At 38.7% G+C, this 285,714-nt stretch overlaps 1 protein-coding gene and 2 long non-coding RNA genes across 6 annotated transcripts; 1 reads left to right on the plus strand and 2 right to left on the minus strand.

Moving 5' to 3' along the window:
* The first annotated feature begins 76,361 nt into the window (after window positions 1-76,361).
* PDE5A (phosphodiesterase 5A) lies at window positions 76,362-218,905 on the plus strand. 3 transcript variants are annotated; one of them, XM_067735194.1, is made up of 21 exons: window positions 76,362-76,815; window positions 95,673-96,261; window positions 107,008-107,097; window positions 135,267-135,338; window positions 137,003-137,092; window positions 140,299-140,436; window positions 142,730-142,797; window positions 150,989-151,097; window positions 152,520-152,607; window positions 163,246-163,421; window positions 166,610-166,669; window positions 183,029-183,175; window positions 187,868-187,993; window positions 189,431-189,525; window positions 197,696-197,783; window positions 201,472-201,572; window positions 203,258-203,335; window positions 205,211-205,274; window positions 210,545-210,619; window positions 212,148-212,231; window positions 214,390-218,905. In XM_067735194.1, exons 1-21 carry the CDS (start codon window positions 76,694-76,696, stop codon window positions 214,525-214,527), a joined length of 2,598 nt encoding a protein of 865 aa, XP_067591295.1. In that variant the 5' UTR covers window positions 76,362-76,693; the 3' UTR covers window positions 214,528-218,905. The 3 variants fall into 3 exon arrangements, with proteins under 3 accessions (XP_067591295.1, XP_067591297.1, XP_067591296.1); XM_067735196.1 differs by lacking the exon at window positions 76,362-76,815 and adding an exon at window positions 77,153-77,404; XM_067735195.1 differs by lacking the exon at window positions 76,362-76,815 and adding an exon at window positions 78,070-78,308.
* Window positions 147,780-179,450, minus strand: LOC137223460 (uncharacterized). The gene is made up of 4 exons (XR_010942884.1): window positions 179,235-179,450; window positions 178,968-179,094; window positions 149,144-151,601; window positions 147,780-148,986 (listed from the first exon to the last, which is right to left on the minus strand). It is a non-coding gene; the product is annotated as an uncharacterized lncRNA (long non-coding RNA).
* LOC137223458 (uncharacterized) lies at window positions 210,067-240,060 on the minus strand. Of its 2 annotated transcripts, none has more exons than XR_010942881.1 (3): window positions 237,133-240,060; window positions 218,779-218,871; window positions 210,067-212,150 (listed from the first exon to the last, which is right to left on the minus strand). It is a non-coding gene; the product is annotated as an uncharacterized lncRNA (long non-coding RNA). The 2 variants fall into 2 exon arrangements; XR_010942882.1 differs by lacking the exon at window positions 237,133-240,060 and adding an exon at window positions 224,780-225,360.
* Between the last annotated feature and the right edge of the window lie 45,654 nt (window positions 240,061-285,714).

Consider the following 285,714-nt stretch of genomic DNA (forward strand, 5'->3'; position numbering starts at 1 on the left):
AGGGCTTTCTCTAGTTGTGGCAAGCGGGGGCCACTCTTCATCGCGGTGCGCGGGCCTCTCACTATCGCGGCCTCTCTTGTTGCGGAGCACAAGGACAAAAGTTTTGAGGAAAAGGAAAGTTTCTTTTCACCTTATTAATGGTAAATCCAAATCAACTGAATAAGTTAAGAAATTAAAAAATTCAATAAAGAGTTTCATTTCATCTTGTATGCAATAAACATTAAATTCTAATTTAGAGAATTTAATTTAATCTAATCATCTACTATTTAACATTTGTAGATGACATTTATTTCTCATTTAAAAAATTTTTAAATAAAATATATCTAAATTAGAATTTTTTTTTTTTTTTTTTTTTTTTTTTTTTTTTTTGCGGTACGCGGGCCTCTCACTGTTGTGGCCTCTCCGGTTGCGGAGCACAGGCTCCGGACGCGCAGGCTCAGCGGCCATGGTCACGGGCCCAGCCGCTCTGCGGCATGTGGGATCTTCCCGGACCGGGGCACGGACCCGTGTCCCCTGCATCGGCAGGCGGACCCTCAACCACTGCACCACCAGGGAAGCCCAGTAGATGATTTTTAAGCACTTTTATTTTGTATAATCAATTTTTAAATTAAAATTTTATAAAAAAGAGAAGAGAGCATTTTTTAAAAAATAAGACGGGTGAGACATTTTACAGTTTCTCAGTTGCAAGGAACAGCACTTCCTTTTCTCATGATGCCAAAAGCTCCCTGCGTGGTGTACTGTGTCTTATTAGATAGAATGTGTCTCTCCCTACAGCAGAGCAGTGACGTTACTTTCCCAACAGCTGATGGGGTCAGTCTGCCTCAGGGCACTCAGTGGACCACAGGTTATTACATTCCCAAGACTGAAGACCCTCCTTTTCTCTCCCCAGCACTTAATGCATCGTTTCTCTCTTTAGAAATTCAGCCTTCTTCCTCTGAGAAGTAATACGAAAGTCTGCTGAATTATGGCTCTTTCAAACTGGAGCTTGATCTATTTTTTCTTTTTTAATTCCTGGAGAGTAGATGGAAAAAATATGTTTAATTCACGATGTAACTTTGACCTCCATTTAATAGAATGGACGTTTGAAATTTTTGCACTGAAAAAAATTGTTACACAGTTATTTTAACTTTATTTCAAGAAGACTAGGCTTCTGTTGGATTGAAAGTTATGGGTAAAATTGGGGAATAAACAATTCATTAACCAGGAATTGTCACTAACCTAGTTTATTTTAAATACTGTAGATTCTGCAAGAGAAAAACATTCTCCTCCAGTTTGCACAGTAATGAATGAAATTATTTATGGTGAGTGATCATTTTTGTGGCTCACAACTCTGGAGCCTGTGGAGCCAGAACGGACAAATGAAGTGAAGGTGCTTTGATGTCTAAATTCCATTGATAACTTTTAAACAAAAATAACAGTAGGGTGAGTTGTGGAAATAGCAGTGGAAGAGAGTGGATGTCTCAAGAAAAATATTCACACAATTGTTTAACATTGAACTGATCAAACAAAATAAAATTGTGAGCCATTTTCTTCTAAGGAAAATAGGATGTTTACATTCTTAATTTTTCTTTTTATCTGAGTCCAAGTATGGAAAATCTAAGAGTCTAAGGCTGGCTGGATCTCCCTAATTCTCCTTCAGAGAAGCCTTCAGTGAGGAATTAAGAAAACCAATATTAGGGAAAGGAAGCTGTTTTAGTGGGAATGTGGAAAGCTGGGAGAAGGGGCTAAGAATATAAAACAATAAAGTCTAAAAGGGAAATACGTCCAAAAATCTAAATTCTTTCTCTTTTACTAGCTACTTGACTAGCATCAAATGACTCGACTCTAGTAAATTTAAGGCAGTAGTTTTTAATCAGGCATAAGCATCAGAATTACTCACAGAGCTTTTTCATAACACAGTTGCCAAGATGCCACCCTAGGCTTTCTGAAACAGAAACCCTGCAAGTGGGACATGGGCAGAGATCTTTTTTTGAAAAGTTCCCCCAGTTACTCTGAAGCATACTTCAGTTTAAGAACTACTTTTCTCATATAGTCCATATTTCCCCCAGGCCTCACCACTCTGTGCTTACAAACAAAACCACAATAACAACTCTGATCACCCTCCAGGTGTAATTGAGGGTCTCATCCACCCATTTCCATAGTCCCCAAAGGCATAGCACAGGGTTGAAGAGCACTCCTCCAAGATTTTTCTGCCTGTCCTCCCTTGCTGAGGTCCTGGCTAGCAGAGTCACTTGAGAGTGGTACTTAACACTGGCTCCCTACTCAGAGTGCTGACTCCCATCCTGGTTCTTGCAAAGTAAAACCCCTCAAACCCAAACAGGCTTTGTTATCTCAGAACAAGGCTGTGTTATGCCTAGACATGGTGAAAGGATGCTCCTTCACAGTCCAGAGGCACCGGCTCACTGAAAGACTGAGACCTAATCACAGAACTAGAGAACTACTCCCCTCCCCACACACCTCACCACCATATTAATAAAGGTCTATTTACAGCAGTTACTTTTACCACTAAATCATGTTCAGCTCTCAAGAAAAATTACGAGGCATACCAAATGGCAAAAAAACACAGTCTGAAGTGACAGAACAAGCATCAGAACCAGATATGGCGGGGATGTTGGAATTATCAGACCAGGAATTTAAAACACCTATGAGTAATGTGCTAAGGGTTGTAATGAATAAAGAAGACAGCATGCAAGAACAGATGAGCAGTCCTCAAAAACCAAAACAAAGAGAACAAAGAGTGAACAAAACAGAACAGAATATCCAGGGACTTAGGACAACTACAAAAAGTGTAACACGCATAATGGAAATACCAGAAGGAGAAGAAAGAAAGGAACAGAAGAAATATTTGAAATAATAATGACTGGACATTTCCCCAAATTAATGTAATATGCCAAGCCACAGATCTAGGAAGCTCAGAGAATACTAAGCAGGATAAATGCAAAAAACAAAAAACAAAAACAAAAACCCTACACCTTGGCATATCATTTGCAAATTATGAAAAACCATAGATGAAGAAAAAATTCCTGAAAAAAGCCAGAGGGGAAAAAACACCTTATCTATAGAGGAACAAAGATAAGAATCACAACCAACTTCTCCGAAGCCATGCAAGAAAGAAGAGAATGGAGCATAATATTTACAGTGTTGAGAGAAAATGATGTTTTTCCCTAACCTCTAACCTGCTTCATCACCTTGGCCCCTAAGCCACATGATAGGTGCTTTGGTGCCAGTGGAAACAGATTCATCTTGCAGTCCATGTCACCATCAGGATTCATACTAATTCCATGGGACCCGTTAATAGAAGAGACAGCCTCCTGTCCACCCATATCCCTTTCCATTTCTATCTCCAGACACCCTCCTCTTTGAAGATACTTTCCTTCTATGTAAACTACCTCACCAAAATAGCCTCTTTGAAATTTTAGCTGTACCTTTTCATCAAACACATACCAAAATTCCAAATCCCAGTTTAGGTTGAGATGAGATCCCTATTACACTAGTAGTTCTTTTACGACAATACCCTTTCTCTCAAGTTACCTAAAATCTAGCTAAGTCCAAGGGGATCGCAAGGTCTTAGATTAAGTGAGTTGTTAAACCTCTGTGGTTACCCAGAAAATGCAGTTAACATCTGTATTTTCAAACCCAAGGACCAAGTGTCTTTTCGATTGCCCCATGGATAAGGGGAGGGAAAAAGATTGAGAAGGCATTGGGTAGAAAATGTATACTCAGGTCTCCAATCTTAAAAACTATTTGAAAAAGTCTTTAAAAAATGATACAATGACTTTATCTACAAAACAGAAATAGGCTCACAGACATAGAAAACAAACTTATGGTTACCAAAGGGGAAAGGAGGGGGGAGGGCTAAATTAGGGATTTGGGATTAATAGATACTACTATATATAAAAGAGATAAACAACAAGGACCTACTGTATAGCACAGGGAACTATGTTCAATATCTTGTAATAACCTATAATAGAACAGAATCTGAAAAAGAATATATATATATATATATATATATGAATCCCTTTGCTGTACACCTGAAACATTGTAAATCAACTATATTTCAATTAAAAAAATAAATTACAGAAACAGAAAAAAATATTAAAAAACCAGAAAACAAAAAATTGCCTGTATCATGTCATCAGTTCCTGATCTCCTTGCCCCCTGCAAGCCTCCTCTGCTCCCTGCTTCACCCCCACTTCCCAAATCTTCTTGTCAGGGTTTTTTACCTTTGCAAGTGTCTCCACCATCAGCCAGGTGTTCAAGTTAAAAGCTAGTTGTCAAATCTGGCTCTTCCTTCTCCTTCCTCTCACCTCCCACAATGGATCTATCACCAAGTCCCATTATACTCTGAATTTCTATTGACTCTATTGTCTCTTTTTCTCCATCCCCACCATCTCTAGTCCAGACTTGACATCATGAAACTAATGCAATAAGCCACAACTGATTTCCTCAAGTCCACTTTCATACCCTGAAAATTTTTCTGTGGTACAAATGGAGTAATTTCTTTAAATGTCTGCTTCCCTCCCTATTAAAAATCTTAAAATCTCCCTAAATCCTTTGAATGTCAGAGTCTTCAAATATAAATTGAGTATAATGATTTCTACACTGATGGTTATTATAGTAATTTGAGAGAATGTAAAATATATGTATAGACAACATGTATATAAAAAACCTGATACTTTACTTGGCATGTATCAGAAGTTATTATTTTTTTCTCTCTAAGGTAATTGAGGGCATTGGATTAAATGGAAAAACAAAAGTCCTTTTCAGCTCTAAACTTCTATGATTGTATGTTACTAAAAGAAGCTGGATGTACCTAAATTTTAAATTTGATGCCATACTCTTGAGATTTTCTATTGGTAATAAAATACTGAACCAGATGGATACAGATATGACTCATAATAGGCTATGTCAAAGATGATAAAAATCACTCTTGTCTACATATTACACTTTGCCAGCCCCAGCTCTGTCATCATTTTTCTCCTGGGTCATAGGTTGCTGAAGGATTGCTCAGGCTAGGGAGTCAAAAGGGAAGAGTCAGAGCTTCAGATAAGTCAAGCCTTAAAACAAACTGAAATAAGAGATTTAATATAAGCACCACTCATCTTATCTTTGTCTCAAATGGGCAGGGGTTAGAGGGGACAATTTTCCAAAAGTGGAAGTGATGGATCATGTTTTTCATGTTAACCCTGAAGAAAGGAGAAAGGAACAGTCATAGAGAGGCATAACAGATGGTCTTCTTAGAAAGCTTATACTTTATAATTTAATCGAACTGAATTGAATTTAACCCCCACTCCCATTCCAGGTTCTCCTCCACAGGAATCTGAGGGTCAAGACACTGGGAAATGAGAAATTTGTAGTATTTCCTCTGGTTCCTAGAACTATTTCATGTCTTCTGAACCTGTATGTATATATATGGTAGCTGGTGAATGGGTTGGCTCCTAAGTGTGGAGTAACTACTAGGCAAGGGATGTGGATAAAGAATACAGAAGGAAAATGGTGTTTCTCAGCACCTTGAGATTCAAAATGGAGCTGTGAAACATACATCTATATGTATATATATATATATATAGTAGCTTCTTCCAAATGCATAAGTCTATGTTCTGCTCTTTCCCTGATCGTCTTCTCCACATTCTAAACTCCTGCTTCATCATTCGTTTCTTGAAAGGGACCCCTTGGATCAATGACCTATCACATACTCAGTCATTCCTGGAATTTCCGCAGACTTGGGAATCACACCATTTCCTTTTCAATCTGTAGTAGATAAACATATCTCTCTCAATGAATGAAGCATGAGTTTATTTGCTTAAGATAAATAAATAAATGAATGAATGAAGTTTGAGAACTCCCCACAAAGTTGGTTCTTACAGCTTGAATCTCAGAGTCTTCATCTGTAAATTGTGGGTAGAATGCCTACCTTGCTGATTGTCACAGGAAACTGAGAGTTAGAAATGAAAAACCTTATACTCTGCTTGGCAGAGAGTAGGCAGTTATCTTTTCGCTTAATAAAGCTCAGCGATATCCCAAATTTGGAAATTAAATTTGCACACAAATCCCTAGGACTAGCATCGTAAGGATTTTTTAAATAGTTCATAGCTCATGGTTCCAATATACATGTTTAAAAATGTCACATAATTGATGACATCCATTAGACTTCCAAGGACATACTTGGCTTTCTATTATGAATTCCAATACTTGAAAACCTTGGGGGAAAGTCTTCTGTAATAGGGTATGTCAAATACAAGCTCTGTTTTTGCTTATTTATACTAAGTAGCCTCTAACCTCCGGTTCACTATGCTGTACGAGATTTATTTACAAAGTCTTCAGCCAGAGCTAGAGTTCCATGAGTTCTGAGTATACATGAACTTCCCTTTAGCAAATTATTTTGGGTCAGTTTCTCTGATGTGACTTTGATTTCAGCATGTTTGTCCACTTATGTTTAGAAACTACATAGTTATGAACAATTTTTTTCCAATGAGAGCTATTTTCTTTTAAGAGTATACTATTTAGAACAAAAACTAAATTTATTGAATACATTCCCACTTGGGTTATAAATTAAATTCTGTAGACAATGATCATTACATCTTAAGCAAGTCAGGAAGTTATATAATTTTCAAAATGTGTAGTGAACTCAGTTGACCCATATTTTGAAAAGCATTCAGATTTCTCCCTGTGGAATAATATGAATCACACACAAACCCACATTTACCTAGCTTTTTTAAAATGTAGGAAAACTCAGGTTTCTTTTGCTAAGTAAATTACATGTTATTCTTCAAGATAATTGTCGTGTGACTGCTTTAGTTGGCTAACCTTGTGTTCTCACCCAGATATAATATTATTTTAAAAGAAATTGTTTTTATATGAGGTATGGGGTGGGAGATTCTGAAAGTACAAAAATCCGTATCCAAATCTTTAATATTTAATCAGGTTTTTTCAGCACATTCACAAAAAAAGCAAGGTAAGCATATTTGAAAGTTACATTCATTCTTATAATTCATTTTGATACTATTCTTTGTAGAGCATTTATATTATTTCCAAAGTGACATGTTCACATATGAAACTTCATATACTGAAAATGCTACCTCCTGCAGAAATCTAACTCAACTATAGATTTAGTGATAAGCTGAGACATTGGCTTATCTTGAGACTATCAGGTGTGTGTAATGATAATGTAACCATAAGCACCTGTAGAACACTTTACACTATTGAAAGTGCTTTTACAGTATCATTTAATCACAAATAGTTACAGACTTCAATAAATTTTTTTGGATTGCTCAAAATGTAGAAAAAAACCCTAAATTTATATCTCAAATAACTTTTATTAGTATTTCACTGATAAGGAGATAGAGCATTTAACCAGAAGAAATAAATACAGGTTATGAACAAATATGTCGGAAAAACGGTTTTTCATTTAACTATAAAAGTGCATATACCATGACTACTATCAATTCTATTGAGTTTACTCTTTTGAATATATAACTACATTATAACTTGAGTGGGTTCAACAAGGGCACTGGCCAGATGCTACAAAGCTTAGGGACTAGAGCCTGATGTGTTAAAGCTCAGTTAGGAATTCAACAAGAAGGAGCCAAAATCCAGAGAGGAAATGGAGGGTGCAAATCATTGTTCTTAAGAAGCACAGTAGTCATAGCTGGGGAAACCAAGTATGTGTAATAGAACCACAGCCTAGAGCAGGGCTGACCATGAGAGGCTGATCCAAGGGAGCAACAAACAGATCCAACTGGAATGGAACAGGATCCAAAGTCCTGGGATTACAGGGTGTGGAGTTGGAGTGTGAATTGTATGCCCTCATGGGTCAGCTGGTACTCAGTCAGGTACAGGAGGTAGCACTTACTTAAAGGTGCACATTAGGGAAGACGGATAAAATAGATCAAGTCTTGTTGGTCTTCACTTTGTGGTTATGAAACAGTAGGAATAGTGATGCAATTGCTGACTTCTTATTGATTTGGAATATTATTCAGACTGAATTTTTAGGAATCAGTTTCTGTAATTAACATTTATAAGTAATTAGAGAAATTAGAATGATTATTAAATATCTACTGAATTCCCAATAAAATTACTTTTAGGTCATTTTGAAGAGGATAAAGCTTAAATCCTCCATCCTGATTAATAGGAAGAATAAAAGTATTTCGTAAAAGCTTTAGGCCTAGCACATTGACATGATAGATATTAAAAATTATTTGTTGATTGAGCATGCATTATTTCTGATTTGTTGCAGTTTGGGGTGACTCCTTTAATAGTCTTTTAGTAAGTGAAAATAAATACTGCATTTCAATATTATTTTTGTTTTGTTTTGTTTTCCTATTTACCTATGTGATTATATAATTCCAGCAAATCCATTTGCAGGATTTTGAATTCTGATTTTAATTATACATATAGGGTCTTTTTTGGACTAAAAACTGTACTTAATTATCCCCTCTTTTGTTTTCACAGAGGATGTTTCTGCCTTATGTTAGTTTTGATCTTTAATACATACATTTTTCTGAAAAATGTTCTGAGATATTTTTGTGTCTCATGAGGTTAAGGGAAATAAGTCTCCATCAGAGGATGTTGGTTGATACAGGGAAAATAACATGGTAAAATAGCAGGTCAAAGGTAAGTTTTCAAAATGCACACCTCCATTGACCCCATGTGAATTTGTGTGATCCACAGAATCAAACTCTGGAACTGCTGGGAAGCAAAGAAACTACAGAGCAGGCAAAGGAGCAGAAATATGCCAAGGACTCAAGGGAAATTTCAGGCGTAAAGAATAATGACATCTAAGGGCCTAAATAAAAAATCAAAAGTTGCACCTTATTGCATTTTGGCACCAGTGTGTGCCTTGAATTAAATATTTGAAATAGCATTTTATTCAGAGACAAGTATATAAATTAAAAAGTGAAATTAAAATGCCCACAACTAATACCAATATAGAAAATCCATTTCTTCTCCTCTTCTCCTGACCCCTACCCCACAGTAGGAGGTTGACCTTCACTATTTGTTGGCTCAGGAAGAGAAATCACACATCACCCCCAGAAGTTGACCTGACCAGGGCAGGATACAGTTCTCCTGGGAATCATACAGCATTTATAAGTCTCTTGATAACTGCATCAATGGTGTCTAGGTTTGCCTCTTTTAGCTCCTATTTTTCTATGCCCTCCAAACCAGTGCAAGCAGAGAGGCTTTTTTCCTAGTCCCAGTGCAGCCCCAGAATGGCTGCTGTAGAAGTGAGAGATTGGGGGACATGATGTTGATTCAGTTAAGTCTGATAATCAAGACTGGATTTGTGAGAGGATTTGGGGAGGTAGATTTCTCTTCTGTGCCCAGAACAATACGTTTTTGCACTCTTAGGTGCCGCACAGTAAATTTAATGGTAACTGTGTGTTTATTTGTATGTGGCTAGGTGTTTTCCAATATCCTGAGAGAGTGCTGAAAAATACACACACACATAAACCCATACACACTTAGTGGAGAGGCAGAAAGACCAACTGAACTGTAGTAAAGCTTAGCTTAATCTTCAAACTAGAGAAATGGCATCACCATCAATTTAAAAAAAAAAACCTTCACAGTCAGACTGTCAGAAACCTCACCCAGGCCAAAGGTCCTCATCATGGCAGCCTTGGAGATCATCAGGAAAATTCTCTTAGAGACTTTGGCTCCTTAGCTCCAAGCGTCAACAGGGGCAGTGATGTTATTTTTTAATATTTTTTTAAAATATATTTTTTGTGTTTGCTTTATTTATTTATTTTTTTACTGCGTTTGTCTTCGTTGCTGTGCGGGCTTTCTCTAGTTGCGGCCAGTGGGAAGAACTCTTCATTGCGGTGCGCGGGCTTCTCACTGAGGTGGCTTCTCTTGTTGCGGAGCACGGGCTCTAGAGCGCAGGCTCAGTAGTTGTGGCTCACGGGCTTAGCGGCTCCGCGGTATGTGGGATCTTCCCAGACCAGAGCTCAAACCTGTGTTCCCTGCACTGGCAGACGGATTCTTAACCACTGCGCCACCAGGGAAGCCCCAGGGACAGTGATGTTAATCAACAGTTAGCTGTCCCACCTTTGCCTCACCTTCACCTGCCACCACACCCACACATATACCCACGTGTATTCATGAATAGGAACTGTTTACAATCCTTAACACCTTCTGTATTGAGGTGAGTGGTCCCACATTTGTCTCCTTTCTGCTGTTTCCTCAGACCAGAGTGTCAAGATATGAGCATATGTACACAGAAACACATGGCAATCTCCTAAATATTCATTTGGCTAACAGTCCAGCAAATTCCAGTACTCTGAGGATTAACTAGTCACTTTATTTCTTTTGGAAAGCTCTACTATAACTGAAGCCCAACATTTTGTTTATGTTCCACTGTTTATCTTCCAAGGAACATGCTCAAATGTACTCATCATGACAAAGTACCTGCTGTGGAAATACATTTTACAATTGTGAGACATGAAGACTTTTTTTGGAGGAAGAAGGGTTATTATCGAATTTTTTAAGATTTTTGATCCCTTGTACGAGTGGACAAAATATAAGATTCTTAGAGATTTTAAACAACCTAACTTTAAGTAGTGTTTCCAGCCCCTCTTTAAAGTTAAGCAGATCTACCTTTATGTTAAATGGATTATTTGAAACCTGTAAGTACAAACAAGTTTCATTTAATTGTTTTGACCTCCTCCTCCTGCAACAGCACTTTTTGAAGAACTGCTAACAAACAGTAAAAGAAAGATTTGCATTTCAGAGCCCTTTCTTTCCCCAACCGTGCACTAGTGTGGGTTCTAATGAATAATGCAAAAAAACTCAGTGGCAGTAAGCCAAAAAGAGAATAAAGAAAAGCAAAGATAGAGATAAAAAACAACTCCACAAACTATCCCATTAATCCTTGAATGACTGGGAATTGATTATTAGTGAGCCCATTTTTTTTGTTTCAATTATTGACTAGAGAAGGCTGGCTTTGCCGAGCATCATAAAGCATGATTGAACAGAGGCTCTCTCAAAGGCTCAAGTCCCTATTTTTTCCCTAAATGGATGTTAACACTAGAACTATACAAGTCATATAACGTTGAGAAAAGAAATTAAGATTTTAGTTTCTTCTCTAAATATATTTTCATGAAAGTAAATTGGAAATAAAAGAACTCAGGGACTTTATTGCTTGTCTCAATGGCTAGATTTGGGGCATTTATATTTAAACAACTCTAATATGATGTAAGTGCTATATTCAAAATATGTGCTATGGAAGACAGGCAATAAATTATATCAGTAGTAATTAAGATGTATATTCTTAGCCTTTTTGACCCACATTTTATTCAATTATCAGCAGTCAACAAATATTTGTTGAGCACATATTATATGACAAATATATCCATCTAAAAATGCCAACTATTATCTCCAATTCTCTTTTAAAACAAAGATTATTAAATAAATGGGGATTAATAGAGAGAGCAGATGATTTATTTGTCTTAGGAACATGAGAGGGAGAAAGAATTTAGAGACCTGGCTGGACCAGAGGTGTGATGATAAATGTTTAACAACTGGCTGTCCAGGGTTTAAAAAAAAAAAAGGAAGCCCCATTTGTAGTGTTTGTTAATTGATGTGGTGTTAATACCACCACCACATTTGATTTCAGTCTACCAACCTGACACCACTGAATGTGGAGTTGGGAAGAGACAAGCATAATCCATTCTCCTGATCCCTTATGAGCCCACTCTAGCACATCATTGTTAGTACTCAGCAATGACTTTCCGGGGTCACCCTGACAGCCTATCTGTGACTACATAACAGGAAGAACTGGGAGGTTAAATAGCTTTGCAAAGTGACTCATACATGCCCATAGATATATTTATATTTGCCTACATTGTCTTTATCTGTCTTCTGTTAGAGCATCCAGTCTCAATAGCTGTCTTTCTTTAGCCCTCTGCTACACTGAGCAACTGACCTCTGCTACCACAAACAGAAAAACAGCTTCTGCTATGGGAAGCTGGCAGTAACTTTGAGCTACTTCTGCAATATGTTCCACCGTTTTGTCACACAGTATTAAAAAGAGGTGTACTAGGGGATGAGATTTAATAAAATCCGTAAACGTTTCTGCTTCATCAAGGAAATTCTTAAATAAAACTTGCAGTTTTCAATGAGAATATGTTAAAATAAAGACTTCAATGACTATAAGCCTTAATTAGAGCTAAATTTCCAAAAGTTTACCCACTATTGCTTTTGTACCATCAGTACGAATGTCAAAACAATTTAAAGGGCCAATAATATCTTAGTTTTATCATGAAAATAATTTTTACCTTGCAGGCCTCATAAAAGCATCTCTGGGCCTGCTAGGGGTCCACGGACAGCACTTTGAGAACTACCACTCTAGTCTAAAGTCACAAATGTCTCTTGGTTTGGTTATTGCAGTAGGCTCCCCACATCCATTCTGGCTACCTTGTAATCTGTTTACCAACAAACAGCCAAAGTGGACTTGTAATATGGCAAATCTAATCATGTCACTTCCTACTCAAAACCCTCTTATGACTTCCCATTACTCTTAGGATTAAATGAAAACCCTTATCATGGTTGACAGAGCCCTCTATGATTTGGTTCCTGCCTTACCGCTGCAGCCTCATCTCCCTCTGTTCTCCTCTTCAATCTGTTTGCAACAGCTACGTTAGCTTCTTTCTGTTCTTCAAACACAGTAGATTCATTCTAGCCCCCAAAGTCTGCATGTGCTCTTCTTTGTATTTGTAATGCTTTCTCCACTCTCCATTGACCTGATTAACTGGACTTATCTTGCAGCTATCAACGTAAATCTCACTCTTAAGAGGATTTCCTTACCTGTCCCTTGTTAGATCCCCTGTCGTAAAAGCTCACCTTCTTGTAACAATATAATTACTGATGTACTTGTTTTTGAGATCTGCCTCCTCCAAGACCGTAACATCTTACACAATGCAATGTATGAACAATTCATATTATCAGAATTCCTTGGTGATGAAAAGTGAAAGTTGTGGTTAAATGGCTAAATATTTTATTTAAAATGTCTCAACTACATTTAGAAGCATGTGAGACATTGTTTCCTTTTTGTATTTCCTGCAGTATTCCTCCCAAAGCTAGAGTTTGTTTTAAAAAGATAAAGATTAAACACTGCAGTGAATTACGTCTGCGCTCATGTGCAAACATCTTTTTCTTTTTGCTTGTCTTTGTGAATATTTGAAATCTAATATTTATTACATTGTGTTTGAAAAAGAGACAGGTTAAAATGCAGCTTGAAAAAGAGAAGTTGGTAACTGTAAGAGATCTAATTACAACGAACCTCCCATAACTGGGTCAGCAAGAGGCTAGGAATGAATTTATCTGTAATGGAAATAGGAACTTTTTTGGAACATTTAAATAGCTGATACTGTGCCATTGCCTTGGATGTAATCAGTCATTTTTTTAGATTAAGTTTGAGAAAGGAATCCCAGGTTGAAAAGTTCAGAGCAGAAGGGGAGTATCTAGAGACGAGCTAGGAGTTGTGCTTGGAAAAGTAGACATCGCTGATTGCTGAAAGGAAGAAAGCAGCAGGAACCCCAATCCTGTAAGTGTGGAAGCATCAAGGAAAAATTCCATCCTCTGCAGCAGTTGGATGACATTGTTACTGAATGGTTTGGAATTTACCTATGTCCTTTTATATTTACTGTTTCTAATTTCTTTTTCTATTTGTACTGTTTGATTTTAGGCTGTTCACCCAACTGATGAGTCACATAGTGCTCCATAGTTCTATTAGGTCTCCTCTAAGGAAATTTTTGCTCACAATAGCTGTACGACTAAATGACTTATCTATGGTGTATTATACACAGATTTCTTGATCTCAAAAAAGCTGATGGCACAATTTGTACATTATCCTGCTTCTTGCTTTTGATTTTCTCCTTGCTTCCTTTAGGCATACTTTTCCCATGGTTAGTGCCTTCTCCAGAGCTAGAGCAAGACTTCAAATTCATGCCAGTTATGTTATTAGATGAACACTTTGAGAAAGATATGGGAGATAAGAAATTACCAGCAAAAGTGAGGTTTTTTAATTATCTATGAAGATAATTGATTCATATTATACATTCTTTCTCTAGAATAGCATTGTCTGGTAGAACTTTCTGTGATGGTACAAATGTTCTGTATCTGTGCTGTTCAGTGCAGTTCCCATTGGTGCAACTGAGTAACTAAATTTTTAATTGTATTTCATTTTAATTATTTTAAATTTCAATAGTCACTATATATATAACTGATTCACTTTGCTGTACACCTGAAACCAACACAACATTGTGAGTCAACTATACTCCAATAAAAATTTAAACAAAATTTAAATAGCCACATGTAGCTAATAGCTACTGTACTAGTCAGCACAGCTCTCAAATATGCCTTTCAGTTATCATGCTCAGCTAGCTATACAATGTCATTTCATTAATTCCCAAACTACCAATTTAGGAACCATGATTATTTGACTTGAACTAGTATATCACTGACTTTTTGAACTATGAAGAAAATGGCTGATAATCAGATTAATAATGTAAAAAATTTATAGATCAAAAGATCAACTTTTATAGGGATAGGAACTCATTACAAGACCTAGTTTAGAACTATTAAAACTATTTATAAATTAATATAGATAATAAATTTGTTAGATGATTAATCACTTTTAGTATTCATTGATGTGAAGCAGGTCTAAATGGACCTTCACTTGGAAACACTCTTGTGATGGTTAATTTTATGTGTCAACTTGACTAGGCTAAGGGAAGGCCAGGTAAAACTTATTTCTGGGTGTGTCTGTTTCCGGAAGAGGTTAGCATTTGAATTAGTAGACTGAGAAAAGAGATCCTCCCTCACCAAAGCAGGTGGGAATCATCCCATCAGTTGAGGGCCTGAATAGAACAAAAAGGTAAAGGGAAGGCATCATTCTCTCTTCTTGAGCTGGGATATCCATTTTCTCCTGCTCTTGGACATCAGAGCTCCTGATTCTTGGACCTTATGACTCAGCTCTGGACCTTATAAATCAGCTCCACTAATTCTCAGGCCGTTGGGCTCAGACAGAATTATACCACCAGCTTTCCTGTCTCTCCATAACTGCGTAAAGCCAATTCCTATAATAAATCTCCTATATATATGTATCTGTATATATTCTGTTGGTTCTGTTTTTCTGGAGAACCCTGCCTAATACAACTCTTTAATAGTTATTCATTTATTTGAACTGTATGCCAGACACTGGACTAGCGTTGGAGATTTTTAAAAAGACTTGCCTTCAAGAAGCTCATTTTTGTCCTAGAAATTAAATATGTATCTTTGACTTATTATAGTTTAATATTAACATAAATATTAATATATTTACCACCTTGAAGATATGCAAGGACATTAAACCATTTAATGTCCCCCCAAAAAAGCTCATTTTTAAAGATGTCACCAGCACTTTATCTATTGTATGTCATATGTTTCTGAGCTTTTTCCAGATTAGTACAAAGTAATGTTTTTTAATATTTCATTTAATTGTATTTCATACTGATTATTTATATGATTTATAGTTTATTTAATATATTAGCATATAGTATAGTATATATGTGTGTATGATATATATCTCCAACATTTAAAGTTTTGGCTACATTTTTAGGTAACAATAAATTTAAAACTTTCCAATATTTAAACCATGATTTGGTTTTATATATAGTATATAGTACTAATGTACTAGTGTAAGTACTATATTCCTCATAATAAGTACTATAAGTTTAACTATACTTATATAACCATAAGAATAACTACATGTATTAAAATAGAGATAAGTAATAGTAATTTCTCCTTTTAATTTCTTGCATTATTATTTTAACACCTTATATGTGCTATCATTAATAAAAATGATGAATTGATTTGCATTTAATGAAAGGGACTTAATATGTTAGCCTTTCCAGGAATATTGAGCATTGGCTATGGGGCCAGACTGCCAAATTGTTCAGTTCCTAGCTCTCTCACGTACTAAATATAACCTTGAACAAGTCATTAAACTTATCCGTGCTTCAGCTTCCTCACTGGGAAAGTAGAAAATAATATTTGCCTCTTCATGGAGTCCTTGTGAGAATTACCTTAAAAGATTCATAAAAAGTGCTTTACATAGTCCCTGACACATGATAGTGCTCAATAAAACTTTATCTTTATTATTATTTTTTTTACTGCTACTGCTATTGGGAGTATTGCAAGACATAGATACATTTGAGACCCTGTGTCACCTACTTAGAGGAGATATTTGAGGAAGGGGAGCTTGCCAATATTCATGTATTATTATAGTATACCAGGTAGTATCTGTCTTCACAGAAACTAAGCCAGAGTTTAAATATCAGAAGATTTTTACTCTAGGTATCTAAATTTGTAGATAAAATCTTCAAATATTTTCATTTCCTTATAGAAAGTTAATTTACTTATATTTTTCCTCTCAGTACAAGGTTAGAAATTCCACACTTTTGTAATTTTGTACTTTATTTTAAAGAATGTATGTTTAACATGGAGTCATTGCAGAAGATGTCTCCCATGTTGAAAACAAATTTATTTTTCTCTTAAGGACATGTGTAAATGAAGTTTGAAAATGTAGTATTTACCCTTATGCCTCTAAAGCCAAGGAATGGATATATTAAAAATGTGAAAAACTTCTAAGAAAACTTTTCCATAATAAATACTGTCCTAGAAAGGATGTAATATTTGAGAAAGGCTATGATCCAAAAGCATGATCAGAAATTTTCAAATAGAGCATTGAATTAGATCTCTAAATGCCACCATGCACTCAGTAAACAGATTTAGCTGGCAATGCAAATCAAATTGGGAAAACTGAATATCTCAGTAATGCTTGCCAATTTCTCAAGCCTCAAAGATTTGTATCTTTAAATTCATGCTTAAGTCAGTATTATAGTATATGGAATGTTCCATGAGCTTAGTTGAAGCCCTACATTACAAGGTATGCACTTGTAATTCCACTCCTCAAACTATAGGCTTATAGGACATTTGAAGGAAATAATTGGCTCCAGATATAATCTATTTGCCCTGATTGATCTTAACTGTTTAAAAGTACATGCACAGAAAATAAATGGAAAGTAAATTTTAAAAAATATAATAATAATAATTGGCTACAAACTGGAGAGCTAAATAGGGAAATGTGAGCAGTAAGTGTGCTTTTGAACCTCTGTTTCTCTCTTTGCATTAATTTTGAGACCATTAGCTGCTATAACAAATAAACTTACAAATGTATGATAGCTCAAATACAGTAAACATTTATTTCCCACTCATATTAAGTCCAAAATGGGAATTCTTGGTTGACAGATGGTCTTCTTTGAGCAGAATTCAGAGACCCAGGTTTCTTCCAGTTTTGGATCCATTATTTTCAACATGTTGTTTCAATATGTCAGGCTAGTCTTCAGCTAATCAAAATGGGATGGAATAAATATCATCAAGTGGAGTGGTTTCCTGGACCAGGCCTGGAAGTAGACCAGGCCACTTCTACTCATATTGCACTGGTTGGAACTCAGTTACGTGGCCACACCTCACTTCAAAGGAAGCTGGGAAATATAGCCCAAGATATGCCCAGGATGACAGGCAACAGTGCCACCCTCCTCTGGATAATCTGTACCCTGCAGACTATAGTTTCCTCTCCTCAGTCACTAGTGCTCTCCTAGTTGTTTCCGTCACCTCTTCAATTGCTGGAGGAAAGTAGTCTATTTAATTCACAGTTATGCGTCAGCCCTGGATGTGCATTTTAAAAGCAGAAGACTGGAGAATGATAACTCCGTAAGAAGACAAATGGAGGAGTTTTGTTGTTTTCTTTGTTTTGTTTTTGGTTGTTATTTGTGGGCCGGGTTGGCTGGTTGGTTGGTAAAACAGGATCAAAAAATAAGCAAGCACCTTAGTCTACAAAAAAAAAGACAAATTCTAAAAACCAGTCAATTTTTTTGGAAAACTGTGGGGGAGAGGATACAAATGAAAGAATAGGTAGTATAAATAGCATCTATTTAATTCTGGCTTTTTTCTCGTGTCTTTAGCTATTCACAATGTAAAGTACTGGCACATTGGTGTCTCTACTGGTATTAAGTAAAAGATGTACCTCATCAAGTCAACAATAGAGACCATGTGTCTTAATTCCTACACTGAGTTAGCATATATAAAAGTAGAAATTGTAAGTGCAGTATGTTCCAAAACTGAAATCTTGACTTTCTTTCACAAACTTGCTCTGCCCATAAACTTTCCCTTCTCTGTATTTTTTTAAAATAAATTTACTTATTTACTTATTTTTGGCTGCATTGGGTCTTCGTTGCTGCGTGCGGGCTTTCTCTAATTGCGGCGAGTGGGGGCTACTCTTCGTTGCAGTGCACAGGCTTCTCATTGCAGTGGCTTCTCTTGTTGTGGAGCATGGGCTCTAGGCGTGCCAGCTTCAATATTTGTGACACGTGGGCTCAGTAGTTGTGGCTCGTGGGCTCTAGAGTGCAGGCTCAGTAGTTGTGGCGCATGGACTTAGTTGCTCCGAGGCATATGGGATCTTCCTGGACCAGGGCTTGAACCCGTGTCCCCTGCATTGGCAGGTGGATTCTTAACCACTGCACCATGGGAAGTCTTCCCTTCTCTGTTGATGAAACTTTATCCCAAAGTTGCACAAAGACCAAAACTTTAGAGTCATTTTTGACTTCTCTCCTTCTCTCATACCTCTTATCCAAGCTTCTCTCTTCTCTTATCCAGGAAATCCTGTTGACTCTATATTCAGAATATCCAGAATATGAACACTTCACTGCTGGTTTGAGCCTCCATCCTCTCTCACCTGGATTACTGAAATAGACCCCTAGCTAATTTCACTGCTTTTACTTTTGCCTACTCCCCATCATCTAGACCTCCATCTCCCCTACACACACTCAGAGACAACTGTCAGCCCATGGGGTGGGGGAAAGAAGCAAAAGTTGAAGGAGTGAGATTAGTTAGGATCTGCTGCAGTAATCCAGATAAGAGGCAATGAATGCTCCTACCACCTTCCCTCTCAATCAGTCCACTTTAGCCTGAATGTCCTATAAATATTTCATTGTGTTTCCCATCCTCCTACACAGAATTTCCAAAAGCTCTTAAGCCAATTTTTCATTTTCTTTGTTTAAATTGAGGTGTAATTTACATATAAAATTATGTTAGTTTCAGGTATAAAACATAATGATTTGATATTTGTATATATTGCAAAATGATCACTACAAGAAGTCTATTAACATCCATTACTACACATAGCTACCAATTTTTGTTTTCTTGTGATGAGTGCTTTTAAGATCTACTCTCTCAGCAACTGTCAAATATGGAACACACTATTTTTAACTACAGTCCCCATGCTGTGCATTACATCCCCGTGATTTATTTGTTTTATAACTGGAAGTCTGTATTTGTGCCTTTTGAGCCCCTTCACCCATTTGCCAGCCCCCACCCCCCACCTCTGACAAACACAAATCTGTTCTCTGTGTCTATGAGCTTGTGTTTTTAAATATTCCACATATGAAATCATATTGTGTTTGTCTTTCTCCGTCTGACTTACCTCACTTAGCATAATTCACTCAAGGTCCATCCATGTTGTAGCAAATAGCAGGATTCCATTTTTTTAATGACTGAATAATATTCCATTGTATGTATAATACCATATCTTCTTTATCCATTTATCTGTCAATTAACATTTAAGTTGTTTCCATGTCTTGGCTATTGTAAATAATGCTGCAGTGAACATGAGGGTGCACATATTTTTTTGAATTGGTGTTTTTGTTTTCTTCAGGTAAATACCGGAGAAATGGAAATGCTGGATCACGTGGTAGTTCTATGTCTAAGTTTAAGAGGACCCCTCCATACTTTTTTCCACAGCGGCTGCACTAACTTACATTCCCACCAATGGTGCACAAGGTTTCTCTTTTCTCCACATACTCGCCAACACTTGCTATTTCCACGTCCGGTAGTTTCTTCATAACCATCTTTGCTGTAGACGTGTTTGCCGCAAGCATTCTTGCTGGAAATATTTTCGCCACATAACTACTTAGCCACAAGGCAGTTTTGCCGTAATAGTTAAAATAACAAAAAATAAAAGAGGGACATTAAAAGGGACATAAACAGGAAACATCAAAAATGAATAATAAAATTAAAAAGACTATCGCAAAATACAAAATACTTGAATACATTTAAAATCTGTGAAGATTCTTGGCAATACTGTAAAAATAACTTGTTTTATTTTGTGGTTTGTACCTAAGCACTTGTCTTCAAAGTCTTTTTTTTCATAGTATTTTGTATCTTTTTTCTTTCTTTTTTTTTTTTTTTTTTTGCTTGTTGATCCTTCTCCTTGTTGAGCATCACACTTTTTCTTTTTCACTAAAATTTCTTCCTTCATTAAGATAGACTTTCCAAATACTAGAATGCATATTTATAACTGAGCTTTGTATTGTGTTGTGAAAGCCTTCCACACTGTTGTTTGTTCTTGGAATATTATGTCACATGTCCATTGAGAGACATTACAAAATTCTATGGGAAATGTGGACCTTGCCTCTTTCTCCTCCCATGTAGTGTGTTTCAAAATAAAAAACCAATTCTTGGTGTAAAATCATCATCATCTGTCATGCTTTTTGTATGTCAAACAAAGCTATCAACCAGTTATTTTATCTTTTACAGCAAAGTTGCCTTACAGCCAACTAGTTATGTAGCAAAAATGCTTGTGGCAAAGATGCTTATGGCAAAAGTACCTAGAAACATTATTTCTTGGTTTTTAAATAATAACCATTCTAACAGGTGTAAGGTGATATCTCATTGTGGTTTTGGTTTGCATTTTCCTGATAATTGGTGAAGTTGCATTTTCCTGATAATTGGTGAACTTTTCATGTACCTGTTCGGCATCTGTATGTCTTCTTGGAAAAATATCTATTCAGGTCATCCTTCCCCCCACCCCATTTTTAAATCAGATTGTTTGGGGTTTTTTGCTGTTGAGTTGTATGAGTTACATATTTGGGATATTAACCCCTTATCAGATACATGATTTGCAAATATTTTCTGTCATTCAGTAAGCTGCCTTTTCGTTTTATTGATGGTTTCCTTTGCTGTGCAGAAGCCTTTTAGTTTGATGTAGTTCCATTTGATTATTTTTGCTTTTGTTGCTTTTGCTTTCAGTGTCAAATCCAGGAAATCATCATCAAGACTGGTGTCAAGGAGCTTACTTGATTTTTCTTTTTTATGTAATATATAGTACTCTCTAACATATCTTATGATTTGCATAATTTTTATGTCATTGTTTGCCTCTCTTCCAGAATGTACACTCCACAGAGCAGAGATTTCTTTTGTCATTTTTTCCTATTGCTACTTTTCCAGTGCCTAGAAGAGTACCTGGCACATAATAGACACTCTGTGAATATTTATTGTATGTTGAATGAATTTTTCTAGACAGCAATAGATAATTTTAAAAATTGATGATCCTGTCAGTTTTAAGCTTTTCTAGGTCACTATTACATGCTAAAGAAATTTAATCAAAATTCTTAGGACCGGGACTTCCCTGGTGGCGCAGTGGTTAAGACTCCATGCTCCCAATGCAGGGGGCCCAGGTTCGATCCCTGCTCAGGGAACTAGTTCCCACGTGCATGCCACAACTAAGAGTTTGCATGCCACAACTAAGGAGCCCATGAGCCGCAACTAAGGAGCCCACCTCCCACAACTAAGGAGGCTGCCTGCCACAACTAAGAGACCTGGTGCAACCAAATAAATAAATAATTTTTTTTGAAAAAGAGAGACACCTAGTTCTAAAAAAAAACCAACTAAAAAATTCTTGGGACCAATATTTTTCAAGATGTATTTGATGGAAAATTAATTTCACAAAGTGCTCTTGCCAGACAAGTTTATAAAACATGGCATACCATACCTCCCTCTTGGAGATTTGCAAAGTGTATTAGTATATTATAGTCTCTGAGATAGTATGCTGTAAAGAAACCTATTTAACTCTAATGCAGCTTTTCTCAAATTTACTTAATGTAACTCTTTTTTCATGGAGCAGCTATTAACATCCAATGGAATTATTGCTCTGAAGCTTATATTGGGGAAATATTGCTCTAGACCAATGGTTTAAAAATAAAAATATCCAAATGGGATTTAACCCAGAAATGAAAGATGGACTCAACATACGAAAATCAATCATTGTAATATACTATATTAACTAAATAAAAGATAAAAGCCACATGATCATCTCAATAGAGTCACAGAAAGCATTTGACAAAATCCACAATGCTTTCATGATAAAAAACACTCAACAAATGAGGAATAGAAGGGAACTTCCTCAACCTGATAAAGGACATTTACAAAAAAACAAAAACAAAATCAAAACCTCAGCTTACATCATACTCAATGGTGAAAGACTGAATGTTTTCTCTCAATGATCAAAAATAAGAATGTTCACTCTTAACACTTCTGTATAACATTAAACTGGAGGTATTAGCCAGGGAAGTTAGATAAGAGAAAGAAATAGAAGTATCCAGAATGGAAAGGAAGAAGTAAAACCATCTCTATTTGAAAGTTACATGATTTTTATGTCACACAATTAGAACTAATAACCAAGTTCAGCATGGTTGCAGGATACAAAACCAGTTTATAAAAATGATCATTTATATTAATATACACTAGTAATTAACTAGGAAATGAACTTAAGAAAACAATTCTATTGATAATAGTATCAAAAAGAATACTTAGGAATAAATCTAACAAAATAAGTGCAACGTAAGTAAGCTGAAAACAACAAAATATCATTAAAAGAAACCAATGAATACCTAAATAAATGGAAAGACCTGTTCATGGATGGAAAGACTCAATGTTGTTAAGATGGAAATACTCCCCAAACTGACCTACAGATTCGACACAATTCCTATCAAAAATATTAGTTGACATTTTATTCAGAAATTGACATGCTCATTCTAAAATTCATATGGAGATTCAAGGGAACCAAAATAGCAAAAAAAAAAACAAAAAAAGGCTAGAAAACTCACACTTCCGGATTTCAGTACTACAAAGCTACAGTAACTAAGGCAGTGTGGAACTGGCGTGAGGATAGACAAACAGATTAAAGGAAAATAATTGAGAATTTTACAACAAATTAATTATGGAGCTGAGATTCAAACCCAGATCAGGCATGAAAATCCATGTTTTCCCCACTACCATTTAATTTTTGTTGTTGTTCTCTGTATTCTCCAAAATACCTACCCCAGGATCATGTACCTAGTAATCAGTCAATAAGTAACCAATGCGTGAATGAACAATGCTTCTGGTGATGACAGCTATCTTATAAAGCAGTGAGTGGCATGTAAGGAAGGATAATTATATCTTTAAGTACAACCCACCAGTTACCCTGAAGCCAAAGAAAGAAATTAAAAGCTATAGTTGTCTGTGTGCTGAATACAAAACACAGATTGGGTTTCTATGCTCTAACATCCTTCACCCTTCAGAATGGATTGGTAAGAATATAAGTAAAAATTATCAGCCTGAAATATAAGACACTAAAACTTAAGATCAAAACTAAAATTAGAATAACCCGGAGACTTTCACCTCAGATTCTAACTTTTCCTGCCAACCTATCATTTTCAGTGAGATTAAGATCAGTGTTGGCCATCTGGGAGGGGGAACATTACATATACACTAATACACATGAATTCTCCTGGGAAGTCCTGGGAGGCACCGTAACTTTTAAGATCCCTGGAAATTTTTAGTCTTGAAATAGATTCACCAAGAAAACAATCCTGAAGAGTTTAACATCGTCAGTAACTAATGTGCACTATCTCAAACCTGGCTCCTCTGACACAGAGAATGAAATGCTACCGCAATCAAGCCTGACAGTAATAGTGTTGAAACACTAAGTGGCTTTCTAACAAATTTAGCCTTGACAGTTATTTTCTCTTTCTCTTGTCTTAGTGGATTAGTCCGCAAGAACTCTGCACATTTTCTGGCTGCTGAGGGAAATACACACTAACCTATCTGCCTGCAGGCAGCCGTCCAGGATGGATGCCCTGCAGATGGGGCTGGAGGGTGTACTTGTGACAGCTGTTTGACAACAGTGGGGAAGGATGTCCAGAGGAGATTGTGGGTGACTGCTAGGCCAAACTTCTCAACTTCTCATTAGTCTCCTTTTATAGACTTAAGAGCTAACCACAAGCAGTTGCATGCTTTGATAAAAGTAGATCATAGAAATGGAAATAAATGCCATATTTGACACACATTTTAAGCTCATTTCTTTGGACAGTTGAATGTGAACCATTGTCTTCTATGGGGCAGTAATGTCTAACAGGTATTTTTAAAGGCTTTATATTTTATCTAACATTATTATATAAATTAAGCCATTTTAGGTAAAACAAATAGCATCTGAATATTGGTATTTCAATGTTTCTAACCTATAAAATCATCTAGAATAATTTGCTTCATTTTTAGAGCCTAAATTTTCCTGCTTATGAAAATAGCAATAATAAAAATCATCTTTCTGTTTCTTGTGTTACCAGGAAAGCTATTGTGCAGATAGTGTAAAATATCCGTCTGGTATGAATTTAGCCTTGAATGAATGATGTGGGTCTGAACTAAAAGAGTACAGGACCTTATAGGGTGCCTTCTTGGGAGCCAAACTTAAAAGGTTAATTTGTCTTCCTCTGCTTTTAGCTTGTTATGTCATATATGTATTTTATAAGAACCTGCCCAAGCCCTTTTGGAATAAAGTGAGGGTATAAATAATCAAATTTTAATTAAATAGTATAATTATTTAGTTGGATTTTCTTAAGCACATGCTAAGTGATTACAGGGATGAAACAAGGAAACAGTAGAAAATTTTAGTGTTTTATTTAGGAACAGCAGATTGTTAACCACTTAAAATGCATAGACCACGTACAGATAAATAAGGCTCTCCTTAACATTTGGGAGAAATTTTAAAATGAAAAAAATACTGGGAGTGAGAATCAAATATTTATTAATACACTTTTATACTACATGTTATTGCCAGACACTATGCTGGTTGTTTTACATGTATGATGTATGTTCTATTATTACCACTATCCACATTTTACAAATGAGGAAACTGAGGATCAGAATGGCTAAGAACCTTGCCTGAAGTCACACTGGGAAAACGTAGCAGCCAGGGTTTGAAGCCAGACAGATTGGCTACGGGGTCTATTACACAATTAGGCTGCATTACCCCTCCAAACAGCACAAGACAGTTGTGTAAATAGCTCTGTGATTCTCAGTCCTGAAGGCTCAGTAGCATCACCCTGGAGAGGGGTGAGGGAAGATTAATACACATTCTGATATATGGGCCCCATTCAGAAATCATCACATATATTTTCTAAAATCCCTACAGGTGATTCTATTCTTGCACCCTATGTTAAGAACTACTGAAATAGATGAATCATCAATTTCAGTTTATAAACTAAAGAGCAGCAAGGACTTTGAAGGGATAGTCTTTTTTTTTTTTTCAACAATAACTTTTCCAAATATTTATTTTCACTATTTCTTTTTTTAAAATTTTTATTGGAGTATAGTTGCTTTACAATATTATGTTTCTACTGTACAGCAAAGTGAATCAGCCATATGTATACATATGTCCCCTCTTTTTTGGATTTCCTTCCCATTTAGGTCACCACAGAGCAGTGAATAGAGTTCCCTGTGCTATATAGTAGGTTCTCATTAGTTGTCTATTTTATACATAGTATCAATAGTGTACATATGTCAATCCCAATCTCCCAATTCATCCCACCCCCCCTTCCCCCATGGTATCCATACGTTTGTTCTCTACGGCCATGTCTCTATTTCTGCTTTGCAAATAAGATCATCTATACCATTTTTCTAGATCCCACATGTATGTGTTAATGTACGATATTTTTCTGGCTTACTTCACTCTGTATGACACTCTCTAGGTCCATCCACGTCTCTGAAAATGACCCAATTTTTTTTTGTTTTTTTTGCGGTACTCGGGCCTCTCACTGTTGTGGCCTCTCCCGTTGTGGAGCACAGGCTCCGGACGCGCAGGCTTAGCGGCCATGGCTCATGGGCCCAGCCACTTCGCGGCACGTGGGTTCCTCAGGGACCGGGGCATGAACCTGTGTCCCCTGCATCGGCAGGCGGACTCTCAACCACTGCGCCACCAGGGAAGCCCCAAATGACCCAATTTTGTTCCTTTTTATGGCTGAGTAATATTCCATTGTATATATGTACCACATCTTCTTTATCCATTCCTCTGTTGATGGACATTTACATTGTTTTCATGTCCTGGCTATTGTAAATAGTGCTGCAATGAACATTGGGGTGCATGTGTCTTTTTGAATTATGGTTTTCTCTGGGTATATGCCCAGGAGTGGGATTGCTGGGTCATATGGTAATTCTATTTTTAGGTTTTTAAGGAACTTCCATACTGTTCTCCATAGTGGCTGTATCAATTTACATTCCCACCAACAATGCAAGAAGGTTCCCTTTTCTCCACACCCTCCAACATCTATTGTTTGTAGATTTCTTGATGATGGCCATTCTGACTGGTGTGAGGTGATACCTCACTGTAGTTTTGATTTGCATTTCTCTAATGATTAGTGATGTTGAGCATCTTTTCATGTGTTTGTTAGCTGTCTGTATGTCTTCTTTGGAGAAATGTCTATTTAGGTCTTCCACCCATTTTTGGATTGGGTTGTTTGTTTTTGTGATATTGAGCTGCATGAGCTGTTTGTATATTTTGAATATTAATTCTTTGTCAGTTGCTTCATTTGCAAATATTTTCTCCCACTCTGAGGGTTGTCTTTTCATTTTGTTTATGGTTTCTTTTGCTGTGCGAAAGCTTTTTAAGTTTAATTAGGTCCCACTTGTTTATTTTTGTTTTTATTCTCATTACTCTATCTGAGCAGGCTTTTCAAAATCTTTGGAATATAGGAATGATTAAAATGAGTGCAGTGTCACAGTGACAAATACAGTAAAACAGTTTGAGAATAATCACGACCCAAAGAAACCAAGCCACATACATACAGGTCCCAAGCTGTCACTCTCCTGTCAGCAAAAGACATCACAGTTGCAGCAGTAGGAGTTAGATTCTGTATTCAAGAGAATACAGAAATTTAAGTCCAGAGGTGAAGGAAGGCAGACCAAGGAATACCTCTCTTACAGCATGTGTAGGTTGCACTTTCCATTAATAGAAATGGAAAGAAGTACCATTGTAAGGTAGCCACCCACCAAGCTAAATATACAGCTGCATACTCCATTTTTACTACATGAAAAAGAATATCCTTTTTAACCTATGTTTTATGGTCAAAACTCTGTGAAATATCTTTAAATTTGTGATAGTAGATCACAGAGGTTGAAGGTTAATTTATTAAGTTCATTTATTCTGTACTTAAAAACAAGACTTTATTTGGAGGAGGAGAGAGTAAGAGTAAAGGAGCAAGGAAGAGATTAAGTGAAAGAGGCTAAGTAAAGTAGTAACTTAAAACTAACGTGTGTATTTACCTTGAGAGTTGTTGATTCCTCATGGAGACATATGATGCAGTGCCTTTCAGTGTCAACCCTCAAACCCTTTCAGTTATTTTATTTCCTGGAGTTTTCCAGAGGCACAGAGGATTTAACAAATTACAGAGACTACATATGTGAATTATTCACTGGGCATTTTTGGTGTATTTCATTCATATCCACACTGCTAAATGCAATTGTGTTAGGTGCCAAATTCCTGAAAAAAAAGGTAGTTATTTTCTCAATAATGTTTAGACGCTTCAGATCTTTGGGGACATGGTGGGGGTATAAAGAAGTAAATTAATATCTGTGCTCAAAGGCTCCCGTGTTTATTCTTGCACTGATATCAACCTGATTTGCTAATGAGGTGACAATAAAATGGTAGTTATAGTTCCCTACTTATATTTCACTATGAGGTTCTTAACTTTAGGGAATAAACTGCTATTTGTGCCCAGAAACGCATTCTTTCACCTAATTTTATCTTGACTGCCATGTAGTAAAAAAAATCCTTAGCCTTTATGTGGCTGATTTTTTCCTTTCTTTCTCTTCAGGCTTTACAGTTTTTTGGAGCAGTTTTACTGTTTGAAACTATAAAAGAGCTCCTTGAGAATTTGGAGGACTAGCTCCATATCAATATGAATAAGCCAAAGGACAACATTCTGCATCATCCTTCAAAGACTTCTATTTGCGAGGTATTATACCAAGTTGTTTGATGCTAAGGGGAGACTTTACCAAATGATAAGAAAAGTGATAGCCAAAATAATAATAATAATAATCTGTCATTAACGATCATTTGGGCAGGTTCTAGGTTGTCATTTTCTCTAGCCTAAGTAGTTTGAAGAGGCAGGCTAAACAAATTACTACTCTGGGTAAGATTACAGAGCAAATAGTATTTCAAATAAATATTTGCTGGCGTGGTAAAAGCATCTGGTGATCTACAAGGCATTGTTCGGGGGGGAGTGTTATCCGAGGAGGGTCATTGCACAGTAATCACGAGGGCTCATCTTTCCCTCTTCACCTGCACTCTGCAGTGTCTGAGCTTGCGCGGAAGACCTAGACTCCTCCGTGAGGCAGGTGGGCAAGTGTAGGTGGAGTCAGCTTTGCCGAGCCAACACCACCTGCAGAAGGGCTCCAAGGTGTCCATTTTGAGTCAAAGCTACGGAACACTGCCTTGGGTCTCAGCTCCATTTTTGAATTCAGCTTTAGCAGCCATTAATACACTAACTCTTTCTCAACATTTGTGTCTACTTTCTACCACTTGGAACTCAGAGAAGAGAGGGTGTGACTCATTGACTCCTAACTTTTTTGTTTTTTGAGTCCTAACTTTCAATGGCCACCTTAGGCAAGTTGCTTCACCTCCCTATATTTTTTAGGAATAAAATGCTCAATACTAAGAGTCCCTTCAGCTATTTCAACTTTACTAAGTAATACATTTTTTAAAGCCAGCTGCAGCTGGCCGTAATCAAAAGTAGTCGAATGTGCATGGATGTTGAGAAAAGGGAACCCTTGTGTACTATCGGTGAGACTGTAAATTGGTACAGCCACTATGGAAAACAAAATGAAAGACCCTCAAAAAATTAAAAATAGAGCTATCACATGATCCAGCAATTCCACTTCTGGGAATATATTCAAAGGAAACAAAAACACTGACTCAAAAAGATAACTGTGCAGCACCCTCCGCCCGCTCCCCGCCATTCATAGCAGCACTATTTACAACAGCCAAGACATGGAAATATCCTAAGTGTCCGTTATTGGATGAATGGATAAAGGAGATGTGGTGTATATATGCAATGGAATACTATTCAGCCATTAAAAAAAAACAAGAAAATCCTACCGTTTTGTGAAAGCACAGATGGATCTTGAACACATTGTGCTAAGTGAAATAAGTCAGATAGAGAAAGACAAATACTGTATGATCTCACTTATAATCTTAAAAAACAAACAGAAAACGAAACTTACAGAAAAAGAGATCAGACCTGTGGTTACCAGAGGCAGAGGGTGAGGGAGGGGGAATTGGAAGAAGATGGTCAAAAGGTACAAACCTCCAGTTATAAGATAAGGACTAGAGATGTAATGTACAACATGATGACTATGGCTAACACTGAAGAATGATATACAGGCATATTGTATTATTGTGCTTTGGTTTACTGCACTTCAAAGGTATTGTGTTTTTCACAAATTGAAGGTTTGTGGCAACCCTGCATTATCAGATGATGGTTAGCATTTTTTTTAATTTTTATTTATTTATTTTATATTTATTTTTGGCTGCGTTGTGTCTTCATTGCTGTGCACAGGCTTTCTCTAGTTGCGGCGAGTGGGGGCTACTCTTCGTTGCGGTACACGGGCTTCTCATTACGGTGGCTTCTCCTGTTGCGGAGCACAGGCTGTAGGTGCACGGGCTTCAGTAGTTTTGGCACGCAGGCTCAGTAGTTGTGGCTCACGGGCTGTAGAGCACAGGCTCAGTAGTTGTGGTGCACGGGCTTAGTTGCTCCACAACATGTGGGATCTTCCCGGATCAGGGCTCAAACCTGTGTCCCCTGCATTGGCAGGCAGATTCTTAACCGCTGCGCCACCAGGGAAGTCCCTGGTTAGCATTTTTTAGTAATAAAGACTTTTTAATTAAGATATGTACATTTTTTTAGACATAATGCTATTGCTCACTTAATAGACTACAGTATAGTGTAAATATACTTTTACACGCACTGGGAAACCAAAAAATTCGAGTGACTCACCTTATTGTGATATTCGCTTTATTGCAGTGGTCTGGAACCAAACCTGCAATATCTCCAAGGTGTGCCTGTGTAGGCAAGTTGTTGTGAGAGTAAATCCTAAGAGTTTGCATCACAAGGAGAAATTTTTCCCCGTTTTTTTCTTTTTTTGTTTCTCTTCTTGTTTTATCTATATAAGAAGATGGATGTTAGCTGAACCTATTGTGATAACCATCTCACAATGTATGTAAATCATACCATCATGCTGTATGCCTTAAACTTACACAGTGATGTATGTCAGTTATTTCTTAATAAAACTGGGGGGAAAAAGTAGCCAAATGTGCATTTCTCTAAAAACACCACACTTACATTCAGGTCTACAAATCTGTGAGACTTTAAAATAGGAATTAAAGATACAAAATAAATTCTCATCTACACTATTTCCTTCTATTCCTTTAAGATAGTAAATCAAATATTAAAATATCTTCTTTCCCATTAAAGGAATTTTACAATTATTATTTTCTTATCCCATTTAGGGTAAAGATGCATCTAGAAAATTTAAAAGGTAAAAAAAACAATACTTTATGAAAAGATATATGGATCCAGCATGTATTCATGAAATAAATACTCCAGGGCCTATCATCTCCAAAGCCAAATTGCTGTGAATCAAAAACTCAAATATGATTGCAAACCATTGCAGCGACATATTTTTGCCTAAAAAGGAAAAGGATAGAAAAGAGAATAATTTCGTCTTTTGAACATCTAGATGTGCTAAATACTATGTTAGAGACATTTATATGTTTATGTAATTGAAACCCCTGCAACAGTTTTGTGATGTTGATATTTTTATCTCCATTTTTATAGAGAAGTCAATTGAAGTCCAGAGAGATTGAACACTTGCTCAAAAACACACTGTTAGGAAGATCTAGAGTTTGAATCCCTATCTGATGACCCCAGAACTCAAGTCTTTTCCAAATCATTCTCACCGTGTGCTGGCATGAGTTACACTGGGTGGTGGCAGTGGAAAGTGTGTGTGCACAGCTATGATGACAGCGTGTTTTTTCACTTCTGACAGGATAAACTCCCTTTATACTCCCATCATCTATGTTTTTTTTCAAAGAGCATCTATTCAGTCATAAGGCTCACATCCTCAGGAAGCAATTGTCCCATCATTCTTAGAGGACTGTTATTTCCTTAAATGTTAGGTGGAATGAGGTCACACATCAGGCCCATGGCAACCAGTCTTTGTTTAATGTTTGATAATGCATTTGTCTTAAGGTCAAATGGGATTATTACCAGAACTATACTGAAACATAAAAGCAAATGGAAAAGGGACACAAAATAGGGTTGGGTCAGAACTCAAAAAAAAAAAGAAAGAAAAAAAACCCATCACAGAATGGATTTGATATTGAAAAGACAAAACCTGGGGAACAAAAAAGCAGTAATAGAAATATATTTTACAAATGTCATAAAAATATGTTTAAAAGACAGATTTCAGTTTTGCAAAGGAATGAAATCAAGAAAATGCTTGCTTCTTTGCTGTAGAGGGAAAAAAACTAGTAACAGATGACATCAAAAACAGACTTCAATTTTACTCCTTCATATATTACATTTTATTGAAAAAAATAACATACATATACATAAGTATACATCTCAGAGAATTTTCATAAAATGAGCACACCTGGATAACCACCACCCAGATCAAGAAATAGTACATTTCCAGGATTCCAGAAGTCCTCCTCGAGCCCCTGGCAGTTCCCTGCCCTGAAAAAGTAACTCTCCTGACTTATAACACTATAGATCAGTTTTGCCTGTTTTTGACCTTCATGTAAAGAGATCATAGGGGCTTCCCTGGTGGCGCAGTGGTTGGGAGTCCGCCTGCCGATGCAGGGGACACGGGTTCGTGCCCCGGTCCGGGAGGATCCCACATGCCGCGGAGCGGCTGGGCCCGTGAGCCATAGCCGCTGAGCCTGCGCGTCCGGAGCCTGTGCTCCGCAACGGGAGAGGACACAACAGTGAAAGGCCCGCGTACTGCAAAAAAAAAAAAAAGAAAGAAAAAAGAAATCATACAACGTGTACTTCTCTGCGTCTGACTTCTTTTGCTGGACACTATGAGATTTCACCCTTATTGTTACATGTAGCAGTTGTTCATGTTCATTGCTAAATAGTATGTCATTGAATAAATAAAGTGCAGTTTACTTATCCATTCTATATTTATAGATATTTGAATCGTTCCCAGTTGTGGCTATTATGAATGCTTAAGAATATGCATATTCATGTACCTGACTTTCTGTAGTTCACATATCTGCCGTATATGTACCAACGAGTGGAATTGCTGAGTCATTGGCTGTGCATTTGTTCAGTTTTAATATTACGAAAAGTTATTCTGAAGTTGCTGTATCAATTTACATTCCTGCTAATGGTATATGAGAGTTCTGGTTGCTCCAAACCATTGCCTGAGATTGGTATTGTCAGTCTAGTTCATTTTAGACATTCTGGAGGGTGTGCAGTGATATCATAGTGTGGTTTTAATTTGCATTTCCCTGATGACAAATGAGGTTGAGAACATTTTCACATGTTACTGGCAATTTGGATACACTTTTTTTTTTTTTGTCAAGTGTCTCTCCATGTAAGTCTTTTGCAACATTTTCTAATATGTTTTCTATCTTTTACTGATCTGTTGAAATATTTTTTTGTATTCTAATTCTGTTGGTTTGTGTATTGCAAATATCCTCTGCTTTGTGGCTTGCCTTCCTTAATATTATATTTTATCAACATAAGTTTTAATATAGTATGATTTATCAGTATTTTCCTTTTTGATTAGTGTTTTCTGTATCCTGCTTAGGAAGTCTTTCCCTACTCCAAGTTCATGAAGTTATTCTCCTGGGTTATCTTTGTAAACTTTTTTGTCTTACCTTTCACATTTAAATCTTAACATCACTTTGAATTGATTTCTGTGTGTGGTAGGAGTTTCCTTTCTGAAAAAATACCTGTTCTAGTCGGTCATCCAGGACAAGAGGTAGCACAACAGGAAAATCACACTAAAGTGAAAAAAACAATTTAATTGTAAAGCAGTCTTAAAATATTGTATATGTTTAGATTACTTGTGCTTGAAGATGGGATCCTTATTTATGAAATATATTGGCAGCTGTCACTATGGAGTCAGCAGCTTTATTCTGAAAGGATAAGAAAGAAAAATAAAGTGACTTTTTTGGACACTAAAGAATACAAAGCCCCTAGTTATTTATGGTGGTGAGGGGGTAGGCAACTCCCTATTCAGAATGAGTTCAGGATCTTTAGCAAGGGTTTTACAGTCAAAAAGAACTAGGTTTATATTTCACTCCTACCACTTACCAGCTGTAACTGCTGCAGTTATCTAACTCAGTGTGTGTTCTCATCTGCACAATTAAAGTCATACCCATCTCCCTGCGTTAAAGGGAGGAGACAATTAGATACCATATATGTTTTATTCATTGTTGTGTCTCCAGCACTTACCACAGCATATGTCACACAGTAGGAGCTTAATATTGCACTCCCACCTGTTTACACTGTCATTATCAGTTATCTACACTCTATTTAGAATAAATAGAGGGGCTCCCCTGAGAGTAAAAATCAAGAGGTCATGAAGCAACTTCGAAAACATGAGACTATCTACTTTCATAATTTGGTCAAAGCAAAATTAGTAAGACAGCTTAATGTTGATACTCAAGAAGAAAGTAGAATATCATTATTTTGAAATGTCCTTGAAAGGCCAGAAAAAGAGTAATTAGCATGGCTTTGCAAACCCAAGTAGTGCTGGAAAGACCAATTTAATTTCTTTTCCTTATATATAGCAATGCTGATAAAGGGAAAACTCTTTAATCTAATCACTAAGGGCTTTCATTTCATCCTACCCAACATTCCTGGGAATATACTAAATTCTTGCTCCTCAAAGTGTGGGCCTTAGCCCTGTATCAGCAGTGTAAATATCACCTGGGAGCTTGCTAGAAATGCAGACTCTCAGACCTACTGAGTCAGAACCTGCATTTTTAGCAAGATTCCCAGGGGATTCTTTTTTTTTTTTTTTTTTGCGGTACGCGGGCCTCTCACTGTTGTGGCCTCTCCCCCTGTGGAGCACAGGGTCCAGACGCGCAGGCTCAACGGCCATGGCTCACGGCCCCAGCCGCTCCACAGCATGTGGGATCTTCCTGGACTGGGGCACGAACCCTTGTCCCCTGCATCGGCAGGTGGACTCTCAACCTCTGCGCCACCAGGGAAGCCCCCCAGGGGAATCTTAAGCACTCTAACTTTGAGAAGCACTGGACCAGATAGCAGATTAAAGTGTCTACTGATCTGATAACCCACACTTAAAAAATAAAGCTAGGAATGGAAGCAAGGATAGAAAGGAGGCGGGGGGCGGGTGTCAAGCTGAAGAAATGGTAACCATCCTGTATTATAAGGTCAGTTTATTTGTTAGCAAGTTCATTTTGACTGCAAATCCCAGGAACTGGGCACTGCATGCTCTCAGCCAGGGCTATTTATCTTTCCATTTATCACCATTTTTTGGTTCTTTTCTACACACACACACAAAAAAATCAAAATGATTGGATCTTACTTTTACTTTTGATTTCTATCTTAGCGTAAAGAGGACTGCAGGCAAACTGAAGGGAAATAAAATGGAGGAAAGGAAGGAAGCAAAGTCTCTAAAAGAAATTGCAGCTGACATGCTTCATGGTCTCTCATTCAGATACTGATTTGGCCAAAAACTATTCTTCTCATTCTCTGACTTAGAGTCCTAAACTCAGAGTCCTAAACTCTTTATCTATACTTTCTATGTCCTCCCTTTGAAGAGAAAAACAGCACGAATGGATTGGGCTAAAGAGTTTCTACAGAAGTGTTTTTTTTTTTTTTTTTTTTTTTGCGGTATGTGGGCCTCTCACTGTTGTGGCCTCTCCCGTTGCGGAGCACAGGCTCTGGACGCGCAGGCTCAGCGGCCATGAATCATGGGCCCAGCCGCTCCGCGGCATGTGGGATCTTCCCGGACCGGGGCACAAACCCGCGTCCCCTGCATCGACAGGCGGACTCTCAACTACTGCGCCACCAGGGAAGCCACTACAAAAGTATTTTTTGTTAGTTGGTTTGTAGAAGTAAACTCTGGTGAACTGAATAAAAGAAATGGGTGGCCCAGATCACTGTAGTGGTCTAAGAACCTAAAAGTTTGTGAATTGCTAGGTGGTTAAGTCCATTCTATTAGTGGGTACCCCAAAGACATACTGTGTACGGTTTAACTATCTTTCTTAAAGAATGTTGGTAAAAATAATGATAATAGTAACAATCACTAGTATGTATGGATTGGTTAATGTATGCCAGGCACTGTGCTAAGTGTTTTGGATATAGTCCCACATTTCGTTTTCTCAATAAGGTAGATGAGTTAGGGAGATTTTATATCAGTATTCATTTACTGAGTCCCAGTAGGTAAGAGGAAAGTAAAAGTCACAATAACACAAAATATTCACTAATAAGTTGACCACTTATAGAATGAATTCCCACTCAAACAAGCATCACTTCTATTTAATGCCAGCATCCCAGTCCAGGAGCCAAAGTTTTTGTCTCTCACTTTCTTGTTAATTGTATCACACATCCAGCACCACAGTGAAAACCAAAAACAAAGTATAATTGTAGATTTTGGAAAAGGTGAAGTTGATAAAAAAATATGTTGGGGGCTTCCCTGGTGGCGCAGTGGTTGAGAGTCCGCCTGCCGATGCAGGGGACACGGGTTCGTGCCCAGGTCTGGGAAGATCCCACATGCCGCAGAGCGGCTGTGCCCGTGAGCCGTGGCCTCTAAGCCTGTGCGTCCGGAGCCTGTGCTCCACAACGGGAGAGGCCACAACAGTGAGAGGCCCGCGTACCGCAAAAAAAAAAAAAAAAAAAATGTTGGAACACTGTTCAGATCACAGGCAAAGACATTAACAACTGAGGACCTGGCAGAATTTAGAATAGTTAACAACTGAAAAAGAGAAAATAAGCAAACTTTTAGCAGGTTATGTTCTTCGTAAAAGAAGAATTAATCAAAAGATTATGATCCTGCTGAAAAGCCAAATGTGAAGTAAAGACTGTCTGTCATGATATTATATAATTTTATCCCCAAAAGTATACCAAAAATTAATAACTGAATCATTCTTTATGCAAAGAAATAACTTTTTGAAATGTTAACTATGAATCAAGAGGAATTCATTTTCATATAGTTTAACTTGAATTTTTGAAGATGAATTTGCAAACTGCATGCAATTTGCTATGAATAATATAAAATGATATTTGAAGTGTATTCATTTTAAGTGGGTTTTCCTTTCAGTATCAATCCTGCTCAGGTAAGAAGGCTCTCCTATTTTATTATTATCCTTTTTTTAAAAATTGAAGTATAGCTGATTTACAGTGTTGTGTTAGTTTCTGGTGTATAGCAAAGTGATTCAGTTATACATATATATATACATATTCTTTTTCATGTTCTTTTCCATTACGGTTTATTACAGGATATTGAATATAGTTCCCTGTGCTATACAGTAGGACCTTTTTGTTCATCTATTTTATATATATTAGTTTGTATCTGCTAATCCCAAACTCCTACTTTATCCCACTCCCATCCCCTTTTCCCGTTGGTAACCATTAGTTTGTTTTCTACGTCTGTGAGTCTGTTTCAGTTTTGTAAATAAGTTGATTTGTACACTTCTTTTAGATTCCACATATAAGTGATATCATATGATATTTGTCCTTCTCTGTCTGGCTTACTTCACTTAGTGTGATAATCTTTAGGTCCATCCATGTTGCTGCAGATGGCATTATTTCATTCTTTTTAATGGCTGAGTAATATTCCATTGTGTATATATACCCCATCTTCTTTATCCATTCATCTGTTGACGGACATCTAGGTTGCTTCCATGTTTGGGCTATTGTAAATAGTGCTGCTATGAACATTGAGGTGCATGTATCTTTTCGAATTAGTGTTTTCATTTTTTGCAGATATATACCCAGGACTGTGATTGCTGGATCATATGATAGCTCTATTTCTTAGTTTTCTAAGGAACTTCTACACTGTTCTCCATAGTGGCTGCACCAATTTACATTCCCACCAACAGTGCAAGAGGGTTCCCTTTTCTCCACACCCTCTCTAGCGTTTATTATTTGTAGACCTTTTTTTTAAAAAATAATTTTTTAAATTTTATTTATTTATGGCTGTGTTGGGTCTTCATTTCTGTGTGAGGGCTTTCTCTAGTTGTGGCACACGGGAACCACTCTTCATTGCGGTGCACGGGCCTCTCACTATCACGGCCTCTCTTGTTGCGGAGCACAGGCTTCAGATGCGCAGGCTCAGTAATAGTGGCTCACGGGCCCAGTTGCTCTGCGGCATGTGGGATCTTCCCAGACCAGGGCTCGAACCCGTGTCCCCTGCATTGGCAGGCAGATTCTCAACCACTGCGCCACCAGGGAAGCCCCTATTTGTAGACCTTTTGATGATAACCATTCTGACCAGAGTGAGGTGATACCTCATTGTAGTTTTGATTTGCATTTCTCTAATAATTAATTAGTGATATTGAGCATCTTTTCATGTGCCCATTGGCCATCTGTATGTCTTCTTTGGAGGATGTCTCTTTAGGTCTTCTGCCCATTTTTTGGTTGGGTTGTTTGTTTTTTCAATATTTATTTGTATGGGCTGTTTGTATATTTTGGAAATTAAGCCCTTGTCAGTTGCATCATTTGCAAATATTTTCTCCCAGTCCATAGGTTGTCTTTTTGTTTTGTCTATGGCTTCCTATGTTGTGCAAAAGCTTATAAGTTTGATAGGTCCCATTTGTCTTTTTGCTTTTATTTCTATTGCCTTGGAAGACTGACCTAAGAAAACATTGGTACGATTTATGTCAGAGAATGTTTTGCCTATGTTCTCTTCTAGGAATTTTATGGTGTCATGTCTTATTTATTTATTTATTTTTGGCTGTGTTGGGTCTTCATTGCTACGTGCGGGCTCTCTCCAGTTGTGGTGAGCAGGGGCCGCTCCTCGTTGTGGTGCGCAGGCCTCTCACCGCAGTGGCTTCCCTTGTTGCGGGGCACAGGCTCTAGGTACTCAGGCTTCAGTAGTCGTGGCACATGGGCTCAGTAGTTGTGGCTTGCGGTCTCTAGAACGCAGGCTCAGTAGTTGTGGCACACGGGCTTAGTTGCTCAGTGGCATGTGGGATCTTCCCAGACCAGGGTTCAAACCCACGTCCCCTGCATTGGCAGGCAGATTCTTAACCACTGCACCACCATGGAAGTCCCATGGTTTTTGGGGTTTTTTTTAAATTTATTTTATTTATTTATTTTTTTGGTTGCGCTGGGTCTTCATTGCTGTGCGTGGACCTTCTCTAGTTGCGGCGAGCGGGGGCTACTCTTCGTTGCGGTGCGTGGACTTCTCATTGCGGTGGCTTCTCTTGTTGCGGAGCACAGGCTCTAGGCACACAGGCTTTGGTAGTTGTGGCACATGGGCTCAGTAGTTGTGGCTCACGGGCTCTAGAGCGCAGGCTCAGTAGTTGTGGTGCACGGGCTTAGTTGCTCCGCGGCATGTGGGATCTTCCCGGACCAGGGCTTGAACCTGTGTCCCTCGCATTGGTGGGCGGATTCTTAACCACTGTGCCACAAGGGAAGCCCCCCCATGTCTTATATTTAAATTTTTAAGCCATTTTGAGTTTATTTTTGTGTACGGTGTGAGATTATGTTCTAACCTCACTGATTTATGTGTAGCTTTCCCAGTACCACTTGCCAAAGAGACTGTCTTTTTTCCATTGTATATTTTTGCCTCCTTTGTCCAAGATTAATTGACCTTAGGTGTGTGGGTTTATTTCTAGGCTCCCTAGTCTGTTCCATTAATCCATATGTCTGTTTTTTGTGCCAATACCATGCTGTTTTGATTACTGTAGCCTTGTAGTATTTTCTGAAGTCTGGGAGGGTTATTCCTCCAGCTTTGTTCTTTTTCCTCAGGATTGCTTTGGCAATTCTGGGTCTTTTAGGGTCCATATAAATTTTAGGATTATTTCTTCTAGTTCTGTGAAAAGTATCATGGGTAATTTGATAGCGATCACATTAAATCTTTAGATTTCTTTGGGTAGTGTGGCCATTTTAACAATATTAATTCTTCCAATGCAAGAGCATATGATATCTCTGAATCATCTTCAGTGTTTTATAGTTTTCCCCATATAGATCTTTTCACCTCCTTGGTCAGGTTTATTCCTAAGAATTTTTGGGGGGGTGGAATTTTAAAAGGGATTTTTTTTACTTTTCCTTTTTGATATTTCATTGTTAGTGTACAAAAATGCAACCAATTTCTGTATGTTTCTCTTGTCTCCTGCTACCTTGCTGAATTTGTTTATTAGTTCTAATAGTTTTTGTGTGGAAGCTTTAGGGTTTTCTATATGTAGTATCATGTCATCTGCATATAATGACAGCTTTACCTCTTTTCTTCCAATTTGGATACATTTTATTTCTTTTTCTTGTCTGATTGCTGTGGTTAGGACTTCCAATACTATGTTGAATACAAGTGGTGAGAGTGGACGAACTTGTCTTGTTCCAGATTTTAGCAGGAAGGCTTTTAGCTTTTCACCATTGAGTATTATGTTAGCTGTGGGCTTGTCATAAATAGCTTTTATTATGTTGAGATGTGCTCCCTCTATACCCACTTTGGTAAGAATTTTTATCATGAATGGATGTTGAATTTTATCAGATGCTTTGTCTGCATCTATTGAGATGATCATGTGGTTTTTGTCTTTTCTTTGGTTGATGTGGTGTATCACATTGATTTGTGTAAGTTGAACGATCCTTGTGACCCTGGGATGAGTCCAACTTGATTGTGGTGTATGATTTTTTTTTATGTGTTGTTGGATTCAGTTTGCTAAATTTTTTTGAGAATTTTTGCATCTACATTCATCAAAGATATTGGCCTGTAATTTTCTCTTTTGGTATTATCTTTGTCTGGTTTTGGTATCAGGGTGTTGGTGGCTTCATAGCATGACTTGGGGAGTGTTCCCTTCTCTTCAATCTTTTGGAAGAGCTTGAGAAGTATCAGTATAAATTCTTCTTCATATGTTTGAGAATTCTCCAGTGAAGCCATCTGGTCCCAGACTTTTGTTTGCAGGGAGATTTTTTCATTTTTTTTTTTTTAATTACAGATTCTATTTCACTTCTAGAGATTGGTCTGTTCAAATTATCTATTTCTTCTTGATTCAGTTTTGGTGGGCTGTATGTTTCTAGGAACTTGTCCATTTCTTCTAGGTTGTCCAATTTGTGGGCATATAATTGTTCATAGTATGGTCTTAATGGATTTTTGTATTTGTGTTGTATCAGTTGTTAGTTTTCCTCTTTCATTTCTTATTTTGTTTATTTGGTGGTGCTCTCCCTTTTCTTCTTGGTGAGCCTGGCCAGGAATTTGTCGATTTTGTTTACCTTTTCAAAGAACCAGCTCTTGGTGTTATTGATTTTTTCAAATTTTTTTTAAGTTTCTATTTTGTTTATTTTCTCTCTGATCTTTATTATTTACTTCCTTCTGCTGACTTTAAGTTTTGCTTGTTTTTGTTTTTCTTTAAGGTGGAAGGTTTAGGTTATCTATTTGAGATTTTTCTTTTCTTTTTTCCTTTTTTTTTATTTTGAGGAAGTCCTATATTGCTATGAACTTCCCTCTAAGAACTTCTTTGGCTGCATCCCATAGATTTTGTATGGTTGTGTTTTCATTGCCATTTGTCTCAAGGTATTTTTTAATTTCCTCTTTGATTTCATTGTTGACCCATTGGGGTTTTTTTAGTAGCATGTTGTTTAGTCTCCATGTAATAGTTTTTTTTTCTCATTTCTCTTTCTGTGGTTGATTTCTAGTTTCATGCTGTGTGGTCAGAAAAGATGCTTAAAATAACTTCTGTCTCCTTAAGTTTGTTGAGGTTTGTTTTGTGTCCTGCTATGTGGTCAATCCTAGAGACTATATCATGCACTCTTGAAAAGAATGTGTAGTCTGGGTTTTGTTTTCTTTTTTTGGATGTAATGTCCTGAAAATATCAGTTAAGTCTAACTGTTCTATTGTATCATTTAGGATCTCTGTTGCCTTATTGATTTTCTGTCTGGGAGATCTGTCCACTGATGTGAGTGAGGTGGTAAAGTCTACTATTACTGCATTCTCATCAACTTCTCCCTTTATATCTGTTAATATTTGTTTTCTGTATTTAGGTACTCCTATATTGGGTGCATATATGTTAATGAATATAATATCCTCTTCTTGTATTGATCCTTTTTTCATTGTATAGTGTCCTTCTTCATCTTTCTTGATGGTCTTTGTTTTTAAAGTCTATTTTGTTTGATTTGAGTGTTGCTACCCCACTTTCTTGTCATTTCCATTTGCATGAAATATCTTTTCCATCCCATCACTTTCAATCTATGTGTGTCCTTTGCCCTAAAGTGGGTCTCTTATAGGCAGCATATTGTAGGCTCTTATTTTCTTATCCAATCTGCCACTCTGTTTCTTTTGATTGGAGCATTTAATCCATTGCCATTTAAGGTAATTATTTATAGATAGGTATTTATTGCCATTTTAAACCTTGTTTTCCCGTTGATTTTATATTTCTTCTTTGTCCCTTTTTCTTTTTCCTTTTGTGGTTTGATGGTTTTCTTTTGTATTATACTTTTGTTCTCTTCTTTTTGGTTTTTGTGACTTTGTTTTATGTTTTTGATTTGTGGTTACCCTGTTTTTCAAGTATGTTAATTCCTTCCTATCTCTATTTGCCTTAGACTGGTAGTCATATAGGCTCAAACACATTCTAGGGGAAAAAAGTCTACATTTTCTTACTTTCCTCCCCCACATTTTATGATTTTGATGTCCTCCTTTACGTCTTCATGTTCATCCTTTTGCTGTTCATTGTGGTCATCACTTTCACAGAAATTTTTTTAATTCTTTTTTTTTTTTTTAATCTGAGTACTGGCTTATTTAAGTGATTTACTTTCCAAATGTGATTTTCTCTTTCCTATAGCTTCTTACTTCTTTTCTCTTTAGAAAAGACCTTTCACTATTTCCTTTAGAATAGGTTTAGTATTGCTGTATTTTTTTAGTTTTTGCTTGTCTGAGAAAACCTTTCTCTCTCCGTATATTCTAAATGATAATCTTGCTGGTAGAGTATCCTAGGTTGCAGGTTTCTCCCTTTCAGGACTTTGAATATATCTTGCCACTCCCTTCTGACCTTCAATGTTTTGGTAGGGAAATCAGCCTTATGGGGGTTCTCTTATAATTAACTCTTTATTTTTCTCTTTCTGCCTTTAGAATCCTCCTTATTTTTAACTTTTGCCATTTTAATTATAATATGTCTTTGGTATAGCTCTGTTCAGGTTCATCTTGTTTGGGACCCTCTGTGCTTCTTGTAACTGGATATCTGTTTCCTTCTTTAGGTTTTGGAAGTTTTCAGCCATAATTTCTTCAAGTACTTTTTTGATCCCCTTTTCTCTTTCTTTCCTTCTGGGATCCCTATTATGTATAGATTATAGTGCTTTATATTATCCCCTAGGTCTTGTATATTGCTTTCATTTTTTTCATTTGTTTTTCTGTCTGCTGTTCTGATTAGGTGATTTCCATTATCCTATCTTCCAGATCACTTATTCGCTCTTCTGTAATATCCAGTTTTCTACTGATTGCCTTTAGCTCAGCTTTTGTCTCAGCAAATGGGTTTTCTAATTTTAACTGGCTTCTCTTTATAGTTTCTACTTCCTTTTTCCAGTAATCTGCATTTCTATCAATAGCCTTTCTCAATTCCTTCAGTATTTTCATTACCTCCTTTTTGAACTCGGGATCTGGTAGACTGGAGATGTCTGTTTCACTGTTTGTTCTTTCAGGGGAATTCTCTTGATCTTTTAATTGAGAGTGGTCCTTCTGCTTCTTCATTTTACTTATATTTCTCTGAATCTATGAGTTTAGGAGAAACAATTTTCTACTGTGGTCTTGAAGGGCTATTTTTATGTGGGAGTATTGCCTGCCACATCTTTCCTCAGTGTGTGTTGGCCGTTATCCCCCTGATAAGGGGTATTTTTGCTGTTGTGGTGACCAGAGCCTGCACTGGATGTTGAGTGGGGCCTCATCTTTGCTCTGTGGTTGTCACAGCCCTGTCAGGAGCAGGGTCTGCTCCCTGGTTGTGGAATAGACACCCCTCAATCCATTTCTGAACTGCAGTATGAGGTAAGCAGGACTAGAGCATTCCTGCTGGGAGAAGAGTCACTGAGTATTCCTCTGTAGGAGCTGTTCACCAGAAAGTGCACTCCGTGGTGTCACCTGTCACCCATTGTGTGGGCTCACAGAGTACATTGTGTTTGGAACTGCCCTCAGCCCATGGTCAGGCACTGCGACTGCCATAGTTGGGCACCTGGACCTGCCTTGGGAGCTACTGAGTCAGTCCAGGCCCTGGCCCTGCCTCTGCATACTTGACTGCAGTAATCCACTCAGATGTCCCACAGGCACTGAGTTTACAAAGCTGCCTGTGGTACGTAAATCCATAGATCACACAGCTGCTGAGACACTCAGATTTCAGCCCTGCTTCTGAAGTCATGCGACCCCTGGGAATCCACTAGGATTTCAGCCTTGCCTCTGTGTGCAACTTGATGATGCTTGCGTGCTCCCAGATCTGGTAGAGGTGGAGCTTCACCCAGCGTGTGCACACCAAGAATGAGACTGCTGTGGCTGTCCCTGCCCCTCCCTTTGAGCGCACAACTTAACAATGGGGCTTCAATGGTGGAGCCAGGCTCCTTCCTGATCACACCCCCAGTTGTGGCTTGGACCACACTCCAGCCCCTTCAGGCTGTCTTCATGCAGCCAAGCCCAGTTTTCTCTCCAGGTCTGTTCTCTGAAGCTTGAGTTTCAGCACCCAGGCCCTGCGCTCACCAGCCACCATGAGGCCTCAGGCTGAGGACTGCAGTGAGATGGTCAGGACCTTCTGTGCAGGTCTCTCTCTGTTCTTCCCACTACCATCCAGCTGCTTCACTCTCCTCTGAGGCTCTGAAGCTCCCTTTCTGTCCCAGCTCATCTTACTGCTGGTGAAGGGCCTTCCCAGGGTGAGTGAAACTTTTCTCTTTCACAGCTCTCTCCTAGGGGCGCAGGTCCCACCCTGATTCCTTTCTTTTTTTTTTTTTTTGTCTTTCATCCTACCCAGTTACGTTGTGATCTGTCTTGCAATTTTGGTTGTATGAGATCTTGTGCCAGTGTTCAGTAGGTATTCTGTGAGACCTGTTCCACATGTAGATGTATTTGTGGAAGGAGGTGAGGTCCACATCCTTCTATTCTGCCATCTTGATCTGGCTCTTATCCATTTTATATACAGGAAAACTGAGGCTTTATATGGCTCTATAAATTGACTGAGATCACAGCTAGACATCCATTCTGCAAGATCCAGTCTTAGTCCTTCAGAGTATTGCTACTAAAATTAGGATTCTAAAATCATTTCTAATAATAAGAAGTTGAACAATGAAGCCAACAAAATGAGAAGAACTTTAAATTCCTGACCTCTAAAGTTGTTGAAAATAATATGATGATATAAGACGTAGAATAGGACCTGGGGAACTCACTGAATTTATTATTTGGGGGTCAAGATGCATCTTCTTCCTTAGAGAAAGTGAATGCAACTGGTAATGAGAGAAAAAGTTTTCTAAAGATATGGTATTTGGTGGATAATTTAGTATAAAGCAAATCTGAAAGATGAGAGAACATCTATAACCGTAAAACCATGTCATCCAAGCCCAATGCTACATTCTGCTCAAGTTTATGGACTGTGACCATGTCATTGATTGCACATCCAAATTGAAACAAACGATGCAGTACCTATGGGAACTCTGGATACAACCTTTCATTTATATACATAACTGTAGGTCCCAGACTACACAGGTGTACATGCTAATTGCAGCAGTGACAAATCCCCTTATGATATAAACTGCATGATAAATGGAATATCTGCTGGGCACCACATCTTTTAATTCCAGTTGCTAGAATACATAGCCTTGTCTATTCTTACTTTTCATATATTTGAGGAAATTTAATCTGCTCAAATTTTTAGTTAGCTAAACATGATATCCTTGGGGGAGAGGGGAGAGAGAACAATTTTTTATGGTTCATTATCAGAGCTCCCACTGGCTCAAATTAAATGTAATTTTATTAAAGATGTAAACAACAAAAAGCAAGAAAGTTTAATGGTGAGAAAGATGTACTTGAACTAGGGAAGTTGGATGCTTTCCAATATCAATCTCAACTTGAAAACAATCTCAATCCTCTTAGTATAACAAAGAAATCGCAAGACACAAAATGCATACATAATTTGCTTTACTTTTTTTAAAAAAAAGTCACTGTATATTAACAGACAGAAATATGAATGCTTATTACTTTAGACTTCTAGGACAAAATAAAATAATTGTGTATAGTTGGTAAGATGAATTACATGGTGATTAATGTTTAGTTGTGCACATTTGCAAGGGTGAAATGACACTAAGCTGAATGTTCCAGCATGCACTCCCATGAGGGTAAAGTTGTAATATTTAAGCTAGGATATCTAAGGTAAGGTTGCATAGAATGGGTGGATTAGGCTTTATACAACTATACAAACGTATGATAGCTTGAAGAAGTCAGGGAGGTCTTTGAGGATATAACGCTTTAATAATAATAATAATGAAAATCATAGGCACACTACTATGGATCCAGGGTGAATTAATTGTGAATGAATGAATAAATGAATGAATGAAGTATTTAGTCAATGACTAAGCTAAAAGCCTACAAACAAAACTGAGAAATGCTTAAAGTGTATGAATGCAAGATCAGTGGATGAATATTTATGTAAGCATGGGAAAAACAGAGCAGTCACCCCAACAGAATATATTTGAACATGTCAACAGAAGTCTCTCAAAAGCCCTAACACTGCAGAAAATGGCCTGCAGCATCTGGCCCTAACTCATCAGCTTGGAATATCCATCTGGGCAAATCATTGTCACCATTTTTTTGTGTAAACTAAAATAATCGTCTCCTCAACTAGAGACTAGAGTCCTGGCCACAGTCACAGTCACCTCATTTGAAAGACTCAACCAAAGGAATGTGTGTGTAAAGGTACAGGCACCATAGCAAATGTCACTTCACCCTACCATATGTTCAAATAAATCATCCAATTTGTAAAACCCACTATCAATATTGAATACCATGTTAGGCAACAGAAAGGAATTTATAGTATGTTTATGAAAGTTTTCAAATAATACTAAGACAGGTGGGTTAATTACAGACAAAAACAAGGTGATAGCTAGTTACCAGGAGAGACTGGTTAAGAAAAGGAAAAAAATCTAAAGAGTCACAAAGGACAACAAATTAAATGTGCTGTCTCAATCCTTAGCCCTACACTGTCATATAACACTTACATATAGGATAAATAGGAAGATGGGAGCTAGAAAGTATTTTTCCCTCAAAGTTAATCTGTGTCAAATCAAGAGCTTTGTATTTGGGGGCCTTATATTGCCCCCAAAATTGGGAAACAGGAGAGAGTCTTGGAAGAATCTTAGGAATAATAAATAATTTAAAATATGCTAAGTCCTGTGAAACGTTAAAGATGTTTAGATAAGAGAAAAGAATAGCTGTCTTCTGAGAGTCTTAACCTCACATTTATTTCAGTGTAGAATAAAACAAAATATTTGTTTACTGATTTTAGATAGAATGGAACTCTTTATAACTCTTTTACAGGAGGATGATATCAAACCCTTATAACCACAATGAGCTACCACTTCATACCCACTAAGAAGGCTGTAATAAAAAAAGATGGACAATAACAAGTATTAATGAGGATGTAGGGAAATTGGAATCCTCATATATAGATCATGGAAAAGTAAAATTGTGCAATCACTTTGGAAGACAATTTGTCAGTTCCTTAAAAAGGTAAACAGAGTTATCATGTGACCCAACAGTTCCATTCCTTATATATACCTAAGAGTATTAAAAACGTATGGCCACATAAAAACTTGTACATTAATATTCACAGAAGCATTATTTCACAGTAGCCAAAAGTATCAAAACCCAAATGTCCATCGATTGAAGAGTGGGTAAACAAGAAATGATATATCCATACAGTGGAATATTATTCGCTCATAAAAAGGAATGATATGTGCTACAACCTGGGTGAACCTTGAAAACATTATGCTAAGTGAAAGAAGCCAGACATGAAAGATCACATATTATATATTTCCACTTATATTAAATGGTCAGAATAGGCAAACCTGTAGAGGTGGAAAATAGATTAGTTGATCTGGAGAAGGGATGGGGTTGGGGAGTGACAGGGAGTGGGGTCAGAGTTTCTTTTGGGGGTAATAAAAGTGTTCTAGGATTAGAAACGTTTTGGAATCATATAGTGGTGATGGTTGTACAACTTTGTGAATATAGTAAAAACCACTGAATTGTACACTTTAAAAGGATAAATTTTATGATAGGTGAATTATATTTCAATGTAAAAACTGTATATGTGAGTAACTAATATTAGGAAAATAGTTATTATATTTTAGAAAAATAATGTTTTATCTAAACTAAACTAAACTTCTGCAGTTTAAAAATATTCATTAAAAGGATAGTGCACATCAGCTGTTCCCTCTTCTTCAGAAAAGATGAAATAAAAATAGTGGACTGAAATGATAAGATGAATTATACAAGGTCACTGCCTACACAGACTTCCCTGTACAGTGGAATAGACAACATGCAGACAAATAATTACACTACATGAAATACATGGGGGAAAAAATGAGAGATCTATACAAAGTAATATAACATACAAGAGAGAAGGTCTATCTCTTGGTGGCATCAGTGCTTAAGGAGCTTCAAAGTTAGTACAAATTGATCTGCGTCTTGATGGAAGAGTGCATCTTCCCCAGACACACAGGGTGTGCAAACACATGCAGATACAAAGAGCATGTCGGCTTCATGGGTCTGCAAGTCATTCTGTTGGGCCAGAACTTATAGTTTTTGCAGAAGAGCTGATGTGGCTCAAAAGGTTTTGTGTTTACAAGGAATGAAACTATGAGCTTTATTCCATAGGAGATGGAGAGCCATAATACTCAAGGGCTTCCCTGGTGGCGCAGTGGTTGAGAGTCCGCCTGCCGATGCAGGGGACACAGGTTCGTGCCTGGGTCCGGGAAGATCCCACATGCCGCGGTGCAGCTAGGCCCGTGAGCCATGGCCTCTGAGCTTGCGCATCCGGAGCCTGTGCTCCGTAATGGGAGAGACCACAACAGTGAGAGGCCCGTGTACTGCAACAACAACAACAAAAAAAGATAATACTCAAGGAAGTCAATTATTCAGATTTAATTTTAAGCAGATCATGCTGGCAGCAATGTGGGTCAAGGATTGGAGGACTACAAGGCTAGAGGCTGAGATATTCTTAGAGAGTAAATGGTTAAGGCAAGTAAATGATGAAGCACTATTGGCAGGAATAGAGATAAGGTGACCAGGTATGGAGATACTTAGAAAGGCACTGTGAGCTGAGGGAAGAGGAGGAATTGAGAATGACTCATTTCTGACTCAGGCAGGAAGATGTTTGTTTGTGTTGTTTCCATTTCTAATAAAATTACATTTAAATTGTAATGTTGAATTTGAAGTGTTTGCTCCAGGATTAGAAATCTAGATGGTAGAATTTTGAGTTTTCAGTGAGGGGGAGAATGTCTGGGCTGGAGATATATATTTGAGTGGGCATTAGAACATTCCTGAACTAATGGGAGTGGATAAGATTGAGCAAGAAGAACTGATAGGAAAAAGAAAAGAGGGCAAAAGCCAGAAACCATTAGAAGCCTAGATTATGGATAAGGCAGCACAGAGCCTGGCACACATTGCTCAGTAAGTATTTGTCAGATGAGTGGACAAGTGAACATCACATTTGCTCCCAAGGATAGCAGGTAGGATGAGGGATTGAATATGGAATCAAGAAAGAAGGATGCCACAGAATCTTCTTTCCTAGTTGTTAGTAGGTCACAATAAGAAATAACAATCAGTGCTCTACATTGGTTGGGCATAAAATTTTGGAAATTTTAAGCAAAGAGATGAGATTGCTGAGGAAATAAGTATGAATAAAAAAGAAGGCTGAAGACTGAGTTCTAATCAGGAAGAGGAGGTAGATCCAGCAACTAAGAGAGACAAGCAGCCAGTGAGATGGGGGTAAAGGGAGATGGGAGTGGTGTCTTGGAAACCAAATGAAGAAAACAGAGAAGGGGTAGTCATTGCTCCAAACGCTGCCGATGAGTCAAGATGAGACTGAGAATTTTATGTTGGATATGGCAGGGTGGAGGTCATTAGTGACCTTAACAAGTGCTCTTCCATGAAGCTGAAATGGCAGAAAACCTAACTGCAGTGGGTTTAAGAGAGAGTGCTGTGGAGGAGTCAAATATGTGGGTTCAAATAAAAGATCCAGGCAGAGAATGAGCAAGTGACGAAAATAGAAACAGGTATGGAGTTCTAGCACACAAGCGAGTAGAGAAATGGCAGAGCTGGTGTGGGATGAGGAGTTCTTTTTAATGAGATGGGAGATATTCCACATGCTTTTAGCTGGTGGGAATAATTTAGTGCAGAAAGGAAGGATGATGCAGAAGAGAGAAGAGATCAGCCTAGCCTCAGAGAGGTTAAGGAGGAACAGGACCCAGTACACAAGCTGGGGGGGGGGGGAGGTGGTTGGTAAGAGCCATGCTACTGCAGGAAAAGCAGAGGATGTGGATCCAGATGTAGGAAACTCAGTAGATTTGGTAGAATTTAATTTTGCAGATAAGAAAAAAAAATAGTAATAAATAACTTCCCAAGAACCAGGAAGCCAGGATAGTTAATTTAATTTCTGTCTAAAAATTGTGACATGTTAAATGTTGGCCTAAAGGAGACATAGTATTATTCCTTAAAAATAATACTATTATTTTCATAAAGTAATTTGCCTCTTAGTAAATGTAAGAATAAAATGCTATAAAAGTTTGAATATAGGAGGTAGCTGGTTTTTACATATCAAATAATATGACAGCAATTATATTGGAATCCATGTAAAGGAAACTTTAACACAACTGGAAGATTTCTAGGGTCACTTAACTATCCTGACATTAAACAGGAAGCCATCAATAGCAATATTTACTTTAGGAATACATATCTAAATCAAACTCAGAGGGGTACATTTCCTTGTAAAATAAACAGAAAATAAATGCCCTAATAGCTATCTTCCCAGTAATAGTGTATTTTCACAAAACACTTTTAAATAATTAGAATTTATTAACGTATCTTCACAAAACACTTACAAATAATTAGAATTTATTTTACATAGTAGGCATTCAAAAAAATCCTTTTTAATGAATACACAGATGGATGAAGAAACATTGAGGAGTTTTCTGGATCCTATGAATAGTCCAATTATTCTTCAAAACATGAGTTACCTTCCCTTATATTCGGCAATAGAACATTGCCTATTTGGGTCCTAAAGCAAAAGAAAAAAGTATTATAAGCTCTAAGTCAATTAGCTTTTGTAGAACTAATTAATATAAGGGATAAATTTATCTGAATAAAGTCATATTTTTATTAGATAGTGGAAAAAGCCTTGAGCAGGCAAGGTAATAGAGATTTCAGAAGGCACTAGGAAACATTTATTTTCTAAATTCAATGCTCAACGAATGTTGGATATGATTATAATTATCACTATTCATGTTTTCACTAACTTGTTTTGCAACTAAAGTTTCTTTACAGTTAGTGATTAGTTTTTCTTTACTATAAATAAAACAGTTGGGATACTGTCTGCACCTTATCAGGTGACAATGTGACTTAAACAACCTGGATTTTTATGTCCAAAAGGGAAAATAATAATATTTAAATATTACACTTTGCATATATATATATATTCAATAAATATTTGATAATTTGGTTTAAAGATTGTACCTATTTCACATGAAGTAATAAATGTTTAACATAATAAACCATCAATCCAAGAAAAGGTTAGAAAATAGTTACTATAAAATCAATTGGAGGACTTCCCTGGTGGCGCAGTGGTTGAGAGTCCGCCTGCGGATGCAGGGGACATGGGTTCGTGCCCGGGTTCGGGAGGATCCCACATGCCGCGGAGAGGCTGGGCCCGTGAGCCGTGGCCACTGAGCCTGCGTGTCTGGAGCCTGTGCTCCGCAACGGGAGAGACCACAACAGTGAGAGGCCTGCGTACCGCAAAAAAAAAAAAAAAAAAAATCAATTGGAGACGATACTGTGATTATATACGAACAAATTCTGACCAACAGAACAGATGTCCTGCTACTTAAAAACACAGAATTATTGCTTTTTGCAAAATACATAAATACAAAGTAAATGTATAATGCAAAGAAGAAATCTCTCTGGGATGCCAAAAGTCAGTTCTCTAGCTTACATAAGAGCTGGATTGTTTTTACCCCTTTATACCAAATAAATGTGCCATAAATGCTAGTTGGGAAGGAAAGCAAGCAAACTTAATCTTTTTTTACACAAAAAGTAAATGCTTTTTTAAAAAAGTTAATAATTTGATTATAGACCATAAATAATCACTTAAACAAATTCATTTAAATTTTAAAAGTACATCTGGTTCCTATTTTTATACTCAAGAGCATTATTCAAGGCACAAGCGTACTTTTAAACTGGAGTGTAAGTGAAATGGTATTTCATAAGTGCCAATTAGGCTTCTCTGCTAGACCTGTAAACAACATGGACACATAATTTTAGGTTAATTGCTTGAGTCAGTCTCACTTTGAAATCCCATATTGATAGTTCTGTGATCATTTCAATTCAGAATGCTTGCTAAAATTTATATGTATTGCTGTCATCTTCTCAAGGATCAAATGTTCTTTTTAAGGTACCGTAACAATTTGAAACAAATTTTAATGGCTCTGATTCTAGTGATTCTCTTTAACTGTACCTGAAAAGGAACTCATGGCCTTTTCTTAATTTGTTGGATTTTAAAAAATCAGCTAATTTTTAAAAAAATTTAATCATGTCATGTGTTAAAAATATGCAGAGGTTCTACAGCAATTCATACACAAATATATACCCATCTTCACTCTTCACCTTCCTTTGCCAGGTAAATTATTACTTGGGCTTCTTGCTATCACAGGAAACTTGTAATTTCACAAAACACACAATGTACAATGTTAGGGAACTGAAACTTGATGATGTAAGATGAACGGGTATATTTGAACTGGCAAGTTTTTAAACTAATGCGGTCCTTAGGAGGTGTTTATTTGGCTTGGCAGGCCCCTAAGTATAGACTTCTGGGTTTGCATAGGTCTTACCATTTTGATACAACGAGCAAGGACTATCTTTTTTACTTGTGTTATTGACTCAGCACCAGAATAAAGTGTTGACAGTATATAGATTAGGATACTTTCAGCAGTTAGGATACTTTCAGCAGCAAATGACAGAAAACCCAACTCAAACTAACTTAATCAGATATTTATTGGCTTACTTAGCCAGAACACGAGAAGAAGGAGAGATGTTTTGGTTCCTTTAAACACTCCCACACTTTTAAACATAAGAGGAGATTGCAGATTTCTTTGTGACAGGGATGGGGTGGGGGGTAGAACTAACTCCCCAGAGATCAGGCAAGGTTAAGGGAGGGCTTGGCTGCTGTTTTTTTTTCGGGGGGGAGTGGAGGGGGTACGCGGGCCTCTCACTGTTGCGGCCTCTCCCGTTGCGGAGCACAGGCTCCGGACGCGCAGGCTCAGCGGCCATGGCTCACGGGCCCAGCTGCTCCGCGGCATGTGGGATCTTCCCGGACCAGGGCACGAACCCGTGTACCCTGCATCGGCAGGCGGGCTCTCAACCACTGCGCCACCAGGGAAGCCCGGCTGCTGTTTTCAAATACAGTGTTTTTTGTTCCCTTTTTAGAAACCAGCTGCAGCTTTAGGTCAGAGCACATTAAAATGAGCCACTTCTGAACAAGCAGCGCCCAGGCCCCAGGCCCTGCTGTGAAGGCCCCGGCAAAGGTCAGGGCTTGGTCCGCATGACGTTCCTTCCCGTGCTCGTCCAAGCGGTGCTCTGCCTCAGAGTTCAACTTGCATCAGGTCACCTAGCAGAGATCAGCCATTCCTGGGCTCAGTGAGGAGGTTTGTTCATTTCAGGTGCCCTTAGCAAAAGACTCCCAAGACATTTAAGTGGCCAAATCTCATTGATTAATGAGGAGAGGTATGCCATGTGTAACAGTTACGCAGTTCCTGGATCAGGAGCGAAGTTTGCTTAAGCAAAGCTTTTGTTACCATTAGCCTGTCGCATCCAGATTTCAAGACTGAAAAGGATTTGCCTCAAAGGGCACTCCAAAAATTGAACTGAGAAATCCCAAGGAAGCTGCCTGAATCTCCCTGTATATTCTTATTCAACATCATGTAAGGGACCAGACAAATCAAATTGGTGGTTTTTGCCATGTGGCTGACAGGGTCTTGGTGCTCCGGCCGGGTGTCAGGCCTGTGCCTCTGAGGTGGGAGAACCGAGTTCAGGACATTGGTCCACCAGAGACCTCCCAGCTCCACATAATATGAAATGGCGAAAGCTGTCCCAGAGATTTCCATCTCAATTCTAAGACCAAGCTCCATTCAACAACCAGCAAGCTCCACTGCTGGACACCCTATGCCAAACAACTAGCAAGACAGGAACACAACCCCACCCATTAGCAGAGAGGCTGCCTAAAATCACATATAAGGTCACAGATACCCCAAAACACACCACCAGACTCAGTCCTGCCCACCAGAAAGACAAGATCCAGCCTCATGCACCAGAACAGAGGCACTAGTCCCCTCCACCAGTAAGCCTACACAACCCACTGAACCAACCTTAGTCCCTGGGGGCAGACACCAAAAACAACAGGATCTATGAACCTGCAGCCTGTGAAAAGGAGACCCCAAACATAGTAAGTTAAGCAAAATGACAAGACAGAGAAACACACAACAGATGAAGGAGCAACGTAAAAACCCACCAGACCAAACAAATCAAGAGGAAATAGGCAGTCTACCTGAAAAAGAATTCAGAGTAATGATAGTAAAGATGATGCAAAATCTTGGAAATAGAATGGAGAAAATACAAGAAACGTTTAACAAGGACCTAGAAGAAGTAAAGAGCAAACAAACAATGATGAACAACACAATAAATGAAATTAAAAATTCTCTAGAAAGAATCAATAGCAGAATAACTGAGGCAGAAGAACAGATAACTGACCTGGAAGATAAAATAGTGGAAATAACTACTGCAGAGAAGCATAAAGAAAAAAGAATTGAGGACAGTCTTAGAGACCTCTGGGACAACATTAAACGCACCAACATTTGAATTATAGGGGTCCCAGAAGAAGAAGAGAAGAAGAAAGGGACTGAGAAAATATTTGAAGAGATTATAGTTGAAAACTTCCCTAATGTGGGAAAGGAAATAGTCAATCAAGTCCAGGAAGCACAGAGAGTCCTATACAGGATAAATCCAAGGAGAAACACACCAAGACACATATTAATCAGACTATCAAAAATTAAATACAAAGAAAAAATATTAAAAGGGTAAAACACAAGGTAAAACACAAATAACATACAAAGGAATCCCCATAAGGTTAACGGCTGATCTTTCAGCAGAAATTCTGCAAGCCAGAAGAGAGTGACAGGGCATATTTATAGTGATGAAAGGGAAAAACCTACAACCAAGATTACTCTACCCAGCAAGGATCTCATTCAGATTTGACAGAGACATGAAAACTTTACAGACAAGCAAAAGCTGAGAGAATTCAACACCACCAAACCAGCTTTAAAAACAAATGCTAAAGGGACTTCTCTAGGCAGGAAACACAAGAGAAGAAAAAGACCTACAACAACAAACCCAGAACAATTAAGAAAATGGTAATAGGAACATACATATCGATAACTACCTTAAATGTAAATGGATTAAATGCTCCAACCAAAAGACATAGACTGGCTGAATGGATACAAAAACAAGACCTGCATATATGCTGTCTACAAGAGACCCACTTCAGACCTAGGGACACATACAGACTAAAAGTGAGGGGATGGAAAAAGATATTCCATGCAAATGGAAATCAAAAGAAATCAAATATCAGACAAAATAGACTTTAAAATAAAGACAAAATAGACTTTAAAATAAAGACAAAGAAGGACACTACATAATGATCAGGGGATCAATCCAAGAAGAAGATATAACAATTGTAAATATTTAGGCACCTAGCATAGGAGCACCTCAATACATAAGGCAAATGCTAACAGCCATGAAGGGGGAAATCGACAGTAACACAATCATAGTAGGGGACTTTAACACCCCAGGTCCACCAATGGACAGATCATCCAAAATGAAAATAAATAAGGAAACATAAGCTTTAAATGATACCTTAAGCAAGATGGACTTAATTGGTATTTATAGGACATTCCATCCAAAACAACAGAATACACTTTCTTCTTAAGTGCTCATGGAACATTCTCCAGGATAGATCATATCTTGGGTCACAAATCAAGGCTTGGTAAACTTAAGAAAATTGAAATTGTGTCAAGTATCTTTTCTGACCACAATGCTATGAGACTAGATATCAATTACAGGAAAAAATTTGTAAAAAATACAAAAACATGGAGGCTAAACAATACACTACTTAATAACCAAGAGATCACTGAAGAAATCAAAGAGGAAATCAAAAAATACCTAGAAACACATGACAGTGAAAACACAACGACCTATGGGACGTAGGAGAAGCAGTTCTAAGAGGGAAGTTTATATCAATAAAATCCTACCTCAATAAACAAGAAACATCTCAAATAAACAACCTAACCTTACACCTAAAGCAATTAGAGAAAGAAGAAACAAAAAACCCCAAAGTTAGCAGAAGGAAAGAAATCATAAAGATCAGATCAGAAATAAATGAAAAAGAAACGAAGGAAACAGTAGCAAAGATCAATAAAACTAAAAGCTGGTTCTTTGAGAAGATAAACAAAATTGATAAACCATTAGCCAGACTCATCAAGAAAAAAAGGGAGAAGACTCAAATCAACACAATTAGAAATGAAAAAGAACAAGCAACAACTGACATTGCAGAAATACAAAGGATCATGAGAGATTTCTGCAAGCAACTATATGTCAATAAAATGGACAACCTTGAAGAAATGGACACATTCTTAGAAAAGCACAACCTTCCAAGACTGAACCAGGAAGAAATAGAAAATATAAACAGACCAATCACAAGCACAGAAATTGAGACTGTGATTTATAATTTTGCAACAAACAAAAGCCCAGGACCAAATGGCTTCATGGGCGAATTCTTTCAAACATTTAGAGAAGAGCTAACACCTATCCTTCTCAAACTCTTCCAAAATATAGCAGAGGGAGGAACACTCCCAAACTCATTCTATGAGGGCACCATCAACCTGATACCAAAACCAAACACAGATGTCACAAAGAAAGAAAACTACAGGCCAATATCACTGATGAACATAGATGCAAAAATCCTCAACAAAATACTAGCGAACAGAATCCAACAGCGCACTAGAATGATCAAACACCATGATCAAGTGGCGTTCGTGAACCCAGGAATGCAAGGATTCTTCAATATACACAAATCAAACAATGTGATAAACCATATTAACAAATTGGGGGGAAAAACCGTATGATCATCTCAATAGAGGCAGAAAAAGCTTTTGACAAAATTCAACACCCGTTTATGATAAAAACCCTCCAGAAACTAGGCATAGAGGGAACTTACCTCAACATAATAAAGGCCATATATGACAAACCCACAGCCAACATCATTCTCAATGGTGAAAAACTGAAACCATTTCCTGTAAGATCAGGAACAAGACAAGATTGTCCACTCTCACGACTGTTATTCAACATAGTTTTGGAAGTTTTAGCCACAGCAATCAAAGAAGAAAAAGAAATAAAAGGAATACAAATTGGAAAAGAAGAAGTAAAGCTGTCACTGTTTGCAGATGACATGATACTATACATAGAGAATCCTAAAGATGCTACCAGAAAACTAGTAGAGCTAATCAATGAATTTGGTAAAGTAGCAGGATACAAAATTAATGTACAGAAATCTCTTGCATTCCTAAACACTAATGATGAAAAATCTGTAAGAGAAATTAAGGAAACACTCCCATTTACCACTGCAACAAAAAGAATAAAATACCTAGGAATAAGCCTACCTAGGGAGACAAAAAAAGACCTGTATGCAGAAAACTATAAGACACTGATGAATGAAATTAAAGATGATACAAACAGATGGAGAGAGATACCATGTTCTTGGATTGGAAGAATCAACACTGTGAAAATGACTCTACTGCCCAAAGCAATCTACAGATTCATTGCAATCCCATCAAACTACCACTGGCATTTTTCACAGAACTAGAACAAAAAAAATTCCCAAATTGTATGGAAACACAAAAGACCCCGAATAGGCAAAGCAATCTTGAGAAAGAAAAACAGAGCTGGGGGAATCATGCTCCTGGACTTCAGGCTATACTACAAACTACAGTAATCAAGACAGTATGTTACTGGCACAAAAACAGAAAGATAGATCAATGGAACAGGATAGAAAGCCCAGAGATAAACCCACGCACCTATGGTCACCTCATTTTTGATAAATGAGGCAAGAATATACAATGGAGAAAAGACAGCCTCTTCAATAAGTGGTGCTGGGAAAACTGGACAGCTACATGTAAAAGAATGTAGTCAGAACACTCCCTAACACCATACACAAAAATAAGCTCAAAATGAGTTAAAGAACTAGATGTAAGGCCAGACACTATAAAACTCTTAGAGGAAAACATAGGCAGAACACTGTATGACATAAGTCACAGCAAGATCCTTTTTGACCCACCTCCTAGGGAAATGGAAATAAAAACAAAATAAACAAATGGGACCTAATGAAACTTAAAAGCTTTTGCACAGCAAAGGAAACCATAAACAAGACCAAAAGACAACCCTCAGAATGGGAGAAAATATTTGCAAATGAAGCAACTGACAAAGGATTAATCTCCAAAATTTACAAGCAGCTCATGCAGCTCAATATCATAAAAGCAAACAACCCAATCCAAAAATGGGCAGAAGACCTAAATAGACATTTCTCCAAAGGAGATATACAGATTGCCAACAAACATATGAAAGGATGCTCAACATCGTTAAACATTAGAGAAATGCAAATCAAAACTACAGTGAGGTATCATCTCACACCAGGCTGAATGGCCATCATCAAAATATCTGCAAACAATAAATGCTGGAAAGGGTGTGGAGAAAAGGGAACCCACTTGCACTGTTGGTGGGAATGTAAATTGATACAGCCACTGTGCAGAACAGCATGGAGGTTCCTTAGAAAACTAAAAATAGAACTACCATATGACCCAGTAATCCCACTACTGGGCACATACCCTGAGAAAACCATAATTTAAAAAGAGTCATGTACCATAATGTTCATTGCAGCTCTATTTACAATAGTCAGGACATGGAAGCAACCTAAGTGTCCATCGACAGATGAATGGATAAAGAAGATGTGGCACATATATACCATGGAATATTACTCAGCCATAAGAAGAAACAAAATTGAGTTATTTGTAGTGAGGTGGATGGACCTAGAGACTGTCATACAGAGTGAAGTAAGAAAAAGAATAATGAAAACCGTATACTAACACATATATATGGAATCTAAAAAAAAAAATTGTTCTGAAGAACCTAGGGGCAGGACAGGAATAAGACGCAGATGTAGTGAATGGACTTGAGGACACGGGGAAGGGGAAGGGCAAGCTGGGACGAAGTGAGAAAGTGGCATGGACTTATATATACTACCAATGTAAAATAGATAGCTAGTGGGAAGCAGCCACATAGCTCAGGGAGATCAGTTCCGTGCTTTGTGACCCCCTAGAGTGGTGGGATAGGGAGGGTGGGAGGGAGACCAAGAAGGAGGAGATATGGGGATATACGTATATGTATAGCTGATTCACTTTGTTATACAGCAGAAACTAACACACCATTGTAAAGCAATTATACTCCAATAAATATGTTAAAAAAATAAAATAAAAAAAAAATAAGGGACTTCCCTGGTGGCGCAGTGGTTAAGAATCCGCCTGCCAATGCAAGGGACACAGGTTCAAGCCCTGGTCCAGGAAGATCCCACATGCCTCACAGATACTAAGCCTGTGCTCCACAACTACTGAGCCAGCGCTCTAGAGAACCCGTGAACCACAACTACTGAGCCCGCGTGCCACAACTACTGAAGCCCACCTGTGTAGAGCCCGTGCTCCACAACAAGAGAAGCCATGGCAGTGAGAAGCCTGCACACTGCAATGAAGAGTAGCCTCCGCTCGCCACAACTAGAGAAAGCCTGTGCGTAGCAATGAAGACCCAACGCAGCCAAAAATAAATTAAAAAAAAAAATTTTTAAATAATAATCCTTTTAATCAGTTTGAGTTTACCCTCTATTTTCTTCAGAGATCCTGCCTGAAACAATTGTAAATAATCACGCAAGCCAGGTTCTCCAAAATAGTAACTCCTACAGGTAAAACCACATTTCATCTTGTGGGTAACCTTTCCTCTAAGCACTTCTGGAATCAGAAAGAGGGTAGGGGGCTGCGAGGGGTTTTCCAGACTACAGACCCAGCTAGGCCCACGTAGGAGTGAATGAGCCTTCACATGGTTCCAACCCCAGCCTGCACGTCTTCCACCTGAGACTCCAGGTGTAGTGAATTAGCAACCCTGCTGTACCCCATCTGAATTCCTGACCCACAGAAACCATGAGACATAAAAACTTATTATTGTTGCTTTAAGCCACTACATTTTGAGGCACCTTGTTACACAGCAACAGATAACTAGTATACTTGTCCTCTCCAGTGTCTGTCCACTGAGGAACTCCCAACCTCTTTCTCTTTTTCACTGTCCATCATCTCTGACACCTGTGAGAAGAGGTGGTACCAGCACTCACTGACCCTAATCACACAGCAGAGCAGGGTGACTCATTTCTCCCATTTCCTAAGTCTTTCCTGGCAAGACTTCACAGCATAACACAGTGGTAAAGAGTGTACACCCTCTAGCTGAACTGTGTGGCTTCAAGTACTAGCCTAGCTCTGCCACTTACTAGCTGTGAGCCCTTGAACCAGTAATATAATCTCTACATGCCCCAGCGTCTTCATTTGTAGAATGGCTGGTAGTGTTATTAGGAGGATCAAATGAATTATTATTTGTATATTGTTCCAGAGCGGCTTAAATATAGAAAGTGTGACATAACTGTTTGTTAAATAAAATAAGACAGTATGCCAGAAAATGACCACTTTCCTCACAAAGCAAAAGAATGGGTAAGAGTCACTGAATCCAGAAAACGTAAAGGATGGCATTAAAAACCTAGTCTCTTCTAAAGTATTCTGAAGTATTTCATTAAGGGTAACATACTAATTACCTGATACGACTATATACACATACTATTTTGCTAATTTGTCTCTGGCTTTCTAAAGCATAATTTTGAACCTCCTTACATAGACTGTGTGTAGCTTTCTCCCCTGCTCTTTAATAAATCTTGAGACCTGTATATCAGGTCTGGTATATAAGCCAAGATCCTGACAGGAAACAGATGACACTCGGAGAATTTAATTGACTTTTTTTTTGAAAGGTGGAGAAGATTTTTAAAAGGCAATAACAAAGGATAGTACAGCTAGAGATGGCAGGGAGCCGTTAGCTCCCACAGGCTGTAAGGCAAGCGTAGTTCTATAGAGAGGGTTGTCTGGAAGGGACTTTGGCAGAGGGACACAGCCAACCAGGGCTGACCCAGTTGGGAGGTTACCAGGTGTTTGGTTACTTATTGCTGTGAAACAATAATCACGTATTGTGCTCACAATTTTGTGGGTCACTAACTCTGGCAAGGGCACAGCAGAGATGGATTATTTTTGCTTCACAAAAGCCTGGAGTCTCGGCTGGGGTGGTTTGAACAGCTGGAGATGTTTGAGACAGCTTGACAGGGGTCATATATCTGGGGCCTCAGTACGGTTGTTGGCTGGGTTCCTTGGTTCTTCTCCACGATATGTCTGCTGGGATTGCAATATCCTCCAAGATATTGTCTTCACTCACATGTCTGCCCCGGAAGGCTGGAACAGCTAGGGGATGGCCAGCAGTGCTCTCTCTCTCCTCCGGCTCTCCCTATGTCTCCCTCCAGCAGGGAAGTCTCAGGGTAGTTGACTTCTTACAAGACAGCACAGAGCTCCAAGAGTGAGTGTTCCAAGAGAGACCTAGGTAGTGGGGGCTTCAAGGCTTCTTGTGATGCCATAGCCTCAGAAGTCTCCAAATGTCACTGCCACTGCATTCAATTGTTCAAGCAGGCTACTTAGGCCAGCCCTGATTAAAGGGGAGAGGGGAATTGGACTCCACCCTTCCATGGGAGAAATAGCAAAAAAAACTGATGTCATGTTTAGTTTACCATATCGGGTTATTAAAGATTCTGAGCTCATTTTCCTCCACGCCTGCCATCTCTTTCTGATGCCCCCTGTAAACCAAGGCAGCCAATAGCCAGAGGGCAAAAGAGCTTGTTTTTCTTAATTGTGCTAAAATCTAATAAGCTGAGAAAATTTACAAATTTATAAATATACAAATTTATATTATACTTTTATAATTACATATATTATTAATATCAATACAGTCATATTCATATTATTTTTTTAAATTGAAGTATAGTTGATTTACAATGTGTTAGTTTCAGGTGTACAGCAAAGTGATTCAGTTTTATATATATGTGTGTGTGTGTATATACACACACACACACACACACACATATATATATATATATATATTCTTTTTTCAGATTCTTTTCCCTTATAGGTTATTATAAAATATTGAGTATAGTTCCCTGTGCTATACAGTAGGTCCTTGTTGGTTATCTCTTTTATATGTAGTAGTGTGTATATGTTAATCCCAAATTCCTAATTTATCCCTCCCTCCCCCTTTCCCATTTGGTAACCATCCGTTTATTTTCTATGTCTGTGGGTCTATTTCTGTTTTGTAAATAAGTTCATTTGTACCTTTTTTTTTTTAGAATCCACATATAAGTGATAGCATGTATGTCTTTCTCTGTCTGACTTCAGTTAGTATGATAATCTCTAGGTCCATCCATCTTGCTGCAAATGGCATTATTTCATTCTTTTTTATGGCTAATATTCCACTGTATGTATGTGTATATATATATATATATATGTGTGTATATATATATATACACCACATCTTCTTTATCCATTCATCTGTTGATGGACATTTAGGTAGTTTCCATGTCTTGGCTATTGTAAATAGTGCTGCAATGAACATTGGGGTGCATGTATCTTTTTGGATTATAGTTTTCTCCAGATATATGCCCAGGAGTGAGATTGCAGGATCATATGGTAACTCTATTGTTAGTTTTTAAAGGAAACTCCGTACTGTTCTCCATAGTGGCTATACCAATTTACATTCCCACCTATAGTGTAGGAGGGTTCCTTTTTCTCCACACTGTCTCCAGCATGTATTGTTTGTAGACTTTTTGATGATGACCATTCTTCCTGGAGTGAAGTGATACCTCATTGTACTTTTGATTTGCATTTCTCTAATAATCAGTGATGTTGAGCATGCTTTCATGTGCCTGTTGGCCATCTGTATGTCTTCTTTGGAGAAATGTCTATTTAGGCCTTTTGCCCACTGTTTGATTGGGTTGTTTTTTTGATATTGAGCTGTGTGAGCTGTCTGTATATTTTGGAAATTAATTCCTTGTTGGTTGCATCATTTGCAAATATTTTCTCCCATTCTGTAAGTTGTCTTTTCATCTTGTTTATGGTTTCCTTTGCTGTGCAAAAGCTTTTAAGTTTAATTACATCCCATTTGTTTATTTTTGTTTTTAATTCCATTACTCTAGGAGATGGATCCAAAAAGATATTGCTGCAATTTATGTCAAAGGGTGTCCTGCCTATGTTTTCCTCTAGGAGTTTTATAGTATCCTGTCTTACATTTAGGTCTTTGATCCATTTTGAGTTTATTTTTGTATATGGTGTCAGAGAATGTTCTAATTTCATTCTTTTACATGTAACTGTCCAGTTTTCCCAGCACCACTTATTGAAGAGACTGTCTTTTCTCCAGTGTATATTCTTGGCTCCAAAGGAACTTGTTTATATGGTCCTTATAGGTCAGCCTTGTGGGGAACAGAGTAGGACCTGGAGGAACAAACAGAAGATATCCAGCATATCCAATGCGTCTCTTAATCCTCAAATACTTGTTTTAAGGCTTTCAAGCACTGTGCTAGAGTTATATAGGAGTGTGTTCTTGAGAACATAGGAATGACCAAGAGGAGAGGATCATATAAGCCCTTCATTACCTACATTTGTATTTCCTATTATTGTACCTTTCATTCTTGCAGTCTTAATCTGTGTTCATATAGAACAGTGTTCTTTGGTTTGGGCTAGAATTTCATTCCCTACATACCCTCAATTTCTGGTGCTTCAATATCCCCTCCAGTTAGACTCCCCTCCAACTGGAATCCCACCATTGGAATGTTCCTGGCAAATCGTTCTTACACAGGGTGGGTAGCAACATGTTAGTCTGTGTGTGCTAGCATGCTGAGGCTTGGGATGCAGTGCATTTGTACCCCAAGAGTCTAGCAATGTCAGATACTATGTCCCCTTCCATCATGAGGTTCTATTTTAAACAAAAAAAAATTTTTTTTTGATGGAAGGCAGGGAATGGTAGAGTATCAGGTGAAGCCCTTAAAATCATACTCTACATCCTTTGCTGTTTAGTTTATCATTGGAATCAAATAGTTAACACCTTTTTCAGCAAAGACTAGTAAAGTAGCATTCTTCTTCTATACCTTACAGAATTTTTTACTATCCAGTAATTTTAAAACATATTACAGTTTCTTCTTCTTTTTTTTTTTTTTTTTTTGCGATGCGCGGGCCTCTCACTGTTGTGGCCTCTCCCGTTGCGGAGCACAGGCTCCGGACGCGCAGGCTCAGCGGCCACGGCTCACGGGCCCAGCCGCTCCGCGGCGTGTGGGATCTTCCCGGACCAGGGCACGAACCCGTGTCCCCTGCATCGGCAGGCGGACTCTCAACCACTGCGCCACCAGGGAAGCCCTACAGTTTCATTTTAAACTAAGTCTCATCACAGTTTTCCAGATTCCCCAAGTCAGAAAGAGCTTTTTTCTCCTGAACTATCCACATACTTCTAGTGACAGGTGGTGTAAGACACATTTATATTTCAACAGGATGTCTGACCCTTCTTGTCCTGAGATTAGGTGATTCTGAAGAATGGGTGGTAGGAATATTCTTATAATTCATTCCTCCAGCAGGGCAGCTAGCAAAAACTTAACAATAAAAAGAATTGACTTTGAACCAGATAAAGATATCCCCCTTAAACCAAACTAAATGTATACCTATGAACTTCCTCTTAGCTGGATCCCCAAAACGCCTTCAGCCACTCCAATGATATTACTGAAGAAGTCCGAGGAGGAATTTTGGGTGGAAAGAGTCGGTTGTCTTAATCAGTCAGCAGTTAAATAGTTGCAATGATGTGGTCACATTGCTAGGGACCCACTCAGAGACTCAGAAGGGGTCCTGTAAATGAATGATCCTGGAAGCTTCTGTAACTTCGGGATAAATCCACCTCTGCCCCTTTTGCAGATGATTTTTCCTCAGGGGGAACCATTGCTCTTCTCTGCCTTTGTACCTAGATCAGGGGCATCCTGATTCAGCTTGGCACACTGTACCCCTCCAAGTCCCGCTGCCCCCAGCCGCCTCCCAATGCTAAATCACAGGTAATAAAGATACATGTTTTAGTTCCTCCTTCCAGATGTTCCAAATTCCTTATACAAATTCATTCCATCCCAGGGACCTTTTTTACTCAAGGGGTCCTAGGGCATGGCAGCCTTTTGTTTCAACTGTCATTCCCCCTTCAAATAAGGGAAACCTTCCTATACCACATGTACATAACTAAAGGCAAAATATCCCGTGATTTTTAGCAGAAGACCTGATTCAAAGAAACTGTCTGCCTCCTTTCTTACAGGTTGGAAGTGCTCACTTAATTTTTAATTTCCCCCCCTCAAAGTTTACCTACAGGTATTGCCTGCCTCAACAGGCACCCTGTTACTCTTTTTAGGTGACTACAGCAAATACATGTACATATATTTATCAATTACATACTATAATATTTTAGGTTATTATGTGGAGCATACACAATTTACTGTTCTCAAGGACCTTATAATCTGGTTATTCAATACTTTACTTAACATTAAGCACCCAGCATGTGCCAGACAGTATTGCGGGAGCTGGGACCCAGTGGTGAATAAAACAAACTCAGCTTTACGGAGCTTACAGACATCAGGAATAAACAAAAAAATAGTAAATATAGAATATAATGTCAGAGTAGATAAGTGTATCAAGAAAAATATAGCTGTGTTTAACAATGGTCTGATCGTGTGTCCTATTTACTTACTCAGAAGACCCTTCCGAGGTGATGCGTGAGCAAAGATCCACATCAAGTGAGAGGTTGAGCTGCAGCTCTGGGTTCTTTCAAGTCAGAGAGGGCAGGTGTGAAAGCCCAAATTTGGGAGATTTATTTTATCTTAATAACAATAAAAATCGTTAATGAGCTACAAGAGCAGTAAATAAGACATCAGAAACATTATTCGTTCATTCAATAAATGATTACTGAGCCCTATTATGTTCCTAGGGATATAAATATGAATACAAGGTCCTGGGGTGTTCAACTAAGACTAGCATGAATAAGACACAGGGCCTGCCCTCCAGAAGCTCATGTCTTGATGTGGAAATAAATTTCAAGTAGAGGATTACAATACAGGGCAATGGTTGAGCAGGTGCTATGAGAATACTTAAGAGGTATACCTAAATGAGCCTTGGGTGGGACGTGGGACCCGTAGAGGGCCTGGGAGTGTGAGTTTCCTGGAGAACTTAATCTCTAAATTAAATCCAGAGGGAACAGTAGGAGTTACCCAGAAGCCAAAGGGAGCAAATTTCAGCCTCTTGCAAAGTCCTGGGAAAGTGAGAATATGCTACATTTAAAGAAATGTGGCACTGGTGCTTCTAGAATAAACCAGGTTCAGATCACAAATGGCTTTATATGTCCCACTGAGAAGACTGTCCTCTATCCAGAGGATAATGGGGAAACACTAAAATGTTTTAAGAGGGAAGTGACTCCATCAGGCTTACACTTTGGAAAGATCACTCTGCCTGCAACGTGGAGAATGCATGGCTTCAAGGATAGAAGACAGGAAGTGGGCTGGAGAAAAGGGGATGGATTTAAGAGTCATGATGTATGATCAATCTTCAGGACTCCGTGATTGTTGGAAAAAGAGAAAATTACGAAATGATTTATTTACACCAAAAAGGTGACTTCAGAGAATAGATTTGGAGTCAGTTTTGAAACTGACTGTGCTGGATTTGAATAGATGGAGTAAGGAGTTTAATAGAAAGGAGAGGGCTAGAAATCCCTTCATGTAGCTATTCTCCAGGTAAGAACTATTGAGCTCTAACTGTGTGCTGGGCACTCTGACTACTAAAGTATATTTATTATATCCCATAATGGAACAAGTCTATGTGAGCCATTGTTACTACTGTTACAGAGAAGGAAACTGAGGCATTGGGCAGTCACACAGCTGGCAAACAGGGTTGTGTAAATTTCCAATCCGGACGACAAAAAGCAGTGTCACTACTTTATAAACATTTCTCATTTTACCAAAAAGAAAAAATGTGTTTCCCACCAGATCATAGATGAAGTAATTTTGGCTATTTAAAATACACAAAAAAACAGGGCTTCCCTGGTGGCACCTTGGTTAAGAATCCGCCCGCCAATGCAGGGGACACGGGTTCGAGCCCTGGTCCAGGAGGATCCCACATGCCACGGAACAACTAAGCCCGTGCGCCACAACTACTGAGCCTGTGCTCTAGAGCCCGCGAGCCACAACTACTGAGCCCACATGCCACAACTACTGAAGCCCTCGCGCCTAGAGCCCGTGCTCCGCAACGAGAAGCCACCGCAATAAGAAGCCTGGGCACCGCAACCAAGAGTCGCTCCTGCTCACCACAACTAGAGAAAAGCCCGCATACAGCAACGAAGACCCAACACAGCCAAAAATAAAATAAATAAATTTATTTTTAAAAAACATAGTAAAATATACAAAAAAACAAATTCACTCTCAGCATAAAATAAAAACACCAAAATAATGTCACTAGTGAAGAGATGCAAAAAGTCTAATGCAGACTCTGAAAGCATTCATAGAGGAATTTCCCAAAATGTTTTGAGCAATGGCAACACAGTTTATAAAAACATATGGCTGGGCTTCCCTGGTGGCACAGTGGTTAAGAATCTGCCTGCCAATGCAGGGGACACAGGTTCGAGCCCCTGTCCGGGATGATCCCACATGCCGCAGAGCAACTAAGCCCGTGCGCCACAACTACTGAGCCTGTGCTCTGGACCCCGCGAGCTACAACTACTGAGCCCGCGTGCCACAACTACTGAAGCCCGTGCACCTAGAACCCATGCTCTGCAACAAGAGAAGCCACCGCAATGAGAAGCCCATGCACCACAAGGAAGGGTAGCCCCCGATCACTGCAACTAGAGAAAGCCTGCGCCCAGGAACGAAGACCCAATGCAGCCAAAGATAAATAAATAAATAAATATTAGAAAAAAACAACATATGGCCTTCCAAGGTAACTATTGCAAAGAGAAAATCACTTGCATTGATCAATTCTAGAGTTTTAAGACATTATTGAAATGTTTTTCAGGTTCCCAGACCTAATATGAAAGAAATTTTGCAGGCTTTACTCTCATGTTGGAATATCTTGCACAATACTTCTAATATATGCACCACCTCAGTGATTTCATTGACAGAGAAGAATGAAAACAAACTGAAGGAATTGGGGCCTGTTCTGTGGAGTATCTCCTTCTTTCGACTGATTTACTGATTACTCTTCTTGGAAGTGCTATTATTTAAAGACAACATTTTATGTAAGCATAGCTGGAAATTTTATCCTAGAACTTCCAAATATTATGACTGCATGTTATCACCTTTAAATATACTTTTCATTTCCCTATAAGAAAGGAATGGGAAAATTGAGTCACTGTGACTATATCTATCAATAAAAGGACTGAACTTCTAGCTTCATCTAGATCTCTGTACAACCTTTGCTTATTTAAAAAATGGAGTATTTTCAAGGCATGTATCAAAGTGGAGTGAAAATTTTTGTACACCTTAAGTATCCCTAATTTGGCGGTCTTGTTTGAGTTTTAATTGATTTTACCAAATTGTAAAATGTTGATTTTTGTTTTCAAAGAATTGAATCAAAGAAGTTTATCCAAAAGTTACTCCTAAAAGATGAATGTTATCTCCAGTCATGAGGTTCTTTCTTTTTCTCTGGCATAATAATTAAGTCACACTTTTCCTTATATATTTGGAAAGAGGCAGGCTTCACAATGGTGTCTACGCAGCCATCTGAGATTTTTTAAATGAGGCTGAGCACCAACTAAAAAGTTTTTATCTATAACTTATAAAGGAAAGACAAATGATTCTCTAGGCTAGAATCAAGATCAACAAACCTGTATCTCTTGGCTTTCTTGTAAAAATACACATTTTTGTTCCTTTAACCTTCAAAGAGTTTATTTTAAATGACCTACTTTTAAACTGGTTTTTAGTTAAGTGTGTCACACCTGGATACAGTTAACTTAAAAGTGTTTCACTCCTTGCTATTTCTTTCTAAACTAATTATTTTATTTTTAGTCATTCTGACTAGCACAGGATATTTTCTCTAGGGAATGAAATCTTTTCTTTAGTAGGAAAGTGGATGAAAAAAATATAGAGTTGTTCTGGATGTAGGTGTTTTAGGTTATTTCATGTTTCTGTGAATGGTTAATATTATATATCAATTAAAACGACATCATTCCTCTGTTTTAACATATTCTCCATATGCAGGTGAAAGGGCAGTGAGGAACCTCCAGGTTCCCCTCTAGGGAAAAAGTCCACAGAAGTTTTTCATCATGAATCCATCTGTGTTGCATCCCTCTGTCAGGAAAGTGTGTCTAGTATCTGTCCAAAATCTCTTCTGTTTTAATGTAAGTCCATTTCCTCTATGTGTGACCTTCCTTGATATGAAGAACAGCTGCTTGCCATCGTCTGTGTAATGTCTTTTCACATGGATCAGCCTTTGTATATCAAAGTGAATTCTTGGCTGTTTCAAGAGGCTTGGGTAGAAAACCCTATGTTTGATTTGAGGGGAAAATGCTGTGTACTGACTGGAATCATGGCACTGCACTATAACACAGTTTTATCATTCATCGGTTGGCTCTGTCTTTGAAATTGAGAATTATGGTCTGATTTAAATTCACGCATTTAAAATATTAGGCTGAGCCCTACTGTGCAACAACTTGAAACATGTGCTCCAACACTGTCCTCAGAAAACTGCTATATCACATGAGCCTATTGCTGCTAAGAATAAGCTGATCTTATTAAGTGTGATACGACTTCTAAAGACCACTAAAAGAAATAACCCTTCCCCAGAGATCAACTGCTGACATATTTACGTACATACAATAAGCAAAAGTACTGCCAAAGTACTCTAAGAAAAATCCCACATTTCTTTTTAAATTGACCCAGCAAATATCTACTGAACACATGCTATGTCCCAATCATGGTGCTTTATTATATAATATTATTCTAGTTGGATTCCTGAGGGGGCCTCCACGACCCCCTCATCCTGCTGTTTACACCCTGGTATGATCCCCTCCCCTTATGTGAGGGCAAAACCTTGACTTGCTTCTTTCAACTGAAAAAAAGGTACAACCTGAAAGTTGAGAGTTATGTTTTATTTGGTGGCCTTACTGAGGACTATATCCCAGGATACACCCTCTCAAACAACTCTGAGGAACTATCCCATAGATGTAAGGGAGGAACCAGGACATAGAAGAGTTTCTGCTGGGAAACAAAACAAAACAACAACAAAAAAACCCCCATGTAGTTGAACATCAAAAGACTACTGCTAACTAATCACATACACACACAAAACAACAACAACAAAAAACAGACAAAACCCAGACATTTCATCTTAATGATTTTTAGTGCTTTTCTATTTATGGGAAGATGCAAGAGTCTGGGCTCACAGAAATTGTTCCTTTGTTATGCATCTTAACTATCAATATCTAGGGCCAGTATCCTGCTTTTCTCCATCCTGTATTCCCCTCTGGGCACACTGTTGAGGCAGCTGCAGTGGCTGATGGCTTGATGGCAGGCAACATTCATTGTTTACTGAAATGGCAGGGAACTTTTTTTTGTCCACATTTCCAACAAATAGAATATGGCAAAGGTATGTATGTATTTATGTGATTATGGGTATGTGACTGTTCGATTACATTATTATAAGCTTATACTGCCCATCTTGGTGGAGGCTGCCTCCCTTGCTGGCTTTGAGGAAGCAACTGGCCATGTTGGGAAAATCCGTGTGGCAAGGCACTGACAGTGGCTTTGAGAAGCAGAGATTGGCCTCCAACCAATAACCTGTAAAGGTCTTCAGCCAGAATCCAGCAAGAAAAAGAATTTCTCAGTTCTACAATCACAAGAAATTGAATTCTGCCAAGAGCCTGAGTGATCTTAGCTGAGGATCCTTCTCCAGTTGAGCCTCGGATGAGACTGAAGCTCTGGCTGATACCCCGACTGCCTTGTGAGACACTTCTGAGCAGAGGATCCAGCTTAACCAACCTAGACTCCTAATTCACAGAAACAGAGGTAACAAACGTGTGTCGCTTTAAGCCACTAATGCTGTGGTAATATCATTGCATAGCAATAAATAATGAAGAGCTCCTCAGTCTTTGTCCTTCTTGACCTTGAAATCTTTGAAGCATACAGGCCAGTTATTTTGTAGAATTTCTCAATCTAGGTGTGTTTTATGTAAATCCCTCAATCTCATCCTCATGATTAGATTCATGATTTTGGCAGTAATGACACAGAAGTAACATTGTGTCCTTCTCAGGATATTCTATTAAAAGGTGTACACTGTTGGTTTGTCCCAGTATGAGTGATAATAAATCGAATCACTTGGTTAAAGAGACATCCACAAGGTCTCTCTGTTGTAAAGATACTATTTTCCCACAGTAAGTAATAAGAAACCTGTGAGGAGATACTTTCATTTTATTTTATTTTACTTATTTTTTATTTTTTATTGGAGTGTAATTGATTTACAATGTTGTGTTAGTTTCTGCTGTACAGCAAAGTGAATCAGTTATACGTATACATATATCCACTCTTTTTAAGATTCTTTTCCCATATAGGTCATTACTGAGTATTAAGCAGAGTTCCCTGTGCTATACAGTAGGTCCTTATTAGTTATCTATTTTATATATAGTAGTGTGTATATGTCAATCCCAATCTCCCAGTTTATCCCTTCCCGCCTTACCCCCGGTAACCATAAGTTTGTTTTATACATCTGTAACTCTATTTCTGTTTTGTAGATAAGTTCATTTGTACTGTTTTTTTTAGATCCCACATATAAGTGATATCATATGATATTTGTCTTTCTCTAGAAGTCTGACTTACTTCACTCAGTATGACAATCTCTAGGTCCATCCATGTTGCTGCAAATGACATTATTTTGTTCTTTTTTGTGGCTGAGTTATATTCCATTGTATATATGTACCACATCTTTATCCATTCCTCTGTTTTTGGGCATTTAGGTTGCTTCCATGTCCTGGCTATTGTAAATAGTGCTGCATTGAACACTGGGGTGCATGTATATTTTCAAATTATGGTTTTCTCCAGATATATGCCCAGGAGTGGGATTGCTGGATCATATGGTAGCTCTGTTTTTAGTTTTTTTAGTAACCTCCATACTGTTCTCCATAATGGTTGTACCAATTTACATCCCCACCAACAGTGTAGGAGGGTTCCCTTTTCTCCACACCCTCTCCAGCATTTGTGTGTAGACTTTTTGATGATGGCCATTCTGACTGGTGTGAAGTGATACCTCATTGTAGTTCTGATTTGCATTTCTCTAATGATTAGTGACGTTCAGCATCTTTTCATGTGTTAGCCATCTGTATGTTTTCTTTGGAGAAATGTCTATTTAGGTCTTCCACCCATTTTTGGATTGGGTTGTTTGTTTTTGTGATATTGAGCTGCATGAGCTGTTTGTATAATTAGGAGATCAATCCCTTGTCAGTCACTTCGTTTGCAAATATTTTCTCCCCGTCTGTGGGCTATCTTTTTGTTTTGTTTATGGTTTCCTTTGCTGTTCAAAAGCTTTTAAGTTTAATTAGGTCCCATTTGTTTATTTTTGTTTTCATTTTCCTTACTCTAGAAGGTGGATCAAAAAAGATCTTGCTGCAATTTATGTCAAAGAGTGTTCTGCCTATGTTTTTCTCTAAGAGTTTTATAGTATCTGGTGTTATATTTAGATCTTTAATCCACTTTGAGTTTCTTTTTGGGTATGGTGTTAGGGAGTGTCCTACTTTCATTCTTTTACATGTAGCTGTCCAGTATTCCCAGCACCACTTTTTGAAGTGACTGTCTTTTCTCCATTATATATTCTTGCCTCCTTTGTCATAGATTAGGTGACCATGGGTGTGTGGGTTTATTGCTGGACTTTCTCTCCTGTTCCATGGTTCTATATTTCTGTTTTTGTGCCAGTACCATACTGTTTTAATTACTGTAGCTTTGTAGTATAGTCTGAAGTCAGGGAGTCTGATTCCTCCAGCTCCATTTTTCTTTCTCAAGATTGCTTTGGCTGTTTGGGGTCTTTTGTGTTTCCATACAAATTGTAAAAATTTTTGTTCTAATTCTGTGAAAAATGCTATTGGTAATTTGATAGGGATTGCATTGAATCTGTAGCTTGCTCTGGGTAGTATAGTCATTTTGACAATATCGATTCTTATGTGAGGAAATACTTTAAGCTATGTAGATATCCCACCCATCATCACAGTCTCATTAATTAGTTTTAGCAACTATTAATAATTTTCTAATTACTTGATTCCTTTTATATTTATTAGTTGGCATTCTACTGTAAGGAACATTCCTTTCTCTTCTATTTATTTGCTTATCTAGTTTTTTATTTATATCAGTATGGAATTACAGTTTCTTATTTTAGTCAATGGTTTAAAATTTGCTGCTATCAGTATATATTTTGATATTCTAATTGCTTCAGACTTGTACATTGGAAGCCCCTTTCATATACGTCCTCTGTTCTGATATGTTGGTATCATTTTTAAGTCTTTCTTATTTTCTGTCAAAACAAGATTTTCCAGGCATATTTTGTACTTTCCCTGTCACAAACCTGGAATCTTTTCTCCAAAGACTCCTGGTTTCTTTTAAAGTGAAGAGTGGTATTTAGAAACCAAAATCTGGGACTAAGTGTACTCATAGTCACATGAATGTCATTGCTTCTAGTATCTCTCAGTGACAGTGGAATATATACTGAGATAAGTTTATTAAAATATGTGCAAGACATGTACACTAAAAACTATAAGACATTGCTGGGAGAAATTTAAAAGATCAGAATAAATGGATAAATATACTATGTTAACAGATTCTAGGTCTCAGTGTTATTAAGATGTCAATTATGAAGATGTCTTCTGCTTAGCATCTCACAAGGCTGCAATCAATTTATTGGCTGGGATCATGGTGTCATCTGAAGCTTGACTGGGGAAATATCTGCTTCTGCACTCACTCCAGTTGTTGGTGGCATTCAGTTCCTTGCCTTTATAAGAGTGAGGAATTCATTTTTCTTTCTGGATAGAGCTCCTTGTAGGCAGTCAGCTGGAGGCTGCCCACAGCTCTTAAAAGCTGCCTGCATTTCCTTGTCATGTGGGATTTCCCCACATGACACATGCACGCACACACACACACACACACACACACACACACATTTAATTTTTAACCTCCAATTCCATTTCAACACCACAATGTACCTTCTAGGCTTCCTGTTCAACAATGGGAAACCTAGATCCCATTATATGTGCAAATATATTTACTCAATTTTTTCAAGCCTGGAACATATAGGTTTGCTGCAAGGAAAAAGAAGATATTATGTGGTATTTGAAAAAAAAAGGCAGGGAAGATGTCATGACTTTTATAATTTGTGTTCTCTTTTTTGGAAAAGGAATTTGATCATCTGTGGTTTTGTTTGTTTTTTCTAGTTGTTTGAATAAAACCTTTAGCAGTAGAGGTCAGTAAAAATCATGCAGAACCTTGTAAGCCATGTTAGAGAGTTTGGGTTTTATTCAATGGGAATACATTGGAGGGCTTTCTGTTAAGTCATTGCATTTGTTGTAAGTAGCATTCACATCATTTTCCAAGTTATTTCCTGGTAATGTTTATTATTTACTCATTCTTCAACTTATTCTAAAACAAGATTTGAGATGGTTAGAGCAATCCATACCAAAAAGTTAGAACATACATAAAATAATGGGGCAAATTGGAATAAAGAATAAATGGAGCTGTAGAACAAAAGGCCAGGGTGAGGCCAGTTCAAAATATGCTTAACTTAAAGTACTTTAAAGTCACAAGAGGTATTGTTTTATCTGAGTTTTCTAGAGACTAGAACATTTTGAAATGCCTCATCCCCCATCCCTTGAGATATACTCACTCAGGTTAACAGGCCTTCACAGTAACCCTCAACCCAACATCTACACCACACAGAAATGAAACTCATGATGCGATAGTCCACGGATTGTTTGTCTTGCACAAACTTTTCGGAAGCCTTCCTGATTTCTGATAATTTAACCCTTTGAAGTTAGGAGGGAAAATGGACATTTGGATAATGCCTGTTAATTTAATCATGGTAGCCAGCCAAGGCAAGCAATTCAAGCCAAAAATCCACTCCATCTTTAGTAGGACGTAGAGTTTTAAATTATAATTGACCTCTTGAGAGGAGAAACGCATGGCTTTCCACAAGGAAAAACTGAGCACTTTTGTTCATGAGCACTGTAATCACTATCATAGTAACAAATTAGAAGAGAACTCCCATTTTAAAATCTGATATAATTTATTATGCATTACTTCATTCTCTACTCCCTTGCTTGGTTTTTATTGGTTTGTGGCTACTTGCATACAACAATGAAGTTTCAAAGAAACTGAAGTTACAAAAGGACAATTATTTAATGCAGGAAGTATAAACCATTGCATTGGGGGATTGGAAGACATTTTTTAAAGTTCTCATATTATCTGTTTAATGATGTGTTTCTATGTGGTGAGTAATGTCTTACATTCTTGCCAAGAATATTTTGAAAGGAGTTTGTAAAAAGTATGTCAGCTAAATCACTTTTGGTATATCACTGCTAATGGTGTCATTCGCACGTTGTGAAACACAGCTCCAGTTTAATTTTGCCAAAAAAATTAGGTCATGGCAAAATACCATACTAAAACTGCACGGAGATGGGGATGAGGATAAAGCAAAGGAAGACACCAATTCTTTTTTGTAAAGCATGATAGGAATTGGACAAAACAGGGTAATAAGGCTGAGCCCTTTTAAACAGATACTTTTTTCGTGGTGTGTGTGTATTAATTCCAGTTCAGTATAAATGATGAATTAACTTAAAATTGGGCTAACTGGCTGCTCTGATACCTGGGTAGTGCCCGTACTCTCGTTAACCTAATTGTACGGAGACGCCCTTGTTTTCTGACTTCATACACAAACCATCGTGATTATTGTATTTCAATCTACCTTTTTCTTTTTCCAGTCAGGAAAAGGGGCTTAATGCAAATTAAGCCTTTGATGAGAAGGCACTTAATTTATAATTATTATTGTTATTATTAACATTAAATCACGGGAATGGTTTTGTTGGAAGTTACCCACCAGGACCTGCAAATCTATTGAGGTGACACACGCCCCAACTCTCCTTACCCAGGAGTGGTCCTTGGCTGGGGCGCTTTGAGCCACTGCGCTGGTGGAGCTCCGAGGAAGGTGCGTCCCCGCTCCTCCGAGACCCATGCGCTGGGCTGGTGGAAAGCGAGGCGGGACAGTCATTGTTCTCCCAGGCCTGAGGAAAAGTGCCCGGGCTACCACCACCTCTCATTTTCGCGCGAAAATAACCCCAGCTACCGCTCTCTGGGCTTGGGATGGTTCTCCACAGCGCGACCTTCCCTTTCCTAGAGTGGGACGCCCAGCGAACACACCCAGAGTCACCTTTGCGCGCTCCTCTGGAGCCGGCTCGGCACACAGCGCACCCCAGCGGCCGCCTTGGCTTCCTTCTAGTCCTGGCCATTAGGCTTCCGGAGAGCTCGCCAGTCGCCGCCGCGGCCGCCTCGGAATCTTGGGACTGGAGAGACTGCGAGAGCCAGTCTCAGCCAGACCCCAGGGAAAGCGCGGGGCTGCTGCACCCCGCCACACCTGGGAGCGGTGAGGACCGGGAGAGGCGGGGCACGGCAGGAGGGTGGCCCGGTGCCTGAGCAGCTTCGCCGAAAGCCGGCCGGACTGGAGCAGGGCGAACGGGGAGGGTCTCGAGGCAGAGTCCAGCTCCTCCAAGGGAGGGACCCCAGCTGGGGTGGAAAACCAGCACCAGCAAGCCGCAGAGACGCGCCGCGCCGATCATGGAGCGGAGCGGCCCCGGCTCCGCGCGGCCGCAGCAGCAGTGGGACCAGGACTCGGTCGAAGCGTGGCTGGACGATCACTGGGACTTTACCTTCTCTTACTTTGTTAGGAAAGGCACCAGGTAAGAAGAGGACCCACGGAAGACCCTGCCGGGGCCTGGAGCGTGACCTGGGGCTGATCTCTCTCCCCTATTGAATTTTCCCCTTCGTTAACCATTAAACCGTCTCCACTCTCAGGCCCTTTGCTTTTGAAGTAGGGCCATGATCCTGTTACGGTGTAGAGACCTCGACTTTAAGGCCAGTACAGTCGAAAAACCGTCGGATTCGATCCAACTTGCTCACAAAGTTCAAATACAAAAATGAACGTGCCGACTCCCCCCCCGCCACACACACACACACACACACACACACACACACACGCTGGCAGCCCCGGTATTCCCTGGGAGCAAGATTATTTTCATATATCAGCGCTCACAGGCCTTCCTGTAGCCCTTCTCTAGCCTCCTTGTTCCCCTAAAAATCCTTAGCGAAACCAAAACAGTTTTTAAGCCCCTTCCCTGCAGCTCCGGAAGCACCATTTCCAACGCGTTCCCTGTGGCTCCACTCCTCCCCCGTCTCTCTTCGCCCCGGCCCTGGCGGGGCGGGGAAGCCAGGGTAGGGGCGAGACCACGAAGAAGCCCAAAGGCAGCAACATGCCGGAACCTTCCCAAAGTGAGTGCTGTCGCCTTTTGCCCCCTTCCAGTCCCCTGGTTGTTTCGCGCTCCCCTTTTCCTTCGCTTTTGCGCGCAAGGCGGCGCCGCCGAACGGGCTCCGCGGAGGGGTTCGTGGCGTGCACACAAAGGGCGGTGGGGAGGCGCGGCCGTGAGCGGACCCCGGCGGGTGACAGGTCCCGCGGCCCGAGGCGACCCCAGAGGCCAGCTCTTCCTGGTCCGGAGCCAAGCGCTGGGGCGCCTGCTGCGGAGGGCGGGGAGGAGGGAGCATGTCCTTTGGGAGGCGGGGTCCTGTCCTTTGGGAGGCGGCTGCGCAGCGAGCAGTCGGGGCGCGCGTGGGAAACGTTCGCGGGAGACTTAGAGAGGAATTGAGGCTGAAGCCGAGGGGCTAGGAGGGTGGAACGGAGAGTGCGTGGCAGGCTGGTGCCCCGAAGCCGGAGGAGTTGGTGCGAAGCCGGGGCGCGGGCGAGGCTGCTGCGCTCGGACTCGGGCTGACTCCCAGACGCACCCCTTTGGAGAAGGGGCCCGAACCTCGCCGTCGCCGGCTCCCGGCAGCGGCCTTCGGGCAGCTGACGCTGGCCGCCTCGCCGGGAGGGAGACGCACGCGGGGCGGTGATGGTGAAAGGGCCGGCCGGGGCTGGGCGCTGGGCTCCCACTCGCCGGCGCACCGCTGCGACTCGGCCGGGCGTTCCCAGCCAGGGGCCGGTGCAGCGCGGGGCGAACGGGCGGCCGCGGGCGGTGGCGCGACCGCGGGGGCGGTAGGGGAGCCGGCTTCGAGTTACCGGCCTCACCTGGGCACGTCGTCGGCCCCCGGCGCCTCCTGGAGTCCAGGGTCCGTCGAGGCCGCCTGATCTGCACCTCCAACTCATCACGTTTGCTATGTTGCCTTTTGGGGACAAAACAAGGTACTTCCTTCAGCATCTCCCCGTCTTTCCCACTTTCCCCGGGGGCGCGGTGGGGGCCGGGTGCTGGGGGGTGGCACCCGGGTCACACCGGCGGGCGACGCTTCACTGAAAATGGGCTCTATGAGATTTTTGTCTTCCTTTACTTTCCCGTGGATGTAATACTTTGAGGTCTTAGATGGGGCTCTTTTTAACTCTACGTCTTCTAACGAACGTTCGGAGTTGGTGTCGATTTGATCACTTTCGGAGGTTTTTAATAAGAGGCGGTGGCTTCGGCGCAAATCTTATCTCTTCTGTTTAATTACTCCGCCCTCCTTTTAAAATCCTGTTCGCCGCTTTCGCCTTCTATCAAAATCCTAAATCTGGAGCGACCAGAGGATAAACCCTGAATGGAAAGTGGTTTCTTTTCGAAGAGGACTTTTCTGCGAGTTTGGGGTGAGGCACTAAGACCATCTAGGTCTGGAAGTATCGATTTCTGGGAGCCAACAGTTTTTAGAGGTCACCTCCTCGTAGGCCATCTGTCCCCGGTTTGCTTTCACCCTTGCACACTTCCACTCTTCCGCCCTTAATGAACTATATAGCGCATAGAATGGAGAATGGGCAGGAGAACTGGGCTGATATTTTAAATGTGTAGGGGGATGTTCTTTAGAGATGTTCTTCAGGCAGATTATTAAGAAAGAACAAAATTACTTATTTTAAAATCAGAGTAAATGTCCTTTGTCTCCCCCCCCCCCCTTTTAAAGACATAAACTTGGGATTGTTTGGCGGTAGGTTTTAACTCATACGTAAAAACACTTCACTTTGAGAGCCTGCCAAAACTTTGAGTTACTTTTTTTTGGAAAATAAATTGAGTGAGTTAAGTTACATTTCTTTTCACATTACTTTTTTTCCCAAGTAACATACGATTAAAATCGCAGTTCTCAAAAGTACACTGCTTAGTGTAAAGTTTAGACCTTCAGTTAGGGTTTTTATATTACAGTTGATGTTGACAAGAGGCTGAGCCCTTTCTGTGATATATATGTGTGTGTATACAATCTTGAGAGAAGAGTTTATGCTGAGTGTAAGCCGGAAAATGAAAGTGTAAGACATTCAAGAGTAGGGCAGGCCCTCAATTTTAGGAGTTACAAGGCGCTGAAAGTTGTCAGTGTGAAGAATATAATCTAAGTCTTATGCGTAGCCAGAGGTTTTTCAAGAAACAGTATTCCAGTTTGGGCTTATATTTGATGGCATTAACTGGAAACTTAAAATAAGAATCAGAGATTGGGCACTAGTTGATTATAAAAAGGCCAACCTGCTGAACACGGTGTGATTCACATGGTTGTGGTCAAATCTTATTACAGACACCTTAACTTTACAGGTAAGTCGTTTGTTTGTTTGTTTGCTTTAACAAGAAGATCACATTACTTTGCTTTTTTCCCTTTTGTTACACAATGTAAAAAATGAATACTGTATGTGATTCAGGAAACCCATGCAACAGAATAGCTCTGTAGAGGCGTTTGGCGAGTTTTAAGATTTTAAATAAATTTGAATTCACTGAGATTGGCCATCTGTGCCTGTAAACAGTCTCATTGATAGAACTATTTCTACCTTATTTGATTTAATTGTTGTTTGACATTCATGCATGCTTCTCTATTCTCTCCCCAGACTGAATGGTCTGCACTCAATAGTAGTCACTGAATAGAAGGAAGGTTCTGGCACTAAATTCTCATTTAAACACCTGTGAATTTTGGTTGACCTTGAAAGCAATTATTGCTGCTGTATTACATTGTTTCCTATAATTATCTTCAAATACAGAGCTAAGCACCTCCTTAAAAGCTATAGCTTGCAGCACACAAATAGATGCTTTTCAGCAATCAAAACCTGTTTAAGTGAATTTTGAGAGTGTCAGTTGAACGATTCGTAACATAATCTATAGGCATAAAAATTACTTGGAGACTAGTAACTAAAACCTATGGAAAACCTCCACCCTTGCTATCATAGAAAACTTTGCAGTCCTACGAGTTTGAGATGCTGCGTTCATTAAGGGCTTTAATGCTTGTGCATTCACAGATGAAGCCTTTCTGGTGCTAATACCACTTTAACAGCTGTTGTTATTCTTGACAGCTTATTAGAATAACTTACCTTTCATTAGTTACTAATCAGCTCTGTGATTGTGCACGATGTTTTAGATCATTTAGAATTGTAGGGGTAATATGATTGACTTTTTATTGCTGTTTTTGTACTAGACAAAAGCTTGAGAATATTTGGCATATACTGGAAATAGGAGATACTAAGTGAGGACAACTTTTTATGACCACTTGGATCAAAGTCCAGAAACAGAAGTTTTACACTCGCATGTAGTTTTCTATGATAGACCTTTTATTTGACACTGCAAAGCTGTGGTGAATTAGTTGATGTTCCAGGTCCTGAGTTTGGGATTCTTTCTTTCTTTCTCTCTTTCTTTCTTTCTCTCTCTTTTCTTTCTTTCTTTCTTTTCTTTCTTCTTTCTTTCTTTCTTTCTTTCTTTCTTTCTTTCTTTCTTTCTTTCTTTCTGTCTTTTCTTATTTTTTTCTCATCTCTAAAAGCTGTAACTTTTTTTGCAAGATATTATCTTAAAGTCAGATGATAGGTGTAAAATAAATATTGCTATTCAATCTTAAAAATGATTGTTTCTATGATCATATAGGAATATAAACTCACAATTTTCAGACATGTTTTGTTAAGCATATTTTGTTAAGCAGTCACTAGTGTTGAAGATAATAAAATCCTGTGGGTATTGACTCAGTCTGGCTTTGATATTATTTCTAATATTTTCATTATGGTAATTCTGGTGTAATAATGTCCTTTTATCCTTGTATTGCTTATAACCAGGGTCCTTATAGCCAGCTTGAAGATACCTTTTAGTGCCCTAAAAGTACTCATGTGGATTGAATTTGGATAGGATTGAATCTGGAAGAATCCGTATGAGCCCCTGAAATGATGTTTCTCATTGCTCTACTATCACTAGTGTTCTCAAGGTTTCATATTCAGTTCCATTTTTAAAGCCCCCAATACAAGATCATGATTCCTAAAACTGTGGTACAACTAATGCATTGCAATTAGTCATTCAAAATAAATCTATTTGCTTAGTATAACACTTAAATAGGCTTGTGGTACAATTCAGTAGCTTTTTTTTTCAGTTTGTGATCTGAAGATCTATTGGAATTGCCAATATTTTCTTAATATCGTCTTCAGTACCTAAAGATGAGCAGTTTTTAGCATTTTGATTATGTTGTACAACAAAATTTCCTTTTTAAATAGTTCCACCTAAAGAAATGACTTGAGTCTGGTCTCTGATATCATTTCTTTTAAAATATTTGAAAGTACTTTCAAATTGTATGGGTAAAGTTTGTACCTTCACCCTTATCTGATTACAGAGAGTAGTATGTCTTACTAAGTTGCTTCCCTTCCTCTATATTTGAAAATGTGAATTAACTTAAAACTGATTGAACTTCCTGCTACATTTTAATAATGCTTGGAAAAGAGTTCTTTCATACTTGAAAAGGCTTAAAAAAAAGTGCTTGGTGTTTATTAGTTTGTCCCCCAAATATTTTTCAAACTAACAGTTTATTAAACCTGTAACTGTTGTGTTGAGTTAGATCTTTTTCTTTGTTCTCAGGGCTAATTGTAGGATAAAAACTCATCTTAGGATAAAAGCCTTTGGTAAGGACTGCAGGGCAGTTAAATAAATCACTGAGTTGATTGATATTGGAGGGTTGAAAATGACTAATTTTTGAGTTTAGAATGCAGACTAGCTACTGACTTTGCAGGACTTCTTATGAGATTACTTTAGCTGGACAGATGTAGATTCAGTTGAGCAATGTTATAACTGATTGATGTGGCCTTGGAAATATCTGTTAAATCAGGTTCTCAGTAAAAAAAAAAAAAAAAAGTGCCTGTGAATTACAACATAAGAATAAAAACTGAAGAAAGTCTTTCCACTTGAGTCATTCATTTGATATTTAGTTCTGTAATCTTATTTACCGACTTGGTATTCTCATTTTATTTTGAATCATAGTTTTTTTCATGGTGTGAGTGCTTTATTCATATTCTCTAACTGGTAGGAATTTATACTTATTGCCAACTAAATATTTAAGGCAGGTAAAGAAAACTGAGTGTTAAGTTCATAAGAGTCATTCTGATGAATATTCTAAAAAGCTTTAAAAAAGCCATATATATGGAGATACAGATATCCACGTGCCCCATTTGTAGTTTGTAGTGAACATGCTTTATGAAGTCTTAGGTGCCATTGTTAGCTTCTGTGTTCTTTGAGACCTTTCTCTTGATTCTGAATTGTAAAGTAAGATTAACATTTTGCAAATTGTCTTCTCTGAATAATTTTGTTACTTATTATATTTTGTAATAATAAGTATACTGAGGTCATAAGAAGAGAAAAGCTGATTTTTTTTTCTTTTTAACATCTTTATTGGAGTATAATTGCTTTACAGTGGTGTGTTAGTTTCTGCTTTATAACAAAGTGAATCAGCTGTACATATACAGATCCTGATTTTTTAAGCTGATGAAATAATTAAAACACACACACAGGATCTTTGAACTTTAGAGTTGGAGGAAATCATGTAGTTCAGTGTCTTTCAAATTTTTTTTTTTTTTTTTTTTTGCTCGGGCCTCTCACTGTTGTGACCTCTCCCGTTGCGGAGCGCAGGCTCAGCGGCCATGGCTCACGGGCCCAGCCGCTGCGCGGCATGTGGGATCTTTCCGGACCGGGGCACGAACCCGTGTCCCCTGCATCGGCAGGCGGACTCTCAACCACTGCGTCACCAGGGAAGCCCAAGAAAGACATTCTTATTGATCCCCAGTATCTTAGTTAAAAAGCTTTTGGTCACAAGTGACAAAAACTCAACTTGAACTCGTACATAATTAACTCACATGATTGACGTTCCTGGAGATTGGTTTGGGTGTGAAATAATCTTGTCAACATTCTTTTTGTCTGTATGTTTATCTAGTCCGTGTGTCTTCCTTCCTTCCTTCCTTCCTCCCTCCCTCCCTCCCTCCCTCCCTCCCTCCCTCCCTCCCTCCCTCCCTTCCTTCCTTCCTTCCTTCCTTCCTTCCTTCCTTCCTTCCTTCCTTCCTTCCTTCCTTCCCTCCCTCCCTCCCTCCCTCCCACTCTTCCTCCCTCCATCTGTCCTTTTGGCCCTATGCTGCATTGGCTTTATTCTCCGGTAGACTTCTTCATGAGCTGGAAAAGTTTCTTCTTGGCAAGTTTATGTGGGTCTTAAATTTCTAATGTTTGAAAAGTACCTTCTTATCCATATCAGCCCTCTCAAAATTATTTGGCCTTGCTTGCATCACTTGCCTCCTCTGGGCCAGTCATTGTGTTGGGAAGAATAGGGTTGTCTCACTACTTTGTTGGGGCAGGTAACGCATAGTGTGATATGTCAGTGGGGGGGGGGGGAGGGGAATTCCCCAAAGAAAGTGATGTGAGTGCATCCAGAAGTTCCAGATATCTGCCATACCTAGTATTGACTTTCTCTCATTTTAATGTGAGTTAAATGAGGAATTCTTAAGAGTAGGTATAATTTAATCATAGCATTTATGCAACTGTAATACCAAAATAAATGTAAAAGTTAATTATGAATAAAATGATAAAACTCTAGCCAAATGCAAATTGACAACATTCATACTTGTACAGTGAATATGGCCCTGATTGGGATGCAGGGGGGTCTGGTAAGGTCAGCTTGCCTTTGCTACAGTTGCCTTGTGATGATTCACTTCTCCCACTGGGTCTCTCGTAACAATCATGAAACTTTTAGTCCTATAGCACAATACACCAGCTTTTGGTTTTTATTTGGCTTGAAAGCACATTTACATATTAAATCTACCTCTTTTATTTTCTCTTTATCTCAGAACCATTGGGCGGCAGTGTGATTGTAAATACAAATATAAACTTGACTGCTAAAATTGCAGGATAGTATTTGATTATAAGGTGGTCATCCCAGTAATTTAAAGTGTAATTTAAAGTGTACATCTTTTACTTTTTTTTTTGGTTTTAATTGTCATTAGTGTGAAAACGCAAAATTGAAGCATTTCCATAGACAAACTACAGATCTTCAAAACATAATTGCTCTGGACTCTCAGGGCTTCTCATACCTCATATTGGGCCATGCCAATCTAGTCCAATCTTTCCCATCTCTAAGCTGCTAAACAAATCGGTTTACATATTTACAGCATAGATTTTGGTTATTAGGTTTTCTTTCAGATGCAAGTAAGTTTTCCTTTAAGGAACATTTTCCATACATGTGATTGTGAATGCATGGAAAATTACAAAACATTTCTCTTCCAACTCTTGGTCAAATTTGAATGTAAAACTATGTGAAGCAGTTCTGCATTTTATTTATATTTGGTCCCAGTAAGCTTCTCAGATGTTTTCATAGCTGGAGAAAACTTGGGAACATTAAATAACTTTAGACAGCATTTGTTTCTAATCCATGCCAGAAGCAAGGGAACTACTCACTGTAACATCAGAGTAGAGATTATTGGAGGAATCACTTGGAGGTGTCCCAGATAGCCCCTGTTTCATTTGATACACTGTTATAGTAGGTTAATCTTTTATTCTTCTAAACTGTTGCTTTTTTTCTTTTTTTTTTAAATTGAAGTATAGTTGATTTACAATGTTGTGTTAGTTTCAGGTTTACAGCAAAGTGATTAATCTTTTTCATATTCTTTTCCATTATAGTAAACCATTGCTTCTTAAAGGGGATGCTGTTTGGCATTTGGTAGTGATACTTTTTGTTATTGTGAGAAACTGTTCAGCGTATTGCAGGATGTTTAACATCCCTGGGCCCCAGACACTACATGTCAGGAGCACCTGATTATTGTGACACACACTTCCAAATGCCCCCAAAAGCTGGCACCACTACTTGGTTGGGAGCCACTGTTCTGAACTCTTTAAAATTTACTTCAATTTATGGTGGTTAAGGGCCCCAGATAGGACAGATTTAAGCTTCAACCCCAGAACTACCTCTTTCTTAAAAGTATGACCTTTAGGTACTTTATTTGCTTTCTCTGTGAAATGGGAATAATAGCATTTACTTCTAGGGTTCTTAAGAAATTTAAAGGAACTAATACATATTTCCTTATCTTTTATAGAGTGATTTTCAGTAGTTTACTATTTATTTTACCTTGAGAATCATCAGTACCTTAATTATAATTGCAAACTTTGAGAGTCATCCCCTTATTCTGATAAGTGGGAATTAGAACAACAGAACAGGGATTTAATAGACTTTGTGTCCTTCTCATTTTTTAGAAGAATTTTTATTAATGGTTTAAACAGAACCTTTTGTGGATTGTGTAAGGTACTGGAAAGGGAATTGGAATGGGAGTCCAGACCTCCCGACTGTGTCCCAAGCTTTGTGACTGGCCCAGGTTAATAAATCTTGGCTTTAAAATGGGAGGTAGGAGGGGGTGAGAAATCAAGGCAGAGAAATTCATAAATGAGTTTAAAAATCTCTTTCAGCTCTAAGTATTCTTGATTCTCACCAGAGGAGCAGAGTATCAACTTCTTAGATTGAATAGTTTCCTTTAAGTATTTTCCAAGTATGAGTGGTGGATCTAGGTCAAATTTTACAAACAATGCAGCTAGAACTGTGTAAAATGAGGATCCAAGAGCAGGAGAAATATATACATTATATTATATTTTATGTGAGTTATTTTTATGTTTTTCCTACAGATAAAGCACATTTCCATATAAATTATCAACCATCCCTTTTTAGACAGGAAACGAACACACTTTTTGTAATTCTGGTTTTAGTGGTTAATTCATATGAATGATGAAAAAAGCACTGGAGAGAAAGAGAACGGGGTGAAGTTTTATAGGAGACTTAAAAAACACGATCATGCATTGTGTTTTGTGGGCCATTCAGGGCTTGCAACGTTTTCCTCTGTTTTGTTTGAGGCACTCTGCAAATCTCCGCAAATGTTACTGTTCCTGGGTAACCTCCTTGAGACCCAGGCATCAACCTACTTACAGAATTCCCCCAAGTAAGCCCCCTTGGGTAGGAACTGAAATGGATCAACTTTAACCCCCAGATCTCTTGTAGCAGAGTGTTGAAGCATTGTTTTATCAAGTATTAAAATCATTCTCCAGTTTAGAATTATGGTTATTATGAAATATTGCTATGGTTTTTATTATAGATAATTAGTTGTATATCACATTTGTTGTCAAACAGTTTTATGATATCTGTGATATTTTGAAAAAATCGTCCCCCAAATTCTATAACTTATTTTTAAAAATTAAGTTCTGAGTAGTAATAGAAAGTGATTTTTCTTAACTACATGTTCAGCTCTTAATCTTTATGTGTTATTCAGAAAATTTGTTATATGTAAGTGTGGTTATTGGTCTAGGGAGTCTATGTTTTTTCAATTCTAATTTGAGAAAATACCAACATTAAAACAATTTTTTTTTTGCACAGGTGTTTCTATAGAGAAATTAGTGCTTTTAAACTAGGAGCTTAAAAAGAAATAATGGCTAACATAATTATTCTGTAGAAACCCATGAATAAATTCTTTTTATTTTTACAAAAAAATTAATTGCTTTTGAAAATATATTCCAGTTAATGTTCGATTAACTTGGGAATTCCCTGGTGGCCCAGTGTTTAGAACTCAGTGCTTTCACTGCCAAGGACCCAGGTTCAATCCCCAGTCTAGGAACTAAGATCTTGCAGTCCATGTGGCATGGCCAAAAAAACAATGTTCAATTAACTTAAAAACAGTAACTATCACATATTAAACACTGTGTACCAGACTCTATGCCATCACTGTATAGGCATGATTTCCCTTAATTTTCTTAAGAAGCCTGTGAGGGTTAATGCCATTATCTCCATCTTATAGAGAGAGTAAATAGTGCACCTGAGGTCTTATCTTAGAAGCAGCTCCAGAGTTGAAGCCTAAGTCTGTCCCACCTAGGGCCCTTACCCACCATTTTCTACTGAAGTTCAGCATCACTGTTAATGGAAGCAATGAAAAGACTCATAGATTTAATGTCATGAGGAATTTAACTCAGGAAGAGGCTAAAGACCCTGGTCTAAAGACCCCAAATGTCTGACAATGGAAATGTCGAGCTCAGCCTTTTCCTGCAGCAGCTGCTAGGACCTGGCCGCCTGGCCTTTTGAGTGCATGCACTCATTTAGTTTTGTAGTGTGCTCTACCCACACTGAAGCACTGTCTTGGAGAATGCAGTGCTGTTAGTGCTATAAAGAAGCCTCATGAAATCAAAATGTGTTAAATGTTATTCCTCGTGACACTGATTTTTATATTAAATCATGATTGCATGGACAGTTTGAGCTGCAAGAGTCTTCAGTAAAGTAGAATATTAAGACAGTAAACTTCTGATTAGATTCATTGTTTTAAAAGAGTTGAGATTTAAAATCCAAGTCACATTTATGGTAAACTCATGACAAGTTTTTATCTTGGCTTTATTTCCTGGTGTCTAATTAATATCAATCTTTTGGGTTCGTTACTTGCTCAGTATGGGAAAGGGTTCCTTAGTGAGCGCTGAGCAGCAGCTGTGGTACCCACAAGTTTGAAACCACAGATGGTTTTCATGTTAAGCTAACATGAAATCTAACATTTTAGTTAGGTGGGTGCATGTTACCTGAGAGCAATAACTCCCAGCATTGACTCTGGTACCCTCCAGGGTTTCTCTAGTTATTTTAAGACATATTGTAAAAGTTTAAAAACAAAACTAAATTGAATTTACCCATTTTAAAAAGATATATAATACAACTCATTTTTGAGGTAAGCAATTTTTTGTGTAATAAAATATGGAAGGAAATAAATGACTGGAGAATAATAAAACAGATTTTGGTGAGGAGAGAAGGAATGATTTGGATGGGATGTTAAACATCAGGATCTTGTCATCGATTATAAATTCTCAGCATTAATTTTTATTGTATTTCCCTTGGCTGTGGCTTTATTTCAAGGTCCAGGGCCTATTGTTTTCCATTAACAGCCTTGTAAAAGTTAAATCAACTCTAAGACTTCAAGAGGGCCACTCTGCTTGTGATTGCAGGACAGTTAACAAAGACTTGCTTATACATGAAAGCAGAGTCTCTAAGTTATTAGCACTTGGAGCAGAGGGTAAAATACCTTTGTGGAACTTGCATGCATTCCATTCTTTCTGCTCAAATAGCTAGGATGTAGCTTATGGAGAGTTATGATGTAACTCTTCTATCTAGGGGGAAAACTTAGTGGGATTCTATAATAAATGACAGTCTGCAGTATCTGCTTTGGACAAGGACTTGGAATGCTCAGGATGCATGTAGCCAGCCTATTTCCAAACGCTATTAGACCCACTCGGCCTGTGGACCCATACCACCTGGAACACGACCTCTTTCCCCCTCACTTCCTCTGATTCTCTTGGCTGGACTTTATGAGGAAATGAACAGCCATTGCTCTTTACCCCAGCCCTACGTCTCCATTGGAATGAGTACTGAGGGTCTAGGAGATAGCAACATCTTAAAAATATGGAAGAGATTTTGAAATGCTTCCACATGCATTTTCTTTTCCTTTTTTAAAAACTTTATTTATCTATTTATTTATTTTTGGCTGTGTTGGGTCTTCGTTGCTGCTCGTGGGCTTTTCTCTAGTTGCGTCGAGCAGGGGCTACTCTTCATTGCGGTGTGCGGGCTTCCCATTGCGGTGGCTTCTCTTGTTGCGGAGCACAGGCTCTAGGCACGTGGGCTTTGGTAGTTGTGGCGCACAGACTCAGTAGTTGTGGCTTGCAGGCTCTAGAGCACAGGCTCAGTAGTTGTGGCGCATGTGCTTAGTTGCTCCGTGGCATGTGGGATCTTCCTGGACCAGGGCTCAAATCCATGTCCCCTGCATTGGCAGGCGGACTCTTAACCACTGCACCACCAGGGAAGCCCCACATGCATTTTATAACTTGTCTCAGACATCAACCCTGTGTGGTGAGTGAAGCAGTAAGAAGTCTTTCCCCTGTTTGAAAATGGGGAAGCTGAGGGGCAAAAGGAGATGACAGGAGTTGACCAAACTAATAATCATCACCTACTGGCCTGTTGATAACATAAGAAATTGTGGGAGTCTTCATGACCTGTTCATACAGCTGACCATTTTTATAATGAAGGACTTGTACTCTGGAGAAAACGGCCTCTAGAGAAGTTGTGATTGGTTCAGCCTCACATCTGTGTATTCTTATAGTTGGAACTAGAGTTGTTTCCTGATGGCCAGTTTGGTATTCTTGACTTTATACTGTGCTGAAGACAGTCAGTACCTTGCACTTCATGAAGAAGGTAGAACAGGCAGTATTTCCCGTATTATGTAGAGGATGAAATTGAAACTCAGAAGAAGAAAATTGTTTGCCACTGGTCACAAATCCCATTGGCAGCAAATGCTAGATAATGATTGGAATTTTGAATTTATGGCTGAAAAACACAACTTCTCGGGGTGCTTTGTAAGTCCCAAGAATTTTTAGCAATTAGTCAACCTCCGTTTTATAAGTAGATTGCAGTTTGTTTTTTTCTCTATTAAATATATGGTATGGTTTGGACAGTAAAATGAAAAGGCTTGATTTAAGGAAGAATTTTATGCCACAAATTATTAATCCAAGAGCTTTCAAAAGGTTCAGTTATCAAACACAGGATCACAATGTGGTACACAGGATCCTTTGTGCTCTTTAAACGATAAAATTAGTGTTAGTGGTTTAATAGCCTGGAGCTCATTAGTATGCTCCACAGAACCTACCTTTTCTTTGTTGTCTATCTGCCAGTAATTTCAGTTGGGAAGAACAGAATATCGAACGACTAGTGTGGCCAGCTAAAATACAGGACACCCCGTACAATTTGAATTTTAGATTCTACTTATATTAAAAAATTATTCATTGTTTATCTGAAACTCAGTTTTAACTGGGTATCCAGTATTTTTATTTGCTAAATCTAGCAGCCCTGAGAATTACTCTTCTCTTGAACACATTTATTATACACTCTTTTCAGTGCATCATTTTAGGTTTATAAACCATGAACTGTTTTCAGAGAAACATAGGCATGGGATTCAGTTAGATTTTTTTCAGAACACAATCCTTAAGAACATTTGTTCTCTGAGTCCCTTGGGGCAGTGTTTTTACCTCAGTGGTTTAGTGTGCCATCCCTTTACGATATGGATGGAAAGAATTAAGTTAGAGAATGTGTATTATAAGTGATTTTATTCTCTCTATGCCTTATGTGTTTAAATTTGATTTTTGATTCTTTCAGATGCAGCTAGACATTATGAAGTGTCTTCATGACAAACATTGGTGTTCTGGGAACTTTTATAGTCTTACAGGCTGTAAGACTGGGAATAGGAGACCTAGATTTGATTCCTGATTTTGCTGCCAGCTAGCAGAATGTGTGTGGTTCAGCCATTTAATTTAGCTGCATAATTGAGAAAGTAGGATTGTTAGTGTCTGCCTCACCAGGTTGAAATAAAATGGTGCTTTTTTTCCTTTCAGTATCACTAATGTAAATACTTTTCAAAATCTCATAGACTCAAGGAAGAGAAAGAAGGGAAAATAGAGATCCTGTCTCAGGCCATAGAGGTGATTTGCTCCAGTCAGAGCTACCAGCCAGGTTTCTTGAATCTCATCTGGTATATTTACCCTCGTATTTGACATGTCCATCTTTCCATCTTTCTTCATTCACATGCAGTTACGTATAACTTCACATGACAGCGAATACAGTACGTGTATAAATTAACTTCTGGACACAATATAAGCTTCAGTTTAGGGAGGAGAGGTCTGGGCTTGCTCACTCCTGTATCCCTGGTGCCCAGCCTAGTTAGTGCTAGTTAGTGACACTCTCAAGGACCTTCATGAGAATAATCCATTCTAGAGAAAAAAGACACTTAAAAGTGAATCCAGTTAAAAGCGAAAAATATCACTGAAAAGGTTTTGATTGGAACTTGATCTTGAAAAATGGAACCACAGGTTATGAAAGTAAGTTTACCTTATTTTGGACTTAGTAAAATTTAGATTATAATGAAAACTCCAAGCTAATTTGTAAAATACACAATTTTCTGGCAAGACTATGCCATAAACCAATATCTTTACTTCTTATCTGACATTTGCAGCAGGATCATAGAGTCTTTTTCCCCAAATATAGGTTTTTAAAATTAATATTTGAAGATGTCATCAGTTCTTCCAGCAGCCCTTCTTAATCTAGAATGCAGTTATTTGAATAGAATTCTCTTTTCAGGTATTTGTTATGTCATGATCCTTGCTGTTTTTTAATTTTTTGATTGTTAGCAGTTTTTTTTATTGAGCTTAACCTTAATTATCAGTGGCTTTATGTAATATTAGAATAGTTCTCCAACATCACTTTGGTTTACTTCTAGAAATTCTGTATCTTACATAAGAGTTTAAATTTCAGTCTGCAGGTGATTTGTATTTGCAGAGATTGAAGTATTAAAAAACAATCAACAGGAAATGATAGATATTAATCTTAGGAAGGACGGCCCACTTCATACAGCCACATAGGTCATGCACTGCAAAACGTCAAGGGATGCCTGAAGGGAGAGAGGTGTGAGAGATGATTTAATTTTATTTACAGTTGGTTTATAAGTGATTGTTTTGATGTTATGATAACATATGTTTTCCATACACAGGGATATATCTACAGGGACTCAGATAATAATGTGGTCATGAGAAAACCCTTTCCCCCATTACTGGTGATTAATAAAAATTGTTGATTGAATCACTGGATATACCAGGTCTACTGTTCCTGTGTCATTTAATACTGAGTTCATCTCTCCAAGAGAATATCTAGAAATACAACACTTGTGAGACTATTAAATATAATAATACAAAACACCTAACAAAGAATTTTTGGACACTGGCTCTGTTTAAGACATATGTTAGGCCCTACAGGATATATGAGGGTAAATTAGCCATGGTCAGTTATGAGGCTTACATCCAAGGGGTGATGAACGTTAATAGCTAAAACACAATGTTGATTTTCTGTAACAAATATATCAGCATTCACATTTTCAAAAGACTGTTGTCCCTTTTAATGCAGGTGATTTAGGAGTCGTCATTTATTTATTCATTCACTTCACTCAAATATTTATCAAGGACTCAGTATGTGACAGGCGTTTTCTAAGTACAGGAATGCAGTCGTGAAGAAGACAGACAAGTACGAAATTTACATCTCATCGGAGGAGGCAATAAACCAACAGATTAATAAACCAGAATAGATGATAGTAAGAATTCAGATTGTGTGGGGGGAGAACATAACGTGTCGGCACCACCTGAGGTGGAGTGATCAGGGAAGACCTGTCTGCACAGGAGATGGAAGCTGTGATCAACAAGGTGCAGATGAGGAGAGCTTTCCAGACTGGGAGCAGTCTGACGTGCTTAAGGAACATCAGGGAGGCATGGGTGAGAGGGACTATGGTAAGGGATTGAAAGAGTTTGAGTTTTATTCTTGATTCAGTGAGAAGCCAAGTAGGGTAGTTAAGGTGTTAAGGTTTACTTTGTTCGAAGATGACTCTGGCTACTGTGTGGAGAGTGGATTGAAGGGAGGCTAGTATAATATCAGAGAGACCAGTTAAGGGGCTGTGGCCGCAGTCCGAGGTGAGAGATGGTGGGGTTTGGACCAGGGAAGTGGTACAAGAGATAGAAATGAGCAGATTGGACTATAGGGTTTTAGAAGTCAAGGTGACAGGACTTGGCTGCTGGATTAGAAGAGAGAGTTGAAGGAAACAGAAATCCAGAATAATTCCTGGATGTTTGGTTGAATAACTAGGGAGATGATGGTGCTACTTACTAATACGAAGAAACCTGGCAGGGAGTGAGGCTGGTGCAAGATGAAGGATGGGGCATTAGGAATTCTGATTTCACCATGTTAAGTTGTCTGTTTAGACATTCACATGGAGCTGTCAAGTAGGTGGTTGTATTAAAAAGTTGACCACCATTTTCCAATGAGAAGGTTAGAAATAAGAGGAGGCTGTGTTTCAGGTTTGTAACTGAAGTAGTTAAAATGCCTCTTTTTATATTGATTTGAGAATTTAAGTTGCATGTACATATTTTTAAATAACATGATATGTTAATTTAAATGTATCACTTTTTTCCTGTCTTACATTTTACAAAACAGTTTATTCAAATGCTTCCTGTACATTTTTCACATGCATGTCTGACATCAGTGTCTTTGGCACTACTACTGTGATTTTGGAGGTTATGTAAGCATTTCCCAAAGTATGTTCCCCTCATTTCTATCGAAGTTTTTGAGATACAGCATTATTTTAATATCAATGTATGTTCTCATCACTGGAAGTTTTGTCTCAAGCCATGGCATGCATTTGTAAAACATTAGGCAATTATATTTTAAACGACTCTGTGCTAGAGGTATACACCAGAGATGTGTACAATATACTTACTGCATTGCTTTTTAAAAAACTTTTGTTTATTATTATTATTATTTTGGCCGTGGTGCATGGCATGCAGGATCTTAGTTCCGCGACCAGGGATCAAACCCATGCCCCTGGCAGTGGGGACGCAGAGTCTTGACCACTGGACCACCAGGGAAGTCCCTACATAGGTTTTTAAAGAGAGCTTTAAAATGTATAACTATATCTAACACTTGGAATTATGAGGTAATCCTGATAATATCTGTGTCATCTTTTTTTGACCCATTTCATTCTAGACCGGTACCATTTCTGGGTAATATATATTTACCAAACAATAGAGTGTTGTTCAAACTAAAATAATTAAGGGAACATTCTATAAGTGAAAGACTTAGTAGAGACTCTGAAAAAAGGCTAACTCTTCTTTCCCCCTTCTGGATCTTCTTTTTTCACTTAATAAATTGTTGTGATTATTCATATCAGTATCCATGACCATTTTTAAATCTTTGTCTAGTGTTACATTTATAAATGTGCCATGATGTGTTTTCCAGGCTTCTGTTTGTGGTATTAGGTTTCTTCTCATCTTTGCTGTAACAAACAGTACCACAGTAAATAAATACCCTGGTACTTCCTTTGCCACATGTGTAAAATCTGTGGAACAAAGGATAAATGCGTTTTAAAACTTGTTAGATATTGCCTACTTGCCCTCTGAAGAGGTGTTATCAATCTCTACTGCATCCAAAAGGATGAGAGAGTGTCTGTATCCCTACACTGTCCAAAATAGTACACTGTCAGACTTGTTTATCCCAGCTCTTTGGTGAAAATAATCAGTAAGTCATTGTAGAGTGGAGATTGCATTGCTCTTATAGGCCAGTTCTTTTAAATATCCTCAGTGGTAGCAAGTTTTTGTCTTTTGAAAGTAAATTTGAGTTTTGGAAAAAGTCAAGTCTAATGCATAAGCTATATATGAAGTTAGCCATTACTCTAGGTTTTTTGCGGTTTTATTTGCTTGTTTTGAGAGGAAGGCTCAGTGAAAAAGAAGATCTAACTTTCAGATAAAGCTAATATTCTTATATGACGTATGAAATTTTTTAGAAGTTAGTTTCAAAAGAAGAGTTTCAAAAATGTCTAAAGTAATGGCACCATCAGTTGGCATAAGATTACAGCTGCCCAAGAGGAATTATTTCAGTTGAACAACAATCATTTGGATATATATGATCCGGTGTATTTGTTTTAAAAAATCACCCACTGTGAAGGCTTTATCTCAGACAGGTCTCTTCATGGGATGGCACATTAACAACATAAATAATTTAAGTTTTCTCGGGCTGAATTTTTTATACTAGTTATGCTTACTTTTTTGTTTTCCTCCTTTATACAAGGAATAGGTAATCTAGAAGAAGAGATCATTTTTACCATTATCTGAACAAACATTATCAGGATGATATTAATGAAAATCTACAATCTTTTTACTACATACCAGATCAAATTGTTTATATTTTTCATTTCCCTTTCTAAATCTAACGTATATATAGCAATATAGATAACAATTATCTAAAATTAAGCATATTAGCTAGCCAAATTCAGATAAATTTTTAAAAATATTTAACTTCGGAACAAGTTGTGTGTTTTAAATAGCAAACTAATTTCCATATCTATGTTTTCCTAAGACTATTGTTAAGTTTAGTGTCTTTTACTTTAATACAAATTGAATTTGAGAGGAGCAGACTTGACACTTGACGTGTGGTAAATCAGATATTTGAAAATACATGTATATAGGAGTCAGGCTTTATCAAAGTGTTCATTGAAGCAACTGTCCTCTACAGATTTGCAGAATAAAACTGTCTTAAATAAACCATCTTGTTTTTATTTTCTATAACAGATTGAACCATTAATGCCTCAGTTTACCATGAGAGGATTTTTAGAAGTTTTCAGGGGTAGCAATATTTAAGGAGGGGTGTTCTTCCTTATGTATTTACTGTGTCTACATGTTCTTTTCTGCAGAGAAATGGTCAATGCATGGTTTGCTGAGAGAGTTCACACCATCCCTGTGTGCAAGGAAGGCATCAGAGGCCACGTGGAGTCTTGCTCTTGCCCCTCGGAGCAGAGTCCCCGTGCAGAGAGCAGTGTCCCTGGAACACCAACCAGGAAGATCTCTGCCTCCGAATTTGATCGACCTCTTAGACCCATCGTTGTCAAGGATTCTGAGGGAACTGTGAGCTTCCTCTCTGACTCAGAAAAGAAGGAACAGATGCCTCTAACCCCGCCACGGTTTGATAATGATGAAGGGGACCAGTGCTCGAGACTCTTGGAATTAGTGAAAGATATTTCTAGCCACTTGGATGTCACAGCCTTATGTCACAAAATTTTCTTGCATATCCATGGCCTCATCTCCGCTGACCGCTATTCCCTGTTCCTCGTCTGTGAGGACAGCGCCAACGACAAGTTTCTTATTAGCCGCCTCTTCGACGTTGCAGAAGGTACAACACTGGAAGAAGCTTCAAATAATTGTATCCGCTTAGAGTGGAATAAAGGCATCGTGGGACACGTGGCCGCTCTTGGTGAGCCCTTGAACATCAAAGATGCATATGAGGTAAATAAACTGTTGGAACAGAGGCGGGGTGAGGGGTGGAACACAGGTGGGGCATTGGACAACTACTGTGAATCGTGGGGATATTTGACACTGAGATGTAGTAACGTGTGTACTTATTTAAAATGGGAATATATGGCAAGAACTTTACCATCTTTTAAATGTCAGAGTTTCTTCGCTAATGTCTGGGTCAAGGATAGAGGCCCGAGAGAAGTCTTGTCCTGTTTTTCTCCTTAATGATAATTTAACATAGGTCATCTCATATTTGTATTCTTTCATCTTTTTACCTGATCACTCTACATATCCCCTATCTATGTTATCTCCATGTGAACTTCTGGGAATTTACTAATATTCTAAAATGATAGGTCCAAAAGCCATCAGAAAACCAAACCCATGGTCTTTTTAAATTCATTCATTCAGTTAATCATATTCATTCATTTGAACTCCCATTGACAGCAAAGTCTGATTTTCTTTCTTTCCACTCTTTCGTTTGTTTTATTAAACAAATAAATTTACGGATAGCTTCAAAAAATGGAAATTTTTGCCCTACAGTATTTCGATGGAAAGATTTGATATTTATTCCACTTTTACTTCAGTTATGGACTTAAAGATTACACTATATGATTCTTGAAATTTCCCAGTTAAAATTAATCTTTTATTACTAGAAATAGAGGTTTTAAACAAAGCATCTTAATTGAATGATACTTACTATGTTTATGAATTATGTTCTAGCTACTTATCACGTGGTACACTATGAAGTTTCCATAGTAATACTAGCTTGAGGCTCCTCTGTGTAATTTGAGGGGTCATAGATGTTTTAGTCACCCCTGTATTCCTGATGCCTGGAACATAGTGCCTGGAACATAGATAAGTCTTAATAAATAGTGATTGGGAGAAAATTATAGTAGATGAGATAAATAAGTAGAATGGAAAGCAGGTCATAATAGATCCAGGGAAAATGTGTTAGGTTCAGGGAAGCAGGAGATCACATATAATTGGGGAGACGGAGAGAGGTTTCTTTGAGGAAGCAGTGATTGATGTGGACCCTGGAAGATGGGTGAGATTGGAGTAGATTGAGTTGTGTGCATAGTGAGATCCAGATGTAAAGAGAAGTTTGCAGAAGAGACAGGAAGTTGGACCATGTGGTGCTCGTATGGAAACGTGTGGGTGATAGTATAGATGTTGAGGAGCTGCTGGAGATTACTGGGGTCTTGAATGCCAAGATGAGGAGTATATGTTTGATTCAGAGCTATGAGGAATAACTGAAGATGGTTTGAAAGGGGAACCGGCATGATTCAGACTGTGATTTATTTTATTTTTATTTTTTTGTGGTACGCGGGCCTCTCACTGTTGTGGCCTCTCCCGTTGCGGAGCACAGGCTCCGGACGCACAGGCTCAGCGGCCATGGCTCACGGGCCCAGCCGCTCCGCAGCATGTGGGATCCTCCCGGACCGGGGCACGAACCCGTGTCCCCTGCATCGGCAGGCGGACTCTCAACCACTGCGCCACTAGGGAAGCCCCAGACTGTGATTTAGAAAGATGAATAATATGGTGGTCATAAAAGGAATTGGGGAAAAATACTGGAAACTGGGAGGATAGGTTATTTTAATAGTCTGAGGAAGTAAGGACCTGAACCAGGGCACTGGCCTTCAGGACCAAAAGGAGGGAATGGATTAACGAAGAAGAAGCTGACTCTGCTAGACTTGGCAGCTAATAGGAGATGGAAGTGAGGAGGAGAGAGGAGTTGGAGAAGACTCGGGTTTTGAAGTTGGTTGAATAAATAATGGTAACTGGTGGGGAATACTGAGGGCAGGGATCTGGGGAGAGATGTGATAGTTCGGCTAGATTAGATCCTGAGATAGGTGTCAGAATCCACTCTACACCAGCAGTCTTTTCCATTTTGATTCTTCACGGAGCTATCTCCATGACCTCCTTGAGCTCTGTGAGTAACATCACACCATGGCAAACTCCAAGAGGGGTATTAAGGACACAGCTGCAGAATCGCTGCCGAGTTTGCAGAATTCCCTTCCTGTCTTAGGTGACAGCTGGGTTTCCGCTTTTCAATGGCACTATAGTCCCAAGTACAGTAGGACCATAAATATGCTGTAGCTTTGCTGAGAAAGCCTCCATTTGTCTGCACGATCCTAAGTTTCTCCAGCCCTGAGGATTTCTTCATTTATATACGATTTATTTAATCTGTTTACCATCTTTAGAGTCTTGATGGTGTAGTTTTTGTCTTGCAGTTAGTAATAATTTAATTCTTGTACTGCCATCTGAAATAGGCCCAGTGTCCTTGATTTGCAGTGACCCCAGGGTGAAGCCTCTTAGCCTGTGGATTTCTCATGTTGCTGCTTCACCCTTGACACCCTTGATCTGTGTTTATAGAGGCCTTGCGGAAGTTATTCCTGTCCCAGGAATTTCATTAGAAGTTGTGGGATTGATCTGTGACATAATTTACATTGGTATTAACAGTGGAAGTCAGTTGGCTAGTGGCTAATTCATTACTTAGCTCACTCATAGCTTGAATAGTCAAAACACTGTCTCATAGCCTTTTGTGAAAATAATCAGAATATCAAAGTATATTCTATGTTTTCTGAGTCCTACTTCCTTAAATAGGTGTCTGTAAAAATGACACATTTCTTTAGCTTATGTGACCATAGAACACTTAAAAGTTATGACGTAGCAGTAGAAAACCAAGAAGTGGCCGTGAAATAGAGTAGTGCTCAGATTGAAGCTCAGAGTGAAATAATAGTCTCCTAGATAGATTAATTGTAAGACATGGTCAACATTTGATTCACTTTTTAAAACTTTGTAACAGAATGATATAAACTTGGAGATTCAACTGTTTTATTACTAATAAAATAACACATTCATATTTTAAAATATAAGACAAGATCAACACCTTAGACCAGTGAGTCTCAATTAGATCACAGATACCAGTGATGTTCAGTCACACATCATCTCCTCCTTCGTCAGCCCATCATTCACGCGACTTTCTTCAATATGGCAGAGCATTTCATAATAATAAAATATTAACACATAATAATCAGAGCCACTGTATAAATGTGTTGGCATTGTCCTCATATATAAAAACTAGATATCATCCAGTATCTAGATTGGATTGTGTATCAGTCAGTGTTCTTCAGAGAAACAGAGCCAGTGGGATAAATAGAGATAAATAAGAAGTGATGTACTCTAGGAATTAGCCACTTGGATATGGAGGCCTAGAAGTTCCACAGTCTGCCTGCCATCTGCACGCTGGAGAATCAGGAAAGTTGATGGTGTAATTCAGAGTCTGAAGGCCTAAGAATGAGGGGGGCCAAGAGTATAACTCTGGTCTGTGTCTGAGGCCAAAAGCTTTAGAACCAGGAGCTCTGATGGACAGCAGGAGGGCAAGAGAAGATGGATATCTTAGAGAGCAAATTTGTCCTTCCTCTGCCTTTTTTGTTCTATTCAGGTACTCAAGGGATTGGCTGATGCCCACTGGCATTGATGAAGATCTTCTTTACTCATTCTACTGATTCAAATGTTCATCTCTTCTGGAGACATCCTCACAGGCACACCTGGAAGTAATGTTTTATCAGCTATTTGGGTATCCCTTAGCCTAGTCAAGTTGACACATACAATTAACCATCACAGATTGCCTGAACCCCTGGTTCCACGTCTTATGGAAGCCTTAAGACTCCGCAAGATTTCCTATGTCAGAGGATTTCTATTGTCTACACAGCCCTCTTTTTCCTAAGTCAACTGGAATGCAAAACCTGGGCTCTTCTCCTGTTTCCATGGGACAACCTCTCCATGGATACTATGATTGCTAGGGAGAAAACTTGGAGGATCTTAGGGAAGGGTCACATTGTCACTCATGTGGCCTTCACCGTGGAGCCGCTACTCCTCCCACTCGCACTTCATTCCTTCCTTTTCAGTCCTTTTCCAGGTAAATAAATCTTCACCATCTCTCATCCTGCAGGTCTCACTTGCTGCTCAAGTGAATTTCTGGTGAATAAAATTATTTCCACAATGAATCTCAGAGGAAAGAGATAACAATAGCAACTGTTCTAATTTTGATAAATTATTTAGTTTTGATAAATTATTAAATTTGATAATTTTGTCATGGTGTAATTGTGCCCCAGGGAACACAGTTTGGGAACTGCTATATCTTTGTTCAATGTTCTAATAATCTCTAGGTATTCCACTTTGTGGAAGAAAACCAGTGCATATAATTTGGCAAGTCTACCGTGTTATTTCCTTTTTGTTTCCTGTTATTTTTATTTTTATACCATTTCAAGCTTAAAGAAAAGTTGCAAGACCAGCATCAGAAACTTATGTATACCCTTTACCCAGATTCTCCAATCGTTTATATTTTGCCCCATTTGCTTTATTATTTTCTTTTCCTATATATAATACATATAAGTAATATATGCAGATTATTTTTTTCTGAACCATTTGGAGACATTTTTACTAAATATTTCAGTGTATAGTTTATAACAAGAATATTCTCTTATACAACTGTGATACATTTATCAAAATCTGGAAATTTTATGATACTGTACTATTATCAAACATTCCATAGTCAAATTTGGTCAGTTGTTCCATGAATGTCCTTTATAGTTATTCTTTTCACTCTGATCAAGGCTGTAATTCAGGATTACATATTGCACATACTTGTCCTATCTCTTTGGTCTCCATTAAATCTGGAATAGTTTCTCAGTGTTTATCTTTCTTTACATGTAGTTTGGAAGAATACAGGCCAGTTATCTTGTAGAATGTTTTTCTTGAATTGATTCAAGTCAGGCAGTTTTGGCAGGAATACGACAGATGTTGATCTTGAGACCTAGTTTGGTTTTACAAACAGCAATCAATTCTTTGCTTCTCCTACACCAGCTGGGGTGTCCTACAATCCAGCTCAATTCTGACACTAGCTCCTGCAGTTCGTGCAGACGCCACAGGTTAAGGACTCAGTCCCACAGTGCCGTCCCCACTTCAGATACCAGCCCTAAATAGGATACCCAGGCTAGCCACACTTATGTCTGGCTGACTACAAATTCCGGGGTTCCCTGCTCCGGTTTAATAATGTCCTAAAATGACTCAGAACTCAGGAAAACACTAAAGCACTACTTAAAATGACAGTTTTATTATAGAGGATGCAATTCAGAAATAGCCAAATAGAAGAGGTGCATAGGGCAAGGAGCGAGGCAGGCGGGGGGCACAAAACTTCCATGCCCTCTCGGCGGGGGCCGGGGAAGGGAGAGGTGCACCACCGTCCCAGCACACAGTTATCTCCACCAGCCCAAAAGTTCCCTCAGATCTGATGGCGCGGTTGATTAAATCATGGCCACTGGTGATCGGACTCAAGCTTCAGCCCCCTCTCTCCTATCCAGAAGTCAGTGGTGGGGCTGAAAGTTCTAATCCTCTAATCACTTGGCAGCCAGCCCCCATCCTGAAGCTATTTGAGGCCATCCCCCCCGCCCCCCCACACCCCTGTGGGTCTTCTCGTTAGCATGAACTCAGGAATGGTTGTAAGGGGTTTGTTATGAATATAAAAAGAATCTCCTATCACTCAGGAAATTCCAAGGGTTTGAGGAGCTCTATGCTAGACCAGTATATTTTTTATTATACCACAGACCTTCTTAGCATATGTTACCAGGTAGCATATGATGTTACTCTACCCCAGTATTGATGATGTTAAATTTGATAACTTGGTTAAAGCGGTATCCACTAGGTTTTTCCACTATAAAGTTATAATTTTCCCATTGTAATTAAGTATCTTAAGAGGAGATATTTTGATATTGTGTAGATATTCTATTCCTCATCAGTACCTTTACCAGTTTTGTCATCCACTGATTTTCCAACTTCATAATACCTTATATATATGTTAGTCGGCATTCCAATGTAAAGAAGGGCTTTGCCTTCTTTATTCATTCATTATTTATTTATTTCTATCATTATGGACATTTTAATTTTGTTTAATGAATTATGCTCTGTTACTATCTTTATTTATTCAAATTCTCAGATTATATCAGATTTACCGGCTCCTATGTCTTTTTGATATGTCCCCATCACTCTTGGCATTTTCTTGCTTTCTAGGGGAGCTGAAAGTTTTAACTGCTTAACAAGATGTTCCAGACTCATCTTTTACTTTCCCTGCCCTAGCCCTATGATCATTCTTTTTCCCAAGGAGCCCTGGTTCCTTTCAGTGGAGGGGATGGTATTTAGAAACCAGGATCTAGGCAGTAGGTGTGCTCACTGCTACTAGTTTATCAGCAGACAGAGCTAGAAAAAAATATATACACAGATACACAGACACTTATATTTTATTTATTCCTATATGTAACTACTCACTATATGATAAACAATGAATTCTTACCTCCAACTTCAATCTAACACCTCAAGGTATATTTTTTCTTCCTCTTTTCTTAATATATATAATATAATATTATATATATTATATATGTAATATATATATATGTTCTTTCTCAGATTCTTTTCTCTTATAGGTTATTAGAAAATATTGAATATAGTTCCCTGTGCTACACAGCAGGTCCTTGTTGATTATCTGTTTTATATATAGTAATGTGTATATGTTAATCCCAAACTCCTAATTTATTACCCTCCCCTTTCCATAAGTTTGTTTTCTATGTCTGAGGGACTGTTTCTGTCTTGTAAATAAGTTCATTTATGTCTTTTTCTTTTCTTTTTTAGATTCCACACATAAGTGATATCATATAATATTTGTCTTTCTATGTCTGGCTTACTTCACGTAGTATGGTAATCTGTAGGTCCATCCATGTTGCTGCAAATGACATTATTTCATTCTTTTTTATGGCTGAGTAATATTCCATAACACACACACACACACACACACACACACACACACACACACAACAAATCTCTGACAAAAGAGGCAAGAATATACAATGGATAAAAGACAGTCTCTTCAATAAGTGGTGCTGGGAAAACTGAACAGCTACATGTAAAAGAATGAAATTAGAACATTTTCTAAGACCATACACAAAAATAAACTCAAAATGGATTAAAAACCTAAATGTAAGACCAGATACTATAAAACTCCTAGAGGAAAACATAGGCAGTACACTCGTTGACATAAATCATAGCAATGTCTTTGTGGATTCGTTTCCTTATTCTTCATATATTTGTGCATGTGCTCAAGCCATGTTCCAAGCTCTTTACTCCCTTCTGTAGAATCTCTTATCTTTCTCTTCAAGCTGAAGAACTCTCATTAACATTTCTTTAGTCCTGGTCTGGTGGTGACGAATTCTCTGATTTTGTTTATCTGAAAATGGCTTTATTTTGCCTGTAATCTTGAAAGATATTTTCACTGTCTAGACGATTCTTAGTTAATAGTAGTTTTCTTTTAACACTTAAAAAGTTCTCCCACATTTTTCTGGTTTTCACTTTTCTTATGAGAAGTCTGCTCGGCTTCATTTTTCACCTTATATGTTTCATAGTATATATCATTTTCACACTGTGTATATATTTAAGGTTTTCACTAACTTTGGGAAATTTTTGGTCATATGTTTAAATATTTTTTCTGCTCCATTCTCTTCTCTTTGGACTCCAGTTGTATATATGTTAGACTATTTGATGTTGTCCCACAGAACACTGAGGCTCTGTTAACTTTTTACAGGTTTTTTTTTTTGTCCTCTCAGTCCTTTGGATTGGATACTTTCTGTCCATCTGTCTTCAGGTTCACTGACCCTTCCATTGTTTCCAATCTGCTGTTAAATCCATCAGTGAACTCTTGGTTTTAGACTGTGTACTTTTCAGTTCTAGAATTTACATTTGGCTTTTTAAAAATACTTTTTCTTTCTGCAGAGATTTCCATCTGTTCATTATTACCATATTTTCTCTTCAGTCCTTAAATACATTTATAATAGCTGCTTCGAGGTCCCTGTTTGTTAATTCCAACATCTGAATAATCTTGGGGTCGTTTTCTATTGACTGCTTTTTTTCTTCACTGTGGGTTTCAATTTCCTGTTTCTTCACATGTGTTGTGATTTTTTTTTTATTGTATGCTGGACATTGCAAATGTTTTGTTGCAGGGCATTTGGATTATATCAACTTCCTTTAAAACAGAGCTGACCTTTGTTCTTGTAGACAGTGGAGTTACTGGAAGATCCTTTCGGTCCTGTCAGGTTTGGTGTTATTATTTGTTAGGATGGATCTACTTTAGTTTTAAATTTAGTCTTAGGGAATGCTGCTCCGGTCCTTACCCCGCAAGGAGTGGCCTTTCTGTGTCTCAGCTGAATGCCTGAGGTGCCTAGTGAGGTATCTCCTCTGGTGGGTAGAACCCCAGTGTCTTCAAACATTTTTAGAATTGGTTATCACCATTCACTTTCAGCCTTCAACAGGTAATCTTTGCTAGGTCTCTTAGAGTCTTGCCAAATACATGTCTGTGAAGTGACTAGCCACTCACTCTTCTGCCAATCCTCCTTTACACCCCTAACCCCACCCAAAGCACAGCCTCTCTGATCAGGTACTTTGCCTTGCACATACCAGCCAGTTTAGAAGCCCTGAATTCAGTTCTATTTGGAGCTGTTACTCTGCCTGCCCCCAGGATACCACCTGCCTGCCCCCAGGAGGAACCGGATTATTGCAAGGCCATCATGTGTATTCCCTTCTTCACTGTGTGTAGTTTAGTTATCGCATGTATTTGGTCTCATCTTGTATTTTTCAGCAGGAGGGCAAGTCTGGTACTAGTTGTTTTAGTATGGGAGATGGATCTCTAAGCTTTGTGGGTTTTCTTACACTGTCATGTTCTCATAAACAGTGAAAGAAATAATCACAATAATAATGAAATAATAGTGCTCCGTTTTTCTTTCAATGTTTACTTGGACCTAGAGGGGTTAGAAGTTCTCTATGTGTTTATAGCCCCTGCACTGGGTACATTATTAAAGGAAAAATTTTTGAGATGCCAAAATTCACTTAAAGTGATTTTGAAGTATACATTACTCCTACCTCCTTCAATGAAGAATGAAATCCAGGGCTGCTGTTTATTTTAAACTTCCAGTATGCACAAAAAAATTCTATGAAAGTGCTACTAATTTCAGACTCCTGCTTTGATTAGATAGTTGGGTTTAATCCTCTTTTTTATAAATTGGTCTTGTAATTCAGATAGTCATTAACAAAATAATTGCTGAGGATGCATTTCTATTCATATTTTGATTATTAGCTTGTAGAATAATTCACTATATAAATTCATAATTTTTATCTTCTTTTAATTTGTCCGTGTCAGTATCCTGTCTGCTTTCTTTAGATACCTTGCAATATAGTATGCTATTTAAGGACCGTTTTTTGGAAACATTGAGCCAAGGTTTTCTCTGTCTTTCAGTATAACTTTGAGCATGTTTGCAGAAAAACTAAAAATGCAGTCGTGTATATTTATAATATAAAATATTTGCATTGATTTTCTACCATTTTATAGCTCTTCTTTTGAAATTGCCTTCAATGCCATGTTCGGTCCTCCCATGGGGAAAATCGGCCTCATTTCTGACCCGAGTTGATGGAATCGTTTACTTCATTCACAGCTTTGGCTTTGCGTGACTTTAGACTAATTAAAAAAAAAAAAAAAGAAATGACCTTCAAAGATGAGGATTTTTTCCAGTGTGACTATTCCATATTTTCTGAAGGGAATTCCAAAAGCAGAGTTTTTAGAACAATAATGCTATTATTAGGTTGAGCATGTAAGTTCCCAAGGCTGTTGCTTTGAGGGGAACAATATTCATTCAGATGTTTATGTTCTGGTATGTTTGCTTCCGTTCTAATTGTATCTCATGTACTGGTCTGTGTCCATTTCCTTGAGTATATTTTTCCTCCTACCTATAAGGTTTGCTTTAAACTATAGTAAGCTAAAAGTGATCATGTTGGATAACTGTGATATCATTTGTTAATGAATTCCTTCATTTGTTTAACAGATGTTTTTGAGTTCCTGTGCTAATCTTGGGAATACAGTGTGGTGAACCAAAAAAAGCCCCTCATAGAATTTACAGCCTACCTTTGATCTCCTCAATCTGGTTTAATGGAAGATAGCCTGTATCTTTCTTTCTTTAACCCACGTTTAGAACTTTTACACCTTTCAGCAGTCCTTTGTGATTATTGGATGTGGGAAGATGTACTTTGTAAAAGGGGAAAGAGATTCAAAAGATTGAGGAATTGTTTGTAGTCTGATGAAGGCCATGCAGTTTTATTATATACAAAAAGAAAGAAAAGATAAGATTTTAATTCTTATGAAACACCTGAGATAGAAATACAGAATACTGAGGAAATATATATACAGTCATTACAAGGGAAGTCAAGTCAGTATTGAAAAGGTCATTTTGGAGGTGGTGGGTTTTATAGGAAAAGTTTCAGACCAAAGATGCTTTTCTTTTTCAGAAGAATCAGTGCGATGGGAATAGGCAAATTGTATTACAGAGGAGGAGAGTTGCCACTTTTTCCTGAGTTTAAGTGAGGCTATCTAAATTGGCTAATATTTTGAATTTCCTTTATTTCTTAACATTTGTTTACATCTGTATTTTTTTCATAAATACTAGCTGCTAAAAAACCCTTAAATTTATCTTTGTCAAAGATGATATGTACTTGTATGCTTTGATGCCTTTTACAATAATAAAATTGTCATTCAGAGCAACAAGGTGAGTCGACAATTAGATTTCTCTAATCCTATAAATCAGAAAAATCAAATCAATCTTTGAACAGGTCAGTCACTAAATTGAATTTCTTCTTCCTTACTAGGATCCTCGGTTCAATGCAGAAGTTGACCAAATTACAGGCTACAAGACACAAAGTATTCTTTGTATGCCAATTAAGAATCATAGGGAAGAGGTAAGCCAATTTTCCATTTTATTCTAAAAGGTCATTTAGAAACATTTTTCTTTTTGAAAACAATTTTTCACTTTGCACACTTACGAAATAATGCTTCAGTGACAAGTTAACTATAAAGTGCTTAAATGTTCTGCTTGATGTTTTTGATTTAGACTTTAGTAATAGGGTTGACTCCTGGTACTTTACTTTGACTTAGAAATAAATTTTAGACATGTCATTTCTTTTTATTTAATAAATTTATGTATTTATTTATGGCTGTGTTGGGTCTTAATTGCTGTACATGGGGTTTCTCTAGTTGCGTTGAATGGGGGCTACTCTTTGTTGCGGTGCACGGGCTTCTCAGCAAGGTAGCTTCTCTTGTGGAGCACGGGCTCTAGGCTCGTGGGCTTCAGTAGTTGTGGCACACGGGCTCAGTAGTTGTGGCTCATGGGCTCTAGAGCGCAGGCTCAGTAGTTGTGGCACATGGGCTTAGTTGCTCCACAGCGTGTGGGATCTTCCCGGACCAGGGTTCAAACCCATGTCCCCTGCACTGGCAGGCAGATTCTTAACCACTGCACCACCAGGGAAGTCCCTAGACGTGTCATTTCTTTACCCCTCTTTCCTGAGGACCTTACTGAATCCTAAGATGTATAATTGTGGTTGTAATCAATTTATTTCATGTTATATTTTACACATCTGAATAACGCTTATTTCTTAAATGGTTATCCAATTGCAGTGGTAATCAGCTGATTTTTTTGTTTGGATTCAAAATGAGGTTTTGAAAAAATAGAAATTGTATATAACACCAAGCAAAATTTTTTGTGAAATTGTAACAAGCAAATGAAAATAGGTTGGTTTATATTTCACCTAACTAGAAGGTTTGGATTCTGTAAGCACTGAATTCTCTCTTCATTTTACATTTACTTGAGAAAAAAAATAGTCATCATTTAAACTGAATGCTTCAATTGAGTGTCCTCAGCCCTGTCTACACATTACAGTCAACTGTGAGACTCTAAAATATTACCAATTAAATTAGAATCCCTAAGGGCAGGGTCTAGATACGGATACATTTTTAAAGATCCCCCAAGAATTCTAAAGTGTAACCAGGGTTGAAAATCATCTTCCTCAATGAAAACAAATAGATTGAAAGAGCCCATATTTGTGGTTCTTAACCTTGGCTGCACATTAAAATCACCTGGGGAGCATTTCGAAATTCTAATGCCCAGCTTTCACCTTAAATCAGAATCTCTGGTGTTGGGACCTAGGCATCAGTATTTCTTAAAGCTCCCAGGTGGTTATCATGTGCTGCTAAGGTTGAGAACCACTGCCAGGGATACAAGAAACACTTTGCTGGTTCTACTTGATTTATATTCCGATTCTGACATCTTTCCTCTCCGTCCTCCATCCAGTCCTTTACCAGGTCCCATCGATTTTTTTTTTTTTTTCTGTTACTGTTTCTCATTTTGATCTCTTTCTTTTCATTCCTGCTGCCTGTACCATAATTCAGATCTTGAAGTAATGCCTGAACTTTTAAAATATTCTTGTGAGGGGTTTCTGTACTTTAAGTCAATTTCCCTTTAATCCACCCTGCATATGCCCTTGGGAATTTTCCTAAAACACGGTTTTCTAAATCGGTGCTTCTAAAACAATAATGCGCATATGAATCTTAAAATGCAGATTCTGAATTCAGTAGGTCTAGGTGAGACCTGAGTGAGATTCTTTTCTAACAAGCAACAAGTTGATGCTGATGCACTGGGTCTACAGATATTTTGATGAACAGGATCCTAAATCAGTCACTTATCAGTAGTCTAAGATAAGTTCTCAGTGCCTTAGAGTTGCTGCATGGTTTTTTAAGAGGGTAGTTACAGCCACAATTACTAAAAATTCCTGCAGCTACAACATGCATATGAGATTCAATAATTAATTAGCTAATTAATTGTGAATGAATAAATAAAATTGAAAAGGCCATGCATGGACCAGTGGTGTTCTTAAGCAGACTGCTAGATAAAGCAAATAAAAAGCATGTCTTATGCAATATTGGGGACATAGTTATACTAAAAAATTATTTGTTGTTCATCTAAAATTAAATTTGACTGGACATCCTATATTTTATCTGGCTGCCCTAGTTATAAACCAAGGATTATGATTGTGTGCACTTAAAAAGATGATGTTCAGCTTTTAATTTGTAAGTATGTTTTAAAACCTTGGCCTGAAAAACAACTTTGTACTGGGTGAGAGATTCAGCTTGAATCATGCTCTGGTTAAATATCTCTTTTTAAATAGCATGAGCAATGGGGATTGGGGGAACCCATGAGAATGTGCAGCACAGTCAACAGGGTGAAGTAGGTGAGACTGCCCTTCTGTAAGAGAGCAACCTCTGGATACACGCGTTTCTGTCTTTATGACTACCAGTGAGGATGATTTAAACTAAAACAACAATAACAAAAATCCCCACTGTATTGAGGTATGACTGACGTACCATAAAATTCACCCATTTTAAGTGTACAATTTGATGAGTTTTTGACAAATGCATGTACAGTTATATAACCACCACTATAATCAAGATACAGAACATTTCTGTCCCCTCAGATATTTCCCATGTAGTTGACCTCCTCCTCCCTCAACCCCCAGCCCCTGAGAATCCCTGATCTGTTTTCTGTCACTGTCGTTTTGCCTTTTCTAGAGTGTCATATAAATCATATAAGTGGAGTCATACAGTATGTAGTCTTGTGTGTCTGGCTTCTTTCACTTAGCATAATGCTTGTGAGATTCATCCATGCTATTGCGTGTCAGCAGTGTGTTCCTTTTTATTGCTGAGTGATGATTCCTTGGTATGGATCTGCCGCAATTTGATGATCCATTCATCTGTCGATATACATTTGAGTTGTTTCCAGTTTTTGTCTGTTAGAAGAAAAGCCACTGTTTGCATACAGGTCTTTTTGTGGACATGTTTTCATTTCTCTTTGGTAAATACATAGGAGGGGAATTTCCAGGTCAAATGGTGGGTGTATGTTTAATTTTATAAGAGACTTCCAAGCTCCTTTCCAAAGTGGCTGTACCATATTGCTTTTTTACCAGCAATGTATGAGAGTTGCAATTGCTTCACATCCGAGGCAACGCATGGTATGGTCAATTTTTTAAAAATCTTAGCCATTAAATTTGATGGCATGAATGAATAACCCCACTCTCAGTCAGGGGTCGTCTGCTCACTAACAGACCTGAGTAAAGTGGGTTCAGCTGCAGGTCCCCAGATTGTGATTGTCCAGAGCTCTCCTTAAGATTTCTTCTGGGTTCCTCAGCGTCCTCAGGGCGATCTTCCTCCGTGCTCCTTCATCCTCTCCCGCTGTCTGTTTCCCCCTATGATAACTTGACATGAAGGCTGAGCTCTTCACTGGTTTCCACAAAAGTTTTTTCACATGAAGCATTTCATGAGATAAACAACCTTCCGTAACTTCACTGGAGTCTTAGTAACTTTACTGATGGGAAGGTTTCCAAACAGCTTTTTAAACATCTTGCTGACCCTCCCTATTCTCTGTCCTCTCCCCCTTATTCCCTCTCCTCCCACGCTCACCCTGCCTGGTTTGAAATTATTTCCTGTGAGAATTATTTCTTCAGAAAAAAAGGAATGAAGAGAAACAGTCAGAAAAACAGGCATACTCTCAGCATGGCTGTTGAAGTATAAAAAGTACTTTGGCTGACCGAGAACCAAGGCCCCTAAGAAGATGCCATATACGACTTCCAGAATTATCCTTAAATTATAGCTATATAAACAAACTCAGGGCAATGTTTGCTGTTGTGTACACGTAATAGAAAGTACTCTTTCTCCCACGAAGCTTTTGAAATCAAAATGGAGAGTCACAGTAAGGCTTTGGGGAGTAATTGTTAAGATTGCTTGCTCTGGGCTTGAATCCCTCACCACTTACATGATGAGTAACCAGGATGGAGCTGGTTAATCCCTTTGATCCTCAGTTTCCTCATCTGCAAAATGAGGGTTATAAAAGGACCTGCCTCACAGGGTTGTTGTAAAGGTTAAATGTGTCCGTGCATGCAAAGGGCTTCCCATACTTTCTGGCACACTGGGAGTGATCAATAAATGTCAGCTGTTATTTTTTAAAGGAGACATAGAACTAACTGAACTCTTATGAGAAACAAGGAATGATAAAGTTGTATGCAGAGGTCATCAGCCACGTAATAACCAAACAGCTGGGATCAAATGACAAGCAGCTCGGTCCCTGACTTAACTGGTCTGTTACCCTGTAACAAACTTTAAGCGTAAAAGAAAAATACTTTTCATTGTTTTTCCTCATAAATGAGGCAAAGTAAATTTGGTTTCTTCTTTTTGTATTAGTCCAATTGTATTGAGTAAGCCAACACTGATTCCAACTAATTACCAAGAAACCTAAGAAGAAATGTCATTACTGACTGTTTATAAAACAGTCCTGGTACCTTTTAGTGACCCCAGTTACTTAAGGTACCAACTCTGGAGAGCTGCCTGAAGGGAGCAGTTGAATATTGAACACTAAAGTCTGAACTACAACATAGTCCAGAAAATTCAGGAAGATTTTTAAGATTCAGTAAAATGTATAATCACTTCATCCGCCTCTAGTGAAGTATCTCAACTAATTAAAAATTTTCAGGAGTTCTTTTCATTAGTGTTATAATCATAAGTGTAATAGTGCAATGCTTTTTTAGAAGTCAGGATCATAGATATTCCTAAAACTTCTGTGACAGAGTTTTTTTTTAAATCACAGAGGATAAGTTTTTGCAATTTTCCCCTCTCTGTACTCCCTTCTAAGACAATGGCGCTAACTGGCAAAGTGTGTGTGTGTGTGTGTGTGTGTGTGTGTGTATGTGTGTGTGTGTGTGAGTGGGGACTGAAGAAGCTAGAGGAAGCTGAAATAATTTATTTTGGAAAGGTCAGAGAGCTACTGGCTAGAGAAGATGAATGAAGACAAAAAGTAAAGGGGTCTGGGGAGAGAAGAGAGCCAGCCCAGGCTCTATAACAGAATGGCTTGAGGGACGACAGAGTAGGACTTTGGAAATAACTGCCTATCCGGTGGAAACTATTCTAAGGACTTGACATATATTAATTCATTTAATCTTCATAACAACCATAGGAGGTAGTCATTATTTTATCCCCACTTAACAGATGATGAAACTGAGACACGGGACATTTAGGGAACTTGGCCAAAGTCACGTAACTAAAAACTGGCAAAGCTGAGATTTAAACCTGGGCAAGAGGGTTTCTTAAAATTCTGCCGTGGATGATGTCTACACTCTCCTTTCTTCCCCCTCATGTTTTCTTGAGCCACTGCAGTAAACATTTAGGTTACTATTGATTTGGGGGTGGGAGGTGCACTGATGAGAGATGGGGCTACGTGTAGAAGCAGGGCTTGAAGGTGGAGACAAGGAGAGCTGGCTATATTCTGATGGCTCTTCAAAGTTCAGTGTTGCAACCACCCTGCAGAAGGACTCTTTAAAATGAGAGAGAGTGGTGGCGGGGAGAAAGAAGGGCAGGGAGCAGGGGCGGGGGAGAGAAAGAGGGGTCAGAGTCACATCCTCTATAATGTCTTAAGAGGAGTCCATCCAGTAAACAAGAAGAAATCTTTACCAGGGATAAAAGAGTTACAGGAGCATGTTTGATGTTAATCTGGGCCAGTGTGCTCTGTGATATGCACAGGAAGCATCATGAAAAAAATGTGCAGCAAGTGTGTGAATTTTTAGAGCTGCTGTTAAATTTCTTTCAGGCTTAACACTGGATTTTTCAGACCTGGGCACTTGGATCAATTTTTTTTGTTTTTGTCACATGCATTAGTTATTTCTATAACCAGATGGTTCTTTTATGTTTAGTAAAGAAGTGCAGGGAAACTCAACTCTTTCTCTCTAATCTCAGATGACCTATTTCTGAAATACTGCCCTCTCTTGAAGTATTGCTTGTTATGACATGGTGGAGATGAGTGCTTTTTTTTTTTTTTTTAATTTATAGGGGCTGCACCAATGAGGTAGAAGCCAGGACATTGTGAAATAGTGCAAATTCTGTGAAAATTTCGTATTGATCTGGGGTAGAGATTATATCCAATAATGTCAGGCTAGGCTGATACCTGTTTTCTCTTGATTGAATGTCAACTCCAGTTATTAAGTAAAAATCTAATTTGGAATCAGAGCTCTTATCCTCCTCTGTTTTTATCATTTTGATTTTATTTTATCATATTTGATGATATAATTCTTTGATGCAAATATAGCAGTTGTAATAAAAGAATTATGATAAGTTTCTTTTACAGTGTAATAAAGGAGCATTTTTATCTAACTGTCCAATTGTTTATATCTTCTTTTAAAAGAACAGTGAAAAACTTCAAAAAATATCAGCGAATTTTATGAGATTTTTATGAAATAAATATAATGCTTTGATGAATCAGAGAGACTTAATGCCTGCCAAAAATCATAAAGTAAAGCATTAATGGAACCAAATGTGTAATTCCAACTTATATAAAAGTAAATGTTTTCTAGAATTTAAGCTACATAACATTTTTTAAATATTTATTTATTTATTTTTTAAGCTACATAATTTTATCTGCTCATCCCCCGCCTAAGTTAAAAATATTCTCATCCCCCCCCACACACAAATTATCTTGTTTTGAAAGTAATTGCTGAATCACTGCAATATGTAGAGTCCTGGTCTAGGCAGTGAGGATATTAAAAAAATGAAGCAAGGAAGATACTTAGAAACTTTTTTTTCAATTTCAATAAGAGGGAGATCTTATATACCAAAAAGCAAATATCAATACAAGGTAACAAAACAAATGTTAAATGAGTTAAATATTCAGCACCCAAGTTCAAAGGAAAGTCTGTGGATTTCAAGAACTGGAGGAATCACAGGAAGAACAAAAGCTGTGGTTTCGTACAGCAGATCCCTGCTGTGTTTATCCCACAGGCTTAAGAGAGGAAGCTTGAACATGCTTTCTGTGAGAGGGCGGAGACAGGGTAGATGCTTGCCTATGATATTCTGCTCACACTACTGACTAGGGCTTTTCTTAAACTTGTCATGTAAGTTTGGAACAGATGAAGAACATTACAGCTTTATACATAATCCTACAATTGCATGTCAGACTGGATGAAAATATAGCTATAAGAATAAGCAGAGTTTAATTGCAGACTGTCAGCTGATCTAGATCTATTTTAGTCTTAAAGAATTGGCTAGTTACGTGTTTTTTGAAAACTTATAAATTGTCCATTGCATTTATTCCCCTGTGATATTTTCTCGTAGCTTTGTTTTAGCAACAAAACTAAAATACTCAGAAAAGTTTCCATCGGTTCTGGACTTGATATGGTGATGGTGAAGATCTTTTCTTTTTCTTTTTCCACATTACCCTTTAAATAATAAACAAGTATATTTTACAAAAAAGACGGTAACCGCTTTCCTAAGGGAAAAAACATTTCTCAAGAGCATCAGATGAAAAACATAATGCTAGTAGGTTCAATCCCTGAGGTTACACTACTGATCCAGGAGAAGAAGAAAGAGTGAATAAAAGCTTGAGGCTGAAGATTAAGTTAATGGTAGGCTATATTTACCCAAATCTCATTTTGAATGCTCAGAAAATTTGGTTCAGACTGAATGCTCTGATTTATTCAAGATGGGGTTTATCTTCATTGGCAGTTTTAGAATAACCATTCCAGCACTTGTTGGAATGCATTGCATTTTTAATTTGATAGAGCATTTGTAAGTTTAATTTTGAGAATTTTTATATAGATCCTGAATAATGAATAGTAGAGGTCTGGAACCAGTTGCAGATAAGCATAAACGATTTCTTTGTATATATAATATCTGACCCAGAACCACATAATTAGACCTGGGGATGGATTTTGATTATTAAATAATTTTCATGCATTCTTAAAGAGTTAAGGTAGTTGTCAGTGAAATTGCTGTGCGCTCTCTCTCTCTCTCTCTCTCTCTCTCTCTCTCTATATATATATATATATGCAAACATCTATATTCATCTAAGAGCCAAGATTATATAGGTAAAGTGCTTTATAAACTATGTACTCTGTATTCCTTCTTATTAAATCCTCATCTAAAAGTTCCTACTTGTTTCTTGTCTACCATAGAGTGGAAATTAATATTCTAGGCAGAATTTAAATAAAAGTAAAAATGTTATCTTATAAAATTTTTGAATCATAATTTTCTTTTTTTTTTGGTGTCACTTGGTAGCAGTGATAAAGTGAAAATGACCTGGATTTAGAATTCCAGATCTATTTGATTATTACAGATTATTTGATGATCCTAAGTATATTAGTGATCTCTTGCAGCGTAACAAATTACCCTAAGGTTAGTGATTCTGAACGACAGCCTTCATTATCTCAGTTTCCGTGGTTCAGAAATACCAGAGCGGCCCAGCTGGCTGGGTGCTTCTGGCCCAGGTTCCCTGACTGTGGCCGCACTCAGGAGGCAGCAGGGGGTGCCTGACTCACGCTAGAGCGTGCACTTCTCAGAGGGCTCACTCGCGTGGCTTTTGGCAGGAGGCCTCAGTTCCCGGCCAAGCGGGTCTCTCCACAAGTCACTCCGTGTACGTAGCACGTGGCAGAGTGAGCAAGGAGGAAGCGGCACTGCCTTGTATGACCAAGTCCCCAGACCTGTTCACCTTCGCCTCACGATAACCATTCATCAGAAGCCAGGCATCAGGTCCAGCCTGAACCCGGGGAGGGCAGTTAGGCTCCACCTCTTGAAGAGAAGAGTATCAAAGAATGTGTGGAGATGTCGTGAAACCACCAAAAGTACTATGTGCGTTTTGAGGCTTTAGTCTCTTTCCTTAAAAAACTGTTCAGGTGATAAATGAGGAACTCTGCTTGTTAATTAAAGTAATATCTTAAACAAGGGCCTACTGTATAGCACAGGAAACTATATTCAGTATCTTCTAATAACCTATAATGGAAAGAATCTGAAAAAGAATTGTGTGTGTGTGTGTGTGTGTGTGTGTGTGTGTGTATAAACTGAGTCACTTTGCTGTACACCTGAAACATTATAAATCAGCCATACTTCAATAAAAAAAATCTTAAAAATTAGTACTTCTCAACCTTTCATATACTAAAAATAATATGAACTACCAGAGGTAACACAGACTAGGTTTAAATAAGGTGGCAAGTTGGGGTATGTGCTCTGCCAGATTGGCTTGAATCAAAGGGAAAAGAGGAAGTAGAATTGAAAGAGGAGGGCTGAGGAGAAGACGAGGAAGATGCTTGCTGTTTGAGCTGCGGCAAACCATCGAGGTATTAAAAGTCTTCTAAAATGTTGTGTCGCAAATGCAGGTCTTCATGAGATCACTGTTTGTGTGTAGCTTAGGTACTTTGCTTCTTTTTTTTTTTTTTTTTTTTTTGGCGGTATGCGGGCCTCTCACTGTTGTGGCCTCTCCCTTTACGGAGCGCAGGCTCAGCGGCCATGGCTCACGGGCCCAGCCGCTCCGCGGTATGTGGGATCTTCCCGGACCGGGTCACGAACCTGCGTCCTCTGCATCAGCAGGCGGACTCTCAACCACTGCGCCACCAGGGAAGCCCGGTACTCTGCTTCTTAATGCCCATGGAAAATGCTCACTGGTGCATCCTTATTATTTCTCTGCACCATTGTTTTCTGCCTCCCTCATGGATCAAGATTGGAGGGAACGTGTCTAGTAAATACCTTAGCACTGGAGGCGAGGCTGTGCAGCCAAGCTGAGGCAAGATCATGAAGCGTCCTCAAGCTGCCATGCGAAGGAGGTGCTGGTTTTTTTTTTTAAGCCAAGAAACATTTGCTGTCATTTAAAGATCTGTGTGGCCATAGCATTAAGGGTGAAGAGTTTTCTTTGTTTAATCTCTAACCAGAGCCACATAATTTGATACTTGATAGGTTTTGATTTCCATATTTGTTCATACATGGAGAAAGCCCTGGGTCTGGAAGCGGGGAAGTTGGTAAGGAGACTTTTGCATAATCCAGACTAGGAGTGGATTTGTTACACTTCTGTTTAGGTGGTTGAGGGATTGATTTGATGGAGGGTTAAGTAGAAGGAAGAATCTAGAATATTTTCTAGTGGGGAGAATTGTGATATTCCCTAAAATAAAACATGCAACGGAGAGAATTGGTTTGTGGGGATCAAAACCATTAGCTCTTTTGCGGGGGGTGTTGTTTTACTCTCTGTTCCTTTCTCCTCTTTCCTCAAGTCTCGGTGTTGCGTCCCCATCTCCACTTTCATCCGGTGGTCTTGCTCACTCTTCCAGTGAAAAATAAAGCAGTTACAGGAATAATTCCACAAGAGAACTTCCCCATTCTCTTTCCCCCGCTCTTGCGTCTGAGTTTACATCCTCTGGTTTCCCTTTTACATTAACCATCTGTGAAATAGCCAAAGTCAGTCTCGCACTTGTGCACCAGATCTCATCCCATCTCATGTGCTCCAAGACACGGCTCAGCAGCTCTCCCCTCTGTGACCAGAGTCACCAAAATTCCCCTCTCTACCAAACTGGTTTACCAGCATACAGACACGCTGTTATTTCTCCCATCTTAAAAACAAAAGCAAACGCTCATTGGACTGCATATCTCCTTTCAGAGATCACGATTTCTCTGATTACCATCAGAGCTAAACTCTTTGAAAGAGTTGTCCACATGTGCCATTTCCATTTCCTTCCGCCCAAGCCTTCACCCTCACCGCTCTGTGGAAACCACTCTTGGCAGGGTCGCGTGGCGTCCATAGGGCAGGAGCTTACGATCATTTCTCAGTGCTCACTTTACCCGGCAGGGCGGCAGCATGTGGCCTTGTTGATCACTCATTCCTCCAGGACAGATTGTCTTCACTTGCTCTCCAGGACCTCAGACTCCCCAGTTTTTTCCTTCCATCTCTCTGACTGCCTCTCTGTCTCCTTAGCTGGGGCCCGCTCATCACAACACTGCTAAATGGCTCAGCCCTGGACCTTCACTCACTGCTTATGTGATCTTATTTACTCTCATAGTTTTAAATACCATTTGTGTGCCAACCGAACTTACATTGCAGCTGTATTGTTTCTTCAATTTAAACTCATATATTCAACTGCTTACTTGACTACCTATATGTGTCTAGCGGGCATCGTGAACTTAATATGTCTAAAACATCACTGCTAATCTTCCTTCCCACTAAACCTGCTCTATACTCATCCCCACCACACTTAACTTCTCTGTCATCCCAGCTATTCAGGCTAAATTCCTTCCTTCTTTCTCCCACAGTAGATATCCAGCTGATCAGGAAACACTCTTGACTTTCCCTTCAATCACTGCTCTCCACCTGTACTTCTACCACACTGGAGCTTCAGTGTGGAGCCATCAGTATGGAGCACCTGAATTATTATAGTAGCCTCCCTAACTAGTGTCCCTGCTTCAAGCCTTTAACGCCCTTCAGTCTATTCTCAACACAAATTTTAGAAAACATGCTAGATCTCATCCCTCCCCTGCTCAGAACCCTGCAGTGGTTTTCCACTTCACTCTCTAAGAAAGGTCCCCCATGACCTGGCTCCCGAAGCCCCTCTGATATCACCTATTGTCTCCCCCTGCTAATCCTCTCTAGCACACTGTTGTTGTTTTCTCTGCACCCCAGGGCCTTTGCACTTGCTGTTTCCTTGTCTGAAGTTCCATTGCCTAGTTCTCCACATGGCTCAGTCTGTCATCTCCTTCAGGTTTTTACTCAAATGACATCTCAGGAAGACTTTCTTTGGCCATCCTTATTGACTGTCTACCATGATGTCTATCCCTGCTGTTTTCTTCATGACACTTAAGCACTTAATCACCATTCGACATACTACATATTAACTTACGGGTTCATTTCTGTTTCCCCTCCCTAGACTGTAGGCTCCGTGAGAGCAAGGTGAAACAAGAATGCTTCACAGAGGAGGTGACATTTAAACTGCATCTGTGGTATGCAATAATACCTGACCTGAGAACTTCTTTTTCAAAAATGTTTCTCTGCCGTCTTGAAGCATGGAAACCAAAGTAGATTGACAAATTAAGGGATTTCAGGTAGAAATTTAATCAAGGCTATGTGGTAAATAGTAATAGGACTAGCATCTTCCTGCCAACCCTTAGAGATCAGTAATAACTATTCTGTATTGATGTTATCCTCCCCATTTTAGATGAAGAAATATGGACTGCATCAAGTTAAGAAAACTTCCTGATATTCCATCTCTATTAAGTAGCAGAGCTGGAATTGATACCCATGTCATCTTATTCTAAGGCTGCATTTTTCTCACTGTGAAATAATTACCTTCTTTCATCTTTATTCATGATTGTACCTGAAAAGCTACCAGCCAACTCTTTACTGTTTTAGTTTTTGAAAATGCAAATTATGGACTGGAATAATAGAATGATAAAATCTAGAGTTGCCAACAATGATTCCAAATTAATTGCTTTGTATATTATCTGGCATAGCTGTGTGGAGGAGGGCATGTCTTTTTGTGCTGGTAACACCTACAAGCTAGGAGTTTTGCCAGTGAGACTGGTGTCTGTCTGCATCTGAGCTTTCATATGTGATTATCTTTTCAGGCTCATCTTCCATTTGGAGGAAAAAGCACTTAGAGGTAAAATATTATAAGTTATATTCTCTATATGAAGGATTTGTTGAGTGTAAAAAAATTATAAACACACATACATTTTTCCCCTGGATCTCTTAAGTTAAATGTTAGGAATATCTAGCTTCTATGATGTGAATATCTAACTGGCTGTGATGCAGTTAGATGGTCCAGTAGAGGCAAGAACACTGATCTGAACATTTAGTTCAACTCCCACTGAGATGGCGTTCCTTTGATACCAACTTGAATTTGCAAGTGAGATTCAGCCTATTCAGTGTTTTGATGCATGAAACTTGCTTTCTGCCACTTTTGCTGTGTTATTTCTCCTCTGTTTGTATTAGGCCCACATTTATGAGCACACCCCTTTACCCTGTAATTATCAGGAAGCTCTACTAGCACAGCACCTGGCCAGGGTAGAGAGGCATGGACCTGTTGTAAGTGCAGGCAGTACTGGAACAAACTCAATCCTGGGTTAACAGAGTCCAAATCCAACAACACTGTCCAGGGTGTGCTTTGCAGGCCAGCATCTGGCGGAACGCAGGACACCACCCTGAAAATAAATCATAGTTATTAAATAGATCCAAGGCTCTGAAGTCATTTTTGGCAGTGTCATGTGTAGTGGTGGGCATAACAGTGATAGAATTATTCTGATACAAAGTGCAGTTTGTACAATATATATTGAGGACACATTTTTTTTAATTGTTATTTTGGACTTATTCCCGAATAGGCAGAGAGATAGAGTTTGAAAGAAAGAGTTCTGACTCTGGCAAAACGTCTTGAGTGCTGGTTTAAGATCAATGATTCCTTGAGCAACTTTCTTCACCAATCTGTGCTTAAGGTGACTTGTCTGTGAAGCTCCAACATGAGGTACAGACACACAGTGCGGGGTTTGACAGTGGTCATAGTGAGACAAGAAACGTGACAGTGTCCACCACAGAGCTCGTCACCTAGTGGAGGTTCAGAAAATGGCTGTTCCCTCCCTTTGGAGTGTTGCAAGGCCAGACAAACAGAGGAATGGAAAGTTAAATAAAAATGGTAAACACTGAGCGTACCCTGCCATTGGAAAGACAGCAGGCTCCTTTCTGCTGTGTACCCTTTGTGTCTCTGCAGTTTTTAAAGGGCATAGAAGGAGACTCTGCTCGCAATGGTTATGTGCTGCTCTGTCTCAGGCCTGAATCTCTGTATCCCAATGGACAGAAAGATCTGATTAGAAGGCAGCAGGTCCCTGTGGTTCTAAGACCATTACACCTCATTGCTTAAAAGCTGGTGTGGCAGAGAGTTTGGTATTTGGCAAGGAAGAGGAAATTGTGTGTGTGTGTGTGTGTGTGTGTGTGTGTGCGCGCGCGCGTGTGCAAAGGGATAAGAATAAACGCTAGGACTGAGAATTATTCCCAGCTTCCCCTTGTCTGGAAGGAATGCAGTCTCAGGTTGGCACCTCTCCCACTCGACATTCCCAGGGCAGGACAGCTACTGACCCCCAGCGGTGGATTTGTCCTGGCGCCATCTGGGGAGCATCCGTCCTGTCTGATAGCACAGAGCAGATGGTCAGGACCTCAGCACGCTCCAGGACAGCTGAGAGCTCAGCACGTGGACCACCACTTTCAAATGTCATCAGCAATTACAAATTTACTTTTAAGACTTTCAAATACTTTTTGAAAAACAAAGTAAAGTTTACATACAGTGAAATATGCAGATCTTCTTGTACGGTTTGATGAGTTTGACAAATGTTTATTCATCTGTATAACACCCCAGTCAAGACAGAGAACACTTTCATCACCTCTGTCAATGCCCACAACCCATGGGCAACACAGTTCTGATTTTTATCATCATAGACTAATTCTGCTTTTTCTTGAATAATCTGCTTATTTTTGAAACTGCATTATTACCTGTTTTCCCCTGAAACGTAGGATTCTTTATGTTACGTAAGTAGTTCTTGGCTATAAAAATGTGTCTTTAAGGTTTATAATCGAAGTCAAAGAAAGCAGAACTTTTAGCAGCCATTTTGGATTTGTCTTTGTTTCCTTCTTTCTTTTTTTTTTAAAATTTATTTTATTTATTTATTTTTGGCTGAGTTGGGTCTTCATCGCTGCGCATGGGCTTTCTCTAGTTGCAGTGAGCGGGGGCTACTCTTCGTTGCGGTGTGCGGGGTCTAGGCGCGCAGACTTCAGTAGTTGTGGCACGCGGGCTCAGTAATTGTGGCTCGCGGGCTCTAGAGCGCAGGCTCAGTAGTTGTGGCACACAGGCTTAGTTGCTCCGCTACATGTGGGATCTTCCTGGACCAGGGCTCGAACCTGTGTCCCCTGCATTGGCAGGCAGCCGGGAAGCGCTGTCTTTGTTTCTTAAAGTTATAGTTTTGAAATTGTTCCATTCCCTTTGATGAAAGCATGCCTTAAAAAGATAAGCGTATGGGGCTTCCCTGGTGGCGCAGTGGTTGAGAGTCTGCCTGCCGATGCAGGGGACACGGGTTCGTGCCCCGGTCCAGGAAGATCCCACATGCCGCGGAGCCGCTGGGCCCGTGAGCCATGGCCGCTGAGCCTGCGCGTCCGGAGCCTGTGCTCCACAGCGGGAGAGGCCACAGCAGTGAGAGGCCCGCGTACCGCCAAAAAAAAAAAAAAAGATAAGCGTATGTATGGCGTCTGAAGACAGTCTTGGATGTACTGGAAAACCAGTGGTCTTCATGATTCCTCTAGTTTAAACAATAGTGCTTACGAACCTGTATTTTATATACACTAGTGCTGGTTTCACTTTCCCCTGCGGGGGAGTAGCAGGAAAAACACAAGCTTTGGGATCAGACCTGGAGAGCATCTGGGTCTGTACGTTCTTGCACTACCTATTTAACTTTTCTGAACATCAGCTGCCCTTGTGATAAAATGGGAATAATAATATCTACCTGAAAGGGTTGTGACAAAGGTTAGATGGATTAACAGACAAAGTGCCTGTTACATAACAGGCCCCCTCTTTTCCTTTTTTTAAGTGGCAAACTTTTTGACATTATAAGTTTTTCTTTCTTTCTTTTTTATTTTTTCTTTTTGGCTGTGAATAGGTTTATTAATTAACTATTTTAGGGCCACTGGCCATCAGTCATGTATTTCTGATGCCAGTCATCTTCAGAGCACTGCTCTTTATATCTTTCAACTTCCTAGAAGCTTCCCTTCACCTTGGCTCCCTCTTCCTGGCCACCCAGGCTGTGAGAATAAACTAAAATCATCCACTTCTATGCGCGTTCCTGTCTTGTCTTCCAATCCTGGAAGATTGATAAACATACTCCTCAGAGAAATAGGTGTAGCGGTGCCTGTACATACAGAGGGATAAAATGAGTCCCAACCAAGTAAAGTCAGTCTTACCATTTAAAGAAATATCAAACCTTGATTCTCAAACTCATTAATGAAAGCCAGACAACCCCAAACAACAAAAAGGTCAAAATTGGCAAAGGTACACATAGGCAACACAGAAGAAGAAAACCAATGTAGCCAATAATAACTAAAAAGCAATAATAATTAAAAAGCTCTCTAGTAATCAGGAAAATGCAAATTAAAGCAATAATGAGATACATTTTTATACCCAACAGATAGACAGAGGTTAAAAATTTAGCCTCATAATACTAGGGGTTGGTTAGGACGTGAGGTTAGCAGGAACCCTTATACATTGCTGATAAATATAAATTTCTGTAATCCTTTGAAGATTTCATCAAAAAAGCTCTCGCACATGTGCACAAGGAGACCTATACAGAGATGTTCAATGTGGATTATTTGTAATAGCAAAAAATTGCAAACAACCCAAACATTTGGGGATCAAATGAGCAAAATTTGGCATGGAATACAATGAGACTGGGAAGGAAAAAGTCCAGTTTGTTGTTATCTTAATTGAACTTAAAAAAAAGAGGAAACATTAACAAATATTAATGCTTAGTAGTTCTATATCAATGGCTCTCAAAGTGTTTTTTCTCCCCACACCAGCAGCCTTTGGCATCACCTGAGAACTTTTAGTAAAACAAGTTCTCAGGCGCCAACCCAGATCTCTGACTCTGAAACTCTGGGGGTGGGATCCGCAAGCTGTGTTTTAACAAGCCCCATTTTACCACTATTCTAGATGACATGGATACTTACTGTACTTTTGATATTAAAAATTAAAACTAACAATCTCAAGCTTTTCTTTCCCACTCTCCCAAAGCCGTTTTAGGCTATAAGTTTCAACTCCATAAGTAAAGGCTTATTAAGAGTATGTATTTCTAAAAAAAAAAAAAAAAAAGAGTATGTATTTCTTACTCACACACGAAGTTTTTGTATGTGGACAGATCTCTTAATATCAAGCAAAGAGCAGAGAAAAAAATGGGCAAAAAATTTTTTTAACATCTTTATTGGAGTATAATTGCTTTACAGTGTTGTGTTAGTTTCTGGTGTATAACAAAGTGAATCAGTTATATGTATACATATATCCCCATATCCCCTCCCTCTTGTGTCTCCCTCCCACCCTCCCTATCCCACCCCTCTAGGTGGTCACAAAGCACCGAGCTGATCTCCCTGTGCTATGCAGCTGTTTCCCACTAGCTATCTATTTTACATTTCGTAGTGTGTATATGTCAGTGTTACTCTCTCACTTCGTCCCGGCTTACCCTTCCCCCTCCCCGTGTCCTCAAGTCCATTCTCTACGTCTGCGTCTTTATTCCTGTCCTGCCCCTACGTTCATCAGAACCTTTTTTTTTTTTTTAGATTCCATATATATGTGTTAGCATATGGTATTTGTTTTTCTCTTTCTGACTTACTTCACTCTGTATGACAGACTCTAGGTCCATCCACCTCACTACAAATAACTCAATTTTGTTACTTTTTATGGCAAAATAATATTCTGTTGTATATATGTGCCACATCTTCTTTATCCATTCATCTGTCGATGGACACTTAGGTTGCTTCCATGTCCTGGCTATTGTAAATAGTGCTTCAATGAACATTGTGGTACATGACTCTTTTTGAATTATGGGTTTCTCAGGGTATATGCCCAGTAGTGAGATTGCTGGGTTGTATGGTAGTTCTATTTTTAGTTTTTAAAGGAACTTCCATACTGTTCTCCATAGTGGCTGTATCAATTTACATTCCCACCAACAGTGCAAGAGTGTTCCAGCATTTATTCTTTGTAGATTTTTTGATGATGGCCATTCTGACCGGTATAAGGTGATACCTCAGAGTAGTTTTGATTTGCATTTCTCTAATGATTAGTGATGTTGAGCATCCTTTCATGTGTTTGTTGGCAATCTGTATATCTTCTTTAGAGAAATGTCTATTTAGGTCTTCTGCCCATTTTTGGATTGGGTTGTTTGTTTTTGTGATATTGAGGTACATGTGCTGTTTGTATATTTTGGAGATTAATCCTTTGTCAGTTGCTTCGTTTGCAAATATTTTCTCCCATTCTGAGGGTTGTCTTTTTGTCTTGTTTATGGTTTCCTTTGCTGTGCAAAAGCTTTTAAGTTTCATTAGGTCCCATTTGTTTATTTTTGTTTTTATTTCCATTTCTCTCAGAGGTGGGTCAAAAAGGATCTTGCTGTGATTTATGTCATAGAGTGTCCTGCCTATGTTTTCCTCTAAGAGTTTTATAGTGTCTGGCCTTATATTTAGATCTTTAATCCATTTTGAGTTTATTTTTCTGTATGGTGTTAGGAAGTGTTCTAATTTCATTCTTTCACATGTAGCTGTCCAGTTTTCCCAGCACCACTTATTGAAGAGGCTGTCTTTTCTCCATTGCATATTCTTGCCTCCTTTATCAAAGATAAAGGTGACCATATGTGCGTGGGTTTCTCTCTGGGCTTTGTATCCTGTTCCATCAATCGATATTCCTGGTTTTGTGCCAGTATCATACTGTCTTGATTACTGTAGCTTAGTGGTATAGTCTGAAGTCAGGGAGCCTGATTCCTCCAGCTCCATTTTTCTTTCTCAAGATTGCTTTGGCTATTCGGGGTCTTCTGTGTTTCCATAGAAATTGTGAAATTTTTTGTCCTACTTCTGTGAAAAGTGCCATTGGTAATTTGATAGGGATTGCACTGAAAGCGTAGATTGCTTTGGGTGGTATAGTCATTTTCACAATGTTGATTCTTCTAATCCAAGAACATGGTACATCTCTCCATCTGTTGGTATCATCTTTAATTTCTTTCATCAGTGTCTTATAGTTTTCTGCATACAGGCATACAAGTTTTTTGTCTCCTTAGGTAGGTTTACTCCTAGGTATTTTATTCTTTTTGCTGCAGTGGTAAATGGGAGTGTTTCCCTAATTTCTCTTTCAGATTTTTCATCATTAGTGTATAGGAATGCAAGAGATTTCTGTACATTAATTTTGTATCCTGCTACTCTACCAAATTTATTCAGTAGCTCTAGTAGTTTTCTGGTAGCATCTTTAGGATTCTCTATGTTTAGTATCATGTCATCTGCAAACAGTGACAGCTTTACTTCTTCTTTTCTGACTTGGATTCCTTTTATTTCTTTTTCTTCTCTGATTGCTGTGGCTAAAACTTCCAAAACTATGTTGAATAATAGTGGTGAGAGTGGGCAACCTTGTCTTGTTCCTGATCTTAGAGGAAATGGTTTCAGTTTTTCACGCTTGAGAACGATGTTGGCTGTGAGCTTGTCATATATGGCCTTTATTATGTTGAGGTAAGTTCCCTCTATGCCTACTTTCTGGAGCATTTTTATCATAAATGGGTGTTGAATTTTGTCGAAATGTTTTTCTGCATCTATTGAGATTATCATATGGTTTTTCTCCTTCAATTTGTTAATATGGAGTATCACGTTGATTGATTTGCATATATTGAAGAATCCTTGCATTCCTGGGAAAAACCCCACTTGATCATGGTGTATGATCCTTTTAATGTGCTGTTGGATTCTGTTTGCTAGTATTTTGTTGAGGATTTTTGCATCTATGTTCACCAGTGATACTGGCCTGTAGTTTTCTTTCTTTGTGACATCTTTGTCTGGTTTTGGTATCAGGGTGATGGTGGCCTCGTAGAATGAGTTAGGGAGTGTTCCTCCCCCCATTATATTTGGAAGAGTTTGAGAAGGATAGGTGTTAGCTCTTCTCTAAATGTTTGATAGAATTTGCCTGTGAAGCCATCTGGTCCTGGGCTTTTGTTTGTTGCAAATTTATAAATCACAGTCTCAATTTCAGTGCTTGTGATTTGTCTGTTTATATTTTCTATTTCTTCCTGGTTCAGTCCCAGAAGGTTGTAATTTTTTAAGAATTTTTCCATTTCTTCCAGCTTGTCCATTTTATTGGTATATAGTTGCTTGTAGTAATCTCTCATGATCCTTTGTATTTCTGCAGTGTCCGTTGTTACTTCTCCGTTTTCATTTCTAATTCTATTGATTTGAGTCTTCTCCCTTTTTTTCTTGATGAGTCTGGCTAATGGTTTATCAATTTTGTTTATCGTCTCAAAGAACCAGCTTTTAGTTTTATTGATCTTTGCTATCATTTCCTTTATTCATTTTTCCTTTATTTCTGATCTGATCTTTATGATTTCTTTCCTTCTGCTAACTTTGCGGTTTTTTGGTTCTTCTGTCTCCAGTTGCTTTAGGTGTAAGGTTAGGTTGTTTATTTGAGATGTTTCTTGTTTCTTGAGGTAAGATTGTATTGCTATAAAGTTCTCTCTTAGAACTGCTTTTGCTGCATCCCATAGGTTTTGCGTCATCGTGTTTTCATTGTCATTTTTTTCTAGGTACTTTTTGATTTCCTCTTTGATTTCTTCAGTGATCTCTTGGTTATTTAGTAGTGTATTATTTAACCTCCATGTGTTTGTATTTTTCACAGCTTTTTTCCTGTAATTGATATCTGGTCTCATAGCGTTGTGGTCAGAAAAGGTACTTGATATGATTTCAATTTTCTTAAATTTACCAAGGCTTGATTTGTGACCCAAGATATGCTCTATCCTGGAGAATGTTCCATGAGCACTTGATAAGAAAGTGTATTCTGTTGTTTGTGGATGGAATGTCCTATAAATATCAATTAAGTCCACGTTGTTTAATGTGTCATTTAAAGCTTGTGTTTCCTTATTTATTTTCATTTTGGATGATCTGTCCATTGGTGAAAGTGGGCTGTTAAAGTCACCTACTATGATTGTGTTACTGTCGAATTCCCCTTTTATGGCTGTTAGCATTTGCCTTATGTATTGAGGTGATCCTATGCTGGGTGCATAAATATTTACAATAGTTATTTCTTCTTCTTGGATTGATCCCTTGATCATTATGTAGTGTCCTTCTTTGTCTCTTGTAATAGTCTTTATTTTAAAGTCTGTTTTGTCTCATATGAGTATTGCTACTCCAGCTTTCTTTTGATTTCCATTTGCATGGAATATCTTTTTCTATCCCTTCACTTTTAGTCTGTATGTGTCCCTGGTCTGAAGTGGGTCTCTTGTAGACAGCATATATACAGGTCTTGTTTTTGTATCCATTCAGCCAGTCTGTGTCTTTTGGTTGGAGCATTTAATCCATTTACATTTAAGGTAGGTGTTGATACGTATGTTCCTTTTACCATTTTCTTAATTGTTTTGTGTTTGTTATGGTAGGTCTTTTCCTTCTCTTGTGTTTCCTGCCTAGAGAAGTTCCTTTAGCATTTGCTGTAAAGCTGATTTCGTGATGCTGAATTCTCTTAACTTTTGCTTGTCTGTAAAGGTTTTAATTTCTCTGTCGAATCTGAATGAGATTCTTGCTGGGTAGAGTAATCTTGGTTGTAGATTTTTCCCTTTCATCACTTTAAATATGTCCTGCCACTCCCTTCTGGCTTGCAGAGTTTCTGCTGAAATATCAGCCGTTAACCTTATGGGGATTCCCTTGTATATTATTTGTTGTTTTTCCCTTGCTGCTCTTAATGTTTTTTCTTTCTTTGTATTTAATTTTTGATAGTTTGATTAATATGTGTCTCAGCGTGTTTCTCTTTGGGTTTATCCTATATGGGACTCTCTGCGCTTCCTGGACTTGATTGACTCTTTCCTTTCCCATGTCAGAGTGACTATAATCTCTTCAAATATTTTCACAGTCCCTTTTTTTTTTCCTTCTTCTTCTGGGACCCCTATAATTCGAATGTTCCTACATTTGATGTTGTCGCAGAGGTCTCTGAGACTGTCCTCAATTCTTTTCATTCTTTTTTCTTTATTCTGCTCCCTGGCAGTTATTTCCACCATTTTATCTCCCAGCTCACTTATCCGTTCTTCTGCCTCAGTTATTCCGCTATTGATTCCTTCTAGAGTATTTTTAAGTTCATTTATTGTGTATGCATCACTGTTTGTTTGCTCTTTAGTTCTTCAAGATCCTTGTTAAATGTTTCTTGTATCTTCTCCATTCTGTTTCTGAGATTTTGGGTCATCTTTACTATCATTACTCTGAATTCTTTTTCAGGTAGGTTGCCTATTTCATCTTCATTTGTTTGGTCATGTAGGTTTTTACCTTGCTCCTTCGTCTGTAACATATACTTTTTTGTCGTTTCATTTTTTTTCTTTTCTCTTTGATGGTGGGGTTGTATTCCTGCCTTACTGGTTGTTTGGCCTTAGGTGTCCAGTGCTGGAGTTTGCAGGCAGTTAGATAGAACTGGGTCTAGGTGCTGAGATTAGGACCTCTGGGAGGCCTCGGTCTGATTAATATTCCCTGGGGTCTGAGGTTCTCTGTCAGTCCAGCGGTTTTGACTCGTAGCTCCCAGCACAGGAGCTGGAACCAAGCTCCTGCAAACCGGTTGCTGGGGGTTCCTCCCATCCCCTTAGGTGTCCGTGGTCCCCCACTGGTGCCTGGTAGGTGCTCTAGTTGTGCGGAGACACGCATTCTACATCCTGCTAGTCCGCCAACTTGACTCCGCCTTTTGTAACAACTTTAAGTGGAGTATAATCTAATGCATACAGATCAGGAAGCTGTCTTAGAGAACAGCATTCTCTGGCCCATTTCAGTTCCTCCTAGATCAACAAGGAGGGTGACCGCTCTGGCCCAGACCAAAGAAATCTACCACCTCGCTGAAGGTGGGGGCTCAGGTCCGGGCGACCGTGAGAGGAGGGGCCAGACCTGTCCAAGGCAGCCCCTCTGAAAGCGTGAGCCAAACCTGTCCTTTAATGCGCTCCATACATCCCAGAGCCCTCCCTTAATGCAGGCCTCACCAAGCACACCGAAATGGGCAATTTTTATTAACTATTATTCAGATGTGAATTGTCCAGTAAGTACATCACCTAAATAAAACTTTGATATCTGACACTTCTCCCATTATCATCAAGAACAAATATCTGGGAAGCATTGAGTACATTCAGAGTCTGATGCTTCCTTAAGACATAAGATATAAATCATGTCCTTAGGAAACAATTGAGTTGGATGTGAACAGAGAAAATGAGGTTAAAAATGAGAATACCTCATTGTCAGATTATAGCACCCTCAGCTGCAACACAGAATTTCAGGGGGCTTTGAAGGGAAGCTTTCTGGAGACAGCCTCAGCCGAGAAACTAGAAGGTAACATTTCAAGGAATGACGTGAGCAAAGGTCTTTGTAGCATTCTACTTCAGAGGCCCATGTAAGTGATTTTAGTTCAAGTTCAGCCTATGGAAGGAGAGTCTTCAGTTTTTGTCCTATAGATGGACGCATGGAAGTATTAAAAGCTTTGAGCAATGAGATGACTTGTATGTGCAAAGTAGTGTTCCAGGAAGGGAAATTTGGACTTAAGTGTCATAGACGGACTGAGGCAAGAAAACAATTAGCCATGAGATGCCAGGGCTTTCAAAGAAAGTGAGGATTTAGATGGTGAAACACAAGATATAATGTGGGGTCAGGAAGAGTGAACGAGGAATGGGAGCACGTACGAGTAATTCTAACGGAACATATTAGGTTCTTATTGCTGCTGCCAAAAACTACTGGAAATTTAGTGGCTTAAAACAACACAAATGTATTATCTTATAGTTTTGGAGGTCAGAGTCCAAAACAGTTGTCACTGGGCTGACACAAAGGGTCGGCAGGGCTGTCCTTCTATGTGGAATCTCTAGAGAAGAATCTATTCTCTTGCCTTTTCCTGCTTCCACGGGCTGCCCACATCACTTAGCTTGTGGCCTCTTTCTATCTTCATAACCTGCAGCCACGGGACTTCCCTGGCGGCCCAGTGGTTAAGACTCCACGCTTCGAATGCAGGGGGTGTAGGTTCAGTTCGATCCCTGGTCGGGGAACTATGATCCCACATGCCTCAAGGTCAAAAAAACAAAAAAACATAAAACAGAAGCAATATTGTAACAAATTCAATAAAGACTCTAAAAATGGTCAACATTAAAATAACAAAAAAGATCTTATTAAAAAAAACAAAAAACCCTGCAGCTGCATCTTAAAATCTGTCTGACTCTCCTGCCTCCCACTTTCCATCATAAGGATTCTTGTGATTGCATTGGGCCCACTCAGATGATTCAGGATAATCTCCCTGTCTCCACATCCTTAACTTAATCACATCTGCAAAGTCCCTTTTGTCATTAAGGCAGCATAGTCATAGGTTCCAGGGATTGGGATGAGGACGTCTTTGGAGGCCATTCTTTTGCCTATACCACAAGGAATATGACCATAATTTGCTGATTGCCTAGGATTTGGAAGAGAGGTGGAAAAGCCTGGATTGGTCACGTCAACCCTCTCAGTTTCATTTTACCTGTAAAACGGGTGGGCAAGAGGATGGGGGTGGGATTCCCTTCCAAGCCTAACACTCTGACTAGAATGTCAGCTCCATGAGTACAGGGATTTGTGTCTGTCTTGTTCACTACTGAGTCATCTTCATTGTCTAGAAAGTGACTGGTATATTAAAGGTGCGTATTAATTATTTGTTGAGTAAAATATTTGTTGCTCAATGAATGACCGAGTCAAGAGAAAGTTTGAAAAGAGCACTGGGAAGAATTCTCCACTGGTTCCTGTCTACATTAAGTTCTTGTTTTCCTGGTGAAGTAAGGTTTTCAGCTTAGGTTACAGATGGTCTAGAATCCTGTCATTATAATAGAGACATTCTGCAGGTGGGACAGAGGGATAGCTAAGATTTGTAGAGTTTGTTCCTTTTCTCCCTGGCTTTTAGCCTCCATGCTGAGCATCCCCTGGAACTAGGAACAGGGAAATGTATAGTAGGGATTGATGTATGGCCTCAGTAAGGGTCGGGGCAGCTGCTGATTGAAGAAGAAATTGCTCGCTGTGGCAGTGATCACTTGTCCCTGAAGCGACCAGCTGTCACATTCCTCACTGATCACCCAGCGAGAGTCAAGTCTTGCCCTTTGCATTCCTAAAAGAACACTTGACCCTGTGAGGACATAATATTCATTTATGCTCTGAAAAGTGCCAGTGAAATAGAAAACAGAGAAGCTTCTTTGTGCTTTAAAAAAAAAAATAGCATAAAGTATTGGTGTTTGAGAGTACTGCAGGTAGATAGCAGGTAGGCAGAAGTGATTGGGCTTCTGATATGGAAGCTAAAATTTTTAGGGGCTTTGCCTCTCAGATATGAGGTCTGACAAATTCTTGCCATAAAAGCTGTCTTTGAAAACTGACATTTAAAAACCTTGTCTTGAAGAAAATTAATTTGTTTAAAGGAGCAATAGATGGTAGAAGGAGGAAAGACTTTTTCTCAACACAAGGAGGCCGGGGGTGCAGGTTTTGCTAGGCTCCTTGAAATTTGGAGAATCAAAGTCTTTTTGTCTTTTACTGTCTTATGTTACCATGGACAAACACTATACTTTTTCTCTGATTTTTATCTGTTGTTTTTATCAGTGGTATTTTTAAAATGTCATCCAGCTAAGTATTGAGGCACATGTGAGTACCATATTTATTTTCCTGATCTAATAGTCCCTTGAAAGAACTTGCCTGTTTTTTTAAAAAATAATTAATTATATTTAAATAGTCATCCCTTAAACAAATTAACCTCTAATGTCTAAATCTATAAAATTACTAGCGAGAGAAATAATTGGTCACCGAAAAGGGTGAAAAATTCTTCACTGGAAGTCTTCATTCCATGAAGTTGCCTAATGATTAATATCTTGCTCTAATGTTAGGGGGACAAAATTAAATATAGTAAAGAGCTGGTGTTCAGGGGGTACAAAGTAGGGTTTAAAGCCTGTGAACAAGACTTCTGATCAGTTTGCCAGACTGAACAGTTGCAGAACACCACCCACCTCCCCATTCTGCCAACAAGTAGAGAATAAAGTTTCACCAAAAGCGATTTTAAAAATTACAGATAAGCTCAAGAAAGGGAAATCCCCAGATATCAGAAACAAAGAGGGGAACCCAAGGTAAGCAGCGTGAATGACCAGAGTCCAGATGGGCTTTGGAGATGTGAGATTCAGGATGGTAGGGTGAATGCCTGCGGGTAACATCTGCAGGCAGGGGTGATGCGTCCCCTCCACAGGCACGGGTGAGGGCAGGGAGGGGAAACTAAACTCCCAGGGGAAGCCTAGGTCTGTAAAGTTTCCATCCGTGGAACCAGGCCTGGAAAACTTTTCAGCAACGAGGAAAGCTTGCCTCTGCCTGCAGCTGCGAGACAAAGAAGAGACACCGGTGAGCCATGAGAGCAGGGCTTGTGCCCCACAGGGTATGGAGTTCAAGTTCATGCCACCAGTGCAGTGCCAGACAAGCAGCAAGTTGCTATGCCTGACACTTCGTGACTCAGGGGACTAAGGCTCCCATGGAAAACAGTCCCTGCTATGGGTGAGCTTACCCTCAAAACTCAGTATGTTCTAAGAGATGAAGGACAGCTGGCACTAGTATTTAAAGGAAAAAAAGAAAGAGGAAGAGGGGAAGGAGGAGGACGAGGCGGGGCTGAGAAAAGAATCAAATAGAAATTCTCGAAATGGAGAACGGTTATTGAACTACGTGAGCAGTGTTGTATTGGTTGAAAATCGTCTTGCTTGTAGTACATTGACTCACACGGCTCCAGGTACAAACAGCACATCAATACATGCTTCTTTTAATACTGTATAATTATCTGAGAAGGTTTGCATAACAGTCTCTTTATCTGTTTTAATCTCTTCTTCCTTAAAATGAAGATTTAAAAATTTAACTCTTTTATCAAACCGTGTATTAAAGACAAATAAAAACTCAAATGTCATCATTTCTGAGAAACCTTCTCTTTTATGCATATTTGGTCTCCCTTCTGTGCTCTTAACAATCTGTGGGCGCCTGTATCATCAAAGTGATCATATGTGTGCTGTAAATATATGTCTATGTATCACCCATTCTTGATTCTTGAGCTCCTTCCGGGTAGTCTTTCTCCCAGTTTTTATCACTCCTTGGTGCACGGTGGTCACCACAATATTTGTTGAGTAAATGAATGAATGCTTAAAATGAAATCACCAAGTTATACTGGTAGCACTATGTATTAGACCCCAGTGACCCTCAAGAGGCTCCCATCAGTTATATTCAAGTGAATGTGCCTGGCTGCAGTCCAGACGTTTTGACCTCAGACAAAAGCTTTTGTAGGCATTTTGTCATTGAGATTGGAGCATCGAGAAATCTGTTAGCCAAGAGCTAAAGAGTGTAAACTAGGTACAGGATAATTGGATGATTCTGCTTTTTAAAATCAACATCTCTTTACTCTGTCGTAGGGTGGGGAGGAAACGTGTTGAGAACAGAAAACTACATCAGACAAGAATGTATTTCTCTGTCCTTGCTCTGCTATCTTGGAAGGGCATTTTTTATATCCATTTCTTAAAGCTATGGGCTAGAGTGAGCTGAGAAAAAACGATGGACCATTCACACAAAACTCAGGACTTTAAAGTTTAACCATTTAGAGGATAATAGCTTTTTACACTGATATTATATTGTAGAAGGAGGAAACAAGTAGAATTTATAAGTAGTAAAGAGGAAGCAAAAGTAAGTTGAAGGTCTTTAAAAGACTAATAAAGTAATAACACAAACTTCAAGTTGGAACTAAATGGGTAAGTAAAATATACTTTTAAGTAGGAAGATGAGAAGTTTCTTCAAAGTCTTGCTAAATGTGTTGTGGAAACTTAAGACATATTCCCAGAGTTTAGCTCAGTCTTCTTAAGATGTAGTTTATCTTGCAAACACCTTCTGATTTGAAATAAGGCTCAGTCTGTTTTTCAATAAAACTTCTTTCCACCAAAGTAAGTCTATTGAAGGTAAGATAATTTTCAAGTTCAGAAATTTCAAAAGAAGTTGGACAACATCCCTACATTAAGAATTATTTTTACCCTAATTGTTCCTCCTGCATTTTCAATTCTGTGACTGGCCATTGGTCCTATTTCACTTTTAGTAAAAGATCATTTAGCCCACTTGAAATATTATATTTAAAACCAATATAAAATGTTCATTTAATCATATATTCTGTTTGAAATGTGATATAAATTTAATGTTTATTTTTTATTCAAAAGCCGTGAAAAATATTCACATAAAAAGTGATTGCCAATAATTTCTTTCACAGGGCAGCATGAGATCCCAGAATGAAATATAGTTTGGGACCCAAGAAGTTAGAAACATTTGAACTCTTATTAGGAAAAAAGAATGTACAAAATGATACAGGACTAGTTCAGATGCTGTGGGGTTGGTTTTGATTTTGTAGCTTATCGTTATTGTAAAGCACATGTAGAAATTATTCTGTAAACACGCTTTGGTGAATTTATACCAATAATTTCAGTCAGCGAAATTACCAATGTTCTCTTCTTATACCAGGTTGTTGGTGTAGCCCAGGCCATCAACAAGAAATCGGGAAATGGTGGGACATTCACCGAAAAAGATGAAAAGGTACCAAAACTTGGGTCTGGTGTGATCTCAATTTAGGAAGATGCTTTCTCTTTAGAGTTGTATAGACCTCTGGAATTAGTGATTGCTGAAATTGTTGATCACCAAAACATTATGGTTTAAAATGATCCGAAATGTTCAAAAGTGTCTCTTGCCTCTGACTAAATCAGTGCTGACCTGAGTTGTGGAGTAGTTGTGGTCTTCAGTCAACAGAACCCCGTCCCCACTGCCTCCTCACCATGCCACCAGGCCTCCCCCAGGGCTGTGTGCATGTTGCGGCCATCCGGAGGGTGATACGGTGTTCTAACTCTCTCATTTACCTTTCATCACTGCTATAAAGAAATTCAACCTTACGTAAAATCCCTAAAGCACTGCTCCAAGTTCAGTTGCTCCAGGTCAGCTTAAAATTAGCATTGCCTCCTGGTGAAGCAAATGCAGAATGTTTTATAAGCTTTGTATGCAGACGGTGGGGTGCCAAGGTGTGAATTCAGGCTAAATGATGTGAATTTAGCTTCAGAAAGAGTGCAGTCAGCATTATTTTATTACCCTTCTCGTCCAACTCTGAAGGAACACATTCCTCACACCACATCGACATGCTTTCCTTTTAAGGACAGACGTCCTTAAACCTGTTTATAACTTCGTTCTGTCAGTAGGTCTTGTTATTTCTCTCCTTGAATATGCAATTATATGTATATCATGGAGCCCACTGTGTTCTTCCTATTCAAGCCCACTGCTATTTCTGTCACACCCCTGAAAATTAGTAGGAGCTTTTGGAAGACATTCCAACAAGACAGAGTTATTTTTGTCTCATGTTGTAGGCTGTGTTGGCACTAGTGTTGGTCCCTGTGTCTTAATTGCTTCAGAACATAGCAAGTACCTTTCTAAATTAGTGTAATAGACATCTAGTCTCCTAGTCCGTTAATGACACCTGAGGATATTTGGCGGGGAACGTGGTTCTAGATTGGCTATTTATTCCACTATTTGTTTATAGTCCATTAATGTAAACCCCTCTTGAAAGATTTGAATTCTTAGGCTGTATCATCTCTTGGCAAAATAAATTCATGATTGTGAATAAAGTATGCCATGTAAGGATTTCCTTTCATCAATAATTAGTATAATTGTGAGCACATCACCTTCGTATAGTATAATGAGGGTGATAGATCAACTTTAAAATGATATATTTAAACTAATACTAAATTTGCAATTTAGTATGGGACTAATATTGGCTATATTATTGCCAATATTCTCCTAACAAGATTGTGAGCTTTCAGTTTGCCCCAGTAATAAGTTACAGGCTATTTTTATGGTCTTAGCTGAAACCCAAGTCTTAATATCATTTAGAGACTACACCAAATTTTGCATAGAGTGAATTTCAGTTTCACATGGTGTACAGAGATCTGTGTCTCCTCTCTTTCTCTTTGCTAATTTCCAACTACTGTATGACTTTAGGAGACTGTGTTAACAGTTGTCATCTACTGGTTGTACCATTTAGCTAACAGTTGCTTTGCACCAGTTCCTAATTTTATGCAGAATAAACATCTACGCTGCTGGTTTCCAAATAGTTATTTGAACTGTAAATATTTTTGAATGTTGTTTGTGTTTCAAGCAATATAACAAGACAGGTTATTGACAGTTCTTATTTGGCTGTTGTCTTGCCTGTTTTCTAGGACTTTGCTGCTTACTTGGCATTTTGTGGAATTGTTCTTCATAATGCTCAACTCTATGAGACTTCACTGCTGGAGAACAAGAGAAATCAGGCAAGTCTAATTACTAAAGAGAGAGTGTAGAAATTCTTTTTTAAAAAATGGTTAAATTGTTATCCAAGTTTTATATATATATATATATAATATGTATATTATATATTATATATATATATTTATATATATCATTAGAAATCCAAACCGTGCAGATTCAATTTCTAAATATTTTAACTGTTTCTTCTAATAGTTATTTTTTTCCATTTTGTATTTTCCATGAGCTGTGGCTTTATCACTGTTAACAGATGAAGATTTATTTAACTTACACCACCCTTTACTTTGCCATTATGGTACCAGTATTTTTATGTCACTGTTTAAAGTTATTGGATGAGTTGTGCGTGTAATATTAAGAGTTTTAGTTCTTATTCTATCAGAGACATCATCTCTTTTTTTTTTTTCAGAATATGCTTCTGTATTTTATTATTCATGTTAAAAGATACAAAATGTGAACATTATTGTAGAGAACTTCTAGAAGCATGGGAATAAGCTCAGGAAACACTGTAGAACACTGTTAGACATCATCTCTTATTTCATGCTTTATAAAATGATGATCTTAGCATCCCTCATCTCTCCTTCCTAATTACTACTCCTTACCTCTGCTTTTCCTATCTGGACTTTTTCATTTATATTGCCCACATTGGTAACATATTTACAGATGGTCCTCGACTTACACTGGTTAAACTTACAATTTTCCGACTTTACGATGGTGTGAAAGCTATACACATTCAGTAGAAACCATACTTCGAATTTTTAATATTGACCTTTTCCTGGGATAGTGATATATATCATGGCACTCTCTCATGATGCTGGGCAGTGGCAGTAGCCACAGCTCCCAGCAGCCACGCCATCACAAGGGTAAACAACCAATACACTTAAAACCATTCTGTCCCCACACAACCATTCTGGTTTTCACTTTCAGTACAGTATTCAATAAATTACATGTGATATTCAACACTTTATTATAAACTAGGCTTTGTGTTAGATGATTTTGCCCAACTGTAGGCTAATATAAGTGTTCTGAGTATGTTTAAGGTAGGCTGGGCTAAGCTGTGATGTTCGGTAGGTTGGGTGTATTAAACAGATTTTCAAATTTAAATATTTTCAACTTAACAATGGATCTATCAAGATGTAACCCCGTCATAAATCGAGGAAGATCTGCTATTGTGCTACAACCATGTTTGACTTTTCTAAAGCTTTGTCTAGGCTAATTCTAAAGTTGCAGTTTAAAATAAAGTGTTTATAAGTACCGTGATGTAAATGTTGTTCTTACTAATTATGTAAATGTTGTTGTTCATATTACCTTTGTTATATAACTTAGTTTTTCTTGTTGTTTCTGAAATCTCTTCTTTTTTCCTTGAACTGTTTGCTCTAGTGTAGCCTCATGTTGTTGGTCCCCCTCCCCCTGCAAACTCTCCATTATTTAGGCATTCTCTTGAGTTCTTTTTCATGGAGAATCCTCCAATTGAGGTTCTCTCTCTTTCTTCTTTCAAGCAAAACTATTTTTCCCCATGCCTGCTGCAGAGGGGTCATCATAGAACTTTCCTTCAATGCTTTCTTAGAAAGACTCCACTGGTTATCCACTGGATCCCAGAACTTTTTTTTTCTCAGTTTACTCCCTTGTTCTAGTGTAGCACATTCTCAGTTAACTACTTGAGAACCTGTACTGGAGAGGTAAGCTCTCTGAGTCCTTGCATGTATGAAAATATCTATTGTACCATCCTACCAGTTTGGCTGGGTATAAAATTCTGCATTGAAAAATTAGTTTCTCAGAATTTAAAGGTAGTACTGTCTTCTATTAGCATTCATATTGTTCTGATTCTTGGTGCTTTTTTTCTTTTCTATAAGCTTTTTGAATTATTTATTTATTGTTGCTTTTGTAACTGAATTTCACCATACGATTCTTTTTTTCATTCATCATGCTGGTACCTGGTCATTCCTTTCAGTCTGGAGACTTAAGCCCTTGGGTTTTATGTAATTCTTTTTCATTATCTCTTTTTTTTTTTGCGGTATGCAGTCCTGTCACTGTTGTGGCCTCTCCCGTTGCGGAGTGCAGGCCCATGGCTCACGGGCCCAGCCGCTCCGCGGCATGTGGGATCTTCCCAGACCGGGGCACGAACCCGTGTCCCCTGCATCAGCAGGCGGACTCTCAACCACTGTGCCACCAGGGAAGCCCTTCATTACCTCTTTGATCATTCATCTCCCCCACCCTTTAATTTCTCTGTTTAGAACTTATGTTAGATTGTGGACCTTCCGTGGACTTCAACTTCAGCATATTCCTGACGTCTCCCTGCTCCATTTTTGCCACCCATTAATCCAGTCCTCATTTTTACAAACATACTTGTGATTCTTGTCACTTCTCTCCTGCAATCCATCACAGTCCAAACTGCTTGAAAAGAAGATAGGACTTTTGAGGTTCCTTCTTCACTTACCTCTGCAATTTCATCTCCCTAGTTCTCCTCTTTACACTCTATATTCTCATAAAATTTGATCAAAACTTGCAATATGCTACTTTCTCTCAATTCAGTTCTTTTTGATTGAGATATTTTCCTTCCCCACTTAACCTGAACAATTCCTGCTCATCTTTCAGGCCTCAGCAAGGATAGTATCACCTCCAATAAATTTTCTATAATACCCTTTCTCCCCCGCTCCTTGCACAAATACTTTGTGAGACTAGATGAAATCCTGTGTAAGTAAAGAAAAGAGAAATTATCAGGAAGAACACAAAAGGAACTCTTAAAACTTTATTTTGGACAATATTTGCTGTGCTCTGTGAAAATGTTGGCAATGTTGATAAATGTTGATCTCAGAAGTTTGGATCACCAAAAACAACAGTATATTTTATGTATCAGACACTGTTCAAAATGCTTTATAAATGTTAACTTATTTAGTCCTCACAACAGCTCCATGATTTTGGTACTATTATTATCCCCATTTTCAAGAAACTTGCCCTAGAACACAAAGCTAGCAGGAGGGGAAGCTGGGATTAAAAACGGTTGGCTTTGGCTTCAGAGTCTGTGATCGTAACCAGTGTACTAATTGTACTAACAATCAACAGGGAAATTTTGTTAGTAAGCAGAGACTTATGTATTTAACACTTGAATGGGAACTTGGTTGTAACTTGTTAGATTACAACCCATATAAATCATTGTATTGCTTTAATAATTACAAACAATTACTAATAGTAAGCTCTTAATTTTTTTGTCTAGGTGCTGCTTGACCTTGCTAGCCTAATTTTTGAAGAACAACAATCATTAGAAGTAATTCTAAAGAAAATAGCTGCCACTATTATCTCTTTCATGCAGGTGCAGAAATGCACCATTTTCATAGTGGATGAAGATTGCTCCGTGAGTACAGAGTATGACTTTTTTATTTTTAGAAAGACAAAAATTTATATTCCTTAAAACACTGCTTTAAACCTCAGGTTGGCCTCAGAACTCTCTCTCAAATCCAACTGAATATGGTTGTTTATGTAAAGCCAATCCAAGTATGAGCTGTTCTGGTTGAAAAGGGGTAGAGGTGAGGTTGGAGGATGCCTTCAATGCACCCTTTCACCTTGTTGACCCTCCACTAAGTATTACAGTTACCATTGGTAATGTCAGTGTGTTGCTTTTGTCAATGGCTACACTACCTTGATGGAGAAATACATTGTCACTACAGTGTGCAGACCTTTTTTGGTTGAGAATAGTTGTGCTCTATTGCTATGAACAGGTAGACCACCTTCTGAATGGGTTGGCTATAAAAATTTCTTTTTACCAGCGATTATGTAGAAACCAAAAGGCATGACCCAATGGAGGCAGTGCTGCTAAAGGTACCTATTAGTCCCAAATTCTTTTTTTTTTTTTTTTTTTTTTTGCAGTACGCGGGCCTCTCACTGTTGTGGCCTCTCCCGTTGCGGAGCACAGGCTCCAGACGCGCAGGCCCAGCGGCCATGGCCCATGGGCCCAGCCGCTCCGCGGCACGTGGGATCCTCCCAGACCGGGGCACGAACCCGCGTCCCCTGCATCGGCAGGCGGACCCTCAACCACTGCACCACCAGGGAAGCCCAGTCCCAAATTCTTTACCCACCGTGGAAAGCCACTAAACTGTTCTGATTGGTAGATTTCAAGCCATTGATTTGTAATGTAAAGAGACAGGATGTGTGTGGAAAGATGGAGTGTTCTCATACAGTGCTGGTTACTTCAAGACAGGCCAACTGAGTTTGCTGTTAGCATCAGGGCCTTTAGCCCAAGGTTGTTTTCTTTTATGCAGTTTCTTTTCCTTCTCAACCAATGAACCACTGTTTTTGGTATATTTCTTTTTGATGTAGTTGTTTGCTTCCTTTTTCATTTAGACCCTGAGAACAGGCTCTTCATTGGTGGGTTAGGAAAAAGAATGGGAATTCTCAAGTGTATAAAGTCAATTACAGTCCACATATGATATCTGAATTGATGGTTTTTTGGGAAGTAGAATAATGAAAGATATTTAAAACTTATATTTTATATTTTTAATTATTTTATTAGATAGTAAGACCGTACTGTGTGATGCAACATTATCTGAATCATCGTGTGTGTGATTCTCATTAATAGGAAATCAAATAAGAATTCACTATGCTATGAGATAGTATTCTCATGGATATTATTTAATATTTTCAATCAGTTATAAGCTCCTTAATATAGAGATAATTACAAGATTGGAACTATCCTTTTACAGTTCAGGTCAGAACTCTTTAATGCAGTATGTCAGTTTATCATTTTTGCTCTGTGACCTGCTCTTTGGCATTTAATTTTTGAAAGTTATACATAAGGGCACTCCTTTTTTTTAGACAATTTAAATATCACTTTAATTAACATTCAGCTCATCCAGTTAACCCCTATCATGGCAGCAATTGACTGGTATCAGTGTTGCTTTAAAATATAGCTCAGCAGTATGCCCATTAATATTTTTGCTCGCTTTTTAATGACTTAATTTGGTGGGTGTAGCAATTAAGTGACTTGATGTTCATTTATACTGTAATTATTTTTTGATTAAAAATATTTCAACACATGAGCAAAAATCCAAATGTGAACAAGAAAAGAAATGTACTTAGTTATTCTGTCCCCAAATTAAACTGATATCATTGTTTTATTTGTGTTTCCTTCTAATTTTTTATTCAGTTGTAAATATAGTATGGGTTCGAATGTTGCTTTTTATTTTAACTTCAATTTAATTTAATTTAACTTCAATTTAACTTCAAAAATACTTCTCTATGTTGTTAAAATCTTCATAATTTAATGATCTCATAAAATATTACTGAATTAGGTGTCTTTTCAAAAGACCCAACAATAGCAATCAATGTATGCATAAAAGCTAAAACTTGAGGATTTTGAATAAATATAGAGAAAATTTGAAGCTAATTATTTATTAACAGCTGGCAGAAGAACGAAAACTCAAATAAGCATTTTTGCAAGTCAGTATCAGAAACAACAGCAGCATGTTCTAAGGAATAGGTAGATTTGAGGATGTCGTGAGCACTTAGGTCAGTTTTGTCTGAAAAAGTGAAAAGAAATTGCGAGGATTGGTGTCTTCAGTCAGTTCCACAGGCTCATATGTCTGTATTTAGATAGTTTTCATTACATTCTCAAACTTATTTCTCAGTCTGTGTCGTTGCTCTGTTTTCAGGATTCTTTTTCTAGTGTGTTTCACATGGAGTGTGAGGAATTAGAAAAATCGTCAGATACTTTAACAAGGTAAGAAAACTTAATTATCTGTCTGTCTTTATCACAAGTATGTAATTCTGGCTACATAGTTATTTCACGACCTATTTAATTTAAGGCATAGAAGCTACAGCTGCTTTTTTCCTCCCACAAATAATTTCATTTGTGAAAATACTTTACTATTTGATGTTATATGTCCAGGGTTTTTTCCACTGCATTTGACATGTTGGAGAATTCTTTCATAGAGTGAATGGTGTCACAATTAGTATAGGCCTGGGTACAGTGTGTTTTGTGAACTGACTCATTTAAGACCCACAAGTGCTATATTTCAATTATATTTTTTCATTGCATATTAGACCCTCACTGGAAATTTGACAGGCTTCTGAACACATTTTTTTCTATGAGTCTGTTCTGCTTTGGAATCAGCCATAGGATTTAACTAACACCAGAAGGAAGCCTGTGATCTCAGTCACACCAATACATGTACCCTATGGCTAGAATCAGACCAGATCTCTATTGTAGTTCATTTTTTTTCATGTTTTTTTTTTAAATTTTAAAATTAGTATTCATTTTTTGCTGGTTGTTAACTGGTACGCAGGAACAATAGAAAGTATTAACATATCAAGGTTATACTTGTTACTGGCCCAATTGTATATTTGCTTTCTGAAGAATTTTAAAAAGGATTTAGAGTAAATTACCAAGTGTTCTTGTCATATTTCCTTTTGCACCCTTAGCAAAACAGTGGTGGTTTTTGCTTAAGCAATAAAATAGTCTAAGGAATATAAGTCTGCCAGGGTAAAGCGTCAGGAATTCTTGGGCATAATGCTGGTTTTATCACATTATTCCTTATTCATTTGTTTCAAATTATTTCACTCCCTAAAATAATTTGTGTCAATTTATATTACTCCTAATTATTGATATTATAACCAAAAAGCCTCATATGATCATGGAAATAGAACATTATTTTAGCTTTACTATTTGACATTAAAGTTCCAGATTTTTTACTCTTCAGTTGACTTATCAGAGAATTATTTCATATAGGTGAATGACGCCACAGTTAGTACTGTCCTCAGTAACCAAGCTCCTTGGTGGTGATACTTTAAAAATAACCTCTGTGCAAATCTAAACTATAGAACATTCTATAGGATAACTGGCCTGGTCTCTTCAAAAAGTCAATGTCATTGAATAAAATGGAGGCAGGGACTGTTCCCAGACCTAACAGCCAAATGCAGTATGTGAACCTTGATTAGATCCTGGTTAAAAACAAATAGCTATCAAAGACATTTGTTAAGCCAGTTGGAAATCTGAATATGGACTGGATACTAGGTGTTGGTGGGGAATTATTCGTACCTTTTCTTTGGAATTAGGAAGATATTGTGGTTAGTAGGAGAATGTTCTTATTTTTAGGAGATTCAGGCTGGTGTATTTAAGGATGAAGTGTTATGATGTCTGCACCTTAGTTTAAAATGGTCTGCCAGGGCGGGGGTGGGGGTGATAAATTAGAAGGTCGAGGCTAACATATACATGCTACTAAATATAAAATAGATAACCAGCAAGGATCTACTGCATAACATAGGGACCTATACTCAATATTTTGTCATAAACTATAAGGGAAAAGAATCTGGAAAAGGGAAAAGAATCAGTTTTACATATATATGTATATGTATAACTGAATCACTGTGCTGTACACCTCAAACTAACATGACATTGTAAATCAACTATACTTCAATTAAAAATTCCCAACAAAAAATAAAATAAAATACGGTTCAGCCAAAAATAAATAAGTAAATATATCTAAATTCATGTATTTAAACAAATAAATGTTTGCACATACATATATAGATATAGCAAATGTGGCAAAACATTAAAAATTGTTGAATTTAGGAATAGGATATTCATTTTACTTTCAACTTTCTTATGTATTTCAAAAGTTCATCATAAAAAATTGGAAGAAAATGTTTGTGATAAAAACTTGGAAACAAAGTAAAATGAAAATCACCTCTGTAGATCATATAAAGTGCCTGAGTTTGCAACTGCAAGAACAAAATACTTAAGTGCACAGCCTGGTTTTGTTCCGACCCTCCTAATTAAGACTGACCCCATGGATCAGTGTGAGGTCTGCAGAAGCTGTCTTCTGCCCTCTGTACCCTTTCCTTTCTTCTCTTATCTTTTCTCGCATTTCCTGTCCTCTTCCGTGTTCCCCATCAAGATGGAGAAACTGTTGACTACAGTGATTTAGAGTTGTTAGTTTAAGTGATTATATTTAAATCAAAACTCATTTCAAGACTGTTATTTTAACAATATGATTATTTTAACAATATGAAAGACCTTTTCTTCTATTAAAAGAATTTCAGGAATTAGCAAAGGAGCAAATGTAACTTGGGGGCAGGTAAGGAATGGGTTTGGCTCAGAAGGTACACCTAACTTAGGCCTTGACTGGTGACTTGGGCGTGGGATGGGTAGTCAGGGTACATAAACCATGGTATCTGTACCCAGAGATTTTCTGCTACGCTGGAGTTTTTGGTTCACAAAGTTAGAACAGAATAGCTGATCTTTATTTCCCTCTTGGCATTGCTGGTAGTGAACTGAAGTTTATATCCCGTCTCCACATCTATTCTTTTCTAAGCTTCTGTGTGTATATTTTCTGGCATATTTGACATTGTTTTAGTTGAAATTGAATCCTTTTTGAATATGTGATAATATGCACATGTCCTGGAGAGTATGTATGTATCTTTCTTAAATACTGGTATTGGGCTATACTGCCTAGGTCAGTTATGAAGTCTTATTCTTAGGAGGAGCATTAATAGATACTATTTTGATTTTATGATACCATACATTTTTGTTGCTTTTTATAAAGAACATTTTAGAAAGCTTCTAAACCTGTAAATATTTGATTATTTTACTATTTGGCTTGCATAAATAATAAATTGCTATATAGACAAAAAAAGAAATATATACATGTATATTTATGAATTTACATATATCCAGAGGACAGTAGGAAAATCAGTATGATAATGCATATTAAATGTATAAAATGATGGGAATTCCCCGGCGGTCCAGTGGTTAGGACTCAGCACTTTCACTGTTGGGGCCTGGGTTTGATCCCTGGTCAGGGAGCTAAGATCCTGCAAGCCGTGCAGCATGGCCAAAAAGAAAAATATTTATATAAAATGATGAATTATCTACATTTACCTTTGAATATTTGTATAGCAGCATATGCCTGTGTAATTTTATTTTATTTTATTTTATTCACATTTGATTTTTGTTATGAAGTCAGACAAGTCCTCTTATTTCTCTGATAGCTGAACAAGCCCGTGACTTGGTATGATAGTGACCTCTACTGGTCAATATGCATTAAAAAAAAACTGAGGTCCTACTATATATATATTTAAGTCTTAGTATTTATTTATTTATTTATTTCATCTTGATCTTTTGTTAGCACTTTTACTTTGTTTCTGATGAATACCACGTTCCCTCTCTGTAGGAAAAATGGAAGATATCTTTCCACTTTTAAAAATTATACCAAGACAGTCTTAGTATAAAGATTGTTTTATAAAGGATAAATAGGTCAGGGTGGTTACCTTAAAAGAGACTAATTTACATGGATCATTTAAACTGATTCATTAACTGATTTTACAGTAATGAAAATTATTCAATACCAGTGCCTTACATTAGCTAATAGTTAGCCTTTATTATAATGATGCAATAAAAGTCCTCATAGTGATGTAAATATGGTTTTATTTTAATAAAATTAGATTTCAGGCTTAATTTTGTGAAAACTCCGAATTAAAATGGTGTTTAGTAACTTCAGCTTTTTGAAGGACTAACTGGTATTGACACTTGACCAGCGGATTCTGTATTATGTTTCTAAAATTGATAGAATTTAGGCCTCTCCAATTCTCATTATTAAACACTTTGTCAATCCAAACACTCTTCCATGAGATGAAGTGCTAGGCAATTTGATGATGTTAGCAGTAAGCAAATCATCCTTTTTAGGCAGTTGTGTATCAGTTTGGTATTTTTCCAACCAACCCACTAATTACCTTTTATAAATTAAAATAATTTATTGAAGACAGTTTTGAAATGTTAAGTGTAAAAATAAAAAATATTCAGGGTGAACATTACACATAATTGTTAGAATCATATCATCACTGGGATAAAGCACAGTAAACTGTTGGAGTTTGGGTCACCCAAGAATTCAGAAGGGAAGCTCATTTCTAGATGGTGGGAGGTTTTAGAGTTTCTATGCTTCGATTCAAAGGAAAAAGTGAGTGTGATGGGGTACAGTTTATGTTAGCTCTTAATTTTAAGAAGTAGGTATTTTAGTGCTATAATTCCATATCAGTTAACTTCATGTTAATTTTAAATGCACATTTTGTCATAAAATGACAAATACATAGAATTACTCCTTTAAGCTCACTTTCTTGGAATACGTATACTAGTTAATACTTATTAGTTATAACTATATTGGAAAACAATTATAGTTAAATACAGTAACACCTACTATTTTTAAAATAGTAGAAAGGTTTTTACTACTTTAAAAAATGGTAGATACAGAGTGTAAGAGTATAGACTCTGAAATCAGACTGATTGTATTTAAACTTAAGTTCCACCACTTACTAGCTGTAGTGCTTTGTGTGAATTATTTAACCTCTCAAAGCCTCAGTTTCTTCATCTGTAAAATGGAGATACTGATGGCAGGATTGTAGAAAGGACCAAATGAGTTAATGCGCATAAAATGCTTCAGAAAATTTCCAGCACATAGTAAGTAGTCAGTAAGTGTTAGTATTTCTGTGTCTCTTTGATGTGTTTTTTCTGTCTTTGGTTCACATAGCCTGAAGTGATTCCCATTTACATCTAAAAGCACAGAAGTTTCTTAGCGTTTCCAAGCTTCGTGTCCCTGACTGTCTTCCCAAGGATGTACTCACGTACACCTCCCTCGATATCCACTGTGCAAAAAACCTTAGAGGTCTGAGTTAGCCCAGGCCTTCCCAGAAGCAGATGCCAAGACTAGATTAAATGTGTAAGACATTTATTAGGGGAACCCCATGTGAGAGTAAAGGGGGAGGGAGCTGGGAGGGGATGAGAGAGCCGTGAGCTCCCCACACAAGTCTGACCCAGAGTGAAAGAGAGGGTAAAGAAGGAAAGAGCATTGTGTGGAAGTGTCTTAGGCAGCCGAGCAGTTCTAAGGAAAGTTTGGCCAGGCTGTTGGGGAGTTCTGTAGCCAAAGCCTCCTGTCAGAAGCATCCTGGGTCTCCCAAGCCTGGGCTACCTTCGTGCCCCTGCTGTGTGTGCTCCATCTTTTTCCAGGAGCAGCCCTGGGAAGTGTGTCTGCAGTACAAACACAGTCCTGGGTTTCAGAGAGCACAGTGACTAGAGACACTGGTCATTTAGGTCTCCTGCAGTTGTAGGTCTGAGAGGCACATTTGCAAGGCTACCAGAATACTCCTGTTATTTAAAGAAAGATCCTATCCCTTTGCATTGCACTTTCAAAATCATCCACTACCTGTCCTAACATCTTCAGCCTGAAACCATCACTTTATTCCTAACAATCTGTAGCTGTTTAATGTTTCCCAAATATACCTAGAACTCTTCCATTTCAGCGATGTTTTTATACTGTTTTTCACCCTCCTTTTCATTCTTGATGTCTTTCTATGCATCCTTAAATCTTACCAGCCTTTTGCGCATTTCCCTAATACCCCGTCTTCTCCAACCCACTCCACCAAGGGGTTATCTGTCCATCTTCTCCACATGTGGCGCTTTCATTGTTACCAATTGTATTAGTCAGGATTAGGTTTGAGTGTGAATCATAAAAACCCAAAGTAAAAATAGCTTAAATAAGAATGCAATATTATTACTCTCTCCTGTAAAGACCCAGAGTCAGGCAGCTCAGGCTCTGTGTTGCTGCTCTGTTCTACAAAGGCCTCAGGGACCCAGGTACCTGCAGGCTTTCTACTCTGCATCTCTAGGGAGTGGCCCTTCCCTTCAGGGTCCAGCATGCAGCTCCAGCCTTCATATCCACGTTTCAAATGGTAGGATGGGGGGCAGGGAAAGAAGGCACAGAGAGCATACATCAGCTGCCTTTTAGGTAAGCTTTCTAGAAGCAGTCACATTTCCTGTTGCCTAGAACTTACATCCTGTTGCCTAGAACTTAGTCACATGATGATCCCAAGCCACTGGGGTGGCTGATAAATGTAGTCTTTATCCTCAGCGGCCATGTGTCTAGATAAAGAGAAAGGGAGAAGAGTTACTGAGGGACAGCTGGGGGCTTCTGCTCTAGACTCTGCTCAAAGAGGACATGCAACTGGACATTGTATTATTATTCATTCTCTGTCACAGTCCTCTACGAGATTGCAAGCGCCTTATGACAGCTACTGACCTCTAGAAGTTTGTCTCCCCATGATGCTAAGGGTGACTCTCATGGACGAAGTGCTCAGTCTTTTGTTATTGAGGGGAGGAAGTAAGAATTTATTAGCACTTTTTACAGAGTAAGAGATAAGATGCTATCACATAACCTTAATAAATCTAATACTAATTTTTCACTAAAGTAACCATCAGGAAAACTTAAAATTTTCAGGGAATTGAAAAAAGAGTTAGGTTTCTATTGATTTAAAAGTAATTTTAATACTCCTGCTTCTCTGTATCAATGCCTATACATCTGAATTTATGATCTCTGGCAAGTTGCTTAACTATTTGGGTTTCATCTATCTCCCACTGTTGACATAACGATGATGATAAGAACAATAAAAGTCGTCGTCATCATCATCATCATCATCATTTTAAAAGAGGTTTGGACAAAGATATCCTCTCCAGTGTATTTCTTTCTCTCTGTAACTACCTTTTCATTTTTCTTATCTTTACTGCAGTTTCTTGTTTTCTTTTCGTGAGACTTTTGCTGTCCATGAAATATTTGTGGTTTTAAAACAGTTTTGTTAACCTACATCCTACACTTATAACCTTTTCTTGGGATTCTACCCAAATAATATGTATGAAATAGAAACCCAGGAATGTCCTAGGTCTGATGTGTCTGACATTTTGCATGCCTTCCCACATTATCAATCTAGGCTCAGAAAATGTTCATTCTGAAGTTCATGTATTCCTGTGTTACTATTGTCATTTCCCTTTCATTCTTTATCACTTGTATATAATACTGGACATACGGCCAGTACCTGATTTGACCAAATTACTGTTAACCTAAAATGTACAGCAAAGAAAGGAAAGACTCAATTATCTTGGCCAGGAATGAGGCCACGACTTCAGGAATCTTTGTGGAATCACAGTGATTGAGAACATCATTTGAAACCACTGTCCTAGAAGCAGTTTGGCAGGCTGAGTGGGAAGGATGGAAGACAGGAAAAGATCAGCACTTGGAGAACTCAGACCAAGTGGACATTTTTCCTGAGGCACATATTTTATTTTGAAATGTCTCCCACTATTAGACTTTCCTATTTTCTTCAGTTGGTGATCTTACAGTTAATACAGGCACATACTTATGGCTGGAGTAAATTTCTATAACTTGACCCTCTTTGTGGAATTCATTCCCATCACCAAGGAACATAGGAAGTTTCCGGATGAAAAGATGCGTTCTGTTCTGTTTTCCCAACTCCATTACTGGCACTGCACTTATGAACCCTGTGACATCAGGTTAACCTTTTGTGATCAACCTGTTAAGCAAGAAACTGGGAAAATGTTGTAAGTTCAAAAAATTTTTTTTCAATTTAAAGCAGAAAAAAGAAGAGAGAAGAGCTTAATAAAATTCTTCTAGGCCTGCTCGATTTTTCCCTTGGTCTGAAATGTGTAAAAGATTGTTTTATTGGAATGGATAGACTAAATAAATAACTGAGGAAGTAAAAACAGACACTAGACTTTAGTCATTCTATAAACTGATGAGAAAATAAGACATAGGGAAAATTCATATGGATTTTAAACAGCACAAAAATCAACATGCCCATTAACAGTGGTAATAAGATTACTTAATGACGTTTTAAACTTGTTTTAGATAGCTGAAAAATTGTGGGTCTTTGTTTTTTCAAAGCATTTCAGTTATAGTAACTACCAAAGTTGTAAATCATCAAATATGTTTAAAGCTGCATTTTCCAACTAAGATATACGCTTTGCTCTATAATTTAAGACTGGTGTGTTTCTCTTATAATCATCTGTTTGACTCTGTTTTGCCTGCGTTTTTTCACTGCACAGAAAGAACTCATCTCTGTTATCTCCACAGGGAACGTGATGCGAACAGAATCAATTACATGTATGCTCAGTATGTCAAAAATACTATGGAACCACTTAATATCCCAGATGTCAGTAAAGATAAAAGATTTCCCTGGACAGTAAGTAACCCAATTTTAGACTTGGAGCTTGAAGGTTGTTTTCCTATCAGATCTGCACTTAAACTAGTTACTCTTTTTTTTTTCTTTAATTTATTTATTTATTGATTTTTGGCTGCGTTGGGTCTTCATTGCTTTGTGTGAGCTTTCTCTAGTTGCAGTGAGCGGGGGCTATTCCTCGTTGCGGTGTGGGGGCTTCTCATTGTTGTGGCTTTTCTTGTTGCAGAGCACGGGCTCTAGGCACGCGGGCTTCAGTAGTTGCGGCACGTGGGCTCAGTAGTTGTGGCTCACAGGCTCTAGAGCACAGGCTCAGTAGTTGTGGCTCACGGGCTTAGTTGCTCCGAGGCATGTGGGATCCTCCCGGGCCAGGGCTCGAACCCGTGTCCCCTGTATTGGCAGGTGGACTCTTAACCACTGCGCCACCAGGGAAGTCCCAAACTAGTTACTCGTAACTGAAGGACTGGCCCTAGAATTGGCTCTTCGGGAGTGATCTGTGCTTTCCGTGATCTGAGGAAGGAGAATAAAACAGCTTATAACATCTGTTGAGAGGTTATCATCTGTACTTGAGTATTTTTCTCTGTACTTTTATTAGTTTTTTAAACATGTATTAATGAACTATCATAAACTAATTTTGAGGTAATTTAACTATTACCTACTTAATGACATTCTTTAGATAGTATGGCTGGAGTTCCTGAGTTTACCCTCAACAATTAAGTTTCATATGGCTTAAATGCCTATAGTTGGTAATCTACCGCAGTGAACAGCTCTGTGGAAAACTGAATATCTGTTTTCCTCGAGAGCAAAGCTACAAGGGTCAGTTTCTCAGACACTGAAAACTTTGAATTCTAGTATTTTTTCTCATCTAACTTCAGAAAAGCATTGCAGTTTGAGGCAGCTGCCTTGACTTTGTTATATTTGCCTACCTAGGAGACCTTTTCAGAACGTTAGCGATATGGGCAATAGATAACAGTGGGAAAACTAAACAAGGACAAATTTGTAACATGTAGAATCCTAGGTGGTGTAATGCTTTTGACTTCTGCCCCTCTTGTTAAGTTATTTCAGACATCCACTACACAGGGATAGTAGAAACTGAATAAATACTTTGCTTACTATTACTGTAAGCTGCTTGGAGAGTTTAAAATGGAAAATAAAAGAAATACAGGTAAATAAAATGGAAAATATGAAAAAAAATTTTAAAGAAAATAGGATATTTAGTATTTTTAATAATGTAAAGACTAATTGCTTTATAGTACATTTATGTGAACTTCATTATAATTTGTACATTTTCTGCACTCTGATGTTATCTCCAGCTAATAAAAGATGAATATATTAGTGGCTTCCGAGGTCCAATATAGTTTCTATAGCATCTAATGGACAAACAGTCTTCTCATAATATTTAGCTGTCTTGTTTTTGTTTTTGTTTAGAATGAAAACACAGGAAATGTAAAACAGCAGTGCATTAGAAGTTTGCTTTGTACGCCTATAAAAAATGGAAAGAAGAATAAAGTGATAGGTAAAGCCTTTTTGTTGACCTCTACTCTGCACTTATTAAAGAAAAACATGTATTCTCAGAAACGTCTTTCAAGTGTAAATTTAAAGACTAAAATGTTTGAAAAAAAGATAAAAATTGGAATGATAAAAGAATTTTGAAATAATTTTATATTGATAAATGTCAACAAACATTTCTTAAATATCTTATTAACTATGATGTATTTTGGTAATTGTAATCCTGTTTCAATAGAAGTTTGGTTTAAGAATGACGTGTTGAAAGTTAGCAAACAGGGAGATCAAGTCGATGATGTATATTGTTTTAGGGCCTTACTTCTTGGTTTCTGGTTTTTCTTTTTTGAATACATGGTTTAGATTGTAGGTTGTATTCATTGAACACTCCGCTGCTTTAGGCACTTGGGATAAGTCAGTGAACAAGCAAAAACCCCTGCCTCAGGGAGTTTACATTCTTACATGAAGTTTAGTAAAATATGTCTACTGCGGGAATGGTGGAAGGAGGCATTCTCAGAAAAATGAGATGATGTTTCCTGTTATCGACATATTTATTTCTTGGCATTGCAGGTTATATTAAACGTAGAACAGAAAATGTGAGGTTTTATATGCCAATCGTGCATGATTGACACTGTGAAAACAGTCTGAACTGTTAAATATTCTCCCAAGAACTTGGAACAGAGGCTAAACTTTTAAATAAAAACCCTAACGGAGCAAGGCTTAGCTATATAAATTCACCTTAAAAATTCTGATGAGTTTCCAGGTTGTAAGATTTGACTGTAATTTTATTAAAGAAGAGTGTTGGTCAGAAAGGTGTGGGGGTGTGGGGGAATCGTTCATGAAAATGGAAGGAAAAAAGGACAAATATTGAAAGTGCCTCTCCAGTTGTGTGCAGTAGTCAGGGAACCTTTGCCTCTCACATGGAGATGGATGAAGAAGGTTGTAGCAGTGTATAGGGTATGCTGACCTCTTGGCAAGGCCAGCACTTGCGTGGCGATGGATGCAGCAGGTTGTAGCTGGTACTGCTCGGTGATTCCAGTCCGTCTGCTGGCATGCGTCCTCACTGTGAGATGGATACATGGGCTTATGCCATTAAACAACCCACCAGTCTGACTTCCCTTGTTCTGATTATTTTCTTTCCAAGATACGTTAACTCATAGGAAGAGAATGCATTCTTCATATCCTCTCGAATACACTGCTCGCTTTGCCAGTTGTTTCTCATTGTAAATCGGTGAACTGGGCTTGAGGCAATGGGCTGAGTTGCAGGTGCGCGTACTCGGGTTCCTGGGACAGATCTATTTCTTGTTGGACATTGATACTATTCTGGTTTTATAAATCAGTCTTGTGAACTTAGGTACTGTTCTCTACCCCAGAGAGTGGGATCTGTCCTCAGCATGGTAAACTAGTTTGTAACCCTACAGGGCTGGGCTTGCTGACTCCAGTGCATTGCCTCATAAAGCCTCTTGGAAACCAGCCTGGCGATTCCCTGAAGGCTGTTCATCACCTGCACGCTTCTCAGCTCTCAGAGAAAAAAGTAGAGCCTAGTGAATCCATATGTCAGCTCTCTTTTCAAGATTATCACCGATCAGATCTCTAATATAAACAACAGAAGAAAACTGACAAGGGTGCCCTACAATATGAAACTACATAAATGTTTAGGATATAAAATTTTATATTCTAGGAGTTAGGTGAAAACTACATTATAAATGTTATGCTTCCTTTTTTTAAAATTTTTTTTGAATTTCATTTTATTTTTTTTACAGCAGGTTCTTACTAGTTATCTATTTTATACACATTAGTGTATTTATGTCAATCCCAATCTCCCATGTTATACTTCTTTAAAATGCTTTTTCATATAAGTATAGAGCTTACCACAAGATGCCTTTGACCTTTGAAAATGTGAAATGGATTCCAGAAGCAATGCATCATTTACTAATAAGTTCTGATAAGAAGGAGGACAGAGTGGCAACTTGCCACATCAAGGCACATCATCGCTTTTTCTCAGCAGCATCTCTTTGGAATAACTGGGAATGGGGAGTGGCCGAAGGAAGTTATACATTAGGCTTTTTCATCACTTTACACATGTGATAAGTAAGAGGATTTGGGGGAAGTGCAAAGGTCCCTGGATGGGAATAGGGCTCACAACATCCGGCTGGCTCCACTCTCCCTTTAAGCATTTAAAAGGTTATGGGTGCTTCCCTGGTGGCGCAGTGGTTGAGAGTCCGCCTGCCGATGCAGGGGACACGGGTTCATGCCTCGGTCCGGGGGGATCCCACGTGCCGCGGAGCGGCTGGGCCCGTGAGCCATGGCCGCTGGGCCTGCGCGTCCGGAACCTGTGCTCCGCAACGGGAGAGGCCACAACAGTGAGAGGCCCGCGTACCACAAAAAAAAAAAAAAAAAAAAGGTTATGGGCTTCGAGCCCTGGTCCGGGAAGATCCCACATGCTGCAGAGCTACTGAGCCTGTGCGTCACAACTACTGAGCCTGCGCTCTAGACCCCGCGCGCCACAACTACTGAGCCCCTGTGCCACAACTACTGAAGCCCACATGCCTAGGGCCCATGCTCCACAACACGAGAAACCACCACAGTGAGAAGCCCGCGTACCTCAAGGGAGAGTAGCCCCCGCTTGCCGCAGTTAGAGAAAGCCCGTGCGCAGCAAGAGCCAATGCAGCCATAAATAAATAAATAAATTTATTTTTTAAAAAAAAAGGTTATGGCCACATTATTCAACTAACTAACCTTTCAGATCCCTTCAGAATCCGCATTCTGTGTTCCTGTCACTGTTTCAGACAAGTGAACAAAGAAAGAAATACCAGTTGAAATAATCAGACTTCTCTTGGCATACATTTTGTGTCACCCTGCTTGATAACAGAGTCAAAAGTAAGTAAATGTTGTCTTTGGAAAGGAAAAATTCCCTGCCAATAAAAAGAAAGAAAGAAAGAAAAAATGATTTCCCTGGTGGGGTTTCTGGGGGGGCATTTTCAGGTTAATTTCAAGAGGGAATATTTCCAGTGTTCCCTGCTGTCTTTATAAGTGTGACAAAACAGAGAATTTGAATTCTCAACTATACTTTGTACTCACAGATGCAGCATGGAAAATATCATGGCCATAGATCACTTTTCTTACATGTCACACAGACCAGATTCTGCTAGTATGTAATTCTAATGCAGAATCCCCACAGAGTTTCCATGCAGAAAGACAGACGGGCCCATGTGTTTTTGGTAATCTTCTTTCCCTTCCTTTTTTTTCCCATTACTGACAATTAGATGAAATTATAGACATTAGACCAGTATGGGGCCTGTTGTATCACCAAATGTATTCCCTGAGGTATTTTTTCATATCAAATGTTTTCTCAGTGCTCTGGCTAACACAGAGTGTTTCCACCACTTTGTTTTCAACACTATTAAGAAAATACTTCCTCATTCAAATTCACTTATTTTAACCAATTATATCCCCTATTTATTAGACTAAATTTTCCATGTCAATTTCAGGGCATATTTTGAAGAAATTAGTTCCATTCCCATCCAAAAAATATTGTTGAGAACATCTCCACTTTAAATAGCTTACATTTTCATCTTTTTTTTTTTTTTTAGTGAAAAAGTAATAAAAATCATAGTGTTATACCACACGTTGTTTGACAGTGAAGTATGAGAGGGGAATATGTATTTCTTACTGAATATATTTTCTAAACTGATTTCCGTCCTAATGCTCTGCTCATCTATGTGTTGCAATATGATCCCAAGGCATAAGTAAATATTGTAAAATTATGTAAGTTTAAATTTGACTCCTTAATTTTATTTTTCATATTAAATTATATCATTTGGCAATATCACTAACTATTCATTTGTTTTTAAAAATATTTGCTAGGATTTTCCTAATGCAGATATTACACTGTGCAGTGTCGTCCATGGTACATACTGCTTATATTGCTTAAAGTATACAGTTTTTCCCAATTAAAGAATTGTTAATTATGATTAGTGATAAGTGCCAGGAAATAAGGCTGTAGGGGCAGTAATAATGGGAAGAAAATGAGAAAAAAATAAAACTAGGAGATTATAGCTTGAAATTATAAAAGTGAAAATCTATAAAATAAAAATAAATATAAGGATTATAGTTTCAAGAATTGATTGAAGAAATAGAAAAATAAGAGAAACCTCATAGTAGCCCTGGAAAACAGAGACGCTTAACCTTTATTGGACCAGAAACATTGAGGAATTTCTAGAAGATAGGAAGAATATACTATTTGTAAGAATACATTTTACACAGAATGGGAAAAATTTGAGTAGAGATATCAATATCAGACAATGTAAATTTTAAGGTAAAAACATATAATATAAAGAATCACTTTGCATTGATTAAGTTAAATTCACAGAGGAAAGTGTAATTGTCATAAATGCTTCTATAAAGTAAATAACATCATTGACATACAAAAACCAAAGCTATTAAAAATACAAGGAGAAATGGACAAAATGGTGATCATAGTGAGAGTCTTTAGTACCCTTTTCATAGAATGTTACAGTACAGGAAAATATAAGGAAACATTAGAATTGATTAATACAGAAAATGAAATGGATTTAATTGGCATATAAATATTTACTTTTATATTTCATAATTTAAAGACACAAATTCCTATCAAATATTCATCAGAAATTTACAAATATTAGTGATACACACACATGCAACACAAACTTAGTCATTTCTGAAAAGTAGAATTGACAGCCACTGTCATGGATCACAGTGCATTAAAACTAGAAATGTGTAATAAAAGGATAAACTGAAAGGAAAAAGCTCACTTAGAAACTGAAAAACATTCTTCCAAATGACAGAAGAAATCAAAAGTCAAAATGAAAGTATAGCATTTTAGAAAATTAGTGGTTGTATCAATTTAACATAAAAACTCAAGGTACAAGGTCAAAGCTATATATATAGGAGTTATATAGCTTTAAATATTTTGCCATTATTAATTAGGACATAATGAAGTTATTTGAACTAAGTGTTCAACTGAAGAAATTAGAAAGACAGCACCTTTCTCTTTCTCACCCTCTATGCTGCCCCCAAAGTAAACAAATAAATAGGAAGAAAATAAGCAAAGAAATTGAAAAGATAAATTTATGAAATGAGAGCGGATAGTAAAACGAGATAATGGGCAAACACAATAATAATAAACACAGATAATGAGGGAAATAAAAGAAACACAAATAGGAATGAGAAAGGAAATGTAATTACAGATACAGAAGAAACTTTAAAAGATGTTAGATAATACAATGTACCAAAAAAATAATATGTTTTGATGGAATGGAGAAATTCTATAAAAATTGGTAATAACCAGTACTAACAGAAGGAGAGTTTAAAATTTTTCATAGAAGAGGGTGTGGGGAAAAGGGAACCCTCTTGCACTGTTGGTGGGAATGTAAATCGATACAGCCACTATGGAGAACGGTATGGAGGTTCCTTAAAAACCGAAAAATAGAACTACCATATGACCCAGCAATCCCACTCCTGGGCACATACCCAGAGAAAACCATAATTCAAAAAGACACATGCACCCCAATGTTCATTGCAGCAATAGTTACAATAGCCAGGTCATGGAAGCAACCTAAGTATCCATCAACAGATGAATGGATAAAGAAGATGTGGCACATATATACAATGGAATATTACTCAGCCATAGAAAGAAACGAAGTGAGGTGGATGGACCTAGAATCTGTCATACAGAGTGAAGTAAGTCAGAAAGAGAAAAACGAATACCGTATGCTAACACATATATATGGAATCTAAAAAAAAAATGGTTCTGACGAACTTAGGGGCAGGACAGGAATAAAGATGCAGACGTAGAGAATGGACTTGAGGACATGGGGAGGGGGGGAGTGTAAGCTGGGACGAAGTGAGAGAGTAGCATTGACATATACACTACCAAATATAAAATAGATAGCTAGTAGGAAGCAGCCGCATAGCACAGGGAGGTCAGCTCGGTGCTTTGTGACCACCTAGAGGGGTGGGATAGGGAGAGTGGGAGGGAGACGCAAGAGGGAGGGGATATGGGGATATATGTATACATATAGCTGATTCACTTTGTTATACAGCAGAAACTAACACAACATTGTAAAGCAGTTGTACTCCAATAAAGATGTTAATTTTTTTTTTCATGGAAGTAGTTGAGAAAGTTATATTTTTAAAGTCACTAACAAAACAAAACAAAACAACTCTTGCCCAAAGTAAATTCTTACCAAAGCAATCAGAGGACAGGAAAGGATGAAATAAGGTGAGGCATGGAAAACGCAAAGGCAAAATAACTTAAAAAATGATATGATTGTTGAATGAAAAAACCTAAAAGAATCAGCTGAAAGTATCTATCTAAAAAGAGACTTGCGGAAGTTCCTGGCTATCAAATTATTAAAAGAAAATAACTTTTTAGAAGCCAAGACAAATTTGTTAGAAAATAATAATGGAAAAATCATCCTGTTTACAATAGTAACAAGGAATAAACTTGGTCAGAAATAGGAACATCTATATGAGGAAAACTATAAAAGTCTACTAGATAACTTGAAAGTCTTTAAGTTATCTTTAAGTAAGTGAACTGATATAACATTTCCTGACAATAAGAATCTATTATTTAAGATGTTAACTTTTTGCAGATCAGATTTATATCAATTTTAATACATGTCCTTATAAGATTTTTTTTTGAGGGGGTAGAGGAGTTCTTGACCAACATATATAAAATTCATCTGGAAGAATAGCATAAAAATAATCAGAGTTGATGGATAGAGAATTGCCTTGTCAGAAATTAAAATAATGCTGTATAAGTAACATTATTAAAAGTATTATATGTGTGCTAGAAGAGATGGCAAGATTGATGGAACACAGTAGAAAGTCTAAATGCAGACTCAAGTCTGATATAACAGTTGTGTTACTGTGCATAATAGAGTATATTTCATTGTTTCTAAGGTGCCATTGGTTGAAAGACACCATTTTATATATCTTTAAGAAAGAGAAAAATGATTTCAATTACATAATGACAAGCAATTGATTAGGATGCATACTGATTTCATAACATTTAAATGTGAAAAAAGTACATAGTTGAAATAAGTATGAATTTATTATTTAAGGTGACAATTCAAATTATTAAAGAATGGATAACTATTTATGTTTTGCAAGAATCCAGTAGCAATTTAGGGAAAAAATTAAGTAGAATTAAAAGATTACATGTGATAGAATGAATCTGTAAAAGTGCCAGACGAAAATATAGGTTTGTATATAACTTTAAAATGGGGAAGCTTCTTTTAAAAGCAAGACACTATAGTTGAAAACTTAAAAGATAACTGTTTTAGTTACTTGAGAAATGAAATCTTTTCTACAACCAAAAAACTCCCTAAGTTAAGATAATTGACAAATAACAAGTGGGAAAAAATTATTTGCAAGGTAGGTGACAAGGGTAGAAGGGTAAGTCTTACACATTAACAAGACAGGATGCTAATTTTGGAGCCCATGTTGTGCAGGAGAGAGGACAGGAGACCACAAGCAGGATATAAGAATTGACCCCCTGCTCTGCCAAGAGGCCAAAAGGAAAACTGTGGTTGGTAACAACATCTGATCCCTGGAATTATAGAAAAGGAAACATAAGTGTGTGTTTAGAAACTGTCTAGTCCCTTCAGCATAATTTCCAAAGATGCCTTCAGTGCCAACTAGCTCTCAGAGCTGCTGTGATGACCGCGTGAAATAATGTCTGGACAAGTACTTTGTGAACTCTAATATTAACACTGATAGTTTGCTATCTAACTGTACTACTTCTTGGTTTTCTCCTAATATATTTTTGAATGTTTTATTTTATTTTTGTATATAGTTATTGGTTTTTGTTGAGTGATTTTGTTTTATTTTTGGTTCTGCAATAACTACTTTGTTTTTATATATAAGTGATTCTGATTTTATATGGTTTACTAGTAGATGTGGCATTTCAAATGACCAGTTTTAAATTTCATTATTGTACTCTTCATCCACTCTTCCAGATCTTTAATGAATAAGTTGTGAAAAACATCTGTAAACGGGCCCAAGCTTTACATTTTCTCAAAGAACCCTATTTGTTTGTTATGAACCTTTTCTTCTTCATAGCTTTTTTTTTTTTTCCGACTTGGGTATTTTTGTTTGATAGAATTAAATTTTATGAAGGGTGTAAAGAGATCAACAGGATTGTCTTGAATGCTGTATAAACGTGACTGCTTTCAAAGAAGGATTAAATTATATTCCTAAAGGGATAATTTGTCTTTACCCATTTTCTTGCCCTGAGCGTAACTCTGTGTCTGCGTGTCTGTATCTATAGAGGTGGATTGTGACACAGACACACTTTAGCTGTTCTGCCCTGAGCTGTGGTTGTTACAGCCAACTCTTCCTACTTGTACACTTAACATGCCATTTTAGTACCTTTCAATTCCTGAAGTATTAGTTAATACCGCTTAATATATTCATTCAGTGACTGTTGGCTGAGGCCCAGATTTGAACCGCTGTCCAGGAAAGAGTTCCTTACCTCGGTCCCAGGCCCAGCAGACTGCCTGATGGCCACATCTCAACCCCTCCGGGTTGTCTTTTCCTTCCCATACGTGCAATCAATCTTATGCAGTGATATAAAGAAAAATCTTGGTTATGAAAAATGGCCATCAACTAGGAGAAAGCTTTAGTAAAGATTGAAAGGCAGTCACATTGTGATGTGAGGATAAGGCACAGAATGCGTGACCCTCAAGAAAATGTGATTTGGGAGATAGCCAGAAGCCTATATAAACAGTTCCATATTTATAATTTGGGGATTCACAAAGGTTGGCGGATATAACCCAGGCGTTTCTACCGTACGTGGGACATGGTCTTTTAAGGTAATGAATACCGATTGCCATATTTACTCACAGTTTTTACTTGCAGTGTCCAGATTCATTATGTCTTGTTTAAAATTTTTCTTGATAATGGAATGTGTTAGAGAAGTAATCTCTGCCATACTAATACAGATAGATAAGGATGCCTTTACTGTCTAAAGTAGAAAAACTCCCACAAACAAAAAAGAGCAACATGAGAATACAGATAATTTGTAGGGTTAAAAATAAAGTGCACACCAGTGGTAATAAAGGGATTTCATATGCAACCATGCATCGTCACGGACGCTATAAAATCCTTTTGTGCTCCAGGAAAAATAAGAGATAACAGAATATAGTCTTCATGGGAAAGTGGTTTGGGTCAGAGCCGCAATCCTTCATTCTTTCATTAACTCAGTAAACATTTTTTGAGTCCTGCTCTATGCCAGGCATTGCTGGCTGAGGAAGTGGAACTGAAAAAATAAAATCTCTAAGCCCAAGATATGTACGTCCAGAAAGAAAGACAGAAATAGAATCCCCCATGATACTCCAAATGATAAAGTTAAGGAGGTAGAAAGGAGAAGTGGCCGCCTCACCCGGGAAGTGGGAGGCCTGTGGGAGCTCGCTGTGAAGGGCATGTAGGGATCTATTGGACAACAGGAAAGAGAGCAGTGGGGAGCAGAGTAGGCCAGCGGGAAAGCATAGGCAAAGGTGTGGGCAAGCAAAGTGCAGTCAGGGAACTGCTAGCAATGATCTGACAGGGGTGAAAAGGCACAGAGCAGCAGTGTGGTAATAAACTAGCCTTTGGGGCTAGGCTGAGCTGGGGTTTCAATTTTAGACATAAGCGTACTAGCTAAGTGACCTGGAGCATATGACTTAACCTTCCTGAGACTCAGTTTCTTCATCTGTAAAATGGGCGTGGGCACACCTTTCTCACAGTATAAACTGTGCAGACTAGAGTTCATGTGTGTATTAAAGCACTGTACCTACATGCACATGATGGAAGTCTATATTACATATGCAGAGACAGAAGAGATGAGGACTTTAACAACAGTGTGTTACCCAGAGGTAGGAGGTCATCAGACTCCTCACAGAGACCACTAGGCTCAGAGTCCCATAGAACAACTAGTTCAGTAAAGATTTGATGTAATCTTCTATTCATATCGACTACGTGTTTGACTTTCTAAGAAAGGCCAGGATTTGGGAGGTTAGGTTACGATTGTCTCCAAAGATTAGTTCTCCTTTTATTTCTCACTAAATAGACATTTCTATGTGCATTTATTTGTAGTATCAAAAATGATTGGAAATATGATTCTCCTGGATGCAGAGGTGCATATTTGAAACTTTAGACTGTCTATGTAAATTGTCTGTTTCATCCATTCTATTTTGTATGTAATTGTGTTATTTAACTTCTGGTTTCTCAGTAAGGAGAGGCAGTCTGTGTGACCCAAAATTCTGATGTGCATCAAAATTGCTCTCTTGGCAAATGTACAAAAATCCAATTAGTCTCCAAAGGACAAATTGTCTTTGGGGACTCAGCTGATCTGAAATTCGCGACTGAGTCTGGAAGAAAATAGTACTCTAGGATTTTTTGAACACAGACAACATACATTTAGGGCTATGTGAAACAAGTTCTCATGTAAATTGATTCAGATGACTTTTCTAGCTTATATTTGTGAGGATTCATTTGCTTATTTGGAGATACCAAGCATTCCTAAGAGAAAAGTGTAAGACAGTCTTGGTGGGGGGGGGTGTCTTAAAGTCAGTGAGAACTGTGATGATGAATAGTAACACTTGCTTGACTTCTTGGATTCTTACAGGGGTTTGCCAACTTGCTAATAAGATGGAGGAGACCACGGGCAAAATTAAGCCTTTCAACCGAAATGATGAACAGTTTCTGGAAGCTTTTGTCATCTTTTGTGGCTTGGGGATCCAGAACACACAGATGTACGAAGCGGTGGAGAGAGCTATGGCCAAGCAGATGGTCACGTTAGAGGTGGGCTGACACTACGGGACTTCTCCGTCTCTATGGCCAAACTCTCAACTTACACCTCTCCCTGTAACAGCTCTTGGTGTCTGTTACATCACTGTATCCTTACGACAGTCATGTGCTTTAGATGATCAGATCCTTCTCTCATTTAAACAGCTGAGGAAACTGAGACCCAGAATATTTTAGAAACTTGTCAGGGGCCTTATGACCAAACCAAAGCTCCAGCCGTTGGTCCCTTCAGTCCTCTGCTTTTTCGGCCAGAAGCAGTCCTTGACCTTAATAATCCATTCATACAGATGTCTACTGCCACTGCACCCCATCTGTCCCTTCCCCATTGCCTGAGGCTCCCCATCTCTCCTTGTGAGCAGTTGTATTCACACGTTTTAAAAAACAGAAACAGAAATCCTAAGCACTCAGAATCAGAAATGAGGAAAAGTGAAAGTCCTTCAAATTACAGATTTGTGGATCCCACTTCTGAAAATTCTGATTCAATAAGTCTTGGGTAGAGGCTGGGAATCTGCATTATTACAGAGCTCCCCCAGGTGACTGTGAATGTGAACCATTGGCTTGGGGCACTGACCTCAGGCAGACTCCCTCCCAAGCAGGACAAGCCTACCCAAGTGGGCCAGCCCTTTCCAGATGTACTTCACTAACTGCCTGAAGATGTTCACTTCGTGTAACATGGAAATTTCTTACATCATAGACCAAGTTAGGGAAATAGACTTCATAAAGGGCATTACTTCATTCTTCATACACTGGTGTGAAATATACTTTAATGTTTGCCTGCTCTTAGCTAGTAGAGATCAGTGGAAATCAATGTTTGGGATATAGATCATTAACTTTTCCTCCAACCCCTAATAAACAGATACCTAACCTAAAGAGCTAGAAGGATATATAAGTCAAGATTTACCAATAACCAAGATAGTATGCTTTACTTTCTAATGTGAATATATAACACTAATAGTTTTGCTATAGTGTTACGTAAGAGACCTTGGCTTAGAAACCGGTAGAAATCTGTTTCAAATACACACACACGTATGTATGTGTGTGTATATATACAAACATATACATATATTTCAAATTACATATATGCACATATGTACATATATGTATGTGTGTGTGCATATACAATTTTTAAGCAAATTTTTTTTTACTCTTTCCATGGCTTTGCACTGAAGAATTGAATCTAAGCCATCTATCAATTAGAAGTTATCTCTTTTTAAAAAACTTCCTATTTGGGAAATTTCAAACATAATGCTGAAGTAGAGAGAATAGCTTAAGGAGCCCCCACGTGTTCATTAGCTGTCTTCGGTAATTACTGACCTGTGGCTACTATTATTCCGTCCATACCCTTGCTCACTTCTCTGCACTCTTCTTCCCTATTAATCCATTGATTATTTTGAAGCAGATCCCACATATCATATCATTTTATTCAAAATCTCTGAATATTTTCCTGGTTGAGATTTATTTCTATTTTTACACTATAGTTTTACTTGAGTTAAATATGAGTCATTAGGCTTTCACTTAATGTATACATTTCAATTTCAGTTCATTATAGGAAGGCATATGTACAATCACAGGTTTAACCTTGAAAAAATTTTTTCTTCTGATGTATTGGATAAAAGCTAAGGACATGAACCCCTCATGTTTTCTTATGACAGGGAATTATTTTGACCTGGAAAACATCATTATAATGACAGTAAAACAACAACAATAATAGCTAACCTTTATCAAATGCTTACTCTGTGTTCTCACTTGTGTTAACAAAATTAATCCACACAACCCTACGTGTAAGGTGCTATTTTTATCTTCAGTGTGTGATGAAATTAATTTTTTTAACTTAGAATGTCCTGTTATTCCTTTATTCACTTATCCATGTTGCATTGCACTGATTTATATTAGACTAATTCATGGTCATAGCCTTAGCCTTTCTCAACAAACCACCTCTGTGGTGTCAGCAGCAGCTTAGCCATGACCTGTCCATTTCACAGGAGCAGGAGACAGCAAGTCCAAGGTTCCTGAGGTTTCCTAGTGATTAATGGTTCAAACACTAAGACAAATCAAGTGTATCATAGTATTATAACATTCTGAATCACAAGATAGTAGATGTATATACCATTTGGCTTTAGATTTTGAATTGCTTAAAATTTTAAAAACTAGTTCAAGGGAAACTAGTTTGGGCTGCTGAATTACTTGGCTCACCATTTAAAGTCTGAACATGGGATGCCTTTTTATCACTGATTTTAAAACTTTGAGGGATTTTAGTAAATCTGTGTTGACTCTGTCAAAAATGAAGTTTTAAAAATGTGTTTTTAAAATATGATAGTTTAAAATGCAATCACTACCTTGGTTTAAAAGAATGTCTAAAATATTATTCCATTACTTAAAAGTTATCACTTTTGAAAATGGGAATGAATGATTCTCATGTTAAGTTATAAGAAGACAGTAAACCTGCCTTACCATCTTTTTACAACTTAACTCACTAGGGCGATGGGAAGTGTACTAAATTGGGAGTTGAAAGCTGGGTTCTAGGCCCTCTTGTCTTCTCACTGGGTGTGAGCTCACAGCCAAGTCATGAGGATCCCTGAGCCTAGGTGTCCTCAGCTGTTAATGGATAGATTTATAGACCAGCCCTACTCTTCTCAGTTCTTGAATCATATGAGTGTAAAAGGATCCTTGAGTCTGTGTGACATTATATCTCCGCTGTGCAGTTTTTCCTTATGAATTCTGCAGTGGTTACATACTTCATCTGAGAGCCACTTCTAGGCTACTTTCTTTCCAAATATCAACGTTAAAATGTCAGTTTATGCAGAGGTCTTTTATCTTGATTCTGTACACAAGTAACAATAACTAAAGTCAGTTTTTTTTAAAAGAAAGTGACCCAAAATTTTCTGCCAAGTTTGACCTAAGAGTGTGGCTTATAAATAATGTGTTTGTTATATCAACAATGTCAGAGGAAAAGTGACAGTTTTCTTTGAACATAGGGAGTATAACTTTCTGTTTCCGTAATAAACATTTGAATCAAAGTCTGGGATTTTCTCTCTGTTGAAGAAAGCAGCAAACAAGATATGATGTTCTGAGGAGTCTAGCTGTCTCTGCAGGAAGTTTTAGCAGAATCTCAGGCTTGAAACTGTGGTCTGTGTTTGGTAGTCCTCTCTTGTATAACCTGCATTCCTTCTTTTCTCGCCCTGTAGGTTCTGTCATATCATGCTTCAGCTGCAGAGGAAGAAACACGAGAGCTCCAATCCTTAGCGGTAATCCTCCTCCTCTTTCTTTGTAGAAATGAATAACTAGAGGCATCTAATTAATACATAAATATGCTTCTCTCAGGACAACTGCTTCTAGTGGTAATGGTCCCCTAGACATTTAATTAAATGTGGTACATATTTATATGGACATTTATAAAAATATCTAATCAAATCTACTTTCTTGCAGGGCTAGAAATTCACTGATAACACAGCAAAGGATAGCATCATATTGATTTTGTAATACATTATATGATTCTGATATTTTTCCAATAATTGTTATAATCTTTACATCTTTCTTAAGCCAAAATTAAATTTAGTTTTCAGTTCATGGGGAAGTGTGGACAGGCGACTGCAAGGTGGTTGGTTGGTTAGAGTAATAACAGCAAAGATTTTATAGCTTGTAACTGATAATGTACTCTGTGTTATTAAGAATTGAGAGTGATTTTAATTTCTGATCATATAGCTTACAGAATGTTACTTGAAATTGGGTTCAAATAAGGTCAGTTGCTGAATTCTCACTACATTCTTATTTAGGATACTATGAGAGAAAACCACATTGATATGTAAGTGGAATATCACGTGTTCTAGGTCTTGACTGAGATTGCCTTGGATGAGATTAATGAAAATTCGAGCCACTTACACATTGACAACCAAGACTGACCCTTTGAGTTTAAATTTACTTGAGACAACATAAAGTCTATATGAGATTTGGTGAGAGTCAAGTAAGGAATGAGAAGGGTCACTGAGATCATTGAGATTCTTTTTCTTTGTCGTCATCATCATGGCTTGCCAAATGTTCACCCTCCGTGCCCTTACATACATTTTCTCATGTAAACAGGACAGCTGTGCTATGAAGCAAGGGACGTGCTCACGGTCGCAGTGGCAGGAAGTGGAGAGTCAGGATACAAACTCACACTGTCTCTCTCCAGAATGCATGCATATAATCACTGTCTTATCTGTGATGGGCTATTAGGGAGAGAGAAGGCTAAAGATGATTCAGATATCCTGACCTTGGTAATTCAGAGAGTGATCATCCCATTCATTAACAAAAATGGAAATATTAAGAAAGAAAACGGATAGATTTGATTTAGAACATGGTAAGTTTGAGGTAAGTGAACAACCAAATAGACATCTTCAACAACCAGGAAGGGCAGGTCTAGAGTGGGGAGGGGCTGGTGGGCAGAACTAGAGGCGGTGATTTGGAAGTTAAATCACGGGATCTGGGGGAGTCCCGTGGTAGTGAAAGACTGGGAATGGAGCAAGTTGGGGAGAGTGCAGAAAGATGTGCAAGGCTGCAGGCAGAACTCTTGTGGGTATAGGTTTAGATGGAAGGTGTAGGAAAAGAAACCAGCTAAAGCAGCGAAGTGGGAGTTAAACTGGGAGGAAGGTTTAGGCTAGGCAGTGGCACAGAAGGCTAGTAGAACAGTTTTTACAAGAAAGGAGATCCCATCATTTGTTATAGGAAGGTTGAGAAATAGGACCGAGAAGGCTGCTGGATTCAGTGATGAGGTGATTGTTCAGAAGGCAACTTCAGGAGTGAAACTGCAAAGGGTATGAGTAAATGGTGAGAAAATGGAGGAAATGAATACAGACTATTTTTAAAAATATGGTTTGTATGAAAGAGAGTGAAATAGCTAAGACAGGTGTTGGCTGCATCATGTGAAGTTTTTTACTTGTTTTGTTTTGTGTTTGTGAGCAGGGTTTGCTCACAAGCAGGAAAGCCAGCATGTTCTTGGACAAAGGCGTAAGGTCCAGGGTGAGTGTGAGACTAAGAAATTTAGTCAATTTCCTTCAAGCAATTGAAAGAGGTCTGGACCTTGAAGTGGCCTAGATATTAAAGAGACATTTCTTTGGCCAAGACGAGAGAAAAGGGATAATAATAATAGTAGTAATAGTAGTAATAGTAAATAATAATAGCTACGCTTAATTGAGCACTTACTATATACCTGGCATGTTTGAAGTTCTTTGTGTGCGTTAACTTAAGTGCATTAAATCCACAGCCATACTATAAGGTCAGTTTTAGCATTTTGAAAATGGAATTTGAGGTTGAGAGGGTTTAGATTGTCCTCCTCAGGATCTCCCAGATGGTGAGTGATGGTGCCAGGACTAAATCCAGGCAGTCCAGACCCAAAGCCCACACGTCATTGCACAGCACTGGAGAGAATGCGCTAGGAAAGAAGGAAAGAGAATCAGGACTTGTAGATGTTCTTGATTAAATCACCGAGTAGGAAGCTGAGTCATCTGCCAAGAACAGTTGAAGGAACTTGAGATGATTTCATCCGAAAGATTAAGCTTCTCTAGGGGTTAGCCTCATTCGAATTGGCTGTATTTCTTTTGTTCACGGTGACGTTTGAAGGAATGAGACGTTTTTCAATTATTTACAAAGGTTTAGAGGTTTAAAGTATTTCTCACATCAGACTTAATTGCCCGTTTGTGTAATCCTCGTAGAGTGATAAAGTTTTGAACTAACAGCATACTGTGAGCTGGAAATGATCGCATGGAGAGATACATTTTGAAGTGCTTGCAGGCTTTGTGGGATTATTAAGTTAGCTCTAAAATGAGGGCAAGGGTACACTTTGTTGTTTTAGATAAATAAAAACTAGCAAATAGAGTCATTTCTAAAGATAATGCTTAAAAAAATCCATTAGGATATTAAACTTTGCTTTTTACTTTGAAAATAGCATAGTCTTTCAGAAAAATTTGAAAATTATTTTCTCAATTATGTTAATAATTTTAGCCAGAGAAAAACACTTTGGAAAAACTGAGAATTGCTATATTGCAGTATTGTTCAAAACCATCTGTTGTTCCGTTTGGAAAATAGATTTCTGGCAGCTGCATTGAGAAATTTAGGATAACATAGCTTGTAGGTCAAATAATTCATTTGAATTGGTTGGAATTCAGCAACTGATTTCAATTCTGTTTTCTATCTTCCTAATAAAAATTCCTTTGCAGCCCCAAATACACAGGTGTCTGCATCATCCAGAAATTACCGAAATTGCTGTCTTAGTCATGTGTCTGATGGTTTATCTCAATTTAAAACCTAAAATAAATTGAAAAGCTGTCAAATGCTTCTCAATTTTTATTTTTAGAAATCAGTTCTTGAAAGAATTAAATAATGTGCTTAAGTATACTAAATATTTATGCCTATGTTCAGAAAAGTTTTCTAGTCATAAAAGTATAACAAAGTTGATAGGAAATTCAGAATCCTTTTTTTCCCTTGCTTAACTTGAGTTTTTATCCCATTTTTAATCTTATTTTCTCTTGGCTTAAAATTGGGTGTAGCAGAAATAGGGCTGCAAACAAGCATTTTGCCATATACCTTTTTTTTTTTTTTTCTTTCTTTGCGGTACGCGGGCCTTTCACTGCTGTGGCCTCTCCCGTTGCGGAGCACAGGCTCTGGACGCGCAGGCCCAGCGGCCATGGCCCACGGGCCCAGCCACTCCGCGGCATGTGGGATCCTCCCGGACCGGGGCACAAACCCGTGTCCCCTGCATTGGCAGGCGGACTCTCAACCACTGCGCCACCAGGGAAGCCCTGCCATATACCTTTTAATGATCCTTACAAGTTACTGAGCTAAAAATAAAAGGACCCCAGCTGACCTGGTTATGGTTATAAGAAAGTTGTTAGTTAAGATACCAGAATGAAATAAATGTTTATGTATTATAAGTAACTGAATATTTGATTGAAAAGGCCTTTTCTGCCTTCTCTTGCTAGAAGAACAGTAAATAAATACGTTTTAGAGTTTAGTGTTTTAAAATAAACTTCTCAGTTTTGTCATGGAGTCAGTGCTGATTCGGTTCCAATCCCTACAGATTCTGCTTTATAGCATTTTCTTTAATCACACGTAACGTATCTCAAAGCAAACTGAGACCCTGTTGTGATCCTGAAAGGTCTTCTGTATCAAAATAGAGAGGGAAAAGCTGGCCACTTAGGCAGGATTTCCTAGGACAGAATTTATACCTCATCTTGACCTTAACCTTTCAGAGCCAGAAACTTCAAGTGAACCCTCTTGATCAGGCATGTGTGTGAATGCTGCAGGTAACAGCAGTAAGGGGCAGAGCCAGATACCTGACCCAAATCTCTATTGCCTAAGGCAGTGTTAGAGTATAGAGCCACTTCCTTATGTCAAGATGATCATCACATTCCTTCACTTTGGGGGAAAATCTCTATGGATAGTCAAATTATAAATGGAAAATTTTGAGCAGATAATAATAAAGAAGAGTTGACCCTATGATCTAGATAACTAGTGTCACCGAACTGTAGCCAACAAGGCATCCAGTAAGGCATCTTCTTCCTTAAAAAGCGCTAGAAATACTCTGGAACAATTTGGGTCCTTTGGACTTCCTGTACACTGTCAGTTGATGCATTCATTTTTATAGACGTCTATAACATGAATATATCTTTTCCACGTTGCAAGATTTAATAGATTCTGTTTGGTTCTTCCTACTTTCATTTCATTTCTTACCTATTTTGCTTTGATTTTACTAGTGGATTACTTCCAGTGGTAGTCTTAGCTCCAAAGTATGGTGGCACTGTTCTTGAGCTTCTTTTTTTTTTTTTTTTTTTTTTTTTTAGTGTATACATGTCCATGCCTCTTTATTGCTTTGTCACCGTTTACCCTTCCCCCTCCCCATAGCCTCAAGTCCATTCTCTAGTAAGTCTGTGTCTTTATTCCTGTTTCACCCCTAGGTTTTTCATGACATTTTTTTTTTCTTAAATTCCATATATATGTGTTAGCATACGGGTCTCTTGTAGACAGCAAATATATGGGTCTTGTTTTTGTATCCATTCAGCCAATCTGTGTCTTTTGGTGGGAGCATTTAGTCCATTTACATTTAAGGTAATTATCGATATGTGTGTTCCCATTCCCATTTTCTTAATTGTTTTGGGTTTGTTATTGTAGGTCTTTTCCTTCTTTTGTGTTTCTTGCCTAGAGAAGTTCCTTTAGCAGTTGTTGTAGAGCTGGTTTGGTGGTGCTGAACTCTCTCAGCTTTTGCTTGTCTCTAAAGGTTTTAATTTCTCCATCAAATCTGAATGAGATCCTTGCTGGGTAGAGTAATCTTGGTTGCAGGTTTTTCTCCTTCAACACTTTCAATATGTCCTGCCACTCCCTTCTGGCTTGCAGAGTTTCTGCTGAAAGATCAGCTGTTAACCTTATGGGGATTCCCTTGTGTGTTATTTGTTGTTTTTCCCTTGCTGCTTTTAATATGTTTTCTTTGTATTTAATTTTTGACAGTTTGATTAATATGTGTCTTGGCGTATTTCTCCTTGGATTTATCCTGTATGGGACTCTCTGTGCTTCCTGGACTTGATTAACTATTTCCTTTCCCATATTAGGGAAGTTTTCAACTATAATCTCTTCAAATATTTTCTCAGTCCCTTTCTTTTTCTCTTCTTCTTCTGGAACCCCTATAATTCGAATGTTGGTACGTTTAATGTTGTCCCAGAGGTCTCTGAGACTGTCCTCAGTTCTTTTCATTCTTTTTTCTTTATTCTGCTCTGCAGTAGTTATTTCCACTATTTTATCTTCCAGGTCACTTATCCGTTCTTCTGCCTCAGTTATTCTGCTATTGATCCCATCTAGAGTACTTTTAATTTCATTTATTGTGTTGTTCATCGTTGCTTGTTTCATCTTTAGTTCTTCTAGGTCCTTGTTAACTGATTCTTGCATTTTGTCCATTCTATTGTCCATTCTATCTCCAAGATTTCGGATCAACCTTACTATCAGTATTCTGAATTCTTTTTCAGGTAGACTGCCTATTTCCTCTTCATTTGTTAGGTCTGATGGGTTTTTATCTTGCTCCTTCATCTGCGGTGTGTTTTTCTGTCTTTTCATTTTGCTTATCTTACTGTGTTTGGGGTCTCCTTTTTTGCAGGCTGAAGGTTCGTAGTTCCTGTTGTTTTTTGTGTCTGTCCCCAGTGGCTAAGGTTGGTTCAGTGGGTTGTGTAGGCTTCCTGGTGGAGGGTACTAGTGCCTGTGTTCTGGTGGATGAGGCTAGATCTTGTCTTTCTGGTGGGCAGGTCCACGTCTGGTGGTGTGTTTTGGGGTGTCTGTAGACTTATTATGATTTTGGGCTGCCTCTCTGCTAATGGGTGGGGTTGTGTTCCTGTCTTGCTAGTTGTTTGGCATAGGATGTCCAGCACTGTAGCTTGCTGGTCGTTGAGTGGAGCTGGGTGCTGGCGTTGAGATGGAGATCTCTCGGAAATTTTTGCTGTTTGATATTATGTGCAGCTGGGAGGTCTCTTGTGGATCAGTGTCCTGAAGTTGGCTCTCCCACCTCAGAGGCACAGCACTGACTCCTGGCTGCAGCACCAAGAGCCTTTCATCCACACGGCTCCTTAATTTGGGATGATTGGTTGTCTATTCAGGTATTCCACAGATGCAGGGTACATCAAGTTGATTGTGGAGCTTTAATCCGCTGCTTCTGATGCTGCTGGGAGAGATTTCCCTTTCTCTTCTTTGTTCTCACAGCTCCCAGGGGCTCAGCTTTGGATTTAGCCCCGCCTGTGCGTGTAGGTCGCCGGAGGGCGTCTGTTCTTTGCTCAGACAGGACGGGGTTAAAGGAGCCGCTGATTCGGAGGCTCTGGCTCACTCAGGCCCGGGGGTAGGGAGGGTCACGGAGTGTGGGGCGGGCCTGCGGCGGCAGAGGCCTGCGAGACGTTGCAGCCTGAGGCGCGCCTGTGCGTTCTCCCGGGGGAGTTGTCCCTGGATCCCGGGACCCTGGCAGTGGCGGGCTGCACAGGCTCCCCGGAAGGGCGTGTGGCTAGTGACCTGTGTTCGCACACAGGCCTCCCGGTGGCGGCAGCAGCGGCCCTAGCGTCTCATGTCTGTCTCTGGGCTCCGCACTTTTAGCCGCGGCTCGCGCCCGTCCCTGGAGCTCTCTCAAGCAGCGTTCTTAATCCCCTCTCCTCGTGCACCAGGAAACAAAGAGGGACGTAAAAGTCTCTTGCCTCTTCGGCAGTTCCAGACTTCTCCCCGGACTCTCTCCCGGCCAGCCGCGGTGCACTAACGCCCTGCAGGCTGTGTTCACGCCGCCAACCTCAGTCCTCTCCCGGCGCTCCGACAAAAGCCGGAGCCTCAGCTCCCAGTCCCGCCCGCCCCGGCGGGCGAGCAGACAAGCCTCTCGGCTGGTGAGTGCCGGTCGGCCCGATCCTCTGCGCTGGAATCTGTCCGCTTTGTCCTCCGCACCCCTGTTGCTGTGCTCTCCTCCGCGGCTCCCAAGCTCCCCCACTCCGCCTCCCGAAGCCTCCACCCGCGAAGGGGCTTCCTAGTGTGTGGACACTTTTCCTCCTTCACAGCTCTCTCCCGCTGGTGCAGGACCCGTCCCTATCCTTTTGTCTCTGTTTAGTTTTTTCTTTTGCCCTACCCAGGTACGTGGGGGGTTTCTTGCCTTTTGGGAGGTCTGAGGTCTTCTGCCAGCGTTCAGTAGATGCTCTGTAGGAGTTGTTCCATGCGTAGATGTATTTCTGGTGTATCTGTGGGGAGGAACGTGATCTCCGCGTCTTACTCTTCCGCCATCTTCCCGGAAGTCTCTTGAGCTTCTTATATACTAATTAGATGCTAACCAAATCTGAGTGTATTAGTCCCAATTGTAGTCATACATTTTCTCTGAAGTTTTACTTATAAGCACATATGTATTTTATTGGAATCTTGACATTATTATGTGCCTTCATTACATGGTTTTGAAAAACCTTATGCTCATTATTCAAGTTGTTTTTATAGTCTGTGCCTCTTCCCTATTGAGATTTAAAGGAATCCATTTATATAATGTTAGAAAGAAGAAAAAATAGTAAAATATGTTAATATAGTTATTGAAGAAAATATGCTAATCTAGTCCTGCTAGGCCTTATTCATGTCTTTATTCTCTTTAAGATTTGGTTCCACATGCTGAGTTGGAATATTCACCTCTCTTTGTATTAGTAGGTTTCTTTCTCATTCATATTTGGATCCAATTCCTTCTTAGAGAAAGATATATTCTAACAGCCTTGTAAACTAATTGTGTGGGGTTTTTTCTTTGAAAACACATTTTCTGTGCATGTTAAACGTGGGGAAGAGAGACATTAGCCTTCTGGAAAGTGTAATGTGATGGCTGTCAGCGTGGCTTTTTTCAAAGACCCAGACCCAAACTGCTCTGCATAAGAGTGCCCCAAGAGGCAGGCTAGTGATGGGGACTGATAAGGAGAACTTAAAATACCTGACTGAGCATCTCTCCTTGTGGCTACCAATAAACTCATCAAATACCTACATTAATTTTATTCCTGAAAATAATTTCCTTAAAGAATGGATCTTTGAGGAAAATCTCCTTCCCTCTTAACATCTGTATCGAATAAACATCAAGGAGTAATGTAACAAAATGCCTTCATAAAACACTGAAGCTAATTAGAAGAATTTGACATTTTATGGAAGACCAAGTTCAGTGGCTGCCTTTCTTTCAGACTGAATTTAATAAATAACTTTCTGAATAAGGGCCTTTCGTAAGAGTTGACAATTAGGAGTTGTTTCTGTAATTTCTATTTTAGCTCTTGAGATTTGATACTTCAGACCTCAGGCAGGCAGAATGCCTTTGATTGCAGTGTGACCTTTTTTGTGCAAAGATTATACAGTTGAGCAAATTGTGTAGCCACATGTCTTTATTTTCCTCCAAGGTTACCAGAGACTTTGCCACAGGCTAAATATATAAACCTTTTTCATGAGACATCCGCCAAAAATATGAAACTCAATAATTTTTAAATGACCCTTATATTTACCATACCCAAGTGTATTATTTTCCATGAACATGTGATTTATGGGCTTCAAGGAGACTATACATTTTATAAATGTATTATTTCCTATAAAGTTTCATTTCCACGCTTGTGTAAAAGGGACCCCAGTGTGTCCCTTTTTGTTGTGTAAATGGACTTATTTCATAATAAGAAATAGTTGAATAAAAGAAGAGCTGTCATTTGTCTTAAGTAAGGTACTGATAAAGCTCTGAAACAATTCTCTTTGACTTTAGAAAAATAGGTGACCTTACTAGTCAGGATTCTCCAGAGAAAAAGAAGCAGAAGGAGATTTTATATATGCGTAAATGAGAGAGAGAGAGATTCTGAGGAGTTGGCTCACATGCTTGTGCGGGCTGAGAAGTCCACAGTCTGCTGTCTGCAGACTGGAGACCCAGGAAGACCAGCGGTGTCATTGAGTTGAGTCTAAAGACCTGAGAGCAGGGGAGCTGATTGTTGAAATCCCAGGCCCAGTGCCTGAGAAGATAGGAGATACCCCATTCCAGTGGGCTTGGAGGAAGCAAGAAGGGGCACGTTCCTCCTTCTTCCACCTTTTGTTCTGTCGGGCCCTCAGTGGATTGGATGATGCCCTCGCACGTTGGGGAGTACAGTCTCCTTTACTGAGTCCACAGATTCCAATGCTCGTCTTATCCAGGAACACCCTCACAGACACACCCAGAAATCATGTTTCATTTGGGCACCCTGTGGCCAGTCAAGTTGCGACATAAAATTAACTATTACAAGTGACTAAAAAAGGTAGTTAAATGTGTACTTACATTCTCTGTCATTATGTTGTTAGGGATCACTTACGCAAACTTATTAGCATCCTTGTGTTGTTGCACTTAAACGATATATTTCAATTTTTTGTGTGTCTGTCTTCTCCGTCAGACTGTTAGTTCTTGAGTCATAATAATAATAGCTACTATTTAGTGATTGCCTAACAGGAACCTGGTTTACATGTTTTGTTGAGTAACTGAGTGAATGATTCTGGAAAATTAAGACTTTTAGGAAGCCTATAATCTAGCATGAAATAACACAATTCACGATCCTTCAATGCATTCAACAAGATTATGCTTTCTTTTTTCTTAAAGTGATTATGAAGCTAGAAATAATTTAGTAGTTGATGAAATGAATAAAACAGCGGCTAACTGGTCATAGAGCTTTCATTTTCATGAGTATAGCATGATGGTTAAGAACGTGAGTCTAGAGAGAGATGTCTAGGTTCAGATTCCAGCTCCGTGATCTCGGGTAAATCTGTGACTTCTCTGAGCCTCAGTTTCTTCATTTGTAAAAAGAGAATAATGAAAGAACTTAGAGAGTTGTAGTGACCAGAGCTCCTGGTACACATGCCTCCCCCCCTATTATGTGTCAGTTATTATTAGTAATGGTGATAGTGGGAGGAAAAGCAGTTCTCCTAAGGTAGTAGGAGCAACGTTGAGGCCTTCATCTTCTCCGTCATGTTCCAAGCCTTTTTGCCCAAGCCATTCTAATTATGCACCATCAAGAAAGTTGTTGGGGGATGGAGGGAATGAAAAGTGCCCACCAAACTGAGAAGGTATCTTGAGACTGAAAAACAAGGCAGGCAGCTCCACACACAATGGATCAGTTCATCGTAGTGTAACTTACAGGGCAGGATCGGATGGACAACAATTTGGAAGCATTCACAGCTGCACTCCACACCACCGAGGGACCACTGGGACAATTTTATGGTTAATCTAGGGTATACAGGTATGTGCTTAGAAACAGGGAGTGCATTCCTAAGTCAAGATTTATGAATGGGTAGCTAGTCTCAGGGGCGCTGGGAATTCCTCAGTGAAGGTCTTCATCATTGTTTGGAGCTAACAGAGCATTGAGGCCACCTGGACCTAATGATTGTTAAAAATATCTATTAACTACAAAGCCCTTGATGACGGAGAAATGATTTACCATATAGTACAGTCCTGGGGAGAGTCAGTGGAAGGACAGGAGGAACTGTATGGGCCCAAGATGGTGTCAGTTATGCTAACAATCATACAAAAGTATGCACTCATTTTTGAATTAGCCAAAAAAGAACAACAGGTGGGTGGAAAACAGGTAGGAAGAAAAAAGCACCATGTGTTCTAAAATAAATGTAAACCTTTTGTTTGTGAAGTGTAACCAATTCTCTACTTGAGGGGAGTTATCTAGAGTTGACCATTTTAAGTAACATCCTACCCAGAGCTGCTAAAAAGTAGAAAACTTTTGGTCATTGCTTTCCCATCCTGAGTTTCCAGTGTTCTTGCAAGTGAATCAATCAAAATTTAATGACACTTAAAACAAGCTGAAGCTGAGTTTTTTCAATTACAGTAGCGAAGTATTCATTGTGCAGATGAAAGAGGGAATTCAGCTATAAAAATTTTTTCAAAAGTAAATAAAGTGAATAATTGAACTGTAAGAGAAGAAGTCATAGTCTATAATTTATCCGTTGTGTCTCACTCAGCATGGTTCATTACTAATGTTTGTGTTATAGCTCTTTGCCAAATTAAAGTAAATATTATGAAGAACTGACTAGGTGCTTGATGATCACAAAAAGTTTTTCATTTATACATTCACATTTATCTATTTTATGTGGGTATTATATTAGGTGTTACAAATATAACAATAAGTAATCAATCTCTGTCCTCTTGGAACTTAAAGAATAGTGAAGGACTATATGTATAACTTAATTATATAATATTATATAATTATCAGAAAAAAAGCTATGACTGTAAAGTATAGGCATCATGAAATTATATACTATAGACATATTCTAGAGTGAATGGTTTGGGATGTGTGTAGTTATCCACATCTTCTTAAATGTCTCAGTTCCATTCTTGGTGCCCCACTTACTCCTGATCAATGCTCTAATGTTCACATAAGAGATACGGCAAGTCTGTGATTTCATCCTACACCGTCATTCAGCAGCCTACAGGATAAGACTGTGTGTGGGTTTCGAGATCTGGCTCACTTTGGAAACTTTCATGTAAGCCAGAATCAGAAAGCCACTAGGCCATCTCCTTCCAGAATCAACCATCGCAGCATATGTTGGGAGTGAGAAAGCTGCTGCCAGAACTGAAGTCTTCACAGCTGCATAATACCCGCTGGAACCACATTTTAGAAAAACGGGTTCCTCATGTGGTAGGCACTGTGTTAGTTTGAAATTCAGGTATACCTCATTGAAGAAACCAAATTTCATCTGGAACCCTAGCTGAAAGGGAGTCAGGGAAATATATTTTTGAGCTTTCTTAACTCTTCAGAAAATGAAGGCTCACTAGGAAGAGGTTGAAATAGATGTTATGTTAATGGAGTCTTGCTACAGTATCTACCACAGAGACCCGGAAGTGAAAGAGACAGCATTAATTAACCTTGAAAACAAATGGCAAAAACATAGACACCTCTCCCCACCTTGCATAAAAAAGTCAAATGATGGCAATTTCCAAAAACTCAATTTTTCATTTAGAGCATTATTGCAGTAAGTATAGAGGCTACCACGCACCCATGAAAAGCATAGTATAACCGTAACAGCTAAGGAGCACCATCCATTTACCTTAAATGGTGAGAGAGTCAGAGACGGAGCTTGGGCCTGTACAGGAAGGTCGCTGGCAAGATTTAGATGCCACTCACAGGGTGGCCTTGGATTCCAAAGTGAGAAGGCAGTTATAGATCCTGGAGTCCTGTGGACACAGAGATAAATTAAACCTTAGAGACAACCCCCTCATTTTACAGGTGAGAAAATGGGCAGAGGTTGAACATCTTGTTCAGGGTGACAGAGTCAGTGGGGCATCGGGACTAGAAATAGCAAACATTCCTTTACCATGTGCTTCACCTTGCTTTCAGGTTTCTCTTTTTATGATCATTATCTAATGCCAAATGCAGATGTGGTAGCTGATCTAGGATAATGCCGGCTGGTGATCAGTTTATTATATAGATCCTCATCAGTCCGACGGTACTCAGAACAGCTGGTTTTAATTAAAGATCACTGAGCAGTTAAAGTATTTTTATAGCTCTGAATACTGCTTCCTTTAACCCAATCCAGTCCTACTCCCAAGGATATGTCCAGTTCCACCCTTAGTGAATTTCACTTCCAGAGTTTTGTTTTGTTTTGTTTAATTTTTGCAAGAATGGTGAAAAGGGATCAAGACTTTAGAAAAAAGAGTCATAAAAAAGGAACTTGAATGAAGAATTTCCTCTAAAGAGTCACGAGAGGTAACTAGTTTCTTTATGAGTTTGAGTGGCAGATATAATTAAAGAACTCAGAAGAAAAATGACTTTGTACTACCAAACGGTTTGCCAGGTTGAATCTTTAACCCAGGGAGCTTTGTATATTCTTTATATTCTGTATTTGGTTAATTTGACACAAATTAGAACTCCCAACCCTAGAAAGGCTTAACTATATTCAGATGAAGCACTAAAATATCTAATTGCTATTGCCTGAGAATTCACAGGCACTCTGCTTTCATGTGGGGAAATAAGCAGTATTGTGCAGTATTAGGTGGTATCATAGTTCCAGAAGCTCGAATTGGATTAGTCAACCATAATACATATACACATTTATAGCTTTACAGAATCTATAAAATATGTTACTTGTTTGTCTTCAACATCATGATGCAATAAGTTATATTATCCCCCAAAGAAAAACAAAGTCAGAAGTCTCACTTTGCAAATTCTAACAAATCAAACGGTCAGTGAAGGAAGCTATAAAAATCCAGAATTGTATATACATAACCTCTCCCAGAAATACCACATATTTTTTCCCTGCTATTAGTAAGATGTAGACTATTTCGTTTTATAAAATGGTAAGTTAGAATGACAGGCAATATGTTTTACTTAAAATCCCCTTTATCCCAAGCCCTTTCAGGGCAGACAGAAAGTTGAATTCTCTTGTGATGCTCAGAGAAGCAGTTTACGAGAGCTTTAAATGATGTGTGACTTTCTCATGGCTTATTAGCAATCGATCCCAAGAATTCCGAACCTCTGTATCACTGACCACAAGTTTCTGAAGGAAAATGTCTGCACATCCCCCCAGGTCAGCTTAGAAAGGTTGAGTCGTGGTGTGACGTGGCTGAACAAGCAGAAGAGAAGCGTCTTTGCTCTCAGGAGAGAGCGGTCGGGAGTTAGAGTGTATAATGGGGCGAGGCACAAGCCATGTTGGCCGTCTTCATCCCGTTGTGTTTAGAATATCCTTTGTGGAAGGAAAGAGGGAAAACTTCCTGCTCTAAGAATAATGATGCCCTAAGGAACAAACATCTGTTCTCTTGTGCAATGTTTAAGGGAAGCAGCTGTCATCTGCTCTGAGTTAAAAGGTGGGCCTACTCCCACCTCCACACTTCCCCGGTCCCCTCAAGCTGTCTGCTCCGTCTCGATGTTGGAGGCTGGTGTAAACAGCGCTACCCTTTCTCGGTGCATTTTCAGCCCTCCTTTCTTCCCCTAGTTCAGCCCACGCATTAGCCTGTCGAATTGACTGAACAGAAGGTGTATTTCCTCGTGAATTTTGGGCTTGGGCAAAAGAGTCTTGGTTTGGAGTATGAAGAGGGTGACATTCTTTTAAAGTTTAATCAGGTCTGGTATATGTAAGTAAAACACGAGGGTCCCGATGAGCAGAGAATGTGCGCGCGCTCTCAGGCTGGTAGGGAAAGTTCTAGATTGCTCCATAAGGTTTTAGTAGTTTTGACCTTTTTACTTCACAAAAGATGGAGGGGAGGCAGAGAAGTGATATACCAGATTCTCAGAAGAAATTTAAGGGGTTTGGAGGGAATCAAGGAAAAAACATTGGAAAGAACCTGGTTTTCTTCCCTCTGCCCCACACCAAGTTAAAGCCTCTTTTCATCACGTCAATCTCAGCCACATCTGGCTAAGGCAGTTACAGTGCTGGCAGAGTGAATAGTCAAGGGGATGGAGAAGTGGGGTTCTTACAAGTTCTCATGCGGCAGGGGCGCGGCAGGAAATCTAGGAGAGAAGCCTGACAGCTTTGCTCAGTATGAGGGAGCCGGGGGCCCTCGGCTGTGGCCAGCATTGCTTCATGGGAATTGGGGCTCAACGTGGCCGGATTTTCCAGGAGACGCCAGAAATCCTGTTTTATTGTTAAAACTCTCCCAATTTTTAAATAGTATAACAAATTCGGTGGTTTTTAAAAAATATTCAGTACCAAACCAAACGAATTGGAATGCATTTGCCAGGTCTGCTAGTTTTCTAACTCAAGTTAATGGGCTCCACTCTCCTAAGAAGTTTTGGGACCTTAAAACCAGAACTTATAACTCAAATTAAGTGAAGGGAATAAGATTTTTCCCCTTCCATTCATTTAATAAATATTCATATTAACAAATATCAAAACTGTATCCATCAGTAGACACAATGGATACAAAGATGTGTAAGGTACAGCCCCACCTGTCAGTCGCAGTGTACTTAGGAGACAGATAAACAAGAAATTACATTATAGTGAACTTCGTGTAATTAAACAGGTATTCCCAAGGTGGGATTAGCTCTGAAGGGCATTTAACTCTTATTTGGATGGGAACTGTGTCTTAAGTCCTTTAGTTAAAGAAAGTAGGAGAAGCAGGAGGTAAAAGGAACATTGATTTAAAAAAAAAAAGAGCAAGGTGTATTTGAAGAAATTGCAAGTGTTTTACTACAATTAAATGACTAACAAATCAAAACTGAGGATGTTAATTAAAACACAGATCCCCCTCCAAAACACCAGTTTCTTAACCCATCCCAGACCTACTGAATCAGAATCACTAATTCTTTTTTTTTTTTTTTTTTTTTTGCGGTATGCGGGGCTCTCACTGTCGTGGCCTCTCCCGTTGCGGAGCACAGGCTCCGGACGTGCAGGCACAGCGGCCATGGCTCACGGGCGCAGCCGCTCCGCGGCATGTGGGATCCTCCCGGACCGGGGCACGAACCCGCGTCCCCTGCATCGGCAGGCGGACTCTCAACCACTGCGCCACCAGGGAAGCCCACTAATTCTATTTTTAATAGGCACCCTAGGTGATTCTTGTGGTCAGGCTTGAGTAAAGTAGGTTCTGTTGGTCTCTAGATTAGAGATTGTGTCAAATCTGAGAGCAGCATAATCTGTCTGCACTGGAAGCCAGGCTCCAGTCCTTACCTGGCTGTGCTACCATGGGTAAGGAAGTGTTCATCCATGCTCACGTTTCTGTACTTGAAAAATGGAGCTAGAGTATCGATTTCATAAGGTTGTCTTGAGAGTTAAATGTAAAAAGCTTAGAACATTATCATTATCCTGCTCACCACTTATCCTCTGGGACGGGGCCAATAATTACTCAATAAGTATCTGTTGAACGAATAACACTGAGGAGGTATAAAGGGGCAGGATCACTGGAGTCCTTAGTTCTGCCTACTGTTCTAGGTACAGTTACCCTCTCTCCTCCACCTGGCCTACCTGGAACCATATTAGTTACCCACATGTGGCTCAGTTAAAAAAAAAAAAAAGAAATGGAGTAACTTCTACATTAAAAGCTTTCTAGTATATGACATTAAAAGGAAAAAAAATAAACACAGTGTGCTATTTCCCCATAGCAAAGCAAGAAAACTTTGTGAATCACTGCTGCTTTAACAGCTTTATCTCACTTTCTTCTTCTCCCCTTACCTAAGGCTGCCATGGTACCATCTGCCCAGACACTTAAAATCACCGACTTCAGCTTCAGTGACTTTGAGCTGTCTGACCTGGAAACGGCACTGTGCACAATCCGGATGTTCACTGACCTCAACCTTGTGCAGAACTTCCAGATGAAACATGAGGTAGGAATGCAGTGATGTCCTCTGGAAAGCGTGTGTGTGTGTGTGTGTGTGTGTGTGTGTGTGTGTGTGTGTGTGTAAGGGAGAGAATTAGTTTTGGACACTAGTACGGAATAAGGATTTTTAAGTTTCAGAGATTCATATACTGTCACCTAATGCATATCCAGGGTGTTTAAAGAAAAGTTATCAACCATTAAAAAGACATGTATTGGGTTCCCACATGTATCAAGCACCAGGTTGAAGAATAGGGGAGAATATTCCCAACAGTGAGAGCAGCATGTGCAAAGGCAGGATGACAGAGAGCGGGGTTGGAGGCATGGAGCACTGGTGAGGGGCTGAGAAAAGCAACCAAGAAGCAGATTCTGTAGAACCTTGTACACTATTCAGAGGAATTTGGATTTTATCCTGAAAACAATGGTGAGTCACTGAGGAATTTTAAGTAGGGAAGTAACGTGATCTGATTGTGGAGGTTACGATAACACAGTAGAAAGAAGGACCAAAACAGAGTGAACTCCTTTGGAAATGAGGGAGTGAAGAGGTTGATGGGAAGCCAAGCTCTTGGTTCAAACAGGGTCACCCATATGGAGTAAAGATGAAAACTGATTTTAACCCCCGTCGATTACCTTATTCGCCTCTCAGAAAATAGCAAGACTGAAATCAATACCTTCTAATACCAGTTGGGAGATATCAGGGAATTCTATTCTGTTTCATAATGGCTACGTGTATCTCATCAAAGAATAAGGGAGAATAGAAAGGCCGATATGAAAAAAAAAAATCAGTAATTTGCCTTTAAAACTCCTTTTTTTCCGGTCAGTTGAATGTCTAGTCTCCTCGTACAGATTTCCTATCTGGAAATGTAAATACCTTGAAGGCCTCCACTATCCAGCAATCCATTCATTCATAAAATGAATATTTATTAACAGTAAGCAGTGTATCCTGTACTGTGCTAGGTACACATTTCAGTGATGATTCGTCCCTGCTCTCAAAGCCTCACTGAGGCATGAAAACTGAGGGCTAATATAGCTAAGGTTAATACAGTGTCATTTCTGGTATTACTGGGGGCCCGGATCTAGTTCTTTCTTTAATTTAACCGGTTTATATTACTCTTGGGTGAAAACAAAGACCAACTGTCTGTAGACTCTTCTCTAGTAATACTTCACTCCTATAAGAGCGTGTTGATTAAGAGATCATATCATTTAATTATTTTAAGAAGCTCTCAAGAAAGATTCTTTGGTTATTATTGTCCCTGTTTTACAAATGAAGAAATTGACATAGCATGGTGGAGTAGAAAGTTCATGGATTTTGAGTCATAGCTCGACTAGTGATTACCTCTAACTTCTTCAGGCAGTTAATCTCTCACATTCTCAGTTTTGTAATCTGTTCACTGGGAATAGTGGTACGACCTCCCCAACGGGAGTCCTGTGAGAATTACACATGCATCTGTGAGACTGTCTATTTGCATGCATGTGTATGTGTGCACACTTGTATATTTCGATTAACACACAGGTGTAGAGTACATGTCAGTTATCCCTTCCTTAGACCAAATTTGACCATGGTTATATTTCCCTATCAGATTTCTCTGTGGTAGGTTACAGGGCTCATTTTAAAAAGCCTTTTCTATTAATGGAATGAAGATCTCATTTAGAGCCAGAAGTTCTAAATGCAAATCTCAGTTCTGCTTCTTGCTAGTCACGGGACTTCTAAACCTAGATAGCGACTCAAATCCCTTTCCATTCCTGAGATCGCCCATACTTTACACCAGTGCTGATTCTGTTGAAAGGGCCTGGACAGAACAGGAATATGATCCTTGTACCTATTTATGAAATTCTTATATAAGTTGATTTATTTCTTATTTCTTAAAAACATAAGCTTTTAGATAGCATTTGAGTGTTGGGTATGAAGATAGTCACTGAGAATTTCTTTTACAGTCTTTATTTTTACCTTTCCTTGAATGTTTATCCATTAGGCAGATATTTCTCCTCGATGTCTCATTCATCTACTCTCCTTTTCTGTTTGAATAACTACTATTCTAATTCCGGCCAACATCAACACGAACATTGCTATTATTCTGGTTGGCCTTCCTGCCTTAGTGACTCTTCTGTTTTGTTTATTTGAGATATTATTGTCACTGTACATTTCAGATATAATTTTAGGATGATAAAACTAAAATGTTACTGCTAGGGAGGATGTTAAGCACCATGAAGTGCCCCGACAAAGAATATTTCCTGCTGAAAGTTATGTCAGATCTTCCTGTCTCTGCTTGGCTTCCAAATCTTGAGTTACTCTCCTATAATTCTTGCTGATCTCTGAAGCAGATTCTTCAACTCTACTCCAACAAATCTGCGTGTGCTGTACTTGTTTTCCTTGACCTTCTGTCTTTTACGTGTCATTCCTCCCCTGAATGGACAGGATGGCTCCACTTCCAAGTCTGCTCCAAGTATGTTGTGCCATAACATAACTTTTCCTCAGAGCCTGACTTAAAAATCTCTATTTCTGGGAGAACCCTAGGATTGACTTCATGCCACTTGGAATGCTATTGACAGTTTATAAATTTGTGCTCTCATTTTTATGTGAATTTATTTCCTTTATATGTGTGCTTTTGTTACTTTCACTCACTACTGATTGAAATTCTTGAAGGCAGGAGCTAAGCTGTGTTTTTTCTTTCTTCGCTTTCTCCCATAGCATCTTAAGGATGCCGTGCGGGACTTAGGGAGCCTAATGTTGGAGACTGATTCAGTGTATTGAGCATGCTCCCTAGGGTCTTCCAAACTGCACATAATTACTCAGCAGTCCTGTACAAAAGAGTGTACTACAGATATGAACACGCCAGGCATATCCACCAAGCATTAAGCAGATCTGACCATAATTTTCCTAAACGCTGTTAAGAACATTTGAGAACAGAATCCAAAACTGTACTTGAATCTAGTTACTAATTAGATACAGTTGGGTATCCATTGGGTTACCTAGTTCAGTAGGCCCATTTCCATAGAAGCAGTATAGGGAGTTCCCTGGCGGTCCAGTGGTTAGGACTCAGCGCTTTCACTGCCATGGCCCGGGTTTAATCCCTGTTCGGGGAACTAAGATCCCACAAGCCACGCAGTGTGGCCAGATAATAAAAAGAAGCAGAATAGAGTAGTCCATCAGGAATTAGGTTTCATAAAGTCATTTTGGTCATTATTTCACATTATATGCATAAGTGCCTATTTAATTATATCTACAGATTTATGATTAGTAAAGAGATATGTCCATAGGTTAAATTTCTGGGTTTTCCTGCTTATTTTCCTTGACTCTTTAATTAATCGCCAGTAATTTTCCATCACACTTCACTTTCTAAGCATATCAAAGAAAATTAATTGCTCTTACTTAAAATTCTCCTAATAAGATAAATCTATCATCTTCGGGGTCGACTTTGTTGAGAAATGGTCATGCTGCAGTGTACTTCAGGTTAGCACGTCAACCTTAGGCATACGGAAATCCTCTGGGAAATATGGTTACTCGGGGGTGAAAGAGCTAGGGGACATTTGGGTTCTTTTTATCAGAATTCCCTGTGAACTGCGTCATAGAACTGGAACAAAGAGACCTGAAAAGAAAAGGGAGGATATGAAAGCATTGATTTTTCTGCCAAATCCTCTATAAACAATTTCTACCAACAAAGAAGAAACCTTGTTTTTGGCCTACTTTTGCAGCCAATCAAACTGTGTTGAATATTGTTAAAGCAACATTCGTTTCCCTGGTACTTTTTCTATTCCCCAGGGCAATGCCCTTTGTGTTTGAAATATCTCCAGTGATACACGTAGGGAGAAGCACATATTTATTTTTAGAGATCCCCAAAAGTATAGTAAATCATTCAGTATTGAAGAGAGCCAGACTCTGATGCTAACACAAACACAAAATTATCAAGCTTACAGCCCATGAGTCCCTGGGGATTTTACTGAATACACCACTAAGGAGTTGAATTAAACCCAGCTTGTGAGATTTTTCTGAAATCTATCCTTTTTTTCCCCATCTTTTAAAATATGTGTATAACACACACACACACACACACGCGCGCGCGCGCGCGCCAGGGCTTTATGTTGCATATATTATTTTTTGTTAATTACTTCTTGGTAACCAAGCAGTAACTCTGCCTGAATATTTAAGCATAGTTTAAAAGGGACAAAGATTGGGACTTGGAGCTCCAGTTTGTCCTTGGACATGTGCTGTGTGCCTTGCCCCCAAGCCATCCCCAGAGCCTCACACAATTACTTTTGCAGACATACAGAATGGGAGCATGAGAAGAACTGGAGACTGGCTGCTTGCATGGCTCCCTGAGAGTGAATTCGTGCACGTGTGACTGCCTACTTGGACTCTCCTAATTGATGACACATGGACATAATATCTTTTAAAAAGCTAGTCTGTGCCCTACCCATGACAAAAGTACCTTTCTTCGAGCTGCCTTGCATTTCACATCTAATTTAGTTAGCACGGTGGTTTGCATGGTAGGCTCTGAAGTCAGACTGCTGAGGTTGCAAGCACTGTGACCTTGGGCAAGTCTCTGAATGTCACTTTCCTCATCTGTACAATAATCAAAACGGTAGTGCCTCCCTCAGAGTCCCGGGAGTTAGATGTAAATGCTTTGTACATTGCGTGAAGATTAATAAACGTGTGATAAATGTCAGCAGTTATTTTTACTACTTAACGCTTTATTTCCTAAAGGTTCTTTGCAGGTGGATTTTAAGTGTTAAGAAGAACTATCGGAAGAATGTTGCCTATCATAATTGGAGACATGCCTTTAATACAGCTCAGTGCATGTTTGCCGCACTAAAAGCAGGCAAAATTCAGGTACTTCTTAGAGCCATTTATATATTTAAGACATTTTGTTGCTTTGCTGCAAGAATACAGCATATTCTTTCAAGTGTTTTTTTAATGTGCACTAATGACGATTGAGAATAATATTTAATGCCACTTACAAAATAAATTACATTTTGTTAATTAAGGAAGACTGGTATGGCAAAATAATTTCTAATTTTCTTTCATATATAATATATATGGCCTATTTTTAAAAATCTTTAAAATAGCTTCATGTTAAACTTAATAGCCTTTGGGCAAATAAATGCTTCCTTCAGAAGAAAACTCTACAATATAAGAAAAGTATCAAATTTCTCATGTTCACATTCAACCTGCTCCATAGTAGAATTCCTCAAAAACCACTCAGGTCCTGAACTTGGCTCCATAGATGAGTCCAGGGTTCTCTGTCACATTTTCTCTGGAGCACTCTGTTAATTTTATAAGTACTATTTCATGGAAACGGTTTTGGTTTCATATACATTGACCAGAGACTGTTTACAGGAAGATCAATGCAGAAAACGTTCAAGTAATTCATTCTTTTCTGGGCCAAATTTTTCATATCTCTGTCCTTAGATTCTAACTTCAGTGGGAATCGACAAGTTATTCTATGTCAGTGATTCCAGGCATACATCATAAAACTGTTTTTAATTCAGAGCTTCCATGCTCTTTTTTATTTAATAAATTCTAAAAATGTTATTCTCTGTCTCTACTTTCATAGAGTGCACATTTTAGCTGGCTAGAGCTAAAAAAAGTGATTGTTGTCCAAGAAGCCATATCAGATACCATAGTAGTACTTTCCTGCCATAGCAAACATTTATAAAAAATAGGATGGAGCTTCCCTGGTGGCACAGTGGTTGAGAATCTGCCTGCCAATGCAGGGGACACAGGTTCGAGCCCTGGTCTGGGAAGATCCCACATGCCGCAGAGCAACTAGGCCCGTGAGCCACTACTACTGAGCCTGCGCATCTGGAGCCTGTGCTCCGCAACGAGAGGCCGTGATAGTGAGAGGCCCGCGCACCGCGATGAAGAGAGTGGACCCCGCATGCCACAACTAGAGAAAGCCCTCGCACAGAAAACGAAGACCCAACACAGCAAAAATAAGTTAATTAATTAATAAACTCCTACCCCCAACATCTTCTTTAAAAAGAAATATGTATATATATATATATATATATATATAGACTATAGGTGGACAGGTTATTGATTATTTGAGGCATTTGAACTTTTTCGGTTGATAATGATAATCCCATTCTGAAAACAAAGTACGACTGATTGCCTGCAGAATAGGATTCTAGCGTGAGTCCTATGTGACTAGAAAGCACATATGTAAAGCACTAAGGAGAAAACCACGTGATTGGTGGAAAGAGGTGGTATAATGCGCTTTACCAAATTGTTCTTTCTCTTTCTTTCTTCTGCTCTTCGGTCGTGCAGAACAGGCTGACTGACCTGGAGATACTCGCACTGCTGATTGCTGCCTTAAGCCACGATTTGGATCACCGCGGTGTGAATAACTCTTACATACAGCGGTAAGGCATTCACCCCAGCAACAGAAGAGATTGTTTCTTTTAAATTGTAGTTTTAAAAGTAAAAGCCACCGCATAATTTGATGGTACAAAATTTCAGTTGGTCAAGGTCCCATAACATACTCTGGTTTTATTTAAGGGAAATGGAAAAAATAATGCAAGTCCAATATTGTGTTGGTAACTTCTCTGGCCTGAAGTACAAAAACTATTTATGTTGAGAATCTTATTTCATTAGATAATTACCAAGCGTTTTGCTTTTGTTTATATACACCCAGCTTAGGAGCTTCATTGGAAAACTGTTAAGAGTAGATCAGAAAAGGTAGAATTTCACTCTGGAATAAAAGATAATATTTGAAAAGTGCTTAGCTCTATCCTAAGTACTTAGTAAATGCTGCCTAGAAAGAGGCTTTTGGTCTTAGCGAAGGCAGTGGAACACAGTGTTGGAGACTTTGGGCTCTGGGGTCAGACTTGGACTCAAATCCTACCTCTGCCACAGAGTTCCTCTGTGACCATGGGCAGGACACTCCTCTCTCTACACCTCCATTTCCTGGCTTGTGAAATCGAGATAACAGCATTCCTACCTCATAGGGTTCATATAAGTTTTAAGACATAACACACATCACTACCAGGTAGAATGCCTGGTACATATCTAAGTGTTAAATAAATCTTAGGAGCAGAAGCCTGCATTTTGGCTGATGTTGCAAGTAAGATACTAACTCTTCAGACAAGCTTTTCAGGCTCCCTTCTGAACCACGCTTAAGTAACATTTGCAATGACAAATGAGATAATAAAGGTGATATCACTTTTCATCAGATTTTTGAGCCACTGTGACATTTTTATTTTCTTGAAGCAAGTTAGTTGAAAGGCATACGTTTTAATGGTGAAATCTCTTACTACAGAGCATTTTTAAGGTATGCAAGTGATTCAACTAAAGCATAGATCTCTCTAGGAAATTCCACATGTCTGATATCTTGAGGGAATTTCAGAAAGCTCTCTAATCACATTCCCTTTATCTAAATACAGTAAACGGAAAACTTCATGTAAAAAGAATTGTAGCGATGTAGCAACCGTGTCCTCTGCTGACCTTTGATGGGAAAAGATAGCAAGCTCTTGCCTGACTATCAGAGGCTTGCTATCTCCTCTTTAAAGTCTAATGTTTTGGAGAACTGACTGGGTGACATGTCCTTTGTACCCTGTGCTTTGTCATGTGATTGTGGTCCTGAGCCTCCCATCAACACAGGAGTAATTATGGAAGGAAACAACGACGTGAAAAGATTCACAGCGCAGAGTCAAGCACAGCCTAAGGATGAGAGCCAGCAGTGCTGCCTTCTCTTCCTGCCTCAGCACTGAACACCATATCATTGGGATATGGATTATTAGTGTATGGATTGCCGTACTGCCCTGCTTTGGAGTGAAAAAAGCCACTAAGCTATTTTTTCCTTTGTTTATTTAAAAATAATTACCCGGAAAAACATCTGGAGAAACGTCATCCTCTCTTTGAAAAAAAAAAAAAGTCCTGGGAAAAAGTCAGACCACACAATCTTGCTTTCACATACACCGCAGAGCAGACTTACACTAAGTAATAATAACTTTTAAAAAAATTAAAGGAGTTTCAGAGATATTTATTTCTTCCTACATCCTTGTGGTTTGAGTAAAGGAAACCAAGAATTTCCCAGGGATGTTTCTTTTTTTCCTTTCCCTAGTGGTAAACGAGTGATACCTCCAGTAGGATTTTCTTAACCAGGGGACTCTTTGGAGACTAAGAGTATCAGAAACATTTCCATATAAAGAACTAACTTCTAAAAAGGTGTACTGTGTCCAGACCTCATCAGATATTCAAACACTCTATAGAGAAAACCAAAGCAGTAAGACACAAAAGTAAAAGTAATATATCAAAAAGACAAAAAAGCCCTCATATGGTAGCAAAGTTAGAAACTGAACTCTGTCATTTGTGCTTGTTGAACATCTTTTCAGAAAATTACATTGAAGTGAGATTTTCCTTGTTTAGAAAACTGTGTTTTGATTCAGTATCTGATTCTTTGATTCCTTCTTGGCCTAGGAAGATTGCCATTGTGAAGAGCGCTTCAAGTACGCCAGTGAAATCTTTGAGAGAAGAGTTCACTGCTTGTGCTTTCTTCTCCCACATGGGTGGATGGAGGCAAGAGTGATTCCAGATAGTTGTTGAATTATTCTTTTAAAAACAGGCAGTCATAGGAACAAAATGGCTGAAGCGCAGACATCTGCTTATGTAGAGAAATTTCCCCACGTTAGGCCTGCCGTCAATATAAGAGGACTCTTGTAGATGCATTTATTTGGTTAGATTCAGGATTGGTGTTTTATAAATATAGTGAAATTATCCTACATTTTAGGCAAAGAGATAATGTGCAGTTACTGGGGCCTGGTACTTTGCTAGGCAGAAAGAGAGCTATAAAAGTATAAAATTCGGCTTCTGTTATCAAGGAATTTGCAGTTTCATGAAACAATGGTGATTAATGCCAGAAGGTATCTAGTAAGTCCTGTGTTGTTTGATAACGTGGGCTATAAGTGGTCAGTAGAGGAGACTGACGATGATCAGTGTAGCCCATCCTTACTGTTAATGGAGGAGGTGAGACTGCAGCCGGATCTCTGAAGTGTGTAGGATTTGGAGAGGGGAGAGCATGAAGGTACTCCAGGAACACTGTGAAGAGGGCATATTCATGGAACAGACATGATGGCTAGTCTGACTGGTCAGAAGGCTCACTGACTAGGGATGGAAAGTAAGAGGATGAACAAGTGGAAGTTAGAAGACCCTTCCGAGGGAGAGCTGGAAAACCAAGCCGTGCATTTTATATTCGGCGTAGTGAAAAGACAAGGAGCCATTGCTGCAGTGGGTAATGAAGACATTGTTTAGGAAGAAAAGTCTGTAAGTAAGGTACAAGGTAAATGGGTAATAATTAGAACCACAGAGTTCCAGCCAGAAAGCTGTTAGGTAGGGGAAGCCAGGTGTATGTGAACATCACATATTAGCTAGAGAAAGGAAGAGACTGAAGGAGAAAATTGTGTAAATATTGAACAGCTAGTTATATGCAGGAACGAAGGGATAAAATCATGACTCTGGGTCCAAGAAATTAACAATAATGGTGCCACTGACAACAATGAAGAACTGAGAAGTGTGTATGCATGTGTGTGTCCTTTGGGAGGGAGGATGGAGGGGAAAGGAGTTTTGGCAATGAGGAGAAAGTAATACATAGTATGGAGGTTAGAAGAGGTAAAATGACCAAATGAATGTTTTTTTCAAGATTAGAGATTCAGCAAAATCAATAAAAAATTTCCTGGTACCGACAATCAGATCATGTATAGTTGTCCTGGAAGAACTTGCCCTGTACCATGGTCCTCTCTGCTCTGTGACAGAGGAACAGGAGTGAGCTAAGGTCGTGAATAGGCACGGTGGTAACAGGGTCAGCAGGCTCCTAGAGGCTTAAAAGAGCAGTAAAGACAGCACAGGAATCACAATTTGTGAAGTTCACACTGAGGAGAGTCTTTTTTAGCCAGTGAGATCATCCTTGGTAAGGTCGGAGGGCTTGAGAGACTAGAGATCTGAATATGAATAAAGTGCAAGTTCAGTTAGTCGCTAATAATAATAGTAATAATAATAATAGAAGCTAACACTTAATATAGGTCTTATCCCATGGCATTTGGAACTCCTTCTAGCACTTATGTACATGAGCTCATTTGGTCCTTAGACGACCACGCAGGAGCTGTGATGGTTATGGTGCAAATTTGAATCCTGACTCCTCTCACCTTGTGACCTTGGGCAAGTCATTTAAACTCCCTCTCTATGTTTCCTTCTCTGTATAGTAGAATAATGACAGTGCCTGTCTCACAGGGTTTCTTGTAAGGATTAAGGAGTATAAGTAGATGTAAAGTGCTTGGAACAGTACCTGGCACAGACTACATGCTCAACACGTTTTAGCTATTTTCACAGGGGGATACTGTTAAGGATAGATGGGAGTTGAAGATCTTGCTTTTTTTTCCCCAGGGAGGGACAGGGAGTAGCAAAGAGACTATGCCTGGTAGCAGCTAGGAGCTGTGGAACAAAGAAGGGACTGTCTATTGTTGATGTGAAAAAAGGGCAATCAGCAGAGTCAAGAAGGTCCAAGAACTGGGGTCACAAGGTCAAATGAATCATCAACTTGAATATCTGTGATCACAGAGAATAGGAACATAAAAAAACCCCTGACTCATAGAAGGCAATAGTGATGATTTGCATAGAAATTGTGAAGTTAAGAATTAAATGGGTTGGGACTTCCCTGGTGGCGCAGTGGTTGGGAATCCGCCTGCCAATGCAGGGGACATGGGTTCGATCCCTGGTCCAGGAAGATGCCACATGCCGCGGAGCAACTAAGCCACAACTACTGAGCCCGCATGCTGCAACTGCTGACGTCCGTGCACCTAAAGCCCGTGCTCTGCAACGAGAAGCCACTGCAATGAGAAGCAACAAAGAGTAGCCCCCCGCTCACTGCAACTAGAGAAAAGCCCGTGTGCAGCAACAAAGACCCAATGCAGCCAAAAAATAAAAAAAAAAAATTTTTTAATGCCAAATTTAAAAATAAATAAATACATTACCAAAAAAAAAGAATTAAATGGGTTGACATGGGTCACAAAGAATAGCTAAGAGATTTGAGCCCAGAGCAATATATATGGATGAGAAGCCAGATTAAGGACCGTTGTCAGAATCAGTGAAAAGGAGTACTGTGCTGGGGTGGCTGTGTTTTTCTCACAGAACTTTCATTTTCTATTGATTTCTAAGGTTCTGTACTCCTGAGACATTGGTTTGATTTCTGCATTGGCATCCTTACGCCACTCTCAGAGATGGACCAACAACTGCAGGACAAGAGGAGATGCAGGGAGGGCGTGCTAGCCCATGACTGCTCACTGACGTGTGGGAATAACCCAGCAGCAGGAGTGGTTTAATGGGTCCTTGTGACACACCCTCAAATAAAGAGGCAACGAAGCCTTGTGTTTGAAAGAGTAAAAAGTAGCAGGATATAGAATGCATTGGTTTCCATGAATATCTTTGTAAATGGAAAATTTGGGGAATTTGTCACCCTTTCATTGATTCATAAATCCATATTTTTAGAAGTAAAGGCAAACACATAATTTGCATTCATCTATCTCACAAGCCAAGAATTTTCTCTAATGTGAAACCGTCCTTTCTGCACTGTCTAAAAATGTAATGTGCGTTAGAAGTTTTAAACATGTCTGTGTTATATCCACCTAATCGCATTTCTAGTCCAGCTTCTAACTGGGTTGGTGAGTGGATACTGTGTGCAGAGTGCTGTGGGTCACAAGCCAGTGTGATGCAGTGAAAAGGATGCATGTGAATCCCGGCTCTGCCTTTTCTGTTGACCTTGAACAAGTTAGATAATCTCTCTGTACCTTTGGTCATCTAAAAAACAAATGCTAAAATGCCAGTTTTAGAGGTCTCAGCCTGGGTCACCCAGGAGGCACAGCCTGAGACAAAAGCTGGCGTGCATATAGCTTATTAGCGCGTGCGATCCCAGGGAGCAGGAATGCAGGCCTGGGAGTGGGAAACAGAGAAGGGAAAGCCAGGAGAAGGACGAGGTATCCAGCTGTCCACCCATGCAGGCAGCTGGTGCTCAGTCCCACCAGGCGCTTTTGAGAAGTCTTACGACATGAGACCCAGAACTGTTCGCAAAAGGACAGAGACTGCAGGGGGAGGGGCAGCTCCGCAGGCTGCCATACCCCACTGGTCACAGGGGACCTCCAGAGGCCTTAACTCCACACGCTCCAGGCTGAGTGAGTGTGAGTGCAGAGAGCCCTCCTGTGGGCAGAAGTGAGAGGTATTCTCGGCGGGCCAGGGCAGGCGCCTTCTGACGGGCTCCTCGTGCAGTTAGTTAGAGCAGGCGTGAAGCTGGACACTACATCAATGGCTGCAGTATGAGGTGGGACTGAAGATTCTGATGTGGTGAGCTGAAGTGTCCTACAGAGGACTATTGTAAAAATTAAATGTAAACTACTTAGCACAGTGCTGGACATGGCATAGGCTCTCAGTAAACAGTAATTGGTAGAGTCGTTTTCCCTAATGATAACAAACTCAAAAGGAATACAGGCTAACAGGGTAACAGCAGAATAAAACTGATACTAAGCTAATACTGGATGTGCTTGGATTCCTCGTATAAACGACAATAACAGATACTCTAGAAGCTTTTCCTTTTCTAAGTGAAGGGAATGAGGAAGGCGGTAGCTGTACTGAAGTTGACTTGAGCTTATCCGGTCTGAGTGATGAGAAAATGCTATTGCCAAAATAGAGACTATAGAATACAGGCAGGATTTGGAGGGAGATCATCGATTCTGTTTATGCTAGGCCCTCTCTTATCCCGGGCCATCTCCCTGGAGCACCTCGTCCACTCCTGTGGCTTGGATTTCCAAGCATGTTGATGTGATCCACATCTCTCTCTCCAGCCCAGACCCGAGTTCAGACTGTTATACCCATTTGGTTGTACCTCAGGCACCTTAAAATTAATAGATCCAGCACTCAACTAGTCCATCTTCCCCTCCTTCATCCCCCATCTCTAATCATCTTCTCCCTTTTTTCCTATGTCAGAAATGACAAAGCAGAAGCTTAGCCTCCATACTTTCCCCCTTCATCTCCCACATCCCCACTAGCTCCCAACATCAGGATTCATTGCCAACTCCTAACTAATCTACCTCCTAAGCAGCTCTTTTTATTTGGGATTCCACCACTGTAACCCAGGCTGTCTCTTACCTGGGTTACTAGAATGGTTTCCCACTAGTCTCCTAACTAAATCCCGGTAGTCTCCATGCATCTCCAGTCTTGGTTCCAGCAGATTTATCTTTTCTTACAAATCTGCTCATTTTAGTCCCTCCATTGCCTTCCCACTGTCCAGTGATAAGCACAGTATCTGACCCACGGTACAACTCACTAAATACGGAAGGAACAAAGAAGACAAGGCAGGAGTTCACTTGGGAAAGGTTACAACAACAAAACATGGCAGTTTGGAAGTCAGCAATATCCGTGGTGGGTTAAACACTAGTAGATGAGATCACCCATTCTCTTACCTTTATTTTCGTTTTACTGTTTTTGTTTTTCCCTTAAGCTTCTCTCACTCCAACTCATTTTTTCCTGTGTTACATTTCTTGTCTTGGGTAGGTTCTCTATCTTCAGCAAATAAAGTGCAAAGTAAAAGAATGATTCATGTACTAGTACAGAGGAATAACAAATCAATTGTGTTATCTAACACTTGTATCGTGCTTTACAATTCATAAACCCCTGTCGTATTAATTCAAGAAACAGAGACTTTCAGGAGCTATAACTTTCTGTCTTCCTTTTAAAGAACAAAGAGTGCAAATGGTGCTTTATGTTCACATGTGAAGGGTCATGAGAAATAGGTGGAGGACTCTGCTTGTCATGCTTTAGAACTTGATTTGTGACTCTGTTACATATAATGAATTGACTATAATATTCCTCCCCTCACTTCACTCAGCCAAATGGTCTTTACCATTTTCCCCAAGTTCATTTTAGAGCACCGCCAGGATGTCCTGCATTGAAATAACCTGGATCCCACGCTGGGAACTTTTTCTGACTCAGCTGTCTCCTTCCTTCCTCCAGAAGGGGATGTGCACCCACTGTCCCCCATTTCCTTGCCTCTCATCACTCACACCTCAGCTAATTCCATCTCAGTTGACTCTTTTCTTATATACAGGCACACATAGGGATGCTGACCTTCAGCCTTATTTCAGAAGAAAGGCTTGCATGGAAATTTGTTTCAGATTTTAAATTAATTGCACTTTTGAAACTGAAAACTATTATTGGCACAGCTATTTCAGGGATTTTTTTTGTGTGTAGAGAAAGTAATCCTTTGTCCTTATTCCTTCTACTATTTTAATAAATATTAAAACCAATCAAATTGTTCATACTTTGAACCGGCATCAGTTAACATTGGTATTTGAAAACAGTTTGACTCTTTATATGTATTTCCCAGAGATTCCCTCACTCTTCTTAGCAAAAGGAGAGAAAATTGTTAGCTGGATTAATTTTTGTGAAGTAGCCTCTTTTTCAGTTAACCAATAATAAGGAGAAATTGATAACTGATATACTGGGGAAACTGATAATTTTTTTAAACTTTCTTCCTTGCTTCAACAAACCCAGAAGTGAACACCCCCTTGCTCAGCTCTACTGCCATTCGATCATGGAGCATCATCATTTTGACCAGTGCCTGATGATCCTTAATAGCCCTGTAAGTACCTAATTTATGGTTGTAGAATTTTAACAGAGCACTTTATAAATTCAGTTTTATTTTTAAGTTTTGGATTTATTCCCAGCAACATAAATTCTTGAGCATGCTTTATTCCTTTTTGGGTAAGAAAGGCAAAGCCAAAACATTTGAGATCTTCGCAGCCTCACTTCTCTAGAAACCAAAACTGTCTAAATGTTGCCTGAAAAGGGAAAACTGGTTACTCACCTCCATTTGGTTATTCCAAATTAGAAACAAACAAAACTGGTATTTTATGGCTCTCAGTTCTGTTTTTGTTTTTGTTTTTGTCAAATGAAGTGGTTTATACTACTCTCAAAGGTTTTCTTTCATAAGGCAGTACCTTTTCCTCTTTTTATGGAAACTTTTGACCACTAATAAACATTTTCATTAAGGAATAAAGCTATTCAACAATTTGGCTAAATGAATATTTATCAATGTAAGAAAGCATATAGTATGTTACTCTAGTCATATTTTTGTTAAGGAAAATAAGGTTAAAATGATATATGCCAAAATGTTCGCAACGGCTTTGTCTAGTTAAACTATTAATATTTTTTTTATTTTCTGGTTTTGATTTGTTGTTCATTATTCACATTACCCATTGTATGCGTGTATTACCTTTATAAGAAGAAAACAGTGAAAGTTGTAGACGATTACGTTGAACAAGCACAAACGCATGGTATATAATTTTAAAGCAATTTTACCTCCATCTCTTTACATTTGCCCAGTGGCACTAGTTCTTCCCTGAGCCCCAGAAAACACAGGTGGCCCATGACTTTTGTGGTCACTCTTTGATAAGTTTTACCCTCTAGTTACTACTTCAGGTCCTAAAATATAGCATACAGTTCTCAATTTAGAAACCAAAATGTGCAGCCCTATGTAGTAGTCCAGATGTGGGGCTTGATTTAGTTTCAGGTTCTCTCTTCCCACCCTGGTTGGCTCCTTTCATCCCTCCCTTATGTTTCTTCTGACTCCTTCCTCACCCCCAAACCCCCATGTCCCTTCCTACTCCCCCAGACTTGGAGAATAGGAAACAAGAGACTGGTAGTGTGATGAGTGTCCCCCTGTTTGTGCCTGGTAGGTGTTTAAACCTAGTTCTTTTCTTACGAGTAATTCCATGATCCTGGCCGAGCGCCTTAACTGTGTGGCTTTTCCACTGACGTCGCCTTAATATGAGTGATCGTCTCTGTCCAGTTTATCACCTTACGGCTCCTTCCTCAGCTCCCGGAACTCTGATTGTTGGCTTTCAGCTCCTTTCTGCTAAGGTTCTTTTGCCTTCTTTGTGGTCCTCTTGAACAGGACAGGACTTAAACCAACCCCATGCCTCCAAAACTCAGAGAAGGCAGCCCGTCCTGTTCAGTAGCAACCTCTCCTTCACTGCTGCATCAGAGCATCTAGCCAGCCTGTGTCTTGCCTTGTAGATTTTTCAGACAGGAATCAGACACAAGGGTACTGGAGCCCACCCCACCCAGCAGACTCCAGCAGGCATACGCCGCGACTTCAAGCCACTCTCTCTTACTTGAGTGAAGGGGAACGCAATCGCACCTGTTGGTGCGGGTGAAGGGATAAGAGTTATGTGGCCAGTTTGGGCACCTCCTTATAAATTCTGCACATGCTCTAGTACAGACTGCTACAGATGTGACTAACGTGAATTAGCTGATGTATGATTGGGAGGTAGGGGAATGATGTCAGTAAAATGTATAAGTTGTACTGTTTCATGAACAAGTTCTCTTGGGTGAGGTGCCAGAATTATGGGAGTTGAATTTTGACCTTCAGCAAGGAAGGAAGAAGCCCTCTGCTTGGCTCCTGCATGAGCAACCCTTTCGGTTCTGTTTTAGGAATATTGAAAATGGGCACTTAGCCCTGAGGCGCTCTCCCTCGCCTTGGGCTGCTCTGGGCCCAGGGGAAGGAGGTTGCTCTTCCTTCAGCACCTCCCCTAGTACAGCCCCATTGTCTCCGCCATCCGTCTCCGCCATCCAGTTCCCCCTGTGCTGCCTCTGGGCTTCCACAAACCACCATTTCCACTCAGCTGTTTCTGTGCTTCTTTAATGTCCTCAGAGGCAGCCCCTAGACTCGCTAGCCTGGCCTGTCCAAGTTACCTCCAGAGGTGCCAGTTCTTGATTTGGTTTGTGCTCTGGTTATAAAGTCACATAGGCTTTGAGTGGTCTGCCCTAACACTGTTTCTCCCAAAAACCATGTTATTTTTAGTGTGGGGTTTTTCCGAACTGAGACTTCTCAGGAATGTGTGTGTCGAGTTATAGCAGCAACATCTGTACCTTCATTGGAATTTGCTGTCTTTGCCCTTCAGCTCAAACTTCATTTTAATATCCTATTTAGTTTTAAACAAAATATGCTAACCTTTTAAAAAAAAAAACGTATTTTACAGTATGCCTATCATAGCTCTCTCTGTTATTAGATAACATAAAACTTATGTAATATATTATTACTTAACATAAAAGGAATCTGGTTGTATATATGGCTGGCCTCACATTATAAGGCCCATCTATATTCTGTCTTTTTAAGCACCAATACACAAGAATTTACAGCCTTTGTTTTTGGAAGGGAAAATAAAAATACAATACCAAAAGACATTTCTACTTTTCCACTTGAAATAGTTTTGTCTTAAAATAAATAAAAGTATCAGAATATAGTTTTGTTTTGCCCAGAATCTAAAGTGGCTTAATATTTAAAAATAATGTTTCTTGTGTAATCACAGATTCATTAATTAGACGTATACCACAATTTCAGCATCAGTTATCCTCTAACCAATGTTTGAACCTGGCTCAGCAGTTTCCTTTCTTCAGAACAAATCCTTTACCTCCAGACCCTATTGCTAAGCTTCTGGGTTTTTTTCTCAGCCCTGAGGTTTAGGAAGCACATCTGACTCAATTTACAGATGTTGTTTTGAGTATATTCTGGGTACCCAAGGTATGTTTTACTTAGTTCAAGATTAGAGAGTCACTGTGCTTTAAATTACAGGCAAGAAATAAAAAATGATTACATAGCAAAAACTTTAGATAACTTGCACATGGATTAGCCACCTTTGAAATAGTCCTTATAGATGTTTCAACTCTTGCTTTCTTTATACCACCAGTAAGCACATCATTGCTCACACCCTCTACCCATCTGTATTGGCATGTTCCTGAGGAATACACACTGTTCTCAATATGAAGTTAAAATTATATGAATCTGCACCAGAAATGTTATTGGATTTATTACAGAAGCCATAGAGAAATGATTTTTAAAATAATCAATTGTTTACAATTTCCTCACCCTGTTCTTCACATCTATTAATACAGTTTTTGATTTTTCAAACTTTTACTTGTTCTCAGATCACAGCAGTTAGCCTGCCCAAAGGAAAAAGGTATATAATTATTAGATTTGGGGCCTGGACTAAAGCCTAAGGAGTAGAAGAGTTGGAGAAACATGCATACTTCGGCCCATGAACCATCATGAAGCTGTTTTTTCTTGTATGACAAGGCGATGAGGGTGGGTGCATAGAGAGGAAACATTATTTCACGGTATTTACTTTATGTAAGCAGGTGTCCTCTATCTTCCTGAGTTCAGAATACTAGGCATGTGTTTAAGAGATGTGACTATTTTTTCAGATTTTGTTCTTATCAGCAGCTTCTCCAGGTGGAATGCTAATGATGGTTTTCTTTTTTTTATAAAGGGCAATCAGATTCTCAGTGGCCTCTCCATTGAAGAATATAAGACCACGCTGAAAATAATCAAGCAAGCTATTTTAGCTACAGACCTAGCACTGTACATTAAGTAAGTTTTAAGAAATATGTTGATAAATAGGTCTTGGATGTGTTTGCATTGTTTCAAACTTTAAAAATCCACACTGGGGTATTTTTAGATTATAAGGACAAATGTCCTGGCAAAGCTGTCTATCAAACTATGGAGCAGTTTCTCAAAGGAAGCCAGAAAAGTCTACTTCTTCTGCTTACTTAATGTTATAGAAATTACAGAATACAGAGTTATTTCTGATGTTTGTCTCTGAAATAATGCGCAAAGCAAATAACCATCTCAAGGTCATTCCAAGCTGGGTTGGCCAACCTAAAGATTATGTAGGCCATTTGCTTTTCCTCCTTTCCTTCTCTCCCCCAACTTCTGACCATTTCACAATTCCTTTATACTGTCATCCAAGCTTACGTGGGCTGGAAAAGGAGCTGAGTGCCAGACAAGTAAATTTTGTTTCTTTTTATTGGATTTTGGCAAAAGAAGGATATTAATGCAGAACTTTAATGAAGTTAGTGATTCAAAAATTAAAGTATGCATTAGAGTGTATTAGGGATGTAGGTATGTTTGCATCATTAAACTGCCTTTCTAAAAGCAAGGAAAGATGTTGCTGCCTTTGGGCAAGCATTCGTTTCCCACACAGAGACTGAGGTCTTTGCTGCAAGTTTGGGAGTGAGGGGAGTCCGGCAGTCACACTCAAGGGATTTCCCAGGAACACAGGCCTCTCTCCCTCTGTACAAGGATGTGCATTATGGTTTTAGCCACTCTTTTGAGAAGTAAAAACAAACAGAAGAAACACACAAAACCATATACCAGATATCCACTGCTGTGCATCTGAAAGTAACTACATCTAAAAGAGTCTGTTTCCTTGGATTTTGGAGCACTTTAAAGTTAATTAGGGTAAAAGAAAATATAGTAAATTTCAGTGTATTCAAAATGATTGCAGAATAAAGATGATCAAATTACCAAGAATTTGAAAAATACCTGTAACCACAAAGGCTTCCCGACCCTTGTGGAGACCCACATGGCTCTCCCCTCTGAACCCTTTTGAAACCTCTTTTCATTTTTGGTACTTATTCACAGACGGGCAGTTTTGTTATGTAAGTTTCTCTTATGTTTGTGTCTTTGACTAGATTTTAAACACTGAAAGGAACTCATGTCTAATAATTTCCCAAGACGCCTAACAATGTTGAGCACATAGAGGTATTCACTATACAGTGAATGAATATTAGTTTATACTTTACTTGGTCATTCTTTGCTTCAGAAGGACTTCACAACTTTATAGTGAAAGAGTAATTATTATGAACATTTTTTACCCTATACCATAATATATGTGAATGAGGTATATGAAATTAAACTGAAAGCATATAGATCTTATTATGCCATACGCAAAATTTCTTAAATCATTCTTGGCATCAGACTTTTAACTCATATTGGTTCATTTTCTTAAAATCATGTTCAAGAATTGAAATTTCCATTATTTGTGATTCGTAGTTAAAAACGAGGTGAGATTTAATGTTTCAACCAAAGAATATGGTAGAAGAGAAGAAGGTAAGGTATTTAAGATTTTTAAATGATAATTTTTATTCTAAGATGAGAAAAAACCATTAGAGATTTTTTCCCCAAAAATTTTACTCCATGAGTCTTTCTAGACCAAAGGGATAAGAGCTTGGGGAACTCATCATAACTATGAAATATTTTTCTTTATTTTAAAGGAGGAGAGGAGAATTTTTTGAACTTATAAGAAAAAATCAGTTCAACTTGGAAGATCCTCATCAAAAGGAATTGTTTTTGTAAGTAGGATTACTATCCTTAAAGCTGAAGTTTTGCTACCTAATTAATTTTATTGCAGTTATTTGTTACAATGTGATGATCTTAGAGGCTGTCAGAATTCTTGAGTGTTGTACAGAAATGAATATTTACTTGAAAAGAAATGCATTTGCAAATTCAAGTGAATGAATCACTTTTGTCCTAGAAGGACCTTTAAAATGTGGTAGAGTATCAGTACCAGGCTATAGAGTTCCCTTGTTCATACTCACAATTCTTTGGAATTGAAGACCTGAAAATAGCATCCTAAAGAATGCAGGAGCAGGAACATGGCTGTGAAGTGTTTACTTCTCTTACGTGATAGCAGAGTAGCACTGTCAGAACTTAAGGGTTTCTGTTTTTCCTCACCTGTTCCTCTGTCCCTCCCTCCCATCCTTTGCTATTACTATCACTGCCTTTGTCATGACAAGAACTGGATCAATAAAAAAGAGCTAAGTGTCAATAATAAAGAAAAGACAGAGGTAGTAATACTAAGGATAGTGGTGTATTACAATTTTATACATTTAAACATTCCTTTAAATAGATTGGTATTACTTCACATGCAAACAAAGATGCAAATTATAAGGAAACATACAAATGCCCAGCTGTCTGTTCTCTCTAGTCATGCTTCACCTAAGAGTCTCAACGTGTTTTTAGAACAGTGCCTTAGAAAAGTACAGACACGCTACTGTGATTCGTGAACAGTTTTTCTCAATGACAAAAGTGGAATCTGACCACAATTCCAAGACTGTGCCACAGTTTTCACTGCTCCACTCTCCTAACTTCTGACCTCTCGGCAGACAAGCACTCAGGACATCTAGTGCTTGCGTTGCCTCTTCCACTCTTCACAGTCCAGATTGTAGTTAAGCTCACACAGGTGCATAGTCTTCTTTGGGGGAGGCAGTTTGTATTGGCAAGTATTATTGAAATCCTTCATGATTAAAGATTTCTCTGGTGCACTCATTACTTGCGAGGGAGTTGGTATAAGAGATAGAATTAGAGGCAGAAAACTATTTTCTTTGTGGCCTAATATGGTTAGGGAGAATGTACTTTTAGGTTGGGTTTCCCGAGAGGGACAAGTGATACAGTCCTTTACCTTGAGTGCTTCTATATGACAGTGACGGCCTTTTTGCCTATGTCTTCAAACAAATTAAAAGGATTAGATGGCAGGTATTTGGACCTGACATGGGAAAACACTGCACTAAAGAGGGAACTATTTTCATACAGTAGTTTTATACAGTATTGAGTTGTAGAGCGCCTTGTCACAGACTCCAGACTCCAGTATGGTTTTCAGCTTCTCTAACAAGCGAAGGAATAACCAGCATCATCCTCTCATTTCCCTCTTTTCTCCAGCAGATACTGTTCAATAATTCAAAGGCTTTTCACATAGGAGTCACTACATGTGTTGAGTGAATTAGGATGACCCACCATAGTTCTTGCTGTCATGGAACTTTTATCAGTAGGACAGCTGAAGTTATCCTTTAATGGTTAATTATTAGTAATCAGTGTGTTTTCATCATACTGTCACTGAGATTGGAAGACCAAAGAAAAAAAAAATAATAATAGCAGGCAAGTTTGTGCTCAAAGGTTAATAACTTCTCTCCTGCTGCTAATGTGGAGATAAATGAGGCAGTGTGAAGGCAAATTCCAGTAGTTCACTGGGTAACCAAAACAATGACACTGTGATATCACTGTATCAGCCCTGCTTCTATGTAAATTCTATTTCTGTTTCTTTAGTCTATAAACTGCCATCCTCGTAGTTTAGAGGGTTTTAATTTAACTTTTTTATTAGTAACTATTTACTAGGGTTTATATTCACATAAAAGTAAACAGGAGTATTGGGCTTCTTTTTCCCTTAACAGAGCGATGCTGATGACAGCTTGTGATCTTTCTGCAATTACAAAACCCTGGCCTATCCAACAACGGGTATGTTGCTTAGTGATGATAAAAGTAATAATTAAAAAGTCAAAATAAGATAAATCTTTGCTCTTAAATATAGTTTTTGAAGTATTTGGGGAACTTTTTATCTAAATTTTAAGTAGTATTAAAAGCAGATAATTGGACATAAACAGGTTTTCTTTTTTAGAGGACTCATTAGCACTTAATAATATTTGTAAGATATATTAAGAAAGAAAGCATCTATATTAACACAGCAAACCTAGCTGTTGATAAAGCTTAATTCCAATACTACTGCTGGCTTAGTTGGGGATTTTTTTTTTAACACAGCCCTTTAATAATATTAAAGTTTAGAAGAAGCAAACTTAAATTTTCTTACGGTTAGCATATTAGGCTATACCTCAACTCCATATAGGCATTAACAAGTAGAACTTAAACACTTCTGGTGCTTAGAAGTATAGGACATGTTGATATAAGATGTCAGGAAGGATCTGATCAGGGCCTGTGGCTAGGAGGCTAGAAATACATCCTCTCTCACTGCTGTAACATTTTGCAGTGGCGATAAAGGCCCTAAGCTAAAAGAAGGGGTGGGTATATATGCAATGATGTGTATCTTGTGGTTTTGTTTTTTGAGATTACATCTTGAATCCTAAATGTACTACCTGAGATTATTGACCACTGCTGTTGGTCACAGCTCTGGGCTGCATAGTCATGGAGCCCAGTAATGACAGGCTCATCTCATGAAACAAATGCTGAGAAAACGGTATCAGGAATGCACTCTCCAAAGTGCCTTAAAGCTGACATGCCACAAGCACTCAAGAAATGTCTTTATAGACCTTCCTGCTCCATAATAAAAGACTATATGCCCATTTCCAAATAGGAAAGAGAATGGAAGAGGGAACAATTTGTCTTTTCACTTACTCTTTCTTTTTTCTGAATGAAACCCTGAAAAAGTACAGCAGTGAAGTTGGGGTCCAGACATAAAAAGCAACACTATAAAACCTCTATAATTAAAAGTTTGGTATTGGTGTCAGACCAGTGGAACATAATAGAACATTTAGAATTGCATAGAACGTTTAATATATAATAAAGATAGCATTTCAAATAACTGGGGGAAAAATAGACTTTACTAAATAAGGTTAGGATGATTTTCCCATCTCCATAGCCGGATGGCAAAAGACGAAATTGGATCTATTCTGCATACTTCCAAATGGGGCATAGAGTTCAGTGCAGAGAATTAAACCATACAAGTACTAAATAAAAACGTTTGTGGATTCTTTTATAAACAAGGAGTGAGAAAAGTTTCCTAACCATGGCTCAACATGCAGAATCAATAAAGGAAAAGACTGACAAATTTGATTACAAGAAAATTAAAAAATTAAGAAAATTTTTTGCATGGCAAAGACACTATAAGCAGAGAAAGACAATGAAAAACAGGTAAAAATATTTGCAACATTTATCTGATAGATAGTTAATATCCCTAATATTAAAGAACTTCTTAAAAATAGAGAAGAAAAAGGCCAACAACCCTACTGGAAAATGGGCCAAAGATTTGAACAAAAAGTTGATAGAAAAAGAAATGTGAATGGCTCTTACTCATTTGAAAAGGTTCTCAGAACCTCAATCATAAGGAAAGATGCAAGTTAAAACTACACTGACACATGGAACTTCCCTGGCAGTCCAGTGGTTAAGATTCCGTGCTTCCACTGCCGGGGGCAGGGGTTCGATCCCTGGTCAGGGAACTAAGATCCTGCATGCCATGTGGTGTGGCCTTAAAAAAATGAAACAAAACAAAAAACCAAACAATCAAAAACTACACTGACACAAAAGAACTTGTACAGAATCTCATTACAATAACAGCGTTACTCCTAATAGTCAGAAACTAGAAACAATCCAAAAGTCTCTCAACAGGAGCGTGGATAAATGCATTGTAATACACTACTCCTTCACCCAGTGGAGTACTGCTCAACAGTGAAAAGAAACTGAAACTGATACAGGCAACTACATGGATTAGTCTCATCAACACTAAACTGAGCAAAAGAAGCCAGATACAAAAGAATACTGTTATGTCATTTATGTGGTGTTCTGGAAGAGGCAAAAGTAATTGATAGGGTAGCAGTTGGCTGGGGAGGGAGGGAAGAAGGTGCAGGGATTCACTGTGCAAGGGCCTGAGGGCACCTTCTGGGTGACAGAAATATTCTGTTTCTTGGATGGGGTGTGTGTTACCTAGTTGCATGCATTTATTAATATACTGAACTGTATACCCATGGTCTATGCAATTCACAGTATGTAAATTCTACTTCATTTAAAAAAAGCACTGAGACACCATTTCTCAATTGTCCAATTGGCAAACACCCAAAGGTTTCACAACATACTCTGCTGGGGAAGCTGTGGGAAAAAAAGGAATGCAAAATACTATAACCCTTTGGAAGTATATGAATACACAAATTCATTTACCATTACTCCTAAGAATGTTATCCCAAAAATGTACTGGCAAGAATATAAAAAGACATTTACACAGGCCTATTCATTTTAGTGCTATTTGTAATAACAAACACTGGAAATAACCCAAATGTTCATTAATAGGTTACTGATTGAATAAACTGTAGTACATTTACATGATGAATCCTCTGCAACAGCAAAAAGAAATAAGAATTCTCTATACTACCAGGGTGTGATTACAAAGATATATTATAAGTAAAAAAAAAAAAAAAAAAAAAAGCAAGGCAGAGAAAAATGGGTATGGTATCCTACCATTTATCTGAGGAGATGAAATAATATATGTACATATTTGCTTATATTTTAAAAAAACAGAAGGATTAATCACAAAAAAGTTATTTTTTTCCCTCAGGGGAAGGAGGGAATAAGATAGAGGGAACAGAGATATAAGCTAGAGTTGCTTGCATGTACTTGTTTTGTAGATTTAATTTAGAACCATGTAAATTGCTCTTATAGTTATAAAATAAATTGAATTTTTAAAAAATCACTTAACCTTGAAAGTAAAATGAAACAAAATGATTTTGGTTGCAGAAACACACTGAGAGGGACTGTTTTATTCCAAGTGACATTAAAACAGTAATTTGACCATATAACTCTGGTGAGATGTACACTGAGAACAAAAAGAACTCTAAAAAAAAGAAACCTTTAAAACTGTTTTTAATCATATTAGTGGTAATTTTGTATAGATATTCAGTCATCGTTGTGGGTGATGTGGGATAAAAGCAAATGAAAAATTATATGGGTATTGTTGAGAAGTAGGATTTTCAGCATGAGTAGAAAGATAAAGATCTAAGGTGGATAAGGTTTTGCAGAAATCCCGTAGTTCTGAATTTGAATAGGAAATACTGTATGAACTTACGTTGTATCTTAGCTCCATCCATTAAAAGGGCTTAAAAAACAATGATCACCCTGGTAGTAATGAATGAACCTCGTGCCCAGATTGAGGTCTCCAAATACCTCAGTTTAAAGGAATTAGGCCTCCACAATGAAATGGCTGATTGTGGTTCCAAAGCAGGCAATGTACAAGATGAGCCTAGAACATCTTGTTATAGCAGAAAGCAAGGAAGCTATCAAAGACTCATGAAGCCATGTCAAAAGAACAAAGAAGCCAACTTAATGTGCTCTCAACTGGCCAAAATGGAACAACGTCTGAGTGTCAGTGAGGATTGAAATACATTATAATGTTTAAATCCAAGAGTTCAAAATAATAATAAAAACAATAAAACAAAACCTTCCACAGCCATCTTTGGTGGATGCTTGAGAACCAAGTTATTTTTTTTTTAATAGTAACTAAAGTAGAGAAAATCAAGTATTTCTCGTGCTTTACTTATACAAATTGTACTTTAGGGCAGGGGTCCCCAACCCTCGGGCCAAGGACTGGTACTGGTCCATGGCTTGTTAGGAACCGGGCCTCACAGCAGGAGGTGAGCAGCGGGTGAGTGAGTGAAGCTTCATCTGTATTTACAGCCGCTCCCCATCACTCCCATTACCGCCTGAGCTCTGCCTCCTGTCAGATCAGTGGTGACATTAGATTCTCATAGGAGTGCGAACCCTACTATGCTCTGCGCATGTGAGGGATCTAAGTTGCATGCTCCTTATGAGAATCCAATGCCTGATAATCTGAGGTGGAGCTGAGATGATGCTAGTGCTGGGGAGTGGCTGCAAATACAGATTATCATTAGCACAGAGGTTTGACTGCACAGAGACCATAATAAATCAGTTGCTTGCAGACTCATATCAGAACCCTATCAGTGAGTGACAAGTAGAAAACAAGCTCAGGGCTCCCATTGATTCTGCATTATGGTGAGTTGTATAATTACTTCATTATATATTACAATGTAATAACAGAAATAAAGTACACAATAAATATAATGCACTTGAATCATCCCAAAACTATACCCCCGACCCTGGTCCGTGGGAAAATTGTCTTCCACGAAACTAGTCCCTGGTGCCAAAAAGGTTGGGGACTGCTGCTTTAGGGTAACTAAATAATTGATATGGGGAACTTTATTTTATTTCAGCTATAAAGGAAAAAGGAATGATTGCTTTGCATATTACCTTTTTGCAGCCTTTTAATTAGTGAATCTAGACAAAGATCATGAAGGGTTGTTAATCTCACAAAGAGAAGCAACCAGGCATTATACAGCCCTTGAGAAAAGTACAGGGCACTGCCTGTGAAACAGTCATGGCAGAAAAAAAAAAATTCAAGTCTCAATCTAATCAAGTGTCTAGATCTCACTACTGGTGTATATGGAAATACAGGGTACAGAGAAACATTAAATTTCATCATGCAAACACAATCAACAAAATCCAGACAGGGGAATACTGCCGGATTAACAACCCAGTTTATTCCACAACAACCAAAATTACAAGGAATATTTTTAAAAAGAGAAGAGGAGGAACTGGTAGATTAAAAGAAACCTAAAAGGCATATCAATCAGCCTCAGTATATGGACCTATTTGATACTGTGTTTTACACAGCACCTCATACAACAGATGCTTAATAAATATATCGTTGATTATGATACAGATGGGCACGCGGTACTTTTTTTCCACTGATTGATGAAGTTGAAATAATGTTGCTTTTTTCTGTGTAATTATAGAAGATTACAAACTCTAGCCTTTGTGATTAGGTACACATTAAAACAAATAAAATTTCTATTAGTTGTTACTGCTTTATTCTAATTTTACTGATGTGGTTGAAAGCTACAGCTTTGATAGATTTTATCTTCATTTAAAGTCTCTGTTTTACGGAGTAATATGCTTTTATTTACCCAAACTTAGTCTGTTATTGATTTCAGATAGCAGAACTTGTTGCCACTGAATTTTTTGACCAAGGAGACAGAGAGAGAAAAGAACTCAACATAGAGCCTGCTGTAAGTATGAGACCTTGCTGGTAGGAATTATTCATATACATTTTTTATTGTAGATTCTTTTTATGCTTCTATGAGATCTTAGGAACAGAATTTCTCGTTATTTTTAAAAACTTTTCTTACTAGAAGATTATACATGTTTGCTACAGAAAACAAGCAAATAACAAGTCATCATATTGTACCTATATTTTGTAATTTACTTTTTGCATTTAAATATCATAAGCCATTTTTCATTCTAACAGATGCTGTCTTATATATCATATATAATGGTTACATGAAATAGATGTAACCATAATTTACTTTTTGGTACAATGTTTGCAGAGTTCACTATTACAAACAGCACTTTGATAAACATCTTTGTTGCTAAACATCTGTGGGCCAATTTTCATTACCTTGTTAGGATAAATTCCAGAATTGCTGTGTTGTAGGGCACACAGATTTTAAAGATTTTTGGATACATACTGCCTTTCTGTATAGTGTAGGGAATCTCGAATACAAGAAGATTCTTCTTAAACCACTGGAGAAGTTTTTCCTGGAAATGAAGCATAGAGTCTTTTTTTCAATTCAAATGAACATTTACTGAGCCCACATTAAATGGGACATGGTTACGAGATGCCCCTCCTCCGTCTGTGTACCATTCCTTCCACTCTGCTTTTTTTTTTTTTGCGGTACACGGGCCTCTCACTGCCGTGGCCTCCCCCGCCGTGGAGCACAGGCTCCGGACGCACAGGCCCAGGGGCCACAGCCCACAGGCCCAGCCGCTCCGTGGCACGTGGGATCCTCCCGGACCGGGGCACGAACCCACGTCCCCTGCATCAGCAGGCGGACCCTCAACCACTGCGCCACCAGGGAAGCCCTCCATTCTGCTTTTTATCCTCCACTGGGTACATCCTATGTCTCATTAGTCTTTTGCAGTTATTCAGTCTCCTATTATGTAGTAGTGGGCTTGTTCAGAAGCTCAGAATCTTCTCAGGAAATGGTGGGTAGCAGAGTGATGGTCGCAGCTAATGGAGAATTTGCTTCATTTTAAACAAGCACTGACACATACTCTTTGCTCCCCATGGAGGTGCTGGGCTTGTCCGCTGCACCAGTAATGAGCTCCTGGGAATAAGCAGCAGTGACATCTGCATAATCTTCACTCAAAAAGCTCTCTGTGTGAATTGAATTGTAATCAACTGTGGCCTCAGTGCCTTTTTCCACAAAGCTGAGAGTGTTTGATTCCACATCAGCAGACAGTTTGAAAGCATGTGTGTTCTCCAAATACATGTCAGCAGTGGACTCTAGGTCAGTGCTTGACTGTAGGTCAGCAGTTGATTCTAGGTCAGTGATCAATTCTGGGGGTCATGTGGGGAAAGTCACAGCCGGGGCGAACACGGGAGAGAGGACCAGGGCCTTCCTGAGTGTGGTAAGAAGGCAGGTAGGCAGGTATATAGCCTTCCTCAGCTAACCCAGTGATTCATCTTTTTAGAGCCAACTTGCATTGTGTTCTTTAAGTAAATGCAGATCTGTGTGTGTCTGTTTCTGTTTTCAGGACCTAATGAACAGGGAGAAGAAAAACAAAATCCCAAGTATGCAAGTTGGATTCATAGATGCCATCTGCTTGCAACTGTATGAGGTATTTATTATGAAAACTAGTAGACTTGCTAAAATTTGACCATGTTATGAATTAAAACCTAAAGTAAATTGAAGCAACTAACACCAGGCGTATATTTTTTGCGTCTTAATCAACAAACTAGAAATAAAATTATCAGGATAATTTCTTTTGCTAATGAACATGCTGTTTGTACTGAATAAGGAACACATTTTATATTTACTGTTTCTCAAAAATGTTAATTCATTAATGTATAACTACCTAGCGAGTGCCTACCACATGCTGGGATCCAGCAAATTCGTGTAGGGAACGCTAAGAAAAACCATGTGCGAGCACTACTGCCCTCCAGGAGGTACACTGTGCATACTCTATGTTCTTTTTAAGAGCATATTATTTTTAAGTCTGACTTTTGGCCTAAATAAGGAAAAATAGTTATCTAACTTTTTCTCATTGTCATAGTGTGGCTTAAGAAAATTTTTATGATGATTAAAAGGCAGCGGCTAGAAGAATATTGCAGGTTCCCATTTCCATATACCTGCTGGCTTGGGGTTTTGTTTTGGGTTTTTTTTTTTGCTTATTTATTTATTTTTTGAGTAAAGATATTCTCCCTAAAACATCCAATTTACTAGTTTTGATGTTCATGCCCCAAATATAGAAAGTAGATGCTGTCCTTGTCTTTAGAAGTTTAAACAGGAAACTGTCTTAAGTTTTAAGTATTTGGGAAAAGAACATTTATCATGGTGTAATCATAGACTGTCAAGACCAGAAGAAACCCTAGAAATCTTCTAATCCAGACATTTCACAGATTCCGTCATTGAATCTGTAAAAAGTCCAACTTCCAGGGAGATGAAATGTTTGTCCCAAACAGGTAGTTAGTGGGAGAACTGTATTTAGAATCCAGTTCTCAGCCTGAGTCCAGGGTTCTAGCCAGTGGATGAATTTAAGAAAGAAGCTGTGGCTGAGGAGGGAAGGACAGGAGAGACAGCAAAAGAAAACAGGACAGAAGAACACTGGGTGTCAGGCCTCTGCACCACTGTCTCCCCACCTTTCTCGGCAATCTGTGCAGAAGTGTGTTCAGAGCAGTGTCTCCAACATCCCTGAATATCTCATTCTTTCTATAACAGATGCTTTTCTTGTGGATTGATTAATAGTTCCTCAGTTGTAGACAGACACTCATGTCTCTCTTGATTTTTTTTCCCCATGCCTGTAAATATAGTCAAACTAACAGTCAAATCACCCATTATAGATTTCATCTTTCTACATTTCCTATTTGTGCAAGGATTCATTTTATTTGACTCCCCTGTTGAATTCTATTTGATATAGACATGCATTTTTACCATTATTACAGAAGTAATATGTTGTTATAGAAAAATCAGAATACGAAGAAGCAAAAAGATAAAATCACTTATAATTCTACTACTCTGAGACAACCACTGTTATCTCCTTTCAGTGCATATGCTTTATGACATTTTCACAAATTTTTCATTTAACAAAAATTGCTCTTTGCAATCCGTAATATAAGATACATCTTTCTGTTTCAAATGTGTTTCTATGACATTTTTAATGGCTGCCAAATAGTAACACGATATTCCTAACCCCGTTGTTGGGTATTTAAGTCATTTTCAATGTTTGTCTATTACAAAGAAATCTGCAGTGAACATTCTTGTAGCTAAATATTTATGGCACTGTAGTTGGTAAATAATAATGTTGTTACATTAAACATAATAATGTTACATTAAACATATACACATAATTATAAATTAACCTTTATTATAATCTTGGATAAAAATCTACTTAAGTACATTGAATAAAGTCATTTTATAGAAAAACAGAAAAACTAAGCAGCTCTCAAGGCAGTCAACACTTAGGGAGAACCATTTGCACTACATAAAAGCAAATGGATTATTTCTCTGCAGAGCCGATTCCACACAGATCTGCCTCCATAGCTGAATAATGTTATTTTGGAATGTGTGTTTGCTCTCTCTCTCTCAGCATGTACTCCCTGTCTGTATAGCTTAAGAGGAATCATTCATAAATGATCTGTGCTCACACAGTTTGTGAGAATCCCAGCAGTGGGCCTGCTTATGAAGTGAGTGTACAATGTGGCCCTTTGCGTCAGGCCTGGGGAGAGGGCTTATTTCCTAGCTGCCATCTAGTTGTTGGCTTTCTTTTCTTTCTTTAGGCCCTGACCCACGTATCGGAGGACTGTTTCCCTTTGCTGGATGGCTGCAGAAAGAACAGGCAAAAATGGCAGGCTCTTGCAGAACAGCAGGAGAAGACACTGATTAATGGGGAAAGCAGCCAGGCCAAGCGGAACTGAGTGGCCTATTCATGCAGAGTTGAAGTTTACAGATGGCGTATTCTGCAGTATGCCTAGTTTTGCTATACACTGTACATATTTGGTGTATACTTTGCCACTGCTGTATTTTTATTTTTGCACAACTTTTGACAACACAGCATGAAATGTTTTTAGAGGACTATTGCATATTTTCTGTATATTTGTTTTATGCCACTGAACTGAGATTATCAATGACACCTACTCTTAGCACATGGATAAGAGCTCTGTTTGTGATATTTTGTGTACTGCGAGGTACAAGTTGCATTCTTGCACTGAGGCTGTTTTTTTTGTTTTTTCTTGCTGGTGATTTTAAATAATTGGTTTTGTGTTTTCTGAATTACCAATCTTTCAAGAATGTTTGGAATCGTTTTTCTTAAAAACAGGCTAGGAGCAAAGTGAATATATTCTGTGACATTTAAAACCTTCATAGAATAGAGAAAAATATTGGCTGAGTGGATTTTAAGAGGAATGGGGTATATTTGTCAACACTGTATTACCTTAACAAAAAACGTTAAAACTCTAAACAAATGGAAAGTACTATAAGGTAGTACTGTAAAGAAAAGGCATTATTTAATTATTTTGCTTTTTTTGTTGTTAGAGAACAGGCAGGAGAGAAATTTCTCATTTCAATGCAATAAATCTATCCAAAGGCTACCCATAAACTCGCTTTGATCTAACCTACCTGATGGAAAGCAGGGGAAACCTTGGGAGAAGATCCAGTCACTGACTTTGAGGGATGAGTGTGATGCAGAAACGGAACAGCCGAGGATGGCTGTCAGTGAAGAGAACGTTCTGCTGGAAGACACTTCTGACAGTCAGTGAGTGTTTTGAATACCGAACTTCCTTTTTTAAATAACTTCCTTATCATTCACCTTATAAGCCATAGCTTGTAAGTCAACACTTTAAAACTCAACAGGAGAGCGAGAAAAAGTGATCATGGGAGCATTAGCCTGAATTGAGAGATGACTGTATAAGATAAGAGGGTACAAACTGAATCATATTTTTTTCTGTTTGTTAAATGGAGTACAGAGAAAAGTACAAAGAGCAAAGGGCTATGCTTGATATTAGGGTCAAAAATTAAATCGAGGGAACAATATGGTAAGAAACCTTAAGCTTGAGTAAACTTAGCAGTATTGAGTTCGTGACTGAGAAACTGCCATATCTTGGTTTACAGGACTAGTCAACCCAGAATCACAGAAGTTTGGGTATGCACCCTAAACACTGGCCCTGAGCTTGTAGTTAGTGGTATCTACTTCTCACAGCTTTTAGTACATTTAGAAAATGTTAACATTTTCTTAGAATTTGAGCCCATTTAATTGTATTCCCACTGTACATGTGTGCCCCTAAAGACACTTTTATTACATATTGGAGAAGTAGATAATGAACTGAGAACCTAGTTCAGGAAAAGAAAATCTGCCCTAAATATGCAATAATGTTTGTGGGCAAGAGTAGGAAGAGAGGTATTTGTTTGATCTGTTCACCCCCCTCCCCACCCCTGAACAAAGTTTCTGAGTTTCTATAACTAGTTTGTATAGAAAAGCTCTTGGGGATATGATAATGCAGCATTCTCAAAGACTTTTCGTTAAAACATGTTTTCCATTCATAACCATTTGTTCCCTAAACTACCTAAAATTCAACATATTCGTTAAGTTTTTAAAATTCTGAGTGTGTATACGTATCTTGACATAAAGTGGCTTTATTCTTACCCTTCAGGTTTTAAAAAGAAAGCAAAACAAATTGTATTGCCATTACTTTGTAGCGGTAAGGGCTATGTATTACTGTTGTGACACCTGTTATTTTCAAGATGTTATTCTGTTTTATGTAATATACATGAGGTCTGTGAGGTTGCCTCTTGGTGGCACTGGTGTGTAACTTACAAAGACTGTCACTAAAATAATGTATCTACATACTGGTATACACCTATGCATGCTGACACAATTCCTTAGTACAGAAAAACTGTCTGAAGAATAGCAGTCTTTAATAACCTATCTATCTTTTTGCCGTACACATTGTGATTTAGCAGTTATACTAAAATCGGTAGTCAAATACTTTAGTAGTTTGTTTAGAGCCCTCTAATATATGTCACTGAGATTTTTAAAGACACGTAGACTATGTGCGGAGGATTTGTATGTGTGTCATTTTAAAAAGCAAGAAAGTGTATTTAGATTATAAATTTTTGGTTTACTTTTAGATAATGGCTTATTTTACCTTACTAGTTTAGAAACTGAAAGAAGTGGGGCAGTGACATACCTATTTCATTTTTGGGTATTTTAGTTCATACGGAAGAAGAATACTTCTTTAGGACTGGTTACTTGGTTCAAATAATTCTTAATTTTTTAGGAAAATCACTCCATACATGGATTATTACCTGGTACATGGGCACAAATTTTCTTATGTGGATATTTCCTTTCCAGTATCTTCTCAAGTTGGAAAAAATATATATATGTAGTCTTCTCTCACCCTACCCTATATTTATATTACCTGTAACCTAGCAAGAAGTTGTTTTTGCTCTAGATTAGTTTGTTTTCATTATAGCTGAGTACCATGATACCATTTCATTTCAATTTTCAGCCCCAAAAGTTCCCACTATTTTACTAAGTTGTGAGAAGATGTCTGTAAAATTGCCTGGTCTTGTACTTTTCACAGGATTGGCCTTTGCCAGCCACAATCCTGTGTGAACTTGTGTAAGTCTCTTTAACCTCTGTGAGTGTGAACAAGTTGTGCTGTTGAAGGAGTTATGTTTGGGCTAAGCCTTGTCTCAGAGGAGGATGTCACAGAAGGCAGCTACTGTGTAAGCCCTAATGGGCCCTGGAGACCACTGTCAGAAATGGGATAGCAGGCCAAAGAGCAAGGTATCTAATCCCTTAAGTCATTTCCTGTGTTGAGTTTCCAAGACTGAGAAAAAGATAGTACATTTCTTTGGCTTCTCATGCAGATCACTAGATGTGTGAGATTTAGAGCTGTTTGAGCACCTCATCTCACGGTACAAACCCTGGACGATGATGTTTCACCACTGATCTCTTTACTATGAAGAATGGTTTCCTTCCATAGGAGTGTTGGAGAAAAGAAAGTGTATGAAAGTGTACTGGAAATAATGGATTGCGGGAGGAAACCGGTTACAGATATATTCTTGCCTAGCAGTGAAGTGCCTTTATTTTCAGCACAGAGCACAAATGTTAGACCTACTCCAATCTGATGTTCAATTTTCCTGTGTTTTCCACCTGATTGTACTCCTAAAGCTTTACAGGCCATCAAAAGAAATGCTGCTTGTTTTGTTTTACAAGATTGATTTAAGAAGGCGGGGTGGGGGGAGGGATGTAACTGCTCTCCTCTCCTGGGAACAACTACAGTTAAAACAAGGTGGTATAATGTAACTGCTCAGTGTTAGACATGCCTCGATCCACCTTTTATTGAGTTCCTGCTGCATGTCAGGCACTGTGCTCCACTGGGGAGAGAGAGCAGTGACCTCAAGGAGCTCACAGTCTCTGCAGGGAGTGCTGGATAAGAGACTTACCAGCTTCTGATCCTGCCGATTTAACATGAAAATATAGGGTACAGTTATCACTTTCATTTCCATCTATAACATATGTATTACGTAGTTTTCCAAGGACCTTCTTTACCTGGAACTTATTAAGAATCTGTCAGTCAGTGAACATCTTGTCTTCTTGCAAGCATGAATCACTTAGCCTGCTGATAGCTTACAGAACACCTTATGTAAGTAAGGAGTCATATATTCCACTATGTAGATTATTTTTCCATATGCTAGCCAGGTAGAGATTACTCAAGAGTTCTCTTAAGACTGTTAAATTGCACACAGTTTTGGACCCCTTCTGCTCCAGCGTAGGGAGTGAGGAAGAAAGTATTAAAGCTCACTTTGCCCTTCCATATGCTTCTCAAAAGTCTGTGTAAACATATCTTAATAGATGTTGAACACCATGTAAATAGTTGAAAATATAAATTTCTATTTCAGTTTAAGAAAAAGCTTATGAATCATCACTAGCCACTGTTAATATCTATTTGTATTCTTACACCTTTTCAATACATTTGAACAAATATATAGTTTCTGGCACTATTTTTGTACTAGGATAAAGGAGTTACTATGTATATTATGTTTAGCTTTTAAGTCATTTTAAGTAATTGTGAATGTTGATTTCTTGTCTTTCCTCTCCCCCCACCATGAGAACCATTTCATGTGACTCTCCTATGACAAAATCACTTTAAAGGAACACTTACCCACCTACGATCCCTGTAAAGTCAAGAGACGGTCAGGGTGGTTCTCCACTGCGCAAACTCTTCGCTTGTCAGTTGCCTCCTCATTTTGCCATGCTTTGTAAGAATAAAAAGAAGAGTGAACAAGCAGGTATGAGTGTTGTGTGATTATTAGGGACTCTGAATTTTAGGCAGGGAGAATGGACCCAATAGTTTGAGAGACTTTAATCAGGCTAACCTGTGGTCCTGTTAGCTGAAAAAGATGTGGTTTAATAAACTCCTTTCTTTCCTCAGCCTAGACACCTCAGTAATAGTCTTCTTGTTAATATTCTTTGCTACCAGTTTGAGGGCAACATTTTCCATACACCTCACCACTTCTCAAGTCCCTAACAATTCTATAGAGGGTGATGATTGTTACCATCCTCAGGTTGCATGCGGAGCTAAGGCTTAGGAATTAAATACTTGCCAAATGGCATGAGCTGGATTCGATCCCAGATCTGTCTAGTTTGAAAGCAGGTATTTATTCCACTTAATTCTCTTTTTGAATTTTAATAGTAAAAGGTCCCAAATCCACTCTTAGTGGATCAAATGGGCTACCTAGAAGCATTAGATACAAGATTTCCCACACCCAGCAGATCTGGTTTTGTTTGGGATTTTAGAGTTAACGTTCCTTTAGTTCATCTAGTAATAGCTAATGCCGTGCCATCACAGGATCCCAGGTACCACCGTGCTTCAGTGCTGCTAGTCTAGAGGCATGGAGGTATAATTAAATGCAAGATTTCTGACTCGTTATTTACTTTTGCCACTAGACAAGCCCTCTTCACGTGGAGCAGAATATCTAGGCTATGCCTAATTCACAAAGCTAAAGGCAAAAGTAAAATGAAAGCTCATGTAAAACAATATTTTAGACCTTCTGATCACTAGAGTGCGCCAGTTTCAGCTGTATTTAAAGAAGTAATCTTACTGGGTACAAACATGAATAAAACTGCTTTTTTAAAGATTTTTACCAGCTAAAGAAAAACAAATGGAAAAAAATCAATGGGGAATTAAGATTTGCTTACTCTCCTTTGTCCAGGATCATTTCTTTAAGATTTTCCCCAAACAATAACTGATCACCTGAAGTCTCTCTGATTGATACTCAATATTCCATCCACAGAGACATCATCCCTTCTTGTAGAAAAGGGAGGCATTTGACAACTCTCTTGAACCCACATTCTTGCTATCCGCTGTGCTGCCTTCTCAGCAGACAGGGATATATTTGATATATGCAAATGTCAGTATATAATTTTCTGGTTTTTTAAGGCATATAACAAATTAACAGAAACACTTTGAACCTGCAGAGAATATTCCTTGATTTTAAGCTATATTCAGCCTTGGCAGGAGAAAGACTCTATGTTTCTAATTTACAATCCATTTTTTCAAAATAAATATCCACAAGAATTATGAATGGAATCAAAATAATTATTTGAATCAAAAGAAATCTAATTAAATGGCATGTTTGCCTCATTTTAAGTGTACGTATGAGCGTGCATGTGCGTGTATGTGTGTGGTGTGTAAATATTCAGGAACTGAGTTGACTCAGTCATCTGACAGAATCCCAATGGCACATTCTAGGATTCATCTTTCTAAGTGAATTTAAGGGACAAGACTGCATGGCTAAGGGGGAGAAAAAAGGAATGAACATGAACTATCACAATAGCTTTAAACGTTAATATCCCCTATATTACTTTTAGAGCCATATTTCACTTCATATCACTGTTTCCCCTACCCAACAGGAGTGTTTTTTAGGCTTTATATGACGCCAATCCAGCATATATTCCTCTAAGACACCAGCTTCCCCCTTTACCAACCAGCTCTCTGAAAATCACGAATTCCCTGATCTCGCTGATGCACCCTGACCAAGGAGAAAAAGTATAAAACATGCTCAACAACTACCTCGGCTACAGCTGCTCTCTCTCCAGAAAAGCCAACAGAAGTAGTTACTAAGGGTGCTCTACCGAGTCTGTTAGAATGAGTAATGCACTTGGAGGAGTGTATGAAGGCAGGACCATGTCCTATCATTATTTCCTCTGTTTCTTAAACCTCTGCTTCTCTTTTTCTGTTCTGGCTCCATTCATAAGGGCTTCAAACATACTTGATTCTCCCCTGCTCTAAGAACACCTACCTGAATTACACAGCCCTCCCACCAGCATCTCTGTACTCTGTCTTGTACTTTGAAGGTACTCAACAAACACTGAGTGAAAGACTAGACTTCTCTCCTTTCCCATTTGACATAAAATTGAATTTTTTATAAAGAAAGGAGAAGGTAATTCCAATGAAGGACAACAGAAAACTCAATACAGCATTTTTAGAAATTCTCAGTTGGAAAAGAACTGAATTTTAAGATGAAAAAAAAAAACTGAATCAAACAATTTGGGGTAAGAATATTTGTTTTCTATTGTGAAAAATTAGTTACCAGGCTTTAACTCATAAATTGATAACCATTGGTGGAGTTACTCCCAGGGAGTTTTACCATATTGCTAGGAGCCAAGGAAAATTCACAAAGGCTAGAGGCCAATGATCTTGTGGAAAAGACAAGATTTACATTTAAAAATAAAAATAAGCAAACAGAAGACGTTCATTCATTCATAAATACTTGATTCTCTCCTGAGTGTCAGGCTGGGGTAAACTAATAGGCATGGTCTCACAAAGCATCTAGTCCAGAGGAGGCTACACACCAGGGCAAAGAGACAACCATGTCTATGCACTGAGGATGGGAGTGGAGGGTTTACAGATGGTTCTTTAAGTGTGTGACAACTGGTTTATAGCTAAGTGAAAAGGAAGAAGAGTATTCCTAGGCAGAAGAAAACATGTGAAGACCTAGAAGTAGCAAACTTGAGAACTTGAAAGCCTTCTCACAATTTATTTAAATAATTATAAATTTTATATTTTTAAATGATAAGGGTTAAAAATATATTTACAAATATTATGAATACTTATGAATGTTATATAAAATAAATGTCATTTTTTTTAATTGAAGTGTAGTTGATTTACAATATTATGTTAGTTTCAGGTGTACAACATGATGATTCAGTATTTTTATATATTATACTCCAGCTAATGTCCTTTAAAGGTATATTTGAGCTTTTAAGAAAATAAGAGAAATCCCCACAGGCCAAAATAAAGCAAATTAAAAATCCAATCAGCAAGCATGTGAGCTGATACTATGTCAGGCCTGGGAATATTTGCAGATCTATATAATGAAGGGGTTTTAAATCAGACCAGGAAACATGGTCTTGAGATCCAGTGAAGCACTTGGGGAATGGCCCTCCAAGCAAGACTGAAAACTCTGAAAGCTGTGCTCTCAACATGTAGAAAGGGGAGGGGGTAAAATTCACTCAGAGACACAGAGACACAGGACAACTGAAGGAAGCATGCCTGTCTTAATCTGAGCTCTGGTTTAAAAAAAAAAATTGTAACATTGAGTCCATCCTCACATTAACACAGATTTGGGGTTTGAATGTGATGCAGGACTACCCAAGTTATTGATAAATAGCAGAAAAAGAAGTCTCAGGCAGGTAATATCCCTGAACAACTGGCAAAAGCAAAGGCAAAATGTCTTTGGAAGAACACAGCCTCAAATAGGCCCATGAAATTTCCACAGAAATAATGCCACTAAAGAAAAATTCATAATTGCAAAATACATGAGGAAACAATTCACAGTGTACAAAGTCAGAAGCCACAAGACTGTACGATCAGATACCCAAGAAATTCAGGCAACAGAACTCTTTGATAGAGGTGGTTGGGAGGAATCATTGACTCCTCACTCTTGTGTTTCCAAATGAAGGGAGACCCCTAAAATGGCAGTCTTGGTCTCCTGTTCCACCCTTAACCCAGTCAGATATGTGATTGGAGGGTGACAGCCATCAGTCCACAGTCCTAAGACGGGTGTGATTAATCTAATAAAAACAGTAAACACTGGGGATTTGTTTCTTTCTACCCTGATCCAGTGCAAGTTGAAAATCCTAGGTAAGTGTGTTCAGTATGTGCGCTGTCCCAAGGTATAGCCTACGGAGGGGTGGGGGTCAAGGCAGGGAGTGTCAGTAAAGCCATCTGACCACAGCATGCTCTCCAAAGGAACTTATTTACAGGACCACCTCCACAAAGCTCCATACGAGCCACTGTCGCCATGATGTTCTTGGAGAGCTATGCCTACCTCCTGTTAGGGTTTAGAGACTTGCTCATACCAATGGGTCTTTTCAATCAATGTCCTCTCCTGTGTCTGAATGTGGTAAATCAGCGCTTTCCTGGGTCTGCTTGTAAGCTGTGCCTTTGAGAGCACAGAGAATGTGCAAATAAGAACATCTTCCTCCCCTCTCCTTCCTGCTGGTGGCTGTATAGAAGGCAGGAGTGAAGTCAACACTGAAAGAGATCCCATTTTAGGAATGCAGTGAATTCACTAAAGAATTCAAGAGAAGCATAGTTGGAAGATATGTTGTTCTATTTTATATTAGAAAATTCTGAAAAGTAAATTTCACACGACCAGAACTTATCATTCACATTTTTTTCCTGCCTATCCTGTTTAAGACTTGCATCTGTGATAATCAGCACTGAAACACACGAACAAACTTTGAGTCATTGGAAGCGAGTATTCACAGGCAGCACAATGAATGAGGCAGCGTCATGAGTAATCATATAACCAATATAAATAAATGGTATTAGGGAACTGCAGAGGCAAGAAGATCTACATTATTTTTGTACAAACTGGTTTTAAAGACCACAGCATTGTGAGTATAACAGTCACTATTTTCTTCTGTCAGTGGGAGTTATGAAGTTAGAGACAAAGAACACATTTGACAGTAAAGAATACAAGCAGGTGGTTCCTGAAATTGAACACTATCAACATGAATTGATTTTTACATGGTAATGAAATATGTACATATCGCTTCTGTATTCAATTTCCTAAATTTTCATTGAAAAAACATGATATTAGTTTCCTACTGCTGGTGTAGCAAATTACCACAAATGTACTGAATTAACACATTTATTATCTTATAATTCAGGTGATCAAAAGTCTAAAATGTGTCAGCAAGGCTACATTCCATCTAGAGGCCATTTCCTTGCCTTTTTGAGCTTTCAGAGGCTGCCTGCACTGCTTAGTTGATGACCTCTTCCTCCATCTTCAAAGCCAACAGCATAACATCTTCAAAGCACTCTCCCTCTCTCACAGTCACACATACACACACTCCCCCTGACCCCCGCTTCCATCCTCACATTGTCTTCTCTAACACTCCTGTCTCCCTCTTGTAAGGATCCTTAGGATTACATGTGGCCCACCCAGATAATCCAGGATGAGCTTCCTATTTGAAAATGCTTAACAATCATATCTGCAAAGCTCCATTAGCCATGCAAAGTGGCATAGTCACAGGTTCCAGGGGTTAGGATGTGAACATCTTTGGGGGCCATTATTCTGTCTAACACAGTCACTCTCACATGGACTCACGAATTATGTAATACATTTTTGGTGTGTTCTTTTAATAGACCATTTTTCAGAGCAGTTTTGGGTTGGAAGAGGATTGGCCAAGATAGCAGAGTAGAAAGACCCTGAGATCACCTCTCATGAGCACACAAAAACCACAACTAATTGCAGAACTATCACTGATGAAAAAGACTGCACCTACCAAAAAAGATCTTCTGCAGCTAAAGACATAAAGCAGGAACCACAGTGAGACAGGTAGGAGGGGTGGACTCATGATATAACCAAGTCCCATAGCCCTAGGTGGGCAACCCACAAACTGGAGAATAATTATACAGCAGAGGTTGTCCCACAGGAGTGAGAGTTCTGTTGGGCTCACCAGCCCAGGGATCCTGCACTGGAAAAATGAGCCCCCAGAGGATTTGGTGTTGAAGGTCAGTGGGGCTTAATTTCAGGAGCCCCACAGGACTGGGGGAAATAGAGACTTCATTCTTAAAAGGTACACATAAAATCTCACACCAGGACCCAGGGTAAAAGCAGTAATTTGATAGGATCCAGGGCCAGACCTACCTGCTGGTCTTGGAGAGTCTCCCGGATAGGCAGGGGTGGCTGAGGCTCACCCTGGGGACACAGACATTGGCGGCAGCCACAGTGGGGAGCTCCTTCTACCACACGGACCTGCCTGCTGGTGGCCGCCATTTTGGGATCCTTCCTCTAGCTCATTAGTGCCAAAACCTGGCCTTACCCAACAGCCTTTAGGGCACCAGTGCTTGGACACCTCAGGTCAAACAACTAACAGGGCAGGAACACAGCCCCACCCATCAGCAGACAGGCTTCCTAAAGACTTCCTGAGCCCATAGCCATCTCTTGACACTCCCCTACACATGGCCCTGCCCATCAGAGGGCCAAGACCCAGCTCCATCCACCAGTGGGCAGGTACTGACCGTGCCCTCCAGGAAGCCTGTATTAGCCTCTAGACCAGCCTCAACCATCAGGGGGCAGACATGAGACACAAGAAAACCACACTCACACAACCTGTGGACACAGCCTACCCACAGCAGGCCAGACCCCACCCTGGGACAAGCCAGGCCCTGGCTGTGCCCACTAGCAGGTCAGCACAAGCTTCCCCAGACCCCATACCCAACTGTGTCAGGAACTGGTGCCCCCGCCCCCCCGCCTCTGCCCCAGTGACCTGACACTAGCTCCAGGATTTCTGGGCCCTGCAGCAACTTCAGGACCTCAACCTCTGCCTGCCAGTAATCTGGCACTAACCCCAGGACCTGGCTTTATCCACCAATGAGTTGGCACCAGCCCTGGAGTCTTCTGGACCCAGACTCCACCCACCAGTGAGCCAGGACTAGCCCCAGGGCCTCCTAGGGTTCTGCAGCCAGCTGCCTCATGACCAGGCCACACTAACTAGCAGCCAGCAACATCCACATGAGGCAGGGCCTGGCAACCAACCAGGCTGGGGGTCACCCAAACCTGTAAGACCACCCACATAGTCAGCCCATCAAAACAGAAGGACCCACACAGCCCTCTTAGGGGGAACCCCTAGAGCATATAGCTTGAGTGACAAGAGGGGAGTGTGCTGTTGTGAGGCATAGGGCATCTCCTACAGAAGGCCACTTCTCCAAGGTTGAGAAACATAACTAACCTACCACATACATAAAAATATAAATAGCAACTTAAACAAAATGAGGCAGCAGAGGACTATGTTCCAGATGAACGAACAAGATAAAACCCCAGAAGAAGAACTAAGTGAAGTGGAGACAGACAACCTACCCAAGAAAGAGTTCAGATGTAAAGATGATCAAAGAACTCGGGAGAAGAATGGATGCACAGAGCAAGAAGTTAGAAATTTTTAACAAAGAGTTAGAAAATATAAAGAACAACCAAACAGAGGTGAAGAATACAATAATAGAAATGAAAAGTACACTAGAAGGAATCAACAGTAGACTAAATGATACAGAGGAACACATCAGCAAGTTGGAAGACAGAGTAGAGGAAATCACTGCCACTGAACAGAAAAAAGAAAAAAGAATGAAGAGAAATGAGGACAGTTTAAGAGACCTCTGGGACAACATCAAGCCCACTGATGTCTGTATTATAGGACTCCAAGGAGAAGAGAAAGAGAAAGGTGCTGAGAATATAGAAGACATAATAGCTGAAAACTTCCCTAATCTGGGAATGGAAACAGTTGCCCAAAACCAGAAAGCGCAGAGAGTCCCATACAGGATTAACATGAAGAGGAATAGAGCAAGACACAACATAATTAAAATGACAAAATTTAAAGATAAGGAGAGAATGTTAAAAGCAGCAAGGGACAAAAAAAGACAACAAATAACATAAAGGGAACTCCCATAAGGCTATCAGCTGATTTTTCAGCAGAAACTCTGCAGACCAGAAGGGAGTGGCATGATATATTTAAAGTGATGACAGGGGAAAACCTACAACCAAGAATACTCTACCCAGCAAGGTTCTCCTTCAAATTTGAGGAAGAAATCAAAAGCTTTACAGACAAGCAAAAGCTAAAAGAGTTCAGAACTACCAAACCAGCTCTACAACCAATTAAAGGAAATTTTATAGGTGAAAAAGAAAAGGCCACAACTAGAAACAAGAAAATTACAAAATGAGAAAGCTCACTGGTAAAGGCAAACACACAGTAAAGCTAGGAAATCATCTACACACAAAGCTAGTAGGGAGGTTAAGACAAAAGTAGTAAAATCATCTATATCCACAATAAGCAATTAAGGGATATACAGAACAATGAGATGTAAAATATGATATCAAAAACAGTAATCATGAAGGGAGGAGAATACAAATGCAGGGTTTTAAAATGCATTTGATGTTAAAAAAAAAAAAAACTGAAACCTGGGGATATATGTATACATACAGCTGATTCACTTTGTTATACAGCAGAAACTAACACAACACTGTAAAGCAATTATACTCCAATAAAGATGTAAAAATGAAAAAAAAAGAACACATGCTAAGCCTCAGGCTCTAGACCTCTTTCATTTTCACTAATTGCTTTGTTCTTAGCCAGCTTGCTTTGAAATTAAGAGATCAGCAACTTAAAACAATCATGTGTATATATATATATATATATAGAGAGAGAGAGAGAGAGAGAGAGAGAGAGATTACTATACAAAAACCTCACAGTAAACACAAACCAAACATCTATAATTATATATGCACACAAAAAAGAAAAAGGAATCCAAAATAACACTGAAGATAGTCATCAAATCCCAAGAGAAGAGGAAAATAAGGGGAAAAAAAGACCTACGAAAACAAATCTAAAACAATTGACAAAAAGGCAATAATGACTACATATTGATAATTACCTTAAATGTAAATGAACTGAATACTCCAACCAAAAGACACAGAGTGGCTGAATGGATACAAAAGCAAGACCCATATACATGTTGCCTACAAGAGACTCACGCAAATGGAAATCAACTGAAAGCCAGAGTAGCAATACTTATATCAGACAAAAGAAACTTTAAGATAAAGACTGCTACAAGAGACAAAGGACACTACATCATGATCAAGGGATCAATCCAAGAAGATACAACAATTGTAAATACATATGCACCCAAGAGAGGAGCACCCAAATATATAAGGCAAATATTAATGAACATAAAGGAGAAACTGACAGTAACACAAGAATAGTAGGGGACATTAATACTCCACTTACATCAAGGAAAGATCATGCAGACAGAAAATCAGTAAGGAAGCACAGTCCTTAAATGACACATTAGACCAAATGAACTTAACTGATATATAGACAGCATTCCATCCAAAAGCAACAGAATACACACTCTTTCCAAGTGCACATGGAACATTCTCCAGGATAGATCACATGCTGGGCAACAAAACAAGCCTTGGTAAAATTGAAGAAAATTGAAATCTTATCAAGCATCTTTTCCAATCACAACACTATGAGACTAGAAATCAACTACAAGAAAAAAAACTGCAAAAAAACCACAGACACATGGAGGCTAAACAATATGCCACTAAACAAGCAATGCATCAAAGAAATCAAAAAGGAAATTAAAAAATACCAAGAGAGGGGGCTTCCGTGGTGACACACTGGTTAAGAATCCGCCTGCCAATGCAGGGGACATGGGTTTGAGCCCTGGTCCAGGAAGATCCCACATGCTGTGGAGCAACTAAACCCCTGCGCCACAACTACTGAGGCTGTGCTCTAGAGCCCATGAGCCACAACAAAAGAAGCCACCACGATGAGAAGCCCATGCACTGCAACGAAGAGTAGCCCCCACTCACCGCAACTAGAGAAAGCCCGCGCACAGCAACGAAGACCCAACACAGTCAAAAATAAAATATATAAAATAAATAAATTTTTAAAAAATACCGACAAATGAAAATGAAAACACAACAATTCAAAACCTATGGGATGCAGCAAAAGCAGTCTAAGAGGGAAGTTTATAGCGATACAATAAAAGAAATAAAAGAAATCCAAATTGGAAAGGAAGAAGTAAAACTGTCACTGTTTGCAGATGACATGATACGACACATAGAAAATCCTAAAGATGCCACCAGAAATCTACTAGAGCTCACCAATGAATTCAGTAAAGCTGCAGGATAAAAAATTAATACATAGAAATATTTTGCATTTCTATATACTAACAACAAACTAAAAGAAATAGAAATTAAGGAAACAATCCCATTTACCAATGCATCCAAAGGAATAAAATACCTAGGAATAAACCTACCTAAGGAGGCAAAAGACCTGTACACAGAAAACTATAAGATGCTAATGAAAGAAATCAAAGCTGACACAAACAGATGGAAAGATATACCATGTTCTTGGATTGGAAGAATCAATATTGTCAAAATGATTATTCTACCCAAGGCAATCTATAGATTCAATGCATCCCCTATCAAATTACCATTGGCATTTCTCACAGAACTAGAACAAAAAATCTTAAAATTTGTATGGCGACACAAAAGACACCAAATAGCCAAAGCAATCTTGAGAAAGAAAAACAGAGGGGGAGGAAATCAGGCTCCCTGACTTCAGACTATACTACAAAGCTGCAGTCATCAAAACAGTATGGTACTGGCACTAAAACAAACATACAGGTCAATGGAACAGGATAGAAAGCCCAGAAATAAACCCATGCACCTATGGTCAATTAATCGACAACAAAGGAGGCAAGACTATCCAATGGGAGAAAGACAGTCTCTTCAATAAATGGTGTTGGGAAAACTGGACAGCTACATGTTAAAAAAGTGAAATTAGAATATTCTTTAACATCATACACAAAAATAAACTCAAAATGGATTAAAGACCTAAATGTAAGACTGGATACTATAAAACACCTAGAGGAAAACATAAGCAGAACACTCTTTGACATAAATCACAGCAATATTTTTTTGGATCTATCTCCTAGAATAATGGAAATCAAAGCAAAAAAAAAAAAACAAATGGGACCTACTTAAAAGCTTTGGCACAGCAAAGGAAACTATCAACAAAATGAAAAGACAACCTACTAAATGGGAGAAAGTATTTGCAAATGATATGATCAATAAGGGATTAATATCCAGCATATATAAATGGCTCATACAACTCAACATCAAAAAAAACAAACAACCTGATTAAGAAATGGGCAGAAGACCTAAACAGACATTTTTTGAAAGAGGAAATGCAGATGGCCAAGAGACACATGAAAAGATGCTCAACACTGCTAATCACCAGGGAAATGCAAATCAAAACCACAATGAGATATCACTTCACACCTGTCAGAATGGCTATCATCAAAAAGAAAACAAGTAACAAATGTTGGCAAGGATGTGGAGAAAAGAGAACGCTCATATGCTGTTGGTGGGAGTGTAAACTAGTGCAGCCACTGTGAAAACAGCATGAAGGTTTCTCAAAAAACTAAAAATAGAACCACCATATGACCCAGCAATTCCACTCCTGGGTATATATCCAAAAAAACACAAAAACAGTAATTCAAAAAAAGATACACATACCCCAATGTTCACAGCAGCATTATTTATAATTGCTAAGATATGGAAGCAACCTAAGCATCCATCAATGGATGAATGGATAAAGAAGATGTGGTGTGCGTATATACACACACATATACAATGGAATATTACTCAGCTATAAAAAAGAATGAAATTTTGCCATCTGCAGCAACATGGATGGACTTGGAAGGCATTATGCTGACTGAAATGTCAGACAAAGACAAATACCGTATGCTATCACTTATATGTGGAATCTAAAAAATACAACAAACTAGTGAATATAACAAAAAAAGAAGCAGACTCAAAGAGAAGCAACTAGTGGATACCAGTGGGGAGTAGGGGAGAGGCACTATAGGGGTGGGGGAGTAAGAGGTGCAAACTATTAGGTATAAAATAGGCTACAAGGATATACAACACGGGTAATATAGCCAGTATTTTATAATAACTATAAATGAAGTATAACCTTTGAATATTGTGAATCACTATATTGTACACCTGTAACTTATATAATACCGTACAGCAACTATACGTCAATAAAACACGCACACACACGCAAAGGAAATAGAGCAGTTTGGGGTTCACAGCAAAACTGAACAGAAAGTACAGACTTCCCAGATACCCCCATACCCCCCCACGCACAGTCTCCCCCACCATCAACATCCCTTACCAGAGTGGTTCATTTGTTACAGGTGATGAACCAACATTGACACATCATTGCCACATAAAGTCCAAAGTTTACATTAGGGTTCACTCTTGGTGTTGTACATTCTATGGGTTTGGACAAATGTATAATGACAAGCATCTATCATTGCAGTATCAAACAGTAATTTCACTGCCCTAAAAATCCTCTGTCCTCTGCCTATTCATCTCCCCCAACACCTGACAACCACTTATCTTTTTTTTTCAATTTAAAGACTATTTTTTTAGAGCATTTTAGTTTCACAGCAAAATTGAGAGGAACATACAGAGATTTCACATATACTCCCTGCTTGTATCCATCACTATGGTATCATACAAAGTAGTTCCACTGCCCTAAAAACCCTGTGTGTCCTACCTATTCATCCCTCTCCCCTCCCTCAGCCCCTGGCAACCACTGATTTTTTTTTTTTACTGTCTTCACAGTTTTGCCTTTTCCAGAATGTCACATGGTTGGAATCACATACTATGTAACCTTTTCAAATTGGTTTCTTCCACTTAGTAATATACAGCTAAGTTTCTTCCATGTCTATTCTTGGCTTGCTAGCCCATTTCTTTTTAGTTCTGAATAATATTCCATGGTATGGGTGTACCACATGTAATATATTTTTAGTCATATTGCTTATATAGACAGGGGTCTCACACACCCAAGGAGGCTGCCCTGCCCTGAGGCCTCAAGAAAAATTTAAATTCTGTCCAGTATACTCCTTTTAGATAGGCAAAGAATTTACATGATAAAGTAGATTTTATGAGGTTTTTGAAAGACATAAAGAAAATGTGTTAAGTGCCCAGTACAGAAAGTGCAATGAGTAGACTAGTAGACTTCTATCAATATTATTGTCACTGTTATTATGATGGTAACAATGAAAGACTTCTATCCCAGAAGTTAAAATAAAAGCTTTCATTTTTAAGATAAAAGTTGACTATTAAAAGTATATCTAGGAAGAATTAGATTGTGTTTTGCCATTTACCAAGCTCTTTCACATACATGAGCTTATCTTACCTTTATAGCAATTCTGTGATGCAGGCATTATTTTCATTCCTGATTATCAGATGATGAAACTGAGTCTGAGAGACTCAGTTGTTTCACCTTTTATAATTTGCAAAGGTGCCACTTGAACCCATATCAAATCTGGTATACTTTGCATTACAAAATAATTCCACTCTCTAAGGTTCCAAATGGTCAGGTTTTTATTATATAAATCAGTAATTTTCAAAGTGTGGTTCCTGGACCACCAGCATCAGCATCACCTGTTGATGCAAATTCTTGAGCCCTATGCCTGACCTACAGAGGGTCAGGCTGAGCAATCTGAGTTTTTTATTAGCCCTCCATTTTATTCTGATGTACGCTGAAGTCTGAGAACCACCGATCTAAGACATTGCTCTTTTCTTCTAACTGCTAACAATCCCAAGGTTAAAGAGAAATAAGATATCGCCACACAAAGCCATTTAAGCAATGATTTAATGATTAAAGTAACAGTTTTATTCAAGAGAAATCTGAAACAGCAAACTCACTGAAACTTTGTTCACTCTCTAATTATTTGGATTTTTCATCTTAACAAAAGCACAACATATTCCATCTATGTAGGGAAGAGAGAGTCAAAACATGGGGGGTTTGGATTGAGTTTCAGCAGGGCAGAAGTAGGATAATAATGATGGTTTCCAAGGTTTCCTCTCCTCCTGTATTATCTACAATTGCTTAAGCAGGACTTTGAAAGATTAGCATAGATCACATCTTTGGAGAACACTTAACTGCCAAAGGCCAGGATGATGAAATTAAGTCCTCTCACAGTTGGAACAAAGACAAATTGGATGTGGCATGTCACAGGCTGAGATGGGCAAAGGGAGAGCTGACATTTCATATTTTACGGATACTGCTTACTGATAATTCTCCCCATTGTTTCTAGATCTGGGAGAAGAGGGCAAAGGTGCTCTTTCTGATTTATCATCTAAATATGTCCAGATGGCTTGGATCAACATCCAGGGGCAATTTGGGAAGGCAAAGATTTCTGCCAGCTTCTGCCCCACAAGTCTTGACAGTCACTGTGCATTATCAGAACCAAGGGATCAGTCCAGCTTTGAAGAAGGCCCTGGCAGAAGACCTGGGAAAAAAGCATCCCTGAGCATGCAGTCTGTTCCAAGTCTATCAGAGACACAAGCATTTCAAAGGAGATTTAGGAGAGGAGGTGAAGCCAGTGGTGCTTTCATCAGAAGTCAAAATCTGAGGGGGGGTGCTGATCTCCTGCTCAGCCCTAGGCCTTCCTAGCTGCTCTAGTTTACAGGCTCTTCAAAACCCAGGGTAAACTCCAGATGGGGCCGTCCCAACTACACAGAGAAAGAGAGCTCTACCTTGGCAAGGGCGGAGGTGCCCAGGACCATCCTGCTGCAGGTAAAGTGAAGTATCTTTCTGGCCTGAGCCCTGCCCCTTAGAGGGCTCTGAAGAGCTGTGAAGTCTGTGTCCTGGGCACAACTGGCAGATGATTTCACACTAAAGAGGCCTTTCCTATAGAATTACCAGAGGACAATTCTTGGTGTTACAGAAAGGCCTTCTAGCAGAGTGGAGGGAAGGAGGTGAACGTTTATTGAGCAGCAACGATGTGCCAGGCCCTTTCCATACATTAACTCATTTTATCCTTACAACAATCTTATTAAGTAGATAATTTTGTCCCCAGTTTTCAGAAATGAAAGCAAGGCAGAGAAAGGTTACCTACTCAAAGGCACACAGCTTGCAAGTGACATAGCTAGAATATGAACTCAGGTCTGGCTTCAAAGTCCCTGCTCTTGTCACTACTGTGCTGTGACAGGAGAAGTGACCCAATGGGCTAATCACCTGTCTCTGAGAGGCCACCTCAGGCCTTCCTGTGTGAGCTGTGGCCCACAGATCAATGGCGATTACAGTGTATATCTCACCTGTGCCATCTTTCTTGGCCTGCAAACACACATCCTAGTTACCCTGTCCCGAGAGAAGAGTCACTATGCACTTCTACTATCTCAGAGGGCACTGGAGATCAAAGGCAGCTGAGCTGGGAGTCCTTCTCATGGATGATCCGAATGTGTGCTGTCTACTCCTCTTTCTCCATCCAAACCTCCTTCCTCCAAATCACTCCCATACATCCCAGTTAAACAGAAATCCATCATCTTTTTTTTTTTTTAATCTCTTACGCAAGGGAAAAAAAAAAGGCTGAGGTGAATGAGCTTTTTATTGCAACGGTAACCAAAGAGCATCTGCTGCAATCTGCTTATTTCAGCACAATCCCCTAAGTGCTCTCTTACTTCCCCTGATCAAGCTTGATATACAATACAGTCATAATCATCAATGAGATTTCGGCCAGTTAATCATTCATTTGTGATTGCCTAAGTCATAAGAACCGTTGCCCATGAAGTTTGTTTTCCCATTTTCAAGCTGGCCAAACTAACTTCTTGTAGAAACAGACTCTTTTCCTGGGGTATATATCTATCATTCCCCATTGGAGATTTTCACTATTCTTCACTATTACAGAATAGTGAAGTTATTACCTAATACTTCAGTTTGTATTTGTCACCTACAATAATACCCTTCCCTTAATAATCTATATGCCAGGACAACTCCATGATAGAATCCAGTCCCCTACGGCAGGGTTCCTGCACAGCACTAACCCAGGGTACTGCTTACCAGGCAGAGTAAACAATTTGGAATGGAAAGGGGGTGGTGGGCATTTGTAGGCAGCCCAGTGTGTTCTGTCATGGCCTAGACGTAGGAACACTTACCCTCATCTGTATGAGAGCTGATTTTACTGCGGCCATTTGGCCAAATAAATACACTTTATGAATTTCTCCTAAGGAAATAAAGGTATGCATACACTGCAAGGGTGGGGATCAGTCTCCAGGGTATAGTATACTTATTAATAAACATTATATGAGACTCTATCATTGATAGGTAGAATATCCGGTGCTGGGAAATAAAGAGTAAAAGTAGACGTTGCCATTTTGCCATCACTTCCCACTCCTTCAACTCTGGCTTCAGCAAGTTAGGAATCCTGTTTCCCAAGAGACCAAGACAAGGCAAGAAGTCACCATCCTAGCAGAAGTAATCGACCCCGAGTATCAGAAGGAAGGGTTGCTCTTACACAATAGGAGGAGGAAGGAATATGTTTGGTATCCCCATGACCCACTGGAGAATCTTTCAGTATTTCTTTGCCAAATTTTAAAAGAAAAATGGATAAGTACAGCAGCCACAGTGAAAGAAGGGCATGACTGAAAGCTTTTAAAGAAGCAGATAAATTCCCAAATCGCCTTCTCTATACCACACCCATGAGTAATTGCCTCTCACAGCCAGCAGAATTATTCTACGGAGAGGGTAAACAGAAGAACTCTTGACTGAGGGATACTAGACACAATTGAGATACAAAAAACGTGAAGAAACAGGAAGATTGATTGAATGTGTGCCTATTAAATATTGAGAGACCCACCCAATTATCGTTTTAGAACACTAGGAGCCAAGCTCTGACTTTCTTTTTCTTTTTTTTTTAATTTATTTATTTATTTATTTATTTTTGGCTGTGTTGGGTCTTTGTTGCTGTGCATGGGCTTCCTCTAGTTGCGGCGAGCAGGGGCTACTCTTCATTGTGGTGTGCAGGCTTCTCATTGCAGTGGCTTCTCTTGTTGCGGAGCACAGGCTCTAGGCGCGTGGGCTTCAGTAGTTGTGGCACGCGGGCTCAGTAATTGTGGCTCATGGGCTCTAGAATGCAGGCTCAGTAGTTGTGGTGCATGGGCTTAGTTGCTCCAAGGCATGTGGGATCTTCCCAGAGCAGGGCTCAAACCCATGTCCCCTGCATTGGCAGGCGGATTCTTAACCACTGTGCCACCAGGGAAGTCCCAAGCCCTCACTTTCTACACAAGATTTTGGAAGAGTCTTCTCTGTGGGAGCTGACCAGCCCATGTGGAAAGACCTAAAGAAAACTACATGGCACTTTTCCCAACAAATGGCCCACCCAGGTCACCCTACAGGGAGTTCACGGTTGGCAAGCTCACCAGGCCTCTAAAAATGAACATTTAATCAAGGAGACATTTGAGAAAAAAACTCTAATATGAAATATAGAGAGCAAAACAAATAGATGAAATGATTTTAGATATATGTGGGAAGTATAAAACCTCAAAAATCAAAACAGGAATATATCTATAATTAATATCCTCAGATATAAGAGAATATATGTATCTCTGGGGAAAAAAAAAACAGGATGCCATGAAAAATTAAACAGAGAACCAAAAAAACAGCTCTTGGAAATTAAAAATGTGATGGAAGAAATGAAATACTTAGTAGAAGAGTTAAGTGATAAAGAAATATCTCAGAAAATGTATGAGGGGCTTCCCTGGTGGCGCAGTGGTTAAGAATCCGCCTGCCAATGCAGGGGACACGGATTCGAGCCCTGATACCGGAAGATCCCACATGCCGCGGAGCAACTAAGCCCATGCGCCACAACTACTGAGCCTGCGCTCTAGAGCCCGCGAGCCACAACCACTGAGCCCGTGTTCCACAACAAGAGAAGCCATTGCAATGAGAAGCATGCGCGCCACAACGAAGAGTAGCCCCCGCTCACCACAACTAGAGAAAGCTGCATGCAGCAACGAAGACCCAATGCAGACAAAAATAAAAACAAACAAACAAACAAATAAATAAGAAAATATATGAAAGAGACAAAGAAAAAATATGCTGCTGGAGGATAAAATATGCATACAAAAGCTGGATTAAAAAAAACTTTAAAGTATATTTTAAAACGGGGAAATATAATACTGAATACTTTTTCAAAGTGAAATATCAATCTACCTTCCCTAAAACAGTGTACGTAAAAGTTCCCTTAGGCCACATCCTCATCAATAACTATTTTTCCTTTAGAAGTTTGTTGTAATTCATTGTAAATCTGTCTGAAGCTGATATCTTCTTCATGAGAAAAGTTTTAAGACAACAATTTAATTATAATAATATACAGTATATATGTAATAAAACAATATATAGGACATATGATATAACATATGTAATATGTATATTCTATCTATATGTATATTCTAATCTATTCAATCAATTCACTATATTTCAGCTAACCCCTTTTATCTCATCTTCCAGAGGTACCAATCATGGAGCCTTTTGAAGATTCTGCAGTATAAATTAAGTTGGTTCCCTGATTCCCATCCACTGCCCCTCACCCCATCCTAGATTTGGCTTTCTCAGTTCTACCAAGTAATTTGCCACTTACCATCTACTTTCCAGATTTAAAACTTGCATTGATATTGTCTCATCTTCTCTTTTCCCCATCTCTATGGATTTTTGAAAAGCTTTAGTTGGGTTTTGAAAGAAAATAAAATTGGACTTATGTATTAAATCTACTGTCTTTACTAGGAAATGTGACTTTAAAAAAAAATGAAAATGCAGATTCTATGACTAAACAGTTTTGCTCCTAGGTAAACTCTTGACATGTGTACCAGGAGAGATGTGCAGAAATATTTACAGTAGCATTGGCATAATGGCAAAAATCCAGAAGTAACTCATGAATGAATCTTAGAAACATAATGGTTAGTTTTAAAAAACTGCAAAAGAATGTGAATAGTATGAAATAAATTTAGTCAGTTCAAACAACATTAAAGAAAATCGAAGTAGTAGTTAGCCTTGGTTGGGGAGAGACAGAGTTGAAATTGGGGATGAAGATGAGGAGCTTCAACAGTACTGGTGATTGTTAGAATACCCCAGGAGCAAACTCTGATGCAAGAATTTGGGTGTAATTACAGTTGACCCTTGAAAAACATGAGTTTGAACTGTGTGGGTCCACTTACACATGGATCTTTCTCCACAGTACATATTATAGTGCTATATGATCCAAGGTTGGTTCAATCTGTGGATGTGGAACCAGGGATATGGAGGAACCGCGAATATGGAGGAACTGCAAATACGGAGTGCCAATATAAGCTATATGTGTGAATTTTTGACCGTGCAGAGAGTCTGCACCCCTAACCCTGTGTTGTTCAAGGGTCAACTGTAGCTTATTTGGGAGACTATCCCAGGAAACACTGGTAAAGGAGTAGAGAAGTGAGATGGGAAAGGAAAGGTAGGAAGTTATAAAGGGTGAGTTAATAAGCAGATTATTACCATGAACAACCAAGGCTCAGTTTCACTGGGACCTCTTGGAGACTGTATAGAATATATCTCAAGGTCATCCTATCTGAGGGGCAAGGAAGCTTAGATATTTATTTACCACCTCCATCCATTATTAGTTGAGGGCTGCTCCTGGTGGCCTTGATCCTCTGGCACTTCCAGCATACCATATTTGCAGGGGCTAAGCATACTTCTGTGACCAGAGGAAAGCCTGAAGGCAAAGCACCTCAGGTGCTTACAGCAGATGCCATTAGTGCTTTTCAGGAATAGTGAGCACTAATGGGATAGGCCTGCTGCAGTACCACTCTACTTTTTAAACTAGAAGGGGCTAAAATGGGATTTATTTGGTTACTGTTTGTACTATATATGTGAAATATATTTTCATATCAGTGCTAATGTTAATAAAAGTATTAAGTAAACGTACATGTTTCTTGAATTCCCATTTTATTCTTTGCAAAATGTTCTGTTAGAAATGTGGACTTTATAGTATGTGTTCATTCTTCATTTTCACTGACCTTCTGCTCACATGCAGCAAAAGGACCACAGACTCCCTGGTGTCATTGGGCCCTAAATCATTTTTTGAACAAATGAGCCTTTCACTGCAGGAGGGATATTGTGATTAGATTTAAATATGGCCATTTATATAGCAGCAGGAACTGATTTGCAAGAACCCTTTAGACAGTATATTTTAGGAAAATATCCTGGTGTGAAATTCAATTCAACTTATGTGTTTGTTTTTTTATTATATGGATCATTTTTACATAGTAAGATTTTGGCATTTGGGGTCTCAGAGGTCATACGCCTTGGGCTAAGACAACTTTTTGGATTATAATTAATTCAAACCCCAATTATGCTCTTCCAAGCAGGAATGGTTCTATAAAGTCCTAGTTTCTATGGCCAGCATGTTACAGTTTAGTTTATTTAATATATTAAGCCAAATGCACTATAGGCTGTGCTTATGGAGCAGGGTCATTCAATTGACCAAGGCAACTAGAGCAGACAACTGGATACTTTACAGAACAATACACTGCAGTTGGACTCAAGAAGGAAACTCACTAATTTGTACCTGGTTACACAAATAGGCTGAAGGTGACTGAATTGATTTTAGAGAATTGTCTTTGACCACTCAAAATCAATGGAGCCAATAGCTCTGTATGAAGTAAGCTAAATAAACAGATAACAAATGTTTACTGATTAAATTACCCCTTTAATCCATCAGCTTTAAAAAAAAAAAGCTTTGAAAATAAATTTCAAAAAAAAAATCTCAATGCCTACAATGACATACATATCTGCACTCCTTGATACAAAGTTTGAGTTAATCCTTTGTTAACAACTACCTCTAAGGCAGCTGAAGGGTAATAAAAACACTCCTTACAAAGGAACTGACAATCCACTAGCTTGAAGGGCCCTTAATTTTTCTCTGAACAAGATCAGGCTCATCACTCTACTTTTGAAGATCTCTATTTACATTGACAAACCAATCACAAACCATGAAATGAGCTGTTTCAAAACAGCTCACAAGGGCTAACTCTACACAGATAAGCAGAATAGAGGAGTTGGTAACATGAAAATGTTTTATGGGACATTCCTAACAGGAAAGTAGAATGCATTGCAGATCCCTTTAATTTTACAAATCTATCTCACGGCCTACTTGGTGAGGCAGATCAATTTGGTATTCCCTTTGTAACTGTAAACATTTCCATTTAACAGTCATTAGTTTAATCATCTCTTAAAATGAATTAATCATTAGCATTTGAAGATTGTTTTTATTCTCCTTCATACAAAAGCCCATTAAATGAATGGATAGATGGATAACTATAATTTAAACTGGAAATTTTGACTGATGCAACAATATACAAAAACACATTTCAAAGTGAGCTGTTAGAACACAGAGACTAAATTTCAACACAGATATAAAAAATGATGGCAACTGAGAATTTTTTTTTTTTTTTTTTTGCGGTACGAGGGCCTCTCACTGTTGCAGCCTCTCCCGTTGCAGAGCACAGGCTCCGGACGCGCAGGCTCAGCGGCCATGGCTCACGGGCCCAGCCGCTCCGCGGCATGTGGGATCTTCCCGGACCGGGGCACGAACCCGTGTCCCCTGCATCAGCAGGCAGACTCTCAACCACTGTACCACCAGGGAAGCCCGAGAAAATTTTTTGAGGAATACTTCATTGGAAAGAGAGAAGTGCTATGGGGGAACAATGATGAGGCTTGTTTGCAATGCACCTCAAGACAGTCACAGAACTCAGTAAGCATCTCCTGTACTAATCCTGTCTTTATTTAAAGTTTTGATATCTTGTTCATCATGCTTTTTTGCATTAATATTTACTTTAAAAATATTTCATTAAAATATTGTTTACCTTGACTGCTGAGTTTTTTGGCACTCTCTTTAATTCTGCACTCAAGGTGAGTGCCTCACTAGCTTCACAGTAATCCTAGTCCTGACTGATGGGCACAAGGTAATAACGTCTGACCCTCACCTGTATCTGCAAAAGCCACCTATGACAGCAGGACATAGGTGGGTGACTAGGAAGGTACTGCACTCTCCTCTAGTAATGGGTCAAAAGTATGGGAATTCCAGGGACTAGATGAAAAATAGTGGTATAAATATCTGCCTGGGGTCACTTAAAAAGGTATCCTCTCCAACAGGATGGTTGACACCGAGAGAGTTGACAACGACCTAGGAGAAAGGGACTTTGGGAAAACTGCTGCAAGGGAGAAGCCAAGGGGCACTGGGGTGACCAACTGAAGATGAGGCACTGCTGCATGTGGAGAGTTAGGCTGAGGGCCAGGGCAATCAGAGGGGCCACCTTTCCACCCTCCTCCCAACTGTACAACCCTAGGAGTTGAGCAAGAAGGTTTATAGCATACTCTTCCCAGAAGACTGCTGGCATGCCTGTAGCCAGGCCCTGGGATGAAGGTGGGGTGGGGAGGAGAAGTCTTAACTGAAGGAAGAGCAAAGTATTCTTTAATATATTACACAAAACCTAAATACTAAATTAAAACTATGATTTTGATATTCAAATGACCCTAGGACTCAAGGCCGTGTTGCAAAACTCCAGCGGCACCATTCCCATTATAATTTATCGGAGCTGGGCTCCAGGAGACTCATTTACAAAGATTACAATGCAAATGGTACCCCCGAGAATTGTGCAACTTGGAGGCCCCGATAGAACATTTTATTACTTGAATGGTCAGAAAAATCATGGGACTGCATAGGTTTTTATACAGGCACAAGAAAAACTCCCAGTGAAAGTTAGAGACAAAAATGAATTTGCATTTTAAACTCCATAAATTATGCTTATTCCACTTAACCGTTACAGAAGGATGGATGGGGGGAGAATGAAATGAATTAAAAAAATAGATAGTAAAAGGAAATTTAAGTTACTGAAGAGAGTGATTCTATTTAAATTAATCTGTTTCCTTAACAGTGAGTTGATTTAAGAAGAAAATTCCTGTTGAAAAGGGTAGAAACATTCATTGGGGGCAAATTTCAATGTCTGATTGACTGATGTTATTTAGAGACTTTATCTGTATTTCAAAGGTTGTTCTCCCATATAGATGAGCTAGCTGAAAAGAGAATACTGTGCCCTGATGACCTTGGGAAATACCATACCCATCTGGTACAGCTGTCATCTACCGTCTTGTTTGCTATTCTAGTCTCTGATAGCACCAGGGTGTTCCCCCATATCTGTGGTTATCTTTTCTCCAATCTCATTTTCACCATCTTATTTTCAGTCCTCATTTCTCACCAAGATCACAGTAATATTTAATTAGCCTTCTCTTCCAGATGTGTGCCTCAGATCTTTTCTATATTTTGTGCCAAATGAAGCCTTCTAAAATATAAATCTGATCAAATGAAAATATGTGTGTAGGTATCCACACACACACAAACATATGTGAGTATACACATATACATACTTATGTATTCGTATATATACAAGATGTATATACATACATATACACACATGTATGTACATGGAATACATGAAAATATACATATATGTATGTGTGTGTACATACACATATACTTAAAACCAGAAGAATCACACATAAGCATTACAGTAATTATGTTCAGCTGGTAGGATTATGAGTCCTTGATTAAATTTTTCTTTATGCTTTTTTACATTTTCTAAGTTACTGCATTGACTGTTCATTAATATAATTTTTAAAAATTTCTTAATGATATAGAGAACATTTAATGAAATGAGAAAATTTTAAATAGTTGTTAATTTTTGAAGTGTTTACGAAATAGTATATATAGTATGAACCCATCTATCTGTGTAAAATGTATATTTTATACACAGTAAGTCCCCTACATATGAACCAGTTCTGTTCCAAGAGAGTGTCCGTAAGTCCAATAAAGTTAGCCTAGGTACCCAACTAACACAATTGGCTATACAGTACTGTACTGTAATAGGTTTATAATACTTTCCACACGAATAATACCTAAAAAAAAATAAACACAAAAATAAAGAAAACATTTTTAATCTTACAGTATAGTACCTTAAAAAGTACAGTAGTAGAGTACAATAGCTGGCATACAGGGGCTGGCACTGAGTGAACAGGAAAGAAGAGTTACTGACTGGAGGAGGGAGAAGAGGTGGGAGATGGTAGAGCTGAAGGATCGTCAGCAACATGAGATGGAGGGCAGGCTGCAATTTCACTCACGCCTGACGTCGATGGCACAGGTTCTGGTTCCTTGCTGGATTCAATTCTATCTACCCGCCTGAGAAAACGATCCAGTGATGTCTAGGTAGTAGCTCTTTTTATCTCATCATAGATGACATGGTAGCACTGGATTACATTCTGAACGGCTGCTGCAAACTTTGTGTATCGTTCTATGTTCAGGTCCTGCGCCTCAAAAACTAACAGTGCCTCCTCAAATAGCACCAACTTACGTGACTGGACACATGAACGCATATTCGTATCTTTGAAAGTTCACAACTTGAAGGTTTGTATGTAGGGGACTTACTGTAAATGAATGGTGTGTGTATATACATATATATATATATATATATAAACACATATATATATATATATCTATAAACACATACATGTAAATGCTAGCACTGATTACCTTCAGAGATGATACCTTGAGCAATTTTTACTTCTCTTTGTGCTTAGCTATATATTCAAAATTGTCTACAGTGAGTATATACAGTCATGATAGTCTCCCCACTAAGTGTGATTCTCTGTGGCAAGGAGGTAAAGCTATATAAAAGGTATAGCAAAGCCCATTGATGCTTTTCCTAAAACTGGTAACATGTTCTTTATTTCTGCAATATTCTGCCAAGCCTAAAAAGTAGCACTTTGGCAACATCATTCTTTCACTCTGAGACGAAAATTCACTTCATTTCATCAAGGAGCCAAAGTCTCTTGTAGTATTTTACCAACTAGATAGCTTTTGAGCCAATTATCTGCAACTAACGTTCTTTTGGAAAGCTTGCAAATGCATGCTCCTCACTTAGGCTGCAAAGTAGGCAGGGAGTCAAAATACTACACAAGGTAAACCCATGACCTTAGCGTCAGAATAGAAAGCAGTGAGGTAGAGCAGGGATCAAGATGGCAGAGTAGGAGGACAAGGAGTTCACCTCCCCCCACAAACACATCAAAAATACTTCTACACGTGAAACAATTTTCATGGAAAATTAACTGGAAACTGGCAGAAGAACTCCTGTACAACCAAAGCTGCAAGAAAGATCTCCATGTAATCAGGTAGGACTGGGAAAAAAAGGCATCAAGCTGGGACCTGCACCCCCTGGGGGGATCTGTAAGGAACAGAAGGTCCACATGGGTGGACCCTTGCCTTGGGGAGAGACCAGGTGGAGCCACAATCTGGGAATCCCAGTCCTAGGGTCCTACATGGAGGAGACAAGCCCCCTTGCCTGCTGGGAAATCCACTGAGACAGATAGGGCTGGAGAAGCCTAGACTCTACTCACAAGTGCACATGTGCTGGCTTGCTAACAGTCAGGGTGGAGAGAGCCTTGCACTGGCAGCTGCTGCCTCACCGCACTTCCCAATCCAAAGGGGCAAACATCCCAGCCCTGCTCACTCCACACTACAGCCTGGCACGAGATGTGGGCAAAGACTCGGTCTAGTCACATGGAGACAGACCAGGGCGCCTGGGGAATGATCCAGGTGGAGCCATGAAGGCCACTGTCAGTGCACACATCTGGCAGCAGGTAGGGCCACAGTAGCCATTGTTAGCACATGTAGGGACAGCACCACAGAGCACTTAGCAGCTAACTGCTGAATCTCAGGCAGAGAGCCCTGGGAGAGAACTCGTCTAGCTACACAGAGACAGCCCAGAGGGCCTGAGGTATTGTCTGAGTAGGGTGGCAGAAGCCACTGTCAGCACACTCAGGAGTATAGAGCAGCTCCTCTCCCATGGAGAGCTCCCTGGCACCACCTACTCCACACCACAGCTTAGCACTAAATCTGGGGTAGACAGGTCCTGGGAGAAAACTGCCACAGAGGCAGCCCAGATCTCAGACAGCAGCACAGCTACCTCAATTCCTGCAGCCACAACACCCCAACCCCCAGCCCTACCCTACTCCACACAACACTTTGCACTAACTAGGTCTGGGACAAACACAAGAGAGAAAGAGATGTGACCCTGGGCTGCTTCTGAGCAGAACTGCAGATGCCTACACACATGGTGCATAGGTTCTCAGTGATCAAACAGGCCTCACTGCTTCAGCAATCACCTCCTTTGAGGCAGGGCACACACTCAAGGGCAACAGAGCCTGATCAATCCTAAACTTCAAGGCTTCTACTTCAACATCTGGGGAGCAGACCCTGGCCCTGACAGGGTGACAACAGCTACAGATCAGAGAGGAAGCCCCGCTTCACATCCAACACAGGCTCTAGACACTACGACACCAACCACTCCCCCTAACAAGAGGTAACAGCCAGCACACCCTGAGGAAAGGCATGGCTGGCATCCATACCAAAACCAGCCCTCACACCAAAAACATTAGACACGCACAGTGTACACAGGGACTCTCCCACATAAAAACACTCCTTCAAGGCCACAGTAGATAACTGTTTTTCCTAAATTCATAGAGACAGAGAAGCTTAAGTAAAATGAAAATGGAGAGGAACTACTCCAACTAAAAAAAACCAAAGAAATCCCCTGAAGAACAAATGAAACAGAGCTTACCAGTGTACTAGACAAGAAGATCAAAAAGGAGGTAATAAAACTGCTAACTGAATTTAAAAGGATTATTGACAGAAACACAGATCACTGTAACAAGGAACTAGAAACTATAAACGTGAACCAATCAAAAATAGACAATTTAATTGCAGAGATGAAAACCAATCTAGAGGCACTGAATAGCAGACTAAATGACACAGAAGAATGAATAAGTGATCCAGAACAGCAGACAGAAAGACAAATGAAAAGAAATGAAAGCAACATATGAGATCTACAGGATAATATAAAATGTGTCAATCTACACATAATAGGGGTTCCAGAAGGAGAAGAGAAAGAGAAGAGGATTGAAAATGTATTTGAAGAAAGTAAGGCTGAAAACTTCCCAAATCTAAAGAAGAAAACAGATATACAGGTACAGGAAGCAGAGGATCCCAAAATAGATGAACCCAAACAGACCCAGACCAAGACATATCATAATTAAAATAACAAAAGTTAAAGGTAAAGAGAGGATTCTAATGGCAGCAAGAGCAAAACAAAGAATCTGTTACAAGGGAATTCCCATAAAGCTATCAGCTGATTTCTCTGCAGAAACGTTGCAGGCCAAAAAGGAGTGATATATTCAAAGTCTTGAAAGGGAAAAACCTGCAATCTAGAATACTTTACTCAGCAAGATTATCATTTAGAATAGAAGGAGAGATAAAGAATTTCTCAGTTTTTTAGCAAAAACTAAAAGAATTCAGCAATACTAAACCTATCCTAAAAGAAATATTGAAGGGTTTTCTCTAAATAGAAGAGAAGCAAAAATCTATGGAAGAGGGAAAATCACAGTAGGAATGAAGGAAATACATAAAAGGAATGAAGATCACTTAAACAAACCAGTGCATACAAAAAAAAAAAATCAAAAAATTGTAAAAACGATTATAACTGCAATTAATAGTAAAAGGATAAGCATGAAGATGTAAAATAGGACTTCAAAGTCACAAAATGTGGGGGAAGGGAGAATAAAAATGTAGATCTTTTAGGACTTGTTTGAACTTACATGACTGTTAATTTAAAGAACGTAGATTTAGTTACGGGTCAACATACGGGTCAACATGGTAACCACAAATCAAAAACATAAAATAGATTCACAAAAACCAAAAAAGAAAGGAACTTAAGCATACTACAAAAGAAAGTCATCAAACCACAAAAGGAAAAACAAAGAGAAGTAAGAAATAAAGAAAAACTACAAAAACAACCAGAAAACAAGGATTAAAATGGCAATAGGTACATTCCTATCAATAATTACTTCAAATGTCAATGAACTAAATGCTCTGATCAAAAGACATAGAGTGGCAGATTAGATAAACAAAAACAAGAACCTAGAATATACTGCCTACAAAAGACTCACTTCAGGGCAAAAGACACACACATAGACTGAAAGTGAGAGGATGGAAAAAGATATTTCATGCAAACGTAAACAACAAGGAAGTGAGGGTAGCAATACTCATACAAGACAAAAAAGACTTTAAAACAAAGACCATAAAGAAAGACAAAAAGGGCATTATGTAATGATAAAGGGATCCATACAAGAAGAGGATACTTGTTAACATATGTGCTCCCAATATAGGAGCACCTGAACATATAAAACAATACTAACAGACATAAAGGGAGAAATGGACAATAATACAATAATAGTAGGAGACTTTAACACCTCACTGACATCCATGGACAGATCATCCAGACAGAAGATCAATTAGGCAACAGAGGTCCTAAATGACACAACAGACTAGTTGGACTTAATTCATACCTACAGGACACTACATCCAAAAAAATAAAACCAAAAGCAAAAACAGAATATACATTCTTTTCAAGCACATATGGAACATTCTCTAGGATACAGCACATACTAGGTCACAAAACAAGCCTCAACAAATGTAAGGGGACAGAAATTATTTTAAGCATCTTTTCTGACCACAATGGCATAAAACTAGAAATCAACCACAGAAAGAAGAACAGGAAAAGAATGAACACATGGAGACTAAACAACATGCTACTAAAAAAACCTATGAGTCAATGATGAAATCAAAGGAATCAGAAAATACCTTGAGACAAATGAAAACACAACCTTACAAAATTTACAGGATGAAACAAAAGCAGTTCTAAGAGGGAAGTTCATAGAGATACAGGCCTTCCTCAAGAAATAAGAAAAAACTCAAATAAACAACCTAACCTACCACCCAAAAGAGTTAGAAAAAGAAGAACAAACAAAACCTAAAGTCAGCAGAAAGAAGTAAAGAATAAAGATCAGAGAGGAAATAAATAAAATAGAGATTAAAAAATAGAAAAAATCAATAAAACCAAGAGCTATTTTTTTGAAAAGATGAACAAAATCAACAAACCTCTAGCCAGGCTTACCAAGAAGAGAGAGGACTCAAATAAACCAAATAAGGAGAAATAACAGCTGATACCATAGACACACAAAAAATTGTAAGAGAATAGTATGAAGAGCTATATGCCAACAAATTAGACAACCTGGTCTAATTTGGACAAGTTTCTAGAAACATACAGCCTGCCAAAACTGAGTCAAGAAGAAACAGATAATCTGAACAGACTGATCACTAGACGTGAAATAGAATCTGGAATTTAAAAAACTCCCTGCAAGGCTTCCCTGGTGGTGCAGTGGTTGAGGGTCCGCCTGCCGATGCAGGGGACACGGGTTCGTGCCCTGGTCTGGGAAGATCCCACATGCTGCGGAGCGGCTGGGCCCGTGAGCCATGGCCGCTGAGCCTGCGTGTCCGGAGCCTGTGCTCTGCAACGGGAGAGGCCACAACAGTGAGAGGCCCGTGTACTGCAAAATAAGTAAATAAAATAAATAAAATAAAATAATAAAATAAAAAACTCCCTGCAAGCAAAAGTCCAGGACTGGATAGCTTCACTGGGAAATTCTACCAAGCATACAAAGAAGAACTTATACCTATCCTTCTCAAACTATTCCAAAAAATTGAAGAGGAGGGAACACTCCCAAATTCATTCTATGAGGCCACCATCACCCTGATACCAAAACCAGAGAAAGACACTACCAAAAAAGAAAATCATAGGCCAGTATCTTTAATGAATATAAATGTGAGAATCCTCAACGAAATATTAGCAAACCAAATCCAACAATACACAAAAAGGATCATATATCATGATCAAGTTGGATTCATTCCAGGGCTGCAACGATGGTTCAACATACACAAATTAATCAGTGTGATACACCACATTAACAAAAGGAAAAACAAAAGACACACGATCATCTCAACAGATCAGAAAACGCATTTGATAGAATTCAACACCCATTCATGATAAAAACTCTCACCAAAGTGGGTATAGAGGGAACATATCTCAATATAATAAAAACCATTTATGACAAATCCACAGCCAACATAATACTTAACAGTAAAAAGCTGAAAGCCTTCCCACTAAATTCAGGAATAAAGCAAGGAGGCCCACTCTCACCACTTCTATTCAACATAGTATTAGAAGTTCTAGCCACAGCAATCAGATAAGAAAAATAAATAAATAAATAGAAAGATAAAAAATAAATAAAAGGTAGCAAAATTGGAAGGGAAGAGGTTAAACTGTCTCTATTTGCAGATGACATGATACTCTGTACAGAGAACCCTAAAGTCTCCACATAAAAAACAATCAGAACTAATAAATGAATTCAGCAAGGTAGCAGGATACAAGATTAATATACAGATATCTGTTGCATTTCTTTATACTAATAATGATATATCAGAAAGAGAAAATAAAAAAAAAATCCCATTTAAAATTGTGCCAAAAAAATATCTAGGAATAGAAGGAAAAAAACAGGAAAAACTAAAACTACCTAAGGAAACTTGACCAAGGAGGTGAAGGACCTAGATGCTGAGAACTATAAAACATTGATAAAGGAAAGTGAAGATGATTCAAAGAAATGGAAAGATATCCTATGCTCTTGGATTGGAAGAATTAATATTGTTAAAATGGCCATACTACCCAAAGCAATCTACAGATTTAATGCAATCTTTATCAAAATATCCATGACATTTTTCATAGAACTAGAACAAATAATCCCAAAATTTATATGGAACTACAAAAGACCCAGAATTGCCAAAGCAAGTCTGAAGAAAAAGAACAAAGCTGGAGGTATAACCTTTCCAGACTTCAGACTATACTCAAAGCTACAGTAATCAAAACAGCGTGGAACAGAACAGAAAACCCAGAAATAAACCCACACACCTCTACAACAAACGAAGCAAGAATATAAAATGGAGAAAAGACAGTCTCTTCAACAATTCGTGTTGGAAAAGCTGGACAGCCTCATGTAAATCAATGAAGTAGAACACTGCCTCACACCATATACAAAAATAAACTCAAAATGGTTTAAAGACATAAATGTAAAACATGACACCATAAAACTCCTAGGAGAAACATAGGCAAAACATTCTCTGATATATATTGTAGCAATATTTTCTTAGATCAGTCTCCCAAGGAAAATAAATAAAAGCAAAAATAAACAAATGGGACATTATCAAATTTAAAAGCTCTTGCATAGCAAAGGAAACCATAAACAAAATGAAAAGACAATCTAGAGAATGGGATAATATCTGTAAATGATGTGACCAAAAAGGGGTTAATATCTAACATATACAAACAGCTCATACAACTCAATATTGAGAAAACAAACAACCCAATCAAAAAATGGGGAGAAGACCTAAATAGATACTTTTCTAAAGAAGACATACAGATCGCCAACAGGCTCATGAAAAGATGCTCAACACTGCTAATTATTAGAGAAATGCAAATCAAAACTGCAATGAGGTATCACCTCACACAGAAGATTATACTTAGTGAAGTAAGTCAGACATGTATTATACTTTGTGAAGTAAGTCAGACATGTATCAAATACTACATGATATGACATATGTGGAATCTAAAAAATAATACAAATGAGTCTATATACAAAACAGAAACAGACTCAGACATAGAAAACAAATTTATGGTTACCAAAGGGGAGAGGGAGGGTGGGAGGGACAAATTCGGAGTATGGGATTAACAGATACAAACTACTATACATAAAATAAACAACAAGGATTTACTGTATAGCACCGAGAATTACATTCAAAATCTTGTAATAACCTATAATGGAAAATAATCTGAAAAAAACCTGAATCACTATGCTGTACACCTGAAACTAACACAATATTGTAAATCAACTATACATCAACAAAAAATCTAAGAAAAAAACAGCACTGGTGTACTGTTCATTATCAAACAACCTGTTAGCTAGTCAATATTCACATCCTGTAACCAGAGTAGGAAAAAGTGACACTTCTAAAGGGGCAACAAGGGCTTTAATTAGAATACATGAACTTATTTCATTCATACTATGTATCCATTTTACATCATCTCTACCCTCAAATCTGAAAGTAGAAGAGTAGAAGAAACAAACAGGGTAACAGACTATTACAATCAATACAATAAGTGTAAAGAAATAGGGTTATGATGATGATACTGATATGAAGGAAAGTTAGCCCAGGCAAGGAGGAAGGACATAGGCAAGTCAGGCCTATTGGAGAGGTGACACTGAGCCACTTCTTAAAGGCTGAGTGGATGTTAGGCAGGAAAAGCATGGCAAGAGGGGTGGGATTTCCATGCAGAGGAAAGAGGATGCACAAAGAGAGATGTGAGAGATGATAGCATCTGGTGAAGGAAGAGTAAATGGGGGTGAACAGGAGAGGTAAGGAATCTGGAATTTTATGCTGATAGCAATAGGGTATCAGTGAATGTTAATAGGCAAGGACAGAAAAGAAAAACATAGGCAAGGACAGGATATGGTCAAATTAGCATTTTATAAAGATATTCTCTGGTTAAACTGGATTCTGGGAGAATAGAGAGGGGAAAATCATTTAGGAGATTATTGCAGTCACCTAGGTGAAAAATGGTGATTATCTGGGAATACAAAGGAAGAGGGGATATATTTAAGTGATATTAAGGAGTAAAAATTGTATTGATTTGTTGATAAAATGGAAAGCCAAGGATAAAGGAGAGGAAAGACTAGAATGATTCCTAGGATGGCAGTATCATTCACTGATACCAGGACATACAAAAAGAGAGAACAAGGCTGAGTGGAACATCAAGGTCCTTTCCAGTTTGTGGAGTTTGAGCTGCCAATTGAACATGTACACAGAGCAACTTGGTAAGGAATAGGTCCCTGGTAGGAGAGAGATCTGGGTTGTACCTTAAAATTTTAGAGTCACATAGACGGAAACTGAAGCCATGGGAATGGCAAAAATAGCCCAGGTAAATTGTGTGGAATAAAAAGAGATCTTAAGATGCAACCTCAAAATATAAAGTGTTGGTTGAGAAAGAGTTGCCTGTGAAAGAGCCTGAAAAGGACATTCAGAGAAGTAAGAGGAATATCAAGAAAGAATGAAGTCAAGAAAAGAAAAGGAGAAATTTCAAAAAGGGAGGAGTCGATAGTCTGGAATGCTGTAATGACATAAAATAAGGGCCAAGGGGTGTGCACTGGTTTTGACAACAAAAAAATTCAGCAATGAGCTTAGTAAGTAGTTTCAGTGGAGGGGTGAATATGAAAACCCCACTGCAGCAGACTGAGGTTCTAACAGAAGATAAGAATGAGGAGACAGTATAGATTACTTTTTCAAGAAGCCTGGCTATCAGGGAAAGGAGAAAGATTGAGTAGGTTCTAGAAATGTCAATAGAAGCCAGGGAGACTTTTTTTAATTTCTTAAGATGGAGACTGGATTATCTTAATGTGAAGAAGAAAAGATCCCACCTCAGCCAAATAAATAATTAAAAGGGAGATATGGAGATAGGAAAAAAAATCTTTATATGTACCAAATTATTGTAATTTCAAGCCTTGCTTCTCTTGAAACTGTATGTGTTCATCATTCTATCTCTATAATTTAGCATAGTGCCTAGGTTATAGTGGGAATTCTAATATATGTCGAATGAATAAATGCATGAAAGAATTTATAGAAGTAAAGTAGTAACAGATAACACTGAAAAGGAAAGCACATAAATTGGGAGAATTATTGCTTGCTGTTTTATTTCCCCTGTGGAGTAATACCCAGGTCATCTACTGAAGGCAAGGGAAGAAGACTATAGGAGAACGATTAAAGATCCAGTCACTGTCACAAATGAGGAGGGAGTTGACTGAGGTACACAAAAGTCTTGCCAGGCAGGGCAGAGGATTCAGTTGAAGCTGGAAACCATGCATGTGTAATAGCACCTGGAAGAGCACAGGAGTTATTTTATTTGCAACAGGTATTGACTGGATAGAGAATGTAAACAAACCAGGAGAGGATTCCAACTTGGGGGAAAACAGAGGCGACAACTGACTGAAGTTCTCTCCCAGGTAAGAGCTGATACTGTGGGAGAAAATGAAGGAGCTGAGAGGATGAAAAGTTGTGGCCGGAGAGTGGCATGTTAAATTTCACAGAAGGAACAACTCTAGTAGTGACAAACCACAGGTTACAGCCCTGGACGTAACTGGATAAAGTGTAGAGGTAAAGATTATTAGAGATGAGGAGGTTAAGGTACCATGAAGCCAGAGTGACAAGTAGCTTATCCACATGGACTTTGAGCTCACCCAGGATGATGGCAAGACAAAGAGGATGATGGTGAGCCTGGTGTCATGATTTTCCGTGATAGATGGTAGATAACAACAATAGATGGGATAGATGGTAGATAATGATGATGAAGTTGGCTGGAAGGTGACAGCCAAATGGAAATGGTCTCAAAGGAAAAGATTTTCTTTAAAAAAAAAAAAAAAGGCAGAAACATAATGGATGTGGGAGGGGGGAGCTGAGATAATGCACACCTATCTTCCTCTGTGGTATGAGGGGTATAGGAGTTGAGAAACCTCCCATTCAAATTGCTTGAGGGAGACTCATTATTTGGGGAAACAGACCCAGATTAAAAAAGATAAGACAGAAGATGAAGTCATAAATCCTTCATGCAACATCATTCAACTGCCACTGATGGCTGTCTTGTTATTAATGAGAATCAGCAAGTTGCACTCACCATTATTTGGTAGATACCTCCCTGTACACTGCTGTAACTCTATAGTCTTTTCGGAAGAAAATCAACCAGCCATCTCAGGTACGAAATCCTAAAACATAATTTAAAAGGTCTTAATATTTCTAAAATTTAGAGGCTTATGGTTAAAACAGAATGAAGTAAACTCTTTAGGCAAACTTTACAATTCTCCCTCATTCCCCATTCACTGCTAGGGATTGGACAGTAACCTTAAGAATTTCCTGTTGCTCTTTCCATCTGTCCCTCAAATCCTTCTCTTACATGGCCCTAATAGAGACCACTATTTTTTTCTGACATGTAAAAGTTAAATAACTTGGGACTGAATAGGAGAATTCAGAAATTCTGAAGTGGTTAGTAAATGCCTGAAAATGCTATATCCCATAAATTTTATATATATATATATATATATATATATAAATGCTCTATAAAAACTTTCCCTTCTGGGCTTCCCTGGTGGCGCAGTGGTTGAGAGTCCGCCTGCCGATGCAGGGGACACGGGTTCGTGCCCCGGTCTGGGAAGATCCCACATGCCGCGGAGCGGCTGGGCCCGTGAGCCATGGCCGCTGAGCCTGCACGTTCAGAGCCTGTGCTCCGCAACGGGAGAGGCCACAACAGTGAGAGGCCCATGTACCGCCAAAAAAAAAAAAAACAACTTTCCCTTCTGCTTTACGATGGGGTAAAAGGATTTCTGTGATCTCCAGAAAGCTTTTCCTTTGAAATGAGCTTGAAACATCATATTGCCCCTCCTGTGATATCTCTGGACTTCATGATGATACTGTTTTCCTGGTTATTATGAATCAGCTGCTTTAACCTCTTATGAGCTATGCTGAGACCTTTAGAAGGTCATTGTACTTGGGAGAAGTGACTTACCTGACCCATTCTTGGTGGTTCAGGGCAGCCTTCTTAGAGCACTCAGTGACCAAGCTGTGACCTGAAGCAACAGAAAGCAAGCACATTTAACAGACTGAGGACTACAAGAAGTTTGATATATTTAGATTTTAGAGTACACAGTAAGGAATGGCAGGAGACTGGAGATATAAGTAGGGGCTTCAGAAGCCACGTTAAGGAATGTGGTTTGTACTTTCTCTTGGAGGAATGGGATAGGGATGAGCAGGAGTTTCTGCTGATTTCCACTTCTTCCATACCACTCAGTGGCTGATGCAGACCGCAGAGTCCACGCAGAGAGTACAACTCTACCTCCACAGCATCTGCAACCCCCCCAAACACACGCCTAATCCACCCACTTTCCCAAGCTGCAGGACCTTAAATCTTCAAGTATTATCAAAGAAGAAAATAAAGGACTGGGTCTGTCCTCAGCTGATTAGCCCAACTGTATCATCAGTACGAGAGGTCTGTAAGGGAAACTGGTCCATAGGTTCTGTACAACCTTTTCTAGATGGGGTCCAGGTAAGTGATAAAAATTGGGGAGTTACAGAGTTCAGAAGCTGCAGAAGGAAAAGTGTAATGTTAAACATTTGATCTAATCATTTAAAAAAACTCCAATGATGCCACACTGCAGAGATAACAGGGATTCCTTACCGACTTTAAATTAGGTTACTGCCACTGATAAATGGAAGACTGAAAGTTTAACATGTCCATTCTGTTAGCAGATTTGCATGAGACCAAGTGCTATTTGCTTTCATCTGATCCTATTCTGCTCCTCCTGGGAAGCTCAAGGTGGCCACGAGAAAAAGGGCACTGTTAGGTGAAAAATGGTAAGAAGCCATTCTAGTTTCCTCCTCCCCACCTTCCTGAGTGAGGCACTTTTACTTCCATTGCTGTGAGATCATAGAGAGAAAAGCTGTATTCCCAGAGGGGTCTGAAGTATCATGCTAACCTTAACAGGCAAATCCAAGTCATACCTAGCCCCAAGTTAATCACTAGTGCAAATCAAAAAATACCTAAATAAATAAATTTCAGGTGACTTTCTAATAAACAATTGAAAGACATAGATTTCCCTTCTCAAATATCAAAGTGGTTTGGGACCTGGGATACTTCTAAAAATTTATTATTGAGATTGATTTTCTTTCTCAGGGAACAAGAAGAGAAGCAAAGGTTTATTGAGTACTTGATGTCTATCAGTTGCTCAGGCTCATGCTTTATATAATTTTTGTATTGATCATATACCTTGATCATATCACTCACTCTGAGCCTCAGTTCCTCATCTATAAAATGAGAATAATTATTAATTATTAGTAATTATTTAGGCTCAGAGAGATTGACTGATATGATCGAGGTCCTGTACAGTGTATAATGGGTTTTGCAGGCAGTACTGAAACCAAGTCTTTTTGTTTCTAAAACACATGTTCTTTTTACTGCACTACACTTCTATTCCAGTGACCAGATACATCTATTTTTTCTAATCTAGAAAAAAAAGATTGGATCCATTATCCATGGCCTGCTAAATTCACAAATCACCATAAGTAGTGGATTACCTGAGAGACTATTTAAACCCTGGCTCTAGAGTAACCATAAACTTCTCTTCTCCAAGTTGAAAGTACACTACGTGATGGTTCCCAAATAATGAGGTTTTCATTATCTTTGGCAAAAGAGAGAAGTACAAAGATAAGGTAGTCAATTTTTTTCATATGTAAAGGACTTCCCATTATTCTCAAATTATGATCTCTCTTCCCTGACCCACCCACTTTCTCCCTCTCTTTCTCTGTGTGTGTGTGTATGTCTGTGTGTATATTTGGATGTATTTTCCTTTTTAAATGAATAACGGATTTGGTTGAAGGTAGTTTACTGTTTAATGTGCTTGAGAAAATAAAAAGTGGGCAACTCCACTGAAAGAGTGTGCCCAATAGATATCAAAATTTTTAAAACGTGGACTTCCCTGGTGGTCCAGTGGTTAAGAATCTGCCTTCCAATGCAGGGGGACGTGGGTGCGATCCCTCATTGGGGAACTAAGATCCCACATGCCGCAGGGCAACTAAACCCGCGCACTCTAGAGCCCACGTGTTGCAACTACTGAGCCCGCACTCTCTGGAGCCCACGCACCACAACTAGAGAGCCCATATGCCACAACTACTGAGCCCGCACACTGCAACTACTGAGCCCGCACGCTCTAGAGCCCAGAAGCCACAGTTAGAGAGAGAAGCCCGCACAGCACAATGAAAGATCTCACATGCCACAAAGAAGATCCTGCATGCTGCAACAAAGACCCAATGCAGCCAAATAAACAGATAGATAAATATTTCTTTAAAAATTTTTAAACTTTATTCTATTTCCCAATGTCCTGTTCAAATCTGTTAGATACGTCCCTCCACTGACCCTGAATGAAATCTTGGGCATGCTCTGTAGTTTCTCTACTGAGCTTTAGTTAATAAGAGGTTCTCTGGTCACATTCATGCACAATAATAGTCTCTTTTTAATAATGAGCATGTCCGGGCTCACTAATAATCAAAACTGCACACTTCACACTAAGTTAATGGTTTTTCCCGCACCAGCTAGAGCATGCTTCAGGTTGGAAGCCTGCAGTGGGGGCAGGGACAGATACGGTGACCTTCATCTCTCTTCACCTTTCTAGCTACCCTCTATACGCCCAACCCACCCAACACACACATTGAGTTTTGGCTTAGGACAGCACCAGGTTTGGGGATGAGAGGGAGTGAGAGTTAAACAAAGGAATGGTTTTAGTTAATGGCATAGCTGACATCTGGCTTTTGTTTTTTCTGCACGTGGCAGATGTTTAAAGATGTTCTTTCTCTTATGGGAGTTGTCATGTTATCCAGCCACATTGCTACCTCTTGAAATTTTTCTCAGTGGCCTATCACCATTCAAGACCAAAACAAAAATATAATGGGTCCCTATTGTGTGTCACACACTGTACCAGGTGCCAGGATATTTACCCAAAGCCATGGCAATCCAAAAACACAATGCAAAAGGACATATTAGAAAAATAAATAAATATTCAGTATCAATATCCTATTAACCTTAACTTTTCAGCTGTGTTCGGTCATGAAGTCTTACTTTACAAGGTAATTGCTATTGTAAAAAAGGGATACGTCATTAATAGTCTCACTTCCCAGATGTTATTTGATATATGCTCTAAATTATGTTACATTCAACACAGTGTGCACTTTGAACTTGTAAGTGGAAAAACTATCTACAGACAATATGCATTCTAATCCTTGAAATAAATGTGCCCACAATCATAGTTTAAGACACAGTAGGTATGCTTATCATGCTTTAATACAGCTGAATTTCAGGAGAGGAGCTAAGGAATTTATAGAAGCTAGGGAAACTATGATGGTTTGGCATTAATGTAGTTAAGTGACTTCTTGAACTTTAAACTTCCACATCACAGTATGAAGTTGGTTCTAAGATAAGAAATAGCATAAATTCTCTCCTAAGGACAGCCCTGAATCTCTGATTGCCTAGAGGCTCAATCAGCTGGAGACCATGGCGTTCGATGGTACTTGGAAGATAGACCGAAACGAGAACTATGAAAAGTTCATGGAAAAAATGGGTAAGGGCTTAATACTTTAATGGCTTGTACTTTTGTTTCTCACAGACATCTTTCTAACTCCTTCTAAACCTTAAGGCTTAGAGAATGACACCTGCTGTGGCGGTGCGGCTCAGGAATGGTCGATGGTTCAGAGTAGCAAAAACCATATTCCCACTTCTTACATTGGAAGGAATACACTGTCTCACCACTGGAAGAAAAGATTCTTGGGTGCTATTCTCTGAAACACAAAAAACATCCAGATACATTTCATTCACGTTAACTGCTGATTGAAAATTGATAGTTTTTTTGTTTGGAAAGTAAAATATGGCAGTGTGTAATGATAACTTCCAGACTTTAAAACATTAAATTCTAGGGAATGGAAAAGCAAAGTCCATAAAATAAAGCAATGAAAATGAGTTCTATCAAAAGTCACAGCTCTGAATAAATGAGACTTAATTCTCTTTTCCTCTGACATAATAAATTTGACTGTAATGTTTGCTAATTTTCTCATTTTTGAGACAGTCGGAAATGCCACAAAAAACAAAGAGAATTATGAAGTTCAAAATTTTAAAGCCATTATGGAAAGCAAAAGGACATTAATAAAAAAAAAAGAGTACCATACATGTAGAATTAAAGTTGTATATCCTTATAAATATATAAATATACTTTTAAAATCCTTCACTTGACACTCCTGGAATTTGGTTTACTTAACACTGAAACAAAAACATTGATAATTTTAAAAAACTTACTCAGTTCTAAGATTCAATAATTCCTGCTTCATTTAATTTTTCTTAAGTTTTGGAAAAATAGCTTGATATGATTGAGCCTGAACTTTTTCTACAGAAGCAATCTGGATGCTCTTGTGCAAAGTCAATGCTATCAGGTTTTCCTCCCCCCTCAAAATATTAATTGGTTAATTAACTAGTTAAAACAAAACTTGGAAAAGTAAGCATTTTCCATGGCATTTTTTAACTTTATTTCCTTAAATCTCTTTCCCTTTGCAGGTATTAATGTGGTGAAAAGGAAGCTTGCATCTCATGACAATTTGAAACTGACAATTACACAAGAAGGAAATAAATTCACAGTCAAAGAATCAAGCACTTTTCGAAACATTGAAGTTGTGTTTGAGCTTGGTGTCACTTTTAATTATAGCCTCGCAGATGGAACTGAACTCACTGTAAGAAATTTTTTATAAGCAATGTATTCTTGATTTTTCTACACAATACTAAAATAATCTCTGCTTTCTGTCATTGAATGGTTTAATTAATGTAGGTCTCCTTCATTTACTGAAGCAGCCAATGGAGTTTATCCATATTATATATCAAACAAGTTAGTTAGTTAGCAGAGTATTTAAACATAACATTTTGATTTTCATACACATCTGTAAAGGATTAAACAATAAGAATTAGAAAAATATCTTTGAATGACTGAGTATACACCTCTTCATAAAGAAAACTAAAGTTCAGTGTTTTCAACTTTACATATCTGACAGCAACAAAAGCTTTTAGAGTTATCTAACGTAAACGTAATAGACATTTAGTTAATGTAACTGAAATAATACAATAAATGAATAAATTAGTGAATGAATTTGTGACCAAATGGAAAGGCCTAATGCTACAATCTAGGTCATTGGGAATTCAACTTTTAATATTTGAAATAAAATTTTATGGAGTCACATTTTTCAACTGAGTTTTGAAAAACTTTTTTGCCCTTAGAATTTTTCTGGTTAAATTAAACATGTTTCCAATGACAATCACACTGTCAAATATTTTATCCATTGTGGTTATGTTTTAATTACTACAACAATTACATAAACTAAAACAAGCACAAGCTTGTTAGCTTCTCCATGAAACTAATATGAACTATGACTAAATTTAGAACACTCTTTTTAATGTGAAAGGTTTAGAAAAAAGAAGCCCTGATGACCTGCCTTAAAATCTGGCATTTGGAAACAATTGAGTGAGGACAGCATGATGGTTACCAGCGCATACTCTAGAGCCCAATAACCTAGGTTCAACCCTGGCTTTGTGACTTTAGGTAAATTACTGTATTTCAGTTTTCTCATCTGTGAAATGGAGATAATATTTACTTCATAGGGTCATAGTGAAGTTTGAAGAAGTAGACCTGTAGGCCTCAAAACAGGGCCTGACACATGTGAGACCCTAAAAAATGCTATTTTATTATTTTTTTTAAATTTTATATAGGGGACTTGGAGCCTAGAGGGAAATAAACTTGTTGGAAAATTCAAACGGGTGGACAATGGAAATGAACTAAATACTGTCCGAGAAATTGTAGGTGGTGAAATGGTCCAGGTGAGTGGTTATTATAGTTATTTTCCAAAGGCGAAAATAATCACACAGCAATGATTTTATTTTGGGGGTTGTTGAGTTATATCATCAATAAATAGACTATTACTTTTCTCATTAATCTTACTGATTTTTAAAATACAGATATTTTCTGATGCCTATTTATTGAAGAAAACGTATATATGTCAATACATTGAGCCTATTTTAACTAAAAATGTGACTAAAAACCAAAACGTGTTTTTAAATGGATGTATCCTGTATCTGTATAAAGTGTTGTTATCAGGTACAAGAAAAAAAAACTATAAACTTATTTCAAAGCTATAATACTACTAATATTTTTCTTAATTTATCCTTTAATCTTAATGGCAAATTCTTCTATGTTTGTTAACACGTTTCAGACTTATGTATATGAAGGAGTGGAAGCCAAGAGGATCTTCAAAAAGGAGTGAGCATTGTTCCTGGAACAGAGCCCAGAACACATATGAGATGGAAAATCTATACTGAACCAGAACTTATTTTCCTCTCCTCACCAAGTGTAAGGTTGCTGACTGATTAGTCCTTTTATGAACATTAGCCAATGGCTTATATTTCCAGTCTTGCTAAAGCAAAACACGTAAAAGCTAATTAGGATTTAATTTGTTTTACATTCTCTAAGATGTACATTTATTGGTGTTCTAAAAGAATTTGTCACATTTTAAAAAACAGATGAATAAATATTGTTCCCACATTGCTTTATAAGTCGTCTCTCCTTTAAAAAAAAAAAAAAGCTATGGAGCATATGCACTGATAGATGGTTTTGGGTTTTTTCCCACATTTGGTAAACTAAAAACATACATTGCATGGAGGTCTTTAAAATCTTGTACTGGTGGTAAATATTTTCCTTAGTAACATTTATTATAAAAATAATATACATTCAACCAGAAAATTTAGAGATAAAAAAGCAAATGAAAAATAAATATTTCCATAAACCCATAATCCAGAGATAATCACTATTCTGATTTTAATAGATAACCTCCCAGTCCCCTTCTCCCGGTGTGGATTTGCATATTTCCCCATACATACCACTTTGAATAATCTGGTAGGAAACAAATGATGTACTAGGGTAAAGAACTGTATTATATTTTTCTACATTGTCAGTGATTCCTAGACCTGGGTAAGCATCAGGATAATCTGAGAAACTTAAGAAATGTTTGCATGCTTAGTCTCCACTGTTATCCTATTAGATCAGAATTTCTGAAAATAGAACCAGGGATTTTAGAAAACTCTCAAGTGATTCTGATGCAGCAGGTACACTAACCTGTCTTTGAGAAAAAGTGGGCTATCAGATACCAAAAGTGTCACCTTCAAGTGGCATCCCCCCTTTACTCATAAACGCATACACATACAGACAGATTTTTAGGGCCTCAAAAGTTTTCTTTCACTCATATGCTCACATGATATACTATTTTATGTATTTCAAGCAATTGCATTTTAGGTGGTTGTGTATTACAGGGCACAGAGGGTGGTCAATTTTTTAAGCATTTAACTCTACGGACTTTTGTTTTGAGTAATTATTTTTCACACTGCAGAAGGTAACAGCTAATATTTATATAGTTCTTACCAAGTTCCAGGTATCATTCTAAGTTGTATATAAACACGGCAGATACATTACAATGTGGGAAGAAAAATGTTTGGCATACATGATGAAGATGAATAGATTAGAGAATATGTAATCTTTTGCAAAAACAAGAACTTAAATCCACTGTTCATTTTAGTATATGTGCTGCCGAAGCGAGCACCACTGTTCATGTTATAACTTCATTAAAAACTTCACATTGAAAATAGTAATGATTCAAATTTTTCACACTCTTTTTAAAAATAAAGGTTCAGGGCTTCCCTGGTGGCGCAGTGGTTGAGAGTCCGCCTGCCGATGCAGGGGACACGGGTTCGTGCCCCGGTCTGGGAGGATCCCACATGCCACGGAGTGGCTGGGCCCGTGAGCCATGGCCGCCGAGCCTGTGCGTCCGGAGCCTGTGCTCCGCAACGGGAGAGGCCACAACAGTGAGAGGCCCGCGTACCATAAAAAAAATAAAAAGAAAAGAAAAAACAAAGGTTCAAAGTGCTTCTACCTCTCTGATCTTATCTATGTATGTGAAATAGGAATAGGGCAGGTATTAACCTCACCTGAAAGTGGAGAAACTAAGGCACAGAGAGGTTTATTAGCTTGTCTAATGTTGTACAGAGTCCATGAGGAACACAGGAATTAAATGTAGGTCTTGACTTTTAGTCCAGTACATTATGATCTATGCTATTACTCAGCCTATTATAAACAAAAATATCTTAAGGAAAAAAAGTCCCTTAATTCCTTAGTGGCACCCAATAATAGCACTCCAAATGAGTCAGGTCAGACTGTAAAATAATGGCAATTAAGTGATTAGGCACTTATCTATTTCTAGCCTCACTGCAGGCTCACTTTTTTTTTTTTTTTTTTACAATTTATATCCTTTCTAGCATTAAATCTCCACTATTTATTAGTATTGGAGAGCAGCCTATTGTTTGCTAAGTGACTACCATTGCTATAACCCTTCTTTGGGAAACTGACCTTGATATCACGCCAATTTGATTGACCAAGAGAGGGTGCCTGACCCAAGAGCAGCCAATCTAACACAGTTTGGCCAGTTTATGTTCCTTCTCTGTGCAGAAGGAACAACACAATGAACTGAACCTAGAAGAACCTCCCTTTAGGGAGTTTGAATGTGAGAAATACACAGTTATCGGTAGAAGGAAAAAGGTTTCCGGAATTCCCTGGCGTCCAGTGGTTAGGACTCCACGCTTTCACTGCTGAGGGTGCGGGTTTGATCCCTGGTTAGGGAACTAAGATCTCGCAAGCCGCGCAGCACAGTCAAAAATAAAAAAATAAAATTAAAAAAAATGTTTGAAAAGGTTTAAAGAGGGCAGGCAGTAAGTAAAAGACATGAGTATGCGAAGCTATGAACAAGCAGGAGCCACAGGGTAAACTGCAGGATAGAGGAGCAGTTAGAAGCAGCTGGGGTAGTAAAAGCTGAAATATTTACACATGAAATATAGTATCTGGGGTCTCCTTCAAATTGCTTCCTCCCCAATCTAGGGTCAGGGAGGTAGTGGGGAGGAGTATAGAAGAAACAAGATTGGTCACAAGTTGACAACTGTTGCAGCTGTTGAAAAGTGCCCGACCCATGCTGACACATGATAGGTTCATGGGGTACCTAGTAGGAACATGGCAATTCATTAAACTTTTCTCCCTACTTTTGTATGTATTCGATATTTTCCACAACAAAAGGTTAAAAATTTTAACATATTTCATTTCCACTGCTATCACCTTGGTCAGTCACCATTTATCCTTCCCTTGATTACTGTAATAATCCCTAAAAAGCCTCCTACTTTCTTTCTACCTTCCTTACTCCACCCACTTAGTCTCTTTTTCAACACAGCGTCAGAACGATCCTTTAAAAATCTAAATCAGATCATGTCACTCCTTTACACAAAATACCGAAATGTCTCCCATTTCATTCAGAGAAAAAGCCAATGTCCTTACAATGGCCTGCAATATCCTATGTGATCAGATCCCCTATTACCTATCTGACATGTGTTCCTGTTTTCATGGAATATCTGGAGGAAGAATGTTTCAGGTGGAGGAAATACCCTGGAGCAAAGGCCCTAAGGCAGGAGCAAGGCTGGTAAATTTGAAGAACATGAATTACCTCGTAAGAGTCCCCAAGATCATCCAGAGATGATCAAAAACAAGACTGATGTTCAGGAAATATAGGCTGACTCAGTCTTCCTAGAACTCAGGAATGACGTGGTAAAAAAGGAATGGGTTTTAGAATAACACAGACTTACCTAAACACTTATCTTTCCAGTAACTAACTAAGATTCAAGTTCTGAGCCTCAATTTTTCTCACTTGAAAAATAGGGAAAATAGCAATGATTTTCTGAGAGTGTTGTCAACTGAGGTATTATATATAAAACATCTAGCACAGTGCTCAGCACATGGCTGGTACTCAATAAATGTTACTAAGTAATACAAACCTGTGCCCTACTCTTGAAGAGAAAGCAGAGCAAAGTCTGGCTTAGGTAGATGGGAAAACTTTTCTTAAAATATCTCTCACAGGGCCTGTGTGGTAGATGGAGCCTTGGCTGGTAGAGCTTTGGGCAAGTCACTTCACCTCTTTGGAATTTAGTTCAATCATCTTTAAAATGAGTTAACTGGACCAGATGATCTCTAGTGCTAAGATCCAGTGCTGAGATTCTGTATCTGAATAGCAGTCAGTGACTCCTCCTTTAAGTAGCCCCTTGGGTATGTATCACAGGGAGGTGTTGCAATGACAGAGGGTGGGGTGGGGAGAAGGAGATATCTTCTAAATTCTGAAGCCTGGCTTGCTTCATGGGTGTGTGACCTGTCTAGGCTCAGAAGGGCTGTGTGCTTAATTTAATGCTCTGCTGCTAGTGTCTCAAAATTCTCAATAAATTTTGAACAGGAAGACCTGCAAATTATGTAGCCAGTCCCGTTCCTAGGAGATGACTATGAATAAGTAAGTATAAAAGATATTTTCCTGTGATTAATTAGACACTAGCAGTAAGACAACCCTGGGCACCTGAAGAGAGGTGACTAGATGGGTAAGATAGTTGTCTGGGATAGAATTGAAGTGGCAGGAGGTTTTGTGGGGATCAGGAGGGAAGGATGATGATGGATGAACATGTCAAAGTACAGTTGACCCTTAAACAACAGTAGGGGTTAGAGGCGCCACCCGCTCCCCAGTCGAAAATCCAAGTATTACTTTACAGTTGGCCCTCCGTATCTGCAGTCCTGCAACCACAAATTCAACCAACCGATCGCTTAGTATGTATTTATTGAAGAAAATCCATGTATTAACTATAGCATAAGACTGCCATCTACTGGTTAATGATATGAATTCTTTCAAAGATTTCCAATGCAAGGTCTTTGCATTTCAGTATCTAGAGGGTTCCAGAAAGGTTTGACATACTATATTGTACAGTTTGAAATAATTATTAAATGCTTCCTCAGTTCCAACTTCCAAAATAATCAAAGACTCCTTTTCTGTTTTCCTTAACAGTTCCCTAAGGCTGCTTTCATTTGTTCGAAAAATAACTTTTAAAAAGTACTATGCGCCAGGTATCAAGTATTCAAAGATGAATGCCATTGGTAGAGATATTTAGGTCATTAAGAACTTCATCAAATAGATTCAAATTGTCAGGTTCATCCTGGGTCTGAATCAGAATATCTAGAATAGCATCATCTTCAAAACTGTATGGTCATTTAGGGGTAGGGTTATGCTTTCATTCAATATGAAGTGCTATGAAGAGCTTTGGGCAAGTCACTTCACCTCTTTGGAACAATATGAAGTGCTAATATGCACGGTGATGTTCAGGCCCAATGACCAACATTCAGGCTACTGGCTTGAACAGACATTATTGGAGAATTGACTGGAAAAGAAGAGTAAGCAAGGCTGTGATAGAAGATGAAGGAAGTTAGGGGCATGGGGCAAACTAATAGTCACAGATAAAGAACAGTTTTCCAGGGGGCTTCTCTCATCCATAAGCATCCCCACTGAGAATTCCACTAGAATAAAGGGTTACCAGAAGTCCTCTCTTCTACAATATCTAGATTACCAGGAAGAAAAGAGGGAATTTAAATACTCAACCAGTCATTAGTGGTTAGGACCGCTGTGAAGGGAGAAGAGTAGCAGAAATCTAAAGAAGGGTGAGGAAGATCTCTCAGGATCTCTGCCCAGTTTTAAGTCCACATCCCTCATATTACAGGTAGTGTAACTGGTTCTTTTCAAATAATTCTGATATACTCACTACACTAACTGTAGAAAATATCTGAGAGCCAAAGAATAATACTCTCCCTCCACTCAACAAACAAGAAAAAGTCCTTTACATAAACGATTATATACTCAATGCCATTTCTTGTTTTGCTTTAGGTAATTTTTTAAACATCAAGATAACAAGGATATCAAAGGACATAAATGTTGACACTGAACTTCCTCTCTTTAACATATACTTAGGGCAGAAAAACCTGAGTGAGGATGGGGCTTATTTCACACTCCCAGACCCCACTGATTCATCTGTGTTCCCATAGCACAATGTACTCACCAATATCATACCATTTTTCTGCCTTCAGTTTGCTTGCCTGTCTCCTCTAGTCTGTGAGTTCCGTGAAGGCAGGACAGTCTTATATCTATACCCCTCCCTCCACTATATCCCTTTAACACATAGTAAACATTAATAATTGCAGTGGAGTAAATAAATGGGGCATGCTGGACAGTCTCAGACTCAGCAACCCAGCCTTCCCATCCTATGTTCTGAGAACTTACACACAGAAGCTCTACTGAAGGAATCAGCCCCAGCTGTTTTTATACACAGATAATCTTATTCTGAACCAGACCAACACTACCTTGGCCATAACAGATTAGGCCACTTGCTCCAAGGGCAGTCAATCTATATACTTAAGAACAGCCTATGAGAACTTTATTCAAGACCAATAATTCTAATTAGCTAAACCAGTTAGGGTCTGATTCTTGGGAATTTGACTTCAATACACAGAAAAAGTCATCAGCTAGTAATGATGGTTACAATGATGGGAACAAAATTTGCCACTCCAAAATGTATCTCTTTGGCATTATGATTAATTTAGGCTGATTATCTTTAAGAAACAGAAGACTCAGAAAGCCTTTCTTTTTACTTCCCTCTTAGCTGCCTAAAGTATTTAAATAAAGGGCTTATTCCCAGAATAGAGGTATCACCAGAAATATCTGCAAAGAATATGGGCTAGATGTGGTGGGGGAAACTCAGTGTGGTCTAGAGATCAGAGTCCACCCAAAAGGGGCCTAGAGACCAGAGTCCACCCAAAAGGGGCCTAGGGACCAGAGCACACCCAAAAGGGGCCTAGGGACCGGAGCCCACCCAAAAGGGGCCTAGGGACCAGAGCACACCCGAAAGGGGCCTAGGGACCACAGCCCACCCAAAAGGGGCCTAGGGACCAGAGCCCACCCAAAAGGGGCCTAGAGACCAGAGTCCACCCAAAAGGGGCCTAGGGACCACAGCCCACCCAAAAGGGGCCTAGAGACCAGTGCCCACCCAAAATGGGCCTAGGGACCAGAGTCCACCTAAAAGGGGCCTAGGGACCAGAGCCCACCCAAAAGGAGCCTAGGGATCAGAGTCCACCCAAAAGGGGCCTAGAGACTAGAGTCCACCCAAAAGGGGCCTAGGGACCACAGCCCACCCAAAAGGGGCCTAGAGACCAGTGCCCACCCAAATGGGGCCTAGGGATCAGAGTCCACCCAAAAGGGGCCTAGGGACCAGAGCACACCCAAAAGGGGCCTAGGGACCAGAGCACACCCAAAAGGGGCCTAGGGACCAGAGCACACCCAAACGGGGCCTAGGGACCAGAGCACACCCAAACGGGGCCTAGGGATCAGAGTCCACCCAAAAGGGGCCTAGGGACCAGAGCCCACCCAAAAGGGGCCTAGGAATCAGAGCCCACCCAAAAGGGGCCTAAGGACCAGAGTCCACCCAAAAGGGGCCTAGGAATCAGAGTCCACCCAAAAGGGGCCTAGGGACCAGAGCACACCCAAAAGGGGCCTAGCGACCAGAGCACACCCAAAAGGGGCCTAGGGACCAGAGTCCACCCAAAAGGGGCCTACGGACCAGAATCCACCCAAAAGGGGCCTAGGGACCAGAGTCCACCCAAAAGGGGCCTAGGGACCAGAGTCCACCCAAAAGGGACCTAGGGACCAGAGTCCACCCAAAAGGGGCCTAGGAATCAGAGCCCACCCAAAAGGGGCCTAGGGATCAGAGTCCACCCAAAAGGGACCTAGGGATCAGAGTCCACCCAAAAGGGGCCTAGGGACCACAGTCCACCCAAAAGGGGCCTAGGGACCAGAGTCCACCCAAAAGGGGCCTAGGGATCAGAGTCTACCCAAAAGGGGCCTAGAGATCAGAGTCCACACAATGTCCCATTTTCTCTGCAGGGCCCAGCAAACATTTGTTTATCAAACATTTGCTTTTTCATCTCCATGACCACTGCCTTCCTCCCCTCTGAAGTCCCAACATCCTCTTTTATCTCTAGCTGATGATGGCATTTATGGTGAACTTTTGGCCAATTTGGCAAGTTACTCCATGTTCCTGGGTCTCTCCTATGTCTATATGTTATTTAATTTTTGTTTGATTTTCTCCTGCTAATCTGTCTCATGTCAATTTAATTCTTGGACCAGCCAGAAGAACCTAGTTGGGTAGAGGAAAATTTCTTCCTCCCAGACAATGGGCAAAAGTAGAAAGGTATAGAAGGAAAGGCAGACAACAGAGGCCATGAGGCAAAAGGGATCATGTTGAATTCCAGTAAACAGAAACTGGATATAAGAAAAGAGGGTGAAATAATACCTTCTTAGAAATGGAGATAATAAATTCTTGCTTCTGATGAATAGAAATATAACTTGTTCACTATAGCTTCCTTGGATCCTGAGTGGCCAAAAGTACGTATTTCTTAAACAAATATGAATTAAGCACCTACCAGGTGACACATATGACATGACTTTTACAGGTAAACAAATCAATTTGGTTCCCATGGAGATTTGAATCCAGCTCAGAAACATAGCATCTAGAGTTTGAAGACTGACAATAAACAAGTAAAAACAACTGTGATAAGCATTACAAAGAAGTAATGTAGGCGCTCACAGAAACACATAGTATCTTGAATTATATTTTCCATTGGCCTATCTTTGCTAAGTTGCCTGATTATACAGCCTTTACTGAATTCTACGAGGCCTAACTTACATCTGAGATTCTTTTCATCCTTTTTTCAACAGTAACCATACATAAAAAGGCTACTTCCCAGGGTCTACAAAATCTTCAAAATACAAATTGGCTCCAAATTCAAAGAGAAAATCGTAAAATCTAAGTAAGTAAATGTTTTCTCCGCAAAACATAGCACTAATTCGAACACACTACGATTAGATGCTCCAGCCAGGCGTCAGGGCTGTGCCTCCAAGGTGGGAGAGCCAAGTTCAGGACACTGGTCCACAAGAGACCTCCCAGCTCCATGTAATATCAAATGGCAAAAATCTGCCAGAGATCTCCATCTCAATGCCAAGACCCAGCTCCACTCAACAACCAGCAAGCTACAGTGGATACCCTATGCCAAACAACTAGTGGAACACAACCCCATCCATTAGCAGAGAGGCTGCTTAAAATCATAATAAGGCCACAGACACCCCAAAACACACCACCAGACGTGCACCTGCCCACCAGAAAGCCAAGATCCAGCCTCATCCACCAGAACACAGGCACTAGTCCCCTCCACCAGGAAGCCTACACAACCCACTGAACCAACTTTAGCCACTGGGGACAGACACCAAAAACAACAGGAACTACGAACCTGTAGCCTGCAAAAAGAAGACCCCAAACACAGTAAGTTAAGCAAAATGAGAAGACAGAGAAACACACAGCAGATGAAGGAGCAAGGCAAAAACCCACCAGACCTAACAAATGAAGAAATAGGCAGTCTCTCTGAAAAAGAATTCAGAATAATGATAGTAAAGATGATCCAAAATCTTGGAAATAGAATGGAGAAAATACAAGAAACATTTAACAAGGACCTAGAAGAACTAAAGAGCAAACAAACAGTGATGAACAACATGATAAATGAAATAAAATATTCTCTAGAAGGGATCAATAGCAGAATAACTGAGGCAGAAGAACAGATAAGTGACCTGGAAGATAAAATAGTGGAAATAACTACTGCAGAGCAGAAAAAAGGAAAAAGAATGAACAGAATTGAGGACAGTCTCAGAGACCTCTGGGACAACATTAAACGCACAAACATTTGAATTATAGGGGTCCCAGAAGAAGAGGAGAAAAAGAAAGGGACTGAGAAAATATTTGAAGAGATTACAGCTGAAAACTTCCGTAATATGGGAAAGGAAATAGTTTAAAAAGTCCAGGAAGCACAGAGAGTCCCATACAGATAAATCCAAGGAGAAAAACGCCAAGACACATATTAAACAAACTATCAAATATTAATACAAAGAAAAAATATTAAAATCAGCAAGGAAAAACAACAAATAACACACAAGGGAATCCCCATAAGGTTAACAGCTGATCTTTCAGCAGAAACTCTGCAAGCCAGAAGGGAGTGGCAGGACATATTTAAAGTGATGAAGGAGAAAAACCTAAAACCAAGATTACTCTACCCAGCAAGGATCTCATTCAGATTTGATGGAGAAATTAAAACCTTTACAGACAAGCAAAAGCTAAGAGAATTCAGCACCACCAAACCAGCTTTACAACAAATGCTAAAGTTACTTCTCTAGTCAGGAAACACAAGAGAAGGAAAAGACCTACAATAACAAACCCAAAACAATTAAGAAAATGGTCATAGGAACATACATACCGATAAATACCTTAAATGTAAATGGATTAAATGCTCCAACCAAAGAACACAGACTGGCTGAATGGATACAAAAACAAGATGCGTATCTATGTGGTCTACAAGAAACCCACCTCAGACCTAGGGACACATACAGACTGAAAGTGAGAGGATGGAAAAGATATACCATGCAAATGGAAATCAAAAGAAAGCTGGAGTAGCAATTCTCATATCAGACAAAATAGACTTCAAAACAAAGATTATTACAAGAGACAAAGAAGGCCACTACATAATGATCAAGGGATCAATCCAAGAAGAAGATATAACATTTGTAAATATTTATGCATCCAACACAGGAGCACCTCAATACATAGGCAAATACTAACAGCCATAAAAGGGGAAATCGACAGTAACACAACCATAGTAGGGGACTTTAACACCCCACTATCACCAATGGAAAGATCATCCAAAATGAAAATAAGTAAGGAAACATAAGCTTTAAATGATACATTAAACAAGATGGACTTAATTGATATTTATAGAACATTCCATGCAAAAACAACAGAATATACTTTCTCCTCAAGTGCTCATGGAACATTCTCCAGGACAGATCATATCTTGGGTCACAAATCAAGCCATGGTAAAAACTGAAATCGTATCAAGTATCTTTTCCGACCTCAATGCTATGAGACTAGATACCAATTACAGGAAAAAATCTGTAAAATATACAAACACATGGAGGTTAAACAATACACTTAATACCCAAGAGATCACTGAAGAAGTCAAAGAGGAAATCAAAAACTACCTAGAAACAAATGACAATGAAAACACGATGACACAAAACCTATGGGATGCAGCAAAAGCAGTTCTAAGAGGGAAGTTTATAGCAATACAATCCTACCTTAAGAAACAAGAAACATGTCAAATAAACAACCTAAACTTACATCTAAAGCAATTAGAGAAAGAACAAAAAAAACCCAAAGTTAGCAGAAGGAAAGAAATCATAAAGATCAGATCAGAAATAAATGAAAAAGAAATGAAGGAAATGATAGCAAAGATCAATAAAACTAAAAGCTGGTTCTTTGAGAAGATAAACAAAACTGATTAAACCATTAGACAGACTCATCAAGAAAAAAAGGGAGAAGACTCAAATCAACAGAATGAGAAATGAAAAAGGAGAAGTAACAACTGACACTGCAGAAATACAAAGCACCATGAGAGATTACTACAAGCAACTATATGCCAATAAAATGGACAACCTGGAAGAAATGGAAAAATTCTTACAAATGCACAACCTTCCAAGACTGAACCAGGAAGAAATAGAAACTATGAAAAGACCAATCACAAGCACTGGAATTGCAACTATGATTAAAAATCTTCCAACAAACAAAAGCCCAGGACCAGATGGCTTCACAGGCGAATTCTATCAAACATTTAGAGAAGTGCTAACATCTACCCTTGTCAAACTCTTCTAAAATATAGCAGAGGGAGGAACACTCCCAAACTCATTCTACAAGGCCACCATCACCCTGACACCAAAACCACACAAAGATGTCACAAAGAAAGAAAACTACAGGCCAATATCACTGACGAACATAGATGCAAAACTCCTCAACAAAATACTAGCAAACAGAATCCAACAGAACATTAAAAGGATCATACACCATCATCAGGTGGGGTTTACCCAGGAATGCAAGGATCCTTCAATATATGCAAATCAATCAATGTGATACACCAGATTAACAAACTGAAGGAGAAAAACCATATGATCATCTCAATAGATGCAGAGAAAGCTTTTGACAAAATTCAGCACCCATTTATGATAAAAACCCTCCAGAAAGTAGGCATAGAGGGAACTTTCCTCAACATAATAAAGGCCATATATGACAAACCCACAGCCAACATCATTCTCAATGGTGAAAAACTGACACCATTTCCACTAAGATCAGGAACAAGACAAGGTTGCCCACTCTCACCACTATTATTCAACATAGTTTTGGAAGTTTTAGCCACAGCAATCAGAGAAGAAAAAGAAATAAAAGGAATCGAAATCAAAAAGAAGAAGTAAAGCTGTCACTGTTTGCAGGTGACATGATATTATACATAGAGAATCCTAAAGATGCTACCAGAAAACAACTAGAGCTAATCAATGAATATGGTAAAATAACAGTATACAAAATTAATGCACAGAAATCTCTTGCATTCCTATACACTAATGATGAAAAATCTGAAAGTGAAATTAAGAAAACACTCCCATTTACCACTGCAACAAAAGGAATAAAATATCTAGGAATAAACCTACCTAAAGAGACAAAAGACCTGTATGCAGAAAATTATAAGACATTGATAAAAGAAATTAAAGATGATACAAATAGATGGAGAGATATACCATGTTCTTGGATTGGAAGAATCAACATTGTGAAAATGACTCTACTACCCAAAGCAATCCACAGAGTCAATGCAATCCCTACCAAACTACCACTGGCATTTTTCACAGAACTAGAACAAAAAATTTCACAATTTGTATGGAAACACAAAAGACACCGAATAGTGAAAGAACTCTTAAAAAAGAAAAACGGAGCTGGAGGAATCAGACTCCCTGACTTCAGACTATACTACAAAGCTACAGTAATCAAGACAGTATGGTACTGGCACAAAAACAGAAAGATAGATCAATGGAACAGGATAGAAAGCCCAGAGATAAAACCACACACATATGGTCACCTTATCTTTGATAAAGGAGGCAAAAATATACAATGGAGAAAAGATGGCCTCTTCAAAAAGCTGGGAAAACTGGACAGCTACATGTAAAAGAATGAAATTAGAACACTCCCTAACACCATACACAAAAATAAACTCAAAATGGATTAAAGACCTAAATGTAAGGCCAGACATTATCAAACTCTTAGAAGAAAACACAGGCAGAACACTCTATGACACAAATCACAGCAAGATCCTTTTTGACCCAACTCCTAGAGAAATGGAAATAAAAACAAAAATAAACAAATGGGACCTAATGAAACTTCAAAGCTTTTGCACAGCAAAGGAAACCATAAACAAGACCAAAAGACAACCCTCAGAATGGGAGGAAATATTTGCAAATGAAGCAACTGACAAAGGATTAATCTCCAAAATTTACAAGCTGCTCATGCAGCTCAATATCCAAAAAACAAACAACCCAATCCAAAAATGGGCAGAAGACATAATAGACATTTCTCCAAAGAAGATATACAGAATGCCAACAAACACATGAGAGAATGCTCAACATCATTAAACATTAGAGAAATGCAAATCAAAAGTACAATGACATATCTCACACCGGTCAGAATGGTCATCATCAAAAATATCTACAAACGTTAAATGCTGGAGAGGGTGTGGAGAAAAGGGAACCCTCCTGCACTGTTGGTGGGAATGTAAATTGATACAGCCACTATGGAGAACAGTATGGGGGTTCCTTAAAAAACTAAAAATAGAACTAACATACGACCCAGCAATCCCACTACTGGGCATATACCCTGAGAAAACCATAATTCAAAAAGAGTACCAAAATGTTCATTGCAGCTCTATTTACAATAGCCAGGACATGGAAGCAACCTAAGTGTCCATCAACAGATGAATGGATAAAGAAGATGTGGCACATATTTACAATGGAATATTACTCAGCCATAAAAAGAAACGAAATTGAGTTATTTGTAGTGAGGTGGATGGACCTAGAATCTGTCATACAGAGTGAAGTAAGTCAGAAAGAGAAAAACAATTACTGTATGCTAACACATATATATGGAATCAAAAAAAAAATTTCTTCTTGGTCATGAAGAACCTAGGGGCAAGACGGGAATAATGACACAGACCTACTAGAGAACGGACTTGAGGATACGGGGAAGGGGAAAGGTAAGTTGGGACAAAGTGAGAGAGTGGCATGGACATATATACACTACCAAACTTAAGGTAGATAGCTGGTGGGAAGCAGCCGCATAGCACAGGGAGATCAGCTCAGTGCTTTGTGACCGCCTGGAGGGGTGGGATAGGGAGGGTGGGAGGGAGGGAGACCCAAGAGGGAAGAGATATGGGAACATATGTATATGTATAACTGATTCACTTTGTTATAAAGCAGAAACTAACACACCATTGTAAAGCAATTATACTCCAATAAAGATGTAAAAAACAAACAAAAATAACAAACAAAAAAAGAAACAAAAGGATATAACCAATATGACTCATAGCAAATGAGAGGACATAGCCAAACGTCATATTCCAGGCTTTGACTTCCCTTTGGTGGCTATTGTCTGGGTCTGTAATGCTTTATTATAAGAAAAAGGAAGCAATGAGAAACGTGTCTTCAAACTACCTGTCTTGGAGAACCAGAATAATCTACCATGCCTGTGGAAAAGAGCAAGAGAGCCTCATGGTCATGATGCACACAACAGGGCCCTGTCTTGAGAAACAATCACAGATTTGTTCTTTGTCTTATTCTCTTATATTTCAGACAACTGTGAACTAAATTTCAAAAACTTGGCTGGAATATCAGCTATTTTTTCTATTGAAAACTCTAGTTGTTTTGCATTATTTTGATTCATGGACCAAAAACACAGCTAGAAAGGTTACTTTATTGTAACTAAGCAACAAAGAATTTTTTTTTCTTCATAAAAGAGTTTCACACAGCTACGTTCTTCATCATTTAAGAGCAAAATTCTTTCATTTTTCGTAAATAATCCAAATAATAACTAACGCTAATTATGCTCCAGGTATTACTTCTAGTGCCCTTCTTAAACTATTTCATTTAATTCTCACAACAACTCTATGGGTTAAGACTAATATTAATTCTATTTTACAAATGGGGAACCTGAGCCTCATAGAGGTTAACCAATTTGCTCATGCGGATACACTCAGCAAGTCCTAAAGTTGGGATTTTAACTCAAGTAGGGTAGATCATGAGAGTTCGCATTTTAATCACTCAGCTACACAGTCATTAAATAATTTATAATACTCAAGGTCAAGCTCAGTATTTCACTCCTCTTCAACCTTTTCCTCATTCTTTTTCCTATATTTGAATACCTCACAACCAACCCCTCCAACTACATCTAAGCAGTCACCAAATCTTACTGTTTTTTTCACCTTTATCTTTTTCAGGAGGTCTATGCTCATATATACATCTGCCTAATAAAATTTTCCACTTGAATATCCCACATGTACTTTAAACTCACCATAACTCAGCATTATCTTATTCATGTATTTCTTATTACAGTGAATAATACCATTATCCCCTCATTTGAGGAAAAAAAAGTAATTTGATGGACATCAGAAATTAGATAATTTCTGCCTCTTGGACTGTCTACCCACCAAACACATATGGGTTGCATACACACACACATGCATGCAAATACACACAGATACCACCCCACCCATCTGACCAAATCACTAATCCTTGCTAATTATCACCTAAACTATCACAAGTGTCTCTTTACTGATTTTCCTGCTTGCTTCTTATTTCACTCCACATCACCTCAATCTAACTTCTGTACTGCTGCGGAATGGCCTTCATGGTGTAAACATCTTCTGTCTTCTTTTTGCTTGCATTTTCAGAATGGACTATAAGATAAATTCTAAACACTTTCACAAAGAATACAAGACTTCAGAATCTGACATCTGCCTATCCACTCAGATAAATTTTCCAATTACTTTCAGTTTCCTTTGTCTGGAGTATCTCTTCTCTGGGATTCCCACAAATCCTACAAGCTTCACTTGAAATGCTGCTTCCTTCATGCAGATTCCCTGTCTCTTGAAGGCATGTTTAGATACTACTGCTCGCCATTCAGTATTTTTTTTTAACATATCACTATTATAACTACAATATTGTTATATTGGTTGTTCACATGTCTGTCTTTTCACCAGGGTTTTGGGAGGCAAAACAATATATACACTTTAAAATTAGAAAAAGTATTTAAATGTGATATACTGACACTACAGACACTTTAGAAAATTCAATAATGTCTAAAGAAGAGTAAAATTATTTATATTTCTTCCACAAAGAGGATACCATTATTTTTAAAATATTTATTTTTTTCATACACATACAACATAAGTTATATATTTTTTATTTGTCTAGAACATTCATGGTTTGGTTTCATTTTTTCCTAACAGCTAGCACAGGGCTCACAGCTAGCACATACAAAATAGTCTATTTGTTGAGTAAATGAATGATTCTAAATGTATGCCCTTTTCCTCTATTTCCCCAACTACTGTCTTATAATCATTCTTCTGAGCTACTCTAATTATATCTTCAGTTGGTCTCATTGTCTCCAGTTTCTTCTCCCTTTAATTCATCCTCCACATTGCTGCCATGGTTATAATATAAAATAAAAATCTTGCCACATTATTGTCATATTTATGAATCCTTTGATGACTTTTATTTCCCATGAAATAAAATGTAATTCCTTATCAATCCAGACTTTTCACAATTTAGTCCTAATCTACTTTCTTGATTCTTCTTCTGTTATTTCTACTTCCTGTATCGGCATCAATCTAGTCTAGTTACACTAGACAATTCACAGTTCTGAAAGATTCGCCATGGAGTTTCACTTTGTGCCTCGACTCATGCTACTTCTGTCTAAAATATCCTTCCCTAGTCTTCCTCATCAGGCAAATATTTGATTCATCCTTCAAAGATAATTTTTTTAAAAAAAAAAAAAACCTCTTCTGTGAAGTCTTCTTCAACCCTACCTCCATTTTTTTTAGCCAAATAACTTGCTCTCTCAGCTGTTTCCAAAGAAGTATTCCCCAGAGCTAAAAGTACAGTTCTGTAAAACTGCATTTCCTCACCTCCCCTTATGCACTCATGGAGGTTCAGACTTGGTAGGTCTGGAATGGAGACAGGAATACATTGTTTTAAAAACACGCTACATCCCAAACCAAACAATGCGACTTCAGGGCCAGACTGAACTCCGGGTTGCTAAGTGCTAAACATTCTTTTTAAAGCATGACTCAGAACTGCGCTAGAAACAGAAGTAGAGCATGTTGGGGTCCATGCTTTCAGGTATAAACAAAACCAATCATTGTTTTTGATAGGTTTTATGGGTATGAGTCCTTAGGAAGTGAAATCAGACTCTTATTTCAAAGTGTTCAAAATACCAGAGAAACAGAAGGATTGAAAACAAAGTGAAACAAAGGCATACAACTATAAATATTAAAAAAAAAAGAGGAAAGGACACGAGGCCACATAAGCTGCTTCTATTATATTGTACTCATACAAAAGTGAGGAGATGAAGCAGCACAATGAAACTAGTTATAAGAAAATATGATATGTGCCCAAGAAGCCAACAAGGGCCTTGGCTCATTCAAATCCTAGAATGGCATTACTGGCTCTAAATAGGTCACTTAGCACAAAATGCTTGAGATTTTCCTCATTCACAAAGACATGCAACTCCTTTTAAAGATTTCAGTTCAAAGCAACTCTGTGTAAAACCTATCCCCATTTTCTCTTGCATACAATATACTCATTCACTAAACAAGTGCCCAGAAAGGAAAAGTGCATTAATAGTTAATTTTTTAAATCAAGAGTTTTAGAGACAGAAGGACTGTTAGAGGATCATCTAGACCACGCTTCTTAACCTTTTTCACAACATAGCGCACATGGAAAATTATGACTGTCTGGCACTGGGATAAGAAGATGAGACTGCTAGGGACTAACAGTGATTGGCAAAGAGTTCATGCTGCTCGAGGCCACACTTGGGGATCATAGAGATCAAGATGTCATACAACCTCTGTAACCCATATTGCTTGAGAAGATATACTAGATAAACCAATACATCATAGAGATGAGGAAAAAACCAAGCCTCAAAGGGTGGCTTAACAGCAGAGGGGTTAACAAAATCACTTAGTGGGAAAGTGAGTATTGGTTTTCACAGGCCTCATATGAACAATGATTCTAATGTGTGCTATTCAGAATTCATCAGTTCTGAGCATTGATGGCATCATTTTGAGTGGTACACCAATTCACTGAGGTACCTAACATGAGCAATAGAAAAGACAATGAAAAGACAATGATTTTTCCCACAAATATGTGTACCATTTTCCAACTGTATTTAAATGCTACTTGAAAAAATAAAAGAGAAATTCATTCATAATTCTCTAAATTCATTGAAAAATTGCTAGATGAAATACTAGAAACAATTTTTAAATGAATGCAAGAGGCTTCCAGGAAAGCAGTGGTATGAATATAGGGAAAGAAGTGAGAACTGAAGCAGTTGGGTGCCCTGGGAGAACCTTTATACCCAGGCTGCCCAGAACTGTACATCTTCCAAGAGCAGAGAGCTCCATCTAGCATAAAAGCCATGCTCAGGAAAAGCCATTCACAAGGAAAAGAGTTCACTAGAAACAAGTGAATAAATAACGCTTCACAGAGGTAAGCAGGAAAGAAAACTGTCTAGAAGGGGAGAAAAGCTCTCCTGAGAATTTATAGCCACTGGAAGGTTCAGACATGGATTTAGGATCAAAATTTATACTGTTTACGTGGTAAGGAATATCATACACTAAAATTCTTCATTTCTGGACTCATTTAAACTGGACTCAGGTCTGTAATGTCGTCATACCCATGGCAGAAAGAAACACAAATCCTCCCTTGAGGAATGAATTTATTCTTCCCAGTTTCTAAAATGAATACACTCTCTATTTTAGTCTGCCTGGGTTACCAACTGATGTAGTGTACTCTGCAGTTTTTGTGTGGAGTATTCTATATATGTCTGTTACATCTCATTGCTTTATAATGTCCTTCAAGTTCTCTATTTTCTTTTCCTTTTTTTTAAATTGAGGTATAGCTGATTCACAATATAAGTTTCAGGTGTACAACATAGTGATTCAAAGTTTTTAAAGGTATACTCCATTTGTAGTTATTATAAAATATTGCCTATTTCCCTGTGCTGTACAATATATCCTTGTAGCTTATTTATTTTATACATAGTAGTTTGTACCTCTTACTCCCCTAGCCACTATATTGCCCCTCCCTGCTTCCCTTTTCCCACTGGTAACCACTAGTTTGTTCTCTATATCTGTGAGTCTGTTTCTTTTTTGTTATATTCACTAGTTTAGTTTTCAGATTCCACATATAAGTGATATCATACAGTATTTGTCTTTATCTGAAAGTCCTCTATTTTCTTATTGATCTTCTGTCTAGATCAGATGTTTTGCCCATTACTGAAAGTGGAGTACTGAAATTTTCAATTATTATCGTAGATCTATTTCTCCCTCAGTTCTATCCATGTCTTCACATATTTTGACTAGGATTTGCTTGGTTTCTGTAAACCTTTGACTGTTTCCAGAGTTCTGGCAAACTTATTTCAGGTTGTTTCTGCTTATTTTCAATGTTTCGTGGAGGGACAGAGGCGTGGAGCTGCCTACTCTACCATTCTGAACATGGGTCTCACAAGGTGGTTTTTTGATAGAGTTCTCATCAGAGCAGAAAAAAATAAATCTGTTTTCTAACAGGGCATATTTATAGATATGAACATAAAAGCTGAGTTCTCCAGTAGAGGCTTGAAGCCTCATTCCCTGCATCTATTGCTCCATTTCATGTTGGTCCCTGAGTTCTCCCTGAGGAAACATGGAGCTCCATGAAACACAGTTTGAAAAACACTGTTATAAATCATTATAATCCCCTGATATTTATGTGCCTAGTGCCTGTGATCTGATGTTAGAAATACTTAAGTAATCATTTTGACCTAGACTTATCTCTTTCTTGTTTCCTAACTTATTTCAAAAAACTTTCTTCCCATCTTCCCAACTTTGTGAAAAAGCACAAAGAATAAAATGATCTGTCATTCCATCTCCCAGAGTTAACTGCTGTTAACATGTTGACATTTCTCACACCTATAAAACAAGTGTAATTCAGGTTAATATTTTATATATAGCAGTTATCACCTGGGCCTCCATTTGCTTAACACTGTTATTCTAGCTCACACCTATGTCAATAGTGTCATGTCTACTCTTGGAAGCCTATTACATGACTTTATGAGAGAAGACGTGTCGTGTATTGACTAACCTTTCAATCTGCACCCTCAATGACCATCCCTCCAACACCTTTCAATAAAACAAAGGTTGATTGCTCTATTGGTTAGCATAATGAGACTTCAAGGCTGTGGGTTTTAACATCTTTGTCATCTATGACTACCAATTAAGCTTGGCCATATTAAGTTGTTTTTAAACTTCAAAATGCAGCAGAATGCCCTCTTTATTTTGAAATAAAATCTTTTATGAAACCCCAAAATATAAAATAAACAAAACTGAGCTCTTAAGGTTGAAGTCTGTATGTGTGCGAGTAGGTAGGGGGAAGAGGATAGGCAGTTTATTCACAGCCAATCCTGCTTAGCCTTCCTAACATCCCAACCATGATGCAGAACCCCAGGGCTCTGGGACAGTGTTTGAATATCCCATATCTGTGAGATGTCCTCAGCCAGTACTTCTAAAGAATTGGATGACTATTGCATCTGTATCTCCTATGGCTCCTCAGATAGTGCCTGACACACAGTAGGCATTCAAGGAGTATTCACTGAAATAAAAGACATGAAATCCAAAATGGGGGAATGGATTAGTGTATATCCATTACTGGTACTTGAGAAAAATCTCAGAAAGTATCCTCACTGACAGTGGTAGATCAGTAGTGGTAGATCTCAGTGGTATCATTATACTACTGTGTTACAAAAGAGATAATTAAGATTGTATTAGTGGCTGCAGAATACAAGAAACATAACTGAATAAATATTTAATTTCTTCCACATTCAAGGTACGGTTTGAGAGACTATAGAGGCTGCAAAGATGGTAAAAATATAGGATAGGTAAAATATCCTGAAGAATATTTAATACTCTGATAGGCGAGATAATTTACATAAAATTTTGCTACAAAGCAAGCCAACGTACCAAACTATGTCAAGAAAATTTCAATGTTTTTTGAGCTGAAGGTAGAGAAGTTTTGAAAAATGACCAGTAGACACCTCATCAACAGGTGGCTGTTACAGAATGTAGAGGGTAATTGATGCAGAAGAAAGGCAAAAAACTATGGGAACAAATACTCACTGCATAATTTTCAGAAGATAACTCTCACCCTAAGAAGAAAGCATGACATATGAAGTAGTTGGAGATGAGTTAAATGTGAACTTTTTTGCAATTGGTTTGTTAAAAATACTGAGAATGGAGAGATCAACGTGAACTGTAGCGAGGGAAACTTTATGAAGTTGGCAATTTGAACTGAAAAAAGATGGGAAGGATTAGGATAGGTGGGGAAGCATTTCAGTTTAATGAAGACAACATGTGCCAAAGCCCAAAGGCCAAAAGGAGAAGAGTTTCCATGAGGAAGAAGAAGAAATCAATCTGGCTGGAGCAAAGGGTGTTTGCTGGGCACCAGGTTGGCTGAGTGGGGTGGAAACAGATTAATAGCGGGAGCTGCTAAAGGTCAAGATGAAGATAAAAGAGAAGCTGCGGGCTTCCCTGGTGGTGCAGTGGCTGAGAGTCCGCCTGCCGATGCGGGGGACACGGGTTCGTGCCCCGGTCCAGGAGGATCTCACATGCCGCGGAGCAGCTGGGCCCGAGAGCCATGGCTGCTGAGCCTGCGCGTGTGCTCCGCAATGGGAGAAGCCACGACAGTGAGAGGCCCGCATACCGGAAAAAAAAAAAAAAAAAAAAAAGAGAAGCTGCAACAAATAGCAATTAGTTTTGATGACTGTACAACTCTCAAAGAAAACTATCATAGGTGTGTAAAGTAGTAATGATGGAAAAGAAATAAGAGAAATGAAAGTCCTAAGGATATTGAGGTGGCCTGAGATGTGGACAGTGAAATAGATTACCCAGAGAATTCGACAGTTTGAATAGAATCAGGGGTGACAGAGATAAATCCTCTGACTTGACGGTAAAGTTGCACCAGTGTCAATTAAGAAATCCAGTTTCTGATTCTCTACTGTAAGTTTAATGGTGAGCTCTGGGGTGCAGCTGAGGATCAGTTGACCCTGTCGTTTGATGGGGTACTGTCCCTCAGAGGGGTAAAAATATACCCTCTGAGGGTGCTGGGGTCTAGGGAGATTGTTTTTTAAGCTTTTCTTTCTCTACAGCCATTAGAAATAGAAAACAAGAGTATTCATAACAGAAGACACCAGAGTCACTATAACCCCCCCAAACAGTTCAAACAAATGTTTTCTCCTGTTAATCTAAATTCAGAAAGAGAAAAAGACAAGAAGAGACTCTTACCATTCTCGTTTATTGGATACTACAGGCAGAAATCTGGGAGACTGACTAGTAGAATTCTCATCTTCTGCCGGCTTATGTTAGAGGTCCCAGGATCTGTCACCAGCAGCAGCCCTGGAGTGAGCAGTGTCCAGTTAGTGACATCCATCCTTGATACCAGAATTGTGGGCAAGGAAATGTTCTCTACCACTCTGTCCCCTGCAGGACTCCAAATGGATTTCACAGTTTTACCTCCAGCTCTAGGCTAATCCCAGTGGTTTACTGTCTGTACACCTAGTAGATGGACTAAATGCTATCTGACTAGACATGATAACACCACACAGCAGTGAATAAATTAATAACTAGATTATTTCTCATTTTGGTATTCCTTTATGGATTGAGTCAGACCAAGGAACTCATTTTATAACAGAAATAAACTACGTGCTTGCAAAAACTTTGGGGTACTCATTAAAATTTCATGCCCTGCACCGTCCCCAATCCTCAGGGCAAATAGAACATAAAAATCTAGACATCAAAAGGACTTTAGTGGCTTCCCTGGTGGCGCAGTGGTTGAGAGTCCGCCTGCCGATGCAGGGGACACAGGTTCGTGCCCCAGTCCGGGAAGATCCCACATGCCGTGGAGCAGCTGGGCCCATGAGCCGTGGCCGCTGGGCCTGCGTGTCTGGAGCCTGTGCTCCGCAGCAGGAGAGGCAAAAGGACTTTAGAAAAAGTCTATCAAGAAACTGGACTTAATGGCCAGAAGCACTACCTCTGGCCCTTATAAAAATCCAGAATACTCCAAATAGAAGGTGTGGATTAACCCCTTTTGAAATAGTGTTTGGTCACCCTATGCCTACTGGCGTCTCTAAACCTCCCATTTCTGGATTGAGTGAACACTATAGGGACTTAAGTGAACAATATGACACTACGACTAGCCATATACAGGAACTAACTAGTATACTTGGGGGATATCATCGACAGTAAAAAGGGCGTGGAATGCACTGATTTGCTATCCCCTTTGACCAGGAGATTGGGTATACATCAAGGTTTTTAGAAGAAAGCATGCATTGTCATCTTGCTGGGAAGGCCCTTACAAACTGCTGAGCACTTACACTGCCATCAAAATAAAGGAAAAATCCTCCTGGATTCATGCGAGCACTGCCAGCTTTGACCCAGATCAGCAGCACTCCCAGGACAACTGGAAGACCATTCCTAAGGTGACCTTAAACTAAGGATTTCCAGGACCAATTTCCAGGTCCCAGAAGCAGACAAAATCATGAAGTAGACAGTTGTTCCCAAGATCACAGATCAAGAAACTTCCTTCTACCTATTTTCTCCCCTATTGCATCTCCCTAGTCCCAGATGAAAAGAAAAAAAGTGCTTCCTTGTCACAAAGCCCTCCCTTTCTTTAGCCATTTATTAAAAGGCTGACTGAAGGGGCTTCCCTGGTGGCGCAGTGGTTGGGAGTCCGTCTGCCGATGCAGGGGACACGGGTTCGTGCCCCGGTCCGGGAGGATCCCACATCCTCTCATCCCACAGTGAGAGGCCCCATACTGCAAAAAAAAAAAAACAAAAAAAACCAAAAAAAACCCTTTGGCTTCTTTGTTCATAAAGTAGTGCCACATAAACACACTAGACCAGGTATTATAGAAAACTGGCCTGTGTACACAAGTCTAAGTTCTTTTCAGTACTAAGATCCTTTTTCTTAGGCTTTGGAACTTATGAGTTGGAAAAGGCAGTTCTAAATCTTTCCATAGTAACAGAACAACAGTTCAATATTGGTATGCAAATGTCGGAAGTCTTTCAGTCAAAAGTTAGTAGCCTCTGCTGGACTTGAAAATCTTCTTGCCCCGGACACACTGACAGCCCAAGAAAGAGGAGCTTGTGCCATCACTGATGAAGCATGCTGCTTCTATGTAAATCACCTGGGACAAATAGTGTCTAATCTGCACCTTTTGAAGATAAGATAAACACCCTCCATCAGATAAACAAGGCTCAGCCATTCTATTGGACTGACCTATTCCCAGGGATGGGAGACTGATTTAATGGGATATGGGGAAGTGTGCTTAGATGTGTTGTTTTCTGTTTATTCATCCTCATTCTAATCTATGTTCTTCTCTCCCTTTGCAGATCCCTTGCCACTCTGCTGCTAACCCAATTCTTCTCTCCACAGCCACTAACTCAGAGTTTATGTGAAACTTCTAGGGAAGTTTCAGACAGGGGAATGAAGGAGTTCAGAGCATGTCACCCCAAAATATGTCACTTTGGCATATTGAATATTTTCAGTTAAAGGCATTTGAGAAACAGCTGGTGCTAGAAGTGCACTCTGACCTTCCTTTTTCTTCCTGAAGGAGATAAAATTCCCATGTAAAAGATGCCCTCCCTACATCAGGAGGAAGAAAAATATTTTTATCACCAGAGATGGGAAATTGGACCAAAAAATCCATACAAACAAACCTTGTTAAACTAACCCTTATCTTCCTAGTCATTTCTCCACAATTAACTACCCTTAACCAAACCTCTTTGTGTTACTTGTTTCTTTTTCTAAAAGGTAGAAAAGCTTTCTGCGCTGGTCACTTCCTCAGGTCTTCATTCTCTTGTGAAGGTTCCCATGTACATGTAAAAAAAAAAAAACCCTAAAAACCACTTCTATGCTTTTCTCCTGTTAACCTGTCTTATGTCAATTTAATTCTTATGCCCAGCTGGAGACCCAAAGAGAGTAGAGGAGAATTTTCCCTTGCCTACAATGGTAAATCATTTTCTTTCTGCTAACATTCTAATGTCATGGGGGATCACACTCCCAAACCCTTGGATTATTCTTAAATTCACTCCTTTGAGGTACATACAAAATTCTCACGTTTTGCTCTCTGGCCCCTTTAGAAACTTACCCTCACACTTATGATGTCAACCTCATTAGAGCTGTTTACAGAATTTAATCAAATAAGTGTAACATGTTAGGGACAGTACAAAACCCATTAGAGGAGGCTCTTTTAAAACCTTGGCATAAGGACCCAAAAGGAATACAGGGATAAGGAGGGGCGACCATGGGCACTTCCAAGGTGGAATCAATCACCTGTCAGGAATGGGACGT

Source organism: Pseudorca crassidens, chromosome 4 (assembly GCF_039906515.1).
Source record: "Pseudorca crassidens isolate mPseCra1 chromosome 4, mPseCra1.hap1, whole genome shotgun sequence".
NCBI classification, from domain to species: Eukaryota; Metazoa; Chordata; class Mammalia; order Artiodactyla; family Delphinidae; genus Pseudorca; species Pseudorca crassidens.

Coding starts and splice junctions, on each gene's coding strand:
- PDE5A (XM_067735194.1), top strand. CDS start 76,694: ATGGAGCGGAGCGGCCCCGGCTCCGCGCGGCCGCAGCAGCAGTGGGAC. Junction 151,098..152,519: donor ATAAAAGATTTCCCTGGACA/GTAAGTAACCCA, acceptor GTTTTTGTTTAG/AATGAAAACACAGGAAATGT. Junction 187,994..189,430: donor TAAAAGCAGGCAAAATTCAG/GTACTTCTTAGA, acceptor TCGGTCGTGCAG/AACAGGCTGACTGACCTGGA.